Here is a 288,358-nt window from a genome sequence, read left to right as displayed (position 1 = left end):
TATATACTAACTGCTCTTTTGGACTATTTTCTTCTTCTTCTACTGATAGCACCACATATTGATTTTTGGAGATAAAATTAACATTTCTATCTTGAGGAATGATATCTTTTGTAAGTTTTGATTTTCTACTTTTAACAACTGTAAATGAATGGTCTTTAGTTTTTTCTGTGTCTAAATGTGTCTTTTTGTAGTGCTGCTGACAGGGGTAAATAGTTTTGCTGGAAGACCTTTTCTTGTGGAAGCTTTGTGATTATCGAGACACTTGCATTCAGACTTGTTTCTTTTAGCTTTCTCAATTTCCCTTTCCAGTAACTCGATGCTTTCTTCTTTTTTGAGAACCAGGGTTTCAAGATTTGTGGTATGAGTTTTTAGATTTGTAATCTCTTCATATGCTTTAGTAAGATCGTCTGACAAATTTTTAATTATAAGTTCCTGGGATTCCAGTTCTTTTTGTATGTCTTCATATGTAACCCTATCCTCATTGTCGTTTACATCGTTAGAGTTTGTCAATTGGCAGTTTGAACAAAACCACTTCTTAATGATTGATTTTTACTTTCTCCCCCTATACCATATGGAGAAAGTATTGTTTTCGTCAAAATTTTCGAGTTTGAGTTTTTAGTGGATATATTCGTTTTGGGTCCCCCTGGACCCAAAAAAGTGATTTTCGAAGTGATGTCTGTGTGTGTGTGTGTGTGTGTGCGTGTGTCTGTGTGTCTGGATGTATACAGAGCTAGAGACTACGCCTGTGGTCCGATTTCAATGAAATTTGGTATGTAGGTTCTAAACCATTTTATCTCCAGGCGTTTTTTTCATTTTTTTGAAATTTTGATTTTTAATGGGGATTTTCCAATAAAAACCCATAAAAAACCGGAAAAATCGGGTTTTCTCAAAAATGGCCCGAACGATTTTGATAACAATTTAGTATGTTGTAGCCCTTTAAATTCTGAAAAAAATTGTACAAATCCCATTTCTGTAAAAATTACGGTTCAAAAGTTATGGTAAACTATGTTATTTTCCCATAAAAACCCCATAAATTAACCAAAAATAGGATTTTAGACAAAAATCCGGTTTTGATTTAACATAGTATGTTATGGTCCTTACAATTTTGATAGTTTTTTTTTATTTTTTTTTAATTTTGATTTTTAATGGGGATTTTCCCATAAAACCCCATAAAAAAACGGAAAAATAGGATTTTTCCAAAAATGGCCCGAACAATTTTGATAACAATTTAGTATGTTGTAGCCCTTTAAATTCTGAAAAAAATTGTACAAATCCCATTTCTGTAAAAATTACGGTTCAAAAGTTATGGTAAACTATGTTATTTTCCCATAAAAACCCCATAAATTAACAAAAAATAGGATTTTAGACAAAAATCCGGTTTTGATTTAACATAGTATGTTATGGTCCTTACAATTTTGATAGTTTTTTTATTTTTTTTTATTTTGATTTTTAATGGGGATTTTCCCATAAAAACCCATAAAAAACCGGAAAAATCGGGTTTTCTCAAAAATGGCCCGAACGATTTTGATAACAATTTAGTATGTTGTAGCCCTTTAAATTCTGAAAAAAATTGTACAAATCCCATTTCTGTAAAAATTACGGTTCAAAAGTTATGGTAAACTATGTTATTTTCCCATAAAAACCCCATAAATTAACAAAAAATAGGATTTTAGACAAAAATCCGGTTTTGATTTAACATAGTATGTTATGGTCCTTACAATTTTGATAGTTTTTTTATTTTTTTTAAATTTTGATTTTTAATGGGGATTTTCCCATAAAACCCCATAAAATAACGGAAAAATAGGATTTTTCCAAAAATGGCCCGAACGATTTTGATAAAAATTTAGTATGTTATTGTCCTTTAAATTCTGTAGAAAACTGTACAAATCCTATAACCGTATATTTACTCACACCGCTTACACATGATAAAGGTTGTTGACTAACTTATGGGAGAAAGTATGTGTCAGAATGCTGATACCGTTTATTTAATTTTTTCATAGTCCTCATTACTTAAATCAGTGCACTTTAAATGCAACCATTGATTGCAGCTGATGCCTTTGCATAGCACTGCTTTGCTGCACATACTTACATTTGCAAGACATTTCCCACAGGGATACTTGTTTGTTTTATTTTTCATATTGCACAGAAAAAATAGTTTTTTAAATTTTAAATATTTTAAGCATAAATGTCTATATAATATTTTTAAATGTTATATGACAATTAAACCTTCACTAATTACAGTAGGATAGCAATTGTATGTACATTGATGTACAGATGAGGATATTTAATAAAGTCCTTCTATGTTAAAAATCAAAAATCACAATCGATAATAAAAAAAAAAATATATTCTCACCAAATTTGAATGATAAAATGAAGGTCCAAATTTCCCTTGTCAAAATATAAACAATATTCACCAACAGTAACTTCCTAGATAGCAGTGTTTGTAAACATTTAATCTAATTATTAACGAGCAAAAAACTTGTATCTTGCATTTTCACCCCAAAAATATCAAACTAGAGGGGAGTGTAATGATTAAGTACCATGATTGCAACTGTTTAAAGGGCTTAAAAGAGTGTAACTGTGCTTACATAAAGGTGACAGATAAAACAAACTATTTGGGCCTTACAGTAGATTATAAATTAACTTGGAAAGATCATGTTTCTGAGTTAAATAGAAAACTAGGCGCATGTACTGCATTGATGTACAATTTAGGAAATAAAATTACTCCAGAGGTTAAAATAGTTGTCTACAAATCTTTATTTGAGTCTGTAATGAGGTATGGCATTAATGTGTGGGGAACTGCTGCAAATAGCCATTTAAAAATAGTAAATAGCCTGCAGAAAAGATGTTTAAGGGCATTAGGCCTAAGGGGAGAGCATAATAGCCAAGATGATACTAAATATTGTATAAACAAACTTCTAACTCCAAAAGGAATCTTTGTATTCAATGTTTTAATCCAGAACCATGGAAACAGTTTGTATAAAACCAAATCACATAGGGCAATACATACAAGGAATGTTATAAAATACAGAACGCCAATACCCAACACTACAGAGACTGGGCAGAGTATTTAGTGCCATACCTGTTTAATAGCCTACCAACAAGGATAGAAAATATACAGAACCTAAGGGCCTACAAAATAGCAGTCTTCGAATGGCTTTCAAGCTGTGACCTAAACTTACCTTTGGCCCAAATGATCTGATTCAGGCAAAAATGACTAGGCCTAGGTGGCATCTAACTACACACTGACACAAAATCACACTAACATAGACACTTTTACAAACACTTAATACTTAGTATTCAGTAGGCTACACCAGCACAGACAAAAACCAGGATTTCAATTAGGCTAAGGCTTTGTTAGGAAACAATCATAATACTATGAAACACATACCAAACCCACTATGTTAAGGACACAATACAATAAAACATTTTATATGGAAGAAATACAAGTTTTGACGTACTATTATTGTTATTATTATTACTTTTCTCTGCTTTGTGAGAATGCATGCATGCATGGACGTTTCACAGTGAGAGATGTTCTTTCTTCTTTCAAACCAAACGTTTTCAGTATCAGGTTTTTTTTTATTTTTCTTCTTTTTCAGTCAGCTCAGCTCGACAAACAGTTCAAACATGGTCTACAAACCATGAAAAACAAAGAGGACCAAACATGAGCAATTCAAAAAGAATTCCGTAGATTATAAAGCAATACTTATGTAACTACATTTTAGACTTTTTAGTGTGCTGCCAACGACTTTGTTTTAAGTTAAAGTGCCTGCCACAAACCGCCGTAGAAATATAATATATTTACACTAATACCAAAACCCCGGTCTGTTAGGCCCACGGGAATTTTCAAAAACGCATGTTGGCAACACTGTTTACTTGGGAGATTCCATTCCCCCAATACCTTCCCCCCTTTTCCTCCGCTAGGTATTGATATATTGTTTGTTCATTTTGCATGGGTGCCGTGACCTTGACAGGTTGTCTGTTCATAACATGCCCGTCTCAGAAGCCCATCGTTAGTCTATTTTAAAGCGGGGTCTCACAGGCCGAGGGTTTCGATTTGTGTGTGTCTAAGTGGGGTCCATTATTTTTCAAATGGGGTCTCACAGACCGGGGGTTTCGGTTAACGTCAGCCTAAGGTAGGGTTTTGGTATTAGTGTTAAGAAAACTTTGTTAAAAAAATAGAGAGAAAAAAATGTACCGGTAACTATTTGTTTGTTAGCCATATGTATCAATTGGACCTCACCGACAAGTTTTTTTTAAACTTGGTGAGGCCAAGCTGTTGTAATTTTCATAATAAATATAAAAACGAAAGTAAAGGTAACTAAACCACTATTATTTTATACATAGAGGATACGCGTCCGGTAACCGGACGTGGATAAGGCGTACGGCAATGACGTCATGGGGTTGCGGGAGCCTGGAACGCCTTTACCACAACAATACAATGACCAGCCATCGGTGTTCGTGGTGTAGTGGATAAGGTGCTCGGCTGATATGCAAGAGGTCCAGGGTTCGAATCCCATTGATGACTTTAACTTTTTGTCGAAGAGTTTGCATTGAATACCATTTATTCTTAACTGTACATCTTTTATTAGAATTTTTGGCATTTATAATTTTTTTTATAGAGAAAGAATTTCACCTTAATTCGATTTTTTCACTATCAGCAAGTTTGGTTGGTTAGGTTAGGTTATGACAGTAATTGCCGGACGTCTAATCCACGTCCGGTTACCGGACGCGTATCCTCTGCCTATTTTATATAATAAATATATTTGAATTTTAATGTATTCAAGCCAAATGTAGGTGTCTTTAATAATGAAGAAGAAGTAATAGAGTTCTTGGACTCTACACTTCAATTTGACTTTCCTCTGGAAAAATTCATACCTACAGAAATTAAGGCAACCATTGACAAATCGCTAAATCCGAAAAAATCTCCTGGTTACGATTCTATCACTGGGAAAATGTTAAAAGAACTGCCGAGGAAAGGAATTATTTTTATTACATTTCTCTTTAATTCTATATTGAGACTACACCACATACCAACTCAATTTAAGAAAGCCCAATTAGTTGTCATACCAAAAACCAGGAAAACCTCCTCATGAAATCACTTCTTACAGACCTATAAGTCTCTTAACTATAGTGTCTAAGTTGTTTGAGAAATTGTTCCTCAAAAGACGACAAGCTCTTTTTGAAGAAGACGACGTCATTCCAGGACACCAATTCGGGTTTAGACGGAGACATGGCACCATGGAACAGGTCCATAGGGTTGTTCATACGATTCGAAACTGTTTGGAAAACAAACAATTTTGTTCGGCTGCTTTCCTCGATGTCAGTCAGGCATTTGACAAAGTATGGCACTCTGGCTTACTATTCAAAATTAAGAAGTTACTACCCCATTCAGTTTTTCCTATTTTGAAATCATATCTTACCAACAGAACTTTCCAAATTAAACATCAAAATTACTTAACTGACCTTTACCCTATAGAATCAGGAATCCCCCAAGGAAGCGTACTTGGACCATACTTGTATATTCTCTATACATCGGACCTACCAGAAAGTGTAAACACTATGGTTGCTACGTTTGCGGATGACACGGCGATTTTATCTGTCCACGACAATCCGGCTCAAGCTATAGCAAATTTACAGCTAAACTTGGATGAAATTTCACATTGGTTTAAAACATGCGAGGTTCAAAATTAATAAAAAAATAAATCAGCACACATTACTTTTACCCTAAATCAGGCTACATGTCCTCCAGTATCCATGAACAATATTCACCTTCCTCAAGTAATAGAAATAAAATACTTGGGCATGCTTTTAGATGCAAAGCTTAATTGAAAGGCACATATCTGGACTAAAAGACAACATCTAAATTTAAAAAGAACTAAACTTAATTGGCTTCTTGGATCTAAATCAAAACTTAGTACACCAAATAAATTGTTACTGTATAAAATAGTTCTAAAACCAATTTGGACTTATGGTATTCAGCTTTGGGGATCAGCAAGTACCTCAAACATTGAAATTATTCAACGTTACCAATCAAAATTATTACGTAAAATTGTCAACGCACCTTGGTTTGTTACCAACAGAACACTTCATAATGATCTTCAAATTCGAACAGTTAAAGAAGGAATTACATAATATAGTGAAAAATACATTGTAAAATTGGAAAATCATTCAAATCATCCTGCACTTAATTTATTGGACAATCACGACACCATTTACAGACTGAAGCGACATACAATATTGGACCTCCCATTCAGATTTGGTTAAGTGTTATCAAAATTCTCTTTGTTAGCTAGTGTTGACAGTGGTCAATCACTAGCTCATGTTCTTCAAGTTAATGTTGTATTATTATTTATATAATTTACTTATTGTTCAACTTGAGCAGATTGTAAATAAAATAAAGAAAAGAAAAAAAAATTCTTGCTTATAAACTACGAAAATTATGATAGGCCCATGTAACATATGTTTGTGTACTATTACACAATTTTTTGCGCAAAATTATCTATTCTACTAGCAGAGTACCTGTCCTTCGTACGGGGTTGGCATATAAGTTTAAATTGCTTATTGCAGTTATACTCAAGCTTTGCGTTTGCAATGGGGGAGGACAAAGTTTGATAAAATTTGCTTCTTTCAATTGACGGTATACTATGGTATTACACATCTACCATAGCCATAATGTTCTACCTCTTCTCCTAAACAATAAAGACAAATAAAGTATTACAAATTTTAAAAATCACAAATTATTCATGACATTAAAAACATAAACATAACTGTAAACAATCCTACTTTGACAGTTCTCATTGCGTATCACAGTTGTTTGTTGCTGCTTAGTTCAAATTAGCTGTTTACATAAATGCAAAAAAAAATATAGTGCTGCACCCTGTTGGTAAATCTTATAACTTTTTAATGCTTTTCTATATCATGGAACCAACTTTTTTTAGTTGAAACAGCTGACTAAATTCTTTAATTCCCTTTAAATATGAATACTCATAAGGTTAACATGGGGAACTACGGAGACACTGGGGCGGAGCCCGAAGGGATTTTTGAGATAAGAATATGCCTATATGTTAATCGGGAATGTGAGCTATCATCATGCCAAATTTCAGCCCAATCCGTCGTGATTGGCCTTCAAACACACAAACAAACAAACAAACAAACAAACAAACAAACACACAAACTTTCACTTTTATAATATTAGTAAGATAAGATAAGATATATAATTCAGTTTTAAAAATCTTCGTACAACTAAATCTAGAGTTCTACTGGACCGATTTTATTAATTAATGGGTCGTTGGAAAGCTCAATTTGTGTGGATTTGCAAATAATTATGAAAGTTTGTTTTTGTTATGATTTATGGTGAAAATTAAAAAAAAAACATTTTTCCATAAGAAATACATTGAAAACGGTGTTTTTCACACTTTTTATTTGGGTGAGACTTTTGGCCGCCTTTTTTTTTGCGTTTCCAAGAATTGTATGGTATCAATTTGTAGGAAATTTTATTTTCTTTCAGAATATCACCTACCACTTTAGTCGATTTCCTCAGCATTTAAAAGTTATTTGCAAAAAAGCTAAGCAACCTCCGAATTTATACTAATGAGAAAATACTGAATTAGGGATATTTTTGTTCAACTTTGTACAACTAAATCTAGACTTCTACTGGACCGATTTTGTTAATTAATGGGTCATTGGAAAGCCCAACTCGTGTACATTTGCAAATAATTATGAAAGTGTGATTTTATTTAATCTTTGTGGTAAAAAAGTAAAAATAACAAAAATATATTAAAAACTGCTTTTTTCAAGTTTCTATTTGTAGCCAGCTTTTGGCTGCCTTTATTAAGCATTTTCAAAAAATGCATAGTTAGTTATTTGTAGTAAATTTTATTCTCTTTCAGAATATCACATCCACTTTGGTCGATTTCCCCTCCATTTAAAAGTTATTGGCAATAAGCTAAGTGATCTCCAAATTTATAGTGGTGAGAAAATACTGAATTAGATATATTTTTGTTAAACTTTGTACAACTAAATCAAGACTTCTACCGGTCCGATTTTGTTACTTAATGGGTCGTTGTATAGCCTAATTCGTGGAAATTTGCAAATAATTATGAAAATTTGATTTTATTACATATTTGAGGTAAAACAAAAAAATAAACAATAATACATTTAAAACGCCTTTTTCCAAGTTTATATTTGTAGCCAACTTTAGGCTGCCTTTATTGAGTATTTTCCAGAAATACACAATAGTAATTTGTAGGAAATTTTATTCTCTATCAGAATATCACCTTCTACTTTGGTCGATTTCCTCGCCATTTCAAAGTATTTTGCAAAAACGTTAAGCAACCTCCAAATTTATAATGGTGAGAAAATACTGAACTACAGATTTTAATGTCAAACTTTGTACAATTAAATCTACAGTTCTACAGAAACGATTTTATTAATTAATAGGTCATTGGAAAGCCTAATTTGCTTAGATTTGCAAATAATTATCAAAGTTTGTTTTTTTCAAGATTTACTAGGTGAAACCCGTCAAAGTCTGACAGTTGCTGTTGAGGTTGCAAGCAAGACCTTTTAAATATAAATCAATGATAAAAAACTCAATTTTTTTTATTTGGGTTGTTCGTGATTTAGCAGTGTGCTTTAGGTACGTCCGATCTTAATAATCAATAATTCAAATGGAAGTATTTCACTTCTTAGGTCAAAACAAATAGAATAACGTAATTAGAATTGAGTAAATATATCTAAAACTAAATTCCATATCCGCAAGATATAATTAAATTTATTTTTTCTGATTGAGCGATACAGTATATCTTTAACTTAACTTATTAAAACTATCAATATCTCAATTGAAAGCCTTTGAAGTATTTTAAGACCAAGACATATAAAATAACTTAAATAAAATTTGAGTTACGTATCATTGATTGCAGATAAGTACTAAAACGATTATAATAATTATTGTTGATTCGTGATTCAGCAGTGTGCTTTAGGTAGGATTATTAAGATCGGAATCTTAATAATCAATAGCTCAAATGAAAGCTGGTATTTCACTAAAGGTTTTTATAAAACATATATAGGGTAATGTAATTAGAACTGTTGGAATACATCTTTCATTGAAGTAAAAAATCTAATAAATCTAATTTATATTTTTTTGTTGAGTAATACATTAGATGAATTAATAATGATGCTTGATGACAAATATGTGCTTGCATAGCTTTATTTTAAGACCAAAATTATGAAAATCGGTTGGGTAGAAGACCTTTAACCCAACTCGGAAAAGAAAAAAAATGTTTTGCCTCTACTTTATACAAATTTTTGTTGAACCTTTACTTGTTGTTGTTTTTTTGGAGTATAAACTTAGAAATAATAACTGGGTCGGGGTGTTAATTTAGCGGTTGAAGATCATGTCAACAAAAGCAAACAATGACAAACAACAAACTGATTTTTTATGCAAAAGATATGTTGTACCGGGATATTTATCCAAAAACATAGATAATTTGATTCTGAGTTTGTTTAAATATTACGACAATTTGTTTAACATTTGAGCTTTTTAGGGACTTATGTCCCTACAGGCCACTAGTTTAATTTATTTTTCTTTGATTAAGTAGTTGTTAACAATTTGCATTTGTGTTTAATTAGTTCCTTATGTTAAGTATGCGATTCTAATGTTATGTGCTTAATCTGTACCATTAATATTAGTGAGTAAAGTGGTGTATGGATTTCACAACCATTAATTTACTAGAGACCGTTGTATTTAACCACAACGGGCTCTGTTGCTAGTATACTATAAACATCTACTTCCGTCCATGTAAGGGAATATATAATTATGTACCAAGAACAAAAATGAAACATTTAAATGCATTTTATTTTAACCTTTCGAAACAAAACAATTGTCTCAGATGCAACAGTAGCAGGTAATTGTTCATGAGACTCCCTATGACAAACAAAAGAATTTTTTTAGGGTACTGAATAAAGAGTAAAATTGTATAAGTAATAAAAAGTAATGACATGCTTTACACAATCATTATATTGAAATGTCTCTTGTAACTAAGTGATTCAAGATGTTTTATTTAAAACTGTCAGGCCTATAATATATTATAATATAAAAGCTACAGTATATAAATTCTATCTCAAGAATCAAGTAAGTAAGCTTTGATAACAGTTAGAAAAAAGAAACTACTACAATATTAACTGTAACAAGACAATAATATATGATTACAGACTTTTGTCGTTTTAGTGACATTCATTATTATCAAACATGAAATAACAAAAAATAGTTTTATCAATTCCAAGACTAGAAAAGTATGCAAAGTGTCACAAATATCAACAAATAAAATGTTTTAACAAAACTTCAGAATCATTTAAGTTGTTGGATTTAAAATAATTTGAAAATAAGATTCATGATTGGCTTACTATAGTTCGGCCGCTTAGAAAGCGACCTCCTCCAGCATTGGTTTAGCATTAGCGCGCAGGTCGTTTTCTAAGCGGCCGAACTATAGTCACACATTTTATTCTATAGGCTAACAGATTTTTTAGAATGTGATATATAGTGTAAACTAAATGTTGGGTCCTTTATTGACTATCTGTATTTGTATATCTTGTTATTGTTACTGTTGTTATCGTATCGCTTATTTATTTTGTTGTTACTACTTTCAATTTATATTGATTTTACCTCATTACCATTATTGTTACCATCTAACTGTCTTTCAGTATATAACTGATGAAGCCTATTGTAATCTCGTATTACTCAATGGTGAATAAACTTCTTGATTCTTGATTGAATCAGACAAGCTAACAATAAATTATAATTAATAAATACAAATCTCAAAATAAATATCCTTACAAATAATGGTATTTTTAAAGTCGATGATGACTACATTGAAAAGTACATTTGAATTGACTTTGGTTTCTTACAAAATATTGGTAAAATACTGGGCATAAGGAGTGTTTCATAGGTATTCATAGGTTCATGGGCAGCTAGGGGATCTAAAAACTAAATTTGCCTCTGATTTTGAAGAACCCAAGAGCGTTTTTATTGTGAATAAGAGATCCAAGGCCAACGTAGTTATCCAGCACAATGGGTTTGTGTTCGATTGCACATGAAGTTGGCCTGTTGGACTTCTCTACTGCTTGGACCAAGTGGTAGGCAAAATCATCTACATTGAAAATGCTCCTCTCTTTCTCATCTGCATCTGAATGTGTTAAAATACAAATAATTACAAACAAGAAAATACATGATTATCATGATCAAATGGAATAGGATCAGGAAAAAATATATAAGGTTATGAAATACATATAGTAAGGCCTAGCGACAACTTTAATATTTGAGCCAGGGCACAGAGAAGTAAGGAGCAGAGGATACACCCCAAGCGACACAAGTCTCAAACTGCCCTCCTCGCCAACATGTACTACAACGCTCACGGTGAAGGAACAGCACTCGCCGTTCAGGCTCTTCCTTGCTCGTCACAAGTATATTTCCTCCCCAACATGCCAGAGCTGAAAGAGCACGGTCGTCCCATAAGCTGTTTCATCTGTACCTTACTTATCTGTGGCCAGGATGAAAGAGTCGTTATTCTACAACTGCATCTATTGTTACTAAATAACAAAAATGGTTTTCAAATTCTTTTAGATACTAAAGGTTCTCTGTTTGCAACACCCAACCAACAAACCTAGATGTTCTCAAACACCTCTATTTTGATTTTCTAGTGAAAAAACAAGGTAATATAATAAGCTGCTTTTATAAATAATTAAATAAATAATAAATAAAAATGCCTTTTATTAGCAAGCGCTCCTCAGTACAAACTGTTTTACATGATGTCAATTAACTAATCCTAACTTAAAACCTTTGACTATTAAACTACATTCTTTTTTAGTAAAAAATGTACCTAAGCTGATCCATATGGATGGGATGTCTTCTTCTGTATCCAATAGTCAATGTTAAAACTAATGACAAAACAAAATACTGATACCTCTATTTACAAGATTTTGGCTATTTACAGATATACATTTTCTTCAGCATAGATCTAAAAGCTGGGTCACCCAGCATCTTCAGGTCACAGTGGAGGTCATTGTACATTTTAGTCCCAAAGTATGAAAAACCTCTCTTTCCTACTTCCAACCTCACCTTCGGGAAAGTTTTTTGTCTTGTCGGGTATTGCGCTGAGACACCCGGTCGCGGGTGACCAGTCTTTCAATGAGGTACGCTGGTTTCTCTTCGGCCAGTACCCTGTGTACCAGAGTGAAGGTTTGCCTCCTGCACACAGCAGCTGAGGACAAGAGGCCGGCATTTCTTTGAAATTGAGAAATATGGCCTTGTTTCCGAAGACCATATACAAATCTCACTACGGTGTTCTGCAGTCTTTGGAGCCTGTCCATGTCCTCCTTTGTGATACTATTGCCGTATGTAGGAAAACAATAGTACAGCACTGACAATACAATGGATTGAATCAACTGAATCTTAGCTGACTCAGGTAGGATGGTTTGGCATTTGTACAGACCCCGCAGTCTACCCAACGCCAGCTGGGAAACATGAGTGATGTGATCAGAAAAAGTAAGACCACTGTCCAGTATAACACCTAAAGTCTTAGCAGTGTGGCTCACCTTCAAATCCCTCTGATCAAGTTTAACATGCACGTCTCCATCAATTATCCTTTGGACGACATTGGGTGGAGAACTGTGCATTTTTCTCCATTTAAATTGAGTGAGACCATGTCTCATTGACCACTCACTGACGTTCGCCAAATCCGAGTTCACCCTCGCAACAGCCTGGTCAATTGAATTGACATCATAGGATAAATGCAACTGACAGTCATCAGCATAGGCGTGCACATTGCAAAAGTGTGCGCTACTGGAAAGGTCTGCAGTGTACAAGGTGAATAAAATGGAACCCAGACAGCTCCCCTGCGGCACTCCCCTGACTTTGTCAAGAGGAAGTGAGACATCAGCTCACTATGGTCACTATGGTACTATGGTTTCTTCTAAACCCTGACTGTAGTTTAGGAAGTATTTGTTCTTTTTCTACATGTTCTAAAATTTGTTTTATTGCTAATGTTTCTAGTACTTTAGAAATGGCTGGCAAGACTGATATAGGCCTGAGATCACTGATGTCAGTAGGATTGGATTTTTTTGGCATAGGGTGAACTACACTTCTTTTCCATGCCTGAGGAAATTTGCCAGTTAATAAAGATTTATTTATCAAGTGAGTTAATGCACCAATCGCATAAGGGCAAACAGCCTTAATCATTAAGATACTTAAGTCATCTACACCTACTGCTCTGGAGGTAATTTCATTTATTGCCAATTTAATGTCCTTCTCTGAGACCTCTTTTAAGTTAAATAAATTTGTTATTCCGTTTTTCCTTTCTTTGTTATACAAATCAATTAAATCTGCATCTGCTTCAAAATAACCCCCCATTTTAACAAAGTAGTCATTCATATCATTGACTTTAAATGTATCAGGGATTTGAGTATTACAGTTTATACCAAATACATCACTCTGTTTAAGAAATTTCCAAAACTTTCTTGCATCTTTATTCTTTACAGTCTGCCAGGTTATCAGCAAAATATTTCTTTTTAGTCTTCGATATTACACCATTTAGTCTATTCCTAAGTTTCCTATACTCTGTCCAATCTATATCTTGCCTTGTTTTCTTATACTTTGATCTTAGTTTATTTTTTAGTTTTGTTAGCTTGATCACTTCATCATTTCTCCGAGGTGATTTCTTCTCTGTAACTCGTTTTGTTACTAGAGGTGCTAATGCGTCATAGATGTCTTTGATATTAGATGTAATAAATTCATTAATGCAGTCTACTCCCGTCGTAATGTCATTTACTCATTTCCAACCAACACTTCCCAATCTGGCAATTGCCTTAGTTATGTCAAACTTTTTAAAGTCTCTATAAGTGACAAATTTTGCTGTGTGTTTTTCTTTTTTAAATTTCAATTTAAAGTATATTAATTTGTGGTCAGTAATTTTCTTATTTCTATGATCTAAGATACTTGATGCATCACACATATCCAGGTGAGTTGATTTATTTGTAATAATATGGTCTATTAAAGTGGCTGAATTGGAAGTGCAAGTGACTCTAGTCGGTTCAGTGATGTGCTGTACAGTATTGTATATTTTTAGCAGATGATGGAGATGTTTTGCTTCATAACAGGACGCCGATAGCAAATCAATGTTCGTATCACCTAAACATATGACGGAGTCAATTTCAGCTGCAATGTCTACGAACAATGCCTGAAACAAGGAACCAAGACAAGTGTAGCTGACTTGCGGTGGTCTGTACACGATTGCAACGCCAAGTTTAGCTCCTTTCGTTTGAAGGACCACAGAGAAATTCTATGCCTGGATCGACTCCTGTTATATCCCTTCTTTGGAAAACTAAGCTTTGCTTAATGTACAGGGCAACACCTCCACCTCCTTTTCCAGCTCTGTCAGCCCTAAGGAGTACGTATCCAGGTATCTCATAGTGGTCAGAAAGTGAACCCAGCTTAGGCCAAGCTTCAGTAATACCAAACACATCAAAATCTAAGTCAATTGCCAGTGCAGTCATCTCATCGAAACCTGTATTTAGAGAGCGCAAATTTAAATGAGCGATACACAGGTTTCTATCATTTTGTTTCCCGACAACTGGGGAGGGACCGAACTTGAAGAGCCTAGGCTCTCCCCAACCTCTTAATTTAATTTAATTTAGTCTATTTAGTGCTGATGTTTAAAACCATTGTCTGTGACTTAAGTTCTGTTCGATATTTTAAGAATTTGTATTATTAATTTTCTTTGATTACATTTTTAAGTTTATGTTACAAATATTTTAAATGTAATATAGGCTATTCATTTTGACACTATTCAATATACCAAGCATGTACAGATTACGAATAAAGATATTTTGATTTGATTTGATATGCGCCTTAATTTTTCTGAGACATTTTTAACATTTTTACTTTCTCCCTCTATACCATATTATATGGAGAAAGTATTGTTTTCGTCAAAATTTTCGAGTTTGAGTGGATATATTCATTTTGGGTCCCCCTGGACCCAAAAAAATGGTTTTCGAAGTGATGCCATAATTTAATAACTTAAAGTTGAATAACTACAATGTCTGTAATTACTATTCCAGAAAATCAACTATTGGGGGTGGAGTTGCAATACTGTCTGATGGGAGTTTTAAGTGCAAACCGTTGGTAATTCAACAGTTACATGATTTATGTCTAGACAAGATGTTTGAGTGTTGCCTAGCTTTAGTGAAATGTAAAAAGCTAAAATTTGTTTTAATGGGTATATACAGATCACCATGCTATTTAGCTATTTAGAATTTAATGATAGGCTGGACTTAGCAATTCAAATAGTTCTTAAAAATCATAAAAATGTAACCATAGCGGGGGATTTTAATATTAACATTTTGGAGAGTGGGAAACCTAAGAGGGAATTTGTAAATGTGTTAAAACGGTATGGTCTGAGGTACTATGTCAACTTTCCCACTCGGGTAACAGAAGAGACCAGCACAGGTATTGACAATGTAATAACTAATATAAACTGTGATAGAGTAGTAGTTGAGGGAATTGTGACTGCTCTCTCTGACCATGACGGGCAAATACTAAATATATTAGTAGATGAAAATAGTAAGAAACATAATAACTTTACTATAAAGTACAAACGGACCTTTTCACAAAAAAATCTGGAAATATTCAAAAACTATTTGGGAATGGAAGACTGGTATGATGTCTATTATGCAAGTGTTGAGGATAAGTTCAATGCTTTCTTCAAAACTTGTATCATTTTTATGGTATAGCCTCTGGATCACTGATTTTTACAATAAAAGGTTTAAATTACCTGTATCCGTCAAGTGATCCTGGTTTGTAGTTAATTGACTACAGCCATTTCATGTTGTAAAAACACATCTTCAGGTCAAACGTATATACATTGATTTAATCGATGGAATGGTCGTCAAGGTTTAAAGTTCACAAAAATGACACATACACGTACACGAAAACATTAAAACATAAATTGTCCAACACAAAAATATGAAAAACGCGTGATAGGCATCGGACACGTACGGCGCCGCTAGAAGGTAGGTCATGACTGTCGTGTGCCGGAAGTGATAGCCCCCCACTATCAGCTGTTATCATATGTTATCTATATTCACAGTTGAGTAGTGAAATAATAAAATGCAATCATGTTTTTCACCCTAGAGTGATAAACAAAACCGACATCACATTTTCGGATGCAGAGCTCAATCTTTTAAATAAAGGATTAAATTTTAACTTCCCAAATGACCGTAAAAATAGCCTAATATCCGAGTTATTCAATGCCGAAACAGCAATAAAATATTTAAAAACAACCGAAGCACGAGACACAACTAGAGTGATGATTTCCAATAAAGTAAAGAAAACAATCAACAACCCAACATCTAGAATAAAGTATTTGTCTAAGTACAGGTCATTGAAACAAGTTGCAGCAAACATAAGGGACAAGCTGCAACAAAGCAACGCTCTTATCGCAAAAGCCGATAAGGGGAACTGTTTAGTTGTCCTTAGTAAAGATGACTATGTAAACAAAGTCCACGACTTTATTACAAATAATAATATTGATGAACTACGCCACGATCCCACTACATCATTCTCAAAGGAAATAAATAAATAAATTTCTTCATCTACTAATCTATTGTCCAAAGACGAAATAAGATACACAAAGGTCACCAACCCCCAACCACCAATTTTACGAGGGTTACCAAAAATACATAAACCCAATGTTCCTGTGAGACCGTTAGTCAATTTTAGACCTTCCCCTGCCTACAACATCGCTAAGAAATTAGATAAAATCATTAGAAATGAAATAGTCCTTGAAAATAATCACAGCATTAAAAATACAGTTGATCTAGTACAAAGAGTTCAAAATATCAGGCTTAAAAAATCACATACTATTGCATCGTTTGACATAGTGAATTTATACACTAATGTACCTGTTGATGAAACAATAAATATTCTAAGGAATAATTTAGAGAAGCATTCTAAATTACAGAAAGAAGCCAAAAATGAATTAATGAATCTAGTCAGCTGTGTATTAAAACAAAACTATTTCATGTTCGAGAATAGTTATTACATTCAAAATAGAGGTTTGGCAATGGGCTCCCCCCTTTCCAGCATCATGTCTGAGATATTTTTGAACCATTTCGAAAATCAGCACCTATGGTCAGATAATAACCGGCATAAAAACAAGTTGTCATTTTACTGCCGATATGTCCATGACACTTTGATCTTGTTTGATGGCAACGAGAGACAGTTAAAACTATTTGGAACATTCCTAAACAGTATCCATCCCAACATAAGCTTCACTCTAGAAACCGAAAACAACAATTCAATAAATTTCTTGGACGTCACTATTACAAAGAACGAAAATAGTTTGCAATTTAAGATATACCGAAAACCGACCACGACTGATCAGACAATACACGCATCTTCACACCATCCATACAGCCACAAGATTGCCGCTTATAATAGTTTTGTCCACCGCCTATTGTCCATTCCCCTCAACAATACTGATTACAAGAATGAGGTTTGCATATTAAAGTACATTGCTGTTTCCAACGGTTAAAAACCTTCCTTAATCGATAAACTCATTAAAAAACACTCCAACACAACCAGACCGAGTTTGGATGGGGAGAATAATAAAAAATACGTCAGTGCTGAGTATGGCGTTGTTCTTAATAACACCTTAAGAAGCGAGATGACAAAAAGTAACATCGTTGTAGCATTCAAGACATCAAATAGACTTGACTCGATGCTAAAATCAAGATACCAACGAGAAGGGGTAGACAACAAGTTCAATAAAACCGGAGTCTATAAATTGTCTTGCAACGACTGCCCAAGCTTCTACATAGGCCAGACGTCACGATCATTTACCACCCGATTCAAAGAACACCTGCCTAAAATTTCCTCTAAGTCGGCATTTTCCAACCATTTGATTAACTCCAACCACAACTATACAGATATAAACAATAATCTCAACGTTCTCCATTTATGTAACAAAGGAAAATACATGGACACTTTAGAAGAATTTGAAATATATCGTGCTTCAAAAAAACAGCCTGATAACATCTTAAATGAAAAACTCTCATTCGAGTCGAACATTGTTTACAATGCCGCCATACGCATCTTAGACCACAATAGATAACAGCTGATAGTGGGGGGCTATCACTTCCGGCACACGACAGTCATGACCTACCTTCTAGCGGCGCCGTACGTGTCCGATGCCTATCACGCGTTTTTCATATTTTTGTGTTTGCCAATTTATGTTTTAATGTTTTCGTGTACGTGTATGTGTCATTTTTGTGAACTTTAAACCTTGACGACCATTCCATGGATTAAATCAATGTATATACGTTTGACCTGAAGATGTGTTTTTACAACATGAAACGGCTGTAGTCAATTAACTACAAACCAGGATCACTTGACGGATACAGGTAATTTAAACCTTTTATTGTAAAACTTGTATGTACTATTTCAATCTTACATTTCCTAAGACAAAAACTAGAATAAAAACTTACAATAATAACAATTGGATCACAGATTCTCTAAAAGAAGAAAGAAAAGAAGTAATAAATTTATTTAAAATAGCAAGGCAAACAAAAAACAAAAATTTAAGTAATAAAGCTAAACATGAAAATAAAAAATTTAAATCAAGGTTAACTGAAACAAAAAAGATTTATTTGAAGAACAAAATTTCAAAATCAACCTGTATTGCAAAAACAACTTGGGGAATAATTAAATCAGAGACAGGGAAGGACAAGGGAAAAATTAATGAGAATATAAAACTGGTTGTAAATAATAATAAGCTAGGAAACCCATATGAAATAGCTACTGAATTTAATAAATATTTTATAGAATCTATGAATGATGTTAGCAGTAGTAACAGTTCAAATATTTGTAGTACTAATACATGTAAACAGAGTGATCAGTTGGATAAAGACAGCATCGTTTCTAGACTGGTAGGCCCAAACAGTTTTAAGATTGAACCAATAGATAATAAAGAATGTATGGCAATAATTGATAGCTTAAAAAATAAGTTTTCCTGTGGGTACGATGAAGTACCAATAAAAGTGGTCAAGTTTGTTGGCCCAGCAATATGCAAGGTGATGGTACATCTGATCAATTTATCCTTTGTCTCTGGAATTTTTCCACTCAAACTAAAAATAGCCAAAGTAATACCAGCTCTAAAAAAGGTGATCCTAAACAAATTTCAAATTATAGGCCCTTATCGTTGCTCCCAACTTTCTCAAAAATCTATGAAAGAGCCATGCACAAAAGGCTATTGGAATATTTAGAGACGGAGGGTTTTTTAGATGAATCTCAGCATGGTTTCCGCAAAGGGAGATCAACTGGGACTGCAACAGCAGAATTTGTGGAAACCATTCTAAATTCAATAGATAAAGGTGAAACATGTATTGGCGTCTTTATGGACCTTAAAAAAGCATTCGACAGTGTTTGCCACAGTAAGTTGTTGGAAATTCTAAAGAATGTGGGAATTACCAACATTTCTTATAATTGGTTTCAGTCATATATAGAAAACAGAGCTCAATATGTAGAAGTAACACACTCTCACAAAAACAGTACAACAAAAATAACATCAAAACTTGAAAAAATAAAAACAGGTGTACCTCAATGGTCAATTTTGGGCCCCTTATTGTTCATAATCTACATCAACGGTTTGAACCAAACACTAGTAAATCAAAGGGAGAGCAAAATAATTCTTTATGCAGATGATTCAAACTTAAAGATATCAGGAAAAAAATTGGAGGATATAGAATCTGTGGCAAACTCAGAACTCATTAATATCCAAAAGTTTTTAATTGAGCATAATTTATTTTTGAATATTTCTAAAACTAATTATATGAACTTTTCCACCAAAAACAAAATAATTGCTTTCCCCAACATAAAAATTGATAATACATCTTTAGAACCTGTTCGACAAACAACCTTTTTAGGCCTAAATATAGACAGCAGTCTCAGTTGGAACTCCGACGTTGAAAAAGTACTGGCAAAAATGAGTTCGGGTGTGTCTGCTCTCAGGACATTAACAAATATTTGTGATCTGACAACTCTCAAATTGGTCTATTACGGTATGATTCATTCTCATTTAGCCTACAATATACATGTTTATGGAGCAACCAATATTAATAATCTGAATGAGATATTAAAACTACAAAAGAAATCAATCAGAATAATGCTAAATATGGAACAAACTGACCATGTTAAAGAGAATTTTAAAGAATTAAGAATTATGACGGTATTTAGTCTCTATGTATATGAAACTATTGTTTACTCAAAACAAAATCAAGAGCAATTTGAGACTGGTCAGTTGATCCAACATTATAATACAAGAAACAATAAAAAAATAAGGTTGCAAAGTCACCGATTAAAAATGTTTGAGAAAAAGCCAAATTATATAGGATCTAAATTTTTAAACAAAATTTCTACCATAATAGACACAAATCAAGAGTTTTCAAAATTTAAGAGAAAATTAAAAGAACACCTAGTTGAGAGAGCATTATACTCACTAGATGAGTTTTTAAATAACTAACGGCCTTAAATTTAATATTTGCCAACAGAAATGATGGCGTTTTTAACATAATTGTATGTATTGACAGAAATTGTAATATAAGGATTAGTTTTAAGAAGTGACGCATGTTCAATGTACTTACGCTACAAAACAATGAATAAAGAATGTTTTGACTTTGACTATGTCTGTGTGCGTGTCTGTGTGTCTGTGTGTCTGGATGTGTACAGAGCTAGGGACTACACCTGTGGTCCAATTTCGATGAAATTTGGTGTGTAGGTTCTAATCCATGGTATCTCCAGGCGTTTTTTCATTTTTTTGAAATTTTGATTTTTAATGGGGATTTTCCCATAAAAAACCGGAAAAATCTGATTTTCTCGAAAATGGCCCGAACGATTTTGATAAAAATTTAGTATGTTGTAGCCCTTTAAATTCTGAACAAAATGGTTTAAATCCCATTTCTGTAAAAATTACGGTTCAAAAGTTATGGTAAATTATGTTATTTTCCCATAAAAACCCCCATAAAATAACGAAAAATAGGATTTTAGAAAAAAATCCGGGTTTGGTCCCTAAAGTTTTGATAGTTTTTTTATTTACATTTTTTTTCATGTATGTTATAGTCTTTTATATTCTGAACAAAATGGTACAAATCCCATTTCTGTAAAAATTATGGTTCAAAAGTTATTGTAAATTATGTTATTTTCCCATAAAATAACGGAAAAATCAGATTTTCACAAAAATGACCCGAACGATTTTGATATAAATTTAGTATGTAGTCCTTTAAATTCTGAACAAAATTGTACAAATCCCATTTCCGTATATTTACTCTCACCGCTTACACATGATAAAGGTTGTTGACAAACTTATGGGAGAAAGTATGTGTCAGAATGCTGATACCGTTTATTAACATATGGTATACAAACCGTAGTAATGGGTTTTTCCTCAGTGGTGGGTTCCAATTCTCTGGAGTTATTTACTTTGTTTAGGGCCTTATTATAAATAGATTGGGGATAGCCACAGTTCTTTAAATGTTGTTTTATACTGTCTAGTTCTGTTTTAAGTATGTTGACGTTGCTGGAAATAGATTTAGCTCGTATTTTGATAAGACCGATAGCCAAGCCTGTTTTGAAATGAGTTGGGTGATTGGAAGCAAAGTTTAGATATTGTCCTGTAGCAGTGGGTTTTCGGTAGACACTAGTAAGCCAGCCTTGATCCAATTTCTCAACTAGCACGCCTAAAAATGGTAACCTATTGTCTTTTTTAAGTTCAATAGTGAATTGTATGGAGTCTAATTGATTATTTAGGTGGTCTTAGACATTAATCCATTTAATGTCATAATGCAGAATTTAAATACCATTTTGAATTAAATATGAATAAGATGAAATGTGGTACTGAGTTTAAAACTATTATCATCTCATGTTATTTTCTTCAAAAGGCAGCACTCTCTGAGATTGGTTGGTGTTTGACTAAGAATAATAAAACTATAGCCTAGCCATATTAATTACTTCAATTAAGCCTATGTACGCAAAAGAATCAACTAAAAGTAATATATTTAATTTAAAAAATCCATTTCATAATAGCTTTGAAAAGATTAGACGATGAATAGCTATAGGGGGACGGTATTATTATAATAATACATAGTTTCCTCTAAATGCAGCAAAATCGTGAACATTTTCTGTGATAGCAAAGCCATCATGTTTGTCTCCCGCACACACGGGGATTGTGAATTTTTAATTGCACAATGTTTGCAATGTTCTGCTATGACAATAAACTGCCTAACAACTCAACTTTGTGCCATAGCAGGGGGTGGGAGGTGTACGTGGTGAAGGGGATGTCTGAGGTGAATGGGTTCCACTCACCTTTGTGCCATAGCAGGGGGTGGGAGGTGTACGTGGTGAAGGGGATGTCTGAGGTGAACAGGTCCCACTCACCTTTGTGCCATAGCAGGGGGTGGGAGGTGTACGTGGTGAAGGGGATGTCTGAGGTGAATGGGTTCCACTCACCTTTGTGCCATAGCAGGGGGTGGGAGGTGTACGTGGTGAAGGGGATGTCTGAGGTGAACAGGTCCCACTCACCTTTGTGCCATAGCAGGGGGTGGGAGGTGTACGTGTTGAAGGGAATGTCTGAGGTGAACAGGTCCCACTCACCTTTGTGCCATAGCAGGGGGTGGGAGGTGTACGTGGTGAAGGGGATGTCTGAGGTGAATGGGTTCCACCTCTTTGTGAACATCATAGGCTGACCTTGGTTCCACATAGTCCTCAGCCCTCTCATGTTGCGGGACCTGACAACATACATTGTAAGAGTTTATCTGTAGACAATGACAATAATCTTTTTTGGCCTTTTTTATGGTAATTAATTAGTCAAATTAAAATATTATTTGCCTTCATACATTTTTCTAAGCTCCCTGTCATTCTTTATAATTTATCATGTAAATCATGGGGAAACTGACAGAAATGTCTAAAAACCTCTGAAACTATTCGAGATACCACAAACATTTAGATGTGCATGTTGAAAGTTTTAATTTTGTAGTTTACACAAGGATTGCGTAAAGATAGTCTTTACAACACAAGTAGAAAATTTAAGACCTTGGCGAGTGCCTTATCCCTTTGAGTGCTATGCAACGATATTACTTTGTTTACTAAAATGTCTAAGGGATATGGAGAGGAAGTAGCTAAAAACTACTTATTTGTAAAAGTAAAAGTAAAAAACTACCCTAACTATGAAGTGGCATCCTCAGTGGCTAGGCTGAGACGAAGTCAGAGAAGTGTGTCCAGGTATACTGGGGTGAGGTCATCGGCACGCGCGAGGAATGCAGGAATGCATACTCCCCTTGCTCTGGTGGTTTCTAGTAGTTTCTAGAAAACAAGCTGACGTAATACCGACCGATGACCTCACCCCATCCACCACCTGAACGGTGTCTGATTGCTATAAGTACCTGGACGAACTTCTCTGACTTAGTCTCAGCCTAGCCACTGAGAATGTCACTTTATAGTAAGGGTGAAACGTCTGGTAGTGGAATACAACTGACGACGCGGTTAACGCCGAAAACCATCACCATGGATTTCAATGACACCGGCCGCAAAAGCCTAAGCATGAAGAAAAAAAAGTAGCAAAACGGCCATTGGTGACCTGCATGTTTATAGGATAGACAAACAACCACTTAGCTAATAGATTCTTCCAATCCGATGATTCAAGGTGTATGTCTCAACCAAGGATTATGAACATCTCACTATGTCCTAGGGGGTATATCCGCCACAAACACACACAACCAACACACAAACATACAGGTCACCAATTATTTGCCAAGGCTTTCAATCGGAGGATACCTGACACAAGGACAACTCTTAAGATATTTAAACATTCATATTCTTAACATATAGTGATAGTGATATTGTGTTACCAGCACTTTTTTTGTGAAAAGCAAAAATGGTTTACATTTTAGAACTGGAAGAAACTCACCACAGCAAAACTGTTGGGGCTGTGTTGTATGTTTATATTATGCTGCATCACAGAACAAAATTGTGTACTTATCACACTAAGCTATGATAAACCATTTCATTATATTGATTTGATAGTTTCTTCTAGTTTAAATTATTATACAGTTTACATATAACCCAAGCAAAAGCAGTACCTAGGTTCAAAGTTATTAAGAGAGAGAGGGTTAGCGTTTACATCAGCAGGAGAGGGAGAGGGAGTGAAGCGATCTTGTAAAGGACGAACCAAACAACCCTTCACAACCTCCGACACGCCAGTCACCAACCCATTGATTCGGCTGAAACATAAAAGCCATCATATGTGTATTTTACATAATCTTTATGTCAAATATCTTAACTGGTTTTAAAAAGCAGAAAATATGAATTCCATTAATTACAACAAAATAGTTTTAATGATTGAGAAAAACTGGACCATTAAAGAATACCTGTATCATTTCCAAGATCAGTTTGGCTATAGCGACCTTGGATATTTAAAAGGAAATAGAAGCAATAACAACATAGAGTTTTAAAATTAAGTGCCAACCGAACAGACGGTTATTTAACCATTGTTTCATAAAGTGTAATTTTTTACCTGTGAATGTATGTACCAATATGTTGTAAATAAAGCACTTATTCATTTCATTTCATTTCATAGAGTTTTAAAAAATTAATAAAAATAGAGGAAATAAACTTAAACAAAATTTAAATTAACATCAATTTATATTATGATTATTAAATTAATCATTACAAGGGGAGTATGCATTCCTGCATTCCACGTGCGTGCCAATGACCTCACCCCAGCTTTAAGTATACTTGGACGAACTTCTCTGACTTCGTCTCAGCCTAGCCACTGAGGATGCCACTTCATAGTAAGGGTGGTTTTTTACTTATACTTTTACAAATAAGTAGTTTTTAGCTAATAAAACTTAAATTTAATGGGTAGTGGTTGTAGTAAGAGGTTGGAATTAATAATAATAATCTTTGGTTCAATCAGCTGTATGAGCATTCATTTGTCCGAGGTTTTAAATTGTTTAACACGTTCGCTACTGCAATAGTACGAATTTTTTCATTCGCATGGACCAGCAACGCACATATGCGACGGCCGGTTTCCACCCATAGACTGCCGTCGCAAAATAAACTGCCGCCGCATATTTGTGTCAAGGGTTCTAATGTTATTAAAATGCTTATATCTTTGTAACGGTCTATTTGAAAGCACTGAATTCCCTGCAGTGGTCTACAGAGATGTCTGACGCACAACTGCGTCGCTTGGTCTGTGAATATGATGGTTGGTGACGTCATATGATAGTTGGAAAAACTGGTATTTACTTTTCTGCATCACTGTATGTATGTATCCAGTATGTATGCTGCATTATCCTATGTAGCTTTTATATTTGTTCAGTTATAAACCGTTCTTGAATAATCTGTTTTATTTACTTACTTTCACCTCAAAACCCAAACAAAAATAAACCGTCGCATATATACAACAACATGAAAACTACCATAACTCACTATACCGTTATTCAAGAACGCGCGTTTGGTCTATTTCAAGAAAACTATGATAGTTTTCACTATTGTCTTCGCTGTAGACCGGGCGTTGCAAATATGTGACATTACAAAAGGATATAAAAAAACACAAAAAAACAAGAATAAATTATTTACAAACACGATTGTAGTGTATTACAATGTAAATGATCACTGTTTTACAGGTTTTCGCCCGTGGTCTGCGTGTACTGTTAACCAAGTGACAGCCGGTCTATGTGTAAGATTCAAAAGTATACCTTGGTCTGTGGCAATGACCGCGGCGTCGCATGAACGTGTTAAAAAAATGTTGAAATACCAACTGTCCAAGTATTGTCAGCATCAAAAGTGACACCGCGCTCAGAGACTAGCGTCTCTGGATCCTGGTTAAAAACCTATGAGAACGTCTTCTGCGAAGGAGTGGGGGATTGTGAGCTCACGTCAACTTAAGAAAAATAATAAAATTAATTTTATAATTTGTAATTATGAAAAACTGTTATAACCTAACCTAACCAACCAAACTTGCTTATAATATAAAATACCCCCGCCGCAGCAAACCTGCAAACTAAGCAAATTTCAACTTGTCTGATTACATTTTTACTAAAATATTTCCATAATTAAGACATATTTATTCCTAATTTAAATAACATTAGATTTAACGAGTGCTTAGGTTTGCTGCTACAGGGAAGGTAAAAAGTGTTTTTTGACCATACGTCAATAGTATAGGATGGAATAAATAAATTTATCAAATTTTATCAACATATATATCCATAAACAAGTAAACTACAACAGTTTAAATTTTATCCATAAGAATAACATAAGAATTTTAAATTAGACTATTTTTTTTATTTTCTCCGTGACCATTAGGCATACAACAGCGCTTCAATATACTAAATTATTTCTTTTTTTGAGCTCTACAAAACGGTTTAAGAAAAATTGCAAAATGTTGTGTTTTTAGGGTCAGAAATGGGAAAAACCTTGATAATTTTTGCTTGAGTTATCGCGCTAACGGACACATATAATATATAATATATATATATATATATATATATAAATGTGAACGGATGATGTTTTTGGCCTGTAGGGACCTCAAAACGAAAAAATTATATCGGTCCCGGGTCCAGGTCTTATCATGAGTACTACGGTAATAGCTTATTCCCTATATGGGAAATTTGCTAAAAGATATAAGATAAAAATCGAATGAAGGTTTACTAATAAATAAAAGATAGTCCTGTTCATAAAAATAGATATCCCCCACTCCTACGCAGAGGAGGTGCTCATCGGTTTCTGACCAGGACCCTGTGACGCTAGTCTCGGCGCATGATGTCTATTTTTATGCTGACAATTCTCGGACAGTTGATATTTCAACATTTTTTTTTATAATTTAAAACCTCGGACAAATTAAAACTCGGACAACTGATATTTTAATATAATTTAATAAACTCGGACAAATTAAAACTCGGACAGTTGATTTATTTAAATATTATTAGTTATTTATCAAACCTCGGACAAATTAAAACTCGGACAACTTGGAAATCCCACTGTAATGAATGGGCAATGGATATAAATTTAAAAAGGGTGATAGGATTTTTCCTAAAGTAAAAGGTCATCCTTATTGCCCTGCTGTGATTGAGGTGACTGATGCATCTAACGACAAGGTCAAGAAATATAATTTATTTTCTATGGTAGTAACGAAGTAGGCTTTATCAAGGAAATTGATATCTGCTTGTTTCAAGAAAACAAATCTTAAGTATGGTGTTCTTAAGCAAAAAAACGTTAAATTTAATAATATAATGTTTAAAAGGAAGCTGAACAAAGTTTTAATTCTAGCATGAAACTTAGGAAAAATAATACAAAGCCCAGTCAGATCTACTAACAACACACACCAAAGTGATACAAGTATGTTGCATTCAACCTTTGAAAGCTCCGACACACCATGTACCATAAATAGTCCCACAGAACCCAACCTACATACAATCACATCGACTTCAAAAGAAGCATCTCAAGATGAATATAATATTACAATAAATGAAACAGAAGATAAAGGAAATATAACTCTGTCACTACTAGAGTCTAAATGGACTCTACCAATTTCAGTTATACCGACCTTCTCCAAGAACTTTGAAAAATCTTCCTTAATAGGCTAACATCCCATCTAGACCAAAATCTGCTGCTCACCAACCAGCAACATGGCTTCCTTAAAGGAAGATCCACTTCCACTGCCTTAATACAGATCACCGAGCACATAATAGAACAATTAGAGGATGGCTCCTCAGTCACAAGTCTGTATCTGGACTTTAGCAAGGCCTTTGACTGCCTTAACCACAAGACACTTCTTAGAAAATTGGGAGCTCTGGGTATTGAGGGGAAGTCTAAACAATGGTTCCAAAGTTATCTTAATGGCAGACAGCAACTAGTTGAGATTCAGCATGTAGAAAAAAAACACTCGCCATAAAATACATTCCGAAATTTTCCCACAGGAGTACCACAGGGATCAGTTCTCGGACCAGTCCTGTTCCTCCTCCTCACAATTGACCTTCCAGACCAGCACAAGAATCAAACCACAATGTATGTAGATGACACTGTCATCACACTAACTGACAAATCAACAGAGACTTTGAACCGAAACATCAATATAACCGTCAACTTTAAAATTCAAAGATACAACCATTTTCCATCAAAACATCCAAGGCTTATCCTCAAAATTAGAGTCCTTACAAATTATTCTGGATGAAATAAGCCCTGAGATGATAGTTTTAACAGAACACAAAATAAAATTGCAGGAAATTGATCGTTAGAACATTGAACATTACAAGCTCAGCTCTTATTTTTGACATACTAATTCTAATTGGGGAGGAGTTGCAATTTTAAGTAAAGAGCACTTAATTTGGTTACGGGTGGCTATTCCCAATCAGGAATGTATTCTGGAAGAGAAGCAGTTTGAGTGTTGTGCTACTATGTTAGTAATTTATAAGATTACATTGTCTTGTTAGGTGTATACACATCACCAAATACAATAATGTCAATATGTTTTTGGATAGGCTTGAGAGTATTATCATAGATAAAACATACTCCCTTAGTAGATTAGTCATCCTAATGGAACAGCTGAAGCCAATTTTATTGTTAGTTCTGTACGTCCAACTATAGAGGTTATGTTTTGTTTACAATTTGTTTCTTGTTATTGCAGTCATTTAAAACCTCGTTTAACCTAATAAAACGATATAATCATAAACAATAACTGGTCTCCTAGTTATATAACCAAATAGTAAAGCACAAATCATGAAAATAACCCTAAAATAATAGAAACAAAATGTTGTCTACACTAGCGATCAGTGTGGACGTACATGAACTAGATGCAAAAAACAAGCTTCAAAATTTACAATGGGATGAGGAGTCTACTTGTGTTGCTTAGTCTATGGTATTATTAACTCTTTTGTTTCCAAAAATTTGAAAAATACGCAGCAGGTGATTCACAGTAGTGATATCGATGTACTGGAAACCAACAACAATCGAGCTAAAAACACACATTGCAGGTTGAAAAACATTTTAAGGAGTTTTGATATGAGTTACGCTGTAAATTTTCCAACTCGAATTTTTAATGGATCAACTTCAGCAAAAAATAATTTTTTTACTAACTTTAAAAAAGATGAAATTAAGGCAAGCGGTGTAATTACATTACTGTCAGATCATGACGGTCAAATTCTCCAAATTGTAAATTCACAAACTAAACAAAGTAATCTATATAATCAATACGCTACATGAAACTTTGTCGGTTGAACTCCTCTGCCATTTCTAAACCAATTTTATCCATTGACGTCTCCATTGGAAAGAGCGTGTGTTGCGTATTTTTGCAAACTGGCCTTACTTTTGAAAAAGTCCCTTGGGCTCTGCCCCAGTGGCTTTGAAATTTTCCATGTTATCCTTATGAAGAACATAGTTGTTTACATTTTGATCAGCTGTATAATTTAATTGCTATTATTTATTTTTCAATTCATGAGAGTTGTTGTTCAATGAGTATGTGTTAACATAACCCCAAGACGGATTGTGTTAGTATGGTTGTATCTTAAATTTGTACATTTATCGTTGTTTTGTGTAGCTATAATTTATTTATTTGTTGTTTTTTTCTTTAAATGCCTCCAATGCGAAGACAACGAAACATAGACAGGAGGCGTAATCGTGGACCGCAGCTACAGAACAGTGTCGCGTATAGGCTTAACTCATCACAGTCAGCACCTGACCCTGGACAATCTCAACTATTAGGTTACAAATGCGCCCTAACACTACCCCAAAACAACTTTTCGTTCTCAATTGGCCCTCTATCAATGACCTGTGTTGCCTGTACATTGAGGTATTTTGAGAAGGAGAAACCCGGCCGGAATGCTTTAGGTTTAGCAATAACGAAAATAAACATGGTCTGAGTCACACACCGGTAATCTTTGAGTTGTCTCTTTTAAACTCATTGTAAATATATGACTGTTATTCGTTTTGCAATACTTTGCAATTGCTTGAATTCAAGCAACATGTACACTAGTACTGATTATATAATTGACAATAGGAGACAATTTAGTAATGAAAATAAAGAATGGTTTTACAAAATCCTAGAAGCTGAAAATTGGCAGACTGTTATTTTTTCTCCGGTTGATAAACAATTTTATGTTTTTTTTTCAAACTGCTTTAATATTACTTTGACTTCATTCCCAAAAAGAAAAATCAAATTAAGAACTACAAGAAAATCTTGGATAAATGACAGTTTAAGGGAAGAGAAAAAACGTATAATTCAAATAGATAAATACTCTTGTTTCAATAAAGACTTAAATTTGGAAAAATTAGGTTGATTAAGAAATAAGATCTATACAAAAAATACCCCTGCCGCAGCAAACCTGTTGACTAAGCGAATTTTCAGTTGCCTGAATTTATTTTCAATTAAATGTATTTAATTATCATTAGGTTTTATGAGTACATCGGCTTGCTGCTACAGGGAGGGTAAAAAAGTGTTTTTTAGTAAAATATTAATAACCAAGTTTGATTAAAATATATCCATAAACAAGCAAACTACAATATTTTACAATATTCTACATAAGATAAACTTAAATTAATTACTGAGCTAAACCACATCCATATCACAGCTATTTTGATGATCTAATATTTCTAATACATCTGATTTAATATAATAAAAGTTAAGAACAAGTAAAATAGCACCTTAAGGGTACGAGTGTGCTGAAAAGTATAGTTTACATATTAAGCTGATATAGGTAGTTAATAGTTCCCTAACCCCTTAATCCACACCTTTCTGAAAAAATTAGAACATTATAATAATATTAATTCTAGTGGTAAAACTTATTCAACTGTAGACTGGTGTCTAGCATTGATCTGCTCGGGTAGACTCTTGGCTCTCTATCTCTCTCCGGCTTCCTACCATTTTTTAGGTTTTTTGGCTAAATCTCGGTAATTATGGGTTTTTGAAAAGACTTTGTAAAGTTAAAGAAGACAAAATTTACTACAAGATAATATTTGTTTCTACTACAAACCGTTAAGCCACTAGAGCACACTAAAAATGGCCAGAAGTACCAAAAATGAAAATAAATGCTAAACTCTGCCGTTTTACATTAGGTTTCCATGGAAACCACCCATGTTACGATAATTTTAACTATTTATTCATGATAATAAACTGAAACAGACTTAATAAATCTGCGCCATGATGTATGACTGGCTGAAGGAACATTTCCCTTTCCCACAAATCCCCATTTAATTTCTCTCAGCACAGGGGTGTGCTGACCATAGGGTTTGACACTAGCAGCTAGTCTGGCAACATTTAGATTAGTGAGGTAACTGCCGGGCTCCGTCAGTACTGTTATTGTTACTGTTCGTTCCGTGACCGCGAATGGTAGTAGAGTGAACTGAACAAATCGATTCTATAGATTGAGGTTATGTTTATACTGTCTTCTCTTCTTAGTGAATGATTGATTAAAGTGCCTTGTTTAAGTTAATTAAATATTCGGAATAACATTATGGAAGCTTGTAACAAGCCTAAAACAGTTTTAGGTTATACCTCATTACAGGTACCTATATCCGTAAAATAGAAGATTAGCGTCTCCAGGAACAAATAAATCAATGTTATTATTCAGTGTAAACCAAACATTTAATGGTGTTTAATTACATTTTACCCCTTTTTCCCTAAAAGAAGTGCAGTTTGGTATTGAAACTAACAATGATGTTTCTCTTTAACAATCTTTAATGGATCATTATAACAATTTATCTTATAGGCTAATACATTTAAAAATTATTTATAGGTAGCAGGCTAGTACTTTAGTTCTAGTCCTAACGTAGGTTAAAACTTAGTCTATGTTTAGCAACGCTAACGAAGTAACAAAAACTTAAATATCATATAATTTTAAATTTCTACAATTAGGCCTACAATACAAAAGATTATGCAATCCATATTATTGCAACTAGCCTAAATACTTATATGTATATTGAATAGAAGCAAGAACTTTTCAATTAACTTCATATAACTTAAGTTCATACAGTTTTTAGATCGTTATCAGAAAGTTCTTAGGTCTTCATATTTCTGTAAACTTAGACTAATATTTACTCAAATGTAAAAAGACAACTTCAAGTCAAAATAACAGTATAATCCTACATAGAATAAGTTAAACGTAACTTAATTCTTAAGTCTTAACCCCCAGGATATTTTGGTAAGACTTGGACCGGCGAAAACTTTTTTCCCCAAAAAGCACTTTTTAAATCCATTAGCACGGTAAGCTTGAGTAAAAGCCATCTGATTTTATTTAAGTTAAGCGAGTGAAAGTTTGGTTCAAACAAGTTGAATTACATCTTCAAACGAGTCCAAAAAGCAACAAGACCTGGACCAAACTAAGACAACATCCAATTTACTTAGGGTAAAACTTGGTTTATCTCAGTTTCGACTCATAAATAACTTAAAACATTTAAATTTACTTTTTCTTAGGACACTATTTTATAGTGTTTATAACAAACAGTTTTATAACAAACAAATGGTTCAGGTTAATAGGCCAAAGCATTGTTTTTAAACAAAAATTGAAAACAGCCGCAGCATGCAAATGCTAGAGATAAGATATGAAAAGGCCGCTCTCCACAAGTTATACTAACTTACAAGCTAGAAGATAGGTAGTGACAAACTTAGAATATCACAAACAGAACCCCTTGCAACACCAGGTACTTTTTCAATCTTAAACCCAAAAACACAATACAATAAAAAATATGCGCCAAGGCGCACGAAATATGAACATTAAATACGGATGACAACATTCACACCTCAAAACCGTTGTACAATTACAATTTTACTACATCTGGCAGGCAGGGCCGTCCGAAAGAGGGGGAGCAACCGGGGCAAGTTGCTCCGGGCGCCGCGGCTGAATATTTTGCAGCAAATTTTGTTTGTGGTCTTGAAGGTTTGCCTGAATTGTAAAGGTTATCAGATTATGGCGTTAAATACGAATCTGAAAAATGAGGCTGTAGTTAACAATAATTATTCGTAACACTAGGTGTAATAAAAATGTAAACGTAATGTAGCATGAAGCTAACAAATGCGAATGCCAATAATACTGGGGGGAGGGGGCACCGCGACTACATTTTCCCGGGCGCTGACAACCCTAGGGACGGCCCTGCTAGCAGGCCATATGAAACATAAGATAACCCACCTTGAAACAATCAAATTGTAAACTGAATTACAGTAATGAACAATATAAAAACATGCCATTTGCAGCGTTTTAAAATTTAAAAATAGATTAAATAATATATAATAAAATGAATGTTAAATATCAGTGGTTGGCCGGACTAGCTTCTTCTTCATTAATAGTCCAATGTACACTATTATTACAGTCACCATAATTAATTTACATAAAAAATTGTCCTTTTCTAAAAGGATCTCACAAAACTTTAACAAATATGTAACTGAAAATATGACAACGTGTGACACACTTGGGATTAACTTAATATGTTCTGGCATTGACTATACACCTCTACTTTAGGTAGTAGAGGTGTATAGTCAATGGCTCTGGCAGAGTAACATGGTTATGGTTTAAAATTATGATTTAAAATTAGGTCGATTAGATTTGGGACTTGCCAATCTACTTTCTTGACTATTTTACAAAATCGTTTTAACATTTTAGAAATTAGTTTTACAGACTAACAACTGTGTCTGTGGCAGTTGGATTAATGTATCTGCAATCCTAAAATACCATGGGAAGGGAGGGAAACAGGTCCTCGACATAGGAAGTGGTGAAGAAAGTAGTAAAGGCTAGCAGTGCGGAGTGTGGGAAGGCTTTGAGGCCGTTAGATTGACGTATCTAAAATACTAAAATGCTAAAACTAAAATGGAAAGGAAAGGAAAAAGGTCCATGACGTAGGAAGTGGTGAAGGAAGTAATAAAGACCAGCCAGCAGTGTGGGGTGTGGGAACCATCTGTGGCAGTTAGATTGATGTATCTGCAATCTAAAAATGCTCTAGGAAGGGAGGGAAACAGGTCCATGATGTAGGGAGTGGTGAAGGAAGTAGTAAAGACGAGTAGTGTGGAGTATAGGAGTGGATTAATGTATCTGCAATACTAAGACTGCTCTCAGAGTATACTAATGATTTTCCCAGAGCAAAGCTTGGTCCCCAGGTACTTAGCTTTTAAGTTATATATACTCCTTTATTTTTGAATATGTTTATTATCCTTATACAATTATTATTTATTAATCTTGATAACTATTTTATTTTAAATTTATTTTTCAAATACAGTATAGAAAAGTATTACAAATGACATGACACAGTATAAAATTCTAAAAAAATAAAACATTTGGATCAAAATAAAAATAAGCACATTGAACAGAACACTTGATTAAAAATAAAAAGTAAATTGTCAAAAAAGCAGGTTAAGCTGGCAGTATGAAGCAGCTCTGCAGATAAAGCAACACACTTTAAAACTCAAATGTATAGAGAATAGACATTATTATTTTTTTTTAGTTTAAGCAAAGTTTACACATGCTATATGCAACATTTTGCGTAGCATGTGTAATTTTTGTTTTAAGGTAAAAATATTAAGTCTTTTTTTATTACTATGAGACAATGTCTATCGGCACAACACGAGTTAGTATCTTACAATATGTTTAATGTAGGCCTAATTCAAATCACATATTTTTGATGGATGAATTTGAGGGATGTGTATTGAATCAAATGGTTTTTAACACCATCTAAACGTTAGTTATAATCTTTGCCTGCATGTCTCCAAGTACTGATTGGCATGTAGATGGTCCTTGTACTTTGGTGCTATGTGATGGTATAGGAGTTTTTTTTTTTCAAAAGTCCCTGGTTTGGAAGAAGAGAAAAGTGAAAAAGGGAAGCCAAGAAGATTGTTCCAGGAGGCAGCCTGGCAATAAGTCCAACATCATTGTTATTATCTGCTATTATTAGACATCAATCTGCTAGTCTGACAAGTACACTGTACTCTTTCCTTTTATTTCTTTTGTTTTTTTGACGTTGTCTATATAGCAATGTAATGTTGACAAATGACAATGAGTGGATTCTCATTCTCTCAAGTCTCCGACTTAAACCAGGGCTGGAGGAGGGACAACAGACTTTAGCCAACTACTCACACAAATACACACACAATGTAAAAACAATCTTTACAAACTATTGAAAATGTGAATATTTTTTTCTTTTACACAAAGAATAATTTTTATACTCAATAAGTAAAAGTACTGAAATAAAAGGTATTTTAAACCCGCAAGTATGAGTGTAAGATGAATGAGGCGATCTTGTAGTCTTGTTACTGACTAAGACATTCCTTGGACAGGACTGTTAACTAATAGCCCATACAGCCATTGGAAGGAAACTGAGGTACAGTTTATAGTGGAATCGGAACCATATTTCTGCCTTGTAATTTACGAATCAGTACTCACTATTGCAGGTGTTATTCCACACTAGGAAGTATCGCACTCACACATATATAAATATCCACAATTTATGGCCTCACAGTAGCTGGATTAATGCCATGGTCCCAGTCTAAAGGAAACAAAGCAAATTCTCTAAGGGTACTCCTGTTCAGAAGAACACAAACCAGAGGGACCACAAAATTGGTGAATAACAATTTCTTACTAAAATACAATAGTACCTTATTTTCCTTGTCTGATAATCAAAATTGGTTGTAGAGTTCTGTTGAAAAAAAAATAGGTTAAGGAACGTACACAACTATACTGATGAGATAAATGAAGTACCATTATTCTTTTATTTTGACAGTAAGAAAAGAGGAACTGTAGGCTGAACATTTATAATTCATTCTTAAGTTATTTGTTAGTCATTATTAATCATAGAGAAAATTATTAAATAAAACTATGATAAGAAATCAGAGGTGTACTAACCTTGTAAACAGGACAAATGACTCCACATTAATATTGTACTGTAGATTTAGTTTGACTAAATTACTACAAAATTATCTACATGTTACAGTTAGGCCCTATTTACACAGTAAACGCATTTAATTTAATTAAGGTTAAAGCCCAGTGCTTGCTCACTTGTTCTGTTCAACCTTCTTTCAAATTGTCGAATTCCCGCTTTTTCAGAGTTCAGACTAATCGGAATAGGTCGGATATCATCGTGACTACTCGGCTCAAAGCTATGAAGCATGGGAGCTGGCAGCGCACCTCACGTTCCTCAATGTTGTCAGACTAGCTGCTAGTGGGTTTGACTGTCATTGTGCTTGGGAAAAAGGAATGAAAGTCATTGAAAGAGTTGAAGATAAGTTTAACTTTGGTAACGTTGAATTCAGACGAGCAGACAGAGTCCAGCCACTTGCCATAATGAAAAACGCGATGAAAGTAGAGAACGAATTCTTTACCCTAAACCCCACCACATAGTTTCAACGAATCAGCTTCGCTAAGAACTGTGATGGAGAACTATAACACTTCTTGTCCTACAACCATATTCTTTCTCCTACGACTCTTTGTCCTACGACCATACTCTTTCTCGTTGATTGATGATGACGGTTTGTGAAAAGGAACCAATTCAAATCTGTATAAATCACTTGTCCCCATTGAAAACAAGTACTTCCATAGTCAAGTGCAGTATGTTATTGATGGTGGATTCCTACTACACAAAAGTGTATGGCCAGAGCATCGACCTTTCTCTAATATATGTTATATTGACTACATTAAAAACAAATATGGAGCTCAGACAAGTTGTTTTTTATGGCTACGCTGAACATCCGCAAGATGGAACAAAAAGTTTCAAACGATTGAAAAGAGCAATTAAAAAAACTTCTGCAGACATTCTCTTTGATGAAACTATGACCCCAACCACAACGAAAGAAAACTCCTAGCCAACCCTAATAACAAGGAATTAAGGAAACACTAATTTCCATGACAACAAGGAAGACGACCTCATAAAATATATCTTAGAAACAAGCATCTGAAGATGCAGACACATTGATAGTGAAAGAAACGCTGTCATTGGCTAGCTCTAATGAAAACGTTGTCGTTGTTGGAGAGGATGTTAAATTATTGATTATTCTAATCAGTTTGTGTAAGGAAAATTAGTTTTATTTTTGATGAAGGGTAAAACTTCATCGACAACATACTCCTTGCTGTAAATAATAAAACTGTTGCAGATAATATTCCAAGAGTCCTCAGTTTCTTACCCTTGAGGAAGCCTTGGAAGCAAAGGTGGATGTGGAAGAACCTACTGTTTCTCTCCTCTCAGGCCCACCCAAAAAGGGACAGATAGAATGCCAACTTTAACCTGAAGAGAGTGAATTAAATAAAAACCAACCTATTGCTATTCATAAGGTTATTACTGTTATTTAAAAAAAAAAATGATTGTCACCATTTACCCGATTTGATATTAAGACATTTCTTTTAGGTGGAAGCTTGTTGTCACTGGATATACTGGTTCATTTAAGTTTTAAGTGTGTTTCAGTTTATTATAACGAATGGTTAAAATGATTGTAACATGGGTGGTTTCCATAGAAACCTAATGTAAAACGACAGCATTTAGCATTTATTTTCTTTTTAGGAGCTTCTGGCCATTTTTAGTGTACTCTATATAGTGGCGTAACGGTTTGTCGTAGAAAGACATGTTATAATGACACTTGTGGTACATTTTGTCTTCTTTAATTTGACAAAGCAGGGTCTTTTCAAAAACCCATAATTACCGAGATTTAGCCCAAAAACCTAAAAAAGTGACAGAATTTTAAGGTTTTTCGCAAAATAAACAATGTTCCTGTCATATAGTTATATGATAGTGCCATACCACTTATCTATAATCCTCTATGCTCATGATGATGTCACCAGTTCCATGACCCCAATCGGTCTCACTAACAAAGATGGCTTACTCCAAATTGGTTGTGCTTATTAATTATCAATGAAGATTAGTAATTATTTAATATTGCTAGTACTAACGCCTTTACAGTTCCGGGCATAATATCTGTCAGCAAACCTCATATTCGAGTTAAGCGACCCAGGAAACATAAAGAAAAGTGGTGATTCGGACTGTACCTAAACTTTCCGCTAACTGTCATTTATATTCCTATTATATTAAGAGACCTAGATAGTGTCAAAACATTAAGAAATCCAATGTACAGTCCTACAGTATGTCTAAGTTCTACAGTCAAGTTTTGAACTGAGATAATTTATCATTTACAGGATGGTGATACATTATATAAAATACATTAAAATAAAGGACATGCAAGTCAATAAATGAGACCTACCATATTTTATTTTTTCATGCATTTAAAGAAACATTAAAATAAAACAGTTAAACTCCAATTAATCGACAACCGGTGCCTTATTTTAACCCAATGAATTCAACTAGCCTAATCATTTCAGTGCAATAAAATATAGAACATTTGGAAGTGTTATAGATATGTATACCACCATTAGCCAAACGGAAGCATTCGTGAAAGGTGTTTTAACACAGTTGAGTCAACATGAAACACAAATGACTCATTCGGCAGTTGTGCTCCCACAATACTTAAGCTATGTTAGGCACTAAGACATAAAAAAAAAACTACTTATGAAAAATTGTTAACACGTTACCCTGTACTGGTTATATCTATACTCAACTTAATTTCAATTCATTATAGGCTACTGAATTATTTTTCACAAAAAAAAACAACAACATTATTGTCAAAGTTGTCTAAGAAATTAAATGAATTTCAAATTTACGTATGGGTCTACACTCTGTGGTGCATTTAAAAGCAATTTGCAACATCAATATTGTAGGCACTGCTTCTTACTTTGCAATGAAAGAACCCGCTCTCCACCATTTTGGTCCAGATAAAATGTGTTGCTTTGCTACAGGCATATAGTCAAAATTGTATTGCTTGTCAGCAACAAGTAGGTGCATTAAGTAGACCAGTTAAATCCCCTGAGAAGCATAGTTGGGAAAGTTAGTCAAAAATTCTAACTAGTTAGAAGTTATTAGTTAGTCCCGTAAAAAGTAACTGATAGAAGTTATTAGTAGTTAGTTTAAAAAGCAACTGATAGAAGTTATGAAATAATGAAATAATGAATTTATTTCCTCCAATAAAAACACACAATGGATACAAAATTGGCTTGGAAATTAACTGGCCACTTTATCCAGTACATGTGGCCAGTGTACAAAGAAACTTATCAGTGAGTCCAGTCTTCCACTTAACTGATTACAAGGTCGCCGCTGCCTGTGACTTCATTTTCTTAAAAATTAAAAACTTAACTTTAACTTGTTATGTAACAAAAATAAAAGTATCTTTTTAACAAAAATAGAATATCGCTAATAATATTACTTAAAATAACATACTTCTATACAATACACAATGAGAAAATTCAAATAGCCTATTGCAAAATACTCCTGAGACGCCAAGTATCCTCAATATTAAATAACCAATCTTTTACTTTATTTGAAAATAGGTTAATAGAATTGCATGTTTTTATTTCAATTGGTAATTGATTGTAGATGAAAGGACCTAGAAATAAAAACGAATGTTTAAAAATCTCTTTGTTGACCTTTGGTGTTCTAACAATCATTTTATCTATTCTTCTCGTGTTGTAGTAAAGGTCTTCAGTTCCATTATTCACTTTGCATGAAAAAAGATTTTAAAACCTAAAAATTATAAAGATTTTGAATTGGCATTATTTTCATCTGTTGATAAAGAGGAAAAGAACTTTCTCTTCGCCGTTTTCCTAAAATTATGCGCAAAAAATGATTCTGAGTGGTTCTTAATCTATTTATAAAAGTTTTAAATGTTCCACCCCAACAAATTAGCCCATATTGTAATCTTGAATTTATTAATGCATGATATAATGTTTTTAATAAAGATTCTTCACAAATGTTTTTTAAAAAGTAAAACTTCCTTATTGATTGTTTAGTTTTTGAATGCAGACCATGAATATGTTTTTCCCATGTAATTTTACAATCAAAAGTTACTCCTAGATATTTAAAAGAATTAACTTTTTCAATTTGTTCGCAATTACAAGGAGGGCCCTGACAGGTGTCTTGGTGATAGATAATTGGAGAAATAAAATCAAAACCTCGAAAATCCAAATTAATATATTTGGTTTTACTAACGTTTACTTGCATTTTATTTTTCACACACCAATTTTGTAAAACATTCAAATCATTGTCTATCATTGTCTTTAGGATATCACTGTTTTTGTGGGAATAAAAGAAGCCAACTAATATAGTTATTAGTTAGTTAGTTTAAAAAGTAACTGATATAAGTTATTAGTTAGTTAGTTTAAAAGGTAACTGATAGAAAATAAAGTTAGTTTTCGTAGAAGTTAGCTTTTTGTTGGGCAGTTAATTGTTTTAGGATTTTGTAATGGCACTTCTTGGTTACTAATCTATACTATAATATGAGTAAAGTTTGCGCACAATAATTTAAAAAGCGGCTCCTACGATTTCCTCCAATTGCAATGCTATTGAGAATTGCTTATATAATACACTAGAAGCTATACCCGGGCCTTGCAACTGGGTCAAGATGCGGAAGAGACAATTTTGGTTCCTTTAAAATAATGGCAAGCAGCTTGAGTACGCTAAATAGAACAATTATTATAGACAATAGACAATTTCTTTATTACAATTTCATCAAGAAATGTTACAGTGTCAAATTTTACAGATACAAAGTGAAATGGAAAAGCTTCTTCAGTATTGTGTGTGGTCTTGCCATGCAAAGAACTCATTTAGGGTGTAGAAAGCTTTGTCTACCAGCCATCTCCGTAGCTTCCTCTTCATCAGCAACGGGCCTCCAATTTTCAAGTGGTCTGGTAATTTGTTAAGCATCTTCACTCCTGCATACAGTGGTTTCTTTTCAAACATTGCTGTTCTTTGGCCAGGCAGCACGTAGTTTCCTGCATATCTGGTGTTGTATTCATGTATATCTCTTTGTTTAGGCGGGTCTTTGGTTACACAGTAAAAAACAGTTTCTAGGATGTAGATGGAAGTCACCGTCAGGATGTTCAGGTTTTTGAAGGCATCTCTACAGCTTTGTTCTTTACTTATGCCTGCTATTATTCTGATAGCCCTTTTTTGCATAACCAGGACCCGGTTAAGATTGTCCATAGTGGATCCACCCCAGACAGTAATACCATAGCGTATATGGCTTTCAAACAATGTATGTTATGCAGTCCTCGTTGCCTCAGGGGTAGTAGTCTCTTTGATTCGTTTTATGGCAAAGCGAGCTGGCCCGAGTTTTTGGCAAAGACAAGCTACATGACGATCCCAGGATAAATTTTCATCAATTATGACACCTAGATGTTTGATTTCTTCAGCTGCTGTCAGGTTGGGCATTTCAGATACTGTGTAGACTTTTTATTTCCAAAAGTAATTTGCTTGGTCTTACTTTCTAAGTCATTTTCCATACAGTAGTCCTGTGTCATATTGAAAGCTATATAGGTGTTTACTTCTAGTTTATCTATGTTTCTGTTTGCTGTAAGCAGCACAGTGTCGTCTGCATACATGACCATCTTGCTGTACTGCTCAAGGTGTTCTGGGAAGTCATTAATAAACAGGCCAAACAGAACTGGCCCTAGGACAGAGCCCTGGGGAACTCCTCTGTTAGTCGGTAGCAATTCAGATCTGACAGTATCTGTAACCCCTTTTGTTGTGTGTTTTATTTCTACCATTTGGCTTCGCCCTTTTAGATAACTTGCAAACCATTTCAGAGCTGTTCGCTGGATTCCTAAATTTTGAAGTTTAGTTAGTATTACGAATGGAACTGACAAAAACAAGAGTACTCAGTGAAAGTAGTGACAATAATTTATTTGAACCATTTTGACTAACACCTTCCTTTAAAGCCAACATAAAACTCAACTCTTTTGTTTACATTCTCTCCTTTAAATTAATAACATGTGTTTTAATTATTAGTAAGCATACAATATTAACATTGACAACAGCTGGCAATTACCAGTAAGTTAAACCATTGACTATAGGTTAAACCAACACAGCATATATAACATCCTCCCACCCAAGTTAATTAACTTATGGTTGATTAACTTGTACTTTGGATCGTGTACTTCTTCTTGTAACTAATTTTCTCTCTTCGTTAGAGTTTATTTCCAATGGGTATAAACGTTGTACTGGGCGAATCAATTCATTGGTTGGTGTCTTCAATCTTACTGTGGGTACAATTCCATCTCTTCCTTTCATTACTTCAATGATTCTGGCAATCACCCAGTTTATCCGCTTGTCAGAGTCATTACCTATGAGTACTATTTCCCCCACTTCAGGTTCTCGGTAACTTTTGACATTATTATGGTGTGATAATTGACCAAGATACTCGATTCTAAATCTTGACTTCAGTCCTTCTCTTATTTTCTTTCTGTATACAGCTTTCTTCGGTAAATTGATCTCCTCTATTGCGTCTAAGTCGGGTTGTCTTACATCGCTTATATCTTTCAAAAACATTGATGGAGTAATGGGACTCAACTCATTCAGATCATCTGACATGTAAGTAAGCGGTCGGGAATTGATAACACTTTCACATTCACACAATGTAGTTGACATTTCTTCATAGTTCAAACTAGTTTTCTTCAAAACTCTCTTCAATAGATCCTTTAGTGATCGTATAAGTCTTTCATAGAACCCACCCCACCATGGTGAATTTGGTGGAATGAATTTCCACTCAATTCTAGAAACTTCCTGTATGTTTTCCCAATCCAGCTTCTTAAACAGACTTTCAGTTCCAGTGAAATTCGTACCGTTGTCTGAAAATATTGTATGTGGTCTGCCCCTTCTGCTTATGAAACGTCTCAATGCCTGTAAGAATGCATCTGTAGACAGTGCCAGGGTAAGTTCAAAATGAACTGCTCTCACGATAGCACAAGTAAAAATACAAATATATGCTTTGAGGTTTCCTTTAAGATAAACTGGACCTGTCATATCTATCCCGCAAACTTCAAAAGCTACAGGATCACGAAGTCGTTCGAGTGGTAAAGTTGCAGTTGGAGTTTCAAATCTTTTTGATGAAAACCTTTGACAAATCACACAATGTTTTATTACAGTCCTCAACGTCCTCCTTCCTCCTAAAATCCAAAACCTTTCTCTCAAAATGCTCAGCAACCCTTGTACTCCAACATGACAAGAATCTTCATGGACGTGTCGAATGAGACGCAAAACAACAGGATGTTTGGATGGTAGTAATATAGGTTGTCGAAAATCAACTGAATCTTCTCGCTGCATTACCTTTGTTTTCAATCGTATAAGTCCTTGTTCGTCATAAAAATATTCTAAGTTGCGCAAAACTTTCAAAGATTCACCAACGAAGCTATCTTGTTGAACTAGCTTTAACAAGTACATCTCAGCAGTGCAGAATTCACTAATAGTCAAAGGGCCACAAATATTTTGCTGTCTACAGTTATTAGTAAAGCGAAAAATCCAAGCTAAACATCTCACCAACATTTTGTACTTGGAAAACCGCCTGTAGTACCAATTACTTTCACTTTTACACTCAGTATTTGTCATTGAAGATGATACTACTTTACATTTTTCAGCATTTATCTCTTCTTCATTGCTGGATGTAACTTCGATAGGCCATAGTTCTTCTGGTTGGTATAACCATTTGGGACCCTCCCACCAACGCACTGATAATAATTTTTTGGCGTTGCAACCTCTTGATGGTAAATCCGCTGGATTTAGCTGACCAGGAACGAATCTCCATTGGTTTCCATCGCATATACTTCTGATTTCATTGACTCGGTTTCGTACAAAAACAGTCCAATTCTCATTCCTTTTTATCCATGCCAAGCAAGTGGTAGAGTCACTCCAAAATGTGGTTTCAGCATTCTTGAATATATCCGTGCTCTTCACTATAGAAGAATAAAGCCTAGCACTTATCGTAGCACCCAAAAGTTCCAGTCTAGGTATGGACATATTTTTTATTGGTGCGACTCTTGACTTCGCTTGAATCAACTGAACATTTACACCGAAAAACCAACGTGGAATTTTGATGTCCTTTAAAAAAGCTAATTCTTTCTGCCAATTGACAATATCTTTCCGAATATCTCCCCCAATTTCCTTGTCCCATTTGATTTTAGATTTCCACAGTTTTTGAAGACTAAGTTTGGGAGTAAGAGTAACAGGACTGAAAAAACCTATGGGATCAAACACTTTTTGAGCTAGAGATAGTATATTACGTTTTGTAACAGTCTGTAAAGGCTCACCAATATCTAAACTAACACCAAGAGTGTCATGTTCCTTATTCCATTCCAAACCTAAAACTTTGGTGACACAGGGTTGTAGATCTTGATTGTTTGACTCCCACCCTCTCAAACAAAATGAACCATCAGCCATAATATCTGTTCCTTTCTCAATAAACCGACTTAATTCTTCTTCTGAATCTACACTTGTGACACAATTGTCCACATACAGACTCTGGCTTAATGTGTTAATAACATCTATTTCGTTTTCAAATGTTGCTTTAGACCGTTCAAGATGATGAGTTATAACTGCACTAAGTAGAAAAGGACTACTTGTCAAACCAAATACTACTCTACAATGTCTCAGCACTTGTAAATCCCCTTTGTCATTCACCCACAAGAATCCCAAATAATTCCTGTCATTTTGATGGATACTTATTTGCAAAAATGCTTGCTTAATGTCTGATATCACTCCAAATTTCCCTGCTCGAAACCGATTAATTAAATTTGGTATTTTCTAGATCATGTTGGTTCCTTTTTCGAGACAATCATTTAAAGAAGGCTTACCTTTAACATGTGCTGAAGCATCAAATACGGGCCTCACTGGTGTAGTCACACTGTCCTTGAGAACTGCTCTATGCGGTATGAAGTGCTTGATGTGATCTACCTCGTCACTGGGAACTGATTCAATGATTCCTTCAGTCTGCCAACTTCTAAACACTTGTTGATACTTACTGAAGTAACCACCATTTTTAGTTTTGTCAATCGTCGATTGAAGCCGTTTCTTTGAAAGTTCCAAGTTATTAGGAAGCATGTTACAATCCTCGACCCAAGGTAAGCACACTTCATAACGACCTTCGTTGTTTACACTCACCGTATTCCTAAAATGCTCTAGTGTCATCTCGTGTAACTCTTCTTTTGACTTCTGTTCTACGGGATCAGTAATACCAAGTGTCTCTAATTTCCAGAACATCGAAATATCCTCAGAAGGATCACTAAAAGAAAACATACTAACACATGATGTATTGCATTCTGTCTTACTGTTATCAGTTTCCACAACACTAGATAAGCGACCCATTAATGTCCAGCCTAGAAAGGTTTCCATTGCTACAAGTCCACTATTCAGCTGAACTTTGTTACCTGTGAACAACTTACCAGCAACATCTGCACCAATTAATACTTCAATTTTTGCATCTGATTCAGCCACATCCGAAAGAACAATGTTAGCAGCTTCTATTTCCTTAAGTTCTGGACCTCTCCTAATACTAGGGATATTTTCACTTTATAAGAGGTTGATCTAAAACCTTGAACCTACACTTATAGTCATTATTCCTATTGGCAAGAATGATTTTAAACGTGTTACCTATGTGAAACAACATCCGTCTTAACACCTCCAAAAAGTGAATGAGTTAAACTCTCTTGTCCCTCGGGATACATACCAATTTCAGATGCTGTGGACTCAAGAATATAAGATCTCATCGAACCTGTATCAATTAAGGCTCTAACAGGACGAATCAAACCTTCATGGATCAGATTGACCCTCAATGTCTGCAGATAAATCTGTGATTTTGTTTGTTGTCCTAAGTTAGATAGATCTTTGACCTCATTATCGGTACTCCTGTTTGATTTTTCTTGCAATTCTTGTTCCTTATTACACATCAAAGTAGGGTGTTTGCGGTAACAAATACTACATTTTAAAGGCCTTCTACAGAATTTTGATGTATGTCCCTGAAATAGACATGTAAAACAAGCTTTTTTATCCAAAACAATTTGTCTTTTTTTACTAAAATCCATTTTTTTGGCCTGAAGGCAATCTGCACTTTTGTGAGCTTCTGAACAGAATATACAATTGAACTCTTTTGACTTGTTAGTCAAGCAAGATGCTGAAGGCATGTTGTTTGATGTTTTATCAATATTACTTCTAGGGCTTACCCTCTTACTCGTACCGTAACCAGTCTTAGCCAAAACAATTCTTTCTTCACCTTCAACTTCTGATTTGATGAACTGCCGCAATCTCTTCAATGTCTGCTCTTCTGTTTCTGATGATTCTTTATTTTCTCCATCTGAAGACAAACTGCATCTCTGCCAAGCTCTAAGAAGATCATCTGGTAAGCAGGATTCTACTAAAGGCAACAAAACACAAGCACATTTATCTGTTGTTACCTCTAAGCTTTCCAAGGCTCGTAGTTGACATTCTAATTTGTCATAAAACTGCATCAGAGACAAACTATGTTCTGTGTTTTTCAGTACCAAAGCTAGCAGTTCCCTAACATATACTTGTACTAGAAGTCCGTCCCGCCCAAATCTACCTTTAAGTTCCTCTAGAGCCTTAGGATAATTATCTGCTGTTGGTGGAAAACTCTTTACTACTTCATATGCTCTAGACCTAGGAATCATACTTTGTAACAAGTATTGGAACTTTTCTGCAGCATTTAGGGTCGGTTCCCTATCTATTGTTTGAAAAAGACTCCAGAAATGTAGCCAGTCCTTTGGATCTTCACCAAATTTGGTCAATTCAACTTTTGGAAGTCTCACTTTGTTTTGCTTAGGTACTAAAATACTGTTGTTACTTACAGAATCGCTGAGAGAACGAGCTTCATCTTCTAGTCTGTTACTTATTCTCAACTTGTATTTGATTGATTCAAAAGTCTCCTTATATTCATCCTGTTTTGCAAGTTCGGCTTCAATTTCTTCTTCAGTACTTTCTTCAAGCATTAAATTGAATACTTCTTTATCAATTTCATGTAACTCATTATACCTTTGTTCTATTACGCCATAAAGAGCATTAGTTCTATCAAATTCTTCTTGACATACTTCATTAAACTTTGATATTGTTCTACTAAATGTACTTCTCAAAACTTTCCTTCTTTTTAACAAGGCCTCCATGGTTCAAATAAAATCTACACTTTTCCAACAAATAAATTACTTCCACCAATGCCAACACGTTGGACGCCACAATGTTACGAATGGAACTGACAAAAAAATGTGAGTACTTAGTGAAAGTAGTGACAATAATTTATTTGAACCATTTTACTACCATCTTCATTATAAACCAACATAAACTCAACTCTTTTGTTTACATTCTCTCCTTTAAATTAATAACATGTGTTTTAATTATTAGTAAGCATACAATATTAACATTGACAACAGCTGGCAATTACCAGTAAGTTAAACCATTGACTATAGGTTAAACCAACACAGCATATATAACAGTTAGAATAAGATCATGTCCCAAGGAATCAAAAGCCTTGCTTAAGTCAAGATACAGGCTGGTGATAGTGTTGCCATTTTCTATGTTCTCAATGATATATTCAACAAGGTCTATCAGAGCAGTAGTGGTTGATTTTCCAGGAACAAACCCATGTTGGCTGTTTGTCAATGCTTGGTTTTGACTAAGATGCTCCTGGATTCTTACTTTTATAATCTTCTCTATGAGTTTGGAGACAGATGAGAGCAGCGAGATAGGTCTGTAGTTAGAGATGTTTTGTAGGTCCCCTTGTTTGTGTTTAGGAAAAACCAAGGCTGTTTTCAAGTTGGTTGGAAAAGTCCCCTCTGCCATCGACATGTTTACAATCTTCATTAGCGGCATTATTAATTCATCTGCACATGTTTTAAGGATTTTTTAAAAGATATTTCATCAATGCCTGATGATGTGGAGATCTTTAATGATTGAATGGTCCTGCCTATCTTGTCAGGTGTTGTTGGACGGAAGGAAGAGAGAGTGTTTAATGTGGTAGCTGGAGGGTTTTGAGCTATTGGTGGTGTGTTGTATCTGCTGTTTTGTTTTAATGTCTCCTCAGCTATGTTTACAAAATAATAATTAAAGCGGTTTGCTACATCTTTAGGGTCAGTAAGTTTCTTTCCATTGTCATTTAGTTCTATTGTAGAATTGTTGTCAAGCTCTTTCCTCCCTTTCCTCTCACTATTGATGGTGTTCCATATGGCTTTGGCTTTGTTTTCTGCTTGTTCAATGTATGCAGCACTTGTTTCTTGCCTTGCCTTTTTTAATTTTTGGTCGTAAGATTTCTTCTTATCTGTAGCTATCTTCTTGTCATCAGGATGACCAGTTAGGAGAAATTTGTCTTGTGCTATTAAAAACTCCTTTTTAAGTGTCATAATTTCTTCGTCATACATCAGTCGTTTACCCCTTTTTTGTGTAGTCCGAAATCTTTTTTTTTGGACATGCATTATTAATTGCAAGCTGGAGCGTTTGGTTGAAATTAAAGTAGGCCTCTTCCACATTATTTGTTCTCAAAACAGGTTCCCACGTTACAGTGGAGAGCTCATTTTTTAAGATCAGCAGATTGTTGTGGTTAAGGTTCCGTCTTGATGTATATGTTGTTGCTGCTTTTGTTTTTGGAAGGTCCAGTGTGCAGTATTGTCCTGTGTGGTCTGATAGACCTGTGTGAGAGACCACAACTTTAATCATGGTGTGAATATTTGAACACACCATATCAATTGAGGATGCTGAGGTCTTTGAGATTCTTGTGGCTGGGAGCTCTAGTCTTCTTATGTTATACCCATCCAATAGCGAATTTAGTGTAACAGATTCTCTAGAAGCCTCATCCAAACTGTCAATGTTAATGTCCCCCATGATGAGTGTGTCAGTTCTCTGAGTAGGAAGGTTGTCTAGTGCATCTGACAGAACTTGTAGTGACGTATCAAGGTCAACACAAGGTGGTCGATAGACTCCAAGGAGAAAAAGGCTCTTCTTCCTGTTTATGTGTATTTTTATTGCTGTTATTTCACATACCATTTCCAAGCTGTATCCTTCTATCTCTAGACTTTCGGTTTTGTTGGTTATATTGTTATGCTTGTAAATAACAACCCCTCCTTTGATATGTTCTTTCCTTCCATATGCACTGATAAGTGTGTAGTCAGCCAATTTAGCATGGTGTATTGCATTACTTTTTAGTCCATATCCGTAAGAATTACAAAGTCCGGGTTAGTGCTGTGTAGAAGGTGTTCAAGTTTTTCAATTTTGTTTGTCATCCTGTCCATGTTTTGGTGAAAGAAGGTAAGTTGATTTGTATTTCTACTTATTGATTTTATTTGAACTTGCTGTCTTCTTTGTAGGTTAGCCTGTTTGCTGGGTGCATCGAGTTTACAAAGATTCTAGTTTTGAATTTTTGTTTGAATTTGCTTGTTTTTCTTGGGTAAAGGTCTAAAAAAATTCTTGTTTTGGTGTGTTTGGCCATCCCTCTTTTGTTTTGGTGGTGAATAGTCAATTAGGAAATGGACCTAAGCTTGTGTTATTATGTAATGACTATTATTGTGCGTAGGGGTGAGTGGTGGAGAAGGTTGGCTGGGTGGATTTATGTAGAGATCTTGTGGGTTGGTCTTGTGACGGTTTGGACGGTCTTGTGAAGGTTTTTGCGCCGGGGTTTGGCTGGCTCCCCCAGTATGCTTCATGAAAAAGTCATCCAAAGTTTCCTGGTCGTTTCGTATCCTTGCTGTCGTAGGTGGAAGCCTCTCTTTTTGAGTCAGTTTTTTAGAAGGAGTTTGGCTGTTTCTCCTGGTCATATCCGGGTTCAGTATTTTGAAAGGAGTTTGGCTGTCTCTCCTTGTAGTTTCATGTGTCAAGATGTCAGCATCGCATTTCTGTTCTACACCATCTACCTGTAAGCCTATTTCTACATTGGCAGGTTCTTCAAGCCGAGCTTTGTTTTTGGCAACTTGGAGAGATACACTGAAATGGTTCCTTTCCTTCCCAATTGGTTTTTTGCTCTTGCTTAGGTTGTGGTTTTTAAAACGAGGAAAAATCTCTTCAGTGGGTGTACTTTGTGTGACTGCTGATGGTGTAGCAGGGTTTGTTAGTTCACCTTGTTTGTGCAGTTCTTTTTGCAAAGTTTCCACAGAACGTTCTAGTTGGTCTTGTTGTACCGATTTTGTTGTAAAAGGCAACAAATCAATACAGGTTAATGCGAAGAACAGTCAGCTGGTTTCAACAATAGATCAGTATAGACCAGAATGCACCACGCACTAAAGACGGAGAGGGGATAAGGTTTAGCCGGGCGGCCATCTGTTTAAATCAGTACTCAGTCCTTACCCAAGTCTCATCGTAGCTAGTTCGGTAAAATTGTTTATCGTTCGTGGAAATTAAATTCATTTCGCGGCGTTTGGTCGGCCAATCTTAAATTTCCTTAAAGTCGTTCAGCCTATATCCCTAAGGGATATAATTGCCTCGCGATCGGAAATTAGAATCAGTGTTTTTGTCAAAAAGTGCAAAAGTTCGTTACCGGCCAAACGCAGTCCGCCATTTGAAAATTTCTCAAACGATTCACGAGTTCAATTGATCGCGTGTTGTAGTATACCGGCTAGTTACGTTTTCCCATCCTTTCCCCTTTGTGTTATATTTGTGGACGTCCAAACTGTAAGTAATTTTGTGTATTTATTTGTTAAATTGAGATTTTCAGTGAGTCGCACTTTGGTAAATTTTCCTGTCTTGTTTTGTCAATTCATGTAGAATAAGCACATGTTCATAGGTTCGATCACAATTTGTTGATTTTTAAATCCATTCATATTGTTGCAATCCGCTTTATTTATTAGACTGTGATATTTAAGGCACGCAATTTAAAGGGTGTGCAACGATTTATCGGCATGGCTGCTTTTTATGCCAAGTTCATACCTAATTTCTCCGAAATCAGTAGACCATTGAACTACTTGAAAAAGAAAGGCGTAAGATTCAGGTGGGGTCCCGATCAACAATCTAGTTTCGACAAAATAAAGCAAACATTGTCCTCACCCGTCGTACTTCATCTTCCAGATTGGTCCAGGAGATTTATAATGTCGTGTGACGCAAGTGAAAACGCCGTAGGAATTGTCCTGGAACAGGAAATTAATGGCAATAATGTTCCAATCGCTTTTGCCAGCAAAACATTCTCAGGTGCTCAATTAAAATACAGCATGTATTTGAAGGAATTTGCCGCTGTATTGTACGGCCTGGAAAAGTTCAAGGATTATCTCACTGATAACCCATTCATCCTTAAAACCGATTGTATGGCTGTAACATATGTTATGGGCTCCGACAAGACTACTGGTATGTTAGCGCGTTGGAAACTACGATTTTCACAATTTCCATGCGAGAAAATCGAGCATTGTAGGGGCACACAAAACATAGTAAGCGACGCTCTAAGCCGGATGTTTGAAGTCAATGAACCACAACAGACTAAAACCCCAGCGCCACAAAGCAACGTTGGCCCCGACCGAGTCAAAGTCAACAAACAACAGCCGACTAAAACTCTCACACCACAAAATGATGTTGTCCCCGAACAAGTTTTCTTTCTACAACACTTCCCTGAAACCTTTGAGTCACTGAGTTCGAAACAACGCGAAGACCCACAGCTCCTCAATATTATAAATAACATCGAAGATGGAATCGACGTACCGAATTATTTTATAAAAAAGGGTATACTACGTTATCAAAAAAACCCCAGAAATCCGTCTAAAATCGTCGTTCCGACTCAAATGAGGAAAATGTTAATGAAATATTTTCACGACATTTCAATATCAGCTCACCTAGGAATAAAAAAGACTATCGGGCGAATCACACGCGAATTCACATGGGAGAAAATTTTCGACGAGGTTAAGCAATTTGTCAGATCTTGTAGCCTTTGTCAGCTGTCTAAACCAGCTCAAGCGCTAAATATTGGCCTGATGAATTCTAAACCTCCCGAAAGATGCTTTGAACGACTACACATCGATACCTTTGGACCATTAATACGAACCGCAAATGGAAATATGTACGCATTAGTTTGTGTCGATACATTTTCAAAGTTTAGTTGGATTATTCCATTAAAGAAGGCAAACACCAAAACAATCATTGCAGCGCTAAGGGAAAAAATTTTCACTCAACATGGTTTCCCAGAAATAATTGTATCTGACAACGCATCCATTTTTAAGTCAGAAATGTTTAAAAGTTTTTTGTTCAGCTTAGGGATCAAACACATCAATACTTCTGTAGCTAGGCCAAACTCAAATCAGTCAGAAAGAGTCAATCGCAATCTGAAAATAGCGTTAAAGATATTCCATTCGCAAACACAAAAACGCTGGGATGAAAATATCGCATATTTAAACATGGGTTTAAATTCAGCCGTCCACGAAACAACCAAAGCGACGCCTGCGCGAATTTTCTTAGGACGAGAAATTAATCATCCATTGCAATTACAGTGGGACATCGATCAGGAAAACGATACTGACGTTACAGAGGATTGTATCGCAAAAATCATGGATAATATTAAATCAGCCCATCGCAAAAGTAGCGCCAGATATAATAAAAATAGGAATCCATCGCCGTTCCAAGAAAACGATTTGGTATTATATAAAAGGTACATACCAAGTAATAAAGCCAACGAAGTATCGCACAAATTGACTCAAACATGGAAAGGTCCATACGTCGTAACCAATGTGTTAAGTTCAGTAAATGTCAGAATTGAATTAGTCGAGGATCCCAGTATAAATCGAGTAGTTCATGTATGCCAATTGAAAAAATATTATCAGCGGTAGGTGGATCGAATCGTATCGTATTGTTTTGTATGTGTTTAAATGTTTAAATGTGGTAACGTAAGAATCTTTATATTGTATTATATAAATATTGTTGTGAAAAATTGGAGTAACAGTGAGTGATTTCCCTGACAGTGAATAAAAATCAATGATGTGCAACGGTGTAAGTGTGCTGGGCGACTCGCAGGCCAGAAGGATGTGTGAAACATGGACTATAGACGACCCCAGTGTTGATCTCAATGCCAGTGGGACCCGAGGCGGTTGGACAACCACAGACTTAAAATCAGCATTAAGACCCATATTGCCTCATCTCCACAAAACCTGTTTTATTATCTGCTCCATAAATGATATATTCAAGAAAGTACCCCCGAATCAAACCAAATCAAATCTTAAAATCATTACAACCCTCATTAAAGCCAGCAATAGAGACATTATAATTTCGACCATTCCCCCCACCCTCAACAGAAACCCACAACATCAAAACCAAATCAAACAAATCAATGTGTTTATACAATCGTTACATAATCCGCCCAGAGTACGAGTGTTACAATTTCATAAACAATTCCAACCGTTAACTACAATAAAGAAGAATGAATACTTCAAACACACTTATAAAAACGGCAGAAGAGATATTGTCCATCTGTCGAGAGAGGGTTATCGCCTGCTTATCGCATCACTGACAACAATGTTATCGCCGCTCTCTGTCTAACCATTGTTGAGCGCCCGCCCCACCCTCCCCAGCTGACAGCACTACTATCGGACCATTGTTGGGTCACTGTGCTACTGATCCACTAGAGCCAATACACCTGTGCCACTACGCTGCCGACCAACAACAATGTACGAGCCCAGCTGTTCACCACCTCGGACAACACGCTCTGCTGATTACCACATGTGGTAAATCATAGTGTCTATTCTGTGCGCGGGATGCCTTTGTGTGTTTAATGAGGAAATGATCAGTTGGTGTCCTTGTCATAAAATAGATCATTGTAATAGTTTAGTATTGTTGTTACCATTATTTAAATTGTTGTTGCCTGATTGTTGTCGTTATTGTTGATTGTAAATTGTAATTGTGTTCATGTGTATCGTCGTGGTCCACCGGCTAGGCCAAAAATGCTCCGAGGTAGTACGATAGGTTTGACTGTCCTGGGCCGATCACGGATCATTTTTTTCTGCTAGGGGGCATTTTGTACCGATTTTGTTGTAAAAGGCAACAAATCAATACAGGTTAATGCGAAGAACAGTCAGCTGGTTTCAACAATAGATCAGTATAGACCAGAATGCACCACGCACTAAAGACGGAGAGGGGATAAGGTTTAGCCGGGCGGCCATCTGTTTAAATCAGTACTCAGTCCTTACCCAAGTCTCATCGTAGCTAGTTCGGTAAAATTGTTTATCGTTCGTGGAAATTAAATTCATTTCGCGGCGTTTGGTCGGCCAATCTTAAATTTCCTTAAAGTCGTTCAGCCTATATCCCTAAGGGATATAATTGCCTCGCGATCGGAAATTAGAATCAGTGTTTTTGTCAAAAAGTGCAAAAGTTCGTTACCGGCCAAACGCAGTCCGCCATTTGAAAATTTCTCAAACGATTCACGAGTTCAATTGATCGCGTGTTGTAGTATACCGGCTAGTTACGTTTTCCCATCCTTTCCCCTTTGTGTTATATTTGTGGACGTCCAAACTGTAAGTAATTTTGTGTATTTATTTGTTAAATTGAGATTTTCAGTGAGTCGCACTTTGGTAAATTTTCCTGTCTTGTTTTGTCAATTCATGTAGAATAAGCACATGTTCATAGGTTCGATCACAATTTGTTGATTTTTAAATCCATTCATATTGTTGCAATCCGCTTTATTTATTAGACTGTGATATTTCTATAGTATTAAGAATAAATATATGAAAATGTTTTTATAGGGTAATTCAGAGTTGCTTTGTAATATTTTTATATAGTATTTGAATTTTGCACAGAGTCATTATTAAAAGTACAATTCGTTACAGAGTGTCACAATCAGCATTTTAATTTGGGGGAATCATTTAATATCAAAGGAGGGATTAGGTTGCTGGTTCGGCTGAATCGGGAAGTGTTATCGGAGGCTGTGCCAGTTTGCATATAGACGAACCGCCAAAGTGCCAAATTAGCTATAAAACAATAAGCAACGTTCCAGTAAATATTATTACGATTAAACGCAATACTGTTTAATCAGTTGACCTTCGAGAATCGACCTTCATATTTACATCGTTGGCCAACGAACAGGACTTGTTTGGCACTGGTCGTCTCAAATTAAATTAAATACCACTCCTCCGTTGACACCTTCGAGATCGGTGTGAAACCGCGCCAAATATTCCCCTTTGAATAAATCCGTTCAACATTCTCAGACAGATCAATTCCGTCTGATTGTGTCACTCAAGGTCATATTTTTATATTGCACCACACAATCAGAAACTGTCAAACTGGAATCATTGTAAATCTTAAATAATGCTTAATAAATCAAATTGTACTCACTTTTAGTTCTCAATAACCTGGTAGTTCTTTATTATATGCTATAGTATCAAATTGGTAAACAAAAGGTAATTCAGTAAATAATAGGCCACTACAAAAGATTCACCTTTTAAGTGCAATACTAAACACTAGTGTAGTAGTGAGCAAGTAAATTCGGTGTAGAATTAAGACTGGTAAATTGCTCTCATTAAAGGTATTACTTTTTTGGAAGAACTACAAACAGTGCCAAGGGCGTCCCCTAAGGACCTTTTGGGAATATTTATATTTTGCAGGGCCCACTCATATTTTTTCAATAACATCAAGCTTCCACTGCCAAAAAGCTCTGTCTGATATTTTTATTTTCTGGAGTTCTTCCAACCCAGGGGCAACCAACATTTGTAAAGATTCATTTGAGAGCATTGCAAGGAGCAAATATATTTAAATACAATATTTAAATATATAAAAGTAGTAGGAGGGAGTTATTTTTATTTTTCTTTACATTGTCGAGTTTTCAGCTGAGCCAGCTCAGTAATTAAAGAGGCGCAGTAGTTGGGAACATAAAAATCGGAGTGATTTGTTTGTGTTTCTGAAGTGCCAGTAGGTTTTTGTATCCGAGGTAGGTCCGTTTTGTCATCTTGGTTTAGTTTCAGCTTGTTTATTATTCCACCTAATTGCTTAATCTCTTTGCAATCTCTTGCTCTTTGCTTAATTGCTGAGTCGAGTAATAGTTTTTCTCTTTCATTATCTTGTTCTTCAAAGCTTCGTATCATGTTAATTCTTAGTTGTCTTTCCTTCTCTAATTGGAGTTCTACTTCATTTAGTGTTTCAACCAGTGAAGCATTTCGGGAGAGCAAGATTTCCTTGTCATTTTCAAGCTCTTCAATTTTTGCCTCAGCAAGGTTCACCTCAGCAAATTTATCGTCTCTGAAGTCTTGGCATTTTAAGGAAGAGAATTTTTGCTTCATATCATGTAGTTCTTGCTTTAATTTATTATTTTCAAACAGTAAAGCATGTCCAGCTTCCGCAGCAAGTGTGAGCGATGTCTCTAGATAATCAGGATTTTGTTCTTGTTCTTGTAAATCTTGTACTTTATTTAGGACATCTCTGAGCTGCTGGTTTTTCTAGTGGAAGGACATTACTGTCTACTGTAGTGTTTCTGTCAGGGTTCAAGCCTCAAGCATTTTGTGTTTGAGAAGGCATTTTCTGCTTCCTTTAAGGCTTTGTTGAACACTTTATTTTTAAAATTGTCTATTTTTCCCAAGGAGATCTTTACTTTGTTCATAACAATACATATCAGTTTCTCGAACGTCAGCTGTGTTGTTGTCACAAAAAAAAATTACTTTATATTTTGAGATGCAATTTTTGTCATTTGTACAAATTTCAGTAATTTTAGCTGGCCAGTGTGGGTGCCCTTTTATGTTCCCTAGATCTGCTGTATGTAAAATTGAGATAGACTTTTATTAACTTACTATTAGTATTAACTGGCTACATAAACATAACTGTAAAAAATCCATCCATTCCATGTATTACAGCTTTTTGTTTCTGCTTGGTACAAATTAGCTGTTGTCATAAATTTAAAAAAAATAATTTATTTTTGTAAAAAAATACAACCGACTTCAAACGCTCTAAAAAGAATGAAATAATTTCAATAAAGTAAACTTTTGTATTAGGCAAGCTCACGTAATTTAAGTCGGCGCGGCTCTATGATGATTTTTGATACAAAATTGAAAGAGGGTGTCCATATTGCAGGTGACTATCTATAACTAAAGGTGTTAATCTGCATGTCTTTTTCATAGTTATGCGTTAAGTGTTATTTTATTGCCGTAATCAGAGATCGGCATTATAGTGGTATTAACGAGTATCTTTAAAAAGATTATAACGCATTTAAATGTTTCTAACTTGGAAAAGTAACGTTTTAATACTAAACTAGCTCCTTTTCCCTATCATAATATCAAACTAAATTATTTTCCTATTCATATAGAACATTTGTGTGTGTTATTTTCATAATGCATTTATTCTGAAGTAAACATAAAATACAAGAAAATATTTCCTTTAATATATAAACAAAACAGTTCAGTATATTTTTTATATATTTATGATATCCAGCTACAATTTATTGATTTTCAAAATACACACACAATATTTAATTTCAATCATATTTGCAGTTTGAGCCGCGCCGACTTGAAATACGTAAGCTTGCCTAATACAAAAGTTTGCTTTATTGAAATTATTTCATTCTTTTTAGAGCGTTTGAAGTCGGTTGTATTTTTTTTACAAAAATAAATTATTTCATGATTTTTAGTGACTGTAAAATTTTTTATATATTAATTACTTGAGGATTTTTTATAAGCAAAACTGTTTGAAACAATCAAAAGTTCCACAGAACAATCATTATTTTAAAACTGCTTGAGTCACCTGTTCAGGTTACATAATCAATGGGTATAGAAATAAACATCTTTAAATATTCCTTAAGAAAGAAAGAGTTGTCCATTACATTAGGCCTAATGAAAAACTAATTGTCTTTTCTAGATACATTGAAATGTCAGACATCATCGTTTCCTGCAATCGGTGTACTTCTACATTATAAAAAGAAATACAGTAACGTCTCAAGCCTTTTGGAACAATATGAAAGTTATTCCTCAGCTACCAGCACTAAAAAATCTCTATAGTATTGATATGTTATAGTAACTGGGTAGAGAATATTAATAAACATTCCACATCTGCAAATGAAATATGTATATGAAAGATTGGTTCAGCTTAAAGTGGTGCAAGCCATGTAGGTGGTTTTGTTTGATCAAGATATAGCCTAATCGAAATTGCAAATCATCTTCCTCTATGACTTTCCGAAGCAGGCATAATAGTATTGATATGATATAGTAACTGGGTAGAGAATATCAATAAACATTCCACATCTGCAAATGCATGTTTAGTAATTAAAATATTTAACACTTTTGAGACAATTGACGATTATGCACTGTCACACTTCTTAGGTCATGTAAGGAATAATTGCATTTGATTTATATTTAGACCTGTTTTACGAATGCTTTGGTTTTCACAATACACCTTAATTACTTGTCAATATTATACAGCTATTCACTGAAACATATATGTTTTTGTAAGTCAAAATATTCAATACTAAAAACAGAATTACTGTATACACAAATCAGGTCAAACCTTAAAATAAATTTTTTATAGTAACCAAAACAAAATGCATTTTTCTCAATGTAATTCAGGCTCCATGGCAAGAAATAGTTTATTGATCAATATGAAGCAACTGTTTCATGAAGAATTGTCTGTAGCTTCATTTAAATGGTTTCAACTAACAGCTGTAGGAATGTTATTATTATTTATTGCCTTCTCTGCACAAATGTAAACAATCTACACAAATGTAAACAAAATAAATGATGAATATTTAAGGTTTAAGAATTTTTCACCGAAACAAATATTATACTCAAACATAATATATAAGGTACCAAATAGAAACTCTCCTGGTTATTTTGGTGGTGGAACCACACTGATCGGTAAAAGAATCACAGAGAAATTGGTGAACATACATAGAAAAAAAAAACATCGCCACAAACAAATTGAGAACCTCCTCCTTTTGTTGGTAGTGGGGAAGTCGGTTAATAAAATAGTGCTGCACCCTTTTGGCAAACCTATTAACTTTTTAATGCTATTGAACGTCATAGAATCAAACTGTTTAGTTTAAACAGATGTTAAGATTCTTTAATTCCATTTTAAAAAAAGGACTCATAAGGTTAACATGGGGAAACTCCAGAGCCACTGGGGCGGAGCCGATTGGACAGATCACAAAATTGATGGTGTATAGACCTATTCCATGAAATTCTATACGTATGTACCAAGATTCGTGGCAATCGGTCCAATGGTGTCCGAGCCCATAACGTTCAAATATATATATATATATACAAACTTCCTCTTTTATAAATATAGATTTGCATTGTATGATGTATTACTAACCAAAGGGATAATTACGACTGTTCAATAACATTAAGTGTTTTACCGCAAAACATGATACACTGATATTGAACTAAAAATCTGGAACGGCCAAGAACGTTTTGTAGTTTTCGACGATGTGCCGCACGAATTGATGTGTTATTACACAATCCCGTAATTATAGTTGCGACGTTCCGCGGTCCCAGTGACTTAATGCAATAACGATCAACAGAAAATAGATGTTATGTATCATGAGTTTTATATTGATTGAAGCTTATAGTAGACATTTTATAGATTCTTCGTCCACATGAAAAAGTTTGTAAGGCAAATTAAGTATGAGTGGATGTCTACCGAAAACAAATTTACTTTACAACTTTAATTAATCAAAGTAAGACTGAAAATATTGGTAGGCTTATAAGCTCTATTTTTTACCTCTTTAACAAATCAAACACCTCGAGCAAGCTCGGTCCCCTGGTACTTGTGTTTTAATCAAACATTGTCACATTTTACATTACAACAACAGAATCGAAAAAAAATTACTTAAAACTTATCAGATAATGAACATCAACTGAAGACAATGTTTTGACACTTGAGATGATCAATCAATCACCAAACAAACATTCCCCCTTCCCACCCCTCAGTGCTTGGGGTGTTGATAATGGCCGTCATTGCCCTTCCACAGGCCCACTGCATTCCAATGCAACTGGGCTTTGACTTTCTCTTTCCCCGCCACCCTTGTTCTCCGCACGCAACCCTCACTGATCACGTGAAATAAATAACCCGTATTTGAGATGCTTCCGCATAGTTGGGAAACTAGTTAAAAATTCTAACTAGTTAGAAGCTATTAGTTGGTCCCGTAAAAAGTAACTGATAGAAGTTATTAGTTAGTAAGTGTAGGATATGCATATTGATTTACACATTTAATATTTGTATTGGCAACAGTGATGTTCACTTGAATTTGAATAAATTAATACCGTTAGTTGAACATTAACCAATCACAGATAGCGTCCTATTCCCCACCTGTCCCGTATGATGCTTCTCGTCGGCTTCAGTTGCCCGCTACCTACACCGGCTTCACTATGTAACGCTCCATCACTCCTTTAATGTCAACCGGCGGTATTCAGTTCATTACAATGCGCCTTCTTATTTTACCCTGGTCTTACAAGTGGTTTAAGTAGTGTTAAGAAATAGTTGAGTGAGTACGAACATTACATTTTGGCGACGAGGACATTTACGAATTCACGGTGTTAGTGCGCAGTAGAAGGACTGCCGCCATCGTAGTGTAACTAGTGCGTTATTCATTCGAAATATAATACTGTAGCGGTATAGTAAGGTATATCGGCTAAAGACGGTAACTACAAACATTTTACTTTATTTTTCTACAACGGTGTAACTGTACTCATTCGTATTTCAGTAAAGTGAATTTTCAACGAGTGATATTTTCTTTCGTATGTCGGAAGTGACCCAGACGCCATTATTCATAGACGAGCTGTTCGGCGCAACGAAAATGGCAGGACTCATCGGTAGCATCAGCGCGTATGACGCGGCGGAAGAGACATGGTCGTCCTACATCGAACGGCTGGAAATTTTTATTGATGCGAACGATATTAAATCGGAGAAGAAATTATCTACGTTATTGACAGTAATGGGACTAAAAACTTACAATTTAGTCAAAAATTTGTGTGCGCCGGGAAAACCGACATAAAAAACTTTTAAAGAAATCGTTCGGCTAGTGGAAACGCATTTAAGCCCGAAACCTTCAGTAATCACGGAACGGTACAAATTTAGTTTACGTCATCAGAGGGAACACGAGACAATATCTGAATACGTCGTGCAGCTTAAGGAGCTTTCAATGTTCTGTGATTTCAAAGATACTTTATCAGAATATTTATTAGACAGATTAGTGAGCGGATTACGGAGTGACGCTATCAAGAAGAGACTACTTGGCGAAACCGATTTGACGTTCGAGAAGGCAGTGGCCATTGCTACCAACATGGAGATGACCGACAGGGAGACGGCGACGCTGACTGCGGCCGGGACCACGAACAGAGGATACACGCTGAATTAAAACGCATGGCGGAAGGACGCCGACGCCCGCACCACGTTGACGACACCGAGCAGACAACAACAGCACCATCAAGTCCGTCAGGGACATTCAAACTTCAGGAGGGAGGAAAGAAGTGGAGTGAGCAAGAAAGAAGTGACGTGTTATTGTTGTGGAAAGCCGAATCATAAAGCCACAGAGTGCCGATTTCGTGGTTATAAGTGTAACAAGTGCGGAAAAACCGGTCATTTAGCGCAGGTTTGTCAGTCAGCTGGGGGTAAGTCACTTCCAAATTTTTCTAAGTATAGAAATAAGGGAAATTACAAACAGAACTATGTGGACATAGACGAGTCTGGAGAATGCAGCAATGAGATGTTTTTGGCTAATCAGGCCAGTAATGAAATGTTACCTAGAGAACAGTCAGAAGGGACTCACGATTCTATAAACATGTATTCATTAAACAAAGCTGATGTCTGCAACAATGAAAGAGTCAAACCTATTACTGTAGATGTCAAAGTAGAACTTATCTTATTAATTTTGAAGTTGATAGTGGAGCCTGTGTTTCTGTTATTAATGAGCAGTGTTATAAGGATAAATTTAGTTTTGTCGAGCTGCAACACACAAATTTAGTATATTAAATTCTTATACTAATCAACCAATAGTGCCGTTGGGCAAAATGAAAGTAAACGTTAGGTATGAGGGAACCAACAAAGAATTGAACTTGTATGTAGTTCCTAGAGGAGCTAATCCCTTGATGGGGAGGGATTGGATCCGTGACCTTGGGGTTGTGATTAGAATACCTAACCAGAGCAGTGATCGTGTAAGCCCATCGTGTAAGCTATAGTCAAAATCAGTCCTTTGGTAATTTGGGGGATATTGAATCCAATGTTGCTAGTGACCTTTACAAAAGATTTCCAGATGTGTTTACAGACAGCTTAGGTTGTTATAAAGGCAAACCGGCTAGCTTAGTAGGCCTACTTAAAGAAAATGTTGTTCCCAGATCTCTAAAGCCCAGACCAATCCCTTTTGCTTGTGACGCAAAATTCTAAGGGGGGAATAAACTAGTATTCACCTAAGTCAGGCTAGGCCTACCCCTAGAACCGGCCACACTCAAATTTCTTCCCCGGAGTGCTCAGAAGGAGCCGAGAAAAATCCAGGGGTCGATACGAAGTTGTCACGGCTTTGACTGATCAATTTATTTAAAATTTAATCGAAGGCTCAGAGCTTTAGAAGCGCTCAGGAAATCCTGCAAACGCTCAGTTGGAGCTATTATATCATCCTTACCTTCGTTAAAGTGTTTTGGTAAATTTTGCCTAACTTTTAGAATGACTCTGTAGGGCCGACGAGTATCCAATTATAAGCCAATTATAAGCCAATTTGATGTAAATACTTGTATTAAAATGCAACTAATTAGTTAAAGACGTTGGTAATCGATCTAATATCGAATGTAAGGTAAAACAATTCCTACAGAGTCGTCGGGGCCTAATTAATATAACTGAACGGATAATTTGGCGTGATATGATTTAAAATAAATTCAATACTAATATTCGTGGCTGATTGTTCAAATCAGCCTACTCCCAAGACTGGGTTCTCTCGCCCGCCAAAGACGGGGTTTAGAACTCAGACGACAAGTCTCGGGGCATTAAAACGGCGAATTAATTAGAATAAACGTACGTAATAATCATTCGTAGAAATCGTAGTTTTGAAACTAATTGGTTTAAATCAAACCAAATGATAATTACCGCTAATCACTGGCAAGCAGGAACTGGCGGGTCTAGAATCAAGTCGGCGAAATTTAAGTTATTAAATTTATTTATTGAAAATCGAATTTGGAAACGGGAATGTTAAACGTAAATCATAGCAATGTGATTAACTAATTTAGCTAACCTTCGGTAAATTATTGATGATCGTCAGATCGTGCAAGCGTTGCTAACGGGCGAATGTAACGACGAAGTTACTTCGAAGACGGCGTTCGAACGAATAATCCTGTCCTGGAGTAAAATCCTTCGTTCCTGCCCGCTCGAGGCTTACGCGCTCAAGCGGCGAACTTTAGTACTACTAGATAACAGCTGATCGAATTCACTTGTTGAGCTGGTCTAGTTTCGTCTGTCGTCTGTCAACAAATAAACACCAGTTTGGGGTTATGTCGTCGTCGGCGTTAAATACCTTTAAAATCGGCCGGTTTAACTTTATTATGTGAAACGAAGTGCTATTATGAATAAATATGTAGTTGTGGATGTGTTTGTGTACTTCACTGTGAATAAAAACAGGCCTACGTTCTTTGGCCCATAGCCCAGGCTATGGCCAACACATAGGCCTAGGAGTAGGCTATTGCGGATAAAATCGGGTAAGTCCTGGTGTTCATTTATTCGTAGTACGTTTTTACCCCCCTTAAAATTTGGTACCTTACATGCTTTAAAACAAAGTTGAAGCTGAGATAGATCGATTGGTGGAGGAGGGTATTTTGTCTCCTATAAGTAACAGTGAATGGGGAAGTCCGGTTGTTCCGGTAACTAGGTGGCGTTCGCAGAGGCATCCACAAAATTGAGCAGAGTCATCAAGGGTTCATATTATATTGTTTTTGTCATACTGCAGTAAAAACAGTCGTTTTAATGCATGCGTTGCGGGTCTAAAGTAGCATTTTTACTCTATGAAGTAAACATCTGCTGTTGTCAACTCAGTTGGAAATTTCAATTGTAAACGATTCAATGTATCGAAAATATGTATCGATTCGTGCTTTGAAATCATTTTAACCTTACAGTCTACAGTCTCTTCCCATAGCATTTTAGCATTGCAGATACATTAATCCATTCCCACACTCAACACTGCTCACCTTTACTACTTCCTTCACCACCCCCTACGTCATAGACATAGTTTACCTCCTTCTCTCCTTCTTCTTTACCTGTTTCCCTCTCTTCCCATAGCTTTTTAGGATCGCAGATACGTTAATGTATTTGCTAAAGACAGTTCCCTCACACTCTGCACTGCTAGCCTTACTACTTCCTTCACCATTTCATCATAGACCGTACTGTCATAGACCTGTTTCCTTGATTTCTCATAGCACTTTAGGATTGAAGATACATTAATCTAACTGCCACAGAAGGTTCTCACAATATGCTCATACTTTACTACTTCCTAAGCCACTTCCTACGTCGTGGACCTGTTTTCATCACTTCCCATAGCATTTTAGTATTTTAGATACGTTAATCTAATTGCCACAAACATTCCCCACACTCCGCACTGCTAGCCTTTACTACTTCTTTCACCATTTCCTATGTCGCGGACCTGTTTCCCTCTCTTCCCATAGCATTTTAGGATTGCAGATCCCTTAATCTAATCGTCATAAATAGTTCCCACATTCCGGACTGCTCACCTTTACTACTTCCTTCACCACTTCCTACGTCACGGACCTGTTTCCCTCCCTTCCCTTAGCATTATTGGATTGCAAATACCTTAATCTATTGGTCATAAACAGATCCCACACTCCGAACAACTCGCCTTTACCACTTCCTTCACCACTTCCTACGTCACGGACCTGGTTCCCTCCCTTTCCATAGCATTTTAGAATTGCAGATACCTTAATCTAATTGTCATAAACAGTTCCCACACCCCGGACTGCTCGCCTTTACTACTTCCTTCACCACTTCCTACGTCACGGACCTGTTTCCCTCCCTTCCCTTAGCATTATTGGATTGCAAATACCTTAATCTATTGGTCATAAACAGATCCCACACTCCGAACAACTCGCCTCGAATACTTCCTTCACCACTTCCTACGTCACGGACCTGTTTCCCTCCCTTTCCGTAGCATTTTAGAATTGCAGATATCTTAATCTAATCGTCATAAACAGTTCCCACACTCCAGACTGCTCGCCTTTACTACTTCCTTTACCTCTTCCTACGTCACTGACCTGTTTCCCATCCTTTACATAGCATTTTAGAATTTCAGATACCTTAATCTAATCGTCATAAACAATTTCCACACTCCGCACAGCTCGCCTTGACTACTTCCTTCACCACTTCCTACGGTGTCATGGACCTGTTTTCCTCCCTTCCCATAGCATCATAGGATTGCAGATACCTTAATCTAATCGTCACAAACAGTTCCCACAGTCCGGACTGCTTGCCCTTACTACTTCCTTTACCACTTTCTACGTCACGGACCTGTTTCCCTCCTTTCCCATAGCATCATAGGATTGCAAATACCTTAATATAATGGTTATAAACAGATCCCAAACTTCGAACAGTTCACCTTGACTACTTCCTTCACCACTTCCTACGTCGCGGACCTGTTTTCCTCCCTTCCCATAGAATTTTAGGAATACAGATACCTTAATCTTATCTTCATAAACAGTTTCCACACTCCAGACTGCTCACCTTTACTACTTACCTCACCACTTCCTACGTCACGGACCTCAAGCTAGTGTCGTCATTTGATTATATTTATGATCCATACCGTTTCTGTTCTAATATCTGTGGAATAATGCAATCAGCTATTTCTTTATCTACTGTATTCAAAAGTCAACAGCTGATCATATGTCTTTGTTTATGTGTCAAATACTGCTTCCATAAGGATTACATTGAAACTTTGAGACCCAGTGGGGCGGATTCCTGAGAGACTTTTTTAACGCCATATAGATGTTGGCACTCACCGGTATGGTCTTTATCACCATGCAAAATTTGAAAACGATTGATTCAGCGGTCTAGGAGGAGTTTGCGTATTACGAAATGCATAAGAGTCGACGTATAAGAACTTCGCTCGCTCCGCTCAATTAAGAAATCAGGGGAGTTGCGGTTGTGTGCAGATTTTCGGGCTTCCTCTCTAAATGACTCATTAGTAATAAACAGACACCCAATACCCCGAATAGATGATCTTTTCAATACCTTGCAGAAAGGTAAAACCTTCTCCAAGATCGATCTATCCCAAGCCTACCAACAAGTATGTCTAGACGAACAGTCAAAGAAATTAACTACTATAAGTACATCTAAATGGTTATTCAAGTACAACAGAATTCCTTATGGTGTGGCCTCAGCTCCGGGGATCTTTCAAAAGATTATGGAATCTATTCTTACAGGTATTACAGGAGTTGTATGTTTTTTAGATGACATTTTGATCACGGGCGAAAATAATGAGGTTCACAAAGAGAGATTGAATGAGGTGTGTAGTAGACTAAAATCAAATGGGCTAACTGTGAGTAAACGGAAGTGTGAGTTTTTCCGTAAGTCAATTGAGTATTTAGGGTATGTGTTAAGCAAGGATGGACTAAGTACATCTCCATCTAAAGTCAATGCCATAGTAAACGCACCTACTCCCACTAATGTCACGCAGTTGAAAGCTTTCTTAGGGATGGTAAACTATTACGGTAAATATGTACCTTAATAACAACATTGTAACTTGGCAACAATTGCATCACCATTGTACAACTTATTGAAAAAAGATAGTTTATTTGAATGGACATCCCCATGTAAACAAGCGTTTGATTTAATTAAAAGCAAACTAGTGTCTGCACCAATACTGGCTCACTATGACCCTAACTTACCTGTACAGTTGGCTACAGATAGTTCAAATTATGGCTTAGGTTGTGTGTTGAGTCAAGTACAGAAAGATGGTAATGTTAAGCCAATTTGTTATGCTTCTCGTACCTTGTCCAAGGCCGAGATGGGGTACAGCATCATTGATAAGGAAGCACTAGGTATTGTGTATGGGGTTAAAAAAAATTAACCAATATTTGTATGGTAGGAAATTTGTCTTAATTACAGACCATAAGCCTTTGTTGTCCATTTTCAGACCTAAGAAGGGGTTGCCTGCGTACGCAGCCAGCAGACTTCAGCGCTACGCGCTCTTCCTAACTAATTACGATTTTGACATTAAGTACGTGAGGTCAGAGGCGAATGCCAACGCCGACTGCCTATCTAGATTGCCCTTGAATATAAGAGATTTTCCTTTTGAGTCAGACGATGTAAACTATGTAGGCACGTACAGTAGACCCCCTCTTAACCGACCCTAATGGGACCGGACCTACGTCGGATAACTCAAAAGGACGGTTAAAACGGGCAATCCCTAAAATCATAACTTAATGAAATGCTATTCATTTGGAATTATATAATCAATATTTTGAAGTCATACTTGCATTATTTATAAAATAAACTACTCTTATCTCCTTTTTCGTATTGATAGAAAAGTCACAAATAAACACCAAACACGGTTAAGTCTAATAGGCCTACTTTCAGTGGAATATATTATAATACTAGGCAACAGTCAATAAAATTCCTATTTTAATAACTTTAGTACTGTAGTGTATTAATTTATGCTTTCCAAATCCATCGTAATACAGTACAGAACCTTTTTTCGAAATTAAAGATACGAAAGCAACCATTTTGTTACAAGGGACAGGATGTTTATTTATAACCTCTCACTGTAGGCTCGAGTGAGGTACAAAAACTATCTTGACCTTGGAGTTGTTAGCCCCCCTTCCCTGCCCTCCCTACAAGTTGCGTTGTTTGTTTACTCCAGCAATAAGATAATCAGTTCTCAAAATCGTAACGCACTTTATGATGTTATAAATTTGCCGCACAGATAACATATCAGATCAGATGTGCTCGAGCTACGATAATGAAGGATAATGACAAACTGACAATAGGCTATGCTATATTTCTTGTGATCGATACAAACAAAATAACTTATTCTTAGTCATATCCTGTGGAGATAAGCGTATGGTTCAGTTCTCATCGCCCAGCGTGGGAGCGGAAATGCCGAGATTCCTAGAAAGTGGCGGTTAAACCGAACTACTCTCAAAGCAAGGTCGGTTAAAACAAACTGTATTATTTCACGATCGAAGGCGGATAAGCCGATTATCGGTTAATACGAGGTCGGTTAAGAGGGGGTCTACTGTATTTGCAATACATTCAAGAAAATTACATTCCTGTTAATTTTAATAATGCAAGGGAAGAGACAAAAAGGGACATTGTGTTAAACAAGGTTTTAGGTTATGTTTTGCATGGCTGGCCAAACTACGCACCAAGTACTGATGAACATCTAAAACCCTACTACCAGCGACAAAGTGAATTAGCTGTTGAGAACGGTATTATTGTGTGGGGGCATAGAATAGTGGTACCTCAAAATTTACGGAAGTTGCTTTTGTCAGAATTACATTGTGGGCATCTCGGAATTGTTAAGATGAAAGCCATGGCCCGATCGTACTTTGGTGGCCTGGCATAGATGCGGATATAGAGAATCTAGCCAACAGCTGTTCACTCTGTCTGATGGTACGTCAGAGCCCAGCTAAGTGTAACTTACATGTGTGGGAACACCCCAAAAACATATGGGAACGCCTACATGTTGATTTCTTGGGCCCTATTAATAAATAAAATCAATTTAGTAAATTGTATCTCATCATAGTAGACGCTCACAGTAAGTGGTTGGAAGTAGAAGAAGTGAGCAATACGGCAGCCAAACAAACTATTGCTAAACTCAGACCACTATTTGCGAGATTTGGTCTTCCCCACCAAATAGTTTCTGATAATGGACCACCGTTTACTTCTTTTGAATTTAAAGATTTTTTGAAATCTAATGGAATCACACACACATTGACACCACCATTTCACCCAGCTACAAATGGTCTAGCCGAAAACTCTGTAAAAATTTTAAGAAAAGAATTAGGCTAGCTATTATGAGTAACGACAGTGTAGATTTATCCTTGTGTAAGTTTTTGTTAGCCTATAGAAACTCTGTGCATTTAACCACCAACGAAACCCCTGCAAAATTGATGTTTAATAGACCCTTAAGGTGTAGGTTGGATTTGATCAGGCCAAACCTACCACAGTTTGTACATGACCGTCAGAGTAAACAGATTGGTAATTATGGCGGAAGTAAAACAAGAGTTTTATGTGAGGGCCAACCCGTAATTGTAAGAGACTATAGGGGCAGGAACAAATGGATTTCAGGTGTAATTGTAAAACCTCTAAGCACTGTGTCTTACTTAGTAAAGTTGGAAAATGATGTTATTTGGAAACGTCATATTGATCAGATAATTGGGTTAAATAGTGGGATTGCAACAGCTGTACCGGAGGTAAATTTAGATTTGCTACCAAAGGTTTCAGCTGAGTTATCTGAGAGGGGGAAATCAGCTGTGGAAATCACCCGACCTATACCCTCTCCACAACATATGAGTCCAACAATAGCCACTCCCACCAGCTCCAACAAACTCCGCTACATTTCCTTTTCTCCCCGCCCCTCCAGTTCCAGTAACCGTCATTCCACCTCTCCACGTGTAGCTGACCACAGACAAGGTGACGTCATTTCCGCACCGAGCCCGCAGCGGGCAGTAACAGCTGATGATAGTAAACAATCACCTGTCAGATCTGAACGTAGGTACCCAGTCAGGGAACATAGACCAGTAGAGAAGTTAAACTTGTAAATATTATTGTTACAATCCTTATCGTTTATTATGTACTGTGTTTTGTTATTGGTTTAGGAATATTTTTCCTCATTTTAGCGAATTTCCCATATAGGGAATAAGCTATTACCGTACTACTCATGGTAAGACCTGGACGCGGGACCGAATTTTTTTTTCGTTTTGAGGTCCCTAGAGGCCAAAAACACCATCCGTTCAAATTCATATATATATATATATTTATATATATATGTATATATATATATATGTATATATATATATTTATATATATGTATATATATATATATATATATTTATATATATATATATATTTATATATATATATATATGTGTCCTTTAGCACGATAACTCGAGCAAAAATGATCTGATTTTGATGAAATTTGGTATAAACGTGTAAACCTACGTTTATTCGAACGAGTTCGCGATCCAGCATGATCGGACCATGGGAACGGGGGTTTACAGGGGGTTTTATGGGGTAAAAATAGGTTTTTCCCATTTTTGACCCAAAAAACATAAAATTTAGCAATTTCTTTCCAAACCATTTTGTAGAGCTTAAAAAAACAAATAATTTAGTATATTGAAGCGTTATTATGCGCCTAATGGTTACGGAGAAAATTCCAAAAAATTTTAAATTTAAAATTCCCATGTTATTCTTAAGGAGAATAAGTAAACTGATGTAGTTTTCTTGTTTATGAACATATTTTGATCAAATTTGGAAAATGTTTTTATTTCTTACTAACTATTAACATTTTACGAAAAAAAAACAGTTTTACCCTCCCTGATGCAGCAAACCTAAGTACTTGTTAAACTAATTCTATTTAAATCAGGAATAAATGTTATATTTGTAAGTAGACATTTCAGTGTAAATCAAATGTCAAATGGAAATTCGCTTAGTCTGCAGGTTTGCTGCGGCGGGGGTATTATGTGTTTCCATTGTATTTGTTGTGTGTCTATTGATTTGTCCATTGTATTTGTTGTGTGTACTATTGATTTGATTACCGTACTGTTTATGTTTTTGTCATGTCTAATCCACTGTAGATGTTCATGTTTAAACTTTTAAAATTATTACTTTTATGTCAAAAGGTTAAGGGGGAGGAAATGTAGTATATGCATATTGATTTACACATCTAATATTTGTATTGGCAACAGTGATGTTCACTTGAATTTGAATAAATTAATACCGTAATACCGTAAATAAATTAATGGTTGAACATTAACCAATCACAGATAGCGTCCTATTCCCACCCTGTCCCGTATGATGCTTCTCGTCGGCCTCAGTTGCCCACTACCTACACCGGCTTCACTATGTAACGCTCCATCACTCCTTTAATGTCAACCGGCGGTATTTAGTTCATTATAATATGCGCCTTCTTATTTTACCCCGGTCTTACAAGTGCTTTAAGTAGTGTTAAGAAATAGTTCAGTGAGTACGAACATTAAAGTAAGTTTAAAAACTAACGAATAAAATAGAAGTTAGCCAAAAAAAAACTAACGAATATTGCTATTTGTTAGAAATTCTATTTGTTATTCCCAAGTATGCTGAGAAGTAAATAATTTTAACTAAACAATAAGTGTCATCAGATATACAATGGAGCCCAGCTAATCCAAAATCATTGGGACCAGACCCATTTTGGATTAAGCAAATTATTATTAAAATAAAGATAATTATTAAATACAATATGGGCAATTACATAAACTAATAAACTAAGCGCCAAAACGTCGAATCACACCACCTATGGTAATAACCAAAATTCGAAACTCTGAGGTATTAAATTCTGACTTTTGATGTTATGTCAAGACCTTCATAACTTTAACACACTATACCTTTATAATTCGAGATCAAGCTACATATTTCTAAGTACTGAAGAGTAAATGTACAAGCAAGATAATCCATTTGTTGTGAATATCAGTAGAGTATTTAATATGTATATAGCGATTGTAATGAACGTCGAACCTTATTCACGGTACAAATCAAATTGACAACAGAAATATATGATAAAATAATATAACTGTAATATATATTTGTAAACATAATTGTAATATATATAACTGTAATATATAATAAAGAGTTACTTGGTTCAAATCTAAATATATAAAAGGCAAAGCCCTCACTGACTCACTCACTCACTCACTCATCACTAATTCTACCACTTCCCAATTACCTAGGAGGCTGAAATTCGGTACACCGATTCTTTGGGCATTAAATAGGGAAACAAAGTAGTTTTTATTCTGATCGGGCTTTCGGGCTCCGCCCCAGTGGCTCTGGAGTTTCCCATGTTAACCTTATGATTTTTCATATTTAAAAGGAATTAATGAATCTTAACAGCTGTTTCAATTAAACAAGTTGGTTCTGTTCTATGATGTTCAATAGCATTAAAGTTACAAGGATTACCAACAGGGTGCAGCACTATTATTATTTTTTATTTATGACAACAGCTAATTTGCAACCAAAAGGTGAGTGAGCGTAGCGAACGAACTTCAACCTGGAGGCGAGTTAGCGTAGCGAACGAGCTAACCTGAAGGCAAGTGAGCGCAGCGAACGAGCTCCAACCTAAAGGTGAGTGAGCGTAGCGAACGAATTTCAACTAGGACGTGATTGAGCCATGCGAATACTTATTAAGTTAAACGGGGCAAAGCCCGCGGGTACAGCTAGTACTGTATAACATGCAAAACAACAATTATTTGTGCATACACGGTTGATGGTACTGTATTTATTCTATCGCAATGGTAATTTGTGTTAACTCACATCTGTAACAATTATTACACAGCGTAAGAATACACCTTCAGCCTCATCTTTACCCGGTTTTCCAAAATCGTATGTAAGATGTCAGGCGGAATTCCACATTCCCAAACAATTTTGATTGTTTTTTTTAACATGTCATCAACTGCCTAAATTACTCTTCTTTTTTGTTGTGTGACAAAATTTTACATTCAAGCTGACAAAATGACGTCCGACGCAAACAGAATAGTCTCATTCTGCACTAATAAGCTAACATAACAGAACCAGCCCAACAAAGAAAACGGATGTTCGCGTCTCAGTGCAAAAATAGCTGACTTGCGCAGTACAGCATACAACTGTATGCTGAGTTGTTGAGGTACATCAGGAGAAATTTGAGTTATAAAGGAAACTTTGAGTAATAGAGCTTAAGTATTACAGATCACTTTCGATCTGTATCAAATTTGACTTAATCAAGGTTAAATATTTAAAATCTTCAACTTATAAAGATATTTTTAACATTGTGATTTGCCAGGGTTTCATGGGGATTATGAAAAATTTGAGATATCAAGGAATTCGAAATATCAAGATTCAAGTCGTTGAGGTCCTACACTAGTTGTGAATCACAACCTGCGTTGTATAGAAGCCCCGCCTATTTCACCCTGAATATTCAAAATATTCCCAGCTACGAGGACACAAATGCAAATGATGTAGACGATTGGATGCAAGCTGACAAAAAGAATCATGCAATTTTCACCGATCAGCAAACTGTAGACACGGACAACAACACGGCTCATGATGTAATAGGAGGGTCAAATATTGTAAAGAGGAAGTGTTTGGAAATGTTGAGTGAGTAGGCTGGTAGTGTTGTTAAACAATTACTTGTTGTGCTGACCTACTGAAGGCTGTTGCTGATCAAGGGGTCAGTTTTGGTGGGTAGTGTTTGTGTGGTGCACCAGAGGACAGGGTCCGGGGGTCCTGCCGGGGGAGCTGGAGCCCAAGGCCCTTTAGCCTTGGGTCCAGGTAAGACAATGTTAAGGGTTTTCAAAATTGGGGTTTAAGTTACCCACTAATTTATACAGTTCCAGTCTACTCTACCTATTTGTTATTGAAGCGTTGATATGCGCCTAATGGTTATGGAGAAAGTTCCAAAAAATTGTAACTTTAATCCTTTGTTGGTGTCTTTGATTTTAAAACATGATCGGTGACGCACAGAGTTTTTTTCCGGGTGTTGAAAAATTAGAAAAACACTGTGTTTTGTACATATAATAATACAAAAATGTATTCAAGCCATGTATAATCAGTAAATTGTAAATATGTAAAATCAATAAAAACTCTTACTTTAATTATAAAATACATACCAAACATAAACAACACGATCGGTGACACATGGAGTTTTTTCCGTGTGTTGAAACATTAGACAAACAACATGTGTATTAATACTATACAGTGTGTAAATTAAGTATGGAAACAAATCTGTATTTTTAAAACCGAAATAGATAGAAATATTCTATTTGTGGCAATAATAGTTAACAAAGATTCCGCAATTTTTCACATGAAAAATATTTTTTACCCCCCTAACAGGGTAGGTGGTAGGGGGTGACTTATTTTTTTCAAATAGCAACCCCTATGGAGTGACCCCTCATTTTGAAGGGTTTGTCAAAAGAAACACAATGACGCAAATCCGAGGTGAATATCTCACTCCTAGCTAACATGGCGGATATTCCAAAATGGGCTTTTTTTACAAAAATTAAATTTTTCATTACCCACCATTTAGGCTAGGGGTGAAATATCTACCTCGGGTTTGCGTCATTCTTTTTCTTTTAACAAACCCTTCAAAATGAGGGGTCACTCAATAGGGGTTGTTGTTGAAAAAAATAAGTCACTCCCACCCCCTACCCTGTTAAAGGGGTTGAAAAAATATTGTTGATTAAAAAAATTGCGGAACCTATGTCAACAATCAATTCCACAAACAGAATATTTCTATCTATTTCGGTTTTAAAAATACAGATTTCTTTCCATTATTTGTGAAATTGGTGCTTTTCACGTACAATAAATCAAATTTTGGAATATCCGCCATTTGGGCTAGGAGTGAGATATTCACCTCGGATTTGCGTCATTGTGTTTCTTTTGACAAACTCTTCAAAATGAGGGGTCACTCAATAGGGGTTGCTATTTGAAAAAAATAAGTCACCCCCTACCACCTACCCTGTTAGGGGGGTAAAAAAATATTTATCATGTGAAAAATTGCGGAATCTTTGTTAACTATTATTGCCACAAATAGAATATTTCTATCTATTTCGGTTTTAAAAATACAGATTTGTTTCCATACTTAATTTACACACTGTATATTAATACTATAACGTATACAAACCATATATAATAAATAAAATTGTCCATGAAATCAATAAAAACTCTTACTTTAATATTTATACAAAACATATAGCAAGCAAAAACAACACTGTTGAGGGCGTAATGGGTGAAATGAAAATAATTAATAACTCGAAGGACCAGAACTAATTAATAGTTCAAGAGAAAAATAATTAAATTAGAGAAGAATGGCGAATCTGCAATTTGAAGGGCACTGAGGTCCCGAGATGGAATAAAATGTCTTGTGAGAGGCAAATGAGATTAGTTTTAGAGTCTAATTAAAACACACACAAAACTTTAAGGTTGTACCTTGAGTCCAATTATCCAAAGGTGGAGAGTATGGCAGCGGCGTCGTCTATGGTGGAGCGATGGCGGATGGCGGAGTCCTTAGACCGAGTGCTTCTGTTTTGTAGAATTTTGGAGAACGCAACGCACCCAAGTTCATAATCACAAAGAGCTCACTAACACGCGGAAGTCGCGGTGAAAACGTACGAAAAGTCTAGAAGTAATACACGGACGCGCACACACTGTCTTGAGGTTTGAAGAGTCTGAAAGCACTAGATCACAATTTAAGTAATTTAATCACAAACAAAAGGGGGAAATTAAAATGTATATATAGTTAAATGTACTATAGAGGAGAGAGAGGCCAGATATAATTAATCTATAGCCTAAAAATACGTTAAAGAGAGGTAAAAATGGGCAATTAATGTCCCGAGATACGAGAAACGGAATACACCATGAGTTATGGACGCCGACCGTGGACAGACAGACGCCGATCACCGGCTTCACTTTGAAAAATGCAATTGCGGTTTAGAGGGGTCTAGGAATTCGATGGCCAATAGGAAATGCGATTGAAGCAAACACGGTGTCAGGTGATTCATGGGTATGTAGTACAGGAAAATAGGCCTTACTGTGGCGGGAAATTCGAGCGGGCTTAGCAATCTCATTTGAATATTGAAAGCGGGAGTCTATTTACAATAAATTGTTACTGAGACTAAATAATATTACAATAAATGTGGTGATTTATATACACATTAGCATGATTAATTAACCAGTGACTTAATTAACATAATGATTAATTTCTAAATACTCTAAAAATATGAATACCGAACAAACACCATCAGTGACTCATGGAGCCGGTCTCCGCGCTACGCGACTGTTTGGGCTTCAACTGATTAATAGGGGTTTTGCGGGGGAGGTGTGAGATCTAAATAATGTTCAATCGATTCCTAGAAAGATGCACACAAGGTAGTGCTACTCCTTAAGTTACCAGTTGGCGAAAACACATATTTCTCTATAAAAACAAATGCGCCCGGAGGAAAACTCCGTGGTGTCACAGACGAAGGGTCAAAATTCCCATGTTATTCTTATGGAGAATAAGTAAACAGTTGTAGTTTGCTTGTTTACGAACATATTTTGATCAAATTTGGAAAGTGCATTCATATCTTCTAAACTATTAACATTTGACAAAAAAAAACTTTTTTATCCTCCCTGATGCAGCAAACCTACTCGTTAAACTAATTATATTTAAATAAGGAATAAATGTGATATTTTTAAGGAGACATTTTAGTGTGAATCCAATCGGGCAAATGGAAATTCGCTTAGTCTGCAGGTTTGCTGCGGCGGGGGTATTTTTTTTTATCTATTGTATTTTCGTTCTCTAACCCTGTTATGTTTTGTTAATTACATTTTCTAACACTAAAACACTCTAATTTTTATAAATAGACTTAATTATTTGTTTCTAGTTTTGATTTATTTCTTAAGACATCCTGGTTTGGGTTAAGGTTTATCCAGATTTTTGGGTGACCGGATTTCGGATTAGCGGGGCTCTACTATACTTTTATATATCCTCAGCTCTTTACAGTGAGAAAGGATAAATAATTAGATGAAAATTTAATATTTATCCAATAATACACATTTAGATACAGGTGCAATTTTTAAAGTTAAAAAATAAAAATGTTTAGTGGTATTAATTCAAACCAAAATATGTTCTATGGAGATAAAGAAGTGGAATTGGACTATAAGGAACACGGAAACGATTCTCATGTGATCCCATTCGTCCCAATGTTACGTGGCTTTAAAAACAAAATTTAATAACTTTATTTTGAATATACATCATTTCAAATATTAACTTTTAGAAATAAAATTATAAACATTTATTTACACATGATATATAGCCTCAGATTGGTAAAAATATTGATAAAACATAAAATACAGGCCTAAATCTTTGTTATTCAATTTATTCTTAAGTATTTAGAAAACTTCTTACGTAGCAACTGACAAGTTTTAAAGCACACATCATTCACTTCCTTTCCTACAGTTCAACCCTAGTTTGAAGTTTGCCTACACCAGTATTTGGCTTGTTCTTTTATGTTATTTGATTCACACCATGAAGAGATCTGAGAAAACAAAGTTAAAACAAATAAAACAAAAATTATTCACCAAATATGTATATGGATTGAATCAATTTTAAAATTGATTGAAATAATATAAGTAAACTTACGGAATGAGAGAATGAGAAGGATACTCCAATTCACCGATGATAATTGTGTCAATCTGCTCTAGAGACGAACGCTTGACATCAAGTGTTTTCAAGGCGATAAAGTCATATTTTATGGTTAGAACGCATTTTGTCGTAAGAACTACCAACCGTTCTTTTTCATTGTCCCACAAGCTGATTCTGTAATAATTATAAGATATTTATAAAATGTACATTGAGGAAATAGTTTCATCACAAAAAGCTACAGATACTTGACACAGATAAAATACAATGATACACCAAAGAAGGTGGTAGGCTTCAAAGGTCTAACAGGTTAAGGTCTTGGTGTGGAGTATCCATAGCTAATTGGTGGCGCTGGTTTGGTGTATAGATGATTGGCTGTTTGGATTTCATTGGAACAGGTGTTTAGCTTTACTAGAGTGGTTTTATCTGAGTAGGTTTTGACTGGTGGAGTGGAATATTTAAATTGAACAGGAGCGGGGGTTGAATACTGAAGAGGGTTAAGAGGGACGACTGGGGTTTTTAGAACTGTGGGGACCAGTTAGACGTGTGCAGCCACTTTGTAACTGTAGGAGCTACTGGTGGAGCTGGAGTTAAGTACACAATGGGCTTCAATGGTTTGATGTAGCTAAACTGTCGGTGCCGGAGTTGAGTACTAACGAATTGCAGGTGCAGGGATAGTGCACTGAATGGGGTTCAAGGGTCTAAAAACACCTTCAAACACAGTGCAATTCAAAGCACATGGCTGGTTGGGGTGAATATCCTTTTTGCTGACAGGTGTCTTAAGCTCAGCTGGAACCTGCTTAACTGGCTATAATACTTGTAGTTGTAAGAGGACGGCAAAGTAATTCATTATACTGGCTGCACAGGTGGAGGTGGTAAATACTCATAGCTAACCGATGGAGCGGGAGTAGAATATACGATAGGCTTCAATGGTTTTACCGGAGCAGGAGGTACATATTCATAGCTCAATGCAGGAGCTGGTGTTGCGATAGCCTTTAACTTCAGTGGAGTTGGAATATATGTTTTAAGTACATGGGAGCAGGAGTCGTGTTTAGAGATGTAAAATACCTGGGTAGGGGTAAATACCCGGGGGGTATTTTGGCTATTTATAAAATTGAGCAAGATTAATTGATGTTTAACTCTTAATATGTTAATGATATACTAGTATAGTCAATTATAAGTTATTTGTAATTTTTCATCAACTTAGTACTTGTTTTTTAAATATCAAACTACCCAAAGTTCATAAATAAGCAGGATTTTTTTAGTCCGAAACCGGTGTTTAGAGAAGAAACTAGGTACAGTACACTCCTGATTAACCGAGGTCGTTTGGACTGACACTACCTTGGTTTCCGAGTATCCTGGATAACACAGAGGTCTCTTAGAATTTGAGGTTAGGGGTTACGATACCACTTCACGAAGTCAAATACTTGTAAAGTATACAGTGTGTAAATTAAGTATTGAAACAAATCTGTATTTTTAAAACCGAAATAGATAGAAATATTCTGTTTGTGGCAATAATTGTTAACAAAGGTTCCACAATTTTTTACATCCAAAATATTTTTTTACCCCCCTAACTAGGTAGGGGGTAGGGAGTGACTTATTTTTTTCAAAAAGCAACCCCTATTGAGTGACTCCTCATTTTGAAGGGCTTGTCAAAAGAAACACAATGACGCAAATACGACGTGAATATCTCACCAATAGCCAAAATGGCAGGTATTCTAAAATGGGTGCTTTTTTACAAAAATTAAATTTTGGAATACCCGCCATTTAGGCTAGGGGTGAGATATCTACCTCGGGTTTGCGTCATTGTTTTTCTTTTAACAAACCCTTCAAAATGAGGGGTTACTCAATAGGGGTTGCCGTTTGAAAAAAATAAGTCACCCCCTACTCACTACCCTGTTACGGGGGTTGAAAAATATTTGTTATGTAAAAATTGCGGAACCTTTGTTAACAATTATTACAACAAACAGAATATTTCTATCTATTTCGGTTTTAAAAATACAGATTTCTTTCCATTATTTGTGAAATTGGTGCTTTTTCACATACAGTAAATCAAATTTTGGAATACCTGCCATTTCGGCTAGGGGTGAGATATTCACCTCGGATTTCCGTCATTGTGTTTCTTTTGACAAACCCTTTAAAATGAGGGGTCACTCAATAGGGGTTGCTATTTGAAAAAAATGATTCACCCCCTACCCCCTACCATGTTAGGGGGGTAAAAAAATATTTTGGATGTAAAAAATTGCGGAACCTTTGTTAACAATTATTGCCACAAACAGAATGTTTCTATCTATTTTGGTTAAAAAAATACAGATTTGTTTCAATACTTAATTTACACACTGTATATGTTTTAATGGTGAATACAAAATGATCAATAAATGGTATTTTCATGGAATATGTTTTTTTTTTATAAGGCAGTATTGTTAGGGAAAACAATAGGCCTAAATCAAACAGCTTAACACTTCTTAAATTGTCTTGGAAAACTTAAAATACAGTAGGCTACATATTAAATTATGCTAAGTCAAGACTCTACACGAATAAATAAAAACAGAATAAAGGTGATCCCAGTAGTTTTAAAAGTATACAATTAATTTTTGTTTAAGTTTTGCTTGAACTATACTTGAAAAAATTATATCAATATTTAAAACATTGTGATGAAAAACACTGGCGAAAGCGATACGAGCCGGCTATGCCCGAGCAGAAATGTCACTGCTTTTGCTGCCGTTGTGCAGAAGACTTGTCCAGCTTACCAATGGTTAGCAGCCAACCTAATACTGTGTGTGATCTTCATTTTCTAGGTTACTGTGGATAATATGTACGTTAAAATAATACCTATAATCATTATTAAAGGATTAATTTTAAGAAAACACAAATTACTTGCTATTTTTACTTTACTTTCAACAGAAACATTCCTAAAAATGTTATTATTGTTTCCCAACCGGAAATAAAAATGTATTTAGGCCTAAAACAACCTCAGATAACCTTAGGGCTCGGATAACCGGAGCTTGGATAACCGAGGGTGAGTTTACTGTAAATAAGAGTAATTCTACATAACTGTCATGTATAGGAGGTGTGGCTAGAAAATAACCGGACTGGTTTTCTGGGAGATAATTGGTGCGAGTCTCAAGGTCAAATGCCATATTGCCGAGTCACCTGACATCCCCTCTCCACATTCCAGCCAGTTGGACGAGCTTAGCTTGCTCAGTCTGGCCTCAGCCTTCGTTCCTGTTGGACCTTGTATATGCCGCTCTTTGGAAAAATGGTAGGTGTCTTGATTGAGCAACGTGTTAACGTGAAACTTTTAGTGAAGCTGGGTACATCAGCAACACAGACTTATTCTCTCTTACAACAAGCGTTTAGGGAAGAATGTATGTCAAGTACACACGTTTTTGAATGGTATAAGCATCTGAAAGAAGGGAGAGAAGATGTTGAAGATGATCCACGCCCAGGAGGTCCTTCAACCTCGAAGACGGATGAAAACATCGAGAAAATAGGCAAAGTAATCAGTCAAGCAAGATCGTTGATTGAGTATCTGTGCAGTCGCCGAGACTGTGGGAATTGGCAAAGATTCGGTTCGGCAAATATTACATGAAAATTTTAATATGAGAAAAGTTTGTTCTAAATTGGTGCCAAAAATCCTCTCACCGGAACAAAAGGAGTCACGGATCTTAAAAAACATGAGGGAAGATCCTGAATCCTCTTACCTGTTGGAAAGAGTTATTACGTGTGACGAATCATGGTTTTTTACCTATGACCCAGAAACTAAGCTACAATCAATGCACTGGAAGAGTCTGAATTCACCACGAATGAAGAAAGCTCGAATGTCAAAATCAAAATTCAAGACCATGATTGTTTTTTTTTTTTTTGACATCCATGGAATTCTGTATGTAAACTGGGTTCCTGAAGGTCAAACCGTAAATAAAGAATACTATCTAGGGGTTTTGGCCATCCTCCGTGAGCGAGTGCAAAGAAAGCGACCAGAGTTGTAGAAGAACAAGCCGTGGATTCTTCATCAGGACGCCCCAGCCCACACTGCACTGGTTGTTAAGATATTTTTGGCCAAGCATGACATCCGTGTGTTAGAACATCCACCATACTCACCAGACCTAGCAACGTGTGGCTTTTTTATGTTCCCAAAAGTGAAGGAAATGTTGAAGTGAACCAGATTTGAGACTGTGGAAGCTGTGAAACCAAAAGGGGCGGAGACTTTGAACATGCTGACAGAAAATTCCTTAAAACACTGTTTTGAACAATGGAAAATTTGAATGGAAAGATGTAGGGATAGTGGAGGGGAGTATATTGAAGGTGATAAGGTAAAAGTTGTAAAGGAAATGAAATAAAACTAGTTACACTTAAAACCCTGTTTTTTTTTCTAGCCACACCTCGTATATTTATATTTGAAACTATACTAAATTATAAAAAGGTAGAGTAGGAAAATAACCTTTTTTTTTATTCAAACTCAATAAAATTATCGAAACCTGTATTAAAGACAAAATTAACATTAATTCCTAGAAATTCAAATCATCTCCAGACTTAAAATTAAAGTGTTTAATCAGATTCAATGTCAATTTCAAAATTCATGGATTCATCTTCAGATTCTGATAAGCTTTCGGACGAGAGTTCATCAAGAGGCTGTGGTATATCCACTTTCCCTCATCCTCTAACCACTATAAATATGAAGGTATTCAGTGTTGCTTCTTATTTCCAATCTGGGTAAACCTTTTTTGGAAATTCCTTCTTGCTTTTTGTTTAATTTCAAAGCTTGGGTTTTATTTTAGTACTAAGAAAGAGATCTTAAACAAAAATTCTTTTGTAATTATTGAATCTTACCATCCTAAAGATTTTTTAAATTTGCTTGGATAAACTTACAGATTATATTTGGTCAATATCCCCTTAATTAATAATTATTACTTTTATAAACTCTTTTTGCAATTTCCATTAAGGTAAATTAATTTAACACCAAAAAAACAGAGAATCTCATAAATACAGGTACCCTAGGACCTGAGACCTGGGTATTAATAGCAACCTATACCCCGAAGTTGAACAATTTTCAAACATATATGATCATTAATATTCTATCCTTACAGGATATCAATTGCAAAAAACAACTCAATCTTCTCTAAACCCAATACCCAAAGCCTCGGTAAGGCTTTACCCAAGCCTCAGGTAAATACCTACCCACTGTGTATTTACCCAGCCCACATCACTCACTACATGTAGCCTACTGTTCTGGGTTAAGTGGTAAAATCGGTGTTTTGAAAGCAGTCGGCACTATAAATTTCACAGTTGGGCACGAGTACTTGTTGAAGACAGCCGGGGCGGGTGTTGTGTATGTTAGCTGGGGTGGAATTGTATGAAATAGCTGGTGCTACTGGCTTCACGTAGCTGACCGGCTCAAAGGGCACTGGAGTTGGCTTTAAAATACTGGACGAGCTTTATCTAAGTCTTAAATTGCATAATTCATATGGAGCCTCACCAATCGTTTTTTAATAGTTCTGGATATTTATTAAGAAATTCTTTTTTAGCTTAGAACGATTGAAATAATCACATATTTTAACATTGATACACAGCTCATGAACAACAAGAGGCTCAAAAATGTCTTTATTTGTTCCAAATTTGTCAGTTGCCACTTCCTGAGCCAACTAACTGAATTTTAGTTTAGTCTTAATTTTCCCAGTACTTGAGCTGCATTTCTATTGGTCTCGATAACCATTTCTTGAAGAATATCGTTTGCAGGATATTCAGAAAAAAAACTATCTTTTCAGCATTTAGTGGTAAATTAAAATTTAATGGTAAGCTCCCATGAAAAATAATATTTTGCTGGTTCCACTGTGGAAATTGCCTCATCCTTTTTACTTTCTCCCCTTATGGAGAAAGTATTGTTTTCGTCAAAATTTTTGAGTTTGAGTTTTGAGTGGATATATCTGTTTTGGGTCTGCCTGAATCCAAAAAAGTGGTTTTCAAAGTGATGCCTGTTAGTGTGTGTCTGTCTGTATGTGTGGATGTGTACAGAGCTACGGACCACACCTTTAGTCAGATTTTGATGAAATATTTTACTGTATGTAGATACCATTCCTTGGTATCTCAAGGTGATTTTTTAAATTTTTTTCAAATTTTGAATTTTAATGGTGATTATTATAAAATTGCATAAAACTACGGATAAATATAATTTTCTCGAAAATGGCTTTAAACAATTGTACAACTCCCGTTGCTGTACAAATTGCTGTTCAAAAGTTATTGTAACTTATGTTATTTTCCCATTTAAAAAAACGCATCAAATAAATGAAAATCTAGCCGGTTTTGATTAAAATTAATTATACAGTAGTATGTTATGGTCCTCATAATTTTAAACAAAATAGTCCAATCCTTCATTAGTGTGAAAATGACCGTGTACAAAATTTATTGCAACTTTTGTAATTTTCCTTATAAAATATCACAGTTACTCCCACCCCTTACCCATGGATAAAGGTTGTTGATAAGCTAATGGGAGAAAGGATGTGTCAGATTGCAGACCATTTATTTTCATCACAGCCTTATCCGCCTTTTTTCTCAACTTTCTATATCTAGTAGACAGCATTAGCCTATTTTCTGCATTTGCAACTTCATTATCTTCTTCATTTCACATGATCATTGTTTATGTCATTCACACATATGTTTTCCATTTGAACAGTTTCACTATTAAACAAAATTGTCAGCAAAATCTTGTCACTGTACAGTGTGCTTGTTGTTGTCAGTAAGGCCATCCTCGCTTCTACCTTCACTTTTCACTGGACATTGGAAAGCCTAATTCTCTGTCAATCTCACTTTACAGCTACTTCACTTATAGTGACAACTTTAAACTCACAGATACCCTCACAAGTACACAAACATACACTGTGAGTGACTAGAAGTCAGTTAATGTCACTGGGAATGAGGGGTCGGAAAGGTGGGGGGTGACATGTAAAGCACAGAGATAGCAGGAACATCAAAAAGCGACAACCAACCCTAGAAAACAAAAAAATGAACTGGGGTCCGATCTAAGAAAGCTAAAAATGTTCAGTACCAAACGGATTGGTCCTTTTTGTTGCTCTAAATCTTTTTTATGAAAACTTTATAAATAGGATATACAAATAGTATAAAAAACATAAATTAGCAAAAAACATTACTACATTTCCATTTGGCACTATGATAATCAAATCAAGAACTGGCATTGCTCATATAGTGCTAGACCAGCTTGCTCCCCCAGACACAAGAACACAATGATAATAATGATTGGCATCTTCTTGAAAAAAAATTTGAATTCTACAGAATAATTTGTGTCCAAAATTTCATGTCAAATCGTACCTTAGTAATCGGCAACAAAAAGTTTTTCCTAATTGCAAATTTTCTCAACTATCTGAGGTAAATTTCGGTGGACCACTCACAAGGGTTAGTTCTTATGTCTCTCTTGTTTTTAATTATGATTAATGATCTGTAATGTTTGGGGATAATGTAACTATTTTGTTTTGATCAAATGTTAATGAAACTGGTTTTAAATTAAGTCACATGTTTGACCTAGCTAGTGAATAGTACAAATCAATTTTATTGTTACTAAATTCAGACAAAACCCAAAAAATTGTATTTTCTTTATAGAACTTTGAGTACTATAAGGATAATTTTGTTAACCTTCTAGGTATCACTCTTGATTTTAGGCTGTCTTGGAACGACCAAATCAGTAATGTCTGCAAAAAGCTTAGTAGGGTCATCTGCCTCTTAAGGAAATTGAAAGATTGTGTTGAAATTAGTTATCTTAGGGCCGGTTTCGGAGCTCGGGACAAACGCTATTCCTGGATCCAGTTCAAACCAGTCAAATCAGTTTTTATACTAGAACTAAAAAATCTTGGAGCTCGAGGATTACGCTAGCTAGTCAAAGACTATAAGTCTATTCTGAGAGTTAAATAGTCCCGGACTTTCTTTCATGGGTTTCGGAGTCACGGGTTACTTAATCCTCAAATTATATTTTATTCAATCGGGTTTCGGAGTCAAATATTTAATCCACAACTGGGCAACAAAGACTAACTCGAGGAATAAATATGAGCAATTTTTAGTCCAGGTGGAGGGCAGGATTAAGGTGCGGACTAACTCAACTTTTGGTGTAAGTACTCAATTTGTTAAGTTGTATCAATATAAATGTAAATTCTTAATCGGCATAAAATTTACTTGTAATTTCATACCTCTTGATATTTTTTGTAAAATTTTATTTTTCTTGTATAAGCAAAATCAACTTTGAATGAAAACCGTTTATTTACAAATAATGCTAAAGACTATAGGCCAAACGGTCCCTAATATTATAAGGTACTAAACGTAGATTTTAAATAATATAACGATGAAAGAAAGAAAACTGTATGAAAAAAAAATATTGTAGGGCCTATCAAATCTAAATACGTATTTAATACGCTAGGTACATAATTTAATAATGTTTTTTATGGCTGCAATACTTCGAGAGAACGGCTGGGCATGGAAACTTAGTAGAGGTGTCTAAAGAAAGGTCTTGGTCTGTAGATGAGCCAAAAAAAGAGAAATTATGTAAATTCCCTCGGGACTCTGTCCTAGTGGCCTTTTAAGTTCCCTATGATATTTTTTTACTGATTAAATTAAGTTAAATATTCAAGATTTTAATAACTTCACTCTGTCTACTGTATAGCTGAATTTTCATGGAACCTTAGAGTAACCGTTGATTTCGACGGGTTTAACATAGTATTAATTAATAGCCTACAATTAAAAAAATGCATTTATTTGTTTTATTGACCTTGTGCAGGTCAATCTTTGTTTACGTGGTGATTGTGATACAAGTCTTGCTACAGATGACTTTAATAATGTAATATTTTACTAAAGAATACTTTTAATCAAAACTAGCGGTGGGACACACGGGAGGGACTACGGCTAACATATCTTGTAGTGTCAGCGTTCACCGCTAGAATTGCTAAGTTGAAATAATTAATTTTTTTTTTAATTTTTAGTTATAAAATTAACTTTTTAATTATAAAATAAATTTTTAATTTTTAAAATTAAACTGTCATAACATAACCTAACCAACCAGACTTGCTGGTAATATAAAAACTATATAAGATAAAAATCTAATTAATAATTACTTATAATGTTTAATTAATTATAAAATTAATTTTAAAATTTAGTATTATAAAATTAAACTGTCATAACCTAACCTAACCAACCAAACTTGCTGATATGAAAAATTTGTTGGCAAAAAGCTAGTGCTGCCAGCGGGATTCGAACCCGGGACCTCCTGAACACCAATCCGAAACGCTACCAACTATGCCACGAACGCCGCTGAAATCACATCGTTTCGTTACGGTAATCGTGTCGCCTCAAGAAAAGACATTAGCCACTAGAGATATGACGTCACTACACCTTTAGCCTTAGTCCCTTCCGTGTGCCCATTCCCAAAACTAGCAGTATACCTAACAAAACAAGACTGTATTAATATTATTTTCAATTGAAAATCATATCTAGTATAATAATATGGAATTTGGAAGAAAACAAATATTTCAGCCGTGAGCTAACTTGGATAACCTGGAGTCACAGACAACCGGAGCTCAGATGATTGGGAGTTAACTGAAATTGCTTGGACACCTACTTATTCTCTACTACATATTGTACTTCCAGGAATTGTTAAAAGACAAAACAATCTGAGAACACAAGTACATTCTAAGCAGATAAATTACAATTACTCTGAGAGCGTTAAACAAATTGTTGTAATGATATTTTTTTACGGTTGATTTGCATACAATGAATAATAAAATATATTTCCCTTTATTTATTATCATCCTACAATATTCATTTTAAAATAATTGTAACACCTTAAATAGACAATTATTGGGGTTTGCATTAGGATTACAAAAGTCGCAACCAATCTCGAATATCTCGAATACCTACAGTTTTTAGATTCTCATAAAAAATAACTTAGACAAAGTAAAGGCATACCTTCAATCGTGAAGTTTTTTTATGAAACTTAACAACAATAAATAAACCTTCAGGTTTTTTTGTGTAAATGATGGTTCACATAACTGGGTTTTTATTTCGGCATACGTTTTTGAACACGATATCTCCTTTGAGTTACCATCTTCAGTGAAACTCAAGGAATCATTATCCCACCTGATAACAGATTAGAACCAGACTAGACGGTATACGCTAGGGTCGCTATGAGCGGTGACCGTTAACAAATTTGGCAGGTATCGTCACAAATTGGTCTGTTCGCTGCCCCTACCACCACTAAAAAACTAAAATTCCCCGTGATTCCTACCATAGTCCTAGAATAAGTAGTCCAGAAGTTGACAAATAAAGTTAGTCTCCGAATAGACTAGTCCTCGGACTAGGGAGTTAGTTTGCGAGCTCTGAAACCCGATTTTTTATTCGATGACTAACTTTATTCACTGATTAAGTAACTCCAGGATTATATATTCCCGATCTCGGAAACCCGCCCTTAGAATGGTATACTTTGCTCTATTCCAGAGTGTCATGATCTATGGTCTTCTAATCTGGGGTAATGGCAGTAATGTCTAAGAATTTTTTTTATTTTCCAGAAGATAGTTGTTAGAATTCTCTATAATGCGCCCTATCTAGCTCACTGTAGGCCTCATTTTGTTGTTAGAATGATAATGTTTTTATTTCGTACCTTTTCCGTAAGTTAAACCCCTCAAATTCTCAAAAATATATATATATATTGTAATGTTGTTAATCCACTAACAAGATTAAGATACTAAAGATACTAAGGATTAAGACACTAACCCTAAGTATCAAAAATTTATTGGGATCCCAGGATTGAGATCTCTAATCACAAGTCATACAAATTACAATAATTTGCTTACTCTGTTAAAAGCCATGTGCCCAATAGTTCTCCATTGTCTTCCGATATAACTTCAGAAGTACATTCTTTAAATGCTTTTTCAATTATATCACTTCGATAGCTGAAAAAATCTCTAGCATCTTCTCCAGACCATGGTACTAGAGCAACACTTTGCTTATCGGTACCTAAAATAATGATAATCAAAATCTTTTTAAAACATTTTAGGAATCCATATTTATTTTGTGATTGACAAATGAGTGGAGTTATAACCATGTAACATATAGTCCCCACAGTACTGGCTACCTTTTCAGGACCGGGCCCTTGTGTTCAAACTGAAAAGGTTCAAAGCATCATAAGTGACATACAAAAATGAATGAATGAATATGTTTTAAAATCAAATGGTATATGTGAACAAAATTAGTAGACTAATAGCCGCCATTTCATGCTTCGCAACGGGAAGATAACACTAATAAAGAGAATAATTATTATGTTCCATAGATCTGCTGTATGAAAAGTTAAATAACTCATGAATAAATTTCCACAATTTTGATAAATCAACAACAAATAAAGCAGATATATTTATTTCCATTCGGTACAATAAAGTACAACTAGTTAACCGCCCCGTGCTCCGCCACGGGAATATTGTCAGCAATAAGACACATAATAATTAACAAATAATTGTACTTTACAACCAAGAGTCTACGGGCTAACGTGATCTTTTACATTATTGTTCTGTATAGTAACAGTTGTTAAGGATTCGATCCATGGGGACATAACATGACTAATGAAGTCAAACTATTAGGGAGAAATTCTTAATATGATAAATTAGCTGCCTTTCTACCAACAGCTTCAAAATCTCTCTCTGGAACAAAATCGTATGGTTTTTACCAAGTTACTACCGTTCTATCTCATTGCAGTAACAGTTATTGAATATTAAGTCCTAGTTTATATAGCTGGATATTACATAGATAAATACCCCACCGCAGGAAACCTGCAGACTAAGCGAATTTCCATTTACCTGACTGGAATTCCACTAAATTATTCCCTTAAAATTGTCAGATTTAGTTCCTATTTAAATATAATTTATTTTAATGAGTACTTGGGTTTGCTGCTACAGAGAAGGTATTGAGATGTGTTTTTTATTGAAATGTTGATAGCTTATTATGAAGTAAACCAATTTGCCAAATTGTATTAGAATATATCCATAAACAACCAAACTGCAACAGTTGATTTATTCTCCATAAGAATAACATGATAATTTTAAATTTAAAATTTTTTTTTAATTATCCTTTAGGCATCCAGCAAAACAACGCTTCAATATACAAATTATTTATTTTTTTAAGCTCTACAAAATGGCTTAAAAATAAATTGCAAAATATTGTGTAGGTATTTAGGGTGAAAAATGGGAAAACCCCATTTTTACACAATAAAACGCCCATAAATCCCTGTTCCCATAGTCTGATTATGCTGGTTAGCGAACTCGTTTGAATAAATGTAGGTTTACACGTTTATACCAAATTTCATCAAAATCTGATAATTTTTCCTCGAGTTATCGTGCTAACGTACACATATATAAATACATATACCGTGCATATATATATATATGAATTTGAACGGATGGTGTTTTTGGCCTCTGGGGACCTCAAAACGAAAAAGTAAATCGGTCCCGGGTCCAGGTCTTACCATGAGACCTACGGTAATAGCTTATTCCCTATTGGAAAATTCGCTAATAATGAGCAAACATTTAAACATGACATCTGTTCCAGCTGACATTCATATTTTCATGATTTTCATTTTCATATTTGCTTTTTGAAATATTGACATAAAAAAAAAAATAATTGTAATATTTCATCAAGAAAGCTTGATAACAAATAACGGATTTCGGCACTGAGTTCAGAATAAAAAAGTAGTTCAAAATGATGGGTCACAACTGACCACCTTCATATTTAAAATAATTCATCACATTTCAAAATGGCGGATCCAAGATGGCAGCCGAAAAAATACATCCGTCATAACCAAGTGAAAATAGGTCGACAATGTTACGGTGTTGCTGTCTGCGTACTCTGTGGCTACTTTAGTTTCGATTCCCCTTTTTCCCAATCTGGAACAAATGAAGCTGATCAGGCTCCGCTTGTTGTGGTCATTGGACAGAAACTTTTCTTGGGGCATTGTTATCAGGGTAGTCTCCTGTTCCCGGGGCATTGTCCACGTAGTGTTTATGCATGTAGTTGATATAAGAAGCTACAATGGCCCTAAAAGAATCATTTTGGTGTCAGATGACTCTGTGGACACCAAATGTGAATGACAAGTTTATAATTAACGTTTCTATTGAAGGCAAGTCATTGAATATGGAACTTGATACTGGAGCTGCTTTGAGCTCATCTTCATACAGTGATTTTCTTAAACTTGAACTTAAAAAACGTCTATTCAAGACGGAAGTGGAAATGAAAACATACACTGGAGAAATTATAAGGCCTATGGGAGTCTGTTTTGTTGGTTGCAAGTACAGAAATTTCAGTTTTCATGGGAAGCTCTATGTTTTAAAACAAAATGTAGACCCAATTTTTGGACGGGAATGGCCCCCCGAGAAGTCAAGATGGATTGGGCTGACATAAAACTTATGGATACTAACACATCATAGGAACTTGATAAACTCACAACAAACTTTCAAGACATTTTCAAGGCAGAAATCGGTGAAATAAATTTAGAACAAGAACATATACAGCTAAATGAAGTAGGCTAGTCAATCTAGAGTCAAAATAAGCCTAACATCAAACTTAAAGCAATAGAAATGAAATATATGGGATTTTGTCAACAAAGGGGTCCAGAACATCATACTAAAAATCGAGAAAAATCGAAGTGGCGGAAAGCCACCATATTGGAAAAAAGCTTCCGCCATATTGGATTTATGTAAGCTTTTAGTAAAATAGATATAGTTATATAGTGTATCTTGCTTTGAAGATGGGATATATTATGGGATATATTTGTTATTAGTCTTCAACTTGGAACGCTAGCCATGACGCGCGATGCACCGCTACATCTAATCCGGGTGAAATACACTTTGAGGTAAGAAAATTTACTTTAAGAAAATTTAAGCCATATTTTGAAATCATTTATACAGGATAATATACAAACAAAAATCCGAAAAATCCGAGCATGGGAACACTGAAAAAGTAGACGTTTTCAAACATAACAAAATTCAATTTTTCATAATAGACAATTACAGTAGTAGTCAGAGAAATATAATTATAAGAAATATATAAGAAATTACCTTAAAATTCTTTTCAATGTAACGTTTTATAGTTTTATTTTTAGTGTTGGGTTTGTTGGGAGTGACATACTAAAAGTTATTAAAAAAAGAGTCCGCCCGAAAACCCTTAAAACGACTATTAAAAATGGCGGCTTTTCTCAAAATTGACAAATTAAAAAAACCACGTGCATTTTTATGAACATTTTTCGAGAAATTTACTTGGTACCACTGCTGATACTTATTCATTTTATAGTTCCTAATTTCGATAGATAATCCTTTTTTGACCGCCATCTTGGAATGACATATTGGTTATAAATAAAATATTTTAAGTGTAATGATAGTTTTGTGACACATAAATTTAAACTAGATTTTTACGATGAATTCAATTCTAATAGAATACTTTTTTGGGTATCCTTTTTATTTTTCAAACGACCCCTTACATTTCTTATGAACGTTTCGTACTTTGAATTGTTTTATGATATTTCTTACATCTCCAGTTATTATTAACGCTTGCAGTCCGTTCTAGCCTTAAACTATTTGCGACGCTATTTTCTGCACTGGGAAAAATAAATATCGAAAGTGCAGTCAGTCGCAACCGTTTGCCGAGGATAGCTCAGCCTACAATGGCTGGGTAAAGTTCCAGGGTCTGCGACAAGGTCAGGGAAACCACTAGGCCAAAAGCCGGGTCTAACCGGTATAGGACTGGCTCATACACGGGCACTGTGAACAAGTCAAAAACAAGTCACCACAACAAACGTGCAATAATCACTACCAGGCCTACGCCGATTCTCCACACTCCAAGGGGGTCGTTGCTGACTACGCAACTCGGGCTTCGTCCTAACTATCCAATAGTTAAGCCCAGAGTGCCTAAAACACGGTGAGTTACACGACGACTTGCCAATAAAAACCACAACGCGTGTTATCACCAGGCGGGGTCTACTAGGCCACTATAATCCAATACACAACTCTAATGCCCAAGCTAAGAATCAAACAGTTCACTCAATAATCGTACCACATAATAATATACAAGTACACTATAGGTAGAGTGACTACACCGCTAGTAGCTGGTCTCAATAAATACCAAGCTAAACAAGCAAAACTAAATGGCAATTGCACTATTAAAATTATTGAGCAACTTAGTAGCAGATGAATAGATATTAACTACGTTCCAAACACTAGATAAGTATATTATCTGATAGCCGGTACTCCGCTATCCAAGCTACCAAGATAACGTGTTGGACTACCATTAAATTAAAATAATCGAATGAATATACAATAACAACCCTACTACTGTTACTGCTACTACCAACTTTATGTTACTTAGCTGGGCTTCTGTTAATAGGCTAATAATATTAGCTACTAGCCTACTGGCCACGTGTTTCCAACAACGCACGCTAAATCGTGCAGCCTAGGTTTGTCGGGCCTCAGAGTTATTAGTAATATAACTAACTCTAGGTACAACGCAAAATAATATCTACTACAGTCAATTAAATTATATTATTTGCGCTCTAGCACCTGCCCAGAACCGTCAGGAATATACTTTAATATTATTCCTGACTAATAAATCCTAACTACCGTCAGGCTTCGACCAGCACGGTTACAACTCTAACTCTCGCAATAAAATCAGATATTAATATATTCAAACTAATAATATCAGCTTTTAACCAAAATCAAAGAACGTCGTCCACTCACCAGCAGTGGGTCTTAACACCCAACTTAACACCAACTGTCACACCTCGTACACTCTGTACCTCCAACGTACGCCAGCCGTCTCCACAGGCACAGGACACCAACACTATCCTCACTCTACGAGATCCACCACTAGAATGTCCCTGTCCTAGACTGTCCTGAGAAACTAGGATATCCCAGGCTTATCGGCACTGATAAGCCGGGTCAAAGGGCGCTCACTAGCTTCGCCACCGCCGCTTGCTGATGCTAGCAATAGGTGCGCGGTCAAATAGCAAATATTTACCCCCCTAGGAAAAATAACTCGTTACATCCCCCACTTACATCGGGATGAAAAAAAAGAAAACGGCCAAAAAGAAAAAAAAAATCTTTGAACTCCGGCCAAAACAAAATACTCCAACCCCTCACCCAATGATACCTCCTTTACCATGGGTCTCAATGTAAACCAAAAACCAAACTACTAGATTAACAAAAACAAATAAATCACTCCCACTCCAACTGCGAGCAGTAAACTAAAATTAAATATTGTAAAGCCCCACCCGCATCACACTCAATGAAGTGTCTCTAGGGTCCGGAGCTTGGCGGCACGGATCTTGAACTTGGACCCATCGGCCCGGGTCACCACCCAGCGCTTGTTCCTCAGATCCGTCTTCGACCACCCTTGGGTCTCCAACTCCGCCAAACGGTCTCGCAGGTGTTGTGGCACTTCGAATCCGCGCTGACCGCTGGCCTCCGTATCCACCCGCACGTCTGACTGAGAGCATGCCGGCGGCCTTCTCTCCGCCCTCTCAGTGAACCGTCGCTCGAGCCTGCGAGCCATGTCACCGCTCCGCCCAGACCGTTGAGGAGAATGCAGTCTCTCGCACCGTCGGGCCAGGAACTTATACCTCAAGTCGACGTGAGCACGACGACGGGTCTCCTCACTCCGGCGTTGACAAGGTTCCTGCTGTTGAGGTCCACCTTCCCGGCGTCTCCTCGTAGACACCCCTTCCGGATTGCGCCGATTCGGCTCCACCCCGTGGTCAGGTCTCCGAACCCGGTGTCCACCTAGACCACGGCTCCTCTCCACCACCTGACGCTGCTGGCTTCCCTGGTACCTTCGAGTCTCGTCGCGGTGCCGCTCGAGCCTTCGCTTATGTTCTCGACGGGATCCTGGGTGACGGTGTTGACGACGATCCTCACCTCGCTGACAACCGCCCAATCTCGACTGGACCGCTGGTCTGGCGGCTGGTTCCGCGTCAAGCTCCACCACCAACTCGCCATCCTCCAGGTCTAGACAGGGCTCTTGGCTCTCGACGGGTGCCCGTCCCGAAGCTTCAGCCTCCGCCACGTCGTCTAGCTGCATGGCTGAGGTCTCGTCACCTAACAGCCTCGCTTCCTCCGCAGCCCTCCTTTCAGCATGTTGTTCGACTTCCCCAGTCACCTCCTCTACCACTTCGAAGATCTCCGATGGGGTTTCGTCAACCGGCAGCGTGAGGTCGACTGTAACGGCTGACGACTGAGGAGGGACGGGGTTGACGTTCCGGCGATTTTGGAAATCCTCCCTGTCGAATTTCCCTCTCTTCAGGACTTCGGCGATGGCCAAGCGTGCTTCGTGGACGTCGATAGGTTCAGTGATAGGGGCGTTCCTCGCTAACCTGTCAGCGTACACGCACACAAACACTCCGCAGCTCTCTGCATCTTCTTGGCGGGGTAAGCTTGCCGGGGAGTCGACTAGGGCCCAACCATCCGCGTCAAACGGGAGGTTCTCGGATCTGGCGTACAGCCGAAGAAAATCTAGCACGCCCTCCATTTGTTGTCTCGCTGCAGCTCGCCGATGCCCGACAGAATCGAAAGTAGCGATCTCCGCCTTCCGGGGCCACACACCGATCAGCGACCAATGTCCATGCTGTCCAACGTTCGGCAGGTGTATTGGGAATAACAGAAGCTCTCTACTGAACGGGTTTATATTTCGCAACCGCCACTTCGTCGCCTCATATCCTCCCCTTACCCAGTCGGACCTAAAGGCGCTGTCACATGCCCAAACTGTAGGTAAGTGCCGGTAATAGAAACACCTGCGCTCAATAAGGCGAAGGTACCCATTAATCGCAATCCCATTTACTAGGCAATTGGGACGAAGGGTCTCAATGTCTTCCGGCAAAACAAAAATCTCCGAACGCAGAGACATCTTAATACTAAGCCAAAGGTAAGCAAGCAGGCAAACAAGCAAGCAACCAAGCAACGACTACCCAAGCCCAAAGAAACTGCGATCACCTGCAAAAAACATAAAAAGAATAGCAAGCACAAGCCATGCACCAATCGCTATTTGACTACCCACCACCATGCATAACCAAGAATAACTAGGATTCGGTTCTTTCATGGTAGGTCTTAAGGTCCTTAACATGGACGACGTGGGTCTCTCTCCTACCCTCGTCCTTTACCTCATACATATTAGGGGCCACTCGCTTCACTACGGTGCAAGGACCCTGAAACTTAGGGGCCAGTTTGCCCACTATAGCTTCAGCCGCTGAGGACAAGACATGTAGTCTTCTCATGACTTGATCACCTCGATGGTATTGCACCTCACGTCGTCTAAGATTATAATATTTAGACTGGCGCTGGAAAGCCCTCCTCAAGTTCTGTCGACAACTATCGTACAACCTCTTAAACGCCCGCTCCCGGTCACTATATAGCTCATCCACGGTTCTCTCACGGTCATCTCCAGGCTCCGGTCCTGTGGTCAGAGACGACCCGATTGCCCTAGGTAGCCTGAGATCTCTCCCAAAACACAGTTTGGCAGGTGAAAACCCAGTGGAGTCGTGAACGGCGGTGTTCATCGCGTACTGGAACTCGGCAATGAGTGCATCCCAAGTACGATGATTATCCTGAACGAACTGGGCTATCATAGTTTTGATAACCCGGTTTGGCCGTTCAACCGGATTGGACTGCGGGCTGTAAGGGGCAGTCTGTCGGAACTCGATTCCCCACTCTTTCGTCAGGTCTCGGAACACCTTAGAGACGAACTGGGCTCCATTGTCACTCATTAAAATCACAGGGGCGCCAAAACGCAGCAATAGCCCGTCCTTGAATGCACTAGCTACAGCCTTGGCCGTAGCTGACCGCAGGGGTCTTATTTCAACCCACTTGCTAAACAGGTCCTGGAAAACTGCAAGAAAACGATGTCCACCTTTGGATCTGGGGAATGGACCCATCAAGTCGACCGACACCGAATGCCAAGGCCCTTGAGGGTTTCGAAAATACATTTGTCCCGCCGGTTTCTGCTGCAATACCTTAAACTCCTGGCACGTGGCACAGGACCTAACGTATTCTTTCACGGCACGACGCCAACCCGGCCAGAAATAGTTTTCCCCAACCCGGGCAATTGTTTTCTTAACTCCCAGGTGGCCCGCCATAGGAGAGTCATGGTTCTCTACCAACACATCCTTAACCTTAGATGGTGGTACACAAGTCCTCCATACCACTCCGCCTTCATCATTCTTATCTTTCCCAAGACGCCTGTATAACTCCCCATCCCTAATACAATAACTCGGGACACGTCTGGGATTGGACAACACACACTCTTTAGTACGCTGGTACCATGTGCCATCTTCTGGCTGTAGACCCTCGGTCTCTAATTCGGCCTCTCGTGGGTCTCCTCCCATCACAGCTACGTCAGCCGGGGTATCGTCATCTTCCCCACCCACGGGCTGACGGGAGAGAGCATCTGCAACCCGATTCAACGTACCCTTACGGTACCGGATCTCGAAATCATGCTGTTGCAACTCCATAACCCAACGAGCAAGCCGACCGGACGGTTCTTGCAGCTTCATCAACCATCTTAATGCCACATGGTCCGTTATGGCCACGAAGCGATAACCCTCCAGATATGGTCGGAACTTCCGCACCGCCCAGACCAGAGCCAAACACTCCTTCTCGGTAGTCGTATATTTCCGCTCTTGGTCTGTCAACAGACGGCTCGCGTATGCCACGACGGCCTCTTTACCGGCCTGGTCTTGCGTCAAAGCCGCACCAAGGCCATCGTTTGAGGCATCTACCTGCAGCACGAACGTCTTCGAGAAATCCGGGCATGCCAAAACTGGTGTTGAGCTCAGGCGGTTCTTCATTGCTTCGAAAGCAATCTCCTGATCCGAGCCCCACTGCCATTTCTCCCCCTTCTTTAGCAACTTGGTCAAAGGCCTGACCAACGACGCAAATCCGTCGACAAATCTCCTGTACCAGCTGGCCAGCCCAAGAAAACTTCGAAGATTCCTCACGCTTCGCGGTGTAGGAAAGTCATTGATTGCCCTGACCTTCTCTGGATCGGTCGCGATTCCAGCATCACTGACTACGTGACCCAGGTATTTTAACCGGGTCTTACAAAAATGACACTTGTCAGGATTCAGGCGCAATCCCGCCCCTCTCAATCTGGCGAAGACGGTCCTCAACAATTCCAGATGTTTCTCAAAAGTTTCAGAAACCAAGACCAAGTCATCCAGATACGCAAACGCCGATGGTTCTAGGTCCGGGCCGATCACCCTGTCCAGCAAACGCTGAAACGTGGCCCCCGCTGAATGCAAACCAAAAGGCATTACTTTAAACTGAAATAAGCCAACCCCGGGTACCGTGAAGGCTGTAACCGGGCGACTCCGTTCATTGAGAGGCACCTGCCAATAACCACGGTACAAGTCGAGAGTACTTATGTACCGGGCCCGCCGAAGCTTTTCTAAAATGGCGTTTATCCTCGGCAGGGGGTAAGCGTCCGGCACGCTGGCCTCATTAACCTTTCGCAAATCAAGGCACATCCTAAATTTGCCCGAAGCCTTTTTTACCAGCACGATCGGTGAGCTCCATGGAGACGAAGAAGGTTCTATAATCCCATCCTTCAACATAACCTCCACCTCCCCATTAACCACAGCTTGCATAGCTGGATTTCTCGGGTAATGCCTCTGCTTCACCGGGACCACTCCCTCTTTCAGCCTAATAACGTGCTCCAAGAGATGGGTCCTCCCGGGCACATCGTCAAATTTTGACAGCTCTCCCTTCAAGAATATCACCAACGACTGGCTTTGGGTTTCCGTCAACGGCTTTATCACTCCTTCGCCCTTGACGTCATCACAAGCGGGATCATAATCCACGCCACTACCAGCCAACGAAGTGTCAGATACTTCGGCTTCAGGAATAAGACGGGGATCTCCATCGTCAGGGCCTCTGGGGTCTTGGTCACTAATTTCGACTGTATCGAGGCAGCCCACTTGACCAGCACAGTCCTCACCCACGCCCATTCTTATCACCTCCGTCACGACCGTCACAAGTCCGAGATGTCGTATGACATCCATACCCAAAATCATATCCGTGGTAAGAGTGGGAACGTACAAGGCGTCTCCAACCCACCGTCTTCCCGCAGCCTCCCCTGCCAATCGGAACGAATACTCGGCCCTAGACCGCGACCCATCTGCCATCCTTAGAGGAGAGGGTTTCTTAAAAGGTTCTACCCCCTGACATTGAAGATGATCGGCGACTTCGCGCCCAACCAGGTTAACTACGGACCCAGTGTCCAATAACGCCTTAAAAACGCTGCCCATCAGCACAACTTCAACAAAGGGCCTTGTCTCCGAAATCAGCCGGTTTTCGTCTACTCCACCAACCAGGCTGTTTAGTTTTCCGAGCCACTCGGACCACTCTTCTGAGGTCGTTCGTTTTGGGTGGCCTTGCCCAGTTGACCTCCTGATGTCTGAGCTGGCCTGCCGTTTCCCGCCCGACATCCACACTGACTCACCGTCAAACCAGGTTTGCCACACCCATAACAGGAGACGGTCCTTGGTTTACCACATTCTCGGGCAAAGTGACCAATCTCCTGGCACCTAAAACATTTAACCGTCCCCTTTGGACCCTCAGGCGCTCTAGCTGCTGTCACGGGCCGTTGACCGTGGACCCGATCCGACTTCAAAGCTACCCGCCCACGCGACTCGGCTTCCGGAGACGGTCTCTCGAAACTCCGCTTCTCGACGGCGGCAGTTTCGGCGCGCTTCTCCACCTTCTTTTTGGGTGTGTAGGCGGTTTCCAAAACCAGCGCTACGTTTGGAGAAGGAGGAGGTCGGAAGGCCGCCTTCTCTCTTAGATAGGCCTCATAGTCTTCAGCCAACTCCACCATCTCGGCCAGGTTGCTGAAGTCCCGCCGTCGCACCATGAGTTTGTACTCAGGTCGCATGTTGTTGTAGATCAAGTCCAACCTACTATGCTCCGACAACGTACCGCTACGCCTAAGCAAGGTACTTATGGCAACAACGTAGTCCCGGAAGTGCTCGCCTTCACCCTGTGTCCTTTTCCGGATCTCCTCATCCAAATTCCTCTGATAACCAGGTGGAAGGAACTGGATCTCAAATTGATGCCGAAAAGCTTCGAATGAATACAGGAGCTCCTTGCAATTCCTGTACCATAGAAGCGCTGAGCCTTGCAACAGCTCCGGCAGCGCTCTGAGCAGGTCCTCTGATGTTATAGAGTACGAGACCATCAGCTCTTCTAGGCGCTCCAGGAATGACACTGGGTCTCGTCGGCCATCAAACCTTAAACCCCACTTCCGTACCGTGTTGCATACTTTGGAGCAATCCTTTGGCTCCACCCTGCTGGCCTCATTTGAGAGCATATCCGAGCCTCGAGGTAGCTCCAAGCTCGAAGGCCGGGCTGGTCTCTCAGAACTATCATTGGGCCGCTGCCATCCCTCGGGTCTACTAGGTAACCCAAAGGTAGGCATTGGAGCAGCCACAACAGGGGACGTAGGGTTGGCGGGTCTTTCGAACCCATAGCCGACCCCATTACTCGGTGAGCCTCTCGCCTGTCGCACCACCGATGCCAGATGTTCTCTAAGAGTCCGGGTATCAGTCTCCAAAGACAACCCAAGGATCTCTTTGACCGCCTCTAACTCCCTGCTAAGTCCCACTATCTCTGCTTGATTCGATTCCGCATTACCCAGTACCTGAGGTACGGTTCTCAGGGGGTCAGGAAGCTCCACAGTTGTAGTAGCGGGCGGTAAATATGTCGGTGCAGCAGCCCCAGCTGTACACAGCCTATCATCGCTGTACCGACGGGCATTCCGCTGCTTCCAAAACGACGAGAATCGCTGCCGTAATTCCGCAGAAGTACCAGTGGTCACCAAACCATACTGGTCCATCGTCCTCATGAGCTCCCCTTTCGAGAGGTCATAGATCCATCCCACGCGAACGTCCCGGGGCTGCGACCCCAAGGACAAAGTCGCTGGCGCGGAATAGGTCAACGAAGTTGTCACCGTCGTAGCCACTACCGAAGAAATTGTCGGCCAAACGGGCGAAGACGCCGGCCACAATGACGATGTCGTCATCACCGACAGTTCGGAGCTAACCCCAGAACTCGTCGTAGCAATAGCAGACGTAATAGGCGTACCGCCCAGTACAGACGTCGTACTCGTAGTCACAACCATATTTAAAATTCAAAACACCACGACAAATCCGCAAAAATAAGGGCGTAACCAATTAAAATATATTTAACACCGTTATAATAAATCAAACCGATTATAGGTGTGAAAGTCAAACCACAAATACACAATAAGGGTTCTCACTCAAATAATATTCGATGATAAAGCTCAATTAATTAGCAAAATAATAAATCAAACGAATTATGGGTGTGAAAGTCAAACCACAAATACACAATAAGGGTTCTCACTCAAATAATATTCGATGATAAAGCTCAATTAATTAGCAAAATAATAAATCAAACCAATTATGGGTGTGAAAGTCAAACCACAAATACACAATAAGGGTTCTCACTCGAATAATATCCAATGATAAGGCTCAATTAATTAGCAAAATTAAAATTACTAACTAATATCTATGTATACAACCACTAAATAAATTAGGGTTCACAACACACCACGCTGTAAAAGAAAACAGGTTAGGCCTACCCAACCGACTATAAAATCACAGCAGGTCTGCCTAAAACTGCTCAACAGCTCAGGTCCGCAGCCAATCTGCACAAGTCCGCAGCAAATCTGCACAAGTCCGCAGCAAATCTGCACAAATAAAATTATTTTGTTCGGGCGCCGTTAATACGTCAGCAACTCAGCACCACTGCCAACCTCAGTCCCTGTTCGCAGGCGCCATCTTGCGACGCTATTTTCTGCACTGGGAAAAATAAATATCGAAAGTGCAGTCAGTCGCAACCGTTTGCCGAGGATAGCTCAGCCTACAATGGCTGGGTAAAGTTCCAGGGTCTGCGACAAGGTCAGGGAAACCACTAGGCCAAAAGCCGGGTCTATCTTATCTTATCTAACAGGGGCAGGTCAAGACCTTAAAGCACTTCATCCGAAATCGAATTATTGCGCACCCCAGATACTTAATTGCTTTCTTGTTGACCTACAAGTTGAGGCGCCCAATGAATGCCTGTAGCTTCCCAATTAGTTCATCCTCAGGAAGAAATCTACCTCTAGCCATATTTCCAAGAGTTATCGATCTAGCGTCAGAGAGCTCATTACAATCAAAGAGTAAGTGATCAGCTGTCTCTTCTGACCTATCACAGTACCTACAGATCGGTTCACCATCATATAAGCCCATCCGTTGTAGATGTTTCCTGAATCTTCCATGACCAGTTATCAGTTCAACAATTAATTTAATTCTTCGTCTGTCTAGTCTCAAGAGGTCACAGGCAACCTTTTTGGAAGGCCTAAACAGAGTAAGCTTGCTGACCCTAAGAAGGGGAACATCGACCCAGCGTTTGCGATGCTTTTCCTTGGCCCATGACGCAATCGCAGAACATACACTGTTTCGTGAGATGCCACAGAAGGGTTGCGGGCCTAACAATGTTGTCGCAGAGGCAGTGTTTGCCAATCTGTCTGCAGCTTCATTTCCCTTAATGCCTGAGTGTCCTGGTACCCAGCAAAGCGTAAGGTCATTTCTCCTACCCAACTCAGACACAGAAGCAAGACAATCCCACACGAGCCTGGAGTTGAATTCGTAAGAGTTTAATGCTTTTAAGGTCGCTTGACTATCAGTAAAGATATTAATTGTTTTGTCTCTGATATCTTTGTTAAGATGTTCTTGAGCACAAACTAGAATGGCAGTGACCTCCGCTTGAAAGACAGTTGGGTACACCCCCATTGGAAGACAAATACCAGTGCCTCCATTCAACCAATGCACACCTGCTCCAGTGCCCCCATTTTTGATCTTAGAACCATCAGTATAGCATTCTAAGTCACCTGTGGGTATGGGTCCTTTTCCGCCAGACCAATCCTTCCTATCTGGTATTAGTACTTTGAAAGGCTTTCCAAAGGAGTATTTTTTGGACATGTGATCTGAAGGTAAGTCCAATTCATCATTATGTACCACCTGAACAATTTTAGAGTGCCCTTTATTGTTCCCTGAGGCTATCCATAAGTTTTCGCATCTAAGGCGTTGGGCTGTTTTACTTGCTACCACCTTAATGTAAATGTCAATAGGTAACATGTCAAGCAGACAGTCAAGTGCCGCTCCAGGACAGCTACTTACTGCCCCAGTTATCATAATAAGAGCAAGCCTCTGAACTCCTGCTAAAGCTTTAACAGCTATAGTTGATTCCATCTTTGGCCACCACACAAGCGAACCATATGTAAGGGCGGGTCGAACAACAGATACATACAGCCAGTGCATAAGTTTGGGCTGTAACCCCCATGTGCCACTTACCATCCGCCTGCATGCCATAAGGGACCATTTGCCACGCTCAATGACTTTTTGAAGGTGTGGTCCCCAGTGAAGTGATCTATCCAAAATTACACCAAGATACTTCACCTGATTCTGCAGCTCTATTACAGTACCCTGCAGTCTTAGTGGGCCGATCCCATCCAGTTTCCTCCTTCTTGTGAAGGGTACCATTACAACTTTCCTGGGATTTATAGAGAGCCCAACTTCCTGGCACCAACGGTCCACTACCCTTAAAGCTCTATTCATAAGGTCAGTTATGGTTCCGTGGAACTTTCCAACCACAAGGATTGCAACATCATCACCATATTGGAAAAAAGCTTCCGCCATATTGGATTTATGTAAGCTTTTAGTAAAATAGATATAGTTATATAGTGTATCTTGCTTTGAAGATGGGATATATTATGGGATATATTTGTTATTAGTCTTCAACTTGGAACGCTAGCCATGACGCGCGATGCACCGCTACATCTAATCCGGGTGAAATACACTTTGAGGTAAGAAAATTTACTTTAAGAAAATTTAAGCCATATTTTGAAATCATTTATACAGGATAATATACAAACAAAAATCCGAAAAATCCGAGCATGGGAACACTGAAAAAGTAGACGTTTTCAAACATAACAAAATTCAATTTTTCATAATAGACAATTACAGTAGTAGTCAGAGAAATATAATTATAAGAAATATATAAGAAATTACCTTAAAATTCTTTTCAATGTAACGTTTTATAGTTTTATTTTTAGTGTTGGGTTTGTTGGGAGTGACATACTAAAAGTTATTAAAAAAAGAGTCCGCCCGAAAACCCTTAAAACGACTATTAAAAATGGCGGCTTTTCTCAAAATTGACAAATTAAAAAAACCACGTGCATTTTTATGAACATTTTTCGAGAAATTTACTTGGTACCACTGCTGATACTTATTCATTTTATAGTTCCTAATTTCGATAGATAATCCTTTTTTGACCGCCATCTTGGAATGACATATTGGTTATAAATAAAATATTTTAAGTGTAATGATAGTTTTGTGACACATAAATTTAAACTAGATTTTTACGATGAATTCAATTCTAATAGAATACTTTTTTGGGTATCCTTTTTATTTTTCAAACGACCCCTTACATTTCTTATGAACGTTTCGTACTTTGAATTGTTTTATGATATTTCTTACATCTCCAGTTATTATTAACGCTTGCAGTCCGTTCTAGCCTTAAACTATTTGCGACGCTATTTTCTGCACTGGGAAAAATAAATATCGAAAGTGCAGTCAGTCGCAACCGTTTGCCGAGGATAGCTCAGCCTACAATGGCTGGGTAAAGTTCCAGGGTCTGCGACAAGGTCAGGGAAACCACTAGGCCAAAAGCCGGGTCTAACCGGTATAGGACTGGCTCATACACGGGCACTGTGAACAAGTCAAAAACAAGTCACCACAACAAACGTGCAATAATCACTACCAGGCCTACGCCGATTCTCCACACTCCAAGGGGGTCGTTGCTGACTACGCAACTCGGGCTTCGTCCTAACTATCCAATAGTTAAGCCCAGAGTGCCTAAAACACGGTGAGTTACACGACGACTTGCCAATAAAAACCACAACGCGTGTTATCACCAGGCGGGGTCTACTAGGCCACTATAATCCAATACACAACTCTAATGCCCAAGCTAAGAATCAAACAGTTCACTCAATAATCGTACCACATAATAATATACAAGTACACTATAGGTAGAGTGACTACACCGCTAGTAGCTGGTCTCAATAAATACCAAGCTAAACAAGCAAAACTAAATGGCAATTGCACTATTAAAATTATTGAGCAACTTAGTAGCAGATGAATAGATATTAACTACGTTCCAAACACTAGATAAGTATATTATCTGATAGCCGGTACTCCGCTATCCAAGCTACCAAGATAACGTGTTGGACTACCATTAAATTAAAATAATCGAATGAATATACAATAACAACCCTACTACTGTTACTGCTACTACCAACTTTATGTTACTTAGCTGGGCTTCTGTTAATAGGCTAATAATATTAGCTACTAGCCTACTGGCCACGTGTTTCCAACAACGCACGCTAAATCGTGCAGCCTAGGTTTGTCGGGCCTCAGAGTTATTAGTAATATAACTAACTCTAGGTACAACGCAAAATAATATCTACTACAGTCAATTAAATTATATTATTTGCGCTCTAGCACCTGCCCAGAACCGTCAGGAATATACTTTAATATTATTCCTGACTAATAAATCCTAACTACCGTCAGGCTTCGACCAGCACGGTTACAACTCTAACTCTCGCAATAAAATCAGATATTAATATATTCAAACTAATAATATCAGCTTTTAACCAAAATCAAAGAACGTCGTCCACTCACCAGCAGTGGGTCTTAACACCCAACTTAACACCAACTGTCACACCTCGTACACTCTGTACCTCCAACGTACGCCAGCCGTCTCCACAGGCACAGGACACCAACACTATCCTCACTCTACGAGATCCACCACTAGAATGTCCCTGTCCTAGACTGTCCTGAGAAACTAGGATATCCCAGGCTTATCGGCACTGATAAGCCGGGTCAAAGGGCGCTCACTAGCTTCGCCACCGCCGCTTGCTGATGCTAGCAATAGGTGCGCGGTCAAATAGCAAATATTTACCCCCCTAGGAAAAATAACTCGTTACATATTTAGTGATGTAAGGGCTGTCATTTAATTATTTGGGCTATTGATCATTAAAATCAGAAAAATTTGAGACGAGCTACAAACCACAACACAATATGAAATTGACCTTTTTAGAAATAAAACGTTATTAAAATATTTATATCTCGGTTTGTATTAACAACACGAGATATAAATCTTCACATATTGTCTTCATATAAAACGTCACCAAGTTCTTTCTGGTCTTAAATTACCCAGTAAATGATTGGCATTCATTTTATTAATTACTAAATAAAATCTGACAAATTTAAAATGAGACATGGACTTTTATTTAAAACTAGCAGTTATCCAGCGTGCGTTGCTGCGCTAATAACTATTATTTGAAATTTGATTTATTTCTTCTTCACGATGAATAATAAAAACGTATACCAAAAACAAAAATAGATTTGTATTCTTTTAATTGCCAGTGGATAAACTATGTTTTTTTGGTTTTTTTTCATTTGGTTTATAGATATATAAGTTTTTTTAGGCGTACCTACTACCTCGTGAGCACGCAACATACAGCTGTCCGTGTGTAAAGCATACATTTTCTTAACTTAAACCGGCGACAGTCAGCGATTGCCCTTGTGTCTTATAATGGTGACTGCGAAAGAAAGACGAAAGGAAATTATAGTCGCTTCAATTCAAAGGGTAATTCCGATGAAATCATCGGTATTCTAGGGATTAAGACTATTTCTCGTTTAAACTTACTACTGATGATTGTTGTTTGAACCATATTTGGTGTAATGTTTTTAATCGTCAGTCTGGTTCCGTTGCACAGCATCCGTGGATTTAAGTTTCGCATTAGTATTATTTGAGCTCTTCTTTTAATGACAGTAATGTGTTGGGTTAATGACAAATTGAGAGGCATTTGAATACCTGATATAGCTCACACGATTATTTTTCACTTAATAATTTATGTTAGATTGTGTGGGTATAGAACAAAGGATAAAGTTATTTAGGCATTGCTATCCCTTTTAATGTTTATAATACTTTGATAAAGGTTTTGTATGTTTACATATTTAACATTGGAGAATTCAAACGTTGTTCAGTGCACTGGTATGCTGTGTTTAGGTTTTAGTCAATGGTTTAATATATATGGACTTTTCAAAAGTGAAATAGTTTTCTGTGCTGCATTCTGTGAAAACATTGTGGCAATATTTCAAATCATGAGTAAAAAAGAATGTTGTGATTATTCAAGCCTACAAAGCAGTTGGTGAAAGTAAACAAACTGCTTTTAAATTATATTTATTGTATGAATTGTAGTTCCAAAAGTCCGAAAATCGACCCCTTAAAACCCTCTGGGGCGGAGCCCTTATGACGGATCTGCACCAAACTTCACACACACTATCCTTGAATAATACCTGGAATTTTCACTACAATCTGTCTAGCGGTTTCGGAGTCTATAGGACACATACATACATACACATAAATACATACTTCCTCTTTTATAGGTATGGATTAAATATTTTTTATTTAGAGAATTGTCTTAAGTTAAAGACGTTTATCCTCAATTCTAAATAAATAAATACGTAATCCATAGCTAAAATAAGAGTCAATACTTTGCCGAATTATTTAAGACTATAAAGCGTTTTTGGAGTTATTCAAGATTGAGGATATATGTATTTAACTAAAGACAGTTTTCAAAATAAAATAAAATAATTTGAAATGAAGGTTCATGAGTCAATTTAAATTTGTCAGATTTTATTTAGTGATCAATAAAAATTAAGCCAAACATTTAATCAATACATTCAGACCATAAATAACTTGGTGACGTATTGGCAACCAAAATATAAATTTTTAATAAAAACTGATTTCCTAAAAAGTTAATTTAAGATTGTGATGGGGTTTGTAGTTCGTCTCAAAACTTTCATATTTTAGTTATCAATAGCCAAAATAATCAAATGACAGCCCTTACATCAATGAATAATTTAAGGCTAGAACGGACTACAAGTGGTAATAATAACTGGAGATGTAAGAAATATCATTTAAAAAATTTTCAAGGTACGAAACGTTCATAAGAAATGTATGCGGTAAAGTTTTCGTTTTAAATTATCTTAAAAACAAAAAATTATATTTAAAAACACATTCCAAAATTGAAACCATCGTGAAAATCTAGTTTAAAATGGTGTGTCACAAAACTATCATTAATTTTAAAATATTTTATTTATATCCAATATGGCGATCCAAGATGGCGGTCAAAAAAGGGTTATCTATCGAAATTAGGTACTAAATAACGAATAAATATCAGCAGTGTACCAAGTCAATTTCTCAAAATATTTTCATAAAATTGCATGGGTTTTTTTAATTTGTAAATTTTAGAAAAAGTTGCCATTTTTCATAGTCGTTTTAGGGGGTTTCCAGTGGATAATTTTTGAACAACTTTTCTTACGTCACTCTGCCACCCCAAAACTAAAAATAAAACTATAAAACGTTTCATTGAAAAAATTTTAAGGTCATATCCTATATTTCTCTGACTACTACTGTAGTTGTCCATTATGAAAAATTGAATTTTTTTATGTTTGAAAACGTCAACTTTTTAAGTGTTCCCATGCTCGGTTTTTTCGGATTTTTGTTTGTATATTATCCTGTATAAATGATTTTAAAATAATGGTCTAAATTTTCTTAAAGCAATCTTTCCCCCCTCAAATTGTATTTCACCCGGATTAGATGTAGCGGTGCAGCGCGCGTCACGACTAGCGTTACAAGTTGAAGACTGATAACAAATATATCCCATAATATATCCCATCTTCCAAGCAAGATGCAAACTGATGTAATGGTTATTATTGTTCAAAATTTAATTCAGATTATTTTATAGCCACAAAATATGTATTTTCATATCACCTGAGATTATATTAGCAAAAATTTAAAGGTTTTACTAAACAAATCTTTGAAATTTGGTATTTTTTAAATTTAAAGCTGTCTCATTTAAACAAAAAAATATTGAAATGATATAAAAGTTGTTGTTATCTTGAAGTAGATTTAATGAGGAAACTATTAAAACAAACCGCAGATTTTTAAGACGCTTAGTTGTCAAACTATATCCATTTTACTAATAGCTTACATAAATCCAATATGGCGGAAGATTTTTTCCAATATGGCGGCTTTCCGCCACTTCGATTTTTTTCGATTTTTAGTATGATGTTGTGGACCCCTTTGTTGACAAAATCCCATATGTTTTATTTCTATTGCTTTAAGTTTGATGTTGGACTGTATTTTGACTAGCCTAAAGGGGCGAAACCAATTTTGGTCAAACCACGACAAGTGCCTTATGCTCTAAGGAAAGCTTTTGAAGATGAGCTACATCGACTAGAGATCAGTGGTATAATTTCCAAAGCTGAAAACTCGCAATGGGGAACACCAATTGTTCCCGTAAAAAAGCCTAATGGAAGTGTAAGGGTCTGCGCTGACTACAAGGTAACAGCAAACAAACTAATATTAGATGAGAAGTAGGCCTAACCTATCCCTCGCATTGAAGACATTTTTACACACATGAACAAAGGGAAATGTTTCTGTGCCTTGGACATAAGAACTGCCTATTTGCACCTTCCAATGGATGAAGAATCAAGAGAAATACAATTCATAAGTACTCATTTAGGTTTGTACAAAGTAAATCGCCTAATGACATAAAAGTAGCACCAAGTATATGGCAACGATTTATGGACAAGTTTCTCCATGGACTAGAAGGCACTGTATGTTTCTTTGACGACATACTTATTCAAGGGAGCACATTCCAAGAAACTATGAGTCGACTAAAAAAAGTTTTTCAAAGAATTGGACAATACAACTTACGATTGAATCGGGACAAATGGAAATTCTTCAAGAAAAGTGTGAAGTATTTAGGTCATGTTATAGACGAGAATGACCTTCATAAATCAGCTGACAATGTTGAAGCTATAAGTAAAGCAAAGAGACCCGAAGATGTTACTCAACTAAAAAGTTTCCTGGGACTCACAAATAATTACACACGATTGTGCCTAACATGTCAACCTTTCTGGAACCATTAAACAATCTATTAAGTCACGGAAAGAAGTTTACATGGAATAAAGAGTGCGAAGATGCCTTTGTGAAGATCAAAGCTGAAATCACCAGTGAACTAATATTAGCTCATTATGATCCGAGTGAAGCATTGGTACTTGCTACAGATGCGAGTCCAACTGGCTTAGGAGCTTGTTTATCTCAGATACAAAGATGGATCAGAGAAACCAATAGCATTCGCCTCAAGAACTCTCACAAAAGTTGAAAGAAAGTACTGTACAGCCAAATCGACAAAGAAGCTGTAGGAATTTACTGAGGTTTGAAGAAATTTTTCTCCTTTGTTATGGAAGAAATTTTGTTCTTATAACAGATCACAAACCCCTCGTTTCCATTTTTGATCATGCAAAAACCTTACCTTCAATGACAGCTTTGAGAATGTTTAATTATGCTCACTTTTTATCAGGATTTGATTACACAATTGAATTAATACAACAGAACACGCTAATGCAGATTTCTTATCTTGATTTCCGGTCACTGAGGTTCCAGAAAATGTAATTGATGATCACGAGTAGTACCTGATAAACCAAGTGGAAGCAATGTGTTGAAGAATAAAGATTGTTTGCCTTGAATGAGTAGGCTTTATTTAACACAATTCAAGTAATGGAATTCATAAGTAAGAGTTAAATCTAGAGAATGAAATAATGATTACAAACATTAAACATAAACAAATAAAATAACAATGTCCAACAACAGCTGGAAATATTTTCTATCACATTCTTCCCCGCTAATATAATTTAAAGTCTTTAAGGTGAGAAGGTAGTTTCTTCTGTCTTGAGCTTCGTCTCTGTGATTGGGTTTCATCAGTCCTTAAGGTTTGTAGAGGCTCCTGAGTTGCAGCATAGATAAAACATACTCCCTTGGTAGATTTCTCATCCTTATGGAACAGCTGAAGACAATTTTATTGTTAGTTCTGTACGGTTTATGTAGAGGTCGTGTTTTGTTTACAATTTGTTTCCCGTTATTACAGCCATTTAAAACCTCGTTTAACCAAATAATACGATCTAATCATAAACAATAACTTGTCCCCTAGTTTTATAAACAGTAAAGCACAAAAAAGAAATTAACCCTAAAATAATAGAAACAAAGTTTTGTTGACACTAGCGCCCATGTGTCACTTACATGAACTAGACACGAAAAACGTGCTTCAAAATTTACAATGGGATGAGAAGTCTACTTGTGTTGGTTAGTCTATGGTTGCAGATTCTTCTATGACCTCTGCATCGGGATGAGACACATCCTGGGTTTCGTCTTCTAAGTTTACATCGCTATTAAGTTCCATTGTGTGGTTCTCCGGTGTTGATCCATCATCAAAATCTGTTCTCTCAGCTTGTTTTCCACAAGGAGCTAAGTTACGTGTAGACACTGTTGTCTCACGCCCATCTGGCAATCGTACATGAGCGTAATCAGAGTTTCCTTCCAGCAACGTCACCTCCTGCACTATTGGTTCATACTTAGAGTTCTGATAGGACGTCTCATCAACACTTTTCCAGGAGTCATCAACCAGGTTGGTGTGGAAACACCATTTTGTGATCTTCTGGGATGTCCAAACATTCGTTCATGTGGCGTACAATTCGTGGCAGTACAAAGCAAGGATCGGATAGAGTGAAGAGCTTCATCCAGAACTAATTCCCACTTTGTCACGTCAAGTTCATAGTTCTTAAGGGCAAGTTCTACTGTTCTCCAGATTATACCATTATACCTCTCAACCTGGCCATTACACTGAGGGTTGTAAGCAGTAGTCCGACTAGAAGCAATGTCGTTTAAAGCAAGAAACTCCTTTAGTTCTTTTGAAAGAAAAGAAGATCCCTGATCGGAGTGAATGTAGCTAGGAGTACCGAACAATGAAAATAACTGTTTCAGTTTGCAAATAACAGTTGAAGAGGACATATCAGGACAGGGGTACGCAAATGGAAATCAAGAGTACTCATCAATGATTGTTAGCATATACCGATTTCTTGTAGAAGAGGGAAGAGGACCCTTAAAATCCAGGCTAAGACGTTCGAACGGTGATGTTGCTTTTATTAATTTTCCATCATGTTTGAAGAATCTTGGTTTTACTTCAGAACATACCTTACAGGAAGCAGTCATTCTTCTTACCTCATCGAGGGAGTATGTTCAATTTTTGCTTCTTATCCAATGATACATACGAGTTTCACCAGGATGACACATTCTTTCATGATATTGATGAAGTCTGTTCATTTTGTCGCTCATAGAGCACACTCGTGATAGAGAGTCAGCAGCTACATTCAGTTTACCAGGTCTATAAACAATATCATAACTATAGCTCGATAGTTCTGGTCTCCACCTCATGATTTTGTCATTCTTAATTTTCCCCGATATCTTAGACAGACTTCTGGTCTGTTATTAGTTTGAAATGTCTGCCTAGCAAATAGTGTCTCCATTTTCGTACTGACTCCACGATTGCATATGCTTCCTTTTCAACCGAACTGTGCTTTAGTTCACTATGAGACAGAGCTCTTGAGAAAAAGGCTACAGGTTTTCCTTCCTAGGTCAGTGTTGCTGCTATTACAGTGTCAGATGCATCAGTCTCAACAGTGAAGGGTAGATCAGGATTTATGGGACTCATTGAGGCATTTTCAATCTCTTGTTTCAGTTCATTAAATGCATTTATAGCCGTTGCGGATAAAGGGAAAATACAATTTTCGTGTCAGTACATAAATTATCATATTGTTTATGGTACATTCTTACTGCAATATCATCTCAAACTATTTTTCACTGAGATATCTATGATGTGTATTTTTTAAGTTGTATTACGTGTTTGGTCTATGGCAGTTTGATGAAACATACAACTTCAGTTGAACGCTGCAAGAGATAACGTGGCCCTGGGAAATTAATCATGAGATGACGACAAACACGCTTTAGTTCGAATGAGACTTCAAAGAGGTTAAATAGTTGGAAGACCTGCCTTCTGTGTGTATTGACTGTTGTGGATTGTAGGGAATGAGCTGGTTGTCAGAACTTTAATCTTTTCAGAAAATCGTGGGACATATCTTGAGAAATGGGAAAACATTCCTACTGCCGTTCTTAGGGATGATGCGTTTGTGGGCAAGGGGAAGTTCTTTAGAGGTAAAAGCCGATCAGAATCTGGCTTAATGGTTTTTTTGCTTATTGTATATCCAAGGAGACTAATAGATTTCATTGAAAAAGAACATTTATTTTCATTAATAGTCAAGTTATACTTGCTAGCAGCGTTCATCAGCCTGTTTAGGTTCCTATCATGCTCCTCTTGTGTTTTACCACATAGGTACTGTTATGCAGTGTTGGGAAGTAGCGACGCTACTTTTTTTGTAGCGTTAGCTGTAGCTACGCTACTTTTAAGATTTTGTAGCTTTAGCTGTAGCTAGCTACATTTTTAAAGTAGTTGTAGCGGAATTTTAGCTACTTTTCTCGCTACATTAACATTGTTTGAAATAATTATTTTTATCATAACCTCAACCTTACGTGAAACAACCTCTTTCAAACTGAGATTTTCAAAAAAATTAGGCCTACTTTCTTGGCCTCATACAGCTGGTTGCAGCGGTTTCATTCCCTATTACAACGTTGTGTGGACATGGGGGCCATTAAATGAGTGGTGTTATCCACATTTTTGGCTCTCATTTCCTTACTTTACTACTCTATGATTACTGTCACATAAAATAAAATCGCTAGTTGCAGACGACGTTTAAACGTTGTTACCGGTGACAAGAGAAGCTATTGAATGCTTGCAAGGGATTGACAGGGAAATTAGTAATCAATTTAGTTTCTTTATTATTTTGATAGTGTTTCAACTTGGGTTTTAATTTAATGGAAACCAACACTAAACCTTAAAATAATGAGAAAGCTGGTCTAGCTTCAGCTGTTGATTCTGGTTCATCATCACAAGCCCTTCCTTGGTTAGATTACGAAGACTTTTCAAAGGTTTACTAAATTAACAAAGAGGAAATTACCTGATGAGATTTAAGATATGCCTAGACTACATGATAATTGTAACGAAAAATCTCCATATAACATGAAACTTTGATTGAAAAATAGCATAGTTTACTCCTGCTAACAGCTCTTGTATAGGACTATTCCTAGTCTATGCTATGATTTAAGACGAATACCAAGTTCCAAGTTCAATTATTAGGAATATATCTGTTTAGCCCTTGCAAGAACAAGCCTACTATAGCCAACTTGTTACATAGCGAAGTAGGCCTACATGTTATTTTTACCTTACAAATTTCAACATGTATAAATCAAAAGCCGATTTCAGGATAAGTTGCTGAATACTGTTTTCTGTACCAACTAGATTAAAGCACAATTTGCCCTATGCATAATGACAAGGACGATTTCTTGACATTGAAAAGTGTTATTCATAAGAACAAGTAACTTATCACTATGGTTTAAAGTTATAGCAAATGACGTTTTTAACATTAAAAGTTAAGAAAGGCAATAAACAAAAATTTCAGTAGGCTAGGCTCTGTAACACAAAAAAGTATTTTTAAATAATCGTTTTATTTGTCTTAATTGTTAATATAAGACATCTATAAATGGATCTATATTAAAGTAATAAAATGAGCTTTTAAAAAAGGTTATATTACTCTGTTAAAAATGCACTAATTGTTAATTTAAATGTCATTTTCAGAATCCTCTCAAAATTTTAAATAGATATAACACATAATCGTTGGGGTACGGAAAAATATTCTACTTAAATTTCTTTGTGAAACAATTATTTTTAATACCAACGAAAATTTAAATAACATTCAGCGATTTATTTCTCGGTTACCGAGATCCGCTGGGTTTAACAAATATTACTAAAAACTTCCTTATTTAAAGGGCTTTACAATGGTGTATAATAGTTTTTACCAAGTTTCAAATTTCCTAATGTAATTCAATCATTGTTGGGAAAAAACATGGTAGGGCAAAGAAAAGCTATTGTGAAGAATAACACATTTAACTTCAGGCAACGAATAATTTGTATTTTTTTCTCGCATGCAACGCTTTTTTTATAACTATTAAGGTAATAAAAAAAAAAAACGTATAGTAGCAAAATGTGTTTGTGATAAAGTTACGGTTCGTATATTTTTCATATTTCAGATAAGATTTCAATTAACTGGCGGAAGTTCGGTTGTGGCTATACCAAAACTACCCGACATGGATTGGACGTGGAGGAAGTGTGACGTGGCCTCCTCGATCTCCAGACTTGAGCCTGTTAGATTTTTTTTGTTTGGGGTTACATGCAAAGTCTAGTTTACTCGACTGTTGTAAACTCTGAAGTTGAGTTACGGTAGAGAATCTTTGAGGATGCTGGGAAAGTAAGGGAAAACTTGACGTATGAGGTCACAGTTGGCGCGATTCACAAGCGAGCTAGGGCTGCTTGCGGGAAAACGGAGGGCACTTTACACCCAAACTGTGATTCCACGTTAAGTTGTGCTTCGGACGAAGTATGTCATAGATTTGATTTGTATTGTGTGTTTTTACTAATGTATTGTGTTTTTTTAATAAAAATTTTTACAAAGTCTAAGAAAAGCTCATTAGTTTGATGAAAGGGTAGTCTGGTCAATCATAAATTACACAAACCCTCATCATCAGTGGTCAGCTCATAAAATAGTAAGCAAAATGCATTATTTTTTACAATATCTGTTTTGGTTTAACCGTGATTTTTCACAATAGTGCTTAAAATTCAGCATAGATTTGACAGTAGATAATTGTAGTTATACATCATTGTAAAGCCCTTTAAATAAGGAAGTTTTTAGTAATATTTGTTTAACTCAGCGGATCTCGGTAACGGAGAAATAAATTGCTGAATGTTATTTAAATTTTCATTGATATTAAAAAATAATTGTTTAACGAAGAAATTTAAATAGAATATTTTTCCGTACCCCAACGATTATGTGTTATATCTATTTAAAATTTTGTGAGGATTCTGAAAATGACATTTAAATTAACAATTAGTGTATTTTTAACAGAGTAATATAACCTTTTTCATAATAACTACGATAATTTTTGAAAAATCTTTATTTATTTGTCATTCCCTAACGGTTGAGGTTGGGAACCTCAAATGTGCGTCAATATGTCATCATTATCATTTAGTTTGATGCAAATTTTTATTTAACACTTATGACCGGACACCCTGTATATGTTTGTGTTTGATCAAATTTGGAAAATGTTTTTATTTCTTACTAACTATTAACATTTGACAAAAAAACTGTTTTACCCTCCCTGATGCAGCAAACCTAAGTACTTGTTAAACTAATATTATTTAAATTAGGAAAAAAACTTTATATTTTGAAGTAGACATTTTAGTGTAAATCCAATCAGGCAAATGGAAATTCGCTTAGTCTGCAGGTTTGCTGCGGCGGGGGTATTATGAACTTACTATCATCTTCACAGTAGCGGCGGGACTTGATGGCTACAGGCTTGACATCATTAGTTATATTATCAAACAGTGGTGGTGGTGATACTTTAGCACTAAGTAGATTGCAAACGTTAAAGGGTGGGCGTTTACCACCGAAATTCAGCTCCACAGCCGAATGTTGCCGAAGAATGTCATGTCCAATTACAACATCGGCACATAAATCAGTTAAGATGAGTAGCTTTGTCTGTGGGTATTCGTGGCCATCGTACACCATGTCATCAATACAGTGGCCAGCCAAGAGTTGATGAAACATCGCTTGTTGATGACATCGATATTTCATGCTTTGTTGGGTATTTAGGAATATTGAATCTTTTAACAGTAGCTTCGGATATAAAACTGTCAGAACTCCCCGTATCAATGAGTGAATCTATTTGTTTGTCATTTATCATCAGTGACACTGTAGCTATTGAAATAAATTTTTGTGAGGCAGCAAGAAGAGAGGTAGACATTGAGTTTATTTCTGTCTTTCCTGTATGAGTTGTTTTACCTTTAAATGTCCTATTTTTGTCGCGAGAATGACAAACTGTTGCCCAATGACCTTTCTTGTCACAAATATTACAAACTGAGTCTTTGGCAGGACAGATAGCTCGAGAGTGTTGTGACCGTCCACAAAAGAAACATTGGTCTCTTCTTAAGCAGTTTCGTGTATTTCAAGTCCTTGTAACTCTATAGCTCAGTCTACTCCTAAAACTGTTGAGGTTACTGATACCAATGTTTCTCAGGCAGCTTCTGATTCGTCTTCACACCAATTATCCTCTGAGATGGCATTGAGGTGGAGTTGATCTCTAGCGAGGGTTGGGGTTGGGCTGTGTTCGTTGCAGATGGAGCAGAGATGAAGCCTGTAGTGATAGGACACTCAGTGTCATATTCATCTTCAATTTTGGCCTTCAAGGTAAGCAAGAACTGTTGGTGTGATAGTCCCTTCCAAAGAGGTCTTCTCGCTGCTTGCTGTTCGTAAGAGACTACCTATGTGAACAGTTGCCCCAGTCGTCTTCTGGAAGTTCACTATGTGCCTTGCAAATGTTTGAGGATGAACAAGATCCCTGACACAGCCAATCGCTGAGTAAAATAGAGTATTCAATCTTTGGGTTTTGAAGTGCTCTTGGAGCTGTTTGAAAGCTGTACTATAGTCTTCTGGGATAGGTTTATCTAGCTTTAGTTATCAAGCTGTACACTTATGAACCATTAGGTATCTTTTGACAAGCTGAGTGTTTTGATAAATGGTCCAACGGAAGTGGTCGGCCAAACTTCTTGCGGAAGACAACAGCCAATCCAGCACCCATATGTCTGTCATCAGAAATGGAGTGTGCAAATCCAACTGTTGGGTCGTTTCTCGTCCATTTCAGCATTGATAATTTTTATTTTGCTATTCCCAGTTTTTCTTTTAGGAATTAATTTGGGTTTGTCAACAGCAATAGAAGTAGGTATCTAGATGTGTTTTTTCCCCTGGTGTTGAGGTTGGGAGACAATGTCTGGTGTATAAGTTTGCTGACATGACATTTTCCTCTCCTGCTCATATGGAAGCCTCTTCTTGTGTGGTGTTGCCTCTCTAACATGTACAGATCCAAAATGTGTACATTTCCATACTTGATGGCCATATTCCTTATGTGAACATTTATTTCTTTTTAATAATCACATTCTGTTTGCATTCATTTACCAAATCGTATCTATAAGGGATGGTCGCCAAGATGACATTTGTACGATGAAGTTCTTCTGCAACCTTTTCCAACAAGTTTAAAATTTTCTTAGTAAGGTTTGCATCTGACATTTTGCCACATCATTTGCTCCTCCAGTAAGTACAATCCAATCCTCCTTCGTGTAATCTTTAGTTATCGGCATGTTTTCTACAGCTGCAATAACTGTATGAAGAGGTCCTCCGGGAATTATGTGACCATGCACCAGAGTGTCAGGAGAATTTTTTTTGTTTAACAAGTTTGCCAAATCTCTTCCGTGGCTGTCAGAGAAAAAAGTCAATTTACGTTGCTGAATTTACGTTGTCCAGACGCGTTAAAGTTGGTCTAGAACACAGAGTGATGTAATGTTTGATCATAAATGTAGCATTAAATTAGTTTTCATATGCTATACATTTTGTATTCTTTTAGTCAAAAGTATTTTTATTTTAACTATAAAAATGATTGGTCAGCTTCAGCTAGTAACTTAAATAATGTTTTAGACATGAAGTAGGCCTACATTAAATTTTTAAACATTAATTACAATACGGTAGATATTCACTTGTAATGAAAAAAAAAAATACAAAATAAAATCACAATATGACAACCAGAATATATGTTCTATACCGTACAATTAAAATTGCAATTAATTTGTTGGAGATAAGCGATTTTGTATATACCGAAGTTAAAAGTACTGGTAAGCTATATTTCTAAACAAAATTTTGGTGCGTTCACGCTGGAATCCCGTCACAGGTTTCACGCTCGTGTAGAATGGGCCTTAAGTGGTAGAATGAGACAAGACAGCAGTGGCTAGGCAGGCAGGGTCTAGGGGGGTTGGCTGGTACAGCGACGCAAAGCGATGGAGATGGTGTGGTGAGTCAGAGTGCGAGAGAGAAGGAAGATACACACACGTATTACGGCCGCCTTTAACTACAGGCCGCGGCCTGGTAGAATTGGCAACGTCGCAAGTAGGGTTGCTTAGTGTCAGACGTCCCATGCCCATTTAAGATAACATGGCAGATAGGAGACATCAGCTCATTAATTCACACTTTATTGACTAAAATTAAAATTTATGAACTTAAAGTATTAAAATATTGAAAATAGAACATACAGAATTGAAAACCAAAACAATATGAATTGAAAATCTACATCTGTACATTTAAAGCAGAGTCAATATTTTCATAGTCCAGTAAACAAGCTTTTGTAAATAGGCCTACACAAGACCATTAGCTGCTTCCAAACAATACAGCGGCAAATATTTACCGTAGGCCTACTTACACTGGGATATTATGTAATTTTTATATGTCTACTTACAGTATTTTTCATGCTGAATCCAAAAATGCAATCAGTTTTTGTCGGAGAGATTCCTAAGTAGCCGCAGTGGCCGTAAAACGAAGGTTAAGATTACGAACCTAAGGATAATTGAGCGGTACTGAAGGTAATGGTAATATGGCGTGGTCTGGACGGGTCCGTACTGAGTGAGGAGTGAGGACTGTGTGAGAAGAGCAAACAGCTGTTTATACTTGATCTAATGCGGAATGAAATCAAATCAATTAGTTTTGAAACCAAATAATCAGTTCTTATTTAGGCATGTGAGGAAGGTAGGTCGGGTTTTAAGCGGATTCGTGACTGTATTAAGTGTTTTGAAGTGAGGTTAGATTAACTAATCGTAATCGTAATACAGTCACGAATCCGCACAAAGTCCGACCTATCTTCCTCACATGCCTTTTCTGACATAGAATGTGATTTAAACATTGATATTAAGGTTGGGTTGGGTTAGGTTAGATTAGATTAGATTATGTAACATCATTTATTAGCTGCTGATACATGAAATTATGCACTGTGGCACGTTTTCACTTTTAGGCACAATGGGATTACGGTATGTACTATGGGATTATGGACTATGGCACGTTCATTAACAGACGTTGAGGATTGGAATGAGGACGATCATGTCGGCAGTGGCCTTACTTCTATTACTGATATTTTACGTGAATGAATTCTATTTTGTTTTATAATTTATGTTGATGTGTGTTGATGTGATGTGATTTGATTTGATTTGATTTGATTTGATTTGTGATTTAATAGTACATGTATCGTAGTTGATTTATTGTATTTTCTAAACAGCACCAAAGTCCATTTTGTTTTAAAAATCTAGTTATTGCATATTGTAACTCTGATTTTACTCTCATGGCGTTGTGTGTGGTTTTGTCTGTTTAGTATCGAATGTAAACAACTGACAGCTGTTTCCACTCCACAAACGTTTTACCCCTATTAGTGTTAGTCGCCACTAGAACTTGGACTCGTCCATGCCAGAAATATGTTCATAAATCAACAAAACTGAAGCTTAATATTAATTATTAAACTGTACGGCCACTTAGGAATCCCTCCGACAAAAACTGATTGCATTTTTGGATTCTGCGTGAAAAATACTTTAAGTAGACATATAAAAACTACATAATATCCCAGTGTAAGTACGGTAAATAATTACCAAAACAGCTGTTACAACCCTACTTGAATGTTGCCACTTTGAAGCCTGGAGTTAAAGGCGGCCGTGCACGTATGGAGCGTGCTCCAAGCAGCGACATCGCCACGCTGCCTAGCGGATTTAGTTTGCTACAGCGGTAGATGCTCAGCCTTAAAGGCAGGCCTACTGTACTTGTTTGAAAGTTGCATTAAAATTTTGTTTTCTTGTGTCAAAATTTTCGAGTTTGAGTTTTGAGTGGATATATTCGTTTTGGGTCCCCCTGGACCCAAAAAAGTGGTTTTCGAAGTGATGTCTGTGTGTGTGTGTGTCTGTGTGTCTGGATGTGTACAGAGCTAGGGACTACACCTGTGGTCCGATTTCGATGAAATTTGGTATGAAGGTTCTAATCCATGGTAGCCTATCTTCGGGCGTTTTTTCATTTTTTTGAAATTTTGATTTTAATGGGGATTTTCCCATAAAAACCCATAAAAAACCGGAAAAATCATATTTTCTAAAAAATGGCCCGAACGATTTTGATAAAAATTTAGTAGGCCTATGTTGTACTTAGCCCTTTAAATTCTGAACAAAATGGTACAAATACCATTTCTGTAAAAATTATGGTTCAAAAGTTATTGAAAATTATGTTATTTTCCCATAAAAACCCAATAAAATAACGGAAAAATCTGATTTTCCCAATAATGGCCCGAACGATTTTAATAAAAATTTTGTATTTTATAGTCCTTTAAATTCTGAACAAAATTGTACAAATCCCATTTCTGTATATTTACTCTCACCGCTTACACATGATAAAGATTGTTGACAAACTTATGAAAGAAAGTATGTGTCAGAATGCTGATACCGTTTATTATAATTAGTGAATTCAAGTAACTTTTGAGGGAAAGCGGATATAGTTAACAAAATTATTGTTGACTTAAGTACACCAGTTTACAATCAAAATAAATTAGACTAGGCTACCATACTAAATTTACTTAATTGTGTTTAAAAATAAAAGTATACAAATTATTTGCAACACACAGTGCAAACAACCAACTTACTTTTAAGAGATTCTTGAGTAGTAACATATTTTTCAGCAGAGGAATTTTCATCACCGAGCTGCAAAGTTCCTTTAAAATCCTGAGGAGGACCATCTTCAAGAAAATGAACTTCTTGATTGTTCATCATGTTATGTTCTTCTGAATGTAAAAATACTGTATGTGAGTTGAGTTGTTTCGAATGTTGGATGTAACCCATATAATAATTATCAAAATAGCCTAACTACCTCTCCATTGATTGGTTACCGGCACAATCAATGGATATATCACAATAATAGGTTTGACTTAATAAAACGTTAAATATAATAAGCTAATACCAATCCTGTCAGTACCAAATTAAAAATGAAAAAATGTCAAGATTCAGTACATTTAACGATGATGAATACAACAACTATACTAAACTAATGACTAAATGACAATGACAGACGACGACGAGGAGTCAGGTCAGAAGACGACGACGCGACGCAAAAAAAGCAAAGCGCAAAGCCAAGGCCGCACGCAAAGCCCGCAAACCGCAAAGCAACGCAATTCGCAAACATGAAAAGAAAACATCAGTTACAGCTCCAGCTGTTTGGTTTCAGTATCGTCTGCTATAGTATATTACGTTTTACTAGTCCTGAAAATAAGTGTTTGCCGGACCGGGATTACCATACGAGTCCGGTAAACACATTTTGGACGAGTGACGTACGATAGTTTACGCCATACTACTAAATCTGTACGAATCCTTATACCATTACTACCAACTAAAGGACTAAAAATCACTAGTCATAACCTCTAAGAGAGGTTTTGTTTTTGCTTATAACTACTCATTGCAACCCAAACAAATACAGTATAATCAGCTGATTGGTGTCCGGTAAAACTCATTACAGTATAGTAGTACGCAATGAAATCCCATTTGATTAAGCTGGCGGCAAACTGAAACAGCTGTTTTCTGGACTAAATCCTTGCGTGGGAAGTTCGTCAAACAAAATAGTCTAGTGTGGCGTAAAAGTATTCACTGTATCTCCTTCAGTTTTACCAACAACATACGTTTAATGTTTCGGAAATAGTAGTTTATGTTCCAACTAAAAATAAGTTCATTCGAAGAGTGTAGGACGTAAAGTAAAGTGCAGCCCACCCAAGATCGCGGTCGCGCCACTCATCCTGTACTCATCTCCATTCCTACTTGGCTTAAAACACCTACTTTGTATTGTCGCAATTTCATCGAAAAGTAAAGGAAGAAGTATAAAAGTGCACAACTACATAGGCCAAAATCAGCGAACTTAAATCAGGGCAAAATCTTTAAATGTTATGCCCTTATTCTTCAGAATGATCACTGTTTGCGTTTTGATTTCGTTTACACTGTTCTGGTACTGTAACACACACATACATACCAGGGCTAGAGATATACAAGGGCTGGCTCACTCCTTTGATGTTAGCGGTCGCCACCTGATCCTACTTCCCCTCCCCCGCCACTCCTCAGTGACGTAGCGGAGATACATCGGCGCGAGGCGCGACAGTAGCCTAGCACGGCAGTGCATATGTCGCCCGGCATCTACGCGCATATTAATAATTGTGTTTATAATAATGTAGTTTTATAGTGTGATTTTTAAAGCGGGTTTTGTTAACCCTCCAACTTGCAATGGGCAAACTTTGTAGTGGCAAGGCATTTTTGGCGATTTTGCAGTCATATTTTCGAAAATTCATATAAACTAAACCAACAGATCAAACCTATGAACCGTATTTATTATTTCCAACTTGAAGTGTTCGTAATGAAATGAAGAATTTGAAAATGGCAACGAAATAAATATTAAAAAATATTGTAGAAAATATTGTCAGTAGGTAGAAAAATTGCTGCATGAACCAAAAATGTTTCATAAGATATACAAATTGTTTGGAATTTATTTCCCTACATGGAAATGTAAAAAGATTCCAATTACCATTTATACAAAGTTATGGCCCAAAAACAATAAAATGACAAGTTTCACGATTTTGCACAACAAATTTCAAATAAAAACCAAATAAATGTTTTATCAAGAGATAAAGTAAAAGTAAACATTTTTAGGCAATAATATTGGAGATCAAATGAAGTAAGAGTTGTTTATGTATACTGATCATTTCAATAGATGTTTATGACTTTTAATAAATGTTTATATTTGTCTAGAAAAACATTTTGTTATTCACACGTATATATTACTTTAAAAACCCAAACCAACTATATAAAATGAAAGTAAACTTATTCCCCTACATGAATATACATAGTAATGAAGGCAAATATACAAAAATAAATATTTTACAGTTTTTTCTATAAAATGCTGCTGGGCTTTTTTTATTTAGCGATTAAATCGTTTGTTAATTATGACGAAATGTTTCAAAAACGGGCTAAATGTTATGTCCCAGACCTCAAATTAAGTAAGTATATCCACATAAAACAGTTTATAAACTAAATAAGTACAATTTTTACAACTAATAAATACGATTAAAGTGATAAAGTCAAACCCGCGATATTCGTTGTTGGTAAACAGTCAATGAAGTTAAAAAAAAACTGGCTAAAAAATAGTGTCTCAAGTTTCTAAAAGTAATGTCACATTACAGTCGAGGCACAATAAAAAATATCGTAACTAAACATTTACAACGTATAATCACGATGTAAACTGATAAAGTAAACTCACACCAAAACTCGACTTTTTAGTTATTGGTCAACAGAGATTGAGGTTAGTTAGTCAGGCAACTTAATGTATTTTTGCAACTATATGTTATTTTACCTAACCCGCCATGTTAAACTTCCCTATCCCAAGCGTGATGTATACAACTTCCTTACTTCTCGAGTGATGTAAAGTTGAAAAAAACTCACTCGGTGATGTAATGAAACCCATTTAAATAACATTGAGTGGATAACTTAAAAAATATACCTCTATGGAGCCAACGACGTTCAACGCTAGAAATCAGCTGTGTGTTTGAATTTTATTGTTATGCTTTGAAGAATTTTCCTAACCTAGCTTTTGTTTGTAAATGAAATGAACGTTACTGTTAGAAGATGAGTGAAATTGATAATGAAGCATATTGCTCGTAACCTCCTGAATATTGTCGGGTCAGGTAAAATCTTGTACGTTACACGTTAAGCAAGAGCGTGTTTACATCACTTCGGTGAATTATGCAACTCGCCTTCGCTCGTTGCACAACATTCACCTGCGTGATGTAAAAACGCTCTTACTACACTTGTAATGTAAATAGCTATTACCGTATTGAAATATGTATCCTACGAAGAACGCCGGTGGTTCATCCTGCAACTGGCGTGCCTCACGCAGAGGCGTTAGTTGCATCCACGATGAAACTGATTTTCTCGGCCTGCGATGAGTCTATGCCTCACAGGAGATACCGGTGCAATAAGCGTCCTGTGTACTGGTGGACTGCCGAGATTGCGGAATTGCGTCGAGCGGCATTGAGGGCCAGAAGACTTGCTACCAGGGCTAGAGAACCCCTAGACAGACGGCGTAAGTCGGATGCTTATAGGGTGGCTAGGAGGTATCTTCGTCGAGCCACCAATCGGAGTAAACGCAGTTGCTGGGATAAATTAAGGGACGATGTTGATTCCAACCCGTGGGTCTGGGTTACAAACTTGTAACCAAGAAACTTGGAACCCGCTCTCCATAGGGTCACTATGGAGAGGATAGTCGAGTCCCTTTTCCCGGCTCACGCGTTGCGCCTACTGCGGGATTATGGAAGGGTGGACGACGTCCCACTTTTCAGCCCTGAAGAGCTGGTGGCGGCCGTCATATCCCTGAAGAACAACAAGGCTCCTGGTCCCGATTGGGTGCCCGGTGAAGTCCTCAAGAAGGTTTTGACTACCAACCCCTTGATCCTTTTGAGCATGTATAACGCCTGCCTGGTTGAAGGGGTTTTCCCCTTGTGCTGGAAGACAGCTAGGCTTGTGCTTGTTGGGAAGGGCAAGGGAGACTCAGATCTGCCATCCTCTTACAGACCTCTGAGTATGTTGGATACGGCTGGCAAAGTCCTCGAGAAATTGATCCGTTCCCGGCTAAATTCAGCCGTTGTCGCTGCGGGGGACCTCTCCCCTCGTCAGTATGGATTCAGGATGGGGCGATCAACGATTGATGCGATTGAGGAGGTGAAGCAAGCCGTGATGAGAGCTGAGGATTTTACCCACTACTCTCGCAGGGTTGTGCTGCTCGTAACGCTCGATGTGCGAAATGCATTTAATTCGGCGAGGTGGTGCGATATGCTGGATGCTCTGGAGAACACCTTCCACGTGCCGGCATACCTCATGCGCATCATAGAGGATTATCTCCGGTTTCGCCTCCTAACGTATGACACTGCGGAGGGCCCGCGGACGATGAGTGTCACTTCTGGTGCTGCCCAAGGTTCCATACTCGGCCCAGACCTCTGGAACGTCACTTATGACAGCCTTCTGAGGTCTGAAAGGCCTGAGGAAACAGTCTTGGTTGGGTACGCAGACGACGTTGCAGCTTTGATAGCTGCACGTAGCGTTGAGCTGGCTCAGCTAAAGCTAAACCGAGTTATGCGTACCATAAACGCATGGATGGCAGACCACGGTCTCTCGCTTGCTCTGAGCAAAACCGAGATCGTGATTTTGACAAAAAAACGGATTGACACCATCGTGCCGTTGAGGGTGGGAGCCGTCGAGGTTCAAACTGTTCGTTCTGCCAAGTATCTTGGGGTCATGGTGGACAGCAAGCTTAGCTGGTGGGATCAGATCTTCCGTACAGCGGACAAGGCCGCTAGGATGGTTTCTTCTCTTAGCCGGTTGATGGCCAATGTCGGAGGGCCTCGGTCCAGTCGTAGAAGGCTGTTAATGTCTTCGGTCCAGTCCGTACTCTTGTACGGTGCGGAGGTGTGGGCAGACGCACTAAATAAGGAGGCATACAGGATGCGGCTCGCCCGAGTGCAGCGTCAGGCAGCACTGAGGGTAGCATCTACCTACCGAACAGTGCCCGAGCCCGCCGTCCTGGTGATTGCTGGAGTCATCCCCGTCAAACTTTTGGCGGCGGAGAGAAAGGCAATTTACCGGCACCGTGGGGAGGACGAGGCACGAACAGAGGAACGCACCCGCACCTACCAGCTGTGGCAGGAGGGCTGGGAACAGGAGACACGGGGACTCTGGACCAGGCGACTGATACAGCAAGTCCAACCTTGGGTTGATCGGCGGTACGGAGAGGTGGACTTCTACCTCACCCAATTTCTGACGGGACACGGCTTTTTCCGGTCGTACCTGTTCAGGATGGGCAAAGCCGTGTCACCCGATTGCATATACTGCCCAGGCATTCTCGATGACGTGGAACATACAATTTTCCACTGCCAGCGCTGGGAAAGGCCCCGCCTGGAGGCTCAACAATTAATAGGACTGCTGTCGGTGGACACGGTCATACCGATTATGACGGAGGGTGAGGACAATTGGACCTGTGTGTCACATTATATCCAGGGTATTCTCCGCACCAAGAAGATCGACCTTGACCGGGATGCGGTTGTAGGTCATTAAGAATCGAAATGCCAGAAACGGTGCGAGCCCTGAGGGCTTAGGTCACATGTTGGCCTGACTTGAAGTAATGTGACAAACAATTCCAGGTCTGTGTCCAACAGAGTAGAGGGGGTTTTTTAGTGAGTAGTCTGACAATTTTCAGGAGTCTCACACTACAGGCTGGCTACCTGTGTGCGTAAAAGCATTTTCCCTCCTCTCCCTAAAAAAAAAAAATGTATTGAAATATGTAGGGCCTATATTAAAATGTAATTGATTAATTGAAATTCTTTTCCTTCCCGTAAAAGTTACAAAATACTAAGTATAGGTAATGTATTTTTATACAACCTCAATGTATTTTATATAACCTCAATGAATCCTAAAAGGTATGAATAAGTAATAAATAAATACAATTAATAATCCATACATTAAGATACATTCGAGCAACACGAACACAGATATTACACAGTAACTTTAATGCATTGGATCAATAACTACAGTAATCTTAGCCATCGCTTTACATTCCACTCCCATCCTTAAATATCTACTAAAGTTAATTTTTTACTTATTAAAATTGATGTTATACGTAATCCTATTTGAAAATCAATTACTTTATAAAATACATTAATACCTAATAAAAAATGTCCAACATTAGCTTAATAAACGCTAAATGTGCGGTAATACCATCGCTCACACAGGCAAAGATATACGGTGCCGGGAGCCCGAGGTATCGCCGTGACGTCACAGCGGCGGAGTGGTGGGGAGCCACCTGGCATCACTTTCTGAGCTCGCGTGGCCTAGCCCTTATATATCTCTAGCCCTGCATACATACACACGCCACGTGTCCATTATTATTCTTCTTGACCATAGATATATATATTACAACACTGTTGTTATTATTAATCAGAGTGATCGAAGCTCTTATACTAACACTCAAGCTTTTGTTTTACAAATAGGCCTACTCCTCCTGAACGGCTGAAGCGACAAGCGATCAGCACAAAATTTAGCTCAGACATAGTAAGCAGCGGGAACGCGTCAAGGCACCACCGCGTCAACCAGCCACCAAATCAATTCTGCCAATGATCTCAAACCCCCGTTCTTAACAATTTTGTCTTTCTCTAGCTTTATTCCCTCATGTGTCAAATAGTCTGCAATATACTTGTTTTTATCCTCCTCAGTCTTGCACCATTCTGGATAGCCCGAAGCTTCCTGTTTCATCTTTAGGAATTTATTAATAAAGTCGGTGAACAAACCCTCGTTTTCGTAAGTCGCTACCTGATACTCCCACAACTCATACATGTCCAATACAATATACCCTTTCTCTACTGCCTTTCTGATCTCGTCCATAGTCCAAGTCCCAACTAGTGCCCTATTATCACTGTCATGATTACACTCTCCCTGATACATCATTTCCCCACACATTCTGCACAGCACAAACATCAATTTATCGTTCATTTTTGTAGGGAGTACAGGGTGGTAGAGATCACGAGGCGGCAATACTTTACATTTCAGCAAACCCTCCACACCCATACCTCTCTCACGACACTCCCTATCTCCTAGGGTACCCATACTTACAAACATAAGGATACAGGGAACAAACATCAACATATTGTATAGTTTCCCCCTCAGCGCATTTGTGATAGGATTTCGCGTTGCCTGTCCTACCTCCAAAGAAAGTATCTCTAGGGTTTAATGGAAGTGTACTTAAAATTGGTAATTTGTCCAGATGATTGAGTTTTTGATCCTTTTTAAGCTTACGGAATTCGCATTCCCACATCTCTACCAAAGCGTGTTCCGTGAACTTTGCGTTTTTGGCTTTAGTTCGCTCGTAGCGAAGATGTAGGCTATCGGAGGGATCCTCCTTCAAAGGGGCGTGACGGTCGTAGTTAAAACATTTAGGGCACCCGTGTCAGTAACACCCGTGGAACTCATAGATGTTTCTACCATCAAACCCATCTACTTTCAGCCCATTAACCTTGACTTCTTTACCTCGACCTGCCCGTGGTCAATCCTAATCCCGTTGGTTTTCTCGACCCAAGAAAGCCATTGGAGTGCTATGGCCGATTGAGTATCTACCATTCGATAGCCGTTCTTAGGGATGATGCCGATAGTGTTAGGTTTCAGGAAATTACGGCGGAAGGCTAGATTACAGGCACTCGCGATGGTAACAGCCTCGAGAAACGGGTCAACATTACACTCTTTTAGGAAGATTGAGCGGAACTTTAGACAGGCTTGAGCCAAGATATCAACATCTGACATACAGTATTCCTGCAACTCCTTATTAAAATTAAATTCATACTTGATTGCAACCTGCTCACTGTACCATTTGTCAAAGTCGTTGTGGGATTTCTCAAACATGGATTCGGAACAGTAGTACTCTTTGGCGGGCATAGGACCTACGTAGTTTTGGTTTGCCAATGTGTTGAAGAGATGGGGAAAGTAGCCTTTCTTTTTCTCTGGAGGTAGGTCAAAGGCTTTAGGCAGAGCAGACAGAGCCATGGGGAAGTAGCTAAGTGAGTCCACAAACCTCACATTGTCAATTTTCATTAAGATAATTTTGGTTCCCCGCATTACAAGTTCCGGTGTGAATTTTTTTTCCTCCAACAAGTACTTTAGCAAGAATTGAAAGTCAAAACCCTGCCCATTATGTGCAATTACACAGACGTTTTTGAACTGCTTTCTCACATACATTACATAGTTCATAAACTGGTTGATAGGGTTGGAATCAAACACTCGTGTACGGTTTTTACACGCTATACACAACTTTCCCTCAATACACTGGTAACAAAATTGCTGAGAGACACACAGGTTAACTTTATGTACTTTACTTTCAGGGTCAGAGGGTAGGAACTCGTCCTGGCGGGTTTCCAGGTCAAAGAAGATAAAAACATAGTCTTTAGATTTAGGTTTGCCTTCGTGGGGTTCCATGTAACATTTATGGTTTGGATCTTTAAATTCTCTACAAGGAATGCAAAATACTTCCCCGGACTTGTGAGGCTTGGACCTCTCTTTAAGCCAAACTAGTTTCCCACAATCGAGACATTTCTTTACATTTTTGCATCTATCAGCTTGTTGCGCAATGAAACAGCGTTGATTTTTATAAGGTAGGTTACATTTTGGACATAAGATTCCCCCATGCTCCTGTACACAAGGGGGTGAGATGGTCTGACACTGTGGGCAAATATTTGAGCAACGGTGCTTACCTTTGTGATCGTAGGGGACATGGCAAGCTTCGCAAAAGAACACAGAAACAAAAGCAGCTGTCAGACTAGTAATTACATTATAGTGCCTGTTGTGAAACAACAAGTTAATTTTGAACTTGGGGTTCTCTACATTTCCCTCAAAGTACACATCGCAGCCTTTAGCATTATAGTTGTACACAGTGATTTTGTACTCTTTTAGCAAGTCCTGATATTTTTCTAGTTCGGTTATGCCTGCACCACCCTCAGGCATCTCAACTCCGGCACGGCGAACAAGTTCTTGAGCCCTAAGTGTCTGTCTTTTCCTATCATCCTGGCAAATCGCTTTGTGTAAAGGGTCTTTGTCTACATTGGCTATAGCTATCACCAAGGCACGGGGAAGACACAACTTGTCTTTATTGTTAATTACAACAACCCCCCTTCTTGCTTTACATTCTTCATCAAAGGTATTGTACAAACCAGGTCTAACCCTACCTTTACCTACAGGGAGATTAACTCGAGTACATAACCTTTGTTGAGGCGGAGGGCATTAATAAACTTCACCATTAAAGAACAACTTTAGTTTATTAAGCAAATCATCCGAAAATAAGATTGACCACATTTCTCTATCTACTTCATTAATACAACACCATGAGACAGACATAACCCTACAACAGAATGACATTTCCGCTTTAAGGATAAGAAGAAGTAGTAACCAAAAAACGCCTTCGGCAATAGTGACTTAGCTAGGCTATTATGAAAAAGTACACTATATAACACACCCCTCTCGATTAATATTTTTATAACTCTCAAAGAAAAATTTTAATCGATCAACTACAGTAGCCTAGCCTAAAGGAAATTAATTTGAGAATTACCTAACATGAGAAATATGATTGAGTTTTACATGAGAAATAGGACAATAGCACAATTTACAAAATTAATGATTGAGTTTTGAGAAATAGGACAATAGCACAATTACAAAAAAATAAATGATTGATTTTTACATGAGAAATAGGGCCTACTCTATTGAATAATCCATTACAAAGATAGGCTAACACCATAAAAACATATTCAACATGAAACAAACTCCTATAGACCTAACTTGTAACATAGAATATTAAGTTTGCATATAACATCAAAAATTGGATAAATTGCCTCATTAGGCCTAGCTCATTTGATTTGTCTTGAACATTTTAACCCTTTCAAAAATAGTTTGCATGAATTGTTACGATAAAGTACATAGCCTATTTATATCTGCCCATAAAGATCATAAAAAGAAAATATATACACATAAACAAACCTATAAATATTTAAATGGCACAAAATAACATAACAGCCTAGGCCTAGTTCAGAAAGTGAATTTAACCTTTAACATTCATTACAGCATTTCGCAAAGGAATAAATTTGTCTTTGCTTAAGGCTTTAGTAAACATATCAGCTAGGTTATCTTAAGTACTTACATATTTTACATCAATGATGCCCTTTTGACAAAGATCTTTAGTAAAATGCGCTCTTATATCAATGTGTTTCCCTCTTTTGGAATTTTAAAAGGTTTTCACCAATGAAACTGCACTAGCATTATCGACACTTAGACAGGCCTTTGGTTTCACACCTTCACAGAACACTGACACTATTCCAATTAGGTTCACTAGCTCTTGAGCCCCTGCTGATGCTGCGTAGTACTCAGCTTCCATCGTAGATAGGGCCACACAGGACTGCTTCTTCGAGAACCAAGCTACGGGATTTCCACTGCAGAGCGCTACAAAGCCGCTAGTACTCTTCCTTGATTCAATATCTCCTCCCCAATCAGCATCGGAATATCCCAGAAGATTAGGAACTCCCTTGTTGAACGTCAGACCAATGGTTTTTGTCCCGCTCAGGTATCGCAGAACTCGTTTGGCTGCTCTCCAGCTTTGATTTGAAGGCTTGTCGAGAACCCGACTAAGCAGTGACACAGCATAAGAAATATCAGGTCTTGATGTTACTGCAATGTACATTAGGCTGCATACTAGACTCCTATAAGGCACTTCATTATTTAGTTCATCTTCTGTGAGTTGGAAGCCTTTTTCAAGTGGGGTTGACACGGGATGGCAACTGTCCATACCATAGTCGTTGAGGAGCCGTTCAATGATCCTAGTTTGCTTGACTTCGATACAATTTTCATTTCTTAGGATTTCCATACCAAGGAAACATTTAGCATCTCCTAAAATTTTTACTTTAAATTCCTTATAAAGATAAGAGATTAAACTGTCGATTTTTTCACTGTCGCCAGTTATTAGGGCATCATCAACAAACAAAAGTAAATAAATGCCTTTTGCACTGTAAAGGCAATAATCATGCTTCGATCTAGAAAGTCCAAACTTCTCAACAGTTTAATTAATCGTGTCATTCCAGCACTTCGGTGATACACGTAATCCATATAACGCACGCTTCAGTTTATAAACTTCGCTTTCTTCGTTTACACCTTCAGGTCTTTTTATGTAGATGTCTTCTTTTAACGTACCATTCAGGAATGCTGCTGGCACATCGATCTGCTTTAAAGGCCAATTATTATTAACAGTTTGTGATAACAAAATTCTTAAGGTCGGAATCCTACAAACAGGCGCATAGGTTAGCTCATCATACATTGTAGGCTGTTGGAATCCTTTAGCCACTAAACGAGCCTTTTTGGTTCCATCGCATTTAGAGGTAAACACCCACTTCAGGTCAATGGCCTTTTCACCAGGCGGTAATGTTGCTGGTTCCCACGTTCCAAGTTCTTGGTGAGCGTTCAATTCTGCACCTATAGCCTGCTTCCATTCTTCACTTTTGACGGCTTCTTGATAAGTTTCAGGCTGGAAACAACTGGTTAAAAGACAATAAGCATTATATACATCATAATCTTGTAAATAAACAGGTTTTCTTCTTTCTCTAGTTGGTCTGTTGACTAACTTTGGATCGGCTGGCGATTTCGGTAGAGAAAATTCTTCTGAATCTTCAAGCTCCAATTCTTCTTCCGCTTCGTCAATTGTGGGACCTTGCTTCACGGGTCTTGGCGATTGATTTATCGGACTCTTTTGACACGTTGGTGACTGCTTAGTGGGGGATTTCTTCATCGGACTCTTGTTAGTATCTTGAATACTTTCTTCTGGCTGTTCAGTGTTAATTTTATTTGACTTAAAATACATTTGATTTTCAATGAATACTACATCTCTTGATGAATCTACTCTTCTTTTTTCTGGACTCCATATTCTGTAGCCTCCTCCACAATATCCGATCATAACTCCACACTTTGAACGGGGATCAAGTTTACTACCTTTAGGTATACAGGTATACCACACTTTACAGCCAAAAACTTTGAGTTTTGATAGAGTTTGTTGACCGTACCAAATTTTACAAGGAGTGGTTTCATCTTCCAAAACACTTGAGGGGCATCGGTTTAATTCATATGCCGAACATCTGATTGCTTCTCCCCATAGGTCTTTGGCCACCGCTGATTCCGCAAGTTTGGTTCGAACCATATTAAGTAAGGTCCGATTCATACGTTCGGATTTCCCATTGCTTTGAGGGCTATAGGGTAGCGTGTACTGAAGTACTATACCATTAGACTTGGCAAAAGCTTTAAAGGTTTTTGACGTAACCTCACCTCCGTTGTCTAGTCTGATCCTCTTCACTTTAAAACCATGTTGTGTTTCTACCAGCTTAACATAATTGACTAGATTTTCTTCAGCTTCATTCTTATACTTTAATAAATTTAAAACAGTAAAATGTGAGAAATCATCTACTATGACTTGGAAATACCTGTATCCATCATGAGTGTCCGGGTCTACTGGCCCACAAATGTCTGAATGAATCAGTTCTCCGATGTGTGTTGACTTCTTGTTATTTTTCATAAACGGCAATCTTGTTGCTTTTCCCTCTATGCAAGCAGTGCATTTGTCCATTGAATATGGAAGACCCAACTTGACAAGTCCTTTCCTGTTTAGGTGACCTAGTCTTTTATGCCATAGGTCATCAGGTGTGGTTAAATTACATTCATAGGTATTCACTACCGGTTTGAGCTTGAGTGAATATAGGCCTCCTTCATATATACTAGTTAATTTTATGTTTTTGGAGTTGATTGATAGCTTATCCTTATCAATCACAATTTGGAAACCTTTCTCTGTTAATTTACTTATTGCTAGTAGGTTATGTTTAAGATTTGGCACAATCAATGCTTCAATACTTATATTTATGTTCTGACAGATAACATTCAAGGTACCTATTTTATTAGTAGACATAACTTGACCATTAGCTACATGAATGTTTACATTGTTAGTTAATAATTTTACCTCAGACGATGTAACGGTTGTAAATTTTGACCGGCTCTAAGTTGATATTTACAACCGTTAACAAGCAAAAGGTGTTAGCAGCGCGGACAATAAGCGGGTTCGGGGACAAAGGTCAATCCCGATAACAGCCACTAACCTACGACGCCGGCCGCTGGAGACCGCTGAACACGGAAGTAGTTCCTGAAATCACCGTTGGAGCTCGCTACTTCTGAGGCGAATAAAACCGGAACCGCTAGCCGTTCCAGTCAGTCAGTTCAGTTCAGTTGAAAGCAGTTGAAGACCAACCAACAGTCAATATGACCTGGTAGAATTAGCCAATTGAAATTCCAGTTCATTTTCTCTGGTGTTGGCGTATTTTAAATTCTCCAGTCAAGTAAGTGTTGTCAGACTGTTTGTGAAGGAAGACTTGCAGATTTCAGCTATTGAGATATTTTATTTAGTGAGACTGGCATTAACGTTTGATATTAAGAGTTGACAGTGAAAATCTGTAATTGAGACGATCAAAGTCAGATAGTGAAGAAGCTCAACTGAAGTCCCAGTTAGTATCTCTGGTGTTGGCCGTCTTTACTCGCAAGTCGAGTAGTGCTGTAAGTGTAATCATAGATAAAACGTTGCTTAGTCTATGGTGTAATTTAGACTATTTGTGAAGTAAAGCCCTTGCAGTTATATTTCAGATAGTTTAGTTAATTAAATATTTTACTTTAGAAAGACCGGCGAGTTAGCCTGGCAAGTAGGATTTTATTTTATTTTATTAAATTGTTGTAGGTTAGAAAGACCGGCGTGTTAGCCTGGCCATTAGGGAATTATTTTAGTTTATTAATCATTTTACTTTAGAAAGACCGGCGAGTTAGCCTGGCAAGTAGGATTTTATTTTATTTTATTAAATTGTTGTAGGTTAGAAAGACCGGCGTGTTAGCCTGGCCATTAGGGAATTATTTTAGTTTATTAATTAATTTGACTTTAGAAAGACCGGCGAGTTAGCCTGGCAAGTAGGGAATTATTTGATTTATTTGATTTGTTGTATGTTAGAAAGACCGGCGAGTTAGCCTGGCCAGTAGGGAATTAGTTTAGTTTATTTAATCAATTTTACTTTAGAAAGACCGGCGAGTTAGCCTGGCAGTTTTGGTGACATATTAGCATACTGCATCGGTTAATTTGATTAAGACCGGCGAATTAGCCTGGCACGAGACACGCGGGAACACCCAGCGTTGGCAATTGTTTTAAAAGTGATCATTAAAGCGATGATGAGTGTGATGACACCGTTGACCCCCTGTGGTGAGGTGTCACTCTGAGCTTTAATAGACAATAAAGACGTTAGATTCAAAATTGAGTAGCGGAAGGACCTTGGAGGTTCCCAGCTCGACTCGAGCGATTCCGAGCATTTTATTTGTAAGGCGATACGGTAGAGGAGCGTAGTACGGGAGAGGCCTCAGATAGGAAGGCCGCGACTCCGGCGCGCCGTAGCACCTTACAACATATACTTCTCCAACTCTTCTTTAACTAAATGACTACTCGCCCCCGAGTCTAGAATGAAGGTTTGATTCTCATTAGCAATATTTGAAACGACTTCATTGTTGCCTGTCACGGCAATGAAAGAAATAGCCTGTTCGTTTGATAGGCCTACATTATTTGCCCTTTCATGTGGTCTAAAGTTATAAAGGGCTCCTCTAAATGATGATCCTCTAACTGGCCTACGGCCTCTCTGAAATCTTCCTCTAGAGAAATTGTTAGGCCTACTCCTACCAAAAGTTCCGCCTCGTTTGCGGCAGTGTGAAGCATAATGTGTCTTGTCACCGCAAGTGAAACATCCTGAGCTAGAAGTGGTAAATGTAACTTCATTATCTGATTCTAAACTATTCACAACAAAATTTCTGCTACCCTTGAGCTTAGTTTCCTCGTCAAGTAATCTTGACTTGACAAAATCTAACTCAAAATCACAGTTTCATATTCCTTAGGAAGCGATAACAGAAGGTGGCAAACACGATCACTTTCATTTAATTTTGTGTCAAACTCCTCCAATTCCCTCGTTAAAGTGTCAAATTTCAAGAAATGATCTTCAAGGTTATCTCTCTTATTACACTTTAAGGTGACTAATTTTCTCCACAAAGTCAGCTTGGAAAAAGAACTAGATCTTAAAAATACATTTTGTAGAGCTTCTAACATACCTTTAGCAGATTTTGCATCTTTAATTAGATCTAAATGTTTATCTGAAACAACCTGAATAACCAGAGCCCTAGCCTTGGCATCATTGACAAGAAATTCCTTTTTCTTGGTTTCATCTGTAGGCTGATCTTCACTCAAAACTGATAATAACTGTTCCTTTTCGAGGATGGCAGTAATTCTAAATTTCCAGTTGTTGAAATTGTTACCTATTAAGATAGGCACCGTAACGCTGCTCAACGCCATAATTTGTTATCCACTTCAATCACACTTATTAAAAAACATTTGATAAATTCTACTTGGCCCATAACCTTTGTTGAGGCGGAGGGCATTAATAAACTTCACCATTAAAGAACAACTTTAGTTTATTAAGCAAATCATCCGAAAATAAGATTGACCACATTTCTCTATCTACTTCATTAATACAACACCATGAGACGGACATAACCCTACAACAGAATGACATTTCCGCTTTAAGGATAAGAAGAAGTAGTAACCAAAAAACGCCTTCGGCAATAGTGACTTAGCTAGGCTATTATGAAAAAGTACACTATATAACACATTCAACTTGAAATGTATCTGTGGACTTGATGGATTCGGAATTACTTTGTACTATACCCCCAAAAATTTGCCACAAGACGTCCTCGTTAACTTCATTTGCCGGGCGAAAAGCAACAAACCCCTTCTCTTTACTTTTTAGGTTAAGTGATTGCAAAGGAAACCCCAATTGGTCGCCCTCCTCACAAACTTCTTTCATTTCATTTACAATTTGACCAAACGCTTGTCTTAGCCAGTCAATCTCACTAGTTTCAGCAGGAGGATTAGAAAACTTGAAAACGGTATTAATACCATGAATTCGAAATTTCTTTACATAGTTCTCATGTTTATCTATGATATTTACAGGGACAACTACTTCAACAGAATCTTCTACAACGTTTACAGGATCAACTACTTGAGCAGCTACGTTACTTACGTCCATCTTCGCCGATCACTGAGAGCAAAGTGATGCAGTAGTGTCACAAAGCGATATATATACGGTAGGGGAGGGGGAGGGGTAGCCAATGACAGCACAGATCACCTATTTATGACCAATCAGGAGTGAGCTTATTATAGCCAATCAGCGTGCAGGATTTTTTCAAGTTATAACTTGTACACTACACCGGATGTGGTACTAATTATAATTTTTGTTTAAGATGATGCAATACCACCACACAGGAAGTAGATATTATAAATAAACCATTTTAGCTTTCACTGTTGTTTTCCTTATTTTTTCAGCAGAATATCCAAAGTAATAATTTAATAAACCTACGTATACAGTACGTAAAGTGAGGCTATGTTACTTAGCGGGAACAGTTGGTGGGAAAGCAATTGGAGGGCTACAGTTCCTACGTACACAAGTGAGGTTATGTTACAGATACGTATGTAATACGATCTTTGCGAGAAGGTGAGGTTATGTTATTTGGAGGGAAAACAAACAGCTGGTAGGAGAACAGATGACAGCTCCTACGTACACACGTAAGGTAATGTCAGTTGGTGGAAAAGCATACAGCCTACATATACAAGTGAGGTTATGTTACAGATACAATCTTGGTAGGGAAAGTCACAGCTGATTAATTTGGCGGGAACATATTACACAACCATTATTCAAATATTACCCAAACCGGTTATGAAACAATCGGTGACTAATAAGGATCGAACCCGCAACCTTAGGCTCATATACGAACATCTAACTACAATACAACACTAAAAATCATCCCAACCGGATATGATACAAACGGTGGCTGGTAGGATTCAAACCCGCAAACCTCTAGGATCAAGGGCTCACACTACTCCCACTACAACACCATACAAAAAATGTCCCCAACCGGAAATGAGGCGTTTAGTGATTGGTTAGGATCGAACCTGTAAACCTCTGGGGCCATAGGTTCATATACGAACAGTTAACTATAGTACAATACCATACCAACAAAGGAAAACACCCCAACCAGAAATGACACGTTTGGTGATTGGTAAGGATCGAACCCGAGAACCTCTGAGATAAAGGACTCGCGCTACTCCCACTATGATACATCACTATACCAAAAATCAATTTATCACCCTAACTAAAAATGAGGCGTTAGGGATTGGTTAGGATCGAACCGTGAACCTCTAGGATCAAGGACTCACACTACTCTCACTACGATACAACACCATACAAGAAAAAACACCCCAACCGGAAATGAAACGTTTAGTGATTGGTAAGGATTGAACCTGTAAACCTCTGGGGCCATAGGTTCATATACAAACAGTTAACTATAATACAACACCATACCAACAAAAGAAAACACCCTAACCGGAAATAACACGTTTGATGATTGGTAAGGATCGGACCCGTGAACCTCTGAGATCAAGGACTCACGCTACTCCCACTACGATACAACAATATACCAAAACCACCCCTACTGAAAATGACACATTTTGTGATTTTTAAGGATCGATCCCGTGATCCTCTGAGATACAGGACTCACGCTACTCCCACTACGATACAATACTATACCAAAAACACCCCAACCGGAAATGAAACGTTTGGTGATAGGTACTTGGTATTTAGTGAATAGTTAGGATCGAACCCATAAACCTCTAAATTCATAAGTCCACATTCTAGACAAGTTAACTACTCCCAATACAATACTAAAACTCAAAATATCACCCTGACTTGAAGGGAAGCAGTTGGTGATTGGTAGGGATCGAACCCTTGAACCTCTGGCTCATACACAGCTTCATACACAGCTAGCTACTAGAAAGAAACATTATTCGAACCCCTCCCTCATCCAAAGAGTACATAACACCTATAAAATGTAAATTTAACATCTAACATTTGGTGGCCTTTACAAAGGCCGTTTTTTATACTTAATGGTAAAGTTCCGCTTAAACCCCCTTTCAGCTATTTTTAACATTGGATACAGTAATTATCATTTGTTTCGCATTTATTATGGACTACAGCATATAGATATGTATGAAATAAAGTCAAAATATAATGTTTTTTTACACATCCTGTATATGCAAATTAGGATATTGAGGATGTTGTTTACCAGTATAAACACTGTACCTATAACTGACGACGTAGCCCAATGGTTAAGATATAAAACCATCATCTAGGAGGCCTGGGGTCAATCCTAGGTCGAGGCACACACTTTTTATCCATAACTAAATAAACAAGAATAGTTTAATAATTAATTTATAAGGTACCAAATAACACTGATTTATCTTACCTTGGGTGTCACGTGATTTCTGCTCAATCACCGCCACCCCTACTCACGCCCACTGCGCCGCCGGGCCGTCGTCTATACATTTAGCGTGCAATGTTTTAATGTTTTATACTGTTGTACTGTAATATTGTATATATTAAAGAAATTTTCAAATATTGTCTATGAAGAATTTTCAACCTTTTAGCACAACCTTTTAAGGACTAATTAGCTTTCAATATCATTCAAGATAAACTAAAGATAATTCTGTAAGTTAAATTAAACTTCCCAAATATATTTGTAAAATTACACTCAATTTATACTGTCCCAAAAAAATCTGTTATCGAAATCTAACATTGAAATATTTTTGAGCAATAATTTTAATTAGGTACTGAACAAAAATGATTTTTGTCCATATTGTTTCATATCCTGAGAAATATGAACTATTTGGAAACAAATTTACTCCTACACATTGTCCAAGTACTTTGTTCGCCAAGTCCTCAATTACATTGTTTTCCTTTACACTAATATCATTAACTTTACATCTACACTATTCTCATCAAACATAGCAGACGACTAGCGCGCTGCACACGCCGGGACTACTGTCGGGGAAATAAATATGTGCTTGAGTTTGAGGTCGATTTTGTTGAGACAAAAATTAAATATAAACTGGTTTAAACACATTTTACGTGGTAACAATTAAAAATTTCCGTTTACCAGAAAAATTTGTATAGTTGAATGATTCTAAAAAGTGCCGATTTTTAAGAAACTCTGCACTAACACTGAAGTTTAAATCTTAATTGTAAACAAACCACTAAGTCATTCTTTCTAAAATTTGTATGGCTTATTGGTAGATTTATTGTTAACAGTTCCATGCATTTAAAAATTTTACTCACGATAGTTTTTATGCTGATGTTTATTTTTAAAACGTATGCTAACATCGTTAATAAGACGCTAAAAATTTCGTTCAAAATGTCATCGTGTTTGTCGTGACACAAGAAATAACACCAATATGACAGATTAATAATGCGAACAAAGGTGAAACAGATATATATTTGTAAACAAAGATTTCTCCCGCAACTGGCAGGCCGATTGGCTCAGTGGTTTGTTTACAATTAAATTTTAAACTTCAGTGTTAGTGCAGAGTTTCTTAAAACCCGGTACTTTTTAGGATCTTTCAACAATATAAATTTTTCTGGTAAACGGATTTTTTTTATTGCTACCACGTAAAATGTATTTAAACCAGCTTATATTTAATTTTTGTTTTAACAAAATCGGATTATTCATCTCTGAGATAGGCTCAAACTCGAGTGCACATATTTATTTCCCCGACAGGTAGGCTAGCGCCGCCATCTCTGTCCGTTTCGCCGGCTAGTAAGACTGCCACGCTCCAGCGCTCCGAGTAGCGCTTCTATTTTGTTATGTGTTCGCTGGGGGAACTCGCCAAGGCGCCACCACGTCAACCCGCCACCAAGTCAACCCGCCATCAAAAAGAAGAAGAAGTTTGAGGTGGCGGGTTGACGTGGTGGCTCGTTGTCGGGGTGACACGTTGACTCTAGCGTGCACGACAACCCGCCACCTCGGAAAAATGTGTGGTGGCGGGTTGTCGTGGTGGCACGTTGTCCTGGTGGTGCTTAGACATGTTCATACACGTCAACCAGCCACCTCTTTAGTGTGGTGGCGGGTTGACGTGGTGGCTGGTTGACGTCTACGTGCGAGGTGGCGGGTTGACGACACCGAACATTGAGCGTACACGACAACCCGCCACCTCATAAAATAGTGATGGCTGGTTGACGTGGTGGCACGTTGTCGCTTACATGCGAGGTGGCGGTTTGACGAGAGTTAACATGGGGCGTACATGTCAACCCGCCATCTTTGTTGGCAAAAGCCGCTGTTGTCTGTGTATTATAAAATGCATCACTTTTTGCAGTTTACCTGGACTTGTGTTATCTAGTTAACTGTTAAGTTAACTAGACTTTAGTTAATGTGAATTCATTAATTTTCGACTCGTTTTCCTAAAAAGATCTGCCATAGAAATAAAGTACACGCGCATCCACGCAAGACAATTTTTCCTTTTAATCAACGGTTATTGTTTAAAAAAAAAACTTTTGTAAGATAAACTCACTACAAATTAACGACTTAGGGTCATTCTAGAATTAAAATAACAATATTTGTTATGTTTTCGCATATTTTTATTGAAGACAAAAACATGAAACTTTAATAATTTTGAAAAATAAGTGATTAGTTTCTTAGGATTTTTTGTAGGTGTATACCTGGTATAATACCCATACTTATTTTCTTTTTCATCATTATGACAATGAATTACAATATAAGTTACCTAACAACTTCATAAATTAATTGTAATTCACGTGTGTATGGCCTAAACAAAAATTATGAAAATGTATTGTTCGGTTATAATTTCTCTTGAAACCGTATTGTGGTGAAAATAATAATACATTCAACCAAAAACATAAAACAAAATATACATCGTTGATACAGAGTACAACAGACTAAAATGTACTTTGTGTGGACTAGCGCGCACCTGTTTTTCTATTTAGAAGAATTTGAGAAAGGATACAGAACTATAGACTCGACCCAACCGGGTAACGTACTTTGACCTCTTGAGTCAAGGGTATTGCCCAGAGAAGTTCATACCAGATAGATATATTCCAAAAAATCTCATTAGGAGATAGCTTAAACCAAGATTTCTATTGAATTTATCATGCTCTGCTTGAAATTCCATTTCATGCTTCAGGAAATACCGTACCGTTACTTTGGTATTATTCGGAGGCTACTTGTTTTCTAGAGGGATTTTTTTACCTAAGACAAAAAAACATGATTAGAAAGAACATACTTTAATTAACTTACTGTCCAAATATGAAATGATTGCAATTGCAATTAGCGGTTTTTGAGTTCTGCCTCACAGAAGGCAAGATTGATTTGAATGCGTCACCGCCCCTAGCTGCCACACGAACTCCGCCGAGTAGATACTGAGTAAATACTGCGCGCTGTAGCGGTTATGTTAGGTTGGGTTTCCTCGTTTCATTATGAATCTAACAATACAACATGAGTGACGATACCTGAGATACAGGCGGTGACAGGTGATGCGCGCGCTCCGGCCATTGGTCAACGACCTGACCTTGGCCTACTTGGAGGGGATTTGGCGATATTGTGAGGGAATTTCCGTGTGTGTGTCGTTTTCGTTATCTTATCGCCAAAGATAGTTCAGCAGTGCTGGGTTTAAATTTCCAGGGGTCGATGTGAATCAACAAAATATTGTTGATGTGAAATTCCACTCAATATTAATTTCGATTCGAATAATCTCAAGTGTCGATCGTCTGTGTTTAATCAAATTCCTTTATTGAAATGATAGGGTAACTCAGTGAAATGTGCGAACCAGTTGTCGCTATTCACTCATCATCGTTACCCTATCAGACGCGAGAGAAAACGTTGTCGTGTATAATCTATGTGTCGTGTTATCTGTTAATTCAATTCTCGCGTTAGAGTCTATTTCAAGAATTAGGTTTGATAGCTTGTACAGCTAGTTAGGATGCTGAATGTTCTTCGAGCAAACTAGGATCGGTATCAAAGGTTATAGGATCAAACTAAACCTTGCTACGCTCCGATCGTTACCCTAACCCCACGCAAATGCGCTCTATACAACCAAGAGGTTAAGGATAGATAGCATGCACAGCTAACTAGGATGCTGAATATACTTCAGCAATCTAGGATAGGTTACGGTAGGTTAATCGTTACCTAAACGCCCGTATACACCTCGGTCGCTACCCTAAACCCCACGCAAATGCGCTCTAAACAACAAAAGGTTAAGGGTAGATAGCCTGTACAGCTAACTAGGATGCTGAATATGCTTCAGCAATCTAGGATAGGTTACGGTAGGTTAATCGTTACCTAAACGCCCGTATACACCTCGGTCGCTACCCTAAACCCACGCAAATGCGCTCTAAACAACAAAAGGTTAAGGGTAGATAGCCTGTACAGCTAACTAGGATGCTGAATATGCTTCAGCAATCTAGGATAGGTTACGGTAGGTTAATCGTTACCTAAACGCCCGTATGAACCTCGGTCGCTACCCTAAACCCACGCAAACGCGCTCTTAAACAACAAAAGGTTAAGGATAGATAGCCTGTACAGCTAACTAGGATGCTGAGTATACTTCAGCAATCTAGGATAGGTTACGGTAGGTTAATCGTTACCTAAACACCCGTATGAACCTCGTTCGCTACCTTAAACCCACGCAAATGCGCTCTAAACAACAAAAAGGTTACGGGTAGATAGCCTGTACAGCTAACTAGGATGCTGAATATTCTTCAAGCAATCTAGGATAGGTTACGGTAGGTTAATCGTTACCTAAACACCCGTATGAACCTCGTTCGCTACCCTAAACCCACGCAAATGCGCTCTAAACAACAAAAAGGTTACGGGTAGATAGCCTGTACAGCTAACTAGGATGCTGAATATTCTTCAAGCAATCTAGGATAGGTTACGGTAGGTTAATTTGGATAACTAAGACCCCCCACTATCCTTTAAAGATCCCAAACAATCAACAGGTTAACGCTAGCTATGCGAGCACTAAAACAGCTATCCTAGGCTATTTATATAACAGCTATTTATATTTATGCAATCGCTAAAGTAAATCAAGTTGGATAATAATAATAAGTATTATTATTATACGAAATAAAGCTGTTATTTACCAATCGGTTGTTAGGCTATTATCGCTAGCGGCTATTCAGATCAAAATCAAATGTTATATCGCTAGTCAATGTCGAGGATCCAATCACTAACAACTTTAATCAACGGCTAAATATAAACTATTATTCCGGTAGTAGATTCGGTGTTAACTTCGATAGCTATCGATTTCAATACGATCGATAGTTCGGATCAGACGCAAAATAATAACAAAACGTCGAGCAAAACACTGTTGTGTTGTGCGTGGCAAATAGGTTATGTCGTTATTAAATCGTAAACACCTTATAGCTAATTGTGTCTCGTAACTCTCTCTACGTTTGAATTAAATGCCAGAAATTCGTTAAGCATACAAGATAGGGTAGAAGGCTATAGAATGGCGTACACTGCCCAAAGGGTGCTGCTTATACTTCAGCAAAAGGAGAGGTGTTTGGAAGGCAACATTGAGTTTATATGACGTTATATTACACAAGCTTAGGCTATTGTCACCCTCAAATTATATAGTTCTTCAATAACAACTAGGCTAAGGCTTAACCTATTAAATCACTCCTTAACTGCAATACAAGAGGGTTTAGGTAATTGAGTAGCGTGTTCCGCCCAAAGGATGCTGCTTGTGCTTCAGCAAAAGGAGGGATATTGGAAGGTGACACAGAGGTTATGTAATATAAGATGTGTAGGTAAAAATCCTTTAAAATACTCAATTGGCCTTACTAAGCCTTTGCTTTCCTCAATAGCCTAGTGTATGCTAACTCGTTTGGATTTTATATTGCTAGTCGGCAAAATTTCTTTGACTTCAAACTAATTATTTCACAATTTAAAATCTTAATTAAATTGCAAAAATACCAATTAATCACTGATCAAAATCGAAAACTTCGTTTATCGGGAACAAATTATCGTAAATCAACTATCCAACATCGATCGTAAATATCCAAACGTAAAACAATCTAATTTCCCTGAATCATAAAATGATGTCAAGTAGGCACTATACCTTAGAGAGAGACGTGTTGATCGGGTCACAAAATGGCACAGACTGTCCGGCGCCACCCGGTCCCAGTGGTTTTGTTGCACGTCTGGGCCAGTCATGCGCAGAAACCAGTTTTGGCAGTCTGACTCGGCCTCGGCGGCGGCTACATCGGTGCTCGCGCTAACTACTTGAGCCTCGCCTCGCCATGCTTAACCTCAAAATCCTTGGTCGTTCGTACTACCTGGCTGATCCTCAATTTAATACATTGTTGTCTTCCGATTTCAGCCGTGATATGATAAAAAAAGTGAGGTGTAAAAAAATCAACCCTTACAATGTTATGACTCATCTGGTATCATTCCATCCATAACGAAACTAAGAAAGTTCTACAAACATATTTTTATGATAACCCAACCTAATATAACCGCTGCAGCACGCTGTATAAGGGTGGCCTCCGGATAATATCAAAGTAGCATTAATACCGTACTTTTACTCTTGGCACAATGGGTTCGGGGCATTCCACTAATGTACTGTTGAAAATTGTATGAATATGAAATAATTGATTCATATTTAAAAGTATCTTTACTAACTAAACTAAATCTGTGTACAGCTTGTAAACAAATCAAATATAAACAATAACAATAATCACATAATAATGACATCTATCTATCCATCTATCATCTACTAAATCTATCTATACTATTATAAAGAAGAGGTGGTGTTTGTGTGTTTGTATGAGATAAACTATAAGCTACTGAACCGATTGGACTCAAATTTGACAAAAATCAAGCTACCGCTCCGAGGATTAGAACTACCCCCCTTCCCCACCCCCCCCCACCCACCATCGATATTGAACTAGTATCTGCTCCACGGGCTTTCAAAATTCTGAGGTGAGGGATTTTTAACTTATTTAATACGCAAGCAGGTTTTTCTGTGACATTTACTCCTCCGAAACTACTAAACCGATTGGCATGTTTTTGATGTCATTTGGAAAGAGCGTAACGTGAAGTTGTGCAGGAAACTTTCTTTTTAGGGAAATAATTAGGGTGAGGCCCTGGGGCCCTTTACAGGTTCATATTTCTCCATAAGATTCATGGGAAACAGACTTTGTTGTGTAACTCCAGCTGTTGTCAGAAATTAAAAATGAGAAGAATAACATATGTTAATTGTAAACATTATGTAATTTACACAACTAACTATGTGGTAGGTTTATTTATGCAATTGATTATTGAAATGAAGAAAATTCTATAACCATAAGTTATAAAAATTATGTTATTGATATATTTTAATGTAAACAGTAGGGTAATTACAATGTAGGGCATACATTTTTGTAAAAATTTGATTGCTATTTGTTTAAAAATTCAATCTACTTAACAAGTGTTTGGATTAGGCAGTATGGACTTTTGGTAGCCTACATCTTCCCGTTGCGAATCACGGGCACAGCAGCTAGTTCCGTTTATTCACTAATTTTAAATAAATTATAACGTAAAGATATAATTGACAGTTGGTAGGAAGATGATTACACTAAACATGTCGCCAATTGTTTTCAGATAACGTATTATCTCGTCACATTATGGTATTTGGTAAGTGACGTTTTAGTACAATTTTAAAAAAACGTGTCCAATATCATTCAAAACAGTGATTTGGATTGTTTTGTTTTTGTCTAAAAATCTTTCAAAAAGTATAATCCGACGACTAAATAAAATAAATTAATACAAGGAATAGAATAGTTTTATCAACAGCAGAATATTAGTTTGGTTCTCTTTTGTGATTACTACGTGAAATCAAAACAGTATTTAGGTTGGAAATTAAAGGACAATCGCGATCTCGCAACTACGGGAAAGTGAACTGACCTGAGTGACCCGACACCTCAATAACTGGAATGGCCTGTTGATGTAAAAGAAAAATCTAAGAAATGCCAGATTAAGTCCATTCGTAGAAACGTGCTAGGGGATTAACGGGACACCCCTGTATTCTGTTCCCTAATATTTCCTTTAAAGTTCCCAGTACTGACTGGGTTTGTTTATATTAAACAATCGGCCAAATACTTTAATTGCACCAGGGGCCCATTTCATAATAAAGTGCAAACTAATATTATTAGTAAATCAGCTGATCGCCCAATGCAAATCAAATGGAAATTACAAGTTACAAGTTGTAACTTGTAACTTGTAGTTTATTATGAAATGGGCCCCAGGTGTCCATATCTACATTTTACAACATGCATTTCGTTCACCTTTCCCAGTAATAATTCGTGGTTCATTCCTGATTTTTTAATAATGAGGCATATTGTTCTAAATACATACGAGAGATATTCAAAAAGGCAAAAAGAAAGAAAAAAAATTTGAGGTAATAACAAGCCTATTTTACAACATGCATTTCGTTCACCTTTCCCAGTAATAATTCGTGGTTCATTCCTGATTTTTTAATAATGAGGCATATTGTTCTAAATACATACGAGAGATATTCAAAAAGGCAAAAAGAAAGAAAAAAAAATTGAGGTAATAACAAGCCTATTTTACAACATGCATTTCGTTCACCTTTCCCAGTAATAATTCGTGGTTCATTCCTGTTTTTTAGCGAATTTCCCTATAGGGAAGTAGCTATTACCGTAGGTCTCATGGTAAGACCTAGGCCCGGGACCAATTTACTTTTTCATTTTGATGTCCCCAGAGGCCAAAAACACCATTCGTTCAAATTTTTATATATCTATATATAGATATATATATATATATATATATATGTGTATATATATGTCCATCCGCACGACAACTTGAGTAATTTTTGTCCGATTTTGATAAAATTTGGTTTGAAGGTGTAAGGCGGGATAAACTCGAACGAGTTCGCGAACCAGCATGATCGGACTATGGGAACGGGGGTTTACGGGGGGTTTTATGGGGTAAAAATAGGTTTTCCCATTTTTGACCCAAAGAAAATAAAATTTTGCAAAATCTTTTCAAACCATTTTGTAGAGCTTAAAAAAACAAATAATTTAGTATATTGAAGTGTTACTATGCGCCTAATGGTTACGGAGAAAATTCCAAAAAAATGTAAATTTTAAATTCCCATGTTATTCTTATGGGGAATGAGTAAACTGTTGTAGTTTGCTTGTTTATGAACATATTTTGATCAAATTTGGAAAATGTTTTTATTTCTTACTAACTATTAACATTTGACAAAAAAAGTTTTACCCTCCCTGATGCAGCAAACCTATGTACCTGTTAAAATAATTCTATTTAAATAGGAAATAAATGTTAAATTTTTAAGTAGACATTTTAGTGTAAATCCAATCAGACATATGGAAATTCGCTTAGTCTGCAGGTTTGCTGCGGCGGGGGTATTTAATAATGAGGCATATTGTTCTAAATACATACGAGAGATATTCAAAAAGGCAAAAAGAAAGAAAAAAATTTTGAGGTAATAACAAGCCTATATTTTAATCAGGAAAGTGTTATCATCATGCCAAATTTCAGCCTAATCCCGATGTGCCCAATGAATTGTTATTGAGTGATTGAACCCCAAACAAACACACAAACATTCATTTGTAATATTATTAAAGTAGCACTGTACTTCAATGTGAATCAGGCCGTAATTTGAAATAAACGCTTAGGCCAGTTACATTTTTAACATCCAAATGTAATATTATTTCGCCATAAACAGCGTTGATCAGTTATTAAACGGAGGCAAATGGTACCAAAAGTCATTATCTTGCGAAAAAAACATTTTTTTTTTACAAAAATCAGGTTAACAAAAATAAAGGACTTTGGCTTTGACTTTTTTCAGGTTATAATCCTAAGTAAAATATTTATCTAATCGTATAATGAAACTGCTTGATGCATAATTAAGGTTCAAATGAATCAGTAATATTATTTTAACCTATGTAGATACGATATACTGCGCATTGTGAAAATTGTTTAGTCGAGGATACATTTACACATAAACATCATCATTATTTAAATATTTTATTGGCCAACAGAAATGTTGTGATTATTGTTTTGAAACTACTGTATTAAATTGTTAGCAATCTTTAGTAAATTAAAACATAATTAACACAACTGAATTTATTGAACTCACAAATCAGACTAAACTAAAAAGTAAACAAAACATAATAATATAAACAGTCATCTGACAGATGTTATAAATAAAACATATGGACTTATTTCTTGATACATAACACTCCTCCCCCCGTTAGGTAGTCCTTCAGATATGCCGGTGGTCGACGGATACGAACAGGTCGAGGACTCATGCTCATTGAAGTGTTTTGGGAGTTTGATCTAGAGACACGTGACCGAACAGGTTGTGGACTCGTGCTCATGCTAGTGGAGTCTTGAATTAAACCAGAAACGTTGAAACCAGCATCTTCTTGATGAGGGTTAATTGAACCTTCTATACCACTAAATGAATTGCGAGATTGTTGCATCACTGATGGTCGCATTGGTTGTACGTCTGGTGTTCTCATCATAATAGGATTGCGAACCATTGATGGTGGTTGCACTGGAGTGATATGATGTGCTTCTGGTGTTCTCATTTGAATAGGATTCTGGAGTAGTGGGTGGAATGGTGGGTTTACTGGAGATTCAGGATTGTCCAAGTGTGAGTTAGTAGATGCTTTTGATGTTTCTGAGCGAGGTCTCAATTGGTCAATATGACGTCGTATTTCAATGCCTTCTTTTGTTATCAAATGGTAGCTCAGCGGCCCGGTTATTCTAGTGACTTTAGCAGGAATCCACTTTGGTCCTCGCTGATTATAGTTTCTTGCAAATACGGAGTCATTTTCTTTAAATTTCCTCTTAGGTGACTTTTGGTAATCGTGAAGCGCTTTATCCAAGATTTTCTCTTCTTTGTCACTTGAAGAATAATCTGGGTGAACTCTGTCTAAGATGGTTCTAATACGCCTTCCGAACAGCAGTTCACTCGGTGACATATTAGTAGAACAATTTGGCGTTATATGAGATGATATTAGGAACTGAGCCAGTCTTTTTTGCCAATCTCCTTGAAGTATTCGTCGCAAAGAATTTTTTGTCGTTTGGACCATCCTTTCTGCCTGACCATTCGATGACGGATGGTATGGTGCAACCACGACGTGGCGGATGCCATTGCTTTCATTAAACGATCGAAATTCTTGTGAAGTGAAAGCCGACCCGTTATAAGATACTATTGTGTCTGGAACACCATGTGTTGCGAAAAGGCTTCTGAGGACCTTTATAGTTGATCTTGAATCTGTAGAAGACACCAAAACTACTTCTAACCATTTGCTGAAAGAATCGACAACAATCAAAAACAACTTGTTTTGGAAGGGCCCAGCGAAATCTATGTGGAGACGAGACCAGGGTTGTTTCGTTTTCTCCCAGGGAAGAACTGTTGCTCTTGGAGGGTTGTGACGACTTTGTTGACATGCTTGACAAGAATTCACTATGTTTTCTATGTCTTGATCAAGTTTTGGCCACCAGAAATAGCTTCGAGCCAACGCCTTTGTTCGAACAATGCCCTCATGTCCCATGTGTAGAAGCTTCAGAGCTTGTTGCCTGAGAGTGGATGGAATGATCACCCTAGTTCCCCAAAGTAAACATTGTTTGTATTGAGAAATTGAATTTTGACGAGAAATGAAAGGCGTAAGGTTGAGATCTGAGTTATGAGTTGGCCAACCACGTTGAGTCCATAATAGTACTTTAGATAGAAGTGGATCCTTTTCTGTTTCTTTTGCTATTATATTAGCGGTAATTGGTTTAACCTCATCGGATTCAATGTATAGCACGTCATTCAAGACTTCATTTATCTCTTGATCAACAACATTGGAGGAACATGGAAGACGACTCAAACCATCAGCATTCGGAATAGAAATCCCCGGTTTGTATACAAGATCAAAGTCATATCCATTTAAAAGGATACTCCAGCGAATCATTCGAGGTGACAGTGTGTTTGGTGTTTGTTTATCCACAGTGAAAAGACCCAGAAGTGGCTTATGGTCTGTTCTAATTTCAAAACGCCTCCCATATAAGTAATTGTGGAATTTTTTAACCCCTCCAATGATGGAAAGTGCTTCCCTATCTACTTGAGCATATCTTCGTTCTGACTGACTCATTGTCCTGGAATAAAACGCAATTGGAACTTCCTTTTCCCCTCGAACCTGACTAAGCACACAACCAATACCATAAGGAGATGCATCACAAGTTAGTATAAGATGGCTGGAGGGATTGTAATGAGCCAGTATACTATCGGAAGAAAGGAGCTTCTTTGAAGCATTGAAAGCAAGTTTATGTTTTTCCTCCCACCGCCATTTAACATTTTTGTCCAATAAGCGATGTAAAGGTTCTGCAACATTGGCTTTGTTGGGTAAAAAACAGTGATAGAAATTAAGTAAACCTAAAAATGCCTGCAGTTGTTCCTTGTTAGTCGGCTCAGGAGCATCTTGAATGGATTTGACTTTGTCCGGGTTAGGACGAATTCCGTCAGAGCTCACAACAAATCCCAAGAAGTCAACTGATGTAGATAACAAAGAACACTTTTCGCTTTGGAGTGTAATCCCTGCATCTCTAAAACGAGTGAATACTTGTCTTAATGTGGTAATCAATTCGTGTATTGTTCCTGCTTTAACCAAAATATCATCAAAGTAAGGGATTACATTGTCCAAGCCCGAAAGCAAACCCTCAATAAAATGTTGAAATATAGATGGAGCTGAGCTAATACCGAATTGTAGTCTTTTTGGTTTAAAAGCACCCTTGTGTGTAATTAGTGTCTGAGCTAGTGCCGACTTCTCGTCAACAACCAGTTGTTGATAAGCTTGGGCTAAATCTAACTTAGCAAAATATTTCCCTTGGTTTAAGTTTGCTAAGAGCTGAGAGATTGGTGGAATAGGGTACAGATGATCTTGGATAGCTTTGTTTAACGTTGCCTTATAATCACCGCAAATTCGTATTTTACCATTGCTTTTTACGGAAACAACAATTGGTGTGGCCCAATCCGATACCTGAACAGGTTCTAACACTCCTTGATTAACTAACTTATTCAGCTCTTCTTCTACTGGGGCCTGCAATGCATAAGGTAAAGGGCGCGCTCTTAAGTGAATTGGGTTATAATTCTGGTCAATTTTCAGTTCGATTGGAGGTCCTTTATAGCACCCTAAAGAATTTGAAAATACATCGGAAAATTCACTTTTCAGATGTTGAACATCCAGCTGAGCTTTACTAAGAACTTCAGATTCATGACAGTTGATTGAAAGTACTCCGTTTACTTCAATGTTAAGACTTTTTAGCCAATTACGCCCCAATAAACTATTTCTATTACCTTCAGTTATGACTAACGGAAGGAAACCATTGAACTTACCGTATTTCACATAAACATTAGTCTGACCTAAAACACTTACAGGTTTACCACTGTAATCCTTGAGTTTCCAAGGAGAAGGTTGCAGTTTACAGTTTTTATGAGAAATTGTATTCCATAGTTCTCCTCCTATGATAGAAACACCTGCACCAGTATCAACTTCCATTAGAACTTTGTGATTATTTATGTTGACAGTTGTATACAGTTCCGGTACTTTAGTGCAGTTAACTTCCTGGACGTATTGAGTTGTTTCGTTATTTGATTGAGGTGGAAACGTTTCTTCTTGTTCATAATTGGTTTCCTCTGACAAAACTTCATGAGCCCGCTGTCCCTTTGATCCGTGTTTTTGGCTAAAATATTCTTTGGGGCGTGGTTTCCCTCCTTTACAAACTCGTGCTAGATGCCCAATTTTCTTACAAATATTACAAGTAGTCTGAAGATGGGGACAATCCCTTCTAAAATGTCTTAGTCCACAACCAAGACAAACATTAGGTGTAACAGAGTGAGCTGGATTGTTGTTAAATGCAACAAATTTCCTGTTTGAATGGTCAATTTTATGTGCATTAGCAAAACTTGAGCTACTGAAAGAAAGTTCCTTACTTTGAGTTTGAAATAATTCATTTGACTTAGCTGCAATAACAACATCCTGAAGTTTAATAGTAGGTTCTTTCAAAATTTTATTCCTTAACTCATCACTTCTAGATCCAATCAAAATTTGCATAATTAATTCCCTATCCAAGTCTTTGAATTCACAGTTCACAGCTAATGTTCTTAGTCGAGAATAGAAAGAGTTAAACGACTCTGATTCTGCTTGATGACACTTCCTAAAATTAAATATTTCAAAAAGGACATTTTTGGTAGGAGCGAAATAGTCAGTTAATAGTTTTATAACATTTTTGTACGTTATTTCATTAGGTTGTGGTAAACTGTCAAAAATGTAAGCCACTTCCTCACCAGCTAGATTAAGTACTAGTGCAGTTTTCCTTACATCACTGGTAATGTCTGCAGCTAAAGCATACCTCTCAAATTGCTTAATCCATGTACCCCAACGCTGTGCGACACTTGCAGGATTTGTATGGGGGTCAAAACGATCAGGCTTATTGAGATCCATTATCCAATTATCCTCGTCGCCAGTTTAGTAAATTAAAACATAATTAACACAACTGAATTTATCGAACTCACAAATCAGACTAAACTAAAAAGTAAACAAAACATAATAATATAAACAGTCATCTGACAGATGTTATAAATAAAACATATGGACTTATTTCTTGATACATAACACAATCATTAATCGTGGACAGAATCTTCCACAAAAGATAATTACAATATAGTTTAACACCCTAGAACTCCTTAGAGTAACATTAAAAAAATATTTTTGTTAAGGCTTCGTCATAATGTAAAAAATACTCAATACAACAAATTCATTAATTTTACATAAGTAAACGTTGATAGTTGTATGCGTATTGTATTTTTTATATATCTTCTGTATACATCTAGTCCTTTATATTTTCTGTGTACACAAATGCTTTTGTATACAATTTATTTTGCAACTCACAATAACTGAGAAATATGTTAAACCGGTGAACTGTTTTTATAAATTTTGCCATTATTTCTCAACCCGTGCTTAGAAAATTAGTGACTCGTGGATAAAGCCATCGACATATAAAACTAACTGGATCGGCTGCTAGGCTCCGCGACCCGAACCAACGACCGGGGTTGCGTTTTAGATTTTGCAGGCGTCATGTGGGATAAGCGTCTCGCTGCGCCACATCTTAGCATTGTCGCGGCCAGGACGATGCACTTTATCCAGCCCTTTACTCTCTATTAAAACGATGTAAGGCATTTTAATAATCAATTTTCATGAACTTTTGTACAAGTAATAAAAGTGTAAAAATAACACTGTAAATAACCGAGTTTTTTTAGTTATTAATTACAACAATTGATAAATATTAACTAACGGCGGATATTTCACACTGAGGTTCCTTAAGAAATATAATTTAAATTCCGATTTTAAATTTTTAAGGATGGAATCTATATAAATATATATTAGATACAAATAAGTTATCGTTGGTGTTGCACCTTATTACAGCCGTATTCAATTTAATTGATGTCTTAACTGTACCTATAAGTTTTGCTTTTTCTGTCTGGATTCCAAAATGTTCGTTTATGCTAAGACAATGATAACTCATTTTAGTAAAACATTTGTTCAGCAAACCATCATGAATCGTTACGATTTACGTTGTTCATGTATCAATAGTTCGTGGCCTATTTTGGTAATTTGTATTATAAATTACCAATCTAAATCGTCTAATAGTACTTCATTTCATATTGTAAGCCGTCATTTTGACAGTATCGGGTCATCTTCGGTCTAAGCAAATATAAATTGTTATGATAAAATTTTATGATTTTGAGAAAGATTTCAAATACTAATTTTATATGTACTTGTTATGCTTGAAGCGTTGCAAATTCCTTAATTAAGTTCTATATTTTTGTGTGTATGTCTGTTGCTAACGCATTAGTGTCCTTTTTCTCAATGTCACGAAAAAAAGGTAATGAAAATGTCAACCCGAATAAAGTGTTAAATGGTGAGGTTGAGGCAATAGTTTAAATACTTTTAGCCATTGTGGAACTAACTTTCAACTATAGACTTACCTTAGGGATATGCCTCATAGATCTAGGCCTATAAAGCTCTTTTTAGTTTAATCATTGGATTTAACATATGGACCAACACGAGCCGCGTGACATTTAATTGCGAAGCATTTGTTTTGGCTTGAAACAATCAGATACTGTATTTGCGAAGGTTTATTAGGTAATAGTTTTTCCAGCATATCTGAAAATATGCAAACCAACTGCTGTTCTTAATATAAGAAGGTTTCAACTGACTACTATAAGATCCCCGTGCGTAGAACGGGCACACAGCTAGTAAAAGTAATAAAATATTACAATTAAGAAACCTTTACGACTTTGTTCTTTCTTCACTTACTACTCTAACGAAACCAATTATGTTTCAATGTAACAATACAAAATAGTTTATGTTAAAATGGGTTTTATCAGTTTCTCGTAAAATACCAAATATTCCGGGGTAAGGTATTAGTAAGAACGAGGTTAGATTGTATAAGAACATTATATTTAGGAAACTTTGTAAAACAAAGAAACATATTTAGCCTAAACATTGCTAAAAAGAATAAGCTTATTTAACTTCTGCCGCATACCAAGCTTTGACAGAGAAGCTTCTGCTGTTTTACGCTTAGAAATGCTGTGGCATATAATTTTGTTAAACATAATACCAATTAATTTGATTAATTTCATGTCATGGCTTTCCTCGCCAAATATGATTAAGAAAAACGTTACCAGCAAAGGTTCTACATGCTAACAAAACAAAGGAGGTTATTGTAACACGCACGTGCGCCCAAGTTCAAGTGTCGAAGACACGGTTTCGCGCGCTTTATCCCACATGCTGCCTTCAATTTGCCCATGCGGCAACCCCGATACACTCCTGTATTGGCTCGGAAAGTTCTACACGACCCTTACGGCCTGCGCGCAATCCAGTTAGTTTTATATGTCGATGGATAAAGCCAGATACCAAATTTAATCTAAATCGGACCACAGGTTTTGTCTGTAGATCTGTATCTGGATCATACAAGAAGTGTGTATTATATTACCTGATATTACTCAAAATATGTTTTATTCTATAACGTTTAACTAAATTAAACATTAAAGTCACGCTCCCTCCATTTTTGAAGTATTCAGTACAAAAATGAAATAAATTTACTTGCGCATACTTATTTATTTCGTGTTAATAAATAATTGAGGTGATGCAATTCACTTATGTAGGCAGTCGCAGCAGTCAAAGCCGGGCATAGCGCCTAGAGTTTCACGAACGCAAACCGCGCAACGAGTAGCTAAATGAGCCGTAGAGTAAGTGAACCATCTAATATTTTGAAGAGGGTTCACTTACTCTACAGCTCATTGTGCCAATGATCTGTAGTGTAAGTGAGCCATCTAATTTTTTTCTGCAGGCTCGTATAGTATACGAGCCTATTCCTATAATTTATATTGATTCATGATTTTGGCTCGTATACTATACGAGCCGATTCCTGAATTATCAAATAATTCGTACGCTTGGCTCATAGTCACTATGATCTGTAGAGTAAGCGAACCTTCCTACTGTATTTTTAAATATAATACACGAGGCTCATAGGCACAATGATTTGTAGAGTAAGTGAACCCTCTTCATTTATTTTTTATTTTCGATAGGCTCGTATAGTATACGAGCCTGTAGTGCAAGTGAACCTTCAATATTATTTACAAAGCTCGTATAGTCTATGATCTGTAGAGTAAGTGAGCTGTCCCCGAGAGGAAGAAGGGGGTAAGTCGTTGTGTGAGGGCGAGGGCCGAGGGGGAAAATGTAGCGGCGGGGGGCGACAGCAGCTGGCGATAGCTCGAAGCTCGATAGCAGCTGTTTCGCTGTCACACGACGACACGATCCCCACGGGCCACGATCGTGTTTGTTTTTTTGTTTTGTTGTTGTTGTTGTTGTTGTGTTGGAGTTGAACGACGGAGATCAACAGTTTTGGTCTTGAGATTTGAGGTTAGGCTTGTTTGAAACTTTAATTAATTAGGCCCAGCTTAAATTTTATTCGATTGGATTGTATTTGTGTTTTGTTATGTTGATTGAATTACAAGTTACAAGCAAAAATATAAAATTACGCCAATTAAATTTAAGTTTTCCTGTTTTAACTTAGATAACGTATAAAAAAATATATAAATAAATACTAGGCCTACTAAATGTATTTAATTTTGAGAAATACCTTGTTATATTGTTTTATGTTTACTTATCTAGTCATGAGTGGGGATAGCAAAAAGTGTCATTCGTTCTATCGTGATTCGAAATACTACTTGAGTACTAAAACCCCTTACAGTTACATTGCCAACAACACCGATGATCCACTTTATTTTAATGGTAAGTTACTTAGTCTGCCATTTCAATTTGTAGCCTAGGCCTAGTATTCGAATAATAGGTAATTAAGTGTATTATGGTGACCAAGGGAACCTATAGAAATGTATATATCATTAGAAAGTAGATTTTACCTAAAAACAATTGTGAAAAAATTTCTCTGCTGTAACAAAAACTGAATAAACTTTTAAGTTAGGATACTGTAGTTTGAATTTATAGGCTAGATGACCGAAGTGTCTAATTTGAATGTTACAATCTTCTATTTTTAGATGCAGTATTTTACTCATTGTGTTCTGAGTCCTGTAGGCTAGGCTATTGAAACTCCGTAATTCTTAAATCTGTTAGCAGTCCTTTGTGTCGTAGTCCCCGTGTAGCTAAATGTGACATATCTGTTGTTTCCTCTTTTACCTCTTCTAATGTTGTTCTGCTGTGTAGTTTATTCTGGCTATTGATTTGTATCCTCGTCTTTCTTGCGATGTCCTCTATTGTCTTGGTTCAAAATCCATTAACTTGTGTGATCTTCTTAATGGTATCCAGTTCTTTCTTCCTATTGGCTTGGCTAAGTGGGATCTTATATGCTCGGTACAGCATGGATCTAAAGGCTGCTGTCTTATGGATTGTCGGATGGATAGACTTGCTGTTGATTGTACTTAGTGTCCGTTTGCGTAGGTTTTCTGTAGATGTCAAACTCGATCTTGTTGTCTTTTCTCTCTAATGTGAGGTCCAGGAAGTTGATGTTTTGGTTTTCTTCAAACTTGTTGGTAAAGTTGAGGTTGGTGGCTGTTAAGTGTCTGCATCATCGTTTCGTGCTCTTGCTCCTGAGATTGTCTGAAGATAACAAGAATGTCGTATATAAAGGGGAGAGCATATTAAATGTGGAATTGACTCTAAAACTCATGAATATCAAATTAAATTTAGACAGAATAGAAATCTAGTGTTTAATTGAATCAAGGAAAAACACAAAGGCAATAATCAAATATAAAAACATAAACATATGACTTAAATAAAAATAATAGTCACATGCTAGCTTATATACAGATCATGAGTGAAAGTCCAACACTCCCTCTCACGAATGACTTTGGTGAAGCTAGGCCTATTTAAGTCCAAGTTGTGTCACATGTCTTTCAAAATTAGGGTTTCCAAGAGCTTTGGTAAGAACATCAGCCGTCATTGATTCTGTAGGAATTTACTTCAGTTCAATAGATCCTTCTTCAATTTTTTCTCGAACAAAGTGTAATCTAATGTCTATATGTTTTGATTTTGCACTGACAACAGGATTTAGGCTATGTGTTGCGCTGCTTGATTGTCATTGTAAATTGTTATCTTCTCATGAGAATCTCCCATATCATGAATTAATCTTAAAAGTGAAGTGATTCTTTAGTAGCTTCTGTGATAGAGTAAAATTCTGCTTCAGCAGTTGAAAGAGATGTACTCTTCTGTTTTCGAGATGCCCAACTAACACTTCCATTTGCATACATAAAACAATATCCTGTGAATGATTTTATGTTTGTTGACGAAGATCCCCAGTCAGCATCAGCAAGTCCTGCAAGTGGTTTGTTTGATTTTCCAAATACCAGTGACTTATCTTTTGTTCCTTTGACTTATCTTAGCACACGCTTTGCAGCTTTCCAGTGCTCTTCAGAATAACTATTGTTAAATTGACTCAAATAACTGGACGCTATATGCTATGTCGGGTCTCGTTGCAACTGCTAAAAACATCAGACTTCCTATCAGACTTTGATAAGGTTTGTTAACTGTTTCATTTAGTGTCGGTTCATTTAATTTCACTTTAGGATCCATGAGAGTTCCAATTGGTTTACAATCAGTCATATAAAGCTTCTTTAAGATATCATCAATGTATTTTGATTGATTTGCTATCAGTTTTCCTTCTTTTTGTTCAAATTTTATTCCTGAGCAATGGTTCAAATTACCTAGATCTCGCAATTCAAATGACTTCATCAGTTTGTTTCTTAATTTTTGAAATAATTCTTCATTCTTAGATGCAATGATCAGGTCATCAACGTATACTGCTATTATTTCATCTTTTGATTCACATACATAAATCATGGATCAGCAAGTGAAACCTTGAAACCCAACTCTTTTAATTTAGCATCCATTTTGAAAAACCATCGTCTTCCAGCTTGTTTAAGACCATATAGTGCCTTGTTGAGATGACATATTTGTTGATCTTCTGGAATTTTGTTTAAATCAGTTAACATTTTCTTTGCTTGCAGTTTTATTTCGTTGTTTTCCTTGTTATCATCTATTATTTCTTTGAAGTAGCTCTTCAAATTTGGTGGTACTTTCACGTAAATATTTTCTTTTATATCGCCATTTAGGAAAGCAGTAGATACATCCAATTGATTCAATGTCATATCTCTCTCCACTGCAATACCAAGCAGTAGACGTAGGCCTACTGAACTCAATTTTACTACATGTGCAAATGTTTCTTCGTAATCAATATGAGGTCGTTGAGAAAATCCTCGTGCTACGAGACGAGCCTTTTTTCTTTCTAATGAGCCATCTGCATTGAACTTTTCTTTCAGTACCTACTAGTTTGCAATCTACAACATTTATGTCTTTCTTTTTGTTAGTTATGTCCCAAGTTTTATTTTTCATGTGAGATATTATCTCTTCTTTAATAGATTCATTCCAATATTAGGGATCATTTTTTGTTTCAGAGCTATCATCATCTGTTGGATGTAGATACATTAGTTCTCGGATCATCTTTGTGATTATCGTTGTAGCTCTCAATTGTATCTTCATTTGTCTCATTATGGATATCTTTGTTTGAATGATCATGTTGGTGTAGAGTTTCATTCTCAATTGTGTCTTCATCACTTTCTGGTATCTCATTTTGGACATCTCTGTTTGAAAGATCATCTTGGTGTAGAACTTCTTGGTGTTTTTCATTTGTTTTCTTGAAACTCACTGTTTTGTATTCAAGTTTTTGTAGGGGATCTTTTGTGTTCTCTGCCGAGTCATCGTTTTCTTCTTGATTTATTAAATCATAATCAAAATGTACATTTATGAATTAAGAAATTGCCGAAGAATTTTGACATCTCGACTTTCAATTACATTTTGAAAATCAGGAACCCATATTCTGTATGCTCTGGAGATCTCTGAATATGCTTAACAAAAATTCCCTGTATAGCTCGAGGAGCAAATTTACTTTTAGTTTGTTTCTTGTTCAGCACAAGGGCTTTGCTTCCAAAAACATGAAGATGATTTACAGATGGTATTCTTCCAACCCACATTTCAAAAGGTGTTTTGTGATCGATTGCTCTTGATGGACATCGATTCCGCAAGTAGTTTGCTGTGTTCAATGCTTCAGCCCAGAACATTGGAGCAAGTTTCGACTCTGTCATGAGACATCTTGATTTGTTAAGTAGTGTTCTGTTAAGTCTTTCGGCAAGACCGTTTTGCTCTGGTGTATAAGGAGCTGAAAGTCGTCTTTGAATGCCATTGTCTTGTAGATATTTCTTAACACGTTTGCGGCGGAACGTCAAATGGCGGGCGTATCCCCAGTGCGGCGCAGCCCTCAGCGTCAAACAAACCTGATTGCTGCGTGTGATTGGCTTTCTAATTTCAGTCTGACGAATAGCAAATGACGTGCGAGGATGTCCTGCTTTACAACGAGAGTCGACGTAGTTCGCTAAACACCCACAGATGGCAGCACTGCTTGGAACATAGCCGGTCCCGTTGGAATTGTATTGCCAAATGGAGGGAAAAAGACGAAACAAAAAGTAGATTTTTGAGATTGCCAGACGGGGATTTTACGGGGAAATTTACTACCAACCTACACAACACCAAATACAGTATACTATTGAGCAGTGCTGTGCAAGGTTTCAAGTTTCTAGCTCTAATCCTGGCTTAAAAATAAATCATTTCGTACTGCATTGCAGCTTGGGAGCGATCGCACCCACCAGGATGGCATTAGGGTTCTGTATGGGAGCGATCGCTCCCATGCCGCCGCGAACGTGTTAAATGCATCGCTACAGTATTCACCACTATTGTCCGTTTGTAGAAACTTAATCTTCTTGTCTTTGAAGTTTTTCCATTTCATTTTTGTATATTTTGAAATATTTTAGAACTTCATTCTTGTGTTTGAGGAAATAAACTTTACTATAACGGGATTTCTCGTCAGTAAAAGTTACAAAGTATTTAGAACCACCTGGCAATGTGACTTTCATTGGTCCACAAACATCAGAGTGTACTATTTCCAAATAATCTAATTCCTTTAAATCATTTTGTACTGGGAAAGGCAATTTTGTCATTTTCGACTGATACTTCACAATCACCGAGTTTTTCATTTGGATTGAAGTCAAGTCCCTTAATTGTTCCATTTTTAAGAGCATGTTTTAAATCGCTTTCATTTATGTGTCCAAGTTTTAAATGCCATTCATTAATTTTACAGCTGTTTGTAACAAGATTGGCATTTTCAAAATCATCAAATTCAACATAGTAAAGACCATTTATTTTGGTTGCTTGCAAATACTCTTCATTTTTTAAGTTTCTAATTACAGCTTTATTTTGATCAAAGGTTACACTACATCCTTTTTCAGTGATTTTGTTTGTTTGTTGTTAGATCTGGCACATGCAGTGTGTCTAGGATGTTAACAACTGAACCATCCTTAGTAAGTTTTACAAGTCCCTTACCTTCGATTGATGTACCTAGTTTGATTTTTTGATGCAAGTTTGATTGTGTGATTAGGAGAAGTTTTTGAAAGTTCAACAAAGTTGTTAAGGCCAGATTTATTTAAGTTTCAAAACCATTTTATTTTTAATCCCCTTTGCTTGACCAGAATAATTTCATTTTATTTCCCCAAGACCTACAGCCAGTTTACCTATCCATCCTATACCAGTATTCAAATTTGCCGCCATACCCCACTACCTCAAATCAAGAGTCACCTGGGAAGTCCACTGGGTCACATGACTTCACTTCTTCAATATGGCTGGAACAGCAGGAATCTACAGTATGAGGTACTCCTAATTTTAGCAAATCCTTTTAGTTTCGCCACCTCCTACTCATTTTAATCACATCATTCCTAATCGCTTTATTTTCATGGTCCTTCGAGCCGGATTCATAAATTTTCCTATTATTCCTGTTTTTTACTAAAAAAATTAGCAAAATCAAATCTGGCCTAGCTTTACATTCACTTGCTTATTTAAAGACTATTTGAAGAAGTATTTTAGTTATCAGCAGTTTTATTATCATTTTTAATCAATTCGCAATCAATTTCCACCAGTTAAAATAGTTTACATCAAGATTTATTAGTTTTTTGGCAATTTGATTCACATGTGCAAGATTGCAGGATGATTCAGGTGTTTTGTCAGGATTACAACCTGAGGGAAAATTTCCCTGGAATTACCCACCAAGATTCCCCACAATTACCCCACAGTGTGGGAAATTTCCCCTGAAATATCCCTTTTGGGTAAAACTAAAGAAGAAATTTCCCAGATATGAAGATTTTATGCTGATTTATTTAAGTTGCTAAGAATTATTCTTTTTTAAATATTTGTTTGATACTGACTGTTTATTTTCACCATTTTGTATAAATATTGAAGAGTCTGGCACTTACAATAATATTGTCACTGGTTGGTTTATTGTAAACAGAGATTGCCACTTTAACACATTCGATGCGGCGGGTCCACCGGTGGACCCCGCGCGTCTCTGCTGAGGAGCGGGTCCACCGGTGGGGGAGCGCGCATTGCATTGTTTGCCGGATCAGTGTGGTTCAGCCATTGTCGGGGGAACGTTGTAATCTTTACCAGCCTGTAGCTTATAATGCGAGCTTTATTCTGGTGTAGGTTGGTACAAAGATTTCCCGTAAAATCCCGTCTGGCAATGCTTTTGTCCCGTTTTCGGGGATTTTCTCAGTTCGAGCCGTATTACAAAGACTCTGGTTATTGATCCAGGCAGTGCTGCTACCTTTGGGTGTTTCAGTGAACTACGTCCACTTTCGGAGTAACGCAGAACAATCACCACTGCTCTTTTGTGATTCGTCTTACTGAGATATTTCAATACCAATAGCGATCGCTGATTCAGTTAGCGCGTCGGGGCTCCGCCCGGGCCTCGCCGCAATTGGCGAGCGCCTGTTTAAAGGTTTTCAGCAGCGAATGTGTTAATAATTTTACAATTACATGCAGATTAAGAAGACTATTTATCAAGACAACATAATTGAAGTTTTCTGCAATACTTAACAAATAATTTTAATTGAATTTGCTCTCAGTCAAGTGGTAACTTATAAATATTTGTTGTGGAGTTTCTTGGGTTTCTACAGATCTAGGCTATTTGTAAATGACAATAAATAGCATTTACAATGGCAGATGCCAAACTAAAGAGAGATATTGATCTTCTGATTTATAAAAGAGATAATATTGTTCAAAAAATTGAGTTTTTGCACAATCAAGCTGAAACTTTGTCTATAGAGGCTAGCCCAATTGAATTATCAGAGTTCAAAGTTCGTTGTGATCGTCTCCCTGCCCACTATGAAAGTTTTGAGCGTTACCAATCTGACATAGTGAAAGGTTATGTCCAGCTCAAAGATACTTCTCAGATGGAGGAAATTCTTGCCAAAAATAAGGTTGTAGATGAGAAATATTTTTTTATTCTTGCTACCAAAGACAAGTTTCTTTCACCTCTTGTTAAACAGGAAAATATTGAAAATGTTAAGCCTATCGCCTCCACAGCTGTCAGACTCCCAAAAATCAATCTACCCACATTTGAGGGAGTTTTGAAAGACTGGCCTAATTACAAGGACCTTTTTCTTGCTCTTGTTCACAATAATTTATCGTTGTCCCCTGTAGAAAAACTTTATTTTTTACTTTCAAGTACAAAGGGTGAACCGCATACCTTGGTAAAAGGCATTCCCATTTTTTCTGACAACTATGAACTTGTTTGGACACAGTTAAATGAGAGATATGACAACAAAAGGTTGTTAGCAGCCAATTACATTGACGAAATTTTAAGTCTTACCCCCATCCATTTTGAGTCTCCTAAACCATTAAGAACTCTACTGGACACACTAAATGAGAATTCTTCAGCCTTAAAGCAAATGGAGATACCTGATAGCTTGGGTGAATTAATTATTCTGCACGTAGCTCTGAAAACCGTGGACAGGCATACAAGACAGTTATTCGAACGCAAGTTCTCTAATAGGGAATATCCCTCCTTGTCTGATTTCATTGAATTTCTAAAGGAACACTGCAAGTCACTCGAAGCTGCAGGTGAGACACAACCTAACCTAAAGTTTGGACAGTATAAGGTAGGCTACTGCCTTTCACACCATTTTTGGATGGTTACTCATCGGTGAATCACGTTTGCCAATTCCAACGACTCAGTCCGTTTCTGTTAATTTAGCTATATTAGACCAAGTATCACTGGAGTCGAATCTGCGCAAATTCTGGGAAATTGAAGAACCCCCGATGAATCATTGCCAAACTAGCCCAGAAGATGAACGATGTGAGTCAATCTACGCGTCAACAGTTCAAAGAGATTCAGCTGGTCGTTTTGTTGTTGACCTGCCCTTTAAAAATGATTGTCCCGACCTTGGTGAGTCGTACAGCAGAGCTAAGCATTGTTTTTTATCTCTGGAAAGAAAATTCAATCAAAATCCTGATATAAAGGGAGCCTACTCAACATTCATGAATGAATATAGAGATTTGGGTCATATGTCCGAGGTTGTAACACCACAGGTTGTAAACTCTGTAACACCAGCTTACTACATCCCGCATCACGGAATCTTCAAGAAAAACTCCTCTTCATCAAAACTACGAGTAGTATTTAATGCATCAGCTCCAACCTCAACTGGAAAATTACTAAATGATGAATTGTTAGTAGGTCCGAAGCTTCAGACTGACATTTGTAAAATTCTTTCGCTTTTTCGCCTTCACTTGTATGTATTTACAACCGACATTGAGAAAATGTATTGTCAAATACTTGTCAACCCGCAGCATAAGTCTTTTCAGGCAATTTTGTGGAGAGATAGCCCAGAGAAACCTATGTCTACTTTTCTTCTCAACACAGTAACCTACGGTGTATCAAGTTCACCATTCTTAGCCTTGCGTTCTCTAAGACAGCTGGCTTTGGAAGACTCAGAAAAATTTCCTCTTGCAAGTGAGGTTATTTTAAACTCAATGTTTGTCGATGATGTCCTTACAGGAGGTGACTCACTTGATCACACCCTGAAGATAAAATCTGAACTAATCAGTCTCTTAGATTCTGGTGGATTTAAACTTAGGAAATGGTCCAGCAACAATCATAAGATATTAGAAGATGTTCCATCTCATGATCAAGAATTCATTTTTGGAGACAAAAGCTCTGCCGATCCCTCTATCAAAGTCTTAGGCCGTAAATAGAATCCAAATTCAGACAAGTTTTCTTACGATGTTCACATAGGACAACCACCTTCTACCAAACGTGGCCTATTGTCCCAAGTATCCAAGGTCTATGACCCGCTTGGGTTAATTACACCTGTAGTCCTTTGGGCAAAATGTTTGATCCAAAAAATTTGGACTCTGGGACTCGACTGGGATCAACCACTGCCAATTGATATTGTTCGACAATCTTCCAAGTTTTTTGAAACTCTTCCTCATCTCAGCAACTTAACCATTCCCCGACTCGTTCTGCTTCCAGAAACCACTGACGTTCAGCTCCATGGATTTTCGGATGCCTCGGAAGTTGGCTACGGATGTGCTATCTACTTAAGAGTTGTTAATTCTGTTGAGTGCAATTTAATATTTGCCACATGTCTGTTTTTAATGTTATACTTCAATGATGAATACCAGATGGTTAAATTGTTAAATGTGTTGTTAAAAACAATAATAGTCTAATCTATGTCTTCTTTAGTTGGTTCAATTAAAAGTGTTGAGTTTAATAATTCAGTTTGCCCTTTTATTTTATTGAGCTAGGTATTTTAATTTAGTGTCCAGGGAAACCACATATTTACAGGTTATGGGCCCAGGGCTGTTTAAATACGGAGTTTATTAATATTTTTTACCTGGCTAATGAAATTGAATTAATATGGTAACTGAACATGAAAAGTATCGAATACCATTGTTTGATGGAACCAATTTCAGCAATTGGAAATTTAGAATTGAAACTCTGTTGGAGGAATTGGAATTATTATCTTTTGTAAAGGAATCTTATGTTACCAAAGTTGAATTTCTGGATAAAGACACAGATGAACAACGAGAGAGGAAGGAAGCAAGGTTGTTGGAATTAGCGAAACAAGATCGGAAGTGCAAGTTGCAGATTATACAGCGTATTGCCGACAGCCATTTGGAATATGCAAAAGACAAGGCAACTGCTTTTGAACTATGGCAATCTCTCTGCAACACATTTGAAAGGAAAGGAATAGCTAGCCAACTTCTACTAAGGAAGCAGTTACTAACAATGAAGTTTGATGCGAAGAATGACGTTTTAAATCGTCACTTTCTGAAATTTGACAAAGTCATAAGAGAGTTACGTTCTACAGGAGCAACTGTCGAGGAATCTGACATTGTTTGTCACCCATTACTGACCATGCCCAAAGAATATGACGTCGTTGTCACGGCCATAGAGACTCTATCAATGAAGGACTTATCTCTAAGCTTTGTGAAGGTCAGACTGCTGGAAGAGGAGACAAAGAGGAGGGGCGTTGAAAAAATGGAATTTGATTGTACATCACCACCTACTGCCTTCCATCAGTCTCAACAAGGGGAAACATTTCCAGGAAATCAAGGAACTTCTGGCAACTCGTTCAATTTCACTTGTCACAGATGCGGAAAGCTTGGACACAAACGAGCTGACTGCAGAGTCAAATTACCACAGAACCCATCAAAGAAAAATAATTCTGCGAACGTGGTCGACACCAAACAGGAAGATGCATTTTGTTTTGGAACATCAAGTGAAGACTGTTCAGCAGATACCATAAATTGGATATTAGACTCTGGAGCAACAGAACATCTGGTTAACAGTAATGAGGTATGTCTCTCTAACTTTAAGAAATTAGAACAACCTATTAAAATCAAAGTAGCCAAGTCTGGAACTTATCTTGAAGCATAATGTAAAGGGGAATTGTATGTCACTAGTGTTGTGGAAGGGAAGGCAATTAAAATAACAATCAAAGATGTTTTATCTGTACCTGGAATTAGTCACAATTTACTTTCAGTAAGAAAATTGGAAATTAATGGTTTTTGTGTTATCTTTCAAAATTCATGTGGCTTGATTAAGAAAGATTTAATCAAACTGTTGCGGTTGCAAAAAGAAACAATTCTCAGTTATATATGTTAAATTTTTTGCAACACAAAGCTTTGTCAGCGTCTTCAACTGAAACAGAAATGAAGCTGTGGCATGACAGGCTTGGTCATTTGAGCTATGGTTGTATTAAAAGTCTCAGGTCGCAGGTAGATGGGATGGAGTTGAATACTTCAACATTACCCTTAGAAAAGTGTTCAAAGTGTGTTGAAGGGAAACAATCACAATTTCCTTACAATCAGAACAGGAGACGTGCCACCAGACCTCTTGAGTTGATTCACAGTGATTTGTGTGGTCCAATCTCACCAGTTTCATTTGACGGTAAGAAATATATCATCACTTTTATTGACGACTTTACTCATTTCACGGTGGCCTATGCTCTAGAATCGAAGTCGGAAGTCACAAGATATGTCAAGATGTATCATGCTTTGGCTACATCTCATTTCAATCTAAAGATTAGCAGAATTCGTTGTGACAATGGTCGTGAATACATGTCAAATGAGTTGAAGCAGTTTTTTGAGGAGCAAGGAATTCAGTATGAGTTCACAATCAGATATACTCCTCAACAGAACGGTGTCTCAGAACGAATAAACAGGACTATTGTTGAAAGGGCTCGTTGTTTAATACTTAATTGTGAATTAGGTAAGACATTTTGGTCAGAAGCTGTTCGAACTGCCGTATATCTAATCAACCGAAGTCCGACATCAGCTTTAGGAGGAAAGATCCCCGCTGCTTTATGGTACAATGAGAAGCCTAATCTTAGTAAAAGAGTTTTTGGCTGTGCAGCATATTTGCTGTTACCTAAGGAATTAATATCAACTAAATTTGACAGCAAGTGCTTGAAGTGTTACTTTACTGGATATTGTCCTAATGGTTATCGACTGTGGTGTCCTGAAGAAGGAAAAATAATCACTGGAAGAAATGTTGTGTTTTATGAGGAAAAATTTAACTTTGAGAGCACACCAATTGAAGACTGGATTCCCGATCATGTACATGAATCCAGATCGAGTAAAAAGGAAGACAAGAACAAAGGAGAACCCAGATCATTGTCTGATGAAAATCAAAGAATTTCTATACCAGATCTTGAAGAAGAGGAAGAAGAAATTGAAGACCATGTAAGTGAAGAAGAAACAATAAGACACTCTACCAGAAAGAGGAATGTGCCAAGATACTTACAGGATTATGCAGTTCTTGCTCTGAATGCTGAATCCTTTGTTGATGATGTACCGCAAAGTTACAAGAATATTGCATCACGTGATGATAAGGATCATTGGTATCAAGCTGTAAAGGAAGAACTTACCTCTATAAAGGAAAACAAAACTTGGACTTCTGAACTACCACCTGGAAGGAAAGCTATCTCCAGTAAATGGGTTTTCAAATCGAAGAAAGACATGGACGGAAATATTGAACGATACAAGGCAAGACTTGTTATCAAAGGATGTTCACAGAGGAAGGGTTTTGACTACGAAGAAACATATGCTCTTGCAACAGTTAGGTGGGTGTTGCTGGCTGTAGCAAATGAACGTAGATTAATTCTTGAACAATCAAACGTCAACAATGCTTTTCTTCATGGGGAGCTGAAGGAGGAAATATATATGACCATTCCTGAAGGAGTTGAAGGAACACCCGACTCCGTTTGCAATTTGCAAAAGGCACTATATGGCTTGAAACAGGCACCATTAGCATGGAATCAAGCTATTCATTCGTTTCTCATTTCTTGAGAAAGATGTTAGGATTGTTTGTTTGTTAATTGTGTCAAATGTAAAATTATTAAATTGAGGAGGGGTGTTGAGTGCAATTTAATATTTGCCACATGTCTGTTTTTAATGTTATACTTCAATGATGAATACCAGATGGTTAAATTGTTAAATGTGTTGTTAAAAACAATAATAGTCTAATCTATGTCTTCTTTAGTTGGTTCAATTAAAAGTGTTGAGTTTAATAATTCAGTTTGCCCTTTTATTTTATTGAGCTAGGTTTTATGACTCGGACGTTGGAAATGAACAGAACCGGACAAGTACAAGACACAACTACGTACAAGTTGACTTTACTCACCGGGTTCATAACGTCGAATGGCGTTCCGTCACTGTGCCTTCTCGATCGGCTAGTCAGCCTCTTGGACTTTGACCGAATGACTCATCCTGGTTTGGTTCCTTCACCAGGCCCGATAAGTTAACATAAAAACTATTTGATGAGGTCAACTTGCCTCTATATAATATAACATAAAACTCTTCTTGAATATATAACATTCCCTCCCAACCGATTATAAAACAAAAATAAACAACTTCTTCTTTGGGGGGAAACCAAATCTTTTTTTACCAATCTAATTTTGTAGGCGCTCGCCGCTCTCTTTGAGATCGACGCAAAAGCATCTTAGGACTCTTATGCGGGCCTGGACTTTTATTCTTGACTTCGTTGGATGGGGATACACTTTCTTGCACATCAGATGTCTCTGGCTGAGTACTAGGTACAGGAATTCCTACATCCAGCCTTGCAGGGGGTGATTTAATAATTTGCGTAGTTGGTATTGGAATTATTGTATCCTCTTCATCCTCTGACACCACATGGTTCTCACGTAAGTGGTCGGCATGAACAAATCTTGTACGGCCCTCGGTCTTCACTAAATAGGTCATGGGACTTACAATTTTTGCAACAATACCAGGCAGCCAGTTTAACCTTTCATTCCTGACGCTTTTTACGAATACCTTTTGTCCCACAGCAAAGTTCCTGGGAGTTACCCCCTTGTTCCTTGTCTGAATGATACGTTCTTGATTTTCGTTGACCTTAGCTTCCAAATGTGGCTTTAACAAAGATGAGTCCTAGGCTTGAATTTGAAAAACATTTCTGCTGGGGAACAACCGGTTGCTGTATGTGGTGTATTTCTATACACAAATAAAAAACTATCAATGCGATGTTGAACGGACCTGTTAGATTTAGACATTTCATCTTGCAGCATTTGTCTCAAAAAGGTGTTCTTAGTAGTTTGGACAGCACGCTCAGCGAGGCCGTTACTAGCCGGATGATAAGGCGGACTAACTACATGCAAAATGCCATTTGCCTTTAAGAATTCTTCAAATTCCTAGGATCTCAACTGAGGTCCTCCATCACTCACCAGAGTACAAGGCAGACCGAATACCGCAAAACAAGATCTCAATCTTTCAATTGTCTTTGCCGATGTTGTTGTTTGCATTTGAAACACTTCCAGCCACTTAGAGTAACTGTCCACCAGAATTAGGAATTCCTTGTTATGGAAAGACGCAAAATCCACATGGACTCTCTGCCAGGGCTGGTTAGGCCAAGACCAGCGCTGTAATGGGGCAAGGGGCAAAGCGTTGCGAGTTGATTGGCAAATTCCACAGCCTTTAACCAGCTCTTCAATATCCGAGTCCATTTTCGGCCACCATATATACCCTCGCGCCAGGTTTTTCATTCTTGAGCCGCCAGGGTGCTCTTTGTGTAGCAAAAACAAGATTTCTTTACGGTACGGTTCCGGGATAATAACTCTCCTCTCCCACAAAACACAATCTCCATCCACGGACAATTCATGGCTCCTCACAACATACGGTTTCAGAAGTTCGTTGCATACGTATTCTGGCCAACCATGGATTGTAAAATCAAGAACCTTTGACAAGATCGGGTCGTAACGAGTTGCTGTACTAATTTCTTTGGCAGTAACCGGTAGTTCGTTTGCTATGGAGAAAAACGCAACTGTGTTTTCCGGTCCCGGCCTCTCATTTTGGCATGGTAACCTTGAAAGCCCATCGGCATTGGCCATATCACAACCCTTCTTGTAAACAATCTCATATTCATAGGCCGATAGGATCAGAGCCCAACGTTGTACACGGGCAGCGGCTAAGGTAGGTATACTCCTGGTAGGGCCTAATAAAAACGTCAAAGGCCTGTGATCAGTAGCCAAAAGAAACTTCTTGCCATAAAGGAAAATGTGAAATTTTTTTACTGCAAACACTAAGGTGAGGGTTTTGGGATGTAATTTAGGCGAAACGCACGATTTATTTATGATAGGAACCCTTTAATTAATTGTTATCTCACTGAAACATAGAAGCATAGATAAAACAAACACTCCCTTGGTAGATTTCTCATCCTTATGGATCAGCTGAAGACAATTTTATTGTTAATTTTGTCCGATTCAGTGTAGAGGCCGTGTTTTGTTTCTTGTTGTTTCAGTAATTTAAACCTATTTTTTCTTATTTTTTTTTTCTTATAATAATTTTTCAAAACATCAATATTAATATCTCCTCCAATTATGTGTGTATTTCTTGTTAAAAAGTCAATAAAAATACTTAGTCTATCTAAAATGTTTGATAATCTGAACTAGGGGATCTATAGACACCAACTATTAAGAACCTAAAATTACATTTAACAAAACTATAAGCACAGAGCTCAAACTGTTTTTATTTTATAAATCTATTTGACAAATATTCGGGAATATCAACCTGTTTCCTTTCAATGTCCATCTTGGACACAATCATGACACCGCCATTAGAGGAATTTTGTCTTGAAAACGATATAATTTGATATATAATTTGATATTTTTTTATGTTTACCAAGGTAGGCCTACATAAGGTTTACCATCTGGTTTCAAATCATGTTCAGTTAGTATCATTACATCTGGATTTAATTCATCTATGGTTATTTCTAGTTGCTCAATTCTTGATTCTAAGTTGTACATTTTGGTGGAAAATTTTAAATTTTGAATTTTTAGTTAGTCCTATCTTTTTATTAGTGGTGCCTTGTCCAGTAAGTTTAAAGAAGAATGAAGTGGATTTATTACATGTTTGTCCTTATTACTATTGCTACTTTCTATTATATTACTATTTTAATCTTTCACTGCTCTGCTTTTTTAAAACAGTTTCCAATATCTTTATCACTTCACTAAATAAAATATGACCTGGAACTGTTGGTGGGCTGCTTGTGCTGATGGTGGGGTTGTTGGGAGTTATCGGCTGGGGTTTCTGCTACGGGATGGTGAAATTAATGATGAATTTTTACAATTTTCAACAGGGTTGTTTTGTATTTGGCACCTCTGAATGTACTGATCAACGATTGTTTGTTTAAGATATTTTATATATGATGATTGCTTTAATACATTTTTTTTTAATGTATTTGATATTCCTTTGCCTGTTATAATGGTCACAGCAGCTCCTGTTTGTTTTTGAAATTCCAATAGGTTTGAGACAAAATGAGCAGGAGTGACACGATCTCGGTTGCAGCCCATAGTAGAGTATATTAAAGTTTTTAAATTACGAGTTTTAAAATAATCAGTGAGTTGAGCGAAGGCCAGATCATAGTTTGTTTTGCATTCAGAAAAATTGTTAGAGTTTTGAAAATATTTGGGCTTTGTTACGAGACTACACACAGCAGCTCCCTTTACAGTTTTCTGATATGTAAAATTTCTTGAACAAAAGTCTTTTTTACTTGGTCTTCCAAACATGTCTCTAAACTGTGGCAACTCCTTGACTCATGTGTTTCTTTTGGTCATAAAAATCCGCTGAAATACAGTGAGCATATGAAACTTCAGGGTCATTGCTATTCTTCTCAATGTTGGTATCCATGTCTTCCTCGATTACTTTTAAGAATATATTTGTTTCAATTTCTGCCAATTGTTTTGTAAGTTTTTGATTTAATGCAAAGTCTCTTGTTGAATATAGTTTTTGTTATAGGGTACCGTAGTATGTTATTTTAAGCTGAATGCAAATTTAGTATGCATTAGAACAATGATATTCAGTCTAATTTATTATTAATATTAGTCAGCTGGTTTATTGGTGTTATCAAATAAATGTAATAAAAAAGAACAGTAATAATTTATTCATAAGATTTTTTTTACAGCATTTATTTCTGGTTCAATGTAGTCGACATTATTCACAGAAGTGTTAACAAAATAAACAAGAAATTAACAATAATAACATCGTGGGTTCGCCCAGACCTGAGACACCCTGTAACATAAATAATTTAGAGAAATATATTTAATCTTCTTTAGGCTTCATTCATCCAATAGATCTTGAGGGAGCCTTCGACGTAATCTCCTGTTCTCAGTTGCTTCACCAAGATGAAAAGTTAATGCACCAGGAACATTGTTTAAAGATTTCAGAAATTTTGAGGTGGTTTTTTTCAATAAAGGCCGAGATAGACTCCACTCCTAGCTCTTCATGTCTGTTTCTAATAAACCAGGGAGCATTCATCGCTATTCTTTTACCTAACACTGCTATTCTTCTGCTTAGCACCTGCTTCCCAAGCCTATTCAGGTGTTGTCTTGAACAGTGAAAAATTTACGTTTGAAGTCACTAATATTTATTAAATTGAGATGTGTCATTTTTTTTAATTCACAGTTGGTTTTATGAATTTCTTTGTTTAAATGGTTGTCACGTGCCAAGTCAAAACGGTAGGGTTGCGTCAGATAGATTCCATTTGTATGACTGTTTGCATTATCAAAATTATTCAATGTAACTGGAATGTTTTCTTCCTTAGTTTGAACTTTCTCAGTGATGTCTTCAATGTTACAGCTATGTCATTCTCGTTGAAGTCCCTTACAATGTTTGCAGTTTTCTCTAAAATATGGTCAAGTTTTCCCCCAGAGCTTGCTCTGAAACAAAGGTGTCAATAGATCGAGGTAGCAATGACTGTAATACATTTCCTAATCCTTTTCCATGGCTGTCTGCAGTGACATACACTTTGGTCCGCTGAGGTAAGCTCCCACTCGTTTGTGTGGAATTCATCTTATTTTCAATTGTAGCATGTTTTCTATCTTTAAACATGTTAGGTTTAGCAACATGTTTTCTACTTTTATTCGGCATCTGCTTATTTGAGGTAGGAGTTTTTTGTGTCCCGATGTCTCGTAATTATGAGTAGAAATGTAAAGGTCTTCCTCTTCTGGTTGGTAATTACTCAGTGATGCATAACGATTTGTTGTTGTGGGAAAGTTGTGTCAGATGCTTTTAGAATCAAGACTTTAAAACCTGCTATCATAAAAAAAATTTGTAAAATTTTAGGTTAGGTTGGGTTAAGCTTTAGTTTTCACCATGTAAGTTAGCTTCTAAGTACTTTGATACCATTTGATAAATTAATATACATGTATTGATTATGAAAATTAATATAGTGTATTGATTAAGAAATTCTTAACTAACCTAACCAAACTTGCTGTAACATTTCAAATTTACGTTTGATATTCCCCACATGCCTTTTCTGTTATCAAACAGAATTTTGAAATGTTTTAGCAAGTTTGATAGGTTAGGTTAGTTTAGAACAGTTTCATTTCATAATTAATAGGCATATATAACTTACTTTTGTCCAAATAAGATCAGTTATTAATTTCTGTACTTAATTTAGATGCGTTTGAAGATATTAAAACATGTTGAGTATGGATCATAAAGGAAAACAAATAACGTTACTAGCTCTTATGTAAACAGACAATCTTAACATGGTGCTGAGGTTTATATTTTGGTTGTATAAATATTTTCTAATAAGCTTTGTTTATATTCGAGGTTAGTGACATCCTCACCATTTTTATCATTTATCATCCTTGCCGTTTCATTAACTTTTTAGACGACAGTGCGTTTGATATTTATCGCATGGAAAAAATAATTACATTCACTTTCAGTACGGTATACAATTCCCCACAATTTAAATGGGTACCTTAAATGTGTGTTTAGACTTTAGAAATATTTGCGTCTTTTTTCTGATTTTCCATGTTTATTTGACTTTTCCACAAAAACGACAGTCATTTTTCAATTTAGGACGTTATTTAGCATCATAATAGCGTAAAAAATACTATTTTTACGTGAAGTCTGTGATCAATATAATTACCCTAATCTTGATTAATAAAGCAATAGGTAGTGATTTAGTTTAAAAAAAAAGGTAAGTTGGGCAGTTTCTTATTTCATACGTTCGCTACCATTCGTCATCTAGGCCTATAGTTGAGGCTAGACTCTATACATTTCATCCTGAACAAAGTGTTACTACTGTAGCTTAATAAGCAGATTGATAACAAAAAAGGTATAAAATGATGCTGCGTTGCGATTTGACAAGTGTCCAATGTTAAGATAAAACATCAACGTACTATTTCTCAGAAAATTATCTAGATGTTGGAAAAAGATTTGAGGTTTCTCACGTCAGTGGTTTGAACTAACTCACCAAATTTCATAAAATTCTGACAACCTTGGGTGTCACTCCCTGGATCATTTGACATGGAATGACTCCGTAAGGAGAAGGCCACATAACATCATTTATGATTTTATATCTATAACAATAAAACAGTTAAACTAATTTAACATGTCTTTTCTCCTAAGGTTAACCAATTTTCTAGGTTGTTCACCCACAAGAATTTGGGCGATTATTCGTCATGGAACAAGAAATCCCGGAAGAACACTAGTTGACAAAATGAGGATTAATTTGCCAGCATTAAAAACAATCGTCATTGGACATCATGAATCAGAAAAAGGTTATAATTAAAACTTATTAAACAGTTTCATCCTATAAAGGATGTGTTAAATGTTGGTAAAGTTGTTTTGCCACTCTATTTTTCAATTTTTAACTCATTAATTAAAAAAAATACTGTATGCGGTTTGCAAGCTTTAGAGCTATGTAAATGTGTTGTTAACATCATTGGAACACGCACTAAATAAATCCAATATGATTCAGAAAGTCACCTTGTGTTATATTTTATAACAGACTGATAACATTGTATAGAAATGTCATATTAAGGGTGCAATCTACCCCTGCCGTTTTGTGTAAACGCAAGGGCTGGGCAACAGTGTTCCGAAGGCTAATTAATAAAATAGCTTAACGTAGAATAAAAGTTAGGTTAGTATTTTGAAGATGATTAAATTATCTAGATTGTTGTGGTTTCAATATATTTAATATCCTACCACAAAGTCTGAAAATCTTCTTTGAATGTAGACAAAAAAACGAAACGGCAATTTTAGACTGCTTTAACTCATTATAGAATTTTTAGTTTAAAATTCTAAAACCAGGGTCGCATAGATTTTTCTTTGTTCTGTAAAACTCCACTCATTGTTTTTTACTAGCATGTATGGGTAGTTTACAAAGGCAGTTGCCGTGAACGTCTGCAAGCGCTTCTCGTGGCGGTACTCAATGGCGCAACATACTGTAGCTACGAAGCCCGAGCTGAGATTTCCGAGCTGAGGTAGAGTGCACCCTTAATATATACAGTCTTACTTTGTTGAATTTCAATATGCTGTTGAAATTTTAAAAAAATTTAAGCAAATTTCCCATATAGTTAATAAGCTATTACGGTAAATAATGTATGTCTCATCATAAGACCAGGACCCAGGACCGATTTAGTTTTTCATTTGAAGATCCCCTGAGGCCAAAAACACGATTCGTTCAAATTCATAATTTGATTGGTTAAAAAAGTTAAGCTGAAATAAACAAAACAGAATACAGTAATACAAACAAGAGGTAATAAAATAAATTGAAAGAATAACAAACAGATAAGTACAGCTGAGGTATTTTTTACATTAGGTATTTGGAAATTTACATTTAGAAAGACTACCTTAAAGGGCAATTTATTAATGGATAGTTCTGTGCAAGGTTTCTCGTCATGACGAACATTTGAAGTATATTGTTTATGGGGGTGTGACTTGTAGTTTTCTCAAAAGTTCATGGGTACTTTGGGATTTATATACCTATGGATATTTATTTATATATGTGTCCGTTAGCTTGATAACTTGAGGAAAATTAATCTGATTTTAATGAAAATTGGTATAAATGTGTAAACCTACATTTATTCAGACCAGTTTGTGAACTAGCATGATCGAACTATGGGAACGTGGGTTTATTGGTTTTATGGTAAAACTTTGCAATTTCTTTTTAAAAACGTTTTGTAGAGCTAAAAAACCAAATAATTTAGTGTATTGAAGTGTTTTCATGCACTTTTTTGTTAAGAAGAAAATTCCAAAAAAATTGTTAATTTAAAATTTTTATGTTATTCTTATGGAGATTTAGTAAACTGTTGTAGTTTGCTTGTATGAATATATTTTGATAAAATTTAGAAAATTGATTTATTTCATATTATACTATTATCCATATATAAATCCCAAAGTACCCATGAACTTTTGAGAAAACTACAAGTCACACCCCCATAAACCAACCATATACTTAAAATGTTTGTCATGACTACATATTTGTAGTAAATATTTGTAGTACCCTACATATTTGATGTAAATAGATCCAAAATAATCTAACAACATACCTTAGTGTAGCAATAAAAACAATTACTTGATATTGATGTTTAATGACAAATATGTTTTACTTTAATTCTTTAATTTTAGGCAAGTATCTACTTTTAGCTTACAATTTAGGTGAATTACAAAGATAATTGTGAACAATGTCCTACAAAACATTTCTTTAATAAAACATAACCTTCTTACTAATGAACAAACTTAAGTTCACAATGTAAATAAAACCCCATTAAAAATCCTTTCAATAAATAAACTTACCCCTGTTCATGACTATGGCATAAATAAATGTTGAAACTAGTTGTTGTGAAATCAATATATTAATACGCAAGCAGTTTTCTTTTCTGACTCATAACTTGATTACTACTGGATGGATTTTAACATTAGAGGTGTCAAATTAAGTATTTTCACTTGGATGTGCATACATGTCTCAGAATATCAAGAAAGGGCATGAGTTAAGTACAATTAAGGACTAAAATTTTGGAACGGTGGCACTACCCTTCCACATTAGAACAAACTCAATTCACTTTGTGTACTACTAAACGTATGGGTATGGTTTGAAATAGTTGATAAGGCTAACCACAGACTGCAGGACTTATTACTTCCAGAGCAAAGCCGGAATTTTTATTTTTATTTTAATATCTGTTTACTAATCTGGTTCATAAATAAAGTATTTCCTAGCAAGAGTTGACAAAAAATTATTTTTAATAGTTGATTGATTTACCTTGCATCGTATTTTACTGAATACTCGAATGTAGTTTTGGTTACAGTACTGTTGTATTGATGAAGCGAATGTTTAAAAGTGCTTATTGGCAGTGCAGCTACCCGTAACCTTACCATTTTACATGTAATTTACAATGTGTTAAAAATTTCTTTGTAAAGTAGTTTTTTCTTGTTTGTATAACATTCGTTTTTATTTAAATTTAAAACTAAATTCTAAGACAAAGAACTGTGAGTGGCCGGAGGGAACGCTAACAAGACCGCTTGCAACACCCTCCCACTGGGACATTTGATGGATACAGAGCGGCAGTACTAGACTGTCATGGTGCTACATCCAACCTCGGATAAATTAACGTTAAATGTATAGATTGTCGTGTCTTACATTTTAAGCAAGAAAAGACTGGCCAAGACAGTTCAACTTTTACTCTTTGTTACCATGAAGGAAAGGTTCGTTTACCTCATTTGCAGAATTCGCCATACTTTCAGAAACTTATTGAAAACTCCCAATCTGAAAACATGACTGCGTGACTTAGATTCAAAAATTAATTAGATAACATTCGTCCAATCAATTCCGCCTTTGTCAGGGTCAGCTCCGAAACTAAATAGATGCCGGATCACGCATGGGATCTACAATTAAAAGATCAATGACACGTTTTACCACCCGAGTAGATCCTCCCATTCCTCAACAAGGTCGGGATCCTAAATACGCACAGCTTTTTACGACATTGACACTAGAACCCAACAGCGTTTAAGACAAAATATAGACAAAAAATGTAATGAAAATTTGATGTGGGAAATAGAGTCATACATTGCAAACACCAACCAATCTGTCCAATCTTTTAAAACTGTGAAAGAAATTTGTGGGGACGAGAGCTCCGAGGAGTCAATAATTTGAGACCCTTATGTTAGTCTTTGATTGAGGTCTAGCTTTTTATGTTAACGTTCTTTATTCTTTTATTAAAAGTTGCAGTTTTGCTCGTTTTTGTGCAACGAGTTATCTAGTATGAAGTTTACTAAGTTATAAATAATGTGTTCAATTATACATAGACTTATATGAATTTGAACGGATAGAGTTTTTGGCCTCTGGGGACCTCAAAACAAAAAAAGTAAATCGGTCCCGGGTCCAGGTCTTACCATAAGACCTATGGTATATGGCTTATATGGGAAATTCGTGAAATTCAATCATTATCTTAAATTCTTAAGTTGAATAGTCATAATATGTACCTAAAAATATTTATTTTAAGAACTAAAAATCAATCACTGACTTAAGAAAATTTGGAACACAGTTTCCACTAAGTAAAGAGTGTTCTTGTCAATAGCATCATTATCATGCTACCTAATTGTTTTCTGCCCAATTTATACATATTATGTTTAATTCACCTTTTTTTAAACTGAAAAGTTAGTTTTCATTTGACATTGTATGTATTGTATACATTAAGGTAAATATATATTTCCTATAAGTGAAAAAGTTAAAACAAATGTATTAACTGCAGTTTTTACGCAATTGCAATCAAAGTTGCTTTGTTGTAACATGCTAGTAATGTTCAAAATGATATAAAACAGGCAACTTGTGTTCGGAGGTGGTTGAAAAACTAAGGACATGGGTGCCTTCTGCCGATCCTTCAGAACTCAAATTTTTAACCCACGAAGGAGAGGAAGAAATGATCTTGCTGGGTGAAAGATTTCAAAACCGTTTTTTGGATCTTCTTCCTGAAACATATTCCAATAAGACTTACAAGGTATGTGTAAGAATACAATTTGTTTACTCTTCTAAATTCAAATACAGTTTTTGTTAATTGTACATTTTTATGAATATACTAGACAATCCGTTGCTCGAAATCGAGCAATTGTCAAGTACCGGAATAGTACAGGAGTTATTTTAAAACTTATTACAGTCATAATTTTTGAAGAGTATAAATGACTTAACTTAAAGCTTATGTAACTAATGGAAATACACTTTTAATATCAGTTTAATATAATAAACACTTGTAAAAATATCTTATAATTTTTTCAGAATCTGGTCTTGCTTGTTATAGTTCGGCCTCTTAGAAAACGACCTGCGCGCTAATGCTAAACCAATGCTGCAGCAGGTTGCTTTCTAAGCGGCCGAACTATAGTGTTTTATTTATATAAATGTTTCCTGACTTACCTATAGCTGTTACCAGTAAACATTTCTTGCATTTTTTAATTTGATCTGACATTAGGCAAGTTTGCTTTACCATCGTGACAACACGATGTCTTTGTGTATTTTTCACTTCCAAAGTAGTTCATCTCTCCAAGGGAGTGTGTACAGTATCTGGATTTCTTACTGCTAGACCAGGCCTCTTTTCTTCTACTCTTCTCATACACACAAGATCTCTTATTAATTGTTTCCTCCTTCTGCTTTCAATATTTCTTTTTTGAACTCAAGGTATTTTAGCGAATTTCCCTACAGGGAAATAATACCATAAGTCTCATTATAAGACCTAGGCCGGGGACCGATTTACTTTTTCATTTGATGTCCCCAGAGGCCAAAAACACCATCCGTTCAAAATTTTATGTATATAAATGTGTATATCCGTGAACGTGATAACTTGAGTCATTTTGTCTGTTTTTGACAAGGCAGGATAAACTTAAATGAATAAGTTCCCGAACCAGCATGATCAGACCATGGAAACGGGGTTTTATGGGGTAAAAATTGGGTTTTCTCATATTTGACCCTCAAAAGACAAAGTTTCCCAATTTCTCTCTGTACCATTTCAAAGAGCTTAAAAAAAATAATTTAGTACATCAAAGTGATTTCGTACGGTTATTGATTACAAAAAATTCAATAATTGTAAATAAAAAATTCCCAAGTTATTCTTATGGAGAATATTATAAACTGTTGTAGTTTGCTTGTTTACTGATATATTTTGATCAAACATGGCAAATTTATTTATTTTATAGTAGGCCTACTTAACTAGGGTGCGGCAAAAAAACCGATCCATTTTCTGCAGCGCACTGTTCAGCGACAGGTCGTCTCAGGGTAGTGGGAGTAGGCTCGTTGGAAAGCCTATACAATGCCATTTTTTGTAGTCATAGAGCAGTGGTCGTATGAGCTACGTGCAGTTGTTATCTAGTCGTTTAAAAAAAGTAATGATTTAGTCATTGCAACTCAGCAGCAGTTCCGTGCTTTTATTCAATTAGGTCGACATAGAGAGGTTCCGTCGTGATTATCTGTATGGATGATTACCAAACTATACAGATTATTATTGTAATCCATAGGGATGAAAATTAACTTCAAAATTCGTAAAACTGAGCGGTCAGACACGTTCAAGGCAGCTGTTTGTTTTCGGGCGGGCCTACAAGAACTGTTTTCCACAGCAGCACAAACTCTATCGAATGTTTGTTGTCTGGCGTCCGATCTGACTTTGGAAGGCATGTCAGCTTCATTTTCAACGCAGAAGCCGTTGTCCTAAAGTAATTAACCCAACGCATTATTCAACCGCACTACAAAACATGGCATTATGTAGGCTTTCCAACGAGCCTACTCCCACCACTCTCGGATGACCTGTCGCTGAACAGTGCTCTGCAGAAAATAGATCGGTTTTTTGCCGCACCCTGTATTTTGCAAAAAACACACTTAATTAGCCCCCCTGTCGCACCAAACCTAGGTACTCATTAAACCTAATGTTATTTAAATAGATTTAATTGCAATTCAATTTAGGCAAATTGAAATTCGCTTAGTAGGTTTGCTGCGGTTGGGGTATTTTGTTCGTCCAACAAAAAAAAAAACAACAAAAAAACGATTAACTACATATTTAAATTGGCTTATAATCTCCTGAGGCCTCATTTCCCCATAAGGGTGTAAACTTAGTTTATAATAAACTAGTTTACATTTAAACTCCGTTTGAAACCCTTTCATTCCCAGTGAGTACATTTGGAATCGTGATTTTTATTGCAGTTTATAAAGCCAGCTGTTTCCCAATGATTCCATCTGTAACTTATGTTTGGGTAGGTAAACTTATATTCTTGAAGTTGGCAGCACTGGAATAACTGTTTCCCTGGTTACAAAGTTGTTATTTTGAAAGGCAGACCCCAAGCACATGATTTTGGCTGCAACCGCATATTCCATCATTTTGGGAATTTATTGTGGCAAGATATGAACTTATAACTATGGAAAAAATATCATTGTATTGATTATAGTTTTAGAATGCTATATAAATTGTTTCAGGCGAGTATTTCAAAACATAACCTCTCTAGGATCAAAATCAATTATGAGTTCATATGGAATCATTGGGAATCTACGGCCAAGATTGAAGCAGGATTTTCATTGGTTTGAACTATCACAAAAAGTATTTAAATTTCATGCAAATAAATAAAAAATATAAGTTCTGCTTATTTATTTGTGCGTAAATATATTCTCAAAGAAATACACATAAAAATTTAATTTATTTGGCAATTTATTCTACTATTTATGGTTTTTATTCTATCATTTTGGCTTGGTATTATTATTTTATTGTGTTTATTTTAAATGTAAGAAATTTTTGAACATTCAATTTACTATTATGTAATATTCATTTTTATATATTTACTAGCTGGCCCGACAGACGTCGTCCTGTCCTGTCCTAATGTGGTTTTATGTCAATGCTCGTTCATTTTCAAGATGAGCTCATTCGCATGGCTCAATCACGTCCTGGTTGAAGTTTGTTTGCTACGCTTACTCACCTTTAGGTTGGAGCTTGTTCGCTACGCTAACTCGCCTCCAGGTTGAAGTTCGTTCGCTACGCTCACTCACCTTTTGGTTGCAAACTAGCTGTTGTCATAAAAAAAGTGCTGCACCCTGTTGGTAAACCTATTAACTTTTTTAATGCTATTGAACATAACAGAATCAAATTGTTTAGTTGAACCAGCTGTTAAGATTCTTTAATTCCATTTAAATATAAGTACTGATAAGTTTAACATGGGAAACTCCAGAGCCACTGGGGCAGAGCCCTTTTGACGGATCTGCACCAAACTTCACACAAACCATCTCTGAATAATGCTTAATAATACCTGAAAGTATTAGTTTCATTACAATCTGTCGAGGGGTTTCGGAGTCCATAAGGTTCAAATATATATATAATATATATACAAACTTCCTCTTTAATAAATATAGATATTTTATTGCGTTTATTGTAAATATAAACAATTTTTAGTATCTTAGCAATACGTTTGTTCCAGTGTTCCTCCATGTTGTAGATTCCCAATGACTCCATGTGGACTCATGATTCTAACTTTTTTATGAAAAATATAAAAAATTGCTCCAAACTTGATGTATTTTGCATATTTACAATGTAAATAGACAGAAAACTCGCAGAACAAAATTTTAATAGCTATTTCTATGCTTGGGAATGAAAGGGTTAAAATTTGTGTTTGGTTTCTCCAATATTTTACTGGCTTTGTTTAAGTTACGGCCATACGAGCGGTTGGCAAACCTGAATGTTTGATTTTTTTTGTAAAACTTGGAGCAGACAGCTGAGAACGCAATAGACTAATATCTGTTTCAGGTTATGTAATTAAATTGATTTTTATTTAAAGTACATAACAAAAGTATTGAAATAACTCCTGTAATACTTGAAAATTGCTCGATTGTGAAACAGGTACACTAGTTATCTCCAAAGCCTTACAATTAATTTGCATCTGTAAGAATTGTATCTTGAGCTCAAAGTCTATTTTGTAGCATATTTTTAATTAGGTGTAAATCTTGGATTGAGTTATCTCTTTTTTTTTTTTTTTTTTTAAGAGGTTGGCTGTCTCTTTTAACCTTGCATTTGCCCGTCCACATAGACTAAGCGCCCGTGCGTGGATCGTTTGCAGCAAAGCAAGGAGTGAGCCGGTACAGTACAAAGGTGAACTAATTCCCACCTAACAACTAACACTCACAAACAGCTAACACTTCACAAGTGTTTCAGCTAACACTTTACAAAGTGTTATCTTTGTAAATTAACTAGGCTATTACAGATAACATAATCCAAGAATATTCAGTTATCGGTTTCATCCAATATTGTGTTCTGCTTATTAAATGGTTACATAGGGCCAAGAAAAATAATAAAATACCCGTGCTGCAGCAAACCTGCAGACTAAGTAAATTGTGAGGGAATTTCCGTGTGTGTGTGGATATATTTATCTTATCGCCCAAAGATAGTTCAGCAGTGCTGGGATTAAATTTCCAGGGGTCGATATGAACCAACAAAATATTGTTGTTCTGAAATTCCACTCAATATTAATTTCGATTCGAATAATCTATAGTATCGGTCGTCTGTGTTGAATCAAATTCCTTTATTGAAAATGATAGGGTAACTCAGTGAAACATACAAACCAGTTGTCGCTATTCACTCATCATCGTTACCCTATCACACGCGGAAGAAAACGTTGTCGTTGTATAATCAAGGGTGTTGTGTGGTATATTAATTCAATTTTCTCGCAAAAGTAAATTTCTGGAATTAGGTTAGATAGCCTGTACAGCTAGTTAGGATGCTGAATATTCTTCGAGCAAACTAGGATTGGTAACAAAGGTTATAGGAACAAATTAAACCTGGTTACGCCCCGATCGCTACCCTAACCCCACGCAAATACACTTGAAACAACAAAAGGTTAAGGGTAGATAGCCTGGACAGCTAACTAGGATGCTGAATATTCTTCAAGCAATCTAGGATAGGTTATAGTAAGTTAATTGTCACCTAAACGCCTGTATGCACCTTGTTCGCTAAACCCCACGCAATGCGCTTGAAACAACATAAAGGTTAAGGGTAGATAGCGTGCACAGCTAACTAGGATGCTGAATATTCTTCAAGCAATCTAGGATAGGTTACGGTAGGTTAATCGTCACTTAAACGCCCGTATGCACCTCTTATCTTATCTTATCTTATCTAACAGGGGTAGGTCGAGACCTTTAAGCACTTCATCCGAAATCGAATTATTGCGCACCCCAGACAATTGTTTTCTTAAGGCGCCCAATGAATGCCTGTAGCTTCCCAATTAGTTCATCCTCAGGAAGATATCTTCCTCTAGCCAGATTCCCAAGAGTTAATATTCTAGCGTCAGAAAGCTCGTTACAATCAAAGAGTAAGTGATCGGCTGTCTCTTCTGACCTATCGCAGTGCCTACAGATCGGTTCACCAACATATAAGCCCATCCGTTGTAAATGTTTTCTGAATCGCCCATGACCAGTTAATCCAGTTATCAGTTCTACAGTTAATTTGATTCTTCGTCTGTCTAGTCTCAAGAGGTGTAGAGGCAACCTTTTTAGAAGGCCTAAACAGAGTAAGCTTGCTGACCCTGAGAAGGGGAGCGTCGACCCAGCGTTTGCGATGCTTTTCTGTGGCCCATGACACAATCGAAGAACATGCGCTGTTTCGTGAGATGCCACAGAAGGGTTGTCGCCTATCATAGTTGTCCCAGAGGCAGTGTTTGCCAATCTATATGCAGCTTCATTACCTATTCTTCAAGCAGTCTAGAATAGGTTACGGTAGGTTAATTTGGATAACTAACCTTTAAAGATCCCAATTAATCAACAGGCTAACACTAGCTATGCGAGCAATAAAACAGCTATCCTTATCTTTACCCAATCCTTAAAGTAAATAACGTTGAATAGTAATAATATAATAGGCTAAGTATTATTATTATACAAAATAACTTTTTTATCAACCAATCAGTTGTTATTAGCTATCGGCTATTCAGATGTGTCGTGAATACAAAAGTAAAATCAAGCAAAATCAAAATGCTATATCGCTAGTCAATGTCAATGATCCAATCACTAGCACCTATAATCAACGGCTAATTATAAACTATTATTCCTGTAGTAGATTCGGTATGAACTTTGATAGTTACCTATACCAATACAATCGATAGTTTGGATCAGACCCACAATAATAACAAAATGTCGAGCAAAACACTGTTGTGCGCGGCAAATAGGTTATGTCGTTAGTAAATCGTAAACACCTTATAGTTAATTGTGTTTCGTAACTCTCTCTACATTTTAATTAAATACCAGAAATTCGTTGAGCATACAATATTAATATAGGGTAGTAGGCTATAGAATGGCGTACACTGCCCAAAGGATGCTGCTTGTACTTCAGCAAAAGGAGGGATGTTTGGAAGGCAACATTGAGTTTATATGACATTATATTACACAAGTTTAGGCTATTGTCACCCTCAAATTATATAGTTCTTCAATAACAGCCAGGCTAAGGCTTAGCCTATTAAATCACTCCTTAACTGCGATACAAGAGGGTTTAGGTAATTGAGCAGCGTATTCTGCCCAAAGGAGGCTGCTTGTACTTCAGCCAAAGGAGAGTGATATTGGAAGGTGACACAGAGGTTATGTAATATAAGATGTGTAGGTCAAAATCCTTTAAAATACTCAATTGGCCTTACTAAACTTTTGCTTTCAACTTTAACTTTTGCGGCTGCAGCCAGGGTTGCCAACTTGACCCACTGTGTCCCCCTTCCATTCTCCGTTGACCAACCGCTACCGCTATCGCTTGCACAATTTTGACAAAATTTTCACAGCGGGAGCGAGCCCGCTATCGCCCCGCTCCCGCTCTTGGTGCATAAACGGGGCCTTAGAGAGAGACGTGTTGAATGGGTCACGAAATGGCACAGACTGTCCGGCGCTGCCCAGTCCCAGGGGTTTTGTTGCACGTCTGGGCCGGTCATGCGCAGAAACCAGTTTTGGCAGTCTGACTCGGCCTCGGCGGCGGCTCCATCGGTGCTCGCGCTAACTGCTTGAGCCTTGCCTCACCATGTTTAACCTCAAAATCGTTGGTCGTTCGTACTACTTTGATGATCCTCAACTAAAAACATTTTCTTCCGATTTTAATTGTGATATTCTTAAAAAAAGTGAGGTGTTAAAAAACAACCCTTACAGAATTTCCATTTGCCTGATTTGATCTTCAATTAAATCTACAAATTAAGGAACGCGGCAGCGTTCCGCCCCGCCAAGTCCCCCAGCGGTACACAGCTGCTGCAGTGTATATATACATGACGTGACAAAGTAGTTTTTTTACTCGTCTATAGCTCTGAAGAAACAAAAGCTATTAAAATAATTGTTCATCTACTGGATAGGGGCACTCATTCTCAACAAAATAAAAAAAAAGAATTTAAAAAACTAAACTTACTTAAAAGAAAAGAGCCAAGAAAAACTAGTTTGAAAATTCGCAAATTTTCCGTGTTCTCCTTTTTCTCCTTGGATGTTGACGGACCTACAGCCCAAACCACTGGCTCAATTTTAATGTTTTTTATGTTGTTTGAAAGCCCTTAACGTGTAGAAGTGCCTTTTGAGGGTCTTAAGTCGGTGCGTTGACCCATAAACCCTTGGCAAGCCCTCAAAGTACGATTTTGGCCCATTTAAATAACATGGGATTAAAATGAAAACAAAAGAAGGACCAGCTGCGATTAAATCTCAATTAATTTAAATGTTACAGAAATTCATAGGAACAGCTGAAAAATTATTTTAAAACTTTTATAAAGTACTAGCTGACCCGGCGAACTTCGTATCGCCTAAGTTATAGGTTTCCCCTAAGACAGACCGATGGAAAGAAAGTACCGTTACGTTTAATTTTCAAGATGATCTCGTTCGCATCGCTCAATCACGTCCTGGTTGAAGTTCGTTCGCTACGCTCACTCACCTTTGGGTTGGAGCTCGTTCGCTACGCTCACTCACCTTTAGGTTGGAGCTCGTTCGCTGCGCTCACTTGCCTTCAGGTTAGCTCGTTCGCTACGCTAACTCGCCTCCAGGTTGAAGTTCGTTCGCTACGCTCACTCACCTTTGGGTTGGAGCTCGTTCGCTACGCTCACTCACCTTTAGGTTGGAGCTCGTTCGCTGCGCTCACTTGCCTTCAGGTTAGCTCGTTCGCTACGCTAACTCGCCTCCAGGTTGAAGTTCGTTCGCTACGCTCACTCACCTTTTGGTTGCAAATTAGCTGTTGTCATAAATGTAAAAGAAATAATAGTGCTGCACCCTGTTGGTAATCCTTGTAACTTTAATGCTATTGAACATCATAGAACAGAACCAACTTGTTTAATTGAAACAGCTGTTAAGATTCATTAATTCCATTTCTCATAAGGTTAACATGAGAAACTCCAGAGCCATTGGGGCGGAGCCCTTTTAAGAATTTCGAAACGGGAAATAGTTTACGTCCGATTCGCATACCTACAGAATTTACACACCAAATTTCATAACGATCGGTGAAGTCGTTCCGGAGGAGTTTGCAGACAAACACTGTGACACGATAATTTTATATATTAGATTTTTTCAGGTATACCGAATGATTTGAACTACTTACTATATAAAATTACTTAGAGTGATATTCCTCGATACTTTCCATTGAAAAATGCAGTGTACCGATGGTACACTGGTACAGCAGCTCGTCATTTTTAACAGTTTAATACTACTATACTTATCAAAACATTTGAAACCTAGGAACTTGAAACTTAGTACTAGTACTAAGGTTTGTTTTATGTTTTGATACACTAAAACAAATAAAACAATCGGGAAAATCACTCTACGTATGTTAAACAAGCAATTAAAAAGTGATATGTAAATTTAGGATAAATGAGTTTTTCAATATTTGTTTAGCCTTAAGCTATTTCTAACAAACCTAATCTGTTTGATTACATTTTTACTTCTCTAACAAGGGCTCAATTTGCACTGGTCTTTAGATATACGGGTTTAATTATCAGAACACTTATTTAACACCAACGCATTTTATGTTGTTCAAGATGACCATTGATGAAATTTGAAACTGAGTTTAAGCCCAGGGGGTTTGTTAAATAGTAATTTTGGTACGTGTATCAAACAGTTTTTAATCGGTTTAAAGCAGATAAGACCAAAAATGTAGAATTTAGTTCTACACAAACAATATTATTGAAATTAAATTAGACGTAGTTGTGCCGTGGTCTATATATCAGAGAAAAGAGGATTTTTATTTTAACTGTTAATTTTCTACAAAAATAAATAAAATCTAACAAAAAACCACTAAGTGGTAACACTTTCCCCGCCAAGAAAAACAATGTAATGTATGTAAGTTTGGCAACTTGGCGGCAGACTTTTGCTTGATCACTTTAAAAAATACCATAAAACTAGTTTCATTGAGCAAGTATCTCTCCCATTAGTACATTGCTAGGTGAGAGCTTATTTTACAAAATTTGACCTTATTTGTGCCACATTTCATAAAATAATAATAGTGATGGTTTTATATTTACTGATTACCTCGAAATTATTATACTTAGTTGGACTAATTAATTAGAGAAGTTGATTTGTGAGATTATCCACGAACGAAACTTTAAAGAAAAAAACCAAGCAAAAGTCTGCCGCCATGTTGCCAAACTTACATACATTACACTGTTTTTCTTGGCGGAAAAAGTAATGATTTATTATCTTTTTTGGATTGCTGACTTGGCGGGGAAAGTGTTACCACTTAGTGGTTTTTTTGTTAGATTTAATTTACAATTTAATAACATTAAGTTTAACGAGTAGCTAGGTTTGCTGATACAGCAGGGTAATAAAGTGTGTTTTTTGTAAAATATTAATAGCTTGGTATAAAATAATAAATTTGCCAAGTTTGATCAAAATATACACACAACAAGCAAACTATAACAGTTTATTTATTCTCCACAAGAATAACATGGGGATTTTAAATTAACAATTTTTTCAATTTTCTCCGAGTACAATAACACTTCAATATACTAAATTATTTATTTTTTTAAGCTCTTCAAAATGGCTTAAAGAGAAATTGGCAAATTTTATGTTTTGGGGGTCAAACATGGAAAAAACCAATTTTTACCCCATAAATCCCCATATAACCCCGTTCCAATGAATGATCTGGCTAGATATCATAAAAAAGATCATGCTGGTTCGCAAACTTGTTCGAAAAAACTTTGTTTTCCATGTGTCAAAATCAGATCATTTTTGCTTGAGTTATCATGCTAACGGACACACACATATTTATACAATATACAGGGTGTCCCGGAACTTTCTGGAACCGTTTTGTATATTTGTTCCTAGGGTCAAAACAATGCATGGTTTTCTGCCTGTGTGTCTGTATGTGATTTTCACAAACTAATCAAACTTTAAACTAAACTCAACTTTCAAACTTTTTAACCGATTGTCTAAAATCTTGGTATGTAATTAGTGACAGGTAAGACTAATCTTTGCACTAAGTATCAGGTTTTTAAATTGTACCAATCCAAAATGGGAGCCATTACAAATTTTCTTTCTTAAATAAAAAAAAACCATTTATTTCACAAAAAAAGTACAAGAATAACTTTTTTTGGCAATTTAATTACAAATCGATTGACACTTTATTTTTTAAGATTGCACGAATATTAACTGGGATATGGCAGCTTTAGTGATACGTGACTGCTAGAGGTTAGTTGCATTGCATGTCGAGGCATGCGGGTAAATTCTGCAAAAAAATACAGCAATCTGTTTTTATTTTATGGTGATTTTCCTATTAAAACCAATAAAATAACAGAAAAATTTAATTTTTCTCGAAAATGGCCTAAACGATTTTGATAAACAATTTGTATGTTGTAGCCCTTTAAATTCTGAACATGATAGAACTCCCATTCCTGTAAAAATTACGGTTCAAAAGTTATCATAACTTATGTTATTTTCCCATAAAAACTCATGCATAAACTGAAAAATTGATTTTCCAAATAAAAAAACCCCGGGACTCATTGAAATTCGTCTATTATGGTATTTGTTATTGTAAAAAGATAGTGCAACGTAGTTCCTGTAATTCCTGTAAAAATTTTAGTTCAAAAGTTAATGCAACTTTTGTGAATTTACCTAATATGATTACTCTTATCGCTTAACCATGATAAAGGCTGTTGACAAGTGGGAGAAAGTATGTATCAGATTGCTGATACCGTTTATTTAGGACTTCTTCAGAGAGTAGATTAAATCAATTAACTTCAACCTACTTCTCTTCAATTAGGACAAAGTATCAGTTTTTCTTTATTCTTTTGATATTTCATTTGTGTTAGACTCAACATTTTCTTAGGTAAGCTAACTAAAATTTATTTTTCTACAAAATAATTCCCAACATTTAGAATATTTATAATTTTTAGCAAATTTCCCATATAGGGAATAAGCTATTACCGTAGTACTCATGGTAAGACCTGGACCCAGGACCGATTTGCTTTTTTGTTTTGAAGTCCCTCGAGGCCAAAAACACCAACCGTTCAAATTCATATATATATATATGTCCATTAGCACGATAACTCGAGCAAAAATGATCTGATTTTGATGAAATTTGGTATAAACCTACATTTATTCAAACGAGTTTGCGAACCAGCATGATCGGACTATGGGAACGGGGGTCTATGGGGGGCTTTATGGGGTAAAAATTGGTTTTTCTCATTTTTGACCCTAAAAACATAAAATTTAGCAAATTTCTTTCCAAACCATTTAGTAGAGCTTAAAAAAACAAATAATATAGTACTAGTGGCCTGTAGGGGCCATAGCCCCTAATTTAGACTACAATAAAAAAACCGTATATAAAAAGACAAATATTCAAAATATGTTTTTAAAATTATCAATTTTATGTTACTTAAAATTAACCGTGTTTCTTGTTTTATATCTTGGTTTTCCTTCCGTTGGAGTCGTGTATTAGTTGCTTCTGATGTGTCAATGAAATACAATTGTAAAATAATGATTAAATCAATAACACAACATATTAACAAAATGGAAACGTGCACACGGTTTGGCCTGAGCCCGGAGAACGACGAATCAGAGCTGAAATCATACAGCCAAACATTGCACATATTTTCTAGTTTAAATTTACTTGTAGTTGTGGCATGTCCATTGTGGCAACATGCGTTGAAATGTCCATTTGTGGCCTCCTCTGCGAAGTGAAATGCGCCACAATGCATGCAAGTGCTTTAAGAGGACCTAGATTGTGAGAAACAACACTCAACTCATTTTCCAGCGTTCTTCTAAAGACAGGTTGTAAAACAGCTTCTGGATTTCTTTCACAGTTAGGCCCTACATGAGGTTCTCTTTTGCATTTCTTAAGTCTGTTGAATTCCTGGACACTCTTCCACTTCTTGTAGGTCTTCCCCTACCCTGTCTAGTTACTTCACTCATTATAAAAACGGAAAACAAAAAAATTAAACACAATTCATTTTGAAACATTATTTACCAACATTGACTTTTGGAATAAATGTAAACATTGCAAATAAATAAGTAACAGCTGATAGAATGCAGACGTTTTTCAGTCTCCATGCATTTCTTATGGTGGATATTTTACGTTATATCTCGTTTTCTTGTAACTTTATGGTAATTCTGCTATTTTTCCCGAGTCCCTGGGGTCAAGACCTTTAATTTAAGACCCCTCCCACTTTTCTGCGACTTACCAGACATCCACAATTTTCTGGTAAAAATTTGGTCTTACAGAATTATATATATAGATATTGCAGCGTTATTATGCACCTAATGGCTACGGAGAAAATTCCAAAAAAATTTTAATTTCCATGTTATTCTTATGGAGAATAAGTAAACTGTTGTTGTTTGCTTGTTTATGAGCATATTTTGACCACATTTGGAAAATGCATGTATTTCATACTAAACTATTAACATTTTACAAAAAAAAAACTATTTTACCCTCCCTGTTGCAGCAAACCTAGAGTAGGTACTCGTTAAACTAAATGCTATTTAAATAGGGAATAAATGTATTTTTAAGGAGACATTTTAGTGTAAATCCAATTAGGCAAATGGAAATTCGCTTAGTCTGCAGGTTTGCTGCGGTGGGGGGATTTCAACATAAATCAGTCATTCCAGCTCTAGGAATGACATTCTAGGGATCTCATTTTGTGACTTTTTGGATATTATATTACATGTAGTACTAGAGTTGTAGATAAACACACTTTTTCCACAATTGTGGAAGATTAATAATGTTAACACTGCCAAAATTTTAATGTAATGAAAAATATTCTGGAATTGGTGTCAAGTTCAAAGTCAAAAGTATCAATTGTTTATATTCATAGTAATGCAGAGTGTGTTTTTGATGAAGCAGAATCAGCTCATTCCAAGACGTAATCTGATAGAAGGATCTTTCCGACCAAAAAATAATAATTTAATGACAAATTAAAATAAATTGGCCAAAGGTGCTTCCTTAAGTTTTAAGAGTATGAAGTGGGTATTGTTGCATTGTCCATTAAAAAAAATATTGGGTGATTCATTCTACACCCACACACAAACACACACATAGATAAATATGTAGAAGTAATTCACTAACAAAAGTCATATCCATCAAAATTAAATGTCTTTGCATTTCAATCCATTCAAATAATTAACTTACAAAATTATTAATTGGCCCAAACGTTATTTGTTTTCAGTTCAGGCACACAGCAACCCAACGAGCCAGAGAAAGTGCTCGATCCTTTACAGTCGGATTGTTTGGTCGAAAGCAGAAGGCATATGTTTGGTATCCAGAGGCACTTGCCAAAGATCCAATATTGAGGGTATGTGTTTAATCTGTTATACAATCTCCAATTTCTTATCTACATAGAACCTAAACAGTACAGCTAAGCTAAGTTAATATTTTACTAAAAGCAACTTAAGTACTTATTGATAAACTTATCATTGAACATACCGTGATCAGCCATAAATCATGCAACATTACATAAATTAGTGTTCTTAATAAGTACCTTTGCCTGTAGATATAGTAAATAGACTGGCCTGTCATAGTAACATAGCACAGATCCCTAAAGAGGGCTAACTTTAATTAAGAGGGCTCATTGTCTAATTCAATAAAACTAGAGGGCCCATGCTGCTCTGCAGCGTTAAAATAAATATAATATCCGAGAAATAATCAAATTTATGATTTTTGATTGAGTCAGTATCTTAATCGCTTAAATAAAAGCCGATATTTCACTGAAAGTTCTTAGACCAAAATATATAGGATTATATAATTATAACTGGTGAAATACATCTTAAATTGATGTAAGAATTCAAAAATTATACAAATTATGTTTTTAGTCGAGTAATACAGTAGGTAAGTATATGCCGATGCTTGATGTGACATCTTTGCGTGCATTACTTCAATTTGAGACCTCAATCATGAAAATCGGTTGGGTAGAGGAGCCAAACAAACTCGGAAAATAAAAACTAAAATTACCTTCCCATATGAAATACATGGGGAGCAAATTTCGTTTACGTATAGGGCCGAGTGGAATAATAGATAAATATATGCCGATACTTGATGGCAAATCTGTGCGTGCATACTTTCAATTTGAGACCTCAATCATGAAAATCGGTCGGGTAGAAGAGCTAAACGAACTCGGCAAAGAGAAACCAAATTTAACTCCCATAAGAAATACATGGAGAGCAAATTTCGTTTATGTATAAACCGAGTGAGACTATAGATAATTAAATGCCGATGCTTGATGGCATATCTGTGCGTGCATACCTTCAATTTGAGACCTCAATCATGAAAATAGGTCGGGTAGAGGAGCCAAACAAACTCGGAAAATAAAAACTAAAATTAACTTCCCATATGAAATACATGGGGAGCAAATTTTGTTTACGTATAGGGCAGAGTGGTATAATAGATAAATATATGCCGATACTTGATGGCAAATCTGTGCGTGCATACTTTCAATTTGAGACCTCAATCATGAAAATCGGTCGGGTAGAAGAGCCAAGCGAACTCGGCAAAGAGAAACCAAATTTAACTCCCATAAGAAATACATGGAGAGCAAATTTCGTTTACATATATGTCGAGTGGGATTATAGATACATTTATGCCGATGCTTGATGGCAAATCTGTGCGTGCAGACCTTCAATTTGAGACCTCAATCATGAAAATTGGTCAGGTAGAAGAGCCAAACAAACTTGGAAAAGAAAAACCAATGTTTTTTAACATATAAGATGTTGCTGTTTATGTTCATTTATATTTCAGTTATCCAAACAATTAATACACCCTATGCCGCACAGTTTATAATATCAGACTATAAACGTTGGGTTAACCATTATCAAGTTCATAATTTGAGATTTAGTCTGATTCATTCTGAAAGCATTGATTCCAAACAGCTGTTGTTCTCACTTACACAGCCATCTTAGACATTTCTAAACTCCCTTTTTCTAACTTCCCCTCTAGTGGAGGATATTGAATGAAAGTGTAAGGTATGATCTAAAACTACTATCTATATATTAAAGAATATTGGTTTTTCTTTTCTGAGTCAGTTTGGCTCTTTTACCTTACCTTTGAAATTTCCATGGAAATTCTATGGAATTTCCATAGTTTTGGTCATAAATTAATGGTATGCACCTACAGATTTGCCATCATGCATCAGCATTCACTATCTGATGTATATTTCGAGTAGGGATGGGTTGATTCCACTTTTTCCGATTCCGATACCGATTCTCGCAAATCGATTCCCGATTCCATCGATTCCTAATAAGTAAAAAATAAAACAAATCCTAATGAGTGAAATACCAAAGAATTAAGTTAGCCTAATTGAATAGCATCAAATACTCTGACTTTCCCAAATCACCATTTTAAAAACTAAATTTTTTATAACTATTTTTAACTCTAATTTTATTCTAATAACTGAGATTTTGCATTTGGTATTGAAAAAAATATACATGCTACGATTTAACGGTTTAACAAATTATAAATGGAGATATAATTTCCATATTTTTTAAAATGCAGCCACACTTTGAAAGACATTGTTAATAAAAACAGTTTCAAACTTAATAAAAAGTTAGTAACCCTCACGTTCAACAATGTTAAAACAAAACACTCATTTTCCTAATGAAGAATGAAGATGAACATACAGTGATAACGAATAACCTTAACCTACAAAAATGTATTTCCCCCCCTTTTCTTGGTGCCAACGGACAGACTTTAGGTTTGAACCATGATTTCAATGTAGCTCAACAAAGGTTATGTTAAGTAAGTTAGTTCATCAGAGATTATGGTCAGTGAATCTAAAAAAAAATTATCCTCACCTCAACAAGAGGGTAAAAATATCTATAGCCTATAAAAAATTTCAACATTTAACTCTATCACAGCATTTTAATAATTTCCACATAGAAAGTAATTAAACTAGTAATGATTCAATACACGCAACAACAATAAAAAATTCTGCAATCTGGAAACATTACTTAGAAATCAAGGCTTTCATTTGAGATATCGATAGTATGATTTAGTTAAGTTCAAGATGTTGTATTACTCAATTCAAAAACAATTTTTATCACGATTATTGTGAATTTTATTTTGACCCGGGCACTGCCAGGTTTTGCTGCTAGTATGACACTTAATTTTTTTCTGGGAATAAGCTATTGAATGCCATATTGCTGAGAATGGAAATTACAAACAGGAAATTATTGCTGTTGGTTATAGTTACAAGCAAGGCCGCACTAGATATATATAGGCCGTGCTGCTCCCCCACCACTTCAGGCACTACATCACAACTGAAGGCGGTTGCTTCCCCGCTACACGGCGTGGTCGGTAGGCATAGCGCGGTATATTAACAAAATCGTTCACAACCATTGAAACGTTTATGATATCATTGTACATATCGAACAATAAGAAGTGGTAGGTTTATTTTTTTGCAAAGATTTAATAGGTGAACAGCTACACAAACTTACTTTACAAGTATTAGAATTGTTGACTAAAGTAGATTATAGAGCTTTTAGTACTAGTAGTACGCTTATTCTGCGCGTAACGGGATGAGTGAACGTGAGCGCAATAATGGAAGAGTCCACCCGCACCTAGCCTACTTACTGGTGTCACTGGTGAAGACAATGTTATCTGTATGGGCAAATCAACCAAATCTCAGTCAACAACAATCCTAACTTCTCGTCCATTAATTAACCGTGTTTTCTAAAGTCATTGGTAATATACGTAATGGATTTCCAACAGTCGATAGGAGGTAAATCCATCATTCCTGTACAGAACGTTTTTTGATTAATTAAAGCCAATCTCCTTATTTGTTATGAGGCCTATCATAAACAAAACTAAGCAAAACTGAACTAATCTAATTTAACCTAATTGCCACAGCACGGTGTAAAGGAGTCTTCTTAAAAATATCGTATAGCTTATAATGATGATATACAGGGTGTATATAAAGTCCCGCACGGGCTTAATATTTTCTAAACGACAACAGATAAATCAATAAGATTTGGTACATCAACACCACACCTAAAAATCTACTTTTTCAAGGAACTATGAATTTTTCCCGCAAGGAGTCAGAAGGAAATCTTAAATAGGAGCATAGGTCAATATGCACATCAGTTTAAAGGTCTTTACTAGCAGAATATAATGCCGCAAATTTGAACTCAAACGGACAACCGAGCCAAGAATGACAGTTGTTCAAAGATTCATTTAATTTGCATTGCTATTATACGCTTACTCCTCAGGGGGCACAGCCCTAGGAAACAGAAGAAAATTGTTAACGTAAGCATAGGTCGATATGCACATCAAATTAAAGGTCTTCATTAGTAGATTACAATGCCGTAAATTCAAGCTCAAAAGAACGCCTGAGTAAAAAATGGCAGTCGTTCAAAGATTCAAAATGGCAGATTCAAGAAATCTTTGAACAGCTGCCATTTTGCGCAGGATCAACCTTTTGAAGTGTGATTTGCGGCATTGTATTCCACTAAAAAAGACCTTTCATTTGATGTGCATACTGACCTATGCTTCCATTTAAGATTTTCTTCCGACTCCTTGCAACCTGATATGACAGAAAATTCATAGTTCCTTGAAAAAGTAGATTTTTAGGTGTGGTGTTGATGTACCAAATCTTATTGATTTATATGTTGTCGTTTAGAAAATATTAAGTCCGTGCGGGACTTTATATAGATTCAAGATCTTTCAAGATTCAAGATCTTTAGGAAGATACCCTGTATAACACATACTAACGATAGCGCTATTATATCACCTAAAAAATTATTAAAAATCCAATATATGTTTATCTAACTAATGAATCTAAATGCCATAAACGGTTCCCACACTCCGCACTGCTTACCTTTACCACTTCCATCGCCACTACCTACGTCGAGGACTTGTTTCTCTCCCTTCCCTCAGCATATTAGTATTGCATGTACATTAATCTAACTGCCACAAACTGTTCCCACACTCAGAACTTCTCGCCTTTACCTCTTCCTTCCCCACTTCCTACGACGTGGACCTGTTTTCCTCCCTTCCCATAGCCTTTTAGTATTGCAGATGCATTACACAAAGGGTTCCCACACTCCGGACTGCAGGACTTCACTACTTCCTTCACCACTTCTTACGTCGTGGACCTGTTTCCCTCCCTTTCCATAGCATTTTTAGAATTGCATATACATTATTCTAACTGTCAAAAGGATTCCTATACTCCGGACCCCACGCCTTGACTACTTCCTTTATCATTTCCTACGTCGTGGACCTGTTTCCCTCCCTTCCCATAGCATTTTAGAATTGCAGTTACATTAATCTAAGTGTAACAAAGGGTTCCCACACTCCGGACTGCTCGCCTCGACTACTTCCTTCAACACTTCCTATGTTGTGGACCTGTTTACCTCCCTACTCATAGCATTTTATTATTGCAGATACATTAATCTAACTGTCACAAAGGGTTCCCATACTCCGGACTGCTCGCCTTGACTACTTCCTTCACCACTTCCTACGTCGTGGACCTGTTTCCTTCCCTTCCCATAGCAATTTAGTATTGCAAATAGATGAATCTAACTCTCACAAAGGGTTCCCACACTCCGGATTGCTCGCCTCAACTACTTCCTTCACCACTTCCTACGTCGTGGACCCGTTTCCCTTCCTTTCCATAGCATTTTTAGAATTGCAGATACATTATTCTAACTGTCACAAAGGATTCCCATACTCCAGACCCCTCGCCTTGACAACTTCCTTTATCACTTCCTTCGTCGTGGACCTGTTTCTCTCCCTTCCCATAGCATTTTTAGAATTGCAGATACATTATTCTAACTGTCACAAAGGCTTTCCACACTCCGGACTGCTCGCCTTCACTACTTCCTTCACCGTGGACCTGTTTCCCTCCCCTCCCATACTATTTTAGAATTGCAGATACATTAATATAACTGCCACAAAGGCTTCCCACAATACGGATCGCTCGCCTTGACTACTTCCTTCACTACTTCCTACATCATAGACCTGTTTCCCTCTCTTCCCATAGCATTTAAGTATTACAGATACATTAATTTAACTGTCCCAAAGGGTTTCCACACTCCCCACTGCTCACCTTTCCACTTCCTTTACCACTACCTACGTCGTGGACCTGTTTCCTCCCCTTTGCATAGCATTTTAGTATAAAAATAGACTAACATCTTTGACTATTTAATATTCAATGCCAACATTAAATTGAATAATGTAAAAAGCTGCTTAGTTCTAAATATATACATATATATTTTAAATGTAAAGGTGAATTTTAATACTGAACATAAGCGGTATAACTACTGCCGACTAATATTGTAAAGTTCAATTTCTTATTCTAAAAGCTGTGAAATTATAATGATATATATTCATAGACGCCGAACTGTTTACTCCATGAACGAAAGAGCTAATAGTAAAAGTCGTTCTCTCTGTCTTAGAGTAGGCAACCAAATTGTTGGTCGCAAAATGTAAACAAATAAAAAGAAGAAGAAGGCAGCTGACTGACAGATGATTTTTAAAGGCAAGGTTTGGACAATATTATCAGATGAGTTGTGCTAGTTATAATATATCTGTTGCACAAGTTGTCGAGTCAGAGAAGAAGCTTAAAACCCTATTATTATTATTAAGGTGTATTCTGTTAATAATCGGGAGGTAGAGATAAGAGATTTTAATGATGAAGAAACTGAGGGACCAGAAGGGGAAAATGAACCTTGTGTCGGATGTTTCTGAATTTTAAGAAATTTCTCATGAGTTGGACAGTGTTGATATTTACGACAATGATGTTTTCAGAATTACTTACATAGAAGGGCAATTTGCCATAAGTTATTAAAAAAAGTTTAATACAACTGTTGTAAATCTAAAAATTTGTGTTAGGTGATAAGCAAATACTCCTCAACTCACAGTCACTTTCTTATTATTTTACCGTGATAGATAGTTAAAATTTGCAATACTCCTCTAAACGTATTATAAATACATTGATTAGTTTGAAGGTATTGTAATGAAATGAAAAATGTCTTTATTTAAGAGGCGAAGTTGGATTGGCGAAGTGATTGGTGAAAGATGTGAAAATGCCTTCTTAAGATGTAAAAGTCTAAGAAAGGTACTCATGTCAGTAATGTACCATGTTCTCGTCTGCACAAATCCTGAGGTGTGTCTTTCTTGTGATCTCAAGCTATTGTTTAAAAAATTCTTATTTACATGTTGTAATAGTTTATGAAATCATTATAGTAAAATGAAGAAATAACGGATCTGAAATCAGTATTTTTAATTCCTCATTTTTTATATTCAACCATATGATAGCAGTTTAATAAATAGTAGGACATATCCAATAATTAAAACAATTATATAAAAACGTCTGCATGAAAGAAATAGTAGCCTAACTGGTAAATGTCTAACGATGCACAAACAATTTTAAACTAATAAAAAAGTAGTTAATCACTACACTACACTAAAATAGAACATTACAACAAAATGTCATAACATTACGACTTCATTTAATTGTTCAAATCATGGTGGGAACGTATAAGCGCCTGTGTGTGTAGCGGCCTACAGTTGTGACGTCACACAAGTAGCAGCAAGGCCTGTATATCTTGTGCGGCCTTGCTTCCAGAGTTGTCTGTAGATTAAAGTATCCATAAAGATGCTGTCTTAGCCAAGTAAGCTAGGCAAAATCTGAGCCCAATGTCATGTTGCTGACTTTATCTACTACAATTCTAGCCACTTTCCACTAATACATATGGAATGATTAGTCTAGTCATAGTGTCTAAAAACACAAAAAAAGAAAATTTACAATTCCACCAAGCATGAATTACGTTCTGTGATTATGTGTCTGTATGAAGAGGATCAATCCCTGTTCATAACTGTTGCCAGTTGTTGACACGTTTTTGCAGAAAAGTGTTTATACGTAGAAAATGTGCATCAGTGGCTTAAGGAGCTCTCAGAAGGCCGTACATAATTGCTCAACGAGGCTGGGAGCGAGTGATCGTCAGTTTCCATTGAGACAGTGATAAATTTGAGGAAGATTTCTTGGTCTGATTGGCGTGTTTCAGACTTCCAGGACTAAACCTTGTGAGTCAGTAGCTCAGTTGGTAGCGTCACGGACTTCGGGCCCAAGGCAGTGAGTGATGTCGTGGGTTCGGATCCTGGTCACTGCCGAAAACATTTAATCAGTACAGTTCACCTTTGTACTGTACCGGCTCACTCCTTGCTTTGCTGGATACGTTCCACGCACGGGCAGTTAGTCTATGTGGATGGGCAAATGCAAGGTTAAAAGAGGCCCCCAACCTCTTTTCTTAAAAAAAAAAAAATACCGTAGTCTATAAGTCTCAAAGGTACATACCCTATTAGTTTGACAATCTCTCTTGTTCAATTACATCGTGATTTGAAGGCAAAATTCCCCTAACTTTGGTCACTGTTTCAAACGAGACTGATGAACAATAGCAGTTGGCTGACACCATGAAAAAATGGTGCAGAAGTGTAAGACTACCTCCAAACATCCTTTACCTCTTCACACATTTTCTACGTCCAAATACTTTATCCAATCACATCCGTCTACTGGTGGTGACTTCAATAGCGGTTGATGCCTGAGACCACAGAATCTTAACACAGTACGTGATATATACTTGGCAAGAGCGTTGTTTCTTTCACAATGTTTTCAAATAGTATGATGGGACTAAACTCCCCATATGGGTTGGAACCAGCTGGAATAGTTTAGGATTAATTAAGGGACTTGCTGTTAGTGTCAGTTTTAAACCAGCTCACTTGGCTGTGACGGGAGCTCAAAGGAGATCTTAATTTACAGACAAGCATTTTTTATGTCCTCTAGAAATGTCTCTTCTGTTTATACTTCTCAAATAGTTATAAAATAAATCAAAACTAGTTCAAAACTAAGGATGGAAATATGCCAAATGTACATGAAAATATAACATTTATTTGCTGTTAACTTTGAATCTATTTGCAGTTCTACAAGCTGTGTGACAAATGGCAAGTGGAGGTTGATAAGAACCCAGAAGCACTCAAGGAGTTGGAAAAATTCAAAACCAAACCCATTGTAACAAGGATGTTGGAAAACATCTCCCAGAGGATTGGAATGACTAATAGGTTTAAGTTTGGTTTGTATAATTTTCCATTTTGTGGCATTCTCACAATAGACTCTCTCACAACCAACCTATTGACTATCTATTTACCTCTATTTATCTCTATTTATCTATTTACCCATTGACGATGGACTTGCGTGTGTAGCTCGTCACTGCATTTTGCCACGAGTTAGTCGTACTGCTAGCCCACGGGCCCTCAAGTAGTACATTGAATCTAACCTACAAGCACTAGAGTCGTTGTGTCCTTATAGTGGCAATCGAAATTTAAAAATCAATAATTTGACACGCTTGCAGTTGATTATGATGATGTCCATATCGCAGGAGATGTTCATGGGGAAGTTGCACCTGAGGGGTTGGCCGCTTTGGTTGATTGGGCCTAGAGCCGCTAGTATCCTAAATCTGGTATTGTACAGAGAACTGATCACTCCTGAAATAGTATTAAGAGCCTAACTGAAAATACCTCCGCCGCAACAAACCCACAGATAAAGTGAATTTCCAATTGCCTAGATGGATTTTCACTAAAATATTTCTTCAAAATTGTAAGTCTTATTCCTGACTAGTCAAATTGTATGTTTTATTCAAAAACATGTAAACAGCTATATTACATAATTTTTGGTAAAAATTATTGTTAGAGACAGAACAGTTTTACACAACTATACAAAACAGTTTTACAGAACTATACATCCTTTATCAATTGGATGAATAATGAGCAAAATATAGAAGGTACTTAGCAGTTACCCGGCGCGCATTGCTGCACTAACAACTATTATTTTAAACTAGTGCACGTGTTGCTCAAATAAAGAGTCAACTCAAAGATAATGTAATTATTAACTCCACTCCAGTTATCGAAACTGGAAACAAACTCACTCTGGAAACGAACGCTCACTCCACTCAAGTTATCGAAACTGAAAATGAACTCACTCTAAAAACTAATGTTCTTGTGTGTCATGTGTGTTTACTACGAACAGCTGTAATTAATACAAACTATTCGTCTGTTTAATTAAACAAAATATTTTCTTAAAAAAAAAACACATTGGGATTTTGATGGCCTGTGGGGCAAAGCCCGAGCACTTTTATTACAGGAATTGGTCTACACAAAAAACACTTAATCTTAACACATCGTTTGTAAAAATCCGTCTATTATTAAAGGAGGAGTAGTGTTTCGTAGAAATCGCCTTCACGTATTATATATAAGGATGGTAATTTGTTCTTTACGATAAATAATAAAAATGTATAGGCCTACCAAAAAAATTAGAATATTTATTTTACTTAATTACCAGTGGATAAACAATGTTTTTTGGTTTTTCATTAGGGTATAAATATATAGGTTTTTAGGCGTAGGTACCTAACCCCACTTGAGCACGCAACATACAGCACATCCGTGTGAAAAGCATGCATTTTCTAAATTTTAACCGGCTGCAATAGTCAGGGATTGCCCTTGTGCCTTATAATGGTGATTGAGAAAGCAGGATGCAAAGGAAATTGTAGTCGTTTGAGTTCAAAGGGTAATTCGGAGGAAATCATCGGTATTCTTGGTATTAAGACTATTTCCCTTTAAACTTACCACTGATGATTGTTGCTTCCATCAAGTTTTGTGTCATTTTAGCGAATTTCCCATATAGGGAATAAGCTATTACCGTAGTACTCATGGTAAGACCTGGACGCGGGACCGATTTTTTTTTTCGTTTTGAGGTACCTAGAGGCCAAAAACACCATACGTTCAAATTCATATATATATATATATATGTCCGTTAGCACGATAACTCGAGTAAAAATGATCCGATTTTGATGAAATTTGGTACAAACGTGTAAACCTACGTTTATTCGAACGAGTTCGCGATCCAGCATGATCGGACCATGGGAACGGGGGTTTACGGGGGGTTTTATGGGGTAAAAATAGGGTTTTCCCATTTTTTACCCAAAAAACATAAAATTTAGCAATTTCTTTCCAAACCATTTTGTAGAGCTTAAAAAAACAAATAATTTAGTATATTGAAGAGTTATTATGCGCCTAATGGTTACGGAGAAAATTCCAAAAAATTGTAAATTTAAAATTCCAATGTTATTCTTATGGAGAATAAGTAAACTGTTGTAGTTTGCTTGTTTATGAACATATTTTGATCAAATTTGGAAAATATTTTTATTTCTTACTAACTATTAACATTTTACAAAAAAAGAACAGTTTTACCCTCCCTGATGCAGCAAACCTAAGTACTTGTTAAACTAATTCTATTTAAATAGGGAATAAATGTTATATTTTTAAGTAGACATTTCAGTGTAAATTCAATCAGTCAAATGGAAATTCGCTTAGTCTGCAGGTTTGCTGCGGCGGGGGTATTTTAAATCTTCAGTCTGGTTCCGTTGCACAGCTTGGGTGGATTTATGTTTCGCATTAGTGTTATTGGAGTTCCTTCTTTAAAATATACCTGAGATATTTGAATACGTGAGATAGCACGCACGATTATTATTCACTTAAAAATGTATGTTAGATTGTGTGGGTATAGAACAAAAGATAAAACTATTAAGACATTGCCATCCCTTTTATTGTTTACTAGCTGTTTGCACGTTCTAAGTACGGGAATCTTGTAGTAAGTTGAAACCTTCTTATATTCAGAACAGGAGTTGGTTTGCATATGAATATTTCCTGATATGCTGGCAAAACTATTACTGTACCGTATAGGAATACATATAAACCTTCGCAAATACAATATCTGACAGTGTCAAAGCCAAAACGAATGTTTCACAATTATATGTCACCCGATCGTGTTAGTCCATATTTTATATCTAATGATAAAAGGAATTGCTTTATAGATCTATGAGGCATAGAACTAAGGTAGGCCTGTAATTGAAAGTTACGTTTCACACTGGTTAAAAGTAGTTAAAATACTACCTCAACCTCACTACTGCACACATTATTCGGGTTGAAATTTTCATTAACAAAGGTGCTTAATGTTAATGCTTAAAACATCTTGTCTTTTCCACGAAACACTGAGAAATAAGGACATTAATGCGTTACCAACAGACAGCATACACACACAAATACAGAATTGAATTAGGAGATTTCATACGCTTTAACATTACAAACAAAACAATTATTTGAAAGTTTTTATAGTGTCATCAAATTTTATGATTATCTTTTTTATGCCTAATCAAACTGAAAAATTGGTGTAAATCGGTTGGCAAATATATAAATAAGAAAATAAATACACAGTCCACAAAACATTTATACGTTAACAACGCCAAGCTTTAAAAATTCATGATGGTTTGCTAAAAAAATCTTTCAATAATGTTTTATCATTTTCATAGCATAAACTAACATTTTGGAGTCCAGACAGAATACGCAAAAATTATACAGTAAGACATCAATTAAATTTAATAAGAAATAAGGCACAGCACTAACGATAACTATAGGCTAGTTGTAAATAGTGATGTGTTTGTACGTAAAAATGATTCTTACTGCTACCACCGGTTCTAGGGAAAAGTAGCAGTACCAAAAACCAACGTTTACATTTAAGAAAATAACTATAGTACTTACGACCAATTCAAACTGTCCTTCTAATCAAACCGCAGGTGTTAATCCGTTGGCAAATATATAAATAAATAAATACACAGGCCACAAAACATGTAACATGTAACGTTAACAACGTAAAGCTTTAAAAACTTACTATTGTTTGCTCAAAAAACTGTCACTTAATGTGGTGCAGTATTGAAGTTATTAACCTCCCTTGGTTTTAATTATCTTTTTAAGTTTTCGAAAATCAAAGTTATTTCCCATTAATAGCATTATTTGTAAGCAACTTTTAATGTTAACATATTAATGACAGTTTGAAGAAACCACCTTTATACAAAAAAAGGTTTCTTATTTAAAAGATTATGTAATCTCTAAACGATAATCGGTACATATTATATCTAGCAAACATTCGGAGGAAATGTGACAAATCGCACAAATCTGGGGTTTTGGACGTTTTTAGTTTTACTTCCTAGGTAGGAAAAGTACTGATATCGTTGTCGAAATGTAAGTAGAAACCAAAAGTGACACATTGGAAAAGCGAGTTTAGCTACATCTGTAAGTTAAACTTCTGTTACGATCACAGCGAAATCAGATAGATCTTCCAAGATTTCAGCAACATCCACGATCACCCCCTGCATTTGTGATTTTTTACTTTGCACTTTACACAACTGTCATTGAAGCGCCGTCAATCAGTGAAAACCTGGTGACGATGATTAAAAAAATGTAGGTAAGTTTCCCAGCACTAATACAACACTGATTCACGGCATTTTCCCCGGTTATCAAAACTCAAGAACAATCGTTGCACTTGCGATTAATTAAACCGGTTAAGTAAGGCACATCGTTTTTAATCTCACTTGGTTTGGATGTGCTAACAAAACTTGATGGGAAATGGTTGCGGTATTTGTAAACAACTTTTAATAGAAACATATCAGTGACAGCTAGAAGTGAGAACTAATCCAAACAGCTGATTGTTATTTAATAAAATGAAATAGTAAACATTTGGAGAAAATTTGACAAAAAACGAACGAAATTGGGTTTTTGATGGTTCGTTATTTTGTTTTCAAAGAAGCGAGGCCATGTTTTTATAGCCAAACACACTCTCACTAATCCAGTAAATACAGAAAAATGATTAGAACCTTGATCGGTAATCTAGTTTTCTAGGAGTAGGCCGTGTAAAATGACATTTTGGCGTTACAGACGGAGTCACAGAATGGACAAACAGACATACAGACAGAAATTGAGATAAGACTCGTTTCGGCTTTCATAGGCTATGAAACGTAAAAATAACCAAAAACTGCATGATTCTAAGCAATGTACAGACAAAACTCTAATTTTATTTATATAGATAATACTTTGACAAAGGTTTTTACTTTTTATGTTTACATATTTAATAGTGAAGAATTTAAATGTTGTTGAGTGCACAGGTGTGCTGCGATTGGGGTTTAATATATTTTGACTTATCCAAAAGTAAAATAGTTTTCTGTGCTGCGTTCTGTGGAAACAGTGTGGCACAATTTCAAATCATGACTAATACAGAATGTTTTGATTATTCAAACCCACAAAACAGTTGGTGAAAATAAACATCTGCTTTTAAATAACAATTTATTTGTAAACATTGTAGTTCCAAAAGTCTTGACATTGGACCCCTTAAAACCCTCTGGGTTGGAGCCCTTTTGACGGATCTGCACCAAAATTCACACAAACCATCCTTGAATAATGCTTAATAATGCCTGAAAGTTTCATTACAAACTTTCATAATTATTTACAAATCTACATGGCTTTCCAACGACCCATTAAGTAACAAAATCGGTCCGGTAGAAGTCTAGATTTAGTTGTACAAAGTTTAACAAAAATATATCTAATTCAGTATTTTCTCACCACTATAAATTTGGAGGTCACTTAGCTAATTTGCCAACAACTTTTAAATGGAGCGGAAATCGACCAAAGTGGATGTGATATTTTAAAACATAATAAAATTCATTACAAATAACTACTATGCATTTCTTTAAAATACTAAATTAAGGCAGACAAAAGCTGGCTACAAATAGAAACTTGAAAACAGAAACTTGAAAAAGCAACTTTTAATGTATTTTTCTTATTTTTACTTTCTTACCACAAATATTTAACAAAATCACACTTTCATAATTATTTGCAAATCTACATAAATTAGGCTTTCCAATGACTCATTAATTAACAAAATCGGTCTAGTAGAAGTCTAGATTTAGTTGTACAAAATTTAACAAAAATATCTCTAACTCAGTATTTTCTCTTTGCTATAATTTCGGAGGCTTTCTTGAAAACAACTTCTAAATGGTGAGGAAATCAACCAAAGTGGAAGGTGATATTCTGAAAGAGAATAAAATTTCCTACAAATTGATACCATGCACTTCTTGTCCTTGGAAATACTAAAAAAAGGCAGCCAAAAGTTGCACACAAATAAAAAGTGTGTAAAACACCGTTTTCAATGTATTTCTTGTGACAAAAAATGTTTTTTTTTTTTATATTTTTCACCATAAATCATGACAAAACAAACTTTCATAATTATTTGCAAATCTACTTGAATTGAGCTTTCCAAAGACCCATTAATTAATAAAATCGGTCCAGTATAACTCTAGATTTAGTTGTAGAAAGATTTTTAAAATTGAATTATATATAATTAATTATATCTATAATTATAATATATGGTAATATATAATAATTATATATATATGAACCAGGAGAACAAAGACAACGGAATAAAGCATTGATTATAAGTCAGATATATCAGAATTTTACGTTTCTGCTGCCTTACATCGATAGGTGCCTGCCACAAACCGCCATGGAATTAGTAGTGCTAGAAATATTAATTTTTGTTAAAAAGAAAAAAAAATGTAAATTTTTTTGTTAATTTTTGTGAATCAATTGGACCTCGCCGACAAGTTTTGTAAACTTGGCGAGGCCAAGATGTTGTATTATCACAAATAAATATATTTGAATATATTTGAATTTTGAATCTATATATATAATTCCGTAAGTCACATTTTGTAAAGAAATTGTGAGTGACTGGATGGCCGTAGAAGGATGGGAGGGGTCTTATTTTAAAGGTCTTGACGTGAATTTTGAGGGAAAACTATTCATTTTTCTTAATTATGCACCAAAAGGTTATTACAGAATAAATTAATTCACATTTAAATAGCACGGGAATCTAAGTCATGTCTGCTTTGTTTACTTTAAAACATATGGTTTAACTTTATTTAAAGCATATGGTAATTTGTAATATGTACCGTACTGTGCATGGTGGAAGGAAAAAACATAGGTGTGCTATTCCCGTCATATTCTGACGTCACTCGGATTGCAAACAAAAGATCACCTGATTGTAACTGTCAAATTAGTATGTATTTGTTTTGATTTGATTGTTATTGTTTTTTAACTGTGTATACTATTATAAAGCTTAAATATACTTTTTCCCAATTTTAAGGGTCTGGATTAGTTAATGGAGTACGCTTGGTTGTGTTAGGTTAGGTTAGCATGTCCAAAAATAGTGTAAAGTTAGAAGGAATTACTGGAGTAGGCTAGGCAAAGAGGGAGCATATTTTTCATGCCAAAAATAAAATTAATACCGTATCAACCAATCCGAAATTAAATTTTCTCTTGAAAAATCGCTGTTACTATAAATAAAGCGCAAGGCCAAACCTTCACAAAAGTTGGCAATTATTTGAAAAAAAAACAGTTTTTACCCAGTGGTCAACTTTATGTTACTTTAAGCCGGGTGATTTTGCATTTTACAATTTGGAGGATGACATTACCTCTATGTGTTTTTTCGAAGTGAATTTGTATATATTCAAAGAAATTTATATAGATTTAATTAATAGTCATGAAAATTACTATTTAACATGTTCCTTAGTTGTATTATGATTAGAAAGTTTATATTATAAACACACTGCATGAACAGTCCTTTGGAATTTTTATTTTAAACAGAGCAGACATATACTTTATGCAGCTATGTAATGACTAACTATTATAACAAATAAAAATGTTAAACAATAATTCAAGGTAGAGGGTAACCCATGAGACTAATAATTTGTACAAAATACTAACTAGAATAATAGGGGCTATTGCCCCTACAAGCCACTAGTAGAATAGATATCTATATAATTAATACGCTACATGAAACTTTGTCGGTGGAACTCCTCCGCCAATTCTTAACCGATTTTATTCATTGACGTCTCATTGGAAAGAGCGTGTCGCGTAGATTTGCAAACTGGCCTTTCATCTCTGACAAAGTCCCTTGGGCTCTGCCCCAGTGGCTTTGAAAGTTTCCATGTTATTCTTATGAAGAACATAATTGTTTACATTTTGATCAGCTGTATAATTTAATTGCTGTTATTTATTTTTCCTTTCAATGAAACGCATTGAGTACATTTATTTACTATTCGAGTTTGTGTAAACATAACCCCCAAGACGGATCGTGTTAGTATGGTTGTATCTTAAATTTGTGTATTTATCGTTGTTTTGTGTCGCTATGACGGATCGTGTTAGCATGATTGTAACTTAAATTTGTGCATTTATCGTTGTTTTGTGTAGCTATAATTTTTTTATTTGTTGTTTTTTCTTTTAAATGCCTCTGACGCATCGAAAACGAAACATAGACAGAAGGCGTAATCGTGATAACAACTGCAGCTACGGAAAAGTGGCGCGTAATAGACTTAACTCATCACAGTCAGCCTTCAGCATTCAGCCAGGGTTGTTGGGGACCCTGGACAATCTCAACTATTAGGTTAAAAATGCGCCCTAACTTTAGGCCTATCCCAAAACGACTTTTCGTTCTCAATTGGCCCTCTATCAATGACCTGTGTTGCCTGTACAGCGAGGCATTTTGAGAAGGAGAAAACCGGCCGGAATGCTTTAGGTTTATCAATAACGAAGATAAACATGGACAACCTTATATGGCAGGAAATGTTTGTAGGAAACATTAAAAAGCAATACCAGGTTATGAAATATGATAAAATATTTACAGGAAATGTTGATTACCGTAGAATGGGGTGAATAGAAACAACAGGGTGAATAGAAACAAAACTTCAATGAATGATTCACATTTTTATAACTTTGTTATACATTGACTTTATATAAGGGAATTATTTTCTCCCATTATAACCATATCCTATCTACCTGGAAAAAATTATTTCAGCATATTGGTATCACTGTTTCGGATGTTGGATGATGCGAAACATCATTTGAAAATTTTGGCGAAAAATATTCTTTTCAAAACTTTCTCTCTAAGTATGAACCTATTACATGTATTTATGTTAATAACCATTTTTTATATTGTCTTAGGTATCTTAAAACCAAGTGTGTTAATAGATTAGCCTTAGAATAAACTATATTTTTTTATTTTATTTTTAATTTAGGTTATGTCATGATTTTGCAAAACCAGGGTGAATAGAAACACTTTTTTTGGAACCAGTGGTGCAAATAAAGGTTGACCTGAAAACCCCCAAAAAAAGAAAAAAAATACCAGAGATGAAGATGATTCCACACACACTTCTCACTGGAAGAAAGTGACAAAGACGAACAATTTGATAAAGAAGAACCAGCATACCTAGCTCAAGACATCAGTGAGTCTTCAAAGTTGTCCCTTCATGATCATGTAATTGTCAAAGTAATGGGGAAAAACAAAACTTGCTAGCTATCATGTTGCAAAAGTTATTGAATTTGACGAGGAAGGATAAATAGGAAGATTCATCAAGAAAATTGCGCAAACCAACAAGTTCTGAGAGACAGATTAAGACTCTTCAAAGTCGATGACGTAGTACGTCGGCTTCCAACTCCCAAGCCGTGTACAACTTGAAAATTTAAGGGAGTGTTGTATTTTGAGGAAGATTTGTCTGATTTTACTCATCATTTATTGGTTTCTATGTAAGATTTTGTAATCGGATTTCACCCATTGTCATTTATGTTCTCCGATTTGTTTGGATAAGGGTTTATGAAAACGATGTTTTTATACTTCGTACTTATAAATAAATGTGTTAATTAACTTTAAATATTTTTATTTACAACAACGTAAGCTAACCAGCATAAATTTCATGTTTCTATTGCCCCTGGTAAGTGGGGAAAAGCAACAATCATCAATTTAACACAGTGTTTCTATTCACCCCAAAGTGCGGGGTGAATAGAAACAGCCATATTTTATTTTTTTTCTGCTTAATGATTAAAAAGAAAAAAAAATTGATAACTGGTTTGAGTAGAGGAGTCCAAGACCGGAAATAAGAGCTAGTGTTGAAAATTCAAAAATTAAAAATATCGTTTTTACAGAAGCTTAAAAGTCAAAAAGTGTTTCTATTCACCCCATTCTACGGTACTGTTACATACATCGTGAGTATCTCCATGAGTTACACACCGGTAATCTTTGAGTTGACTCTTTTAAACTCATTGTAAATATGACTGTTATTCGTTTTGAAATAACTCCTGTAATACTTTGCAATTGCTCGAATTCGAGCAACATGTACACTAGTATATATGAATTTGAAAGGAGGATGTTTTTGGCCTCTGAGGACCTCAAAACAAAAAAGTTAATCGGTCCCGGGTCTAGGTCTTACCATGAGACCTACAGTAATAGCTTATTCCGGTGTGGTCCATTAGTACCGAATCCAATAGTACCAAAAGCCAAATAAGTCCAATAGTGCCGAACTCGTTCGATGTTGTTGGACGATTTAAAACTTCTTTCGGCACTGTTGGACCCTATCAAAAATGATTCGGCACTAGTGGATTTAAAAGTGTAGGCCTATGGGTTCCAATAGTACCGAATTGTTATTTATTTTCAAAATCGGGTGCAATAGCACCGAATCCAACGGTGCTGAATCATGTTTTTGGTGTCAAATATCACGTTTGGCGTTGTTGGGTTTTAAAATCCAACAGCACCGAAAGAGATGTTTGGGTTTCAGAGCCGAAAGAATGCGGCAACAGTCCATTAGTGTCGAACAATAGAACATTCTCCCCCTTTTCAAAGGAGGAGTAAGAAGGGCAGGGCCGCCCCGAGGGTAATAGACGCCTGGGGCGAGATTTAAATTTTTGCCCACTCCCCAAAAAAGGTATTTGGGGAGTTTGCATCAATAGACCCAACGTCCGATATATCGGTATCGAATGTTTTGCAAGTTTTTTTTATAAACGTTACAACTGTCCTGAACTAAATTACTAAAAACATTAAATTTACGACTCACAACGGACAACACTAAACGACTATGAGTTGACGTAAGAGTTTGAGCTTTGAGGTTAGAAACATGCTAGTGTATGTGGGGCACTGAGCTATAATAAATAATAACTTTGTTGATAGGCCTAGTAAACAAAAATATGTCAACATTATGATTCAATTATAAGTTTATTTATTTGTTTACTATTATTATTTATTTATTAGTTCTTCAATCAAATGCCATAAGGCTACACCATTCATCTCTATGGGCTAAACCCGGCTAAACCCAAGCCTAAACCAAATAATATCTCCAAACCAGGAAACATGACTATTTTCACCATTAATCATAGCTTGAAAAGAGGAAAATAACAAGTATTTAGTATCAAAAACAATTAATAATGTTAAAAAATAACTTTGAATACACAGGTTTTAAGGTTCAACAACTTAAATAAGTTGAAGTCCATCAAATAAAGGATAACCCCAAAAATAGCATGGTTACTGGTTAGTTGTTAGGTCAGAATGAATTGAATTTGACAGCATCCAACCAACCGATCACACGGCCAACCTAACAACACGAAACACCGAAAACAAACAAGCAAAAACATTGGCACGTTTATCTCTAATGTTCAAGCAGAGAGTAGTGACTCCAGTTATATATTTATCTCAATGATGTGAGGCGTGTGGGCGAATACACAGTGTGTGTGTCTCGGACTCGCAGTATTGCCAACAAGTCACATGCTAGACGTAAAAGTAGTAATATGAGTTGTATATTAAATACAGTAACGGTATTTATTTTATGAATAAAACAAAAGCTATAGATTGCCTTTTTTAAGAATAGTCATTGATTACAATTCATGTTTACCAGTTTCCCGTAAAATATTTGTTTGCGGTTTACCGGTAACGTTGTTAAATTTTTAACCTTCCAAAAGGGGGCGCCGCCGCTCGCCCCGCCCTCGGGGCGGCCCTGAAGAAGGGGTGATTAAAACAACATGGCGTCAGTGCCCAAAGTCTCCGCCCACAGTATAGTTCCCCACCCACAGCACCTAACAGGAAGTGACAGTTGCAATGCCGCTGCATTCGACGGCGGAGCAGAATGTTTGTGCGCCAGCCATGGTATCGATTGGGGTATGAGGGCTAACAACTTAGGAATTTCTATTAACCACACCTCTCGCGTTGATTTGTAGTGAGTGAGAGATGGCTGGGCTTCTCGATCTAGTTTTTATGGCATGCACATAGTTTATTCCTCCTATGAACAATACCACAAACTTGGTCTAGATTTGATTTCGTAAATAAACTGTTCAATATTGACTTCAACCATAGTAGGATCAGTCATTTTACATGCACAAAACTTGCAAACCAATTCTCAGAAAAAAACTAAAAAAACAAAAGCACCTATCACAACGACAACGGGAAGTGAAATAGAGGAAAGCAATGCAGTACACAGTGTTGCATAGCCTAGATCATACGTTTCAGAGAACTCCTCTAGGGGCAGCAGTGATCACGACAATTCTACTGGGCGTTACCACTGGGTGGTGGTGGAGGTGGCACCGATGGCCGCGTATGCATTCTTGAAACTTCATTGGGTGCAGATCAGCCAACCGAAAGTCGGTCGGATTGAGATGTGGGAGAAGATTGATGGGGGTTCTATTGTTCGGCTGGTAAGGATTTTGTTTGCAAAATCGTGCAACAACGCCAAAATAAAGTTTCAAACGTCCAATAGAGCCGATAATACAAAGCGTTGGGTTTCGGCAGTGTTGGATTTATTTTGATTTCGGAGCTATTGGAATGATTCTAAATTCGGTACTGTGACACATTTTTAGTGTTCGTTCCATGGTGTTGGATTTTAAAATAAATATTTCGGCTCTGTTACACAAACATCTCTTTCGGCGCTATTGGAATTTAAAATCCAATAACATCGAACATGATATTTGGCAAATTGGGACTAAAAACATTATTCGGCACTATTGGATTCGGTGCTATGGCACCTTCTCGCTTATTCCCTATATGGGAATTCTTCTAGTTCAAATATTTAGTTTATTTAGTCATTTTAATACTTTAGATTATTATAATAAATCAATAGTCAATTTTAAATACCCCAGCCGCAGCAAATCTGCAGACTAAGCAAATTTTCATTTGCCTGATTGGATTTACACTTTAATATCTCCTTAAAAATATCACATTTATTCCCTATTTAAATAGCATTAGTTTAACAAGTACTTAGGTTTGCTGCAACAGACAGGGTAAATGTGTTTTTTTGTGTTTTTTTTTTATGTTAATAGTTAAGTATGAAATAAATGCATTTTCCAAATGTAATCAAAATATGTTCATAAACAAGCAAACTACAACAGTTTACTTATTCTCCATAAGTATGTAGTATTTAATATACATGGGATTTTATATTTACAATTTTTTGTAATTTTTTCCGTAACTATTAGACGCATAACGACCCTTCAGTATACTAAATTATTTGGTTTTTTTTAGCTCTACAAAATGGTTTGGAAAGAAATTGCAAAATGTTATGTTTTTAGGATCAAAAATAGGAAAAACCAATTTTTACCACGTAAAACGCCTCATAAACCACCGTTCGCATAGTCCGATCATGCTGGTTCGCGAACTCGTTCGAACAAATGTTGGTTTACACGTTTGTACCATATTTAATCAAAATCGGATCATTTTTGCTCGAGTTATCGTGCTAACAGACACACATATATATATATAAATTTGAACGGTTGGTGTTTTTGGCCTCTAGGGACCTCAAAACGAAAAAATAAATTGGTCCTGGGTCCAGGTCTTACCATGAGTAATAGCTTATTCCCTATATGGGAAATTCGCTAAAAAAGACGATCAATATGTTACAGTATCTGTTTAAATTGATGTACTATCCTAACATTACTATGCCTTTCCAATAGATGATGCCAAACTTATCTACCAGACGTGCGGTTTTGAAACTGCTTGGCATCCAAAGAGCCCATCACCTTGGTGCGGACTTCTCTCCAAGGATGACTTTGAGGTTATTATCTACTAAAATGTATTAAATCCATGAATTGTTAAAGCAGGAATTCCAGTTATTTGTGTGCCTTTTATCTTTGACTATTGATACACACAACTAGAATCTCATCTCCATGGTTATTTGCTGATTTTAAACTGGGCCAGCTTGTTTTAACATATTTAATTAAATTAGCTTTGTTATTATTTTCTTTGATATTACAGTATTTAACTTTATGGTAATACCTATAATAAATGTAGCAATTTATTATGTATCAAAATAAAAAAATCCTAATCCCTATTATAATCCTATTATATCAGTTTAGTGTGCGTGCGTTTGTGTGTGGATGTAAGCCTATACAGATAAACTACAGGCTACACCTGTGGACAAATCTTTATGATATTTGGTATGAGGGTCTAACCATGTTGTCTCCAGGCGTTTTTTTTTTTTATACTTATTTTGTCTGAAAGTTTGATTTTTAGTGTGGGTTTTCCCATAAAACAACAAAAAAATATAATTTTCTTATAAAAGACTCGAACTATTTTGATAAAAAATTAGTATATTATGGTCCATTTGATTCTAAACAAAATAGTACCCAACCCCCAATGCTTAACAAATCACAGTTACAAAGTTATTGCAATTCTTATGATTTTACGTGCAAAATATGGGGTCTGACTTAGGGGAGGTACGAATGAGGCATTTAGTTCTAAATTCCTCCGTGAACAGCGCTGTAGTAGAGAGCACTTTGGCAATGAAGGTTTACTAATCGCAAAAATAGTTCTGTTCATAAAATAAAATTATAAATGCCTCAAATTCAATTTTATTATTTTTTAATTATAAAATTAAACTATCATAACCTAACCGAACTAACCAAACTTGCTGATAAAGAAATAATATAACAAAAGTTTAGTAATCGGAAAAATAATTCTGTTTATTAAATAAAACTAGAAATTGCTCAATTAAAATTTTATAATGACTTAATAATAAAATTAAACTGTAATAACCGAACCAAACCAACCAAACTTGCTGATAATAAAAACATCTTGGACAAAAAGTTAATGCTACCAGCGGGATTCGAACCCGGGACCTACAGTATATCAGCCCAGCACGGTAACCATTAGACCACCGAGGCCGATGGCTATTGTCCGTTTTGTTACGGTAATGGCGTTCCCTCAGCTAATAAGAAGCCCACAGCTGTCATCGTAGCCTCTTCTATACCTCCCCTGAGTAAATACCCAAAATATGCAGGGTGTATACCAACCGGGAAAACCTGAAAAAACCAGGAACTTTGGAACAATTACAAATATACAAATGTGATGTGAGAAAAAACTTAAGCTGTAGCCCTTGAATTGTTTGTATTTTATGCGAAAGCAAACATTCGCGCAGGAATTAATAAAATGTTCATGCGAAAAACATTCACACAGGAACCTGGAAAAACTTTGAAAAACCAGGAAAAACCTGGGATTTCACTTAAAAAAAATAGTATACACCTCGAATATGATAGTTACTCACACTGCTTATCCATAAGGGTTGTTATTAAGCTTGTGGTAGAAGGTTATGTGCCAGTTTGCTGATGCCGTTTATTATGTTAGTAGATGTATGAAAAAATCAAAACCCCTTATGTTAGAGGTAGTTATGCATACCATATACATTATAGTCCATGAGCCAACTAATATTTTGGTACCACCTGGGGGGGGGGCAAATGCAGACTATGTTTTTCTTGTATAGTTTTATGTGTAGATCAAGAATATATGTGATAGCAATGCATAAGTAGTAGCTTTATGTAAAAAAGTACCTAGGTTTTTATAAAACAAAATTGAATTTTATCTCAAAAATTGAGTTTTGTCTCATAATATATTTGTAAGAAGGTACCAGTCAAGGTGGCGGCATGTGCTATCAACGTTTTTCTTGTATAGTTTTATGTGTAGATCAAGAATATATGTGATAGCAATGCATAAGTAGTAACTTTATGGAAAAATAGGTTTTATGAAAAAATAATTGAATATTTCCTCATAAATTTGTAAAAAAGTACCAGTCACGTGCTATAAATTTTGTTATTGAGTTTTGCATATAGATCATAAATTTACATTAGCTATAGCAATATCTATTTAGTAGCTTGTTCTAAACAAAATTATTTTAAATTTAAAAATACCCCCGTCGCAGCAAACCTGACAACTAAGCGAATTTCCATTTGTCTGAATTGATTTTCAATTAAATATATTTAAATAACATTATAGGTCGAGTACCTAGGTTTGCTGCTACAAGGAAACTAATAAAGTGTGTTTTTTAAAATATTAATAGCTTAGTACAAAATAAATAAGTTTGCCAAGTTTGATCAAAATATATCCATAAACAACCAAACTACAATATTTTACAATATTCTCCATAAGAATAACATGGGAATTTTAAATTTACAATTTTTTTAATTTTCTCCGTTACCAATAACCGTACAAAAATACTTTTATATACTAAATTATTTGTTTTTTTAAGCTCTTTAAAAAGGTCTAAAGAGAAATTGGGAAACTTTGTGTTTTGAAGGTCAAAAGTGAGAAAAACCAATTTTTACCCCATAAAACCCCCCGTAAAGCCCTGTTCCCATGGTCCGATCATGCTGGTTCGCGAACTCATTCAAGTTTATCCCGCTTTACACCTTTAAACCAAATTTCATCAAAATCAGACAAAAATTACTCAAGTTATCGTGTTCACGGACACATATATATATATATATATATATATATATATATATATATACATATATAAAAATTTGAACGATTGGTGTTTTTGGCCTCTGGGGACATCAAAATGAAAAAGTAAATCGCTCCCGGCCTTAGGTCTTACCATGCCACCTACGGTAATAGCTACTTCCCTATAGGGAAATTCGCTAATAAAAAAAATTTGGGTTGAACAACATGTTTTTGGCATGTAGATTTATAAAAAGGACTCCTGTTCAGTATTAAAGGCATCTCAGTGAGAGTTATGATCTACATACAAAACTCAATAAAAAAATTGATAACGTGCCCCCTTGACAGGTACCTTTTTACAAAATTATCAGAAAATTTTAATGTTTTGAGAAAAAATTAATTTTTTTTATATTAAAAACCATTTTTTAAATAAAGCTACTACTTATGCATTTTCTATCACATATATTCTTAATCTACACATAAAACTATACAATAAAAACATTGATAGCACGAGCCACCTTGACTGGTACCTTGTTACAAAATTATCAGAAAATTTTAATGTTTTGAGAAAAAATTATTTTTTTTTATATTAAAAACCATTTTTTAAATAAAGCTACTACTTATGCAATGCTATCACATATATTCTTGATCTACACATAAAACTATACAATAAAAACATTGATAGCACGAGCCACCTTGACTGGTACCTTGTTACAAAAATATGAGACAAAACTCAATTTTTTAAAGAAAAAACTCAATTTTGTTTATAAAACCCTACTTTTTTTACATAAAGCTACTACTTATGCATTGCTATCACATATATTCTTGATCTACACATACAACTATACAAGAAAAACATAGTCTGCATTTGCCACCCCATTTGCTACCAATTAAGGTAATTTTTAGGTTTGGCTCATGGACTATTATAGAAAGATAAGATTTGATTTGTCCAAAATTACTATTCCTATCTATGATTTAGTAGATCTCCCTGTATTCTTATCCTCCCCCTGTCAGGAGACAACCAGCAGGCAATGGCAAAAGCTAGGACATTCTATTTTGACCATTTAGTTCACAACAATAGCAAACTTTGGCTGAAAGGTCTAGATACCTGGGCTCTGCCTCTGCATATGTAACCACAATTCTTACGCAGTATTGTCTCAATAATTTCTATCTGCGCTAGATACTCGAGTTCGCTTCAGACTTGGACTATTACTGGATTGATGGTTATGGATTCCCCATCAATTACCAACAAGCTTGTGTAGCTGTGAATGACATGTTTCAGCATCTAACGTAAGTTATATTGTGGGTATACTGTGATGTAAAATAAAACTGCTTTTAAATACTATGTATTTAGAAAAGTGTACACACTGTTAGAGGGCAGACCAGGCTTAACCAAGTGTTAACCTACCTGTAGAGAAGTCAACTCTCGTCTCATCCTTGGTCAGTCTGGGGATGGTAGTTCTTATTGCTAATACTTCTACTGTTTTCTTGTGTGCATTGGTAGGTTCCGTTATTGACATGTCCAGGATGGTTCTTCTGAATAATGACTTGCTAAAAAAGAATTTCTCTGTCCCCATAACTTATCGTTTGAAATAATAAATAGCTCAACTCTATATCAAGCTATAAAATCTTTTATTAAAAATAATATGTTATAGATGTTGAAATATCCAGAATCCGTTTCAATCGTCATGCTGGGATATTACTTAACTTTGCATGGCAAAAGGGACGATTTTAATCCTTGCTTGAAAATTTAGAAACATGTGATCTAGCTCAGCAATCATTAAAAAAAATGTATTTAATATAACCTCACTACGTAATGAGATTGTTCTTGACCTGTTTTGCACTTCATGATACAAGATATAATAACATAACATGACGGTGCTAAATTTTAAATATATTATATTTGTCTTACCAGTTCAGGGGCAAGCCACAACAATGACCAAATTTTTACTCATCAATAAAATATTAACCTGTCATTTTTGAAGCTTGGCCATACATACAAATCACATTCATTAATATTAATAGTAAATAATGCAAAATAGAGAAATCTGTATAATGAAATAAAATATGTATTAAAGTTTCAAAATATGCGTCGACCATTAGCAATGAAATACGAGACATGTTTTTTAAGTACCGTTTTTAAATTTATCCGTTCCAGCGCTGTGATTGGCATTTTGGACATTTGTGCTGTGTAAGTGCATCTATTGGCAAGCCTGCGCCGGAAATTCGGCAACAATCGGCCATGTTTACATCCGGTTTTGAGCATTCAAAATGGTGCCGCCAATTGAGACTGCTGCCCACTTTGAAGTGCGCACTGTAATTAGATTTAAGTGCTAAATGTGTGAAAGCCATTAAAATTCATCGACAGACTAGTAAAGTGTATGGCGAGAACATTATGAGTGATGGAATGGTACGCAAGTGGGTAAGGGCATAGACGGCCGCACCAACGTTCATGTTGAGCAGCCACTGGGCGGCCATCTGTCATTACTGATGAATTGGTACGTAAAGTCGATGAAAAAGTGAGAGAGTTTACCATCTCATAATTATCTGAGGAGTTTCCTTTACTCATAATGTTCTCGCCATACACTTCACTAATCTGACAATGCCCTTCACACCTTTAGCACTTAAAAATCTAATTCCAGTAGGCGGTAGTCTCAATTTGCGGCACCATTTTGAATGCTAGAAACCGGATGTAAACACGGCCGATTGTTGCCAAATTTCCGGCGCAGGCTTGCCAATAGATGCACAGACACAGTACAAATGTCCAAAATGCCAATCGCAGCGCTGGAACGGAGAAATTAAAAAACGGTACTTACTTAAAAAACATGCCTCGTACTATCCTTCAAGAAGCAAAATGCTTATGGAGAAAAGTCAGACTGGAGTTTTGCCGCAGAAATGAGCTTTGTGCGGCCGCCGTGCTACTCTGTTTCTCTAAACCGATTCTTTGTCTTACTCTCTCTCACTCATTCAGCTGACTTGGCTGCACACCTGGGATGCGAAGGTAGCACCTTTGCTACCTAGCAGCCGCTGTGGGAACTATCCAAAATTAAAATATTCCCAGACTGAATTTTTCACAAATAATTGCGCTTCTTATAGGGTTTGTATTCATTGACACTAGTGATATGATATCTAGTATAAATGGCTGTACTAAGCTATATGCTGTATGTTTGCTATTTCAGAGATGAAAGGTATCCTCAGAATACTTTTTATTTCACACATTCTGGAACTATTCTCAAAGTTTTGTCATACCTGGGACTGTACAAAGACCCTCAACCTTTACAAGCAGATCTGTTCAACAAGTCTAGACTCTGGAGAACTTCTCAGATTGACGCCTTTGGTAGTAACTTGGCCTTCATACTTTACAAGTAAGGAAACTCAGTTTAGATTTATTACTCGCTGATAATTCACTAGGTGATGGCACCAATAATGTATTGTATTAAAACAAATACAAAGAATTGAATCATAAGTTATATCCTTGTATGAAGAAGAAAAAAAAATTAACTTGTTCAAGGACATTTGTACTAAGCCAATATGATTGCAACATTTGGATGTACATACAATTGGCCATCAAAGCACTTGGTAAAAATTGGAAGGATTTTTACAGTAACATCTTGTTAACCGCAATAAAAATCATTATCTTGGTTGATTATGTCACTGATAAAAAATATTATTAGGCCTACTGCATACAGTAATATCAATCTGTCAGATATGGTTCAAGTTGTAAAATACCCCCGCCTGACTCCTTCACAGAAGAGGTTCACATCGACTTCTGAACAGGCGCTTTAGAAACGCTAGTCTCCGCGCGCAGTGTCACATTTTGATTTTGCCCCTACTCGAATAGTTGAAAACTCGGACAATTGATATTTTGATATTTTTTTAAATAATTTAAAAACTCGGACAGTTGATTTAACGAAATATTATTATTATTTAAACCATGATACTCGGACAGTTGAAAACTCGGACACTTGATATTTCGATATTTTTAAAAATAATTTAATAAACTCGGACAAATAAAAACTTGGACAGTTGATTTATCTAATTATTATTAGTTATTTATCAAAACTCGGACAGTTGAAAACTCGGACAAATGATTTTTCAAATATTTTGTAATTTTTATCAAACTCGGACAGTTGAAAACTCGGGCAAATGATGTGATCCCTATGGATCCTATTAAATTCCAACAAAATGTAAGGTTTTAATTAAAAACCTAGTACACTCTTGTTTTTCAACCAAATGTGGTTTATACTATATTTTTCTTAATCCTTATGAAATTCTCTATACCTTACAATGCTTTTTAACATTTTTTCAGAATTTTTTTTATTAATGTAATACTCACAAATTTATAAAAATGTATATACAATTTTGAAAGTAAGCCATTTTTTTTCATTCATAAAAATGTTGGAATGTTTTAACTTTTATATATTTGTATAGAATATTTAATTCTCTACATAGAAAACTTTGATTTAATTAAATACAATATTTAGTTTATTTTTTTACACAATATTTTCTAAAACGCTACAAGTGGTAAAATGTTGGCAAAAACGCGCCCACTTGTCTTTTTTTAATTTCTGTAGACATACATCTCTTGGTTATCAGAATAAACATAGCCAAGTTTCTAAAAAATGTAGCCCACAGTAGGCCTATGTATTTAATTAGATTTCTTGGTATGTAATATGTATACCTACAAAATAAAACTAATAAACTAGGCTAACTTAGCATGCAGTAGCGGAAAACCAGTAAGCTATTGTAGGCTAACTTACCAATGAGAGAAGATGTAGGCTATGTAATTTCCATTGTCATGTTCATTATAGTAACTGTTTAAAACATTTTTTAAAAGTCATATTTACACTATTTACAGTTCTTCTTACACTATTCTTCTTTTTCTAATAGTCCCTTTTAGTGTGGTACGCTTCAAAGCACGTGTCCACATGGGCGACTTGGCATTTCTTGCATATAAGTATCGTGTCTCTGACCGTATATTATTCTTAAAACAAACCTTGCAGTTTCTTGTGGGGCGGTTTTTCTTTCCAGTTGGAGGAATAGCCATTGGAAAATGTGCCCAAGCTTTACTTTGTAGGCGCAGGGGATTGTCCTGCAAAGAACGGCGCCCCAGAGAACTTTTTTCTGGGAGTGTGACGTTTTCAATCATTTGTTCAACAATATTCAGTCTGTAGTCAGAGTAATGCATTTTCTTTTGATGAATCTTCCTCCAAATGCAGAACAAATTGAAAATCGCCATGTCAATCAGATAAAAAAAAAATTTTTATAAGATTTGACACAGCGCCTCATAATTGTGTGGGATGCCAAAAACTGGTCTTGCACATCCACACCTAGCATGCCCTTGTTGTATTCAGTCACTGTAGGTTTCTTTATTTGTATTGTTTCCCCCCTTATTATTATTTCTTTATCAACAGCAAACTAAACACCTTCAAGGATTGTTGACAAAACGTGTACATATTTTTTATCAAGCCATCTTATTGCTAATACCCTACTGCAGCTTCTTCTTACAGCTTCACCTCTTTCCAGTTCCATATTTGGAAAATCATCTGGCATATTTGTTCTCTTGTAATCGACTGTTCCAATAACATGGGTATCTCTAGCTAGTAGCATCTCACATAGTCTCGGTGACATATACCAATTGTCAATGTAAAGCCTATAGCCCTGATTTTGTATAGGTTGTGTAAGGTTCAGTACAACAGCCTCGCTGCACAGCAAACCAGGAGTTTGGTCTTCTCCAGTGTAAATTTTAAATGCAGCACAATATCCCGAAGATGATTCACACAGTTTATAAAACTTTACACCAAAACGTGCTCTTTTTTTTATTGTATTGAATGTAGCTCAAGCGAGCTCTAAGTTTCACTAAACTTTCATCTACTGCTACATCTTGTTCCATTGTATAGAAGTCCATAAACTTATTTTCTAGGTAGGAAATTACCGGTCTCAATTTCTTCAATTTATCTTTCGGATCTGTAAAATCAGAATCAGAGAAATGCAAAAATCGTGAAATAAGACAAAACCGCTTAAATGTCATGACTTCTGAAAAAATAGTTGTTTCTACAATTTTCCTAGTTGACCAGTACATCTTTATCCTTGGATTTTTTACCTGGCCCATTAGAATATAAAGTGCCAGATATGCTTTTATTTCTGGCACTCTTAACTGGCACCCACAACTTATCATCAGCAAGCTTTCTTCTATTAGGGTCATTCAATTGTTTATTTGCATAATCATTTGTCTCAACACACAACATAGAATAAAACTCATCCCCTAAAAACTGAGATAAATTGTCAAGTTGCGAGGGGGTGTTTCCCAGTCGACGTGCGTAAATTGGATTTAGGCCGGGGGTAGCAACAAATGGAATACAGTAGAACTCCGATTATCCGAATCAATAGGGACCAGACCCCATTCGGATAATCAAATATTCGGATAATCGGAGTTTTAGTTCCCGGAATTCCGGGAATTTTAAAGATAAATCCTAACTTTTAATTAATAATAAATTAAATCAGAACATTTTAACAGTTTACAATGCTCTTAGTACAAGTGTTCTATACATGTTATTAAGTTAATAGTTTAGCCAGTGTGTAATTTTGGTGTTCCATCAAAGTCCAAAATTACACACTGGCTAAATGTGTTTAATAACAATTCTTTGATATTTTGCAAAACTTATTACTGTAGCTTTACGTTTTTAAAATTGTTGAAGCAAGCGATTCGGATAATCGGAGATTCGGTTAATTGGAGTTCGGATAATTGGAGTTCTACTGTAGTTTTAGGGACATTGTCTTTATCTTCCCAGTTCCATTGTGACTTTTTTTTATTTATTTTCTTTTTTTTTCTTAGCCCTACTTTTTTTTGGTTGTCTTGTATCGGTATTTCTTCCTACTTTTCTTTTTGAAGGCTTATTCGTTCGAAGAGTATTAGGTTTAGGCCTACTTGGTCCAGGCCTAGGAAATTCAATTGACTCAGGAACAGACATAGATGTAGGCCTAGGCCTAGTTTCAATTGACTAAGAAACCAAAGGTACAAGACTGGAACTATCACCTTGTCCCATTTCGATTCCAATGTCCATATCATCAATAGGTACTTCATCAAAACCTACACTATCACTTACAGCCTCACCTTGGTCTCTGTCTGAATTGGCTAACCCATCTTCACCATCTGATTCCAAAATATCCTGAGGATCCAGCTCTTCAATTTCCCCAAAACAATCGCCTTGGTCTGAATTGGCTATCCCATCTTCACCATCTGATTTCACAAGATATCGAGGATCCAACTCTTCTACTTCCCCAAAACAATCATCACTAGAATCGCTACTACATTCTTGGTCACTGTCACTTTCCTCAAATAAAATTCTATCTATTTCACTGGAATATAAAAAATCATCCCTACGAGCCATCATATAACCTTCAACTACGGTAAAACATTTCCGAAAAAAAATTCATCTTCTGTAATAGAACAACAACTAAAAACTAACAAAACACTATTGAAAAAACTGACACTTCATTGTTTTATTCGTCATAAAATCTAATATAAACACACTTATTATTTGAAAATGTAGACACTCGTAATGTTTACAAACATGTAACACAATTTTGTTATTTACAATTGTGAAAGCTGACTAATACACCGTCACTAAGCTAGCGACGTAGTGACCAACAGCTGCGAACGAAATAGGTCCATATTACGCAATCAATATAAATATTACGGCATATAATAATTGACTTTAAATAGCTTTTTTATCAAATTTGATGTTCTATATAGCCCTAAAAGTTGTAAAAAGCTACTAAAATAATGTTTAATGCAAGGAAAAAGAATAACAATAAAGTATGTCGTCATCACGAGATAGCTCGTGATGGTGGTTTTGGGCCACTTGAAGCCATCACGAGTATACTCGTGATAGGTCGCCAATGGGTTAAAATACCTACTATGTATGGTCGCCATTTCATTGAACAGTATCTAACAGAATAGTATTTGCAATGTTACATGTCATATATATATAGCCCATTCACTTCATCCATTCATTTTAGTTATATAATTCTACTTCTTTTATTGTACCAAAATTCGCCATATAGCCTATTTAAATAAATTATCAGAAAATTTATAGTAGCCTACATTTAAATTCTATTATCCTTTAATCACCCCTCAGAAATCATCATCACATTTTAAAATATATTGTATATATTCTACAAATATTATTGTTAATAAAAACTGTAACCTGTAATTAAGTCCATAGTTGCAATAACACTTTTATCCAAAATTATTAATATAGTATAAATTATTTCTAAAACCCCAACATTGAATTATATTATCCAAAAGCCTGATTATTTAGTGCATGTGCAAGTGATAAAGGAAGAAGACAGCTGGCTTCAACAATGAAGTTTGATCATCCTGTGTGAAACTAAAATTTTCCTCCTTCTCTATTGGGACATGGCAGCATCAACACCTTAAATTCAGTGAGGGTATAATCCCTAACATTTAAAAAGTCAAAGTGATAAAAATTATTTAACTTAACGCTAACTTAACAACAGAAGAACAGTTTAGCTATATATATTTTATTTTTCTATTTTGTACTGCCACCTCAAGATTTATATTAATTGGACACTGTTACTGAAGATCTGGTGAGAACTCTCCATTTTGTATAAGGCTTAGCCTAACTTCAAGAAATTTAACTTAATACAGACCTATTTTATTTACTTTCTGATCGAACCTAATTATTTTAATTCAAAAACTACTTTATTTTCATCAAGAATAATTCTAGAAAAACAATTTGAACAAGAGAACTAAATTCAACTTTGATAAATTTTTCACCTAGTCTATTCATTGTTGGACTATTTAACTTACCTATCCAAGCCTAAGGGCAATATCAAAATTATACCATTTTTCATAATTGACATATTTTATTTAATAAATTGAAATATTTGAAGATCTTTTGAGTCAGCCGAGTTCCCCTCCCTGAGAATATATGTAGTTAAACTTATTAATTTATTTGTAAACTCATTGTTCTGATTTACTGAGCTAGGCTAACCAAGATGGCGGCCCTGTATCTGTTCATTTAAATATCAAACCCCATTCATCATTGTAATATCCTAACTTATTGTTAGTTCATTAAATTTGTAGCCTATTGTTAAGGAATCCTTCAGCTTAATCATTTGTCTTTCTATAAGTATATTTAATCTAGGCTTAATTTAGCTTAATAAATAGTAAGTAAAGGTACAAACCTGAACCAAGTTTTATTAGTCAAAATTACAAGCACTACCAATAACAAATTTTGTAAAACATATTCAACCAATTGGGTAGTGATAACTCATTATAAACGCAGTGTTTTCTTTTAGTATCTAACAGAATGTAACCTGTTTTTTTTTTCTTATAACCCTCCGAGTGTTATTTGTTGCTGCAGCGACACATAACACACTTTGTGTAGTGTTTTGTGTCGCTGAAGCGACTCATAAACACTGTTTACGGCGAAGGCTCTATGACTGACAAAATCGGATTGAACTGGATCGAGTTAGGTATTGTTTTATTTGACAGATTCAGAGCTTTCTCCGGAGGTCTGTCTCTAAGCGCTATTCATTTTAGTTCCGAAAATATTGTAGCAGACAGCTGACGTGTGTATTTGTAAACAGCTTGGTTATAACCTCGGACCGATGACTGATGTGTTTTATTACGTTTATCATTGTTTTAGTGTTAAAAATCAAAAGTAGTGATATACGTGGTGCATTATAAGAAGATTTAAGTTATTTTGAAGGGCTGGTTGATGATCCTGAAGAAGTAGGTAGTGATATTGATGTAAATTATCAGCCAGATTCCTAGCTATGGTTAGGCTATGCATTCTTTGATAAACGCTATGTACTGAAATCTGTTTTTTGCCCATAACTTATTTATTTGCAAATCTACTTCCTTATATTATTATATATTTGTAATCCTCATAAAATTTAGAACAAAGTGGCTATTTTCAAATATTTATAGGCCTATAATTTATACAATTTCATTGAGCGCAAACCTTTTTTTTTTGACAATTTTCCAAAATATTTTTTTTTCCTAAAAAGTTTTTTTGAATCAAATGTTCCTTATGTTCTATGTATAATATTGAAGCCCATGGTTTTCCAAACAAAATGGCATATAGAACAGTATAATTAACATTGTTTTCAAGGTTCTCAGATCCGTTTTAATAAAACCTTGCAAATGAGCAAAAAATAGGCAGACATTAAGGCCAAAACAAGGGACACTCAGAGGGATAATGGTTGAATATTTTCATGTCAAATATTTCAAGATATTAATTAACTTGCTTGATGTTTATAGGTGCAAAGATGGAGACAAGATCCTGACTCTTCATCAAGAACGACCTGTCACACTTCCTGGTTGTCCAGAGGGTGACCTTTGTCCGTTGGAGACTCTCAAGAAGGTTTACCAACATAGCATCAACGAGTGCAACTTTCAGAAACTCTGTCGGCTTGATAGAGATTTGTGATCCTAAATTGCAAAACCTAGATTATTTACTCCCATTTAGTAGCTTCAACAAAACAATGTTTCATAAAAAACATGAAATAACAAGAATTTTTACAAATAAAATTCAAGTAATATCAATTATATTAAAAGCTCTCAAACCTTCTTGTCAAAGTGAATGAAGTGAATGATGTAGTAACTGTTCATGGGACTTTAGATTGTAAATCAGTTAAAAATATTTGAAATGTGAATTTACTATTTATGTACCTGAAAATGTGACTTATTTTACACTGTAAACGATTGCATTGCATTTTTGCTCTGCTGCCCATCCGGTGATTTTATTGTTGAATGTTGATAAACACAAAGTTTTGCCTTTTTCACAGAGAAGAAAAGATAAAAGGGTAGTACATTATTGTTTATTAAACCACCCCAGTTGTTGAGTCTACATATCCAGATGACAGTGTCATCAGACTTATCCACAAAATATTGTTCGTACTCTATATTGATACCTAGCTGCATGGCATCGTATACATATCCTTTCTTCTTTGTGCATCTCCATGGTGGAAAATGCATAGGTGTGCTATTCCCCCCGTCATTTGCTGACATCACCCAGATTGCAAACAATCAGCTGATTTATTGCCATATAAGTATATATTTGTTTTGATTTGATTGTTATTGTTTTTATAATTTTTCTGATAAAATGGTGTTTGCATTCTGAGTGACGTCGGCATATGACGGGAATAGCACACCTATGTATTTTCCTTCCACCATGGTGCATCTCCTATAGACTTTAAACTATAAATATACTACATGTAAATCATTGATTAAGCTTTACTTAATTTTGTTATGTACACGTGTTTAACACGTTCGCTACCACAATTATATGGAATTTACGTTCGCATAGACCAGCGACGCAATTGTGCGTCGACTTGTTTCTCACAATAGACCACCGACGCATATTTGCGTCAGCTGGTCACATTGAAATAGACTAACGACGCACTGTTGCGTCGGTGTTCAATGTTATTAATCAGGGTATTTCTTAGCAACGGTCTATTTTAAAGCCCTGATTTTATCATATCGGTTTAGAGGGATATCTGCCGCAAATGTGCGTGTCGCTTGGTCTGTGGATATGACGATTGGTTACGTCACACAACAGTTGGCAACATTGTTGTTTACATTGTGTATTCCGCGACATCACAGAACAGATGTAAACGTTATAACCTTTGTAGTTTTGGCTAGTGTTTATTGGAGTTTCTTTATTGGTTTGTGTAAAAGCTTGAAACAACCAAATTTACAACGACGCTTACGTGCGTCGCCTGGTCTATTGAAACGAAAATGTAATCTTTTTAACTGGATTTCATTAAATAGACTGACCGACGCATATATGCAGCGTTTAAAAATTTGCTCAAAACAATACATAAAAACAATATTTATTGCTTACCAATTCACTTAAGGTTATTATGAAGTCAATTAGTCCATTTAAACGATATTTCTCTTTTGGTCTGTCGGCAATGTTATTCCTATATCACTTGGTCTGTAAGGAACGTCATGATCATTCCTTTTGGTCTGTAGGAGTGACCGGACCGACGCAAATGTGCGTCGCTCGGTAGCGAACGTGTTAAATCACATTATTACCAAACCAATGTACAGTTGTTTAGTTGGTAGTATTCATAGCTATAATTTGAAATAAATCTATATTTATTTAATACGTTTGAAGTTATTGCACACAAGTTATATTTAGAACTGATGAATGATGTTGGTTGGCTTCAATAAATTGAGTATTAAAGTGTAGGTGATTTTTTCCAGTTTAATTTCAAAAAGAACAAAATCAAGTGTTTATGATAATATGCAGACCAAATACAAACAAAATTATTGATTGTTGGAAGTTAATTGGCATTTTAAAACACAATAAGGTATTGTTAAGTTACCTCTGACACCTTACTTGTTACATCCTAGTCTACCTTTACTTATTGCTTATTTATTCTATAACTATTATCAGCTGGTTATAATGTTTACTTGTTCACTTTGTTTTTGTGTTTGTGATAGTGTTTTGGAAGCAAATGCAACAGGTCTTTCGTTTCCATCTGGAAACACATGAGAAAGAATTGCCGAAATTCCAGATTGACTAGCATCTGTTGCTAGAATGAGTGGTAAGTGTGGGTCAAAATGGCATAGTATATTCTCTGACATCATTTCCTCCTTCACCAATTGAAAATCTCGTTCACATTCTTCAGTCCAATTAAAAGGTACATTAGCTCTTGTGAGATTAATAGTGGCTTGCATCTTTTCACTTAAGTTTGGAATAAACTTTCGATAGTAACTTATCAACCCAAGGATTTATCTAACTTCTTTCACATTACTTGGTCTCTTCAGGTTTCTTATTGCTTCAGTAATATGTTTACTTTTACTTATTCCCTTTGACGAGACATGGTAACCAAGAAAGTCAATCTCTGGTACAAGGAATTGAGATTTAGAAACGTTAATGTGTAAATCGTTGTCTTTGAACCGATTTAATACAGCACGGAGTCTTTTCAAATGTTCTTCCTCACTGTGGGCTGTTATTTTGACATCGTCAAAGAAAACATCAACACCATCAATACCTTGTAGAATATTTTCCATTGCTGATTGCCAAATAGCAGGTGCACTTGCAATTCCGAATGGTAGACGATTCACTCGATATAGACCTTTGTGTGTATTGATTGTGAGCAATTCTCTGTGTTCTTCTTTCACTGACATGTGTAGGTAAGCTTCGGATATATCAATCTTTGTCAATTTAGTCGAATTACCCATTCTGGCCAAAATATCATCAATGCGGGGCATGTTGTGTTCTGGTATTACCAAATGGGGATTGAGGGTTACTTTGTAGTCTCCACACAGTCTGATATTCCCATTTGCCTTCATAATCGGTACAACTGGAGTAGCCCAAGAACTCTGATTCACCTTTGTAATTATACCTTCTTTTTCTAGTCTGTCGATTTCTGCACTAACTTTTGGTAACAAAGCATAAGGTAGTGGTCTAGCTTTTTTAAAAACTGGTGTAGTGTCAGGCTTTTAAGTTAAGAAGTAAATCAAGTATTCATACCAACAAATTTTGGAGAAGTCAGAGAGGAACCCACCGAAGACCATGTAACAAATTATCACAACATTGATCCAGAGACCAATGATCCCAACATACCAGATGATCCAGAGACCAGTAACAACATATCAGATGTTCCAGTGGCACCAGCTTCCGCTATGACAGTGAGACGATCAAAACGGACACATAAACCCGTCGATAGACTTAACTTATGAAACTCACTAAGAAGGGGAGGTGTTACATCCTAGTCTACCTTTACTTATTGCTTATATTTATTCTATAACTATTATCAGCTGGTTATAATGTTTACTTGTTCACTTTGTTTTTAATTTGTGTTGAATGAAGTTGGTTAAAATTGTACTTTGACAAATACATTTATTATTTGTTCTAATTACATACAGAACATTACTGAAGCAGCAAAGCAACAGTGTGCTGAGGTATATAAAAATTCACTTGTTGATGCAAGACTATTACTCCGCTAAAAGAGGTCCTCTATATCTTTTAATATCTACTGTATTACAAGAGTTTTGAACTTTTGGTTATCAATGATATCAATCCAAACCAAATCAAAAGCTGGCAATAACTTGAATATATGATTAAGGAATCCAAACAGTGTTGTAAACAATTATTTAATTTAAAATCCTTACTACAATTTAATAGTTAATAATGTTTTGCTCAACGAAAACATTTATCTTTTGGTTGTAACTAGGGTATAAAACATTCAAATGTGATGGAGCTAAAAAATTTATAAATATAATGGAATATATAAATATAGGCGCAGTGATGAAGCTGTTGGCTTTCAACTTGCATTTCCATCAATGAGGCCAAGGAGAGCACTCTCGTAGTTGCCGCTTGCCTCGGCCTGCCAAAAAATGTCCTTTATTTTTATTGAATACTATATCATAGCATATTCAAGCTTCTGACAAAACTGACAGGCTAGTGACAAACAAGAATAAAATGACATAATGTGAAACAATACCATAATGAATGTGTTTACTAAAATATATATTTAAAAATAAACAATATATTTTTTGCCAACCAACTCACAACTATCCAACTAGATTTTCATTTAATATTGGTATCCAATTTCCAAAAGTTAATAAATCGATCAATAAAACTTCCCCCCCAATACATTGCAAAACTAATGTTCTCTAAATAACCTAAAATTTTAAGTATCCCGAACCTTGCAGTTTGCAAACATTTAAAAATCTAGTAGACAAATGATTAGTGGATTGATCGTTATCTTGTGTCATTATAATCTTAGGGTGTGTGTGCGTGTGTTGCCGTTGATGTGTTTGTGTGTTTGAGAGGGAGATTGAGTGAGTGAGATAGTTGCATGAGAAAGAGTGAGAGGGAGAGTCGGCTCGCCGCTGGCCCACAGGGGCAGAGCAGTGACGGCCCTTTGGGGCTACCAGACGCCTGGGGTAGAAGATGTATGAATGGTTTCCAAAACTCAGTGATTTTTGACAGTATTATTAAATCCCTTTTTACTGGATTTTTATCATTTACTAGCCGTTGTACCCGTGCTTCGCAACGGAAAGGACACTGAAGCAAAAAAATTTGATCTTGAATTCTGTTGTATAAAATATTTACACATTCCCCTTTGGTTTCAGGAACATAACTCAATTGAAATTCTTAGTTTGACAAATATCTTTCTTTAAGGCTAGGCTAACTTATAAGGCTACCTAGTACGAATTATATTAGGCGCTGATGCATTTATGGAAATAATGTACCCACACGATTCAATTTTCAAATGATAAGCTTTCTTAAACATTTATTTCGTTCATAAATGTACATATAAAGTAAATAAGGAAAAATAATCGCACAGTGCTAATGAGATTTTTTCAAAGTTCAATCTTTACCTGCAGATCAGTGTGTATATATCACAATGATAAGCAAAAATAAACTAATGGAAAACTAGTATTACCTTTTGTTAGAAAGCCTACTACTATTATTGTTAATCAGGGCACAAATTTCACCAATTTAAATATAAATCAACAACGAAATACATAACAGTAATTATTTTAACTCGTTACATAGTTCAAAACGTGTATGTATTTGCATTAAATTACATCTATAATATTAAAACGAAACAGTGTTTTTTTATTTCACGATTCTGAATCAACCACTCGACGGATTTTCATGATTTTTGTGTTGGAAGAAAGATAATTTTGAGAACTAGGGAATGTCGAAGCCATAAATTTAGTTTAGGGTCCCAGTTTTTTAGAAATTAAGTTTTAATTTTTAAAAAGTCTAGCAGCCGACGCTAAGATTCTAAAGTAGCTTTTGGCATAAAATAATTTGCTTAACATAACAGCTGTAAACATTCAGCTTTTGTGTCACAGATTCAGCATTTGGATAAAAATGTAAAGACATACTTAGGGTTAACTTATTTATACTATGTGTAATGCAAATCATTGATACGTTCAATTCTTCTGTAAGAGGATGACAGATTAATTAAATTATACATAGTAAAATACTAGGATGTTCAAATTATTTTTTTAAAGCAATCTTCGATTTGTTTTAGAGCAATATAATTTGTTTTAACTAACAGCTGGTTAAATATAAACTATGGAATTATGAGGTTATTTTATTTACTCTTATTTTGTCATTGATTATAGGAAATAAGTAAGATTTGTAGACCACCGAGATAAGTAACACCATCGATGTATACAAGTCGAGACTGTACACGAGTCTTAAAAAGAGGATATGCATATTAATTTACTGCTCAACTTTCTTAGGAAAGGGTAGTAAAATCCAATTTTACAAGTTTTAATTCATCTTGGTTTGTTTACAATCAATGTTTTTGAATGCTTAAACTTTGTTTGGATTAGGCCCGGAAATATTGGTGTCATAAAGGAGATCAAGAATCTTCAGGAGTACGATTTTAAATTACCACCACAACCTCAGACGGGTTTTAACCAAAGGTATATAGATGAATGATATAGATTGAGCACAACGTCAATTCCTAGGTCAATCTTTTATGAAATCTAAAAAGTTGTTTGGCGTGTGTTTAGTTGTGGTTAAGTTTGGAGGCTTTGAATATTTTATAGTTTAAATAAATGAATATGGGGAATTACGGTGTAAATTGATTCAATGAGGGTGGTTCAATTATTAAGGGTATTAGAACTGATAACGGAATGGATAATAAACATAGACAATTAATTACGTCACTAGCTTTACTTGCGTTTTTACGTTTTAAATTCCTTCAACATGTGACCAGTTAGTTCTTTTGTTCAAATGAATATTATTTAATTTTTGACTCAGCTGTTTACCAAAACAAACTATATGTTGTTGTTTTTACTTTTCTTTGTTTACACTTATTTATTTAGCAATTGATGCAGTGAAATTGATATGTGTGGATGATTCGTTTAATGATGTCAGGACACCAACGTTATAATTATGTGTACTGTGAATTTTATTGGATGTTTTCGTTTTATTTTAGGGAGTTTCTATTCAGACCTACTGGAAGTTGTGTATAGTATGAGTAATTGTATTGTGGTGATATTGATTATGGAAGGAGGCAGGTATGCGATGGAATTGGAAGGTGATATCGTTGACTAGGCCTATACACTTCTCAATTGATAATTACTCTTTCTGCTGTAGGCTGCAATAAAATTTGTCTTTATACGTGTAAGCTAACTGTTATGAATTATACACAGTTTTAACTGACTACTCCCGTACGTAGGACGGGCTAGCACCTCGTCATTATTTAAAACATCAAGTACGGTAAAGAAAAATAGTTACGTTACAGATTTTAGATAGAAAAGTGAATTGCTCGCAGCTTAGTTTTGTGATATTCTCCATAGTCAAATTAAAGTAGTGTTGTAAATATACAACTACTACGGTGATTTCTGTAAATTTAAATAAAGCGAATGTGAAGTAGATGATAGAATAAAATATAATTAGTAGAATATAATATAATTACCTCTGGACAGAATAAAAGTAGGTATAGTTGAAGTTTAGTTTGTAAATTGAATTAAAACACAAATAAAAGTGTAAACATTGAGTCAGTTAAATTTTTAAAACTGCACCAGTACATATTTCTTAGTTTTTAAAATCTATTAAAATCCTGATCCAAACATTTGTTATCAGTTCAAATTTGTAAACATAAAGCTACCATATCAAAAAAGTATTCAAAAATATTATACATTGTAATGATCCTCCTGTTTCCATGAAAATAAGTATATATTCATGAATATATTAATCAAACTATTTTCATAATCATAAAACTTTAGAATCTTGGGAGCAGGAGCTGTACCTCTTAACCTCTGCTGTTTGAACTGTCAAATTAAAGTATTTACAGCTGACTTCAATTAATACTTTTTACTATTTTACATTCTTCCAAAATGTAAACATTGAAACTTTGGAAGCCCATGGGGCGTAGCCATAGACAAAAGAGTAAATATAGACTGTCAAAGAAAGGTTTTGCGATCTGCCGCTAGAGCGTTTTTGCCGTTCGATATCAGTTATCGGTATTCGATTCGGTGTCGTCGTCGACTACTTGCCAGCTGTTACCAGCACTACCACTCTTGCAAACGAAATTATTACTATTCGCTATTGTCGTATTCTGAAATCGCGTCAAAATCATAAACATCTTCCGCGGCTGTGTAGACATCATCATTGAATGCCGTGGTCACGAAACGTCATCGTCGTCCACGATTGCAGCAAAATTGTGAACATCTTCAGCGGCCGTGTAGACATTATCGTCTTGCGCGATCGCAGAAAAGACGTGATCATTTTTCCCGTGGTCCCGAAAACGTTGTCTAGCACGGTCGCGGTTTAAGAACATCTCCTGCGGTCGTGTAGACATCGTGATCGTCTTGCGCCGTCACGGAAACGTGATCGTTGTCTAGCGCGATCGAGGTAAAATCATGAAATTTCCCGACTTTGATATCAAAATAAAGAATAAATCCCAACTTTTCAAGACCATTTTGAAATTCAATACTAATACCTGACTTTCCCGTTTTCCCCGACTACTTAGACATCCTGGTTATTTATATTTTGACCTTGAAAATATAAAACAAAACCTTCCGATAAACCACTTCCTAAAATTATGGATTAATAAAGAAACACTTTGAATCATTGTAATGAAACTACAAAAGTATAACAAATATATGTAAAAAAAAATACAATAAAAGATGGCATTTAAATTAATTTATAGCATATATTAAATAAGTCAGTAAACTCCAATTCCGGGGGATTCCTTCAAAGTTGGCAACACTACTCCCAACTACCAAGTTGTTATGGAAACGGTCGCTAGCGCTTGATGCTGCAGCGGTGTGCGCCGTAACTACACATCACCCCTGGCGGTCGGCGCCGGAATATACGCTAACCGCAGCACAGCTGACAGTCTATATTTATTTCTTTTTGTCTATGGCGTAGCCCAAGGGAAATATAACAGGAATAGGCCTATATGTTAAACAGGTATATAAGCTATATTCATTTAAAATTTTATTTCAATTGGTTCAGTGGTTCTTGTGTTATTAGGTAAAGCCGCGTTTACACCGGAGTTTCAAACAAAAAGTTGCAAACTTTTATTGCAAACAGCAGTTGCAAACAGTAGTTTCAAATAAAAGTTTGCAATTTTTATTTCATGGTTTTGTTTCCATGTTTCATGAAAATGTTTGAAATAATTTCGACCTTGATTGAAACACCATTGATTGAAAAAAAAACTTCCACTTGGTTTTCACATCGTCGACCCCCGATCCAGACTTATTGCCCTTTTTAGATTCTCTGTTAAAATAAATTATGAGGTTCCTCATCTTATTTTGGACCTCTGCCTTGCTTAAGTTAATTTCCCGTGAAATGTCATTCCACGCCTAGTTTTTCTTGTTTTTGTTTTTATAGTCAGAAATAGTTTGATTTTAAAGCTCTTCATGTTCTCTGTACAATCTAATTAACTTAATATTATCATCTCCTCACTCCATCTCACTCAGTAGATCATCACTCACAACACGCACGATACGAGATAAGTCACAACAAACATGAGGTAGCAGTCCAGACAGGGTACACTGAGTAGAGACAGGGTGGTGCGAGTGATCACGTGAGTGAGAGGTGGTAGCGTAGGGGATGGGATGGCGGAGAAATGTTTCTGTTTCGTGTTTCAACGGCTCATAGTGACCGAAACTAGTGTTGCAAACAAAGAGTTTGCAACTCCCTTTGATCTTTACCGACTTCAAGTGGAAACTAAAATTTCTGTTACAAACACTGAAAAACTGTTTGCAACAGCGAAAAGTTTCATCTGAAAATTGGGCGTTTTTAGAGATGTTTGCAATTTCTGTTTGCAACTCGTGTTTCAAACTCCGGTGTAAACGCGGCTTAACAGACTGACACACACACACAAACACACACCATATCATTTTTATACAGGTGTCCCGGAACTCTCTACCAATATTTTAGGGCAATGCTCCTGGGTAAGAAACATACCTAAATATCATATTTAAATTGTACGGAAGTCGTTAGTTACTCACACAGCCGCCATTTTGTTTTTTCAGTTATTATTTTTTTTCTAAAGAATGGTTAAACTTACGAAATTGAAACTTTGCACAAACAGATTTTAGTGATACGTGACCGCTTTCAGCATGCGCTCCAACTAACCTTCAGAGGTCACGTACCACTAAAATTGCCATATCTCAGTTAATACTCGTCCAATCTTAAAAACTAAGGTGTCAATCAATTTGTATTAAAATTGCCTTAAAAAAGTTATTCATGTAAATTTTTTGTAAAATCAACGGGTTTTGAGTTAGCCTATTTAAGAAACAAAATTTTAAATGGCCGCAATTTTGTTTTATGAATTGGAAAAATCGTCATCATTTTTTGGTAGCTTTGTCTAGTTTTCATAAATGTTTGTGCAAAGTTTTAATTTCGTAAGTTTAACCATTCTTTAGAAAAAAATTAATACCTGAAAAAAACAAAATGGCGGCTGTGTGAGTAACTAAGGACTTCCGGACAATTTTAATATGATATTTAGGTATGTTTCTTACCCAGGAGCAATGCCTTAAAATATTGGTAGAGAGTTCCGGGACACCATGTATATTAGTATAGATTTATTATTATTACTTTCCCATTTTTTACTCAAATTTTCTCTTTCTTTACACCTTTGGATATTTCCATAATGCTTAGGTTATCTGCTGTGGCTTCCTAGTAAAATTGTTTTCTCCTTTTGTAAATGTGTAATTAGTATGTAGAGTAATAATTATTATAACGCTGTTAGATTGTAGATTGTAGAATATGGACTGATTTTAACTCGTTCCTCTTGCACAGGCTTCGCCTATGTGGGGAAGATCCATTTTTTAGCTATCCTAAAAAACTAAGGAGACAATTAATTTCTTATAGGCCTACACTTGCATTATTAATCAATTTTGGCCCACCAACCTTGCAGAATGGTGTTGGATGCTTATTTTCAATTATCATCAAATCTTTGGACCTGTGTTTGTATAAGTTCAACTATTTGGTTTTATTTTCACATTCATAATATTTTCCACGATGTTTGCATTTATTCCTTGATTAATCTGTATTGTAGGAAATCTCCCCTTTCTTGTAACGGAATGTGACTTGGTGAATAAAGAGAGAATGATTTTTTAACCAACACAATTTATCTCTTTTTATTACAATGAAAAAATGCAAAATTGTATATATACGAGGCATGTTTTTTAAGTAATTACCGTTCAAAAATAAAACAAAAACCAGTATACTTATTGTAATAATTATATTTTTATTTTAAAGCCAGTATCTTAATCTACTTTTCGACATAGTTTCCATCAATATTAAGGCATTTATCATATCGTTCCACAAGCTTTTGCATTCCTTTCTCAAAGAATTCTGCCGCCCGACTGGATAACCACTGTGTCACTGCCGTTTTGACCTCATCATCGTTGTCTAGGCGCTGACCACCAAGATGTTGCTTTAAATATAGGAAAGGTGGTAGTCAGTGGGCGCTATATGGAGGGTGATCAAGTTGTTCCCAGCAAAATGATTCGATTAGTTCTTGCGTTCGATTAGCCACATGTGGACGGGCATTGTCAAGCAGCAAAATGACACCATTGGACAACATTCCACGCTGCTTGTTTTGGATTGCCCGGCGCAATTTCCCAAGGTCTCACAGTATGATATTGAGTTAATTGTGTCACCAGGAGGCCAAAAATCTACTGGTAACACCCCCTTTCTGTCCCAAAAGACAGTAAACAATAATTTTTGGGCTGAAATCGTTTGCTTAAACTTCAGTTTCTTTGGCAAATATGTACGCCGCCATTCCATGGATTGTTTTTTTTACTCTCTGGCGTAACATAAGTCACCCATGTTTCATCGCCTGTATCAATTTGACCTAACAAATCATCTCCTTTCTCCTCATAGCGCTTAAGAAAAGTCAATGCACTGCCTAGACGCTTGGTTTTGTGCACCTCAGTCAACATTTTCGGCACCCAGCGTGAGCACAATTTTCAGTACTTTAATTTTTCAGTCACAATATGATAAAGGACACTTCTCAAAACTAAAGGAACTCATAAGATAATGATGAGATCGTAAACTGTCTGTTCTCTCTCACTTTTTCATGGACTTTACGCACCAATTCATCAGTAATGACAGATGGCCGCCAAGTGCGTTGCTCGTCATGAACGTTGGTGCGGCCGTCTTTAAATACCCTTACCCACTTGCGTACCATTCCGTCACTCATAATGTTCTTGATATACACTTACACTTCACTAATCTGTCGATGAATTTCAATGACATTCCCGCCATGATTGGTATACAGATGTGAGTCCTAAGTCGCCAACTTCTACCCACTTTCCTGACCCCAGCCTTCATTGGTTCGACGGTAATCAATATTGCAGAGAATCTAGAATGGCTATTATGGCTAAAATTTACTATAACTTTAATCTGTTTTTGCATTCTAGAATATTCAAAAATTCGTTATGAAATAATCCTAGGCTGATTCAGTATTTTTTTACTCAAGTCAAGTTCTAAACCCTCAGAAATTTATGAAGAAATTTCTGTTTTCACTATGGGTGTGGTTTATAACCACTGAGTGCTATAATATCCAAGTGTTGCTTTAAAATGTTTACGGTTTGAAAAAAAATTTTGTTTATTAATCAACATGTAATAATTGATTATTTATATTTTAAAAATTGGTATGGTAAAAAAATCACAAATTGGCACTTCAATAAAGACTTTAATTTGTTCTATGCGAAATAAATACAATTTGTGAAGTAAGTTCTTTTTATTTAAATTATTAACTAAAAGAAATAAAATATGTACAGTCAAGTTACAAAGTAACAGAGGAATATTTTGTTCTATAATGTATAAAAATTAAATTCCGAAGAGGAGATTTTGCCCTTTTGTTGTAATAAATATATTAAGCATTTTTAAAACTATTTAAAGGTAAACTCAATTGAAGTGAAACAATTCCTGCACACACACACACACTAATATAAGACTCTCATACATGTATATACATCAAAACATTTATATGAAGTCAAGTTTTTGTTTAAAAAATATATAAATATTCACTATATAATTGTTTAACAAGCTTTTAGGATAAAGACTGTTAGGTTACAACAAGTTAGTGTTTAAAATATTAAACAGGAACAGCATTTGAATTAGTGTTGATTACTGGAACTTTTAGCTTTTTGATGTTTAAGGCCCTCCAATCAGAGCAACTAGAGCCTTCTTGTAGTCTCCAGACGTTTCACTCTGTTAACAAAACAAAACTCACCAACAAAAGTAATGGAACAGTAATAGTGTAGCACAAATGCACAAATTGCCACTGTAACAACAATAGCAGGATTTTAGGGTTTGTGCTGTATTGCATCTTACAACAAAAGGATGTTTACAACCCTGTAACATACCCCACATACACAGGGTGACCAATGTTTTACCATGTTTTATTACTATTATTCAATTGAGTTAATACAGTATAAACATTTTGCAAACAGAAATGTCGTTTATACGAAAATAAGAATCTTTTTATTGCCATAAATACAAACACCCCCAACCACAGCAACCTGCAGATTAAGCAGATTTTCAATCTCCTGATTTGATTTTCACTTAAATCTATTGAAATAACATTAGATTTAATGAGTTTTCTGCTATAGGGAGGGTGATAAAGTGTGTTTCTTTGTAAAAATTAATAACTAGTATAAAATAAATAGATTTGCCAAGTTTGATCAAAATATTTCCATAAACAAGCAAAAACATTTGCTAGGAAACTAGATCATTTTAGCGAATTTCCCATATAGGGAATAAGCTATTAACTCATGGTAAGACCTGGACGCGGGACCGATTTTTTTTTTCGTTTTGAGGTCCCCAGAGGCCAAAAACACCATCCGTTCAAATTCATATATATATATATATATATTTATATATTTATATATATATGTGTCCGTCAGCACGATAACTCGAGCAAAAATGATCCGATTTTGATGAAAATTGGTACAAACGTGTAAAAGTACGTTTATTTGAACGAGTTCGCGATACAGCATGATCGGACCATGTGAACGGGGGTTTACGGGGGGTTTTATGGGGTAAAAATAGGTTTTTCCCATTTTTGACCCAAAAAACATAAAATTTAGCAATTTCTTTCCAAACCATTTTGTAGAGCTTAAAAAAACAAATAATTGAGTATATTGAAGCGTTATTATGCGCCTAATGGTTACGGAGAAAATTCCAAAAAAATTGTAAATTGAAAAATCCCATGTTATTCTTATGCAGAATAAGTAAACTGTTGTAGTTTGCTTGTTTGTGAACATATTTTGATCAAATTTGGAAAAGTTTTTATTTCTTACTAACTATCTACACATTTAAAAAAAAAAAATCTGTTTTACCCTCCCTGATGCAGCAAACCTAAGTACTTGTTAAACTAATTCTATTTAAATCAAGAATAAATGTTATATTTTTAAGTAGACATTTCAGTGTAAATCCAATCAGTCAAATGGAAATTCGCTTAGTCTGCAGGTTTGCTGCGGTGGGGGTATTTTTTTTTTTTTAGGGAGAGGTGGGAAAATGCATTTATGCACACAGGTGGCTAGCCTGTAGTGTGGGACTCCAACGGGCTTAAGGCTCAGAGACTACCCACTAAAAACCTCCTCTACTCTTCGGACACTAGCCTGGGAACACTTGTTGCACTTCATCAGAACTAGGCCGAGTTTGCCTACGCCCAAGGGGCTTACGCCGTGTCTAGCCGTTTATTTCTTATAAAATCTAGACTGTGATCCGATCTAGATCGTTCTTTTTAGCCTGATGGACATTTCGGACAAAATGCGACCAGCAGTCCCAGTTGTCCTCACCCTTCAGCAAGGTCTCACAAATCGATTCAATTGACAGCACCCCAAGATGTTGAATGGCCTCCTGGCGAAGCATATCCCATCGTGGACAGTGGAAAAAAGTGTGCTCTGCGTCGTCGGGAATGCATGAGCAGTAAATGCAGTCAGGTGAATTCGTTTTGGCCATCAAGTGCAGGTACGACTGAAAATAGCCGTGACCTGACAAGAACTGCGTGAGGTAATAGTCAACCTCACCGTGCCGCCGTTCCACCCACGGTTGGACCTGTCTGATGAGTCTGGCAGTCCAACGTCCTCGAGTCTCCCTTTCCCAGCTTTCTTGCCACACCTGAAAAGTGCGGGAGCGCTCTTCCGTTCTTGCAGCGTCCTTTCCGATGTAGCCTTGTCTCTGGTAGATTGCCTTCCTCTCCGCTGCCAGGAGTTTGACAGGGATAACTCCAGCAATCACCAAAACAGCCGGTTCGGACACCGTAGGGTACGCGGAAGCGACCCTGAGTGCCGCCTGACGCTGCACTCGTGCGAGCCTCAACCTGTACGCCTCCTTGTTAAGCGCGTCTGCCCACACCTCAGAGCCGTAGAGAAGCACAGACTGGACTGCAGACATCAATAGTCTTGTCATCAATAGACACTCCTAGCAGCCTTGTCCGCCGTACGGAAGATCTGGTCCCTCCAGCTCAACTTGTTGTCCACCATGACACCAAGGTACTTGGCGGTTCGCGTGGTTTGGACAACTACGTTCTCAACTCGTAGCAGAACGATGGTTTCAATCCGTTTTTTCGTGAGGTTGACGATCTCTGTCTTGCTCAGAGCGAGGGTCAGACCATGATCAGTCACCCAGGCATTTACAACGTGCATGACTTGGTTCAGTTTCAGTTGGGCTAGCTCGACGTTGCGTGCAGCAAGATGTTTCTGTAATTGAGGAAGATATTTTGGAATTTGCATCTTTGTCTTGTGATTCCAGAAGACAAAGATGATATCAAGATGTTACCTTGAGTTTGGCTTGACTGAAAATGTCAGGCTAGCATACTTATATAATATAATTTTTGTTGTTGTTAGATCTTCATTTTTAATATGCTAGTTTTTAATGTGTTTAGTAGGGTTTTAAGCTTAAATTGGCTAGTTGGAATGTATTATTGCTGCACACATTTTTGTTTTACTTGAAAAACACCCCATTACCTAAAAAATACTTAAAGGAAGGACATAAAGACAGAGGTTGGGGTGGTATAACTAATCCATTCAGAAAATTTGGTAAAAAAATAGTATCGGTATCGAGAATCGATTTTTCAGGTATCGGTATCGATAAATTTTGGTATAGACACATCACTAGTTATCTGATTTTTTGTTATATTCTGTGGCCCTAAGGTCACCAGATTTCAGCGGATATGAATTTTTCCTTTGGGGTTTTCTCAAATTTTGCGTCTACACTCACAAACTCCTTTCCGTGGTGCATCTTACAATTCAACAATTCAAAACGACAAAGAACATTTCTAATCCCACAGTATACTAGATATTTAAATTGTAATTACTTTGGTGTTTGAAAACATATTTTTGGACCATAAATAACTCTTCAGCAGCTGTTTGAAACTATCCAAGATGGCCGCTAGCCTCAGAGGACTCTTAAGAGCCTTATTATCCGAGGCCACTTAAGTGGCTTGCGACCGCGACTGCTCATTGGCTTGGGTATGGCTAAGGGTAGTGACAAGTGTGGCGAGGTTGCGCCAAGTTTTATAGACTTGTATGCAGTTTTTCAGTGTGAATGATAAAGTAGTCAAGTAGTAAAGAAGATGAAGTATTTATTCTACTTTTACTTAAGAGTCGTAAGCGTAGGTGAAACAAAAGTATTGGAATGGAGTCCATCCGTTACTAAAAGAAAGACCTTCAAAAGGAGTATTTTTCACATATTTTTTTTATGATGATCTCAGAGAGTATGACAAGTTTTTTTTTTTTTTATTTGGATGTGATAACTTTTTTTACCTTTTAGAAAAAATAGACGGTGATTTATCTGTATCCCACAAGAATGTGAATAATTTGATCTGTATCCCACAAGAATGTGAATAATTTTATTTCATCTAAGGAGAGGCTGGCACTTACCATAAAGTAAATATAATAGTTTTGACACTAATATAACCATAAATATAATACAATTTTGACAAAAAAATTGTGACTAAGGCAAGGTAGGGAGTGAGCGAGGTGCTGTGGCCCGCAGCTGTGGCGGCACGTAATAAGAAGCATATGAGAACATGGCCCGCTTGTGACATGACAGTCGCTCGGGCTCGCCACCAGTAGAGAGGGTGCGTGACTGGGGTGGCAAGTCATGGTGACTGTCGCGTGCCTCGCCACCGCTGTCACGTCGCTTAATAAGCTCCATCCATATGATAACGTGGCCCGCTAAAAGTAGCCCTTAGGTAGTCGCGGTGGCGAGCCACTCAAGTGGCCGCGCATAATAAGGCTCTTAAGAGTCCTTAGAGGCTAGCGGCCATCTTGGATAATTTCAAACAGCTGCTGAAGAGTTATTTATCGGCCAAAAATATGTTTTCAAACACCAAAGTAATTACAATTTAAATATCTAGTATACTGTGGGATTAGAAATGTTCTTTGTCGTTTTGAATTGTTCTCCAGGGGAGTCCATGGAAGCTAACGGCCATCTTGGTTTTGCCCGCCATAAGAGCGATGTTAATTTCGTAAATTTCAAACAGCCGCTGAAGAGTTTTTTAGAGTGATTGTACTTTAAATATCTAGTATACTTTATACTAGTATACTCTTTGACTCAATTTTTATTCCAATGATAAATTTCCAAACAATATTTGTTGTACATTTTAATAGTACCGGTATATTTTTTATAGTATAAAATTGAAGTATAACTGAGCACCATAATCTATTATATTATTAAAGTGATACAATCAAATTTTATGTAAACGGTTAAGGTCACTTACCAAGTAAAAATATAGGCATATGGCACATCAAAATGAAGCTTAGATTGTGTAGATTTGCCAAAAAGTATTGATATGGACGAATTTCCTAAGGGCTCTGCCCCACAGGCTTATTTCCAAAGGGCTACGCCTGGCATGCTTCCAATGTTTACATGATTTAATTTATTTTAGTTAATGAAACAGCTGGTCATTACAATGAACTGGTGTTTGTTTATTTACTCGAATAAGATGTTTGTGATGCTTTATGTAGATTCAGGAGGGTTATGTTTGGGTTTAAAGTGAGGTTGTATACGTTTTGTAAAGTATTGCTAAAAGTTTAATTTTTAATTTATATTTTAAGCTACATGTGAAGAGGCTTGAATCAAATTGAAGAAAATGGTAAAACTTGCCATTCACAAAGCATCAATATGAAGCAATAATTTATGTTATTGCTACACTAAGGTATGTTGTCATATTCTTAGGGATCTATTAACATCAAAAGTAGAGGTTTGAAAGTAAGTAGTAGGTTTACGCTTTTAAATCAGTTTATATTTTCAAACTAAATCATAGAGTTGCTGTATTTTAAAACACACATCAGCACCACTTTAGCTTTCTAGGTCACATTTTCTTCCCGTTGCAAAGCACGGGTATAGCAGCTTGTTATTATTCTAAAACATGAACACATCTGGTTACATTGCATCATTTTGTAGCCCTAAACACTTTATTCGAAGCAGACAACTACTGACACAGACTAAGGTAGTGTAGCGAGTGACACGGTGAACTAGTGAAGTAAAGTGACAGATCAACAAGTGACTAACATGTCACTTGTGCATCTATCAGCCAATGAGAGCGCTCTAAGGCAGCTCCCCATAAGCTTTGCTGGGATTGAAGCGATCTCCCCTCCATTGGTACAAAATTTACCCCGTCCATTTGTATGGCAAGGCAGGAGCTGTGCAGCTGGTAGGACAGCGCCGAGTGTTTGTGCTTACTGCCGCACTCAAATTGCATGCGCTACAGTTACGCCGACGTATCTTGTTTTGGCGTTTCATGTTAAAATTTACTAATTAATAGACCAATGATATACTGACTAGAAACAGGTGTTATAATTGTTGTTTGTGCTCTATTTCATTGGGGGTTCACGTGTTCATGTGCTCCTATGGACAAGCCGCCACAGTCTCAAAGTAAATAAAAGGTTTCACCACATCATATCTCCTACATCTTCAATGAAAGCAAATCTGTAAATTAAAACGAAAACCAACAATACCAACCTTAACAACACTTTCCAATGTTTTTCCGTAAAGCCGTTCATACTCCTTCTTGATGTTTCCAAGGTCAATTTCACAGCGACTGACGATGATACGGATCAAGGTAGTGTCATTAGTTCCCAATCCTGCCATAGCATTCTGCAGCTGCTTGGCATAAAACGTCAAGGGGTTCTGAACGCATTGAACTGTAACCAAATACTGTACTGTTTATACTGTTCTATGAAATGGCGACCATACAAAGTAGGTATTTTAAGCCAAGTATGAATGGGGATGAGTGTAGGATGAGTGGCGCGATCTTGTAGTCTTGTTAGTGACTAAGGCCGACATTCCTTAGACACAGCTGTTAATTAATAGCCCATACAGCTAATGGCAACTAAGGGACCTACAGTTTATAGTGGAATCCGAACCACATTTTTGCCTTGGTAATTATGAATTGGTCTAATTTTCAGGATAGTACTGCGGATAGTAGTAGTACTCACCCGTGCGGACGTTAATCCACACTGGAGAGTATCGCATCCACAGTGCATGCCTATAAATATCCACAATTTGTGACCTCCTAGTAGCTGGATTACAGGACGACGCCACCCGTCCCAGTCAAATTCAAATTCAAAACTTCTTTATTCTGTAAAATGTAAATTGTTTACAAAGAATATAGTCAGACCTAACCTAAATTATACAAATTATTTTAATTTAATTTTAACATTGGCCTTATGGGTTGCCATGACGGTTACAAAATAATGACGTAAATGTAAACAAAACAAAGAATCATAGCATATGTTAAAATCAAGTTTTGTGTTTCCTGTGCCAGTGTGAACTCTTTACCATTCAGGTAAGCCTGCGATCCTCTCAAAAACCCTTATGATGATAAACAGTTTGAGATATTTTCATCCATATGAAAAGAACATGTTTCAAAAATGTGCCTGTTGAAAAGTTTTTTTTTAACTGGACTTTCTCCGAATACACCTTGTGTATACTTCTGTGCCTGATTCCTTGCCTAACAATAAAATAACCCCGCTGTAGCAAACCTGCCGACTAAGCGAATTTCCATTTGCCTGGATTGATTTTCACAGGGCGATCAACACAAGGAGGGCCCCTATTGGGATATTGAAAATGGTAAGAATTAGAGAAAGTTTATATAGGGGACATTATTTTATTTTTTGTGGCCGTTAAAAATATGAATTTAGTTTTTTTGAAATTCAGCCACTATTTTCCAACATGGTGGCCAACTTTGAAATTTCTTATGGAACACCCTATATATTATCATGTAAAAATTATTTCCGGTGTACGAAAGCGAAGAGTAAATAGGTCTTAAAATTTCATCTACATTCCAAAAAAATACATAAAATACATAAAAAATATTGATATCATTATTTAAAAAAAATGCAACCTTAAAAAGTGGAAAACTGTGTATTTTATGATGTAGATGTAATTTTAAGACTTATTTACTCTTCACATTTTCACTCTAATCTTGTTCAGGAGCTACATGATGCAAAATGTACACCGGAAGTATTTTTTTCTTAAGCTGTAACTCCTAAACGAGTAGCTTTAAGGTACATATTTTTCTTGGACAATGAGGTTATGTAACCTAATTTAAGATGCATCTATTGACCAGGGTTAATCCGCCTCCCGATTGATCCGCCCCCTGATTGATCCGGCCCCAGTCAATTGTGGTTCTACATGTAGTTGGGTTACCCAATCCAGTTTTCTATATTTCAACTATAACAGTCACAAGGTTAAACTTACTGACTGCCATCATAGCATCATGCAGAGGTCCCCCCAGCTCATCCTTGATTGCCTGTTCGATTGTCCGTCCTGAGACATTCTTGTACTCATCAAACACAAGTCTCAGTTGTTCATAGCTTTCGTGCGCCATAATCTTATTAAAAACTTCCTCATTGGTGCCCAGTTTTGCTTCTCCTGTTAAAAGATATAAAAATTTAACATGGTAAAAAACTACTGAGATATAAATCACTTTACAAAAAGAAAGTTGGCAAAGAAATTGTAGGTATTGCTCTTCTTAGTCTTATCTGGCTGTCTGTGGTAAATACTGTACCAGTTTAGCTTATTTCTTTGCATGGGGGCTTTTTCATAAAAGTAACTGAGACAAAAACTCAATTAAGACTCTGAGCTTTATTTCTAGGTTGGAGAACTCCACTAAAAATATCAAATATTTTAAAAAATGTCCTCATTAAATAAGTTTTAAAACGACGTATAACAACCTTTAACTATCACATTTCATAGTGAAATTCATTCATCATTGTGAAAAAAACTGTGTTGTTTTTTTAAGTTTTTAAATCTTAGTAATTAACCTTTTACCCTCTTCCCGCTTGATCTAGGAATCTCAATAAGCATTATTCAATTACTATTATAGTCTGGGCGTCAGCTAGGGGGACCTGGAAATTTGGGTGGACAAAGGTTTTTTGACTGATTCTGATTCAGTTTTTTGCGCTGATTACGAATCTGCCGGGTGCCACCTTGGCACCCTTGGGCAAACGCTGCCATATTGGAAAAATGGCGGCCAAAATTGGTTTTTCGATAAATACTCGAAAACGGTTAGTTTTAGAGATATTTATGTGGAGACATAAAATGTAGAGCGTAAAATTCTACACAAAAACGATATCTGCACATTTTCTTGTAAACCTAACGGTTTAAGCACAATTTTGTGAAATTGAAGTTATTATTAACATAAAGTTGTAATTTAGTGTCAATGCCAATGACATATTACATTTAATCTTAAAAATAACAGAATTATATTATGCAATACACATTTTTACAAGTAACCTTTGTTATAAATAGTTCTTATTATTGCCTTCAAAGGCCACCCCCCCTCCCCCCACCTACCACACTTGCCCCTTACCAAATACACTGCACATTCTCGTATTGCCTCAATCTGCAGGTACAGCGAGAATCTCCCGGTTTATTTTAAGCAACTATTACAGCACATTACTTGATAGTTACTTATTGGTGTGATAAAAAAAGAAAAATGCATGTACAGTTACAAATTTATATTTAAGTTAAATTAAATAATGAAGTTACATACAACTGAGAAACCATGAAAATACTGTCAAAGACTTATATGTCATTGTAAGAAATGTCTTCTTCCTGAAGCAGCTCATTTCTTATTCTAGTTTGTTGGTTCAGACACTCTTTGCCATAGCATTTGCAAAATATTGTGCAAGGCAGTTTCCCAGAACAAGAACACTTGGTAGATGAACAAGGTTTTTGAGAACTACAGTTGCACTTTATAATGTTTAGGACTTCAGCTGGAGCAACCTCAATGCCTTTGGGCAAGGCGATGGGTTTCAAACTCTTCATCTTTTTGTCTTTTTCCCATCCGAACATTGTAGGATCGATGTTAGGAGGGTCAGAATCATCAACTGAATACCAATGCATTACCTGAAGATGGGCTCGTTTCATATTCTCAATAAATGCCTCCGTTGTAGGGGGAAGTGACTTAAGGGGTGGAGCAGTAGTTCTAATGCTGCCAGTCCTCCTTGCCCAAACAGCAACACGAACATCAGACATAGTGGTTGCAGTCCTTACTCCATAACAGGCTGCTATTAGCGTAGTTCCTTCCTTTACAATCTGCTCTGTACTAGCTCCGTCTTTACCAAAACTGTCAAAAGATATTTCATTCAGGTTCTTTAGAACAGTAGCTTTACCTAGGCCATACAAATAAGGCACAGTGTCGCAACCAGATACCGCATGCGCACATAATAGTTTAGGAATAACCAATTCATGGGTTTGAACAGTTTTCCCAATATCGATCGTTTGTCTCTCGTGTTTGGTTGGTAGATGTTTGGTACAGTTCACATGTCATTATTTTCATTTTATAATAGTGACAGAGTAAAAGAAATACATCTGTATCGTCACATATTACCATTATTCGCTTAGTGTCAGGTAGCTTTGCAGCACTAATTACCTGTTGAACCATTATTACATCAGCCTCCTCGTGCGTTGATTTTAAATGAGTCAGTGGAATAACGGTACCCTGGCATATTGACAATGGTACTGGGTCTCTACCAGTTACATTCAATTGGTGGTTCAATTTAGCAACCCTGCATTTTGTAACAATTTCTTGGCAAAGTAGATCAATAAGTTGGACCTTGTTGTTCTCATTGTTAAGAACCACATTCTTTGGAGGGAGAACTGTGTTCAAATGAAGTTGGAAGTTCTTACATACACCTTTCTTTCTTGATTGTCTTGTTGCAGATTTAATGCTAAAATCAAAATACCTATCAAAGACAAGTATACATTGCTATGTTCAAGGTACTGGTATATATAGTCATAAATGTTGCTTATCAAGTCTTGAACAGTGCCTGAAGATGGCCAATTGACAACCCACATTATCGCACACCCGTCAATTACTACAACATCTGCAGGGTTGATTAATCTAGTAGAAGTCAGGCAAGCAAGCTTTTCTTTTAACACGCTTTTTTTACCACATGTTCGCATGTTTCCGTTGTTTTCAAACATACTACACGGGACTGGTGAAAGCTCGTAGCGCAAAACTTGTTCAATTGATAGGTCGCGTGATAAGAGCAATGCACTTACACGGCTGTAGATAAGAGCAGTGTCAAATACAACAGTTTCGCCGATTTTAACCCCATTTTTCATAGATTGCATTGTTATAACTTTGTGTTTCAAAGGCGTGTAAAAACCATCTGGTAAACTTTCTTTGAAATCTTTTAGTCCTATTTCACCCAATTCCAAGGCATTGTCCACATTAACCTTATCTGGTGCAATAGATCCAGTGACAATGTTGACTAGTCCGTTGGGATGTTCATCCGAGTGAAGAGGGTGAATACACGTTTGTAGTTTGTTACGTATTTTCTGTCGATCCTCTAAGTCTGATTTAATTCTAGACTTGTTTTCTTCCTTGTGTTGAGTTGCGTCAATTGTGTTGCTACTACTTTTTAAATCACCAACACCTTTTACTAATTGGCTTACTGTGTGAAGGCTAAGGGCCCAAGTGTTTACTGTTTTTGGTTGTGTTGTTATACCAATCAAACCACCTGCACCTTTCCCGTATCTCATATAAGTTGTCTCTATGAACATATCAGACCACATGCCGTTCCAAATCCCTTTTTGATGCCTCATTACAAAATTTCCATTTTCCATCATATTTCTATGAAGGTCTTTTGGTAAACTTGACATTTGGTTTACATATACGACAGCAGACCGCAAATAATTCCAATGGCCTGCACTGTAGAAATACTTCAGCATTGACTCAGCAGCCCAAAGATGCAAAGGCCAATTTCCTTCTCTTTCTGCTCTAATGAACAGCATCATAATGAATACTGGCTTAATAAGGCAATCATACCACAAACGTGTTGTTTTACTTTGGATAGCTCTTTCATCCAAAACTTTGATTAAGTCTTCATAACTTTCCACAGAATCTGTTTCAAGAATAGATCGCAACGTTTCTTCAGCTACGAGCCTGAGAGCTCTGACGTTCTGAGGAAACCTCTTCCCTAGTAACATTTGGTTTACTCCTCCAAATGCTGACTGCATTATCTCCACTAGACCTGTTTCCCCCATCAGTTTGCCAACACATCCAACAAATGACATTAGCATGTGCATGCCACCTAATCTGGGGACAAAATGTTTGAACTGGGAAGGATATGCCCATTGGATTCCCACAGTTATTGTATATTTGTTGGTCATTAGTAAACACTGTATATTCTTGACCAGTCAAGCCAGTTAATCTTTTAACCTCGTACATTGATGTTATTACAGTGTCTGGATCAGATGGGGTCATGTCAATAAGAGGTGTGTAAATAGCATTTGTTTGAGGCATTACTTGACAGTGTGTTAGGCGTTTTTCTCTTGTGTTGTAACCACTGTATTCCGGTGTCTCAAGTGGATTTAACGTAATTGACTTTAAAAAGCTGAAATCTGATTGACTGCCTTCCCAAACAGAAAATGCCTGTGATGCAAGAAATGCTAATGATTGCACAGTTTTTAAGCTTGCAGATTTTGGCATTGGAGGTTTTTTAGGACCTTTATATCTATAGATCTTTACAGGGTTGCCCAGAGTGTCCTTCATAGATTTATTACTTAACCTTGGTATATCTGGATTGGTATTAGAGTTGTCACTTGATGTTTCAACTTGAGTCATAAGTAGAGCCATGCTGTGGGTTTGGCGCAAGCAATTCTGTGTAGATAAGGATGTGTCAAAATTGTCACCAACAGCTTGCACAAATCCATCTTTGCAGTCTCTTAAACCCCTTAACATTGGATTTTTACTAGCTGCAGCAGCCGCTGATGCTTTAAACCGCCGAGCTTCACTGTATGTACATGTTACACCAAATTTGTGTAGTTCATTTATCAGTTTCTTCTTATTTAGAAGTAATGATAATGATATTTGAAGTGTGGTGCTTTGTTTAGTCAATATAGAAGAAACAATATTACCTATCATCAAGGAAGGTAGACCGGTTATACCAAGCTCTTTTAAAAATGACAATGTCTTGCTGATATTAGATTCAACGGTATCATAATTTAATTTGGTTTCATAACTGTCTCTGTTAACTGTGCGTGATACAGTTTCTGATTCAATTTTCTTCACTACGTTTCCAAAACTACATTCTTCGTCTTCGTCAGATAATGTCAGTTTCATCGCAAATGGCATTTGATTTTTAAAAGCAACGATGTTAGCATTTCCAGGAGAAGATAACACAATCAAGCTAGGTCCAACTAAATCTGTAATTTTTTTTACCAGAGTTTTACGTGTTATGTTTGACCCCCCCTGGCATTTATATAAATCAAAAAGCTCTATTGAGTTCCAAACGCGTGATGGGTCTTCTTTCATTATATTTATAATTGATTTCAAAATTGTATCTTCACAACTAAGATTTGTGTTTGTGTAGCTTATTGGTCTTTGTTTTTGGTGCAAAAAAGCATTATGGCAATCCCTATGATAACGTGCATCAGCTGCATGTAGATCTCCAATAACGCCATTGATTCTAACTTTAATTTTATTGGAAAAATCATCTTGCCTTAACTCACACTTTTCTAAAATTAATTGTTGTAGAGTGGGCTTGTTCGGTCTATCAACAGTTCGGATTTGAGAATATGGCCGCCATCGGTCGGGATGTTTGGGATCAATTTCTAAACATTTTTCTCCACAGTACAGGCAATTTAGTTTAAAATCAAAGCTCTGTATATCTGACCTTTTCAAACGCTTAGGTGGTGGAGGAACTACGGACGGGCTAATGTTTTTAACTGCACGCTGTATGTGGGTCTTTGACGTGTATGAGGAAACACAAGATTTATGAAAATAAACGGGTACATTTTCATCCAAGTTTGTGAACAAATTATCTTGTCGTTCAGTACTAGCTGATTTTATTGATCGGACTCTTACAGGGCCTCCACTTATTAACTGTCCATTTTTTCCGCAGTTAAAAAGGCAAGACTCTTCCCTTTGAGGTAAATTTTCATCCTCTAATGCACTTCTATTTTCTGTCATTATCGTACGGTTTTCAATTCATTGTTCCAATCTAGAACATAACACATCAATTAGCGTTAATAAAGTTTAATTAACATGTTGTTTAAACATTTAATAACATTTTTAAAGACGTTTTACAAACATATACTGTGCCGGATCTAGGGGTTTTTCGTCGGGGTTGGCGTTATTGGGGGGAGGGGGGGAGCAAAGGTAAAGTTTCGCCACACCATACTATGTATACTTTTAAATAGAAAATCATTCGGTATAATAATCGATATGTTTTTATTTTCCAATTTCAGGTATATGCCTATAATAATAAATAATGTATCATAATGGAACCTAACATTATTAACTAATATTACTATGCTAACTAATATTACAGCTTGCCAATTAAATACCTAAAAGAGTAAAAAGTAAGTAGTATTATCATTGTATTTATCTAGGCCTATAGCTAGACCTATGCAGTTGACAGGTAAAGCACGGTTATAAGCACGGTAAAGAAATGACATGATGCATTAACATAAAAGTCTAATTTTAAGATAACTTACCTTAGTAATTTCGAACCAAAGTATCCATTATATCCAATATCCAACTACCGGCACATATAAACTTGTACACCAAGCAAACTATCACAACTGTATTAGACACTTTATTGTAGACTGATTGCGCCACTGCACCCGCCAGTGACTCACGCAGACAGAAATAGCATCAAGAGGCCACGGGGGTGGGTTACTGAGGGGTGCTGGTTGGCAGTAACAAATTACTTTTAATAAAGGTTACTTGTACAAATGTGTATTACATAATATAATTCTGTTTTTTTGAAGAACGAATGTAATATGTCATTGGAATTGACACTAAATTACAACTTTATGTTAATAATAACCTCTATTTAAAAAAATTGTACTTAAACCGTGAGGTTTACAAAAAAATGTGCAGATATCATTTTTGTGTAAAATTTTACGCTCTACATTTTATGTCTCCACATAAATATTTCTAAAACTAACCGTTTTCGAGTATTTATCGAAAAACCAATTTTGGCCGCCATTTTTCCAATATGGCGGCGTTTGCCCAAGGGTGCCAAGGTGGCACCCGGCAGATTCGTAATCAGCGCAAAAAACTGAATCAGAATCAATCAAAAAACCTTTGTCCACCCAAATTTCCAGGTCATCGTGAATTACAATGGGTCGACGCCCAGACTATTATCATGTAGGTTTCACTCACCATTTTAATAAACATTTATGACCAGACAACAATGATCATCCATTATTATATGATGGGTATGCCTGTTCTAATTTTGGTATGCGTATATGATTGTGACCTCTGGGGACATCAAGACAAAAAAGCAAAACGGTCCTGGATCTTACCATGAGACTTACGGTAATAGCTTATTCCCTAACTGGGAATTTTTTTTTAACAAAAGTTACTTACAAAGGTGTATCTTAGACATTTTAATGTTGTCTTCACAATTAAAATATGACCTGTAAGTAAAAAAAAAAATGCATTGAAGTTATTCTGGAAGTTTAGTTAGCTTAAGTTTTAAGGATACAATAATATTATTAAGAACCACTAATTACCTGCAGCATAAAGAGCCTCAGCTTGTTCCTTAGCCTTCTCTGGAGTGACATGACCGGGAGGATTCCTCACAGCCTACACAATGGACAAAATATGTTTAGGTAAAATTAACTAAATAGGTATACAGTAGACTCCCTCTTATCCGGACACCTTTTAACCGGACATCGGTTTACAATACAATACAATACAATACAATATTCTTTATTGATAATTCGTTAAGAATTACAATAGTGTCAATACAATAGTGAATTGTTCATGTTAATTTCCATAATTTTCATAAAATTCCTTTATTGACTAGAAGGGTCTTGCGATTAGCCACTTCTTCAACTCCTGGTGTAGCTTGTTGCCAGTCAGGTCTCTCAGGTAGTCAGGTAGATGGTTCCTCAGCTTGCAGCCGGTGTAGGAAGGTTTTTTCTCCCAAAGAGTTGTTCGGTGAACTGGTAGTGCAAATTTGGAGCCATGACGGGTGTTGTAGTGGTGCAGGTCTTGGTTTCTTGGGGGGTTTATTCCATTCACATACTTTATTATGGTTTCAAGTATGTAGAGAGACACCACTGTGAGGATTCCTAGGTTTGCGAATGCTAATCTGCAAGTCTGTGGTGGGACAAGGTTGGCGAGGGCTCTTATGGCTTTCTTTTGAAGGACAAGAATTCGATTCATATTTTTTGTTGAAGTTCCTCCCCACACTGTCAAGCCATATCTAAGATGCGACTCTACCAGTGCGAAATAAGCCGTTTTGGCCACAGAGAAAACAAACAAGAGGAGGTTTGCCTATGTAGTTTATTCTTCTGACGACTGTAATGAGAGTAAGAATGAATGAAAAAGAACTTTTATTACCTTTAGAAAGGTTTTTAATAACTTGAACAATATTACATTGAATTATAATGGACTTGTTTACAAACACAACAAAACAATAATAAAGAATTGAAGACACATGTTATTAAAACGTTTTTATTAGGTCGCTTTCTTGTCCGCTACAAATTTTGTAACCGATTTTATACTAAATTCCCGATGAGCTAGGGACTTGAAACTTGAAACATATCTCACAAATGGAAGACAATGCAATATTATACAATTTAATTTTCATATTTCCCTTGGGCTACGCCCCATGGGCTTGTTTTTATTAAATCGATTTCTTGCAAATTTTGATACTTCCCGATGAGCTAGAGACTTGAAATTTGAAACATAGCTCACAAATGGATGACATTGCAATATTACATCATTTAATTTTCATATTTCCTTTCGGGCTACGCCCCATGGGCTCGTTTTTATTAGCTCGCTTTCCTACAAATTTTGATATCAATTTTAAACGATGTAACCGATAAGCTAGAGCCTTGAAATTTGAAACATAGCTCACAAATGCATGACAATGTGATATTATATCATTTAATTTTCATATTTCCCTTGGGCTACGCCCCATGGGCTTCCAAATTTTTCATGTTTGTATTTTGAAAGGATGTAAATATATCAACTAATTTATGTCAGCTGTAAATACTTAAATTTGACAGTTCAAAATAAGAGGTACAGGTTCTGATCCCAAGAGATTCTTTATACAAACAAACATTTCAAAATAAAGATAAACAATCTGATTGCAGATATAAAGGAGTTTGTTAATAATGTCATTTGTTATTTATTTAGTATTCTATAAAGTAAACAATGAATCAAATAGATTGATATATTTATAGTTAGTAGGTAGGCCATACATGCAATCTAATACATAATTATATGCAAAGAAACTCAAATAAACCTTAGATTTCCCACATGCCTCTGTCTTAATCTGATATAGACGCTTGAAATAGATTGAACATGCACACACATTAAAACTAAATACCCCCGCCGCAGCAAACCTGCAGACTAAGCGAATTTCCATTTGACTGATTTGATTTACACTGAAATGTCTACTTAAAAATATAACATTTATTCCCGATTTAAATAGAATTAGTTTAACAAGTACTTAGGTTTGCTGCATCAGGGAGAGTAAAACTTTTTTTTTGTAAAATGTTAATAGTTAGTAAGAAATAAAAACATTTTCCAAATTTGATCAAAATATGTTCATAAACATGGGAATTTTAAATTTAAAATTTTTTGGAATTTTCTCCGTAACCATTAGGCGCATAATAACGCTTCAATATACTAAATTATTTGTTTTTTTAAGCTCTACAAAATGGTTTGGAAAGAAATTGCTAAATTTTATGTTTTTGGGTCAAAAATGGGAAAAACCTATTTTTACCCAATAAAACCCCCCGTAAACCCCCGTTTCCATGGTCCGATCATGCTGGATCGCGAACTCGTTTGAATAAACGTAGGTTTACACGTTTGTACCAAATTTCATTAAAATCGGATCATTTTTGCTCGAGTTATCGTGCTAACGGACACATATATATATAAATATATATATATATGTATATATGAATTTGAATGGATGGTGTTTTTGGCCTCTAGGGACCTCAAAACGAAAAAAAAAATCGGGCCCGCGTCCAGGTCTTACCATGAGTACTACGGTAATAGCTTATTCCCTATATGGGAAATTCGCTAAAAGTATAAAATAATTTATAAATAAAAAACTTTTTTAAACAAAACGTTTTTAAACGCCCTAAAAAGTAGAAAATAATTTACAAATAATTTATAAATATGTTGAGAGAGTATAAATACTTGTACGATTTAAAACGAAAAACGTGGGGCGCATGCAATAGATAGTTTACAATTACCTTCACCAACTGAACTAATGTATTATTATCAATTAATTGCATGCACCCAACGTTTTTCGTTTTAAATCGTACAAGTATTTATACTCTCTCAACATATTTATAAATTATTTGTAAATTATTTTCTACTTTTTAGGGCGTTTAAAAACATTTTGTTTAAAAAAGTTTTTTATTTATAAATTATTTTTACTACATTCTTCCTCCCTAATGTTAATGAACGTAGTCATTTAAATAATTAGGAGGTCCTCTGCTTCTGAAACTTCTTCTCGGATATGTGTTATGGTTCTCTCCTCTAGAAGCTTCTTGTCTAGGTTGTAAATTTTCGGCAGTAGTATTCATTTCATCTTCTTGGTTCTGTGTTTATGATGGACTAGGAAAGTATTCAGGTTCAGGTTGAGAAGTGGGTAATAGAATATTTTCATCACTCTCAAAATCGGTTTGCTCTATGTCGGTTTGGTACTCACCAACCGGAGCAAGATGACGTGTAGACACGGTAGTTTATCTTCCATCAGGCAACTTTAACATGAGCATACTCGGCATTCCCGTGAAGAAGTTGGTCCTCTTCAACAAGTGGCTCATACTTGGACGTACGATTGAATCTCTTCAAGTAGACAGGGCTGGAATTGAGAAGCCATGAAGGAGCTGAAACACCATTGTTCCCAGATCTACGTGGATGTAAGAACATACGCTCGTGAGGAGTTTGATTTGTGGCTGTGCAAAGTAATGATCTCATTGAGCTGAGGGCATCCTATAAAACTGTCTCCCATTGGTTTATTTCTAAGTTAAGTGATTTCAACGCCAGTTCAATTGTTTTCCATAGAATGCCGTTATACCTTTCAACTTGCCCATTACCTGCTGGATTGTAAGCAGTGGTTCTACTAGTTGAGATTCCAAGTGAGTTCAAGTAGCTTTTTAAGTCTTGGCTCAGAAATGATGTTCCTCTGTCAAATGTATGTAACTAGGAACCCCAAAAGTAGAAAATAATGTTTTTAGTTTCGACTTAACTGTTGACGATGACATGTCTGAACAAGGGAAAGCGAAAGGGAACCGTGAAAACTCGTCTACTATTACTAATAAGTAACGGTTTCGACTTGATGAAGGCAGCGGGCCTTTGAAATCGATATTCAGTCGTTCAAATGCAGAAGTGGCTTCAATCAAAATCCCTTTGTGTTTGAAGAATCTAGGCTTCACAGCAGCACATACATTGCAGGAGTTTGTTATTCGTCTGATTTCATCAATCGAGTAGGGCAAGTTTTTACTTTGAACCCAGTGGTACAAACGTGTCACACCTGGATGACATAGATTCGCATGTAAATCAATCAACAGTTTTTCTTGATTTTTGTTGGAAATATCGTCTAAAATAACAAGTCGTCTTGTGGATCAAAAATTAAGTTAATTTAATAGTAAAACTGATAGAATGAAAAACTTAGATTTGTGTATACATCTTACTTCATCAAAATATAACAAACAACTAAACTCTGTTGCCAAGGAAACATCATATGTTCTTTTCTAACATAACTATTATGGACATTATAATATGAATAAATTACATCTTTAACACACCCCCGTAATGTCCATAATACATTTTAGAAAAATAAGTTTTAGTTAAGAGATCACCATCCCAATGAAAGTTTTCATTTTAACATGTTTCAATGATGATAAGCCCTTTGTTAAAATATCAGAGGTTTGTTCTTCTGTTGGAATGTATCTGACAGTGATCTGTTTCCCAGAGACCAACTGTCGAACATAATGGTATCGAGTCTCAATATGTTTAGAGCGATCGTGGAACATTGGATTGTTCATAAGTTTAATCACACTTTGATTGTCCACATGTAGTATAGGAATAGACTTTTCTTCAATTGCGCCAATCTCTTTCACAAGACGAAGGGATTTACAGGTCTCGCTAGCGGCAACATATTCTGCTTCCATTGAAGATTGGGAAACACACCGTTGAAGCTTACTCTTCCAAATAGTCTCATCAAGATTGCCATTCAAAAATGCTGTTTTAACATCAAACTGTTTGATAGCAAGATTGTACTGAACTGAATAGCCTAACATAGTTCGCATCGTCTTAAACCGAGCTACAGGGCTGAAAGTGTCACCATAATCAATACCAGGACGCTGAGTAAATCCTTTTGCGACCAAACGCGCCTTGTAACGAATGATCTCGTTCTCAGAATTTGTTTTTAGTGCAAATACCCAGCGATTATCGATGACTTTTCTTCCTTTTGGTTGATCAACCAAATCATAAGTTTTATTTTTTATTAATGAATTTATTTCTTCATCCATAGCGGATTTCCAATCGACGACATGCTCAGATCTAATTGCTTCATCATAATTTTCCGGTACTTCGTTTGTAAGTATTGCAGAAGCCAAAAGCTCATTTTTATCTCTGTCACTGACACACATGACAGAATCATCTCTATATCTCATAGGTATTTTTATTCCATCACGTTTTCTCAGGTTATAAGTCTCCTCTTGTAATATATCACCTGGAATAGTGTTATCATCACTAGGACACAACATGTTTTGCTCATCAGTATCATTGGTTCCTGGATACACAATATCTTGCTCTTCTTCATGGAATATATTGTCCTGATTACTGTCAACAAGCTGATTTCTGGTCTCATCATTTAGAAGTGATTGCCTACTGTCAAGGGGATCATGCTCGATATCATTGCTAATCTCTTCAATGTTAAAGTAGTGTTTATCATCGTTATTGTTTATTTTCTTCAAAATAAAACATGATTCTTTTGGTGGAATGACCTTAACAACCATATTATACAATTGATTAGCTGTATTAAATATAGCCAAAGCAATGATTGTTCCATTTTGAGAAAACACCCATGACTTACCATTGTTTTTCACAGTCTGGTGAATGCCTTTTTCACCTGCTTTCCTCACAGAGAATAAGTTACAAGCAACATCAGGACAGTACCAAACATCATCGAAATACCTGTAAGTCCACTGTTTACCATCAAAAACCATAACGTCTATTTTTCCTGACCCCAAGGCCTGAATATGAACACCTTGGCGAGCACTGTCCATCTTTTTAGGAGTATCAAATGGTTTGTAAGTGGCGAACCAGTCCCTGCGGTTTGTCACATGGTGAGAAGCACCACTGTCAACAAGCCAGTTGTCACATTCACTGAAAAATGACTTATCAATTAGGCCTACCTCTAGATTTGATCGAGTCATCATTGCAGCATTTTGAATCTCACGGGTACATTCATTTGATTTATGTCCTTTTGTGTGACACTTAAAACAAATTACACCTGTTCGACAGTTTTTAGATAGATGACCATTTTTGCCACATGAAAAACATTTTATCGCTCCTAATTTTTGCAAGTCTCCCTTTTTGGCATTTTTGGCTCCCATATATTTTGGCTGTTTAGAACTTACTTTTATTTTGGAAACCATGGCTACTGCTACATCCATCTCGTCTCTGTCCTTTAGACGTAATTCAAAGTTGAGACATTTCTTCTGTAGAATGTCCCATGTCTTCACCTCCCTTGGTGAGTCGTGCCAAGTCACATATATGTGATCATATTCCTTTGGTAGAGTTTGAAGGAGTCGAGCACACAAATCGTCTTCATTAATAGGCTTACCGTATAATGTTAATTGGTTTTGGATTTCGTCAAACTTTTCCAGATGACCATTCATTCCAAGGGTAGGTTCCCAAGAAATGTTATGGAACTTATTTCTCAATATGTCAATATTTTCAGTTGACTTGACATCATAAATGTGGACAAGTTTCTCCCACATCTCTTTTCCTGTAGAGCAATTGCTTACTCTAAGTAGAGGATTCGTCTCAAGGGATAAAAAACAATATATTTTCTGGCTTTTGCATCATTTTTTGACCAATTTACCAATTTTTCGTCATAATTTGGTGTACCTGCTGTTGGTTTTCCGAATTCTCCACTAACAATTCCATAAACTCCTTCACATTCTAAGATTACCTTCATGACTATTTTCCATGTTGTGAAATTCTCAGTCCCTCTTAATTTTTCAATCTGTTTTTCATTACTCATCATTCACTATTCTATTAACTTCTTCTCAATTCATTTAACCACTCTGTTCTGCTACCATGTTGGAAATATCGTCTAAAATAACAAGTCGTCTTGTGGATCAAAAATTAAGTTAATTTAATAGTAAAACTGATAGAATGAAAAACTTAGATTTGTGTATACATCTTACTTCATCAAAATATAACAAACAACTAAACTCTGTTGCCAAGGAAACATCATTTTATGTTCTTTTCTAACATAACTATTATGGACATTATAATATGAATAAATTACATCTTTAACAATTTTGGATTGAAGAACATACTCTAGTCAGGGCATCTGCAGCCATATTATCTTTACCGGGTCTATATACAATATCATAATGAAAGCACGACAATTCCAGTTTCCACCTCATTATCTTTTCATTTTTCACTTTGCCATGACGGTTGTTATCGAACGTAAAAGAAACCGACCTCTGGTCAGTAATCAGCTTGAAATGTTTACCAACCAAATAGTGACGCCATTTCCGCAGTGCTTCCACAATAGCTTGTGCTTCTTTTTCGACACTTGAATGTCTTTGTTCTGCTGGAGAAAGTATCCTTGAGAAGAATGCGACTGGACGGTTCGATTGAGTCAAAGTAGCAGCAATGGTAATCTCAGATGCATCAGTTTCTACGATGAACTGTGCTTCAGGGTCAATGCAGCTTACTACAGATCCGATGATTTCACTTTTTATAGTTTCGAAAGACTGGAGCCCTGCTTTGGACAAAGGGAATGTAGTACGCGCAAGTGGAATCACTTTGGTAGCATAATCTGGTATAAGTGATGCATAATGTGAAAACATACCAAGGGTCCTCCTCAGTGATGCGGTGTCTCTGGGTGGAGGAAAATTTTTCAAAGGATCTAGTCGACTGGGGTCAGGCTTGATAGTTTTGTTTGATATATGATAGTCCAACAAGTTGATCGATTGCAGTGAAAATGAAGACTTCTCATTATTAATAGTTAGGTTGTATTTGGATGCAGCTTCGATAAACTTTTTTAAGTTTATATCGTGTTGTTCTTGTGTTTTTCCACAGATTGTGACATCATCAAGATAGGCGTAAGTGTCTTGTAACTGTTCTGTTCGGATAACTTGGTCAATTACACGTTGGAATGCTGCCACCCCATTAGTGACCCCAAACGGGATATGCTTAAACTGGTAGAGTTGACCACAGGCCTCAAACGCTGTGTAGTGCTTTTCTTCAGTTCTTATCTTTACTTGGTGGTACGCACTTTTCAAGTCGATAGTACTGAAAAACTCATAATTTGCAACTTTGTTAACGATATCATCGATTCTAGGTAGTGGGTAAGCGTCCAGTAATGTAAAACGATTTATAGTCCTGGAGTAGTCAATGACCATTCTTTATCTATGATTTTCAGTAGTAACTACTAATGCTTGAGCCCTCCATGGAGACATACTAGGCTCTATAACATCATCTTTAAGCAATTTACTTACTTCGTTTTCAATAAACTTTAAATCATCGGTGCTATGGCGATGATACTTGATTGCGATTGGCTTACATTCCGGTTTTAAATTAGAAAACAAAGATACCGGTTCTACAGTTGAGGCTGCCACGCTACATACGGTTAGTTGTGACTTGTTGCCACCAAAGACTACTTTAATACTTGCATGGTTTTTCAAAATATCATGTCCAACAATTATATCTGCACAAAGATCTGGTAACAATGAAAGATTAACTTGCTTGTAAAAGTGATCAAGAATGACAAGATTTACTTTGCATTGACCTGTTATGTCGGATGTGATTGATGTAGTAGCCATTGAGACAGTACCCCTACCTGGTTTTATAGGAATACCTAAATTAAGAGCAGTAGATTTGTTTATAAAACTTAGAGAGCTTCCCGTATCTATCAAAGCAGAGACAGATTTACCATTAACTAGGGCTTGTACTGTACTCTTTGTTAACCCACCGGGCAAGCTGCTAGGTCAATAGAGTTCATTACTTCTTTAGATTTATCCAATTGCTTGGTTTGTAGTTTACCTGCCCTGCAGACCTTAGCAAAATGCCCCTGTTTACCACAGTTATGAAAAATTGTATTTTTAGCTGGACATTTGACCCTAGGATGTCTTAGATTACCGCAAAAGAAACATTTTTCAGTCACAGCAGCTAGAGAACACTTTTCTAAACTGCTTGAAGTTGCATCAACATTCTGATTGCTCGCTTGAGTTTCTTGGGACGAAGTTGCATTTACTATAGATTGGAAAGATTGAAAAGCTAATGATTGCTCATGTGCAAGTTCTAGGGATCTGGCTTGACTATATGCCTGATCTAGTGTCAACGAAACATTTTCTAGTAAGCGCTGGCGAATTGCAGAAGATTTTATTCCAGCAATAAATGTGTCACGGATATAATCATCCCTATTCTTTTCAGCTGTGACAGCTTTAACCCTTTGAGTGCCAACGTCCGGGGAACCGGACATTTTTAAAACGAGCCAAAAGTGCCGACGTCCGGCCGACCGGACGTTTTTAGAACGAGCCAAAAGTGCCAACGTCCGGCTGACCGGACGTTTCGTAATGATCGAACAGTTGTCATAACAACCGAATGGATACTCGGATTCTTTTAACCCATATATTAACATTGAGTCGAAAGTTACTAGATGCGATACATCGATTTTCGTTGGTCGAAATATCGAAAATTCGATTTTTACGAAATTTTAACCTAAAAACCGCCAGATCGCGCTCGGCATTTTTAGCGCGACCTTCGGGAAAAATCATCGGCATTTTTTGAGCGTTACTTTTATTTCTCGCCTGGCACTATAAGGGTTAAACTGACAGTCTTTACTTAGTAATTTTAAAGCCTGGAGATATTGGTCAATAGTCTACTCAGGTTGCTGCTGACGTGCAGATAGTTTATGTCTGGAATATACTTCATTTACAGGTTTTACATAGATACTTCTTAGCACAGATATAGCATCGTTATACTGCGTTAACTCTACCGGTACCCGTTGCCTTCCTTTATTATTGATCGGCAAAGCAAAGAAGCCGCGGGCTTTAAAGAACGTAGCCAACTTACCAGTGACCTACACTAATCAGAAGAATGCTTGGATGGAGAGCACTATTTTTTTTAGTGGTACGATAAAACCTTTATTCCTCAAGTTAACAAATTTAAACAGGAAAAAAGGGTAAGGTTTTACTTATTATGGACAATACGCCAACACATCCTTCACTGGAGCTTCTCGTGAGAGAAAAGGGAAGATTTAAGTGTCTCTTTTTACCTCCTAACGTGACAAGTCTGCTCCAGCCCATGGATCAGGGTGTAATTGAGTGCACAAAACGTCTTTACAGACAACAGATGCTTCGTAAATTGCTCCTAGCTGAAGAGAACAAAGAAGAACAAGTTTTGGATTCTTACAAAAAAATCAACTTGAAAGACTGTTGCTACATGATTGCAGACTCTCGGAACATGGTTAAAAAGTGTTTCACTTAAACGGGCTTGGAACAAAATCAATAGTACGTCAACAACAGAGCACCTCGAGTTAGAAAAGCAAGCTAAAGAACGAGAACTAACTGCTGAACGTTAATGAAGACGAACCGGAATTGTCGTCAGTTGGGGAGTTAGTAAACATGGCTAAGGAAATTGCGGGTTGTTCTGAGTGTGATGTCGATGATATGGAAGAGTGGTTGGAATGTGATAAGAACGATCAAGGATACCAGATCATGACTGATGATGAAAACGCAGTGAGTGTTATGGATGAACAGAAGATGAAAACAATGAGACCGCAGGAGACAAAGAGGCAGGAGAAGAAAGTGTACCATCACATAGTGAGGCGTTTATGTGTTTTGACAACGCCCTCAAATGGATGGAGGGGCAACCAGAGTGCGACGGTGTACAGCTTCTTGCCGTTCGGCGCCTGCATGATCTAGCTGCGCGGAAACGAGCTACAAGGTCACGGCAACTTACGCTGATCAAGATGTTTAAGTAAGCGTTGTTAAAGAACTTTTTGAAAAGAACTTTATATTGTACTGTAGTTTTGTTTTTTTAAATATCAGTATTTGTTCCTCTACTGTACTTCAATTCAATTTAACAGCTCTATTATGTCTTAGTTATCCACTCAATAAAGTTCATTGTTGTGTAACACTGTGTTTTTCTTTATTACCATTCTGTGTCCGATTATCCAAATTTTTGACCATCCCAATCGACCCCGGTCCTAATTAATTTGGATAATCGGCGTACCTCATTTAACATATAACAGGACAGTATCGGTTAAAATATCGAATTGAAGATGTAAAAGGTCGAAATAAATAATTTTGTTTGCCTCTGCACGGTCTGAGGAATGGTACATCTTGTCTCTCAATGTTGTTTCGCCATAACGACAAGAGTATTTCATATAAAGGTTACTTACAGTCTTCGCAATCCTGTTAGTTGAGCACTACGGCCGTTTTGGAGATAACTCCATCGTCGGGTGCGTAGTCATTATACACTAATCTGAGCTATTTACATATTTACATTTCTTACGTGGTTTCTTCATTTTCATTGCGTCAAGGTTAAATAAATAGTACATACAACACAAAACACGGACACGACACGAAAACATTAAGGCACGTGCACGGCTAAAAACTGACGACCGACACAGTCGGTAAAAAAAAAAAAAATAGTCGGTCGTCAGTTTTTAGCCGTGCACGTGCCTTAATGTTTTCGTGTCGTGTCCGTGTTTTGTGTTGTATGTACTATTTATTTAACCTTGACGCAATGAAAATGAAGAAACCACGTAAGAAATGTAAATATGTAAATAGCTCAGATTAGTGTATAATGACTACGCACCCGACGATGGAGTTATCTCCGAAACGGCCGTAGTGCTCAACTAACAGGATTGCGAAGACTGTAAGTAACCTTTATATTTATTACACGCAATCTGCCACACTGATTAATCAAGAGTATTTCTAATATTTACTTTATAAACAGACAATCCAAAAAAATTAATTATCTTGCATTATAGTGTAAATTAAATTTAGAGAACTACAACAAAGTTCAGTTTACAGAGAACAAAATATCTCACAATTATTTTTTTTATAAAGGTTTAGAGTTTAGAGTGATAAAAACGCGGTGTGTTCAACTATAAAATTTAACATTATTTTAGTTTCATAGTTTTATTATTATTCATTGTATACTATTTTCTTACTATTATCACTCACAAAAGAAATTTCTAGTTGGTTTACTAAACGCAAGTTTTTCAGCAAAAAATAAGTTGTATTATAAACTCCAATTATTCAAAGTTACAAAGATTAATAAATGGTATCGCAATCCGACACAAATTTTCTCACATTAGTTTGCTTACATCCCTTATCATCGGCAAGCGGTTGGAGCAACTTGATATTTTATGGGTAAAATCACAAAAGTTGCAATAACTTTTGACCTGGACTCTTTTATAAATGGGCCCGGGCCCAGGGGCGCAAGGGGTTTTAAGTTTGTTGGGGGCGCAAGGAGGAAAACAATTTACCCTCAAGGTAGGAGGAGAGGGGCATAATCATCTCTCAGGCCCATAGCACATCACATGCAAACCGTGGACCTGCTTTTGAATCCTAACTTTTACAGCAATGGGGGTTGTACCATTTTGTTTGAGTTAAAAAGGACCATAATATACCAAACATGTAATTCAAATGGTTTGGGCCATTTTTTGGGAAAATTAGACTTTGAAATTTTTACATGGGTAAAACAAAAATTAAAAATTAATATTTCAAAAAAATTGATTAACCCTAGAGCTGGCACTAGTGTAACGCTGTACTGGCATAGGGATATTATTGATTATGTAATATCATTTTTAAACCATCATAAAAATTAGAAATAGCAACATAACTATGGACTGTTATATATAATTAATTTTGTTCAGAATAAGACAAAGAACAATACTATAGGTGGTTTACATGGTTACCACAAAAAAATCTTTTTTTAGTTTTTCCAAACTGTAGGCATTATTAATTTTTTTATAAAAAGTTTTTATATTCCGTCGTATACCTAAGTGCATGTAAGACTTATCATCATAAGGTAAATTGTAAAGTTGTGGTAAATTTTGTGCTGATTCCAAAAATATATAGTTTATATAGCTTATTTTGTGTATTTTGTTTGATAGCCCTATTACTATGTCGATCGTACCCCCGCGCTAGTACCAAATAATCATCCAACCCAGGTCATGTACAAAACCGTACACCTTATTTAATATATAATTCCAGGGTACTCTGGTTTGTATTATTTAACTTATTTATTACAACAGTAGCCCTAAAAAGTGAACAAAACTAAAAAAAAAAAAAAAAAAAAATTATATATAGGCCTACCGTAACACCTGCATTGGCGCTGTATATCCTTTCGGCCGTGGCCGTTCGCGCCGTATATCCGGCGTTTGCCAGCGCTAGGGTTAAACAACTAGGGATACCATGGATTAATTAATACCAATGTATACCAGATTTCATTAAAATCGGACCACAGGTGCACTCAATCAGGGATAAAAGGTAAGCAGGGATTTATCTGAGAGCTACACTTACTGTTACCACCAGCGTCAGAAATCTTCTGAAGTCACTCTTCGTCTCACTACAAACATGTTCAGCCAGTGGACGGTTGTACACTAAAACCAATATGCAGCTTAGAGTAATTGTTCTTTAGAAAATTTACCCTAAAAAATAAACCTGTTTAACTCTGATTCTTATAACAATTGATGAATTGTTAAAGCTTGTCTAGTTTGTTAATCTACTCTAAAAAAATCTTTAAGGCCCCTTTTATACTCTGCGGCTCACCGCACACCATTGCAACCTGCGGCTCTGTAAATTCGTTGAGTGAAATGAGAAGTGTTATACCACGTTGCAGCGTGCTAGAGAGCACCACGCGCTGTTCGAGTGCGTGTTGGAGCGTGCTGTAACTGTGCACTTACGAGCCACAGGAACCTGTGGCCTCGGGGTACAATGTGTTTATGGTAGCTTTTATACACTGCGTTATGTTGCAGCGGCACTGTCGAGTGCTGCCAACATGAAAAAAACCAAACCCTCCCTAACATGCACCTGCATAATTTGTTTATTAAGTTTCAAAACATGACTATGACGTGGACAATTATTAAATCAGACTATGTAATAATCACACTAATATTATAAATCTGAAAGTTTGTGTGTTTGTTTGTTTGTTTGGGGTTCAATCATGCATTAACTAGTGGTCGGATTGGGCTGAAATTTGGGTCAGTGTTAGGGCCTATTCTGTTGCTATTAATGATTAATCACTAACCTAGTAACTTATCTTGCCAATCACTCTTATATTAGGAAAAGAAAGTGGTCATCATCGGCATGATGATGTAATATAAAATAAAATGTTTTTAGGGTACTGTGGTATTTTGATTTACTTAATAATATATAGATATATATATATATACATATATAAAAATTTGAACGAATGGTGTTTTTGGCCTCTGGGGACATCAAAATGAAAAAGTAAATCGGTCCCGGGCCTAGGTCTTACCATGAGACCTACGGTAATAGCTACATCCCTATAGGGAAATTCGCTAAATACTTCCCTATAGGGAAATTTGCTAAATACTTCCCTAGCCTATAGGGAAATTCGCTAAAAAACTATTTATACCTAGCCATAAATTTCTATAAATACAACCCTTTAATAAACTGCCTGTATTGTTTCAAGAGCAAACTTTTGTTAAATTTCAAAATAATTTGTCCGATTGGCTTCTTGACAGGTGTTTTAATTCTGTAGACAAGTTTTTATTAGGTTATCAAACATCCAATATGGAGTTTTCTATATTGCTAACAATCTTAAAACCTACGATCATTGTAACTTCGTTTTAGCAAATTTCCCATATAGGGAATAAGCTATTACCGTAGGTCTCATGGTAGGACCTGGACCCAGGACCTATTTACTTTTTTGTTTTGAGGTCCCCAGAGGCCAAAAACACGATCCATTCAAATTCATATTATACATTTATATATGTGTCCGTTAGCTCGAGCAAAAATGATCCGATTTTGATTAAATCTATATAAATAAAATTAGAGTTTTGTCTGTACATTGCTCAGAATTATAAATTTTTAGATTATTTTTTCGTTTTATACATTAAAGAAGCCGAAACAAGTCTCATCTCTATTTCTGTCTGTCGGTCGTCTGTTACGTCCCAAGAGGCATTTTACGCGGCCTTCTCCTAAAAAACGAGAGTACCTATCAAGATCCAAATCATTTTAATGTATTCACTGGATTGGCGAGATTGTCTTTAGCCATTAAAATATGGCCTCACTATTTTTTTAATAAAATTACGGATGTTTAAAAACCCGATTTTGTGCGATTTTTGTCAAGTTTTTTCCTAATGTCCATCACATAATCATCTATGTAATAATGAACAGCTGTTCGGATCAAAATTATGTTTTCTAGCTGTCACTGATATGTTTACATTAAATGTTGTTTACAAATACTGCAAACGTTTCCAATAACGTTTTGAAAGCAAAACCCAAACCAAGTGAGATTAAAAACGAGTTTCCTTACATAAAGGATTTAATTAATCGAAAGTTCAATAATGTGTATTGTAACCGTGTCCGTAAATGAAATTAGAGATTCTTTGTGTATACAATTTTTCTGAAGTTTTGATAACCGGGAAAAAGACCTTGAATCAGTGTTGTATAGGGCTGGGAACTTACATTTATAAAATCATCGTCGCCAATAGCTTACTAATAAGGTTTTCACTCATTGACGGCGTTACAATGGCGGTTGTGTGAAGTGTAAAGTGAAAAATCATAACTGCAGTGGGTGATTGTAACACAGGTTTGCCGGTTTACGGATGATGCTAAACTCGCTTTTCCAATGTGTCACTTTCGGTTTCTACTCACCGCTATGTGCTGCAATCGCTGGACCATACAGCAAATAAGCCCATAAACTGTATCTTGGGTACGTAGGCCTACCCAATTATTTGTCGCATGACAACCTATTCAACGACAATCCTTGATCCCGGTACTTTTCCCTACAATACATGGCCTTACTACTTAGGAAATCAAATTAAAAACGTTAAAAAACACAACATTGTATAATTTTTTCACATTTCCTTCTTATGTAAACTACATATACGAAACATAATTTAGAGAATACGCAGTCTTTTAAATAACAAAAAGCTGTTTGGATGAGATTGTTTTGTTCAAACTGTCACCAAAATGTTTACATAAAAAGTTGTTTACAAATAATTCAATTAATGAGAAATAACTTTGATTTTCGACAACTTTTTGTCAGAAAATCCAAAACCAAGATGAGAGATCAATATCCTCGGAACTGGATTAATGCATTTAATTGGTCGGATGTACTATAGTTCTTAACTGTAAACGTTGGTTTTTGGTACTGGTATTTTCCTTAGAACCGGTGGTATCAACAAGAATAATTTTTACGTACCAACACATCACTATTTACAAATTAGTTATCGTTAGTGTTACACCTTATTTATTACAGTATTTTTCAATTTAACTGATGTCTTACTGTATAAGTTTTGCTTTTTCTTTATATGTCATAATATTAGGTTTATATATAACTAGCTGTACCCGCGGGCTTTGCCCCGTTTAACTTCTTAATTTTCAAGATGAGCTCGTTCGCATGGCTCAATCACGTCCTGGTTGAAGTGCGCTCGCTACGCTCACTCACCTTTTGGTTGCAAATTAGCTGTTGTCATAAATTAAAAAAATAATAATAGTGCTGCACCCTGTTGGCAATCCTTGTAACTTTAAAGCTATTGAACATCATAGAACAGAACCAACTTGTTTAATTGAAACAGCTGATAAGATTCATTAATTCCTTTTAAATATGAAAAATCATAAGGTTAACATGGGAAACTCCAGAGCCACTGGGGCGGAGCCCGAGAGTCCGATCAGAATAAAAACAACTTAGTTTTCCTATTTAATGCCTAAAGAATCGGTGTACCAAATTTCAGCATCCTAGGTAAATGGGAAGTGGGAGAATTAGTGATGAGTGAGTGAGTGAGTGAGTGAGTGTGTCAGTAAGGGCTTTGCCTTCAGGGCCGGTTTAACCCATACGCGAACTACGCGGCCGCATATGGCGCCACGAAAAAGTGGCGCCAACGGAACAATATTTTTACGTGAACAACGTAATTTTGTTTATTTTTTCTCAGATTTCAAGTATTCAAAGCACCACAGTAAAGGCATTTATTCTGTTTGTACCAACAGCACTTGAAAAATGCGTATATTTGTACAGCACTGCAACTGAAGGACTCGATGCCATTTGCAGTTTCGATCTGTAGTGAGCTGACGCTCGGTAGTCGGCAGCGTACAGCGCGGCGCCTGTGGGTTTCATTTCACGACTCACTCACTATGCTCGAGATAAGCAAGCGCGCAGCGCCACTTGTCACAACCATCGATGTATATAACAATGTTAGGCTGTATACATCGATGGTCACAACAAGAAACTTCCCCCGCCCTTCCCTCCCTTCTGCCTCTGATCCTAGAGCAGAACATTACGTTGTATTGCACTCTGTATACGTTACAGTATCGGTGGTATCGTATTGGCATTGTTTTGATGATTCATGATTGTTGATGTTGATAAGTGAAGAGTAATTTAAGTTTAATTTATAATTAGCGCATTAAATAAGAAGAAAGTATTAACTGAATGAATGAGTCAAACATCTTACGAGCCGATACTAAGAAACAATGGCAGAAAAAAAGAAACCGTCTCTGGCACTTATAGAAAGCGTAAGGCGAATTTGGAAGAGGAAGATAAAAAACAAGCCAAATCAATAAATAGATTTTTGTTGAAATCATCTGGTGGCGAGTCCAGTCAGCCCAAAGAAGTCACGATAAGAAGACGGCAATGACGTAGGTATTTATTTATTTATTTTCCAAGGAAAGATTAAAACAAGCAGCTGATCACAAACGGCAAACATTACGTCATTGCCGTTGCCGTCTTCTATCGTGACGTCATGCTTGACGAGCATTACGGTCTGTTTTTTTAGTGTGGCCTTGGTTTTGCTAAAGTTTATATGATGAGTAAAAGTGTAAAAATGAAAAATGTCTGCGAATAATAAACAGTCTTTTATTTCAAGTATTCTTCTAACCTAAACTTATAAAAAGGTTCTTCCCAAAATTATTGGGAAAAAATTCATACGGTTAAGTTGTTCATGGGTTGGGGGGGGGGGGGATTCTAAGTGGCGCTGATTCGGGTGTTCGCTTAACTCTGAAAAATTCCTAGAACCGGCCCTGTTTGCCTTTTATATATTTAGATAGTTTTGCCAGCACGCCTCAAAATATGCAAACCAATAACTGCTGTTCTTTATATAATAAGGTTTCAACTGACTACTATAAGATCCCCGTGCGTAGAACGGGCACACAGCTAGTTTGGTATAAACGTGTAAGCCTACATTTATTCGAACGAGTTCGCTAACCAGCATGGTCGGACCATGGGAACAGGGGTTTATGGGGTAAAAATGAGTTTTTCTTATTTTTGATCCTAAAAACATAAAATTTGCAATTTCTTTCTAAACCATTTTGTAAGCTTAAAAAAATAACTTAGTATATTGAAGCTCTGTTGTATACCTAAAGGTACAGAGAAAATTTTAAAAAAAAGTGTAAATTTAAAATTCCCATGTTATGGAGCAAATGAAAACTGTTGTAGTTTACTTGTTTACTGTTGTGTTATATGTTGATAAATTTGGCAAATTTATTTATTTCATCCTATGCTATTAAAGTTTGGTCAATAAACACTCTTTACCTTCCCCATACCAGCAAACCTAAGCACTCGTTAAATCTAATGTTATTAAAATTGGGAATAAATAGGTCTTATTTATGGAAATATTTGAGTAAAAATGTAATCAGACAAGTTGCTTAGTCTGCAGGTTTGCTGCTGCGGGTGTATTTATAAATACACTAGATCGATTCTTAAAAAAATTGTACTTGTTTTGACGTTGTCTATTGCACCATTGTATTTATAGCCAATAAAGATATTCTTATTCTTATGTTTAACCCTGACACTCCCTACAGAGCCGTCTCACAAACTTGCGGCATTCACCGTTGGTTAGTGTGTTGTGCGGCGCACCACAGAGTTTAAAAGAGGCCTAACAGATAGGATAGTGCAGAGCAACATCAAAAGAACAAACATTGCTATTACCACAGTACGGTATTTGTAAATTATCACCTCTTTCTTGTTTTTCTTCTTTCTATACAAGACAGTTAATGCTATGTAATTAAAACAAACACTTACGTCTTTCATAGGTCTCATTAATTTCCTTGATCTCTTTGTTGCTGCGGGTACACAGGATTTCAATGAGTGCCATTTCATCACACCCAGCTCCCTTCATAGCTTTGTTGAGCTGTTGGCAGAGGTACTCCACTGGAGGAGACATCAGGCCGATGATTACATCTTCAAATTTACCTCCAAGTTCACTTTTGAGGTCTTTGATCAGGTCCTGATGACAGAAAAATTACACATAAATTATTAGGATTACATAATATGATCTCCAAACTAGCAGTTTGTAGTTTGTAACAAATTCTAATTTGAAAGGAGTACCGTAAATAAATAAATAGTACAATGGGAGAACATTTTTACAGTTTACGTTATGGTTTTGTGATATCAAATTATGTGACAATAATTTGGATGAATAGCTTTAAAGAAAAACCAACAATGATCCGCCACGCAATAAGTTGACTCCAAGAACAGATCATCCTCAGCACATCGATGTTTTTTACGAGTCTTGCAGAACTCAAATTAAATTGTTTAACAAGTAGCTGAAAATAAAAAGTCTTGAAATGTAATGTAAAACCAAAGATATGATAACATGTCAACAAATCTTGATTTCTACAAATTGAAGAAACTTATCACAACTAAAACCTACGGGAAGCCTATGTATGCCTCTAATTTGAAAGGAGTACCGTAAATAAATAAATAGTACAATGGGAGAACATTTTTACAGTTTACGTTATGGTTTTGTGATATCAACTTATGTGACAATAATTTGGATGAATAGCTTTAAAGAAAAACCAACAATGATCCGCCACGCAATAAGTTGACTCCAAGAACAGATCATCCTCAGCACATCGATGTTTTTACGAGTCTTGCAGAACTCAAATTAAATTGTTTAACAAGTAGCTGAAAATAAAAAGTCTTGAAATGTAATGTAAAACCAAAGATATGATAACATGTCAACAAATCTTGATTTCTACAAATTGAAGAAACTTATCACAACTAAAACCTACGGGAAGCCTATGTATGGCCTCTTAATTCTCTTTCAGTCACCTTTCACCTACATACGGAAAAACTTTGAATTACTTTCACCGCCATCACCCTTTTAGACGTCACTTTCTGTTATCCTATACCCCGCTGCGGAATATTTTTAAATTTGATTTTATTTCACAGTACAAACATTGACCAAGTACAACATACAAAATAACAGTTCTGTATTATACTCTTGTATGTAAGTAATTTATGTAGGTATTATTTCCTTTTACTGGGTTTAATTTCTTCCAAAACCTTTTAAATCAAGTTACTGTACAGGTTTACAACAGGATTTATGTTATCCTTATATTTGCTTAACCGTCACGCTCCCGGTCCCGATCAATAGTTTATGTTACTACAGTAATAGTTTTACTGTACATGCATATACATTATAAATGTGCTATCTATCTCACCAAAACCAGCAAAACAAATAGTAACATCAGTGGTTAAGAAAATAGCATATTTCGTACCTAGGGCCAAAAATTAGGTTTTGCTGGTTAATGATCATTTTCAGTCTCGAACTAAATCGAGTTAGAGCTGCAAAACCATTTTGGACCGTGGTACCGAACGCTATTTTTCACCAAACGACCAAACTATACCCTACTATACTATTCACCACAATAATAATTCACACTAACAGTCTACACAACTACAACTTTAAGGTTTATGTGAAATATCTTGAGGTATCTGCAAAAATAACAATAAATAGTTGCCTAGGCAGCAGTGACAATAAAACAAGTCTATTGTAATGCATACTGCTTGTGTATTTAATATACATAAGCGTTTTATGTAAATAGGCAAGCAGTTGGTTTTCGGCCCTAGGGGTCGTAAAACCGGCTCGATCCCCAATTGACGATGAAAGCTGGTATTGTCAGCAATACATAGCTTTCGGCCTCCAATTAACGTTTGTAAAATTACTAAAAACATCAAAGTGTGGTGAAAAATATATTTTGTAATAGTTTAAAATGTGTTACATTACAATCTTACTAATATTATAAATGCAAAAGTTTGTGTGTTTGTTTGTTTTGTTTGTATGTATGTTTGTTTGTTTGTTTGAAGTTCCATCACGCATGAACTCCTGGACGGATTTGGCTGAAATATGGCATGATAATAGCTCACATTCCTGGTTAACATATGGGCACATTCCTATCTCAAAAATCCTTTCGGGCTCCGCCCCAGTGGCTCGGTAGTTCCCCATGTTAACCTTATGAGTACCTTATGTTAACCTTGATAAAAAGGGAATTAAAAAAGTTAGTCAGCTGTTTCATCCAAAAAAGTTGGTTCTAACGTATGCAAAAGCATTAAAAAGTTATAGGATTACCAACAGGGTGCAGAACTATTATTTTTATTTTTTTATTTCATGAAAACAGCTAATTTGAACTAAGCAGCAACAAAAAACTGTAATACACAATGAGAACTGTCAAAGTAGGATTGTCTACAGTTATGCTTATGTTTTTAATTTCATGAATAATTTGTGATATTTTGCGATTTTTTTATAATTTACTAGCTGGCCCGACAGACGTCGTCGTGTCCTAATGTGGTTTTATGTCAAATGCTCGTTCATTTTCAAGATGAGGTCGTTCGCATGGCTCAATCACGTCCTGGTTGAAGTTCGTTCGCTACGCTCACTCACCTTTAGGTTGGAGCTCGTTCGCTGCGCTCACTTGCCTTCAGGTTAGCTCGTTTGCTACACTGACTCACCTCCAGGTTGAAGTTCGTTCGCTACGCTCACTCACCTTTTGGTTGCAAATTAGCTATTATGAATTTAAAAAAAAAATAGTGCTGCACCCTGTTGGTAAACCTATTAAATTTCTGATGCTATTGAACATCACAGAATCAAATTCTTTAGTTGAACCAGCTGTTAAGATTCTTAAATTCCATTTAAATATGAATACTCATAAGGTTAACATAGGAAACTCCAGAGCCACTGGGGCGGAGCCCTTTTGACGGATCTGCACCAAACTTCACACAAACCATCCGTAAATAATGCTTAATAATACCTGAAAGTTTCATTACAATCTGTTGAGCGGTTTTGGAGTCCATAAAGGACAAACAAACAAACAAACAAACAAACATACAAACAAACATACATTGGATTTTATATAAATAGATTTTTATCTATTGTTTAGGTGAAGCGGTAGAACGATGGTAGAATGATGTGTAATACATAGTATACCGTAAATTTAAAGAAGCAAATTTTATCAAACTGAGTCCTCTCCCATTGAAAACGCAAAGCTTGAGTATAACTTCAATAATTATTTTACTTATATGCCAACCCAAATGGAAATCAGTGACGGATTTCCCACTAGACGGGTGCTGCCGCTTACGGGCGCCTCCGCTACCACGTTAGTCTGCCGTATAGGCGCGACCACCACGCGACGGCACGGCAGTGACGCAAAACGACAGTCAAAGGGCACTGACATATTTAAGGAATTATTTAAGTGAAAATACAATAAGGCAAATGGAAATTTGTTTAGTCTGCAGTTTGTGCATTTTCAAACGTAGATAGATATAGCTCTTCGTATGTATTTGTGCACAGCTGTTTCAAACTGCTTAGCAGAACGTTAATTTTCTGTTCTAAAAACGATCAAATCTTGCCTTAGATCCAGAATGAACGAAGATAGATTGATGAATGAACTTATGAACAGTAGTGGTAAAATAAAAGTTAAAGACTTAATAGATGAGTTTGCAATGGTTAAAAGTAGGAGGGAACCATTGTAAAGACACAGAATAAAGACTATACAAAGATATTAATGTAAAAAGATATAAGTTTATATAAAGTTGTTATTTCTTATATTCCAGTCAGTAGGCATACTGTATTTCAATAAAATGTATTTTAAACTTAAGTTTGTGAGATGGTATACCTTTTCAAATTTAATTAAATCCAAAAAATAACTTACAGTGTTTTTTATAAAACACTGCATTATGGACTTGTTAGACTTAGTTTATATTTTTAAAAATAATTACTTTTTCACCACACTATCACCACACTATGTGTTTAGCCGTTTTACAAACATTAATTGGAGGCTGAAAGCTACATATAATTGCTGTCCAGGAACGAAATGGCAGCTATCATCATCCTTTTGGGCCGATTAGGTTTTTACGACCCTAGGGTCACAAAACCAGCTGTTCGCTTACTTACTTAAAACATCAAATTATAATAAAATACACAAGCAATATCCATATGCATTTTATGTCACCGCTGCCTAGCAACTTTTATAGCTGGTTCCTCTCAATATTTATTCACATTTAACATTAAAGTTGTAGTTGTGTTAACTGTTAATGTGCATTTATTGCGAGAAAATGGCAACTTAAGGCCCAATTTTGTAAAGTGTGGTGAAAAATGGCGTTTGTACCACGGGCCGAAAAGGTTTTGTAGCTCTCGACTATGTCTTTAACTTACAGATGTCTGAAGGGGGCGGCACTAAGAATAGTGCCTAGGGGGTGAAATATTGTATAAATCCGTCTCTGATGGAAATGTTCCCCATTCAACTGTCTTCAATACTTAAAGCGGCTCCTTGTTTCTCTTTTTTAAGCTTTGTTTATTTTGTTTGTGTACTTAGGCTCGATATAGAGCAGGTTGTTTGCTCATTAATGTATTTTAAGAGGAAAATCACATTTATTGTAAAAATCATACAATCTTTGCTGTTTTGATTTTAATTTTAAACATGATGAGATATACGACATACCCTTCCATACTCTTCGGTGAACCACTTGGAGATTTGCTGTCTCTGGTTGTTGGATCTCTTGGTCAGAATGTCAATGATGGCTTGTTCATCAGTTCCCAACCCCTTCATTGCCTGACGCAGCGCTGCACCGTCCTCAGCAGCGTTGAAGCCACTGAACGGCACCACAGTTGGCTCTGGCTGTACAATAATTGCAAACACGACAATGCCAATGACTAATTCATTACTTTATAGTGATAGATATTTTCATACAACACCCAGGCCCACAGTTTGCATTTGATGTGCTATGGGCCCAAAAGATACTTGTGCCCCTCTCCACCTACCTTGTGGAGGAAATGTTCTCTTCCTTGCGCCCCCAACAAACCTAAAACCTCTTGGGGCCTATTTATAAAAGCGCCCCTGACTTAACAATTAAGTAACAATTAAGTAACTTTACAATTAACTATATACTACATCAGTTCTAACATCTAGGCCTATATAATTAATACGCTACATGAAACTTTGTCGGTTGAACTCCTCCGCCATTTCGTAACCGATTTTATCCATTGACGTCTCATTGAAAAGAGCGTGTCGCGTAGATTTGCAAACTGGCCTTACATTTTTGAAAAAAGTCTGTAAGCCAGACTTTATCAAACGCCTGGGCCTATTAATAATGGAAGAAACTGTGATTTTTTTATTTTTAGTTTTTTAGTTTAAATATTTCTTAATATTTTTGTCATTAATTTAGGTTTTAGTTAGCCTAAGTTTAACTTAAGTTAATGTTTTTTGTTAATTAACTGATCATATAATATTTTTTCATATTTATAGTTTTATTAATTAAACATTAGGCCTATATAAACATGGAAACAAATCAATTTTGAAATCGATGGTTACAACAGACAAAAATTGTATAATCGATATGTCGAACCGAACAAGTATTCATTCGATAATATATCGTATGTTCTCAATGGAAGTGTACCCAGACATTTTTTTAAGATCATAGGCAAGGTACCGTATTGCAGTGAGGAGAATGGGATTTAGATATACCGGATAATCTCTTAGTTCTAGGTTCTAGGTTACTTGGCAATGACCTTTCATACAGAATAGATATCTAGGTTAATTTTTTGTAGGTAAAGATTGGTTGTTGGTATTGACATTCTGTTCAACATACAACTACATACCCCCCCCCCCCCTACATACAACTAACTACGTTACCTAAACAACTACCAAATGTTTCCACAATACCTGAGGAGAAACTAAGTTTAAAGAAAAATGTGTTGAGATGTAAGTGATAACTAACTAATGTAAGTTAAATACTAGTGAATGGGAGATAGTCAGATAGTGGATAGTAAATTAAATGATCGAGTTTAGAAAAATACTCACTCTATAGTAGTTCATAATGGATTCCTAAGCAGCCCTGAAAAAGAAGTAAACTTAAATAAATACAATATAAACCTAACCCAACCCAACATTAAGTTATTTAACTTTTGATAACATTATGAATGTTTACAAACATGTATCATTAATGTGACTGTGACTACACATTTAGTTCAACTACTTTAATATATTGTCATGAACCCTATATGAGATGAAGCCTATATTGTCTTCATCTGATCCAAAAGGACGATAAAGGCTATAAAGGTGTAACCATAGATCAATACTCACTCTATGCCTTAATCTCTAGCTTTCTTGCACAGGCCACCACTGAATATGTCGTTAATATTTCGCTTTCAGAATAATTTATGTTTTAGGAGTGATCTAAGTTGATCCCCAGGTAAGTACTGAGGTAATTTATTGTTGTATCTATTGATTTTTTCAAGGGTTTTATAAGATAACTTAAGTTACTGGAGTCTAAACCTTCGCTAAATCATCATGATGTTGTCCCCTGGCGCTGCGGAGTGGGGGAAATGATTCTCCCTCCACCTCCCTCCCCTCTAGACGGCGTCCAAACAAGCCCGCGTTGTTTTACATGCATATGATATACCTATTCTGCAGTTTTTCAATAAGTTAAAAAATGAGTATTTATAAAATTAAACTGTCATAAACTAACCTAACCAACCAAACATGCTGATTATATAAAAAAATATACAAAATAATAATCGAATGAAGGTTTACTAATCGAAAAAATAGTTCTGTTCATAAAATAAAATTATAAATGCCTTGAATTCAATTTTAGAATTTATTAATTTTAAAATTAAACTGTCATAACCTAACCAAACCAACCAAACTTGCTGATAATGAAAAATCGAACAAGGTTTACTAATAGAAAAAAAGTTCTGAAATTATAATAGCTCAAATTGAATTTTATAATGTTTTAATTAACAAATTAAACTGTCATAACCTAACCAAACTAACCAAACTTGCTGATAATGCAAAAATCTTAGACAAAAAGTTAGTGCTACCGAGAGGTTTCGAACCTGGTACCTTCAGATCCTCAGCCCGGCATGTTATCCATTAGACCACCGAGGCCGGTGGCTACAAACGGTATCGTTGCGGTAATGGTGTTCCCTCAGCCAATAGAATGCTTTGCTTCCCCCACTCCGCAGTGCCAGGGGACAACATCGTGATGATTTAGCGAAGGTTTAGACTCTAGTACTTAAGTTAAGCCGTGTTTACACTATGTAACTTGTTTATAAAACTTATGTTATATAACATGTTTAACAAAATGTAACATGTTACATGTAACTTCATGTTTTATAACTTAAGTTAATTTCATGTTTAAAAAACCAGTTTTTCCTTTCCCGCACGAAGTCGGTAAAGATAAAAGAAAATGTGTAAGAACTTGTTACATGTAACATGTTACAAGAACGTGTTTTACTACTTGTAACCTGTAACAAGTTACAGAAGTACAGAACGCCGTTGAAATAGGTGGTGGGGGAGGGGAATCAGTCACTCAGTGGAAGTCTGTGGTTGGTAATATGTTAGTTTGTTAGTTTTATTGTGTTTATCTTTTATCAGTGATACTATGGCTGAGTGGTGCCAGGCTGATGTGTTCAGGCTCATCGAGGAATATCGGGAGAAGTCCTTGCTGTGGAATCCAATGGATGAAAATTATAAGAATAGAAATAAAAAGTATGATGCATGGGTGAAACTTGACAAACCTTTGGAGTGGAAACGGGGGAATGTAAAAAAAGAGGAAACTGATTGGCTAGCACTGTACTTATTTTGCGCTTGTAAAGATGGGCGTACCCAATACCGTCTTTTAGCCTGTTTTTTGCAGAACTTATCACAATAAAAGCCGCAGCAGCAAGTAGAACATCGTCATCTGTAGTAGGCCCTAGCCATTATGACTGCAGATGGAAACACAGATGTTTTTGTAACTTGTTACAAATTTCTTTTGTCCATCAAACCTTTGGTTAAACAACAAAAGTTACTTAAATATACTTAACCTATTTCTTAAAAAAAGTTAATGATATATTATATAAGTAGGCCTAGGCCTACTTATAACTTACTTAAGTTATAACTTATATATGTTACAACACATGTAACAAGTTTAAGTTTTAAACAAGTTACAAGCAGTGTAAACACACCTTTAGGCCTATTGTGATGTGAAGAAAGTAGCTTGTGTCTTTTTATTTTATTTTAATTGACTTTAAGTTATCTATGCATTATTGTACATGTTTTAGGACAATAAATAATTTGTGTTTGTTTGACTTTACCATTCAATAAAATACAGTCCCAGTTAGTTTTGCAAGAATGCAAGACTAACTTAAACAATTTCAAAAATACCAATGAAACAGTTACACTTTTAACTTAATTCATAAAGTAGTACGGTGCCGACGTGGTCGTGTGTAAAATATTTATTAACTTATAAGCTGGATGAAATTAATTGTGTATAGCAATTAAAGAGACAATAAATTTTATGGTTACAACATGCCAGCATCGATCTCTATTCATGCCAGCTACTCCCCAGACCCATGCAAACTAACTGGTGATAATAGATAATAGATTATAGATTCAACAATGAAAATAATTCACGGAAAACGGAAGATGCTTTACCATATTGTTACGGTATTGCCAACCCACACCCACAAGGCATGACACGGGTTAACAACAATTTGGGCTATAAACAATTAATCGTAACAAGTTATATCTAAGTAATTAAACTAAACTTACCAGCAAGTAATTATATCCTCAAACGTACACGTAACGGAGAATATAGAACAGCTACACTCAGATTTGCTCGTCCACGTCCACTCCACCGGCGTTGGGGTTATTTTTATTACTTTCACTCACCACAATTCTATCTAAGGCACACCCACTGCAGTGTAGCCAACTGTAAGACGTTGGCGTTGGATCGCAGCACGAAAAATCCCGATGCGCGGACGTCACTGACGCCAGGAAATTTCCATCAGCTGATGTCAGGGCGAGTAAAGTGAAACCATTACCAACAGAACAAACAGTGATGTCCCGTGTCCTGCGCTTTCAAGTTCAAGGTTTCATTTTAGTCGCATCGCCGCATACGCAACAACAACAACCAGAACCAGAACAGAACCCACAACCATACGTTCACATCTCGCCGTTTCGCCATGCCAATGCCAGTCCAAGCATGATTATGAAATGTGGAGGTAGGATCATCGATGTGGGAATTATTAAACATCGATAGGTAGGATGTGCGTGCGGTAAATTTAACTTTCACAACACTTTGTTGTTTTGAAAGTAACTCACAGAAACGCATTTTTTTATCTTTGACCCACATTATCGGATAGATTGTGTCAATTTATTTAATATACAATTTTTACTAAACTAATATTTTGTCTAGGGGAGGTTACCAGGCCACTTAGCTTTTTCGTTTTCTCGACTAGTGTAGTTATTTGCAAAATGCTAAAGCTAAGCTAACCTATTTTGATTTTACGTAAAGATTATTTTAATTAAAAATATCGTTTTAAGTGCTGATCAAGTGATGGGAGAAGAATAATCCAAATACCACCGCCAGAGCAATCGGCACTCTGCAGACTAAGCGAATTTCCATTTGCCTAAATAGATTTTTACTAAAATATTTCCTTGAAAATATCCAATTTATTTACCATTGTACCAAATTTCATCAAAATCAGATCATTTTTGCTCGGGGTTATAGTGCTAACCGACATATGAATTTGAACGGATGGTGTTTTGGCCTCTCATAATACAACGTTTTATTCTATTCTTGGAATAATTGCCACACTTTTGGCCTCTGGCACCTAAAAACGAAAAATTAAATCAGTCCCCCCCCTGGGTCCAGGTCTTACCACGAGACCTGCAACTGCAATAATACCTTACTGTATCCCCTATGTGGGAAATCCACTACCCGGGAAGTTAATTCCCCTTCCACTTTCACAATCTAAGATACCTACATTCGCATGGTCGCCATTTCAGTTAAAAGTATTTGAGTGCACTTCTTTATGGGAGTATTTCATTTGGTCCAAAATCGTTTGGTCCACAAATTGTAAAACAGTTCGTTTGGTCCAAAATCGTTTGGTCCACAAGTTTTAAAACAGTTCGTTTGGTCCAAAATCGTTTTATGATCCAGTTGGGGAGTATTTCATTTGGTCCAAAATCGTTTGGTCCACAAGTTGTAAAACAGTTCGTTTGGTCCAAAATCGTTTGGTCCACAAGTTTTAAAACAGTTCGTTTGGTCCAAAATCGTTTGGTCCACAAGTTTTAAAACAGTTCGTTTGGTCCAAAATCGTTTGGTCCAAAAGTACAGGCAAAACCAGAATTACAATTGTGTATTGTGGAGTAAACTTATGAAATAGACTAATAGACTGTACGTTTCACTGTGGACCATTCGATCGGGTCGTTTTATTCAACACTCTATTACGAGTTCGTTTGGTCCAAAAGTATGAACTATTGCGTCCCTCACATAGAAGGCGTTCAAATAATCGCCGTCACGTCGTCAACCCAACCGCCTGCCTTCCGAGGCCTATTTTGTTGTTTTGTGATATGTTTCTAAATAATTGATATGTTTGCATTTCTATACACGTACATATACATATATTTATTTATATATAATGTGTTTGTGTAATGTTTACTTTTTATCCCCAGTCAATCTTAAAACAACGCGTTTTAATTCCCTAGATTTGTGGATAAATATTGACTTTGATTTGAGTTTGCATTTAATGTTAAACAGATGGTTTATTTTTTAATCTTACTAATATTATAAATCTGAAAGTTTGTGAGTTTGTGTGTGTGTTTGTGTGTGTGTGTGTGTTGCTCAATCACGCATAAACTACTGGACGGATTGGGCTTAAATTTGGCATGATGATAGCTCACATTCCCGATTAATATTAAAGCATATTATTATCCCAAAAATCCTTTCGGGCTCCGCCCCAGTGTGGCTCTACTGGCCCAGATGCTACTGCAAACCATCTGTCAAGATATAGGTACTACTGTAATTTAAGGTTTATGTGTTTGGATGTTATTAGACACGATAAGAACACAATGAACTTCTTCTGCAGATGAACAATCTGTTGGTTACGAGAAATATAAGCCGAATTAATAAATGCCACAATTCAAGCGCATTAAATTGACTCTGGTCTGAGAAACTGTTTATAGTATGGAGTTTGGGCCTTTTAGATGTCACCATCTGGGTAAGTAACTTTGAGAGATCAATGATTTTTGTTGCTGAGTAGCGCCAGTAAACATGCGCATCACTTCTTTAGTTGAATAACATTCACTGACTCCATTGTGTATTCTTTCACTAAGCTGAATGAATGCATCAAAGTAAACTCTCTAAAAGTAGGCCTATGTAATAAACTGGAATTTAGGATTAATAACTTAAAATAAAACGAACCGATCGAATGGTCCACAGTGAAACGTACAGTCTATTTCATAAGTTTACTCCACAATACACAATCGTAATTCTGGTTTTGCCTGTACTTTTGGACCAAACGATTTTGGACCAAACGAACTGTTTTAAAACTTGTGGACCAAACGATTTTGGACCAAACGAACTGTTTTAAAACTTGTGGACCAAACGATTTTGGACCAAACGAACTGTTTTACATCTTGTGGACCAAACGATTTTGGACCAAATGAAATACTCCCCAACTGGATCATAAAACGATTTTGGACCAAACGAACTGTTTTAAAACTTGTGGACCAAACGATTTTGGACCAAACGAACTGTTTTACAACTTGTGGACCAAACGATTTTGGACCAAATGAAATACTCCCCAACTGGATCATAAAACGATTTTGGACCAAACGAACTGTTTTAAAACTTGTGGACCAAACGATTTTGGACCAAACGAACTGTTTTACAATTTGTGGACCAAACGATTTTGGACCAAATGAAATACTCCCATAAAGAAGTGCACTCAAATACTTTTAACTGAAATGGCGACCATGCGAATGTAGGTATCTTAGATTGTGAAAGTGGAAGGGGAATTAACTTCCCGGGTAGTGGATTTCCCACATAGGGGATACAGTAAGGTATTATTGCAGTTGCAGGTCTCGTGGTAAGACCTGGACCCAGGGGGGGGACTGATTTAATTTTTCGTTTTTAGGTGCCAGAGGCCAAAAGTGTGGCAATTATTCCAAGAATAGAATAAAACGTTGTATTATGAGAGGCCAAAACACCATCCGTTCAAATTCATATGTCGGTTAGCACTATAACCCCGAGCAAAAATGATCTGATTTTGATGAAATTTGGTACAATGGTAAATAAATTGGATATTTTCAAGGAAATATTTTAGTAAAAATCTATTTAGGCAAATGGAAATTCGCTTAGTCTGCAGAGTGCCGATTGCTCTGGCGGTGGTATTTGGATTATTCTTCTCCCATCACTTGATCAGCACTTAAAACGATATTTTTAATTAAAATAATCTTTACGTAAAATCAAAATAGGTTAGCTTAGCTTTAGCATTTTGCAAAT

General features: G+C 36.3%; 3 protein-coding genes across 7 annotated transcripts; 1 reads left to right on the top strand and 2 right to left on the bottom strand.

Moving 5' to 3' along the window:
* Positions 1 to 149,056: 149,056 nt before the first annotated feature.
* LOC128999465 (uncharacterized protein K02A2.6-like) lies at positions 149,057 to 150,802 on the bottom strand. Its single transcript, XM_054426008.1, has 2 exons — positions 150,546 to 150,802; positions 149,057 to 150,470 (listed from the first exon to the last, which is right to left on the bottom strand). The coding sequence occupies exons 1-2, from the start codon at positions 150,800 to 150,802 to the stop codon at positions 149,057 to 149,059; spliced, it is 1,671 nt and encodes a 556-aa protein (XP_054281983.1).
* A 5,915-nt stretch (positions 150,803 to 156,717) lies between these two features.
* LOC129003444 (multiple inositol polyphosphate phosphatase 1) lies at positions 156,718 to 231,058 on the top strand. 4 transcript variants are annotated; one of them, XM_054431836.1, is made up of 10 exons: positions 156,724 to 156,814; positions 157,067 to 157,186; positions 175,741 to 175,875; positions 179,918 to 180,093; positions 193,697 to 193,822; positions 202,436 to 202,586; positions 216,157 to 216,257; positions 220,095 to 220,204; positions 222,094 to 222,279; positions 229,209 to 231,058. In XM_054431836.1, the coding sequence occupies exons 2-10, from the start codon at positions 157,069 to 157,071 to the stop codon at positions 229,375 to 229,377; spliced, it is 1,272 nt and encodes a 423-aa protein (XP_054287811.1). In that variant the 5' UTR covers positions 156,724 to 156,814; positions 157,067 to 157,068; the 3' UTR covers positions 229,378 to 231,058. The 4 variants fall into 4 exon arrangements, with proteins under 4 accessions (XP_054287915.1, XP_054287864.1, XP_054287811.1 ...); XM_054431940.1 differs by lacking the exon at positions 157,067 to 157,186 and having other exon boundaries at positions 156,718 to 156,814; XM_054431770.1 differs by having other exon boundaries at positions 156,724 to 157,186.
* An 81-nt stretch (positions 231,059 to 231,139) lies between these two features.
* LOC129003699 (annexin B10-like) lies at positions 231,140 to 284,754 on the bottom strand. 2 transcript variants are annotated; one of them, XM_054432024.1, is made up of 9 exons: positions 284,620 to 284,754; positions 281,887 to 281,920; positions 280,528 to 280,704; positions 275,828 to 276,032; positions 270,145 to 270,224; positions 256,900 to 256,972; positions 249,622 to 249,795; positions 247,882 to 248,063; positions 231,140 to 233,290 (listed from the first exon to the last, which is right to left on the bottom strand). In XM_054432024.1, exons 2-9 carry the CDS (start codon positions 281,899 to 281,901, stop codon positions 233,228 to 233,230), a joined length of 969 nt encoding a protein of 322 aa, XP_054287999.1. In that variant the 5' UTR covers positions 281,902 to 281,920; positions 284,620 to 284,754; the 3' UTR covers positions 231,140 to 233,227. The 2 variants fall into 2 exon arrangements, with proteins under 2 accessions (XP_054287999.1, XP_054288059.1); XM_054432084.1 differs by lacking the exon at positions 231,140 to 233,290 and adding an exon at positions 241,578 to 242,118.
* Between the last annotated feature and the right edge of the window lie 3,604 nt (positions 284,755 to 288,358).

Source organism: Macrosteles quadrilineatus, unplaced genomic scaffold (genome assembly GCF_028750875.1).
Source record: "Macrosteles quadrilineatus isolate MER2022 unplaced genomic scaffold, UCM_ALF_1.0 Scaffold_1__1_contigs__length_201487025, whole genome shotgun sequence".
Classification (NCBI taxonomy): Eukaryota; Metazoa; Arthropoda; class Insecta; order Hemiptera; family Cicadellidae; genus Macrosteles; species Macrosteles quadrilineatus.
The sequence above is the reverse complement of the archived record's forward strand: the minus strand, read 5'-3'. Positions and strand labels throughout refer to the sequence as shown.

Excerpts from the sequence above, each read along its gene's own strand:
- LOC129003699 (XM_054432024.1), bottom strand. Across the intron at positions 270,225-275,827 it reads TAATGAGACCTATGAAAGAC|TGTACAACCGTCCACTGGCT; the intron begins GTAAGTGTTTGT and ends TATTGGTTTTAG. Across the intron at positions 248,064-249,621 it reads TGATGCTATGATGGCAGTCA|TTCAATGCGTTCAGAACCCC; the intron begins GTAAGTTTAACC and ends ATTTGGTTACAG.
- LOC129003444 (XM_054431770.1), top strand. The coding sequence starts at position 157,012 with ATGTATTTAATTTTGAGAAATACCTTGTTATATTGTTTTATGTTTACT. Across the intron at positions 180,094-193,696 it reads ATTCCAATAAGACTTACAAG|TTCAGGCACACAGCAACCCA; the intron begins GTATGTGTAAGA and ends ATTTGTTTTCAG. Across the intron at positions 202,587-216,156 it reads GACTAATAGGTTTAAGTTTG|ATGATGCCAAACTTATCTAC; the intron begins GTTTGTATAATT and ends CCTTTCCAATAG.
- LOC128999465 (XM_054426008.1), bottom strand. The coding sequence starts at position 150,802 with ATGATTCGCTGGAGTATCCTTTTAAATGGATATGACTTTGATCTTGTA. Across the intron at positions 150,471-150,545 it reads CTATTATGGACTCAACGTGG|ATGTTTACTTTGGGGAACTA; the intron begins TTGGCCAACTCA and ends TCAATACAAACA.